At 50.9% G+C, this 288,358-nt stretch overlaps 2 long non-coding RNA genes across 2 annotated transcripts; both read left to right on the top strand.

The window, feature by feature from the left end:
- The first annotated feature begins 58,794 nt into the window (after nucleotides 1–58,794).
- Nucleotides 58,795–227,952, top strand: LOC309648969. Its single transcript, XR_014256884.1, has 2 exons — nucleotides 58,795–59,472; nucleotides 227,731–227,952. It is a non-coding gene; the product is annotated as an uncharacterized lncRNA (long non-coding RNA).
- LOC309648970 lies at nucleotides 96,104–114,613 on the top strand. Its single transcript, XR_014256885.1, has 2 exons — nucleotides 96,104–96,375; nucleotides 113,051–114,613. It is a non-coding gene; the product is annotated as an uncharacterized lncRNA (long non-coding RNA).
- Nucleotides 227,953–288,358: the final 60,406 nt, after the last annotated feature.

Here is a 288,358-nt window from a genome sequence, read left to right as displayed (position 1 = left end):
AGTTGTGACGTGATAATGTAACGTGATCTTGACATAACACGATACCGTGAGCAGTTTTCCCCACGTCATTAAAGGCCAGCTTGCTTTTCAGTGGAAAGTTGTCTCAGGCATTGAGATGCTTGGCATTTTATGCAGCTAGGTAGGGGAAGGTATTTCTGCCTGTTTTCTCGAGCCAGGGCTTGAGGAGTTTTCTGTAACATGATGGGACTCTTCCCCAGATGAGTTCTGTGGTGGTTTCCTGCCATCTCTCACCCCAACCATCCTGGTTGCCAACTCCTGCAACCTCAAGCACCCCTTTCATCATAGTAAACTTCAATGGCTCCCTAGTTCCCTGGCAGAGAGTGTGCCAGGCTGATCATTTAGAAGTTAGGGATGGAGTCATGGTCAAGGTAGAGACTGGGAGGAGGAGAGGTGAGCAGGGCTCTCCAGGGCTCCCTTGGTCACTGGCCCCTGGCCTGCTGTCCCTCAGGACTGTGTGCTCCTTGAGAACAGGGAACAGGACTCCTCTTTCTCCCACTAGGGCTGGAAGCCCCCGGGAAAGCTTTGGTGACTGTATAAATGACCGGCTGCCTCGTCAAGGCTCCTGACCTCTGCTACTCGCCTCTGTGCCAGTGATCGCACTATGTGCCCAGGGTCCTGACCACAATGCAAGCAGACCCCTGCGTCTGTTCTGGCCTGTCCTCTCCTTGCCCCTTGGTGGTCCCGCCTCTGGTTTTTAGGAGGCTGGACCTATCTTGCTTTGTTTGGTCTCACCCCTCTTTGCTCTTTAACTGGCCATGCTTTAAGTCATTGAGTTTGCCTTCCTGGCAGGACAGATGCCATTCTGACTCTGTTGTGTTGAGGCACAGGTCCTCTGATTCCTGCATCCCCAAGGGTGGCAGGTGGAGGCCGGATCTGGCCCAGAGGCACTAGAATGCTGGCCCCAGTTATAGACAGAATCTTAGCAAACCACTGAAAATGGCAGACTAGGGCAACCTAACATCCCGTGGAGACCAGATCTGGCCCAGAGACACTAGAATGCTGGCCCCAGTTATAGACAGAATCTTAGCAAACCACTAAGTTCTTAGTTCAACTCTTAACCAACAACTCTCAACTCTTTCCTTTCCTTTAACAAAGGAAAATGGCAGACTAGGGCAACCTGACATCCCCTGCGGGGGCCACTGGATCCCAGCCACGGGGCTGTCTGGACTTAGGTTCCCCAGAAGCATACTTGCTGGAAGGATGTGAGGACAAGGAGTTCATGTGGGACATCAACAGCATGGGGAACAGCAGTGGGGGCCAGGGAAGCGGGGCAGGAGAAATGAAATGGACAAGGGAGACAGGCCAGTGAAAGGAGCGTTAAGGAGAAGGGGACCACCACAGGCCCCTGGGGCACCACGCAGGGCCCCTACAAGACAGTGCTGGCCACGCCAGCCCCAGAGCTCTCCCTCGGGAGCTGGAGTACCCATCCCCCAAACCCCTCTCCCTCACCGTCGAGGGCTGCTCTGGAGGCTCCCTACAGCACCGCTGCCCTGTGCATGGACGCGCGAGACCCAGAAGAGGCCGGCGCAGACAGAGGGGCCCAGGGCTCCCAGGGGCAGCCGGGGGTGGAGAGGTAAGCGCTTAAGAAACCTGGCAGTTCCAGTGGCGGCCGATTCGGAGCCACTGGAAAGGTCGGGGGATCTGCACAGAAGACAGAATGGAGGTCCATGCGGGATGCGGCTAGGGCAAAGGGAAGTCGCAGGACAAATATATGTGGTGTGATGCTCTTTCTGTTCAAATACATAATGCACAGGTGTGCTTCCACCTGAATAGAGAGTCCACACAGGCTGTTTAGCAAGCTGGGCACAGCTACGGAGACGGGTCTCTCTGTTGTGACTCACCTCTGCATTGTTTGATCGTATGTGTTGGCCTTCTAATGTAAAAATTAGTAAAAATACACAAATGATGCTATAGGAAAAAAAAACTAATGACACGGTTCATGGCATCAAATTAGTATTAAGTTAACCAAGTAGGTTGTAAAACAGTAGGATTCCATTTTTATACCTTTTTTTTTTTTTTTATAATTTTATCTTCAGTAAACCATTTTTGTTTATTTATTTATTTTTGGCTGTGTTGGGTCTTCGTTTCTGTGCGAGGGCTTTCTCTAGTTGTGGCAAGCGGGGGCCACTCTTCATCGTGATGCGCGGGCCTCTCATCTCCGTGGCCTCTCTTGTTGCGGAGCACAGGCTCCAGATGTGCAGGCTCAGTAGTTGTGGCTCACGGGCCCAGTTGCTCCGCGGCATGTGGGATCTTCCCAGACCAGGGCTCGAACCCGTGTTCCCTGCATTGGCAGGCAGATTCTCAACCACTGCGCCACCAGGGAAGCCCTATACCATTTTTTATGTGTATCTATTTGTATGTGGGTATACGCCCATGTGTATACGTTTCTATGTTAGGTGTATATCCATCCGTCTATACGTGTATCTGTGTATCTGTCTCTTGTCAATCTGTGTCATCTTTCTATGCCTGTCTATATCTATCTATCTACGTATCTATCTATCTATCCAACTATCTATCTATCTATCTATCTATCTATCTATCTATCTATCTATCCACCTATCTATCTAGGGAAAAGAGAGAGAACAAGATCTGTATTTGGTAGGACACATACCGAAATGTGAACTGTGGTTGTTTGGATTCTTTGGGGGATTTTTTTTGCACGTTTAGACTTTTCACATTTGAACCCTTTCTGAAATTATTAGGCTCTCCAGCTCCTGCTGGGTGTGTGGGTGCCCTGGGAACAGAGGGAGTGAGGACGTCCTCTCGGTGGACCGGCGAGGGCCACACGGCCGCTTGACCCCTGCAGCTCTCGTTGACTGTGCAAGCAGCCCATCCAGCGAAGGGCTGACTCCCAGCCTGTACTCAGGTTCAGGATTCTTGAGTCACAGTCTTATGTTTCTCGTGCTCCCCTGCCCCTGCCAGAGGTGGTTGAAGGTGGAGAGGAGTGGGGTCTTCTGGGAGGGCTTGTGAAATGAGAAGAGAAGAGGAAGAGGGCAGACTGCCAGGGGCCTCCACGTGGGAGAGACACAGGGAGGAGGAGATGGAGCAGTGGGAGGATGGGGCCAGGACGGGAGGACGGGGCAGCTTCCTGCAACCGCGCCGGAGCTAAACCCTCCTGCAGGCCTGGTTCACGGAGGAGCTCACCCAGCTGATCGTCCTTTCTGTACCTCGGACACCTCCAAGGACTGTCCAACCCCAGGGCCTTTGCACGTGCCGGCCCCTCTGCCTGGAGTGCTCCCTCTCAGCTCCTCCTCATCCCTCCATCTCAGCTCGCTTGCTACCCTCTGGCTCCCCTGTCCCCACCCTACCGCATCCCCCAGCGAGTGCTCTCCATCACGTCACTGTTCGTCTTCCTCATGGCCGTAATTACCACCCATAATGCTCCGGACTCTATTTTGTTTTCTCTGTGATTATCTGTCTCCCACCAGCGAGGGCGAGGATCTGGCCTCTCCAGCCCACAGCTGGGTCCCCCGTACCAGGAGGACGGGGCCAGTGCTCAGTACAGCTTGGTTCCTGTCACAGGCCTGTCCTCCCCGTGGATAACGGGACCTGGAGGGGGAGATTGTTGGTGTCGAAACCACGCAAAGGAAAACGACTTTACAGCGGGCGAGCTGGCCCCGCGTTGCACTTCCTGTGCGAGTTCACAGTCAGCCCTGCCCCTGGAACTGCCATTACGAGTTTAGATTGTTCCAGAAACCCACTGCGGACTGTTCAGAAGGCGCCCAGCTGCTATCAGGAAGTGGCTCAGGAAGGTGTCCGCTAAACACCAAGAAACTGAGAGGCAATCAGCCAGGCTGGAATTCAGGAAAGTGCTGGCTCTGGGGCTGGAAGAAGAAAGACCAAGTTTCAGGGCGACAGCAGGCAAATCTGCCCTCCTTCCACCTGCCGGCCGGGCCAGATCCGCTCCCCCGCGCCGGCCTGCCGCCCAGGGCGCCGCAGCCCGAAGGGCAGAGGCTGGGATCCGGCTGCTTGCGGACAGGAATGTTCTGTGATTGCTACTCCTTCCTGCTCCTTGGCATTAACCCGTAATCTTTCAGTTGTGGTCTCAAAGGCCAAACATGAACCAGGATTTTCCATGATGGTTGCAATTTTGGCTTGTAATTTTATCACTCGAATCTAAATCCACTTCAGAAATGCCATAAACTAATTGTCACTGAATAAACTGAAACTTTTGAGGAGTTTATAAAAGTGATTTAATGAAAAAAAAAAAAAAAGAAAATAGAAAACAAATGTTGCCTACAGTATTGCTGGCAAAAAGGTAAAAGCTCTCTGTTTCTTTTGAAAGCATGCCCCGGTCTCGGCCCGAGCCCTGCCCACCAAGGCTTCAGAGCCCAGTGGAGGGGATGCAGTCTGTGTCGGAGCCCGTGGCGCTGATTTCACATTTGTCCTGGGGAGGCCGACTGGGGGGTGTTGGAGGCTGGGGCACGGGTCGGGTCAGCCGAAAATAAATGGCCACAGATCAGATCAAACCCGGATCCAGCAGAACGAACCTCATTTCCTTGATTAAAAATAATAATAATAGCAAAGTGAATGTCGGGGTTAAGTAAATGTGAGTTAATTACTAAGCTGTGACCATTTTCACAGTTTCTGAAGCTAAACACTTCAATGCGAGTTGTCAGTTTACGTTAGGCAATAATTTGAATGACTACCGGTTAGCGGTTTCACTCCATTCATATTAAGAAACAATATACAAAGGGTATAAAGTGATCAGCTCTGTTTATGCTGAGGAGGAGGGATGTAACGAACGTCAGCTCCCAGGAGCAGGCCGGAGGGAGAGCTCATTCCTGGCTTTTGACGGGCTTCTCCTGATCCCGTATGAATGAAAATCTTTGGAGAAACTTCCAAACGCCCACAATCTGGGAATGGTCAAGCAGAGAGCAAAGGCCATCAAAGCATTCCCAGCACGAACGGCAGGAGGAGAAGAGTTTCCCTGGGGGCGTATCTGGTGGATAAGAGCGTCTGCAAAACAGACGGTTCCTTCCGGGTCCAAGAGATCAGGATTTGGGATCTGTTGAACTCCTACAGGAAGAGTCAAGCTGGGACCCATGAGGGCTGGATTCCAGCATTTTCCTTGACTGCTGGGGCAGGGGTGGGGTGGTTGTGGAACTCTGAGCTTCCAGGTCGGCTGGGGAGAATGGGATCAGGACGGCGCCTCCCTCCCTCCTCAGCCTCAGAAAAGCCTCAAAACCTCTTGGCCTCGAACCCCAGAAATCTCGGTTCTTCTGCGAAAACGGGGCACACGGTTGTCAGAAATCAGCCTGGAGTCCCAGGAGGGGTGGCCTCACACATGTTCAGGGCAAAATAGCAACCACCACCACGACAAAAAAAACCTGCAGAAATCAAAAACGTGTTCTTAAAAATGTTAAACCTCTCGGGGTAGGATGTGAGGAGAAGCAATGCAGCTGTCCATCAACAGGGGAACAGATAAGCAAAATGTGGTCCATCCATACAGGGAATATTATTCAGTCTTAAAAAGGGAGGAAATTCTGACACCTGCTACAACACAGATGAACCTTGAGGACGTTATGCCGAGCGAAACAAGCCAGTCACAAAAGGACAAATATTGTACGAGTCCACTTATACGAGGTCCCTAGAGGAGCCAGATTCATAGAGACAGAAGGTAGGACAGCGGGTGCCAGGGGCTGGGGGGAGGGGCGGTGAGGATGGGGAGTCAGCGTTTAATGGGGACAGAGAGTCAGTTTGGGAAGATGAAAAGTTTCTGGAGATGGAGGGTGGTGATGGTTGCACAGCCATGTGAATGTGCTTAATGGCCCTGAACTGTACGCTTAAAAATGGCTAAAGTGGCAAATTTTAGGTTATATATACTTTACAACAATGAGATAAAAACACTATCAAACAGATGTGCAGTTGAGATGAGAGGATGCATCTGAACAACTTAGGTTTGGTTGGCAAATACTAGGCACTCGTATATTTAAATCACCATCCTCAACATTATGACTGGTACCCCATGACTGCTTGTGAGATGCTTTACGAGGGAGAGAAGGATAGAGAGAGGAAAGAGAATTAACTTCTGTTACTGACCTAGCAGGATGCTAGATCCAGAGTTGTCTAAAGTAGAAAGATAGTCCCTGTGATGCTGTTAATAGTATAAAATTGATGAACCGGGTCTTTAAGTTTAGAGAGTATCAGGTCTTCTTAACTCAGCCCCATCTCAGTAATCACAACTCCTTAAGTCCTTGTGGGCCATCAGCTACATTCTCTGCAGCCCAAAGTTGGGACCCACCAAACCACGTGTTGCCCATTAAAATCTGGGACATGGGGCCTCCTCACATGTCACCTCTTACGTTTCAAACGAGCTACACCATCGTCCAAAGCCTCTTGAACTGCCCTCCATGTCCCATCGTCCCCATGACGCCATGTGGAGCAAGGCAGGAGCCGTTTATGGACGAGGGGACGGAGGCAGCGGGTCCTCACCCGGCGGGGCCGTCCCCGCCAGCAACGCCCTCTCGGTTTCTGTGTCGCCTGGGCTGCAGCCTCTTAACGGCCAAGTGTTTTCAGTCAAGGGGCTACCGATTCTGGCTGATTCTGGCTGGAGTTGTACAAACACAGGGAAGGAAAGAGGGGATGACTTTGCCCTGTAGATAGATGTCCATCCCCCTAATAACAGGACCTGTGTCATGGCTGGTGGGCGAAATTCCTATGGACACCTTCTCTTAGAGACTGGTCCTTAGAAATGCATCTAAATAAGACGGACTTCTCCAGGGAACAGCTAATTTCCTTCTCTCTCTCTCTCTCTCTCTCTCTCTCTCTCTCTCTCTCTCTCTCTCTCTCCTCTCTCTCCCTCTCCCCCTCCCTCTCCAACTCTCTCCTCTCTCCCTCCTCCCCTTTCCTTTGGCCTACAAGTAGGTTTGGGGGTGGCTGCCGAGAGAGACCCAAGGCTGGGCACTGAGTCCAACTTCTATGTTTACTAAGGAGCCAAGAATCCCTCTCTTGGGGAGAAAAGAGCACAAGGTGTTTCTTTCTTTCTAGTGAAAGCCATTACTGTGGCTAGACCATCAGAAAGGTACCCACTTTACCTAATGCCCCCAGAGCCTACAAAACCCAACTTGCTTCTCCAAGGTTTAAGGAGGTTCCTGGGATGCACTCTGGATGCTGAAACCAGGGCAGTCCCAGGCACACCGGGCCCAGCTGGTCACCCTTGTTCACAGGCCAGTCTTCCGGCATCTTGATCCTTTCCTCTGGCTTGAAACAAATCCCTGCAGCCCATTGGAGCCGGGACTGTCATCGGAGCCCTAATAGGATATCTGGCGGTTAACGACGTCATCTGATCTTATCAACCTCTTCTCTGGCAAGCCTGGCTCCACCAAAATAACTTTTATCTGGAAATAAAATAATGCAATTAATGTCATGACTCTCTAATGCCCTCTCTGGTGATCTCAGCCGTAATGATTTAATGGGTGTCCTCCATCTGCTAATTACCCAGAGCATTTATTAAGTTACAGGCATTCGGCTCAAAAGCAAGGGCGTGCACGGCCTGAGGACCTTGTGAGATGAAATGGATCCACAGGCAAGGGGATTTTTCGTCTTCTCCTTCTCTGTTTGGCTCTCAGATGGCCCCGCACCCCACCCCTTCCCGGGGCAGGAAAAGTGCATGCCACTCGCGAGTGTCCTGACTGCATTTACGTCACCTAAGAATTTTCTTTTTCTGGCTCGCTCTCTGGCATCGCCCGGCCGAGAGGCTCCAGGAAAGTCGTAAACCCCGCTGAATGGCACCGTGGTAACAGCCTGTCCTCTCAGACCGCGTTTGTGCTTTTCATCTTATAATGTCACAATGAACTTGTCCGGGAAACCGAAGCCGCCAGCTGTGTGCAGGTTTGGCTTTCTGCGTTTCTGGGGGGAGCCGGGCAGCAGAGTGGGGAGGGCTGAGCGGGCTCCCTCTGTGGCCTTGGGAGAGCCACTGCTTCATCTGTGAAACCAAGCTGCTGAGAATCAGGCAGACCCCTGTGGAGTTGTCCCCACGGCTCCGTGAGCACTTCCTGACCCTTCTTTTCCACACGTAGGGCTGAGTGTGTCACTCAAGAGGCTCTCGTTGAAGATGAACTAAGCCTGGCTCTGCCACTGAATAGCTGTGTGACCTTGGGGGAGGCACTTCACCTCTCTGAGCTCCAGTTTCCACATCTGTGAAATGAGGGGATATTGGACCAGGCCAGGAGTTTCAACTTTGTCTCATCCTGGGATCTTATTCTCTATGGAAACGGTCCCAGGATGTGACATTTGTAAAATGACTTAAAGTTGAGATCTCTTTGAGGCAGACAGCTGGTAGCTTGGTCTCATCTGCTGAGTGCCCCCTGCCACCCTCCTCAGGAGGGGCCTGGCGGGGGGGGGGGTCTTCTCACCGTTTAATAAACACATCCCTAAAAGCTCCCAGGAGGGAGTTTCAAGCTCGTGATTCTGTGTTCTAATTTGCCAAAACCAGTGTCAGCTCGTCTGTCTGTCAGTCTAGCTAATAATATTTCACCTTTCTCTGTCTCTCTCCTTCTCTGTATCCTTCTCACATCCATCTGCCGACCCTCTTTTTCCCTCACTCCCTCTATCTAGCTCTCAGATTTATCTTCATTTGTTCCCAAACTTTACCCTGTCCAAGAATCCCCTGAAGTCTTTGATCCAGAGGTCTGTGATGGGGCCTGAGTTCCGTCGCGTTTCTAACAAGCTCCAGGTGGTACCGATGCTGCCGGCCCCTGGTCACACTGAGTGTTTCTGAATCTTCTTCTGCACTTGCTAACACCGAGAGTGTGTTCACGTTTGATTTCAGACGCTTTTAAAGAAAGCTAAAAGTTTTTTTAAATAAATTTATTTATTTATTTTTGGCTGTGTTGGGTTTTCGTTTCTGTGCGCGGGCTTTCTCTAGTTGTGGCGAGCGGGGGCCACTCTTCATCGCGGTGTGCGGGCTTATCATTGTCGTGGCTTCTCTTGTTGCGGAGCACGGGCTCTAGGCGCGTGGGCTTCAGTAGTTGTGCCTCACGGGCTTAGTTGCTCCGCGGCATGTGGGATCTTCCCGGACCAGGGCTCGAACCCGTGTCCCCTGCATTGGCAGGCGGATTCTTAACCACTGCGCCACCAGGGAAGCCCAAAGCTAAAAGTTTTAAAGAACAAAAATAGTACAGATGGTCACCGACTGACAGTCGTTCAACTTAGGATTTTTCCACTTTAAGACGGTGTGAGAGCGATACACGTTCAGTAGAAACTGTACTTTGAATCTGGAGCTTCTCCTGGGCTAGTGATACTTGGTCTGCTCCTCTCTCGTGGTACTGGGCCGCGGCATCCACCGCAGCTTCCCGTCGGCCCTGAGATCACGGGAAACAACCGATACACTTACTACCATTCTGTCTTTCACTTTCAGTATGGTATTCAATAAATTACATGAGACAGTCAACACTTTATTATAAAATAGGCTGTGTGTTACATGATTTTGCCCACCTGAGCATGTTTAAGGTGGGCCAGGCTAAGCTGTGATGTTCGGTAGATTAGGTGTTTTAAATGCATTTATGATTTACGATGTTTTCAACTTGGGATGCGTTTATCAGGACCTCACCCCATTGTAAGTGACGTGCACTCAGAGTAACAATCCACAATGTACTTGTGTCTAACGCTGAAGTTACTTTTCTGCAATTTGGGGCCTAAGAGCATTTGCATCATAGGATACTCGCATTTATTAAATTAATGATTTTCCCCCTTATGGTTGAAGCATAGAACTCTGATGAGTTAGTAGTCAAGTATTCACGTATCCCAGGGCCCAGCCACGTCCCATCCTGGGTAAGCACCCTGCAGAAGCCTCACATATCCAGTCCCTACAGGACGTGCACAGAGATGTCCGTCCAGGTGTTGTCTGTGGTTGTGAGAATGCAGGAGTCTGTCACTGGGACACTGGACAGTACGTGGGAGGTGCCCACCAGAGTGTGGGCCACCAATTAAGGTCCACAGATTGAGTCCACCCAACACCATGGATGGGTCTTCATACTGTGCTGAGGGGGAAAAGAGAAAGATGGTGAGAAGTTTAACACAAGACCACTTATGCAAATTGTTGCCCACAAAACCTCGCACAAGGACACACACAGACACAGGGACACATTGGAACAGTTGCCCGTGCGGGGAGAGGGGATCTAAGTGGGGACCCAGATGCAGGGCATTGGAGAAATAAAACAGGCAAGGGGAGCCCTGAGGCCAGGGAGGAAAGTGTTGCCCAGAAACTGGCGGCTGTGATGAACTCAGCCCTGTGCCCCGGAACCGAACTGAAGAATCAATAACAAATAAATACATAAAAAGTGAAAAAATTAAAATGGCCCCAGGCATCCACAGACAAGGAAGATGCCTCCTTTCTCCAGCAGCCTGTGTACCTCTGTAACTTCCTGGCTGGCTCTTCTTATCCACGAACTGCCTGGTGCCTGCCCCCCGGTGTGTCGTAGAGCAGGGCACCTCAGGCACGGCCGAAAGATCAGAGAGAGACAGGGAAAGGACTCACCGGGCTTCTCGTTCCTTTGTTCTCCTCATCCTCACGATGCTCAGTGATGGTGCGACTAGTTTTCTTTGTGGAGTTTTAGTGTTGAGACCCTTTGTGGGTGAGCTCATGCTGAAAAGGCAGGTGGGTGGTCCAGGGACCCAGCTACATCACAGTCAACCAAGGCTCTTGATTTTAAAAAACCTACCTTCCCAGTGCCCACTGCATCCCAGGCTCTCCTGGGCTTGGATTAAGGAATCTGCAGATTCTTTTTTTTAAATCTTTTTAACATAAGTTTTCCAGGTGTTTGGAATGAAACCCAAGTTAGAACAGGCAGTGTAGCCCAAACCTGGGTCTCCAGGTGCCAAGACAGGACTCCCCTGCGCCCCCTGGTGGCAAGGACGATGTGCACGTGGCCATCCTTGGTGGAGAGCCCAGGGGCAGGTGGACCCAGACAGAAGCCAGGTGCTTGGCAGGTGTCCGGTGGAGGGAGGTGAAACCACTGCCCTGTCCATGGAACATTGCATCCCGTGCGTTTCAGCCCGTCCCACGACTTATTGCCAAGGCCTTGTCTGGTCTGATCTCATTCGTGTTTTCACATGTGCCTTTCCTGAGTCCAGAGGGTGAGTTTGATGGTTGAATTCTGGCCACTGTGGCCGGACATCAGGGAGATGGTTTGCTGGAGACACTGGTGTCCTGCTTTTCTCCAGCCCATCCCCAGAGTAACCATTTTTGTTTTTTGGCTTCTGTTTGTTTGTCATAAACTCTGTGTTTTCATCCTGCTCACAATTGTAGACAACATCAGCCACCACTGAATGAATGAATGAATGAATGAGTGAATGGGTTCCCACCCAAAACCCACCACGGAAAAGTCAGGAATCATGTCCAAAGTTTGGAAGATCAGAGCAGCCAGCACCTTCTCTCCTGAGCAGATCCAAGCACTGCTGTGGGCATGTTGGAAAGGGTTCCTGTTGTATAAGTAAGAGTGCTGCCTTCCCGTGGGGCATGGTTTCTGAAGCGCATGCTTGGCCAGGTGGCTTCTGCTGGGCAGGGTGATTCGGGTCCTCCCTGTTCCTCCGGCTGGCTTGTGTAGAGTCGGGGAAGCAGGCTGCCCAGAGGGGGCTGGGTGACGGGAAGAAATGGCCTGGCTGCAGGAGGGGAGGCGAGGGAGGAGGGCAGGGGGCTCCGAGGAGAAGGGAGGGGGGCCAGCAAACGCCAGGGCTTCAGGAAGGATGAAACCCCGACTGTATGCAGGGGTTTCATTCACGGTCTCACTGTTCTCACACCCAGGGTGTGTGGGGCACACACAGGAGAGCGGCACCTCAGGCCGGAAGACAACAGCCAGCAATCACGGGGCTCCTGGATCAGGTGCCATGCCAGAGCCTGACGTCTTGGGCTCTTCGTTCACACCACGAGCTTGCGAAGTGGCACCGGCATCACCCCTGCCTCAGAGACGAGAAAAGCAGAGGCACCGCGAGGAGGGAGAATGCATCCCGGCCGCCCAGCAACGAGCTGGGAAGCTGGGATTCCCTGGAACCCAGCCTGCTGAACACTCAGGACCACAGACTCTTGTGAGAGAACGAATGAGTAAATGAACGGGTGGACTCCGGGGGCAGGTATGGCTGGAGGTGATGCTTTATCTTCCCCGTGACAGGCAGAGGACCCGGTGACGTCCCCGTGGGATCAGCACGCCACCACGAGGGCTCTGCGGGTGCGGGGTGCGTGCGGTTTATCACTTCTCTTCCTGTCTTCCCACGAGCTCTCTCCACTGAGATGTCAGGAGGCTTCCAGAATTCCTAAATGTTGCGGGATGAGTGCAGAAAGCCCTTGAGGGCCAGCGTCCTCTTGAAACCAGCAGGAAGATTACAGCAAACCTGGCAGCCGATTGGCACTCCAGGTGTGGCAGGAGCAAAGGGCCAAACTTTCCTCCCAGGTGTACAAGCCCTACAGGTGCAAATCCATCCCGCCCCTGCCAGCCAGCGCTCGCCCTGTCTCCGGGCCCACACAACCTCTAGAGCTCTGAGCACGGCTGGCCAGAGGGCGGGCATTTGTTCCAACATTCCTCTCCGAGCTCTGTGTTTGGCCCTGCTCCCCACGCTGGAACTCCCTCTAAGACTGATAGGATTTCTGTGGAGGAATCCAGAATGGCCAGCCTGACTCCCATCTGCGGCTGGGGGAGGCCTCTGTGGCCGGGCCGCTGGGCCCAGACTCTCCCTTTGTAGCCGGGGGGCTGTGAGGGTGACAAGGGGGCAGGGGGCTGGGATGAAAGACGAGGGGGCGGGGAGAGGAGGAGGGAGAGTGGTGCTGAGGAAGAGGAGGGCACGGCTGGGGGAGGGGCAGCAGAGCCACTGCTCAAAAGCACGTTTCCAGAGAACTTCCTGCAGTTCACCCTTCCTCGAAAAAACCCTGCAGAGATGGGGTGGTTGGCCCCTTTCAGTTCGGGATGAGTTTTTAAAGAACCCCCAGGTCCCAGGGGATGTTTGCTGTCCGCGAGTCCTTTGTGGATGAAGCTGTGTGTTGGAAACAGCTGTGGGTGGTGGTGGGGATCTCCCGTCTCAGGGCCACCACGTGTGCACCGCCTGCCTAGCCCCGGGGAGGGCAGGGATGTGCCCGTCTTCGGGGCAGCGTCTTGAGGCCCGGCAAGGCTCTTTCAGTGACAAGGCTGTTGAGTGGATAAAAGCCGTTTCTTGGGGAGGATGCCGCCACCCCCGGGGCGTGGTCCTGTCCCTGGCTGACCCAGAGAGCCTGTCGGAACGTTCCCCGCCCGCCCCTCTGCTCCACTGCAGTGTCTTTCTCAGGGTCCCTGCGAGAGCTGGTGGGAAAAGCACATAAAACGGCCCCCGGAGGTTTACGAGTGCGGTCAGTTCCCCGGGGCAGTGCCCCGAGATAAGAGACTATTAACATGTAGAGGGGGCTCACTGGGGCTCTTGCCCCTCGCCCTGCAGAGACAGCTCCAGGAGAGAAGGAACTCCTACATCCCTCCTCCCAGACCCTCCCGGGTCCCCGTTCCCAGAGGCTCCACGTCCACTGCCGGCTGAGTGACCGTCCCCGAGCCGGCGCCCGGGGCTGGGACTGGCCAGGCCCTGGGAATTCACAGGAGGAGATAAGGCAACCCCACTGCTCCTCTGCACCCAGGAGCCTGGCAGAGCCACCAGTGAAACTGTGTGCTCGCTGCCTCTGCCTTGGGAACTTGATAAGCACCGGGATAGAAAATACCCATGCTCACAAAACTTAAAAAACACCCTTTTAAAAAGTACGTATTGAATATCCATGTCATCGGCGTGCAGCGTGGTGAATTTTTGAGAAGTAAACACAGGCCGTTTGGAGCCAGCCCCTGAAGCCCCCAGCGCCCCCCTCCTCCCATCCCCACTCCTGATAAGGCTTATCAGGCCCGCATTGGCCAGGGAGGCAAAGCCACCCTGAGTGATGCGGATGAGCAGATTTATTACAGGCACTGGACTGGGCATGACTGTGGGAGGAGCTGGGAAGGGTCAGAGCCGAGGCCCGCGCCAGCGTTCCAGAAGCAGCGGCGCCTTGGAGCGCGGTCTGCAGGGGACGCTGGCGAGCAGGCTCGCGCGTGGGTTGCCAGATTGGAGCCCAGTTCCGCTGTGGAAGAGAGTTGCTTCTGCAACGGATGGTCCGGGGGTCGCTGGTGGTCAGCGAGGCCGGCGGGCGGGAAGGAGGGGAGGACAAGGGCAGGTGTGACCCGCCGTCCGCCACCCCCGTCGCCTCTCTCACTGCAGCAGCCTCTGGTGTCCGGGGCGGCTGGGGGCGGGGTGATGCCGCTGCCCCCTTTCCCTTCCAGGCCAAGTGCACGTCCCTCCTTCAGCCACCACAACCTGAGGCCACTCAGCCAAAAGTGGGCCCAGGCAGGTCGACACAGCCCGACACCCGCACGAGCACGGATCCGGGTCACCTGTCTGAGTAGGTGGTGCTGGTGTGGGCGTCTTCGGCTCAGCGTGACACGGGTGAGATTCACCCACGGGGCTGCACGCAGCAAGATTCGTTCAGCCTCATGTTTGCGTAGTAATCCATGTATAACTACTCCATGATTGTTTATTCATTCAACTGCTGAAAGGCATTTAAGTAGCTTCTAGTCACTGCCTGTTAGAAGTAATGCTGCCTGAGCAGTCGGTGCTTGTCTTTCGGTGGCCATACACGCACATTTTTCTTGGGAATATGCCTCAATGTGGGAGCTCTGGGTCGTAGGCTGGGCCTGCGCTCAGCTTCTGTAGATATAGCCAGTTTCCCAAAGCGGCGCGTTATTCTCAGTGTCGCTTGTCCTTATTTGGTCTGTGTCTTGAGTTCAGATTTTGACTCTGTTACGTAAAAGCCAAGTTTGTGTCTGATGTCCTTGGGTTGAGAGGAGGGACATATACAGGAGCAGGAATAATACGCATTATCTGTAAACACATTTATTCTTTGTTTACATGTTTCTGGTCTGCCTCTCTCCCACCCTGGACCGTGAACTCCATGAGGTCAGAGACCGTGTGAGTAGAATGAGGGCCCCCCAAAGATACCAGGCCCTAACACCCAGAACCTGTGAAAATGTTGCCCCCCCCATGGCAAAGGGCAAGTAGGGTCACAGATGAAACAGAGGGTGGGAGATTATCCTGGATTATTTGGTGGACAGGGTCCTTGAAAGTGGTTGGGGAGGCAGAACTGGGAACCAAAGAGGCAGCGTGATGACTCGACTCTCGACATATTCTGGCTTTGAATATGGAGGAAGGGGCCACAGGCCAAGGAATGCAGGTGCCTCTAAATTCAGGGAGAGGGCTTCCCTGGGGGCACAGTGGTTAAGAATCCGCCTGCCAACGCAGGGGACACGGGTTCGAGCCCTGGTCCGGGAAGATCCCACATGCCGCGGAGCAACTAAGCCCGTGCACCACAACTACTGAGCCTGCGAGCCACAACTACTGAGCCTGCGCTCTAGAGCCCGCAAGCCACAACTACTGAGCCTGCGCTCTAGAGCCCGTGAGCCACAACTACTGAGCCCGTGCACCACAGCTACTGAGCCTGCGTGCCTAGAGCCCACGTGCCACAACTACTGAGCCCGCCTGCCACGACTACTGAGCCTGCACGCCTACAGCCCATGCTCTGCAGCAAGAGAAGCCACCGCAATGAGAAGCCCGTGCGCCGCAACAGAGTAGCCCCCGCTCGCCGCAACTAGAGAAAGCCCATGCACAGCAACGAAGATCCAACGCAGCCAAACATAAATTTAAAATAAATAACCAAATAAAATCAGGCAGAAGCAAGGACACAGATTCTCCCCTAGAGACTCCGGAAGGCCGCAGCCGCGCCAACACCTTGGTTTTAGCCCCGTGAGACCCCTGCTGGACTTCTGACCTCCAGAACTGTAAGAGAATTCGTGTGCGCCATGTAAGCCACTAAATTCATGGTATTTGTTACAGCAGCCCCAGGAAACAGATACTGTTCCTTCCCTGCTACGTCCCCAGGCCCTGGCCCGTAGCAGACTCACGATGAATATCTATTGAGTGAATAAATACAGTAAAGGGAACTCTTTGCTGAGCGCCTGGTGTACCAGCTGCTTAATACACAGTGAGGGCTGCCAGGGTGCCCAGGTAACTTTGAATTTAGATCAACAATAGACCATCTTTTATAAAAGTACGTCCAATGCTATACTAAAAAAAAAATAAAATCATTGTTTAGCTGCAATTCAAAACGACCTGGGTGTGTTGCATTTAATCAGGCGGTCCAGTCATTTCTCACGTGGCAAGATGTGCCCAAAATTCACAGCTAGTTAGGGGCAGATCTGAGGCCTGAGGGCAGCCCCGGGTGGTTCCCAAGGCCCCCTACTCCTACCCCGGCGCCCTCGGCGTGAGGGGAACGGGAACCCGCATCCCCCCAGGAGCCCCACGCTGTCTCCCAGCAGATCCTACGTGCTCTGGGGAAGCAGGTTCAAGGGGCGTCTCTGCTGAGCAAAACCAGGGACCAGACAACCTCTGGTGAGTCTCTGGGCCGCGTCCTGTCTGGTCCAGGGGAAGGGGAGGGGACTGAAGTGGGACCCCCGGCCAGACAGCTAAGACTCTGGGAGACCTTGGCCGCGTGTCTTCCTGCCAAGCCGGCCTTGCCCTGCACGGGGATCTGAGGAAACAGGAGGTGAGGGAAATCCTTCCCTTGCAGACAGGGGCCATCCAGAAGGTAAAGCCACCGGAACACAAGCTGGACAGACTCTTGCCGTTCTATTTCGGGGAGAACAGTACAAAAATAGGGTCCACGTGGAATTCTTTCCCCCGCTGTGCACAGCTGGAGGAGGACTGGTCGGTGGCTTGTGGGGAACCTCACAAACACCTCCAGGAAACACCTTATCAAACATGCTTATCTGCTGAGCAGAGCACCCAGGACGGATGTGGAACTTGCTTTGGCAAAGGGTTCTACTGTTATTTTAATTAGTGAGGGTTCCAAAGCACCTCAGCTCCTTCAGAGGGAGTGAAAAACGCCAGAGATCAAGGGATTTGCCCAAAGGCATGGAGCACAATGGACGCCTCCCCAGCCCTCCAGCCTCCAGGCGACTGCTCGCCCTGGGATGAAGTTGGACGCCTCTCCTGGAAGATTTCCAATGCAGTAAGCATTCAGGCCTCCCCCTGCCCAGCCCTCCATCCAGGTCCCCTGACCCAGGCGCGATTATCCCAAAATGATGCCAGCTTCACATAGATTTGAAGTTTTGTGAGCTCGACTGCAAATATGATCTTCCTGGAGGTGGATAAGGTAATTTTGTACCGTTCCCCAATTAACAAGTTGGAGGGAGGGGGCCTTGCTAGGCTTCTGGGAGGAAACGGGACAACGGCAGAGTCAGATTGGGAAGTTTGAGGGGAGTCGGACAAAAGGACTGCCTGCAGAGTTGAGGACAAGCTGTAGTGCCTGGGGGTGGCACCGTGGGTGCTGTCGCTGCCTCGGGGCATGAAAGACGGGGGTGTGGAGCTTGGAGAGAGCGGCCACGTGGACACCAAGGACGGACGGCCGATGGGATGAGCCCGATTGGGTCAGACTAGTCAGAGCTAGAGCGGGGCCAGGTCTCTGGAAGAGCATGGCAGCCCGACACCTGAACAAAGTCAGGGATCTGTTACCAAAGAATACGGGGGAGGGAGGCACAGAGTATGGACATGGGGTGTATAAGGTCAAGGTCGGGTGGGTTAGGCAAGATACCTTGTCTCCCAGTGTCTGAGTTGTAACCTAGTCGACTTACAGAGACAGTCGCACACCAACCCTTGTCCGTCACATCCTTGTCTCCTAGGGAGAATTATGAGAAACTAAGATTCTACATCACAGTATAGAACTTAATTATGAATAGTAGATAAACTACACACACACTTTGCCTGGCAAACGTCGCATCTGTAAAACCAAAACATTTCAGCTAAAAGCCTTCTCACTTTAGCTCCTTCGGGGAGACTCTTCCGCATGGGCTGGGCTGGCTGGGGGGTCCGGAAGTGTTTCTCGAAGCTTTAAGCTTCCCAAGGGCAGAAGCTGTGCACACGGCGTCCACTGCTCCAGCCCGCGGCCCGGCACGCAGCCCAGCTGAGGCTCCAGAAACGTCCCTACAGCCAGGGAAGGAACACGGGCTGCTACCTTCCTTCCCTGACAAACCCCCTTGAAGCAAGGAGAGCCCCATTTACTATTTTGAGGATCTTCTGACTTGGTTTGAATTGAGGGTCATCTGCCTGGAAACTTTTTGTTGCTGATTCAGTGTCCATGAAATGCTTTGGAATGTCAGTTCTGAGGGAGGGAGCAGTTTCCATGGCGACACAGCTTTCTCTGACGTGGTCCTTGCTCCAGGCTGGGCTGAGTCACTGAAACAAGAGCGCAGTGACTCACGCGGGGTCAGAGTTCACAGGGATGGTCGACCTGTGTTTTGGTACTTATTTTGGAGTTCTTCTTCCTGACAAAAAGGACCCTCAAAGCGGGGGTTGTGGGTGGGTAGGGAGGTTGTCGGGTGACTCTCCCTAGGATGGGGTTTCCCCAGAAATAAGGGGGGCAGCAGACTGGCTTCAGAGAGACCTGGGATTAAGTCCTGCCTGGGATCCCCATGGGCTGTGTGGCCCCGGCAAAGTTAACTAGTTTAAACAGAGTCGAGTCTCTGCCCCCTTACCTGCAGGGCTGGTGGGAGCATTAGAAGAGACGGTATTTGTAGAGTGCCAGGCACAGAGTCTGCTGGGGTTGGAGACATTTCTGTTTTCTTACCCTAGGACGGAGTCGTCCTGTCCCTTGAATGTAGCTGTTATTTGTGAAAATCCCCCATCGCTTTGTCTCTGCAACACGTTGTCCAGCAAAGATACTTCACATGTTCCCTTCCATCTTCTCAACTAGCCAAAAAGAAAACAGACGCTAGAAAGGGAGCCAAATGCCCTATGATCTCTTCTTCCCCCCAAAGCATTACAGCATCTTCTTTGCAGGGTGATGTCGGGAGAGGTCTTGTGCCATAGACATCTCACAGCTGCCTGACTATGCCAGGAATCTGGTCACTGGGGAAACCTCTGGGCCATTTCCATACAGATGAGGGAATCCTCCAGGACTCCATTCTCAATGCCAAGGCCAGCAAGTCATCTTCCAAATCCAATTACCTGAGATCATCAGCAGCTTTGGACATGTCCCCGGTTGACTGTTCAAATCTGTTGCTGGAAAGCAGTCTCCTCAGCACACGGTGCAGTCGGTAGCTCTGGGGCCTCAGTAAATGGTTGAATCAGTTAACAGCCCTGAGTTTGTCAATGGCTATTAAGAGAATTACGGTAACCTAACCATCTAAAATGGCCCTATGGCCAATTCTCGGGCCATGAATCGTTAGACCAACTTGGTCAAATTCTGTTGTCAGGGACCCGGAGAGGTTGTTTGGAGAAAAGAATTGGAGTAAACGTCGTGCAGGCAGTTATGCTGGGGTACGCTGGTGAGGCCAGACAAGTGTCTGAGAAATTCAGAAGCGGGAACCTTTTGCATTTTGTTTCACTTGAGTTGTAATAGCGATTCCTCCGGGAGCGGCTGTACCTTACGATGAACATGGGGCCAAGCGTTTTTCCATCAAGCATCTTGTGAAATCCTCACAGCAGCCTCATGAACGGGTGTGAGCGTCCCCGCGGACACACACGGAAACAGAGAAGCTTTGCGCTTGTGAACCCACTCAGCGCCCACGAGCTAGGAAAGGGTGAGGGCCCACCCAAGGCCACAGCTCTGAAGTTCGACGTCTAACTCACTCCACTCACTACGTTCCTTGTTGCTGTTTCCCTCTTGCTGTGGACACACATTTGTTATCTCAGGATAACTGGCCTGGCCTCACTGATGACTGGAACCTTTTCAAATCAAGGAATGAATGTTGTACGTGCCCCGAGCGTTAGTCTGTGCAGAGACACCAAAGTGTGTAAGTCCTGGATCTCCCCGCAAGCTGTCACAGCCCTATTGGGTGGGGGACAGGTCACCCAAAGTGGAAAAGCTCACTAAAGAGTGCCGGGGCGAGTGAGGGTGTCCACGACTGGCCCCCAGGACTGGGCAGGGAATGTGCTGGGGCCAGCTGGGAGGAGGGCACGTGTGTGTGTGAGTGTGTGTGTGTTATGCAAAATCATTTATTTATTTACTTTTGAGACATTTTGTTTTGAAATAACTTTGGACCTTCAGAAAAGTTACAAAAGGAGTAAAAGAATTCTTGTCAACTTTTTACCCAGCTTCCCCAAAGGCTACCATCTTACCATACCTGCTTTGTCACGTCTAGCAGACGTGATGTCGCCTTCCCTCTAAATATTCCAGTGTATATTTCCTCAAAACAGGGACACTTTGTTACATAACCACAGTAAGGGTATCAAAATGAGGAATTCATCCTTGATACAGTAATTTCATCTACTTTAGAGAGCTTATTCAAATGTCACCAATGGTCCTATGCGTGTCCTTTATAGCCAGAGTGAGGCGGAGATAGATCTCTCTCACTTTGATTGGTTCAAAATCTAATCCAGGACCACAGGTTCCATTCAGTTGTCCTGTCTCTTTAGGCTCCTTTATTCTGGAACATTCCTCAGTGTCTTTTTTAGTCTTTCATGATTGTGATATTTTTGAAGAGGAAAGGCCCGTTATTTTGTTGAATGGCTCTCAACCTGGGTTTGTCTGATGTTTCCTTGTGATTAGATTCCGTTTATGAATTTTTGGCAAGAATGCTCCAGAAGTGACGTTGCATCCTCAGGGCATCATATCAGGGGTCCATGATGTCATTTGTCCCATCACTGGTGATGGTAGCTGAACAGTTGGGTAAGGTGGTGCCTCTCCTCTGTGAAGTTACTGTTTCCCCCTTTGTGGTTGATAAATATCTTGTCAGGAGCTACTTTGAAACTATGCAAAATTCCTTTTACTTACCATCCTTTCTCTTACTAGTTTAATACCCATTGGTAATTCTCACCTGAAATAAGTGTGATAGGAGTAGCTTCCAAATGGTGACTTATTTTCTTATCCCATCATTGCTTCTAAAGTTCTTGCAATTCTGCTGCGAGAAAGGGCTTTTCCTTCTCCCTCAATTATGTACATACAAGCCTTCAAGTTGCAAACTTTCAAAGATGACAACGTGCGTTTGCATGTCCAATCATGTGAGTTAGTTCACGTGTCTGGCGTACACCGTCACATGCGTGCATCCTCTACAAGTGGTTGTGCTTTTGTGTACTTTACTGTACAGTACTGTATAGAGTACAGCAGTACAGAATCTTTATTTCAAGCCCAGGATGTCCGGAAGCAAGCATAAAAGCAGCGGTGATGTAGCTGGTACTACTGTACTTTTCGATGTACTGTACTGTAAGATTTAAAATGTTTTCTTTATTTTTTGTTTGTTTTTTATGTATTATTTGTGTGAAAAGTATTATAAACCTATTACAGTACAGTACTATATAGCCGATTGTGTTAGTTGTGTACCTAGGCTAACTTTGTTGGATTTATGATCAAATTGGACTTATGAAAGCACTCTCGGAACAGAACTCGTTCGTGTGGGGAGGACTTACTGTATTGTATCAATATGGATTCATGAATTCTCATTCTGTTCTCTGGGTTGTAACCCGTGATTATCAGTATTTGCTCTGTTGCTCCAATCGTGCTAGACTTGGTCAGCGGGAGTCCCTTTAGGTTGACTTTGACCTGTCCCCGTTCTTCATTGAGCGCTTCCTTATGTCTGTCACAATGAGATGCTCTAGGCTATAGCTGTTCTCCCTCTGCAAATTTCACTTCCTTTTTTCCACATACTTGCATCCACCATAAGCAGCACTTAAATCCTCTGGTTTGTACTCAGGTACCATCCATATTTTCATGCGTCTGCTTCAACGTAAACTGTGAGGGGCTCTTCTCTGGAAACAGCACTTGAGGACCAGCAGTTGGCAGGACTGAAAGATAAGGTGGGCCCAGACAGATTTCTTGGACCTATACAGGTAATCCAGCACGTGGTTGTCAGTCTAAGAAGCATGCTAATTTCCCACGGTTCACTTCAGCCTCACCAATTACCTTCCTCCAATTCTGCAAGTAAAGCCCAGCTGATGGACATTTATTGTTGCAAGATAGTCGTTTAACTTGGAGAATGGAGGATTAAAGCCGTCCTAAGTCAGGATAATGCACTAGGGTAAGAACACTTAATCTCCGGGGAGTGCCTCAAACCCCAGGACGTGCTTTCAATGCTTTTTGTGCATTTGGAAGCCTTGATGAGCAAAAAGAGGTAGAAACTACACAAAGACAGAGGTTTTAATCAGTCAATGATCTAAGCCGTCTGCCACTAGCCCATAAAGTATCTGTGTGCAAATTAGAAAAAGATGCTTTTTACCCTGGTAAATATAGCGCAAGCCATGTGCAAGGCTTGTGAGTGCGGTGTGGGCTAGCCACTTGCCCCCTTGTCTACGTACCTTGTGCAGTGAACAACCTGTACAACTGTACCCAACGGCCCAGACTCCAAGAGAGTCCTGGATTTTTCTTTCTGCCACAGGGGGTTCTACTGACAGTCCACAAAGGATAAAGAAGGGCAGTTGCACGGTTAAATGTCAGCATGTGGTTGTGTACAAATGTCAGCTCCCTGAAATCTTTGCTTTCATGAATTCCTGTCACCTAGGCAGCCTCAACTCCTGCTAAGGAGAAGGTAGGTTAAGAGGCCTCTTGTCAGCACCTTCACTTTGTTTATACCTCTGAGGTGGTGGCAGGAGTGTCAAGGACAGTTCACTCTGAAACCTGCCCTCGCCAGGGAGGTTCTTCCACGAAAGGTGGCGTCTCTGGAGGTGCCGTGATTACTTAGTGTCCAGAGCATGGAGAAGCTGTGACACAGGGAATCGGGTTGTTCCAATCACGTGCCGTGAATGTCTGAAAATGTGGGGGCACATCTCGGGGGCAGAGACAGGCTGTGGGGAGAGCACGGAGTGGAGAAGGGAGAGGAAGGAGGAGCTGGGAGTCCAGACAAGGAGGAGGCCCCTCTGTCTCGTGTACGTCTCATGTTGGCATTTTTATGTCCATTTCACAGAAGAAACTGAGAGTCAGGAAGCAGTGAAGCAACTTCCTATTGTGAACAAATAATTATACCCCAACGTAATCATGTGACTAAGCTCCGTCCAGATTGGATAGGTTGTATTTGGCTCCTGAATATTACTTCACCTAACCTTTGCAGGATTCCTATGTTCTTATAGGTCAGAAAGGGAGGTGTTAGGATTAGTGTAGATACATTTATAGAAAACCCAAAATAATAGTGGTTGTAGCATACAAGGGCTTATTTTTCTCTTTTGTAAAACATGTTTAGAAATAGGGAACCCAGGGTCAATACGGTGGCTCCACAGTCATCAGGAATTCAGATTCTTTTTATCTTTTGCTCTACCAACCTTAGTACCTCCTGGTTCAAAAATGCTTGCTAGAGCACCAGCCATCATGTGTGCCTTCCAGGAAGCAAGAAGGAAAAAGGGAAGGTACTATGTGTCTTTGTATTTCTTGAGAAGCTTTCCCAGATTCCCTGCCCAATAATATTCACTTACATTTCATTAGCCAACCCTAGCTGCGAGGGAGACTGGCCAACTGCAGTCTCTTCATTGAGCACATTGTCTTCTGGGATGAACATGGGGTTCTGTTAGTAAGTGCAGTAATCAGGGTAGGCTAAGTGCTGAAATAAACAAACTCTGAGTCTCGGAGATTTTAATAAAATAAATGTTATTTTGTGCTCACATCACAGTGCAACACAGTAGAGGGGTAGGATGGGGTCCTGTGGATGTCTGGTCCACCAAGTCACTTAGAAACCCAGGCTTCTTCCGCCTTTTGGTCCCCCTCCTCCAGGTGCTGAGAGGCAACAGGTGGGGAAAGACAATGAGAACTGGGCACAGGAGGTCTTCATGGGCCAGGCCTGGAGAGGGCACACACCACCCCTGCTCACATTGGCCTGAACTCAGTCATAAGGCCACCTAACCGCCACAAGGCTGGGAAATGTAGTCTCTGCGGCACAGAAGGAAGAGGGGCCCGGGGGCGTTGGCAAACACCAGGGCCACTGGGTAGACAATGTGCAGTTGGCCGGGCTGCAGAGAGGGGTGTCTCTCGCCCATTCAGATCCGGAATCAACGCAGGGACCCAAAAAAGGAAGGGCCAGCTTCCCTGAGTAGCAGAGCCGAAAGCCCAGGGCTTTGCTGGGGTGATGCTCAAGGCTCGGTGACATCCCTTCCACCGCAGCAGGAAGAGTTCCCTCCCCGGAAGCTCGGGGACGGCTCCAGCTTCCCACCACACTTCCTCTGAAGGATACAATTAGTGGAGCTCTCCAGACAGGGGCCGAAAACCGAGGCCTCCCCACCATGACCTGAACGGGTCATTTGTGGCTCGAATGACAGACAAATGCAATAATTAGGCCTATTTAGTAAAGAGGGGGTGAAAGGTCAAACTTGGAAGCCAGCGTCTCCTGTTACTGGCCTGGTGACCAAGTCGGATGATATTTGCACAGTTAACTGCCGCTGGCCACCGCCGCTCCGCCTGCTAGACCCGCGGCCGACCGCCTCCCTGGGGCTTTCAGGTTTTTTTTAAAACCCCACGAGCTGGCACCAGGCTTGCAGGATCCAGCCTCCCACCCCTCCTTGCAGGACCGTATCCCTGACAAGGCCCCGGGGGCTGAGACGCCTATGCCAGACGTGGATTTCTGCTAATGTGACCGCAGCGGTGGCATCCGTGGCGGGGTCAGGGAAATGGACTTGGGTAACCCACCAGGCGGCGGGTCAGGGCCTCCTCCCGCCCTGCACTCTGAGTTCCCTGCTTATCTCTTCCTTCTTGTTTTTTTCCCTAAAAATCTGATTTCTTTTCATTTTAACCCGAAACAGATGACCCAGCTGCTTCTCAGCCTTTTCATTGCTCCCTGCCTGGGAGGGTGTCCTGAGGGTCCCTCGGGCCTGAGGGGTGAGCAGGGCAGGGGCTGCTGGGTGTGGGCTGGACCCCCCCCTCCCCGGAGCAGGCAGCACACGGGCTCAGAGGCCCCTCATCAGCTTTTTTTTTTTTTAATTTTATTTATTTATTTATTTATTTTGGCTGTGTTGGGTCTTCGTTTCTGTGCGAGGGCTTTCTCTAGTTGCGGCGAGTGGGGGCCACTCTTCATCGCGGTGCGCGGGCCTCTCACTGTCGCGGCCTCTCTTGTTGCGGAGCACAGGCTCCAGACGCGCAGGCTCAGTAGTTGTGGCGCACGGGCCCAGTTGCTCCGCGGCATGTGGGATCTTCCCAGACCAGGGCTCGAACCCTTTGTCCCCTGCATTGGCAGGCAGATTCTCAACCACTGCGCCACCAGGGAAGCCCCACTCATCTGCTTTTAAAGATTGTGCAAAGCCTTCACAAGACGGGATGGCTCCTTCTTGCTTTAGGGGACCCCCTCGAGAAAACTCCTAGCATTCTCGCCTCTTTCCCACCTGGTTGTTCTTGCTTAAAAGGGTGGATTCAGCTGGGGAGGGGGCAGAGGTGAGCGTTCTGGTCCTTGCAGGGAATGCTTCCTCAGCCCGGTCACTCAGAAGTGACCAGCCCAATGTTCCATCCCCTTTGGCCTTGCAGCAGCCAGGAGGCCCCAGGCCAGAGTCGGTCTCCACCCAAATTTGGCAGATTCTGCCTTGAACTTATGGAGCCTTTGGTGGTGGTTGAGGCCGGGGAGGGAGAGTTCAGTTAATTTGCTCTTAGACAAATACAACTTCCTGGTTCACAGAACAGAAGGATTTAAAACAATTATTTTTTTTAAAAAAGTTTCCATCTCTTTCCTGCCTGTCGTGTCACTTTTTGCAAGTTGACAGTGGGGTGAATGAAAGGGACAGGGCTCAGAAAGCAGCAGACCTGGGGGATGGGCTACCACGGGGAGGGAAAGCTCTCACAGCCCCTCCTGTCTTGGGGTGCGGGACCCGGAGTTGCCAGGAGAAGAGGTGAGGGACACGCGAGACGCTTGTCCAAGCTCATGCGGCCGCCTGCCCTGCACGATCCAGGCAAACCCCGCCGACACCCGTGGGGGTGAAGGAGCGGAGGATGTGCCCCGGCTGGGAGGCCTGGCGCTGCGTGCGGTGCCTCTGTTGGGAGGAGAGCCGGAAGGAGGCCTGATCTGTTTGTTTGTTTGTTAGTTTGTGGAGGAGGTCATAATGTGCCCTCAAAAGCTTGCTTGAGTCCAAGGGACAAACCAGTTCCCTCGGGAGGGACTGTTTTTGTTTTATTGTGCAAATCAGAGTTCAAGTGTTGAAGTCACCAAAATATATAGCCCTTGAAAATGAAAACACTGCAGACAAATTGGGCTGTGGGGGAAAAGACAGCCTTGTCCAAAAACACGAAATTCAATTCAAGAGGCACCTGATGGATGGACCTAGAGTCTGTCATACAGAGTGAAGTAAGTAAGAAAGGGAAAAACATATACCATATGCTAACACATATATATGGAATCTAAAAAAGAAAAAGAGAAAAATGGTTCTGAAGAACCTAGGGGTGGGATAGGAATAAAGATACAGACATAGAGAATGGACTTGAGGACAAGGGGAGGGGGAAGGGTAAGCTGGGACGAAGTGAGAGAGTGGCATGGACATATCTACACTACCGAATGTAAAATAGCTAGCTAGTGGGAAGCAGCTGCATAGCACAGGGAGCTCAGCTGGGTGCTTTGTGACCACCTAGAGGGGTGGGATAGGGGGGTGGGAGGGAGACGCAAGAGGGAGGAGATATGGGGATATATGTATACGTATAGCTGATTCACTTTGTTATAAAGCAGAAATTAACACAACATTGTAAAACAATTATACTCTAATAAAGATGTTTTAAAAAAAAAGAAAAGAAGAAAGATAACCAAAGAGGACCTACTGTATAGCACAGGGAACTCTACTTAATATTCTGTGATAACCTATAGGGGAAAAGAATCTGAAAAAGAATGAATATATGTAGACGTATAACTGAATCACTTTGCTGTACACCTGAAACTAACACAACATTGTAAATCAACTATACTCCAATAAAAAAAAAAAAAAAAAAAGAGGCACCCGAGATCCTCCTCGATTCAGTGGGGGCTTGGCCTCCCACAGAGCCCAGTGTCCACTACGCAAGATTGTTTTATAACTGGCAACCAGAGCTTCTTGTTCCTGGGAACTCACCTTTAATCCTTGTGTAAAACCACAAGCTTAAGTCACTTCTGAAGGTACCCAGGAGCCTCATGTTGGGGCTTCTTTGGAGCCGGAGGTGGGAGCCGCGCCCGTGGGGAGAGTTCTGAAGGGGCTGCCTGCCTCGGCCACAGATGCGGGCGAGTCAGGGTCCGCGTCCCCTCGTCTGGGGCGTGTCGTGGGCTCGCAGGAGGCGATCGTAGCGGCCACTTGCGGCCCTCACGGTGCACCTGTGCCATTAGCAACCCTATCTCTCCTGCTTCATTTACCCCCCCTCCCCGTGACGTCGGTGCCCCTTTACAGATGAGGAAACTGAGGCCCAGAGGAGCTAGTGGCTGAAGGCCACCAAGTAAGCTGTGGAGCCAGGCACTGAACCATCGTTCAGGAACCATAAGGCTCTTCTTTCGGTACCCGGTACACATTTGTAGGAGCCATGTGATATTGCCAACAGCCACCTGCTTTTGACCGACAAAAATGACATTTTCATGCAGTCCAGCCTAATAAGGAGCATCTAGTAACGGGAGCTGCTACCTGCTGAGCAGGGCGTGTGCTGTTCTCAGATGGACAAAGCGGGCGGGCCAGGCCAGCTGGTAGCCCCGAGTGCAGCATGAGCGTTTGGTCAGAAACCATGGGGGAATTGTAACGGAGCCCTTAGGAACACGATGACCCTGTGGAAAGAGCCTCCTTGCTGACGGAAAGAAATCAGCTGGGGCTGGGTGACCGAGCCCATTTTTAAGCTGAAGATGGAAGAGGGCCCTCCCACCTTGGACTTCGCAGGTCCTGCTTGTGTGCTTAACCTAACATTAGGAAATCTGACTTTTCAGGATGAGTTTAAAAACATGAATACTAATCAGGCCTCACGTACTGATTTCGGTTCCTTGCACGTTACCTGCGCGTTATGTCCTTATACACGCCTTTGGAATTTTGAGGGAATAATTGGCTATTTCTGTCCCCATTTTAAGGAAGAGGAAAACGAGACAGGGGAGAGATGTTTGTTGAGCATTAAGCCAAGAAGCTACCTCTGAAGTTCCTGATCTTTCATCCCAATGAATCATAACTGTTTTCTTCTCTGCTGTCCTTTCTTCCTAAGGAGCTTTGTGTTTCTGGCACAAGGTCACTGAAACCAATTAAAACGCTTAAGCTGGTACCTCACTTTTAACCTAGCACAGATTCAGTAATAATCTGATTTCAAGTCTCTACAGTGGGTAAAAAGGAAAACGCTCTTCTCTGTGAGATTTTGGTTTCGGTGCCTAATTAGGTTGGTTCCACCATTATTGCATTTTAAAAGTAAAACATGATTTTATAATGAACAGTGAAACCACAGAGGAGATGGTGTTGCAATGGCAATTGTTCAGATAAGCAAGAAAGTCGTACCAGATGCCTGTCCAAGACCAGATTCAGCAGATATTCCGATGTCTGGGGTTGTCCCAAACATTCCATATTTAAAAGACTGGCCCTTCCCTCGATTTTTTACTCTACGTGAAAGGAACATTGGAAATGGGAGGGCAGAGATGGGTCAGACTAATCAGAATCTTTTCTAGAATCCAACCTTGGCTGCACTTCTCTTCCCACTTAAAATATGCTGGGCTGGTGCTTGGAGGCTCTGTCCCCACCCTCCCTTGTGTCTCCCGGCTTTCTGGTTTCCACCCACACTGATGCAGGCAGAGGTAGTCCCCAAAGACCCGAACTCTGGTCCTCGCCAGAGGAAAGGTCCAGGCTGGCTGCTTCGTATGGCAGATGCTCTGCTCAGATCTCCGCCCTGACAGGGCAGACTTTTTTTTTTTTTTTTTTTTTTTTTAATTTATTTTTTGGCTGCATTGGTCTTTGTTGCTGTGCATGGGCTTTCTCTAGTTGCGGCGAGCGGGGGCTACTCTTCATTGCGTTGCGGTGGCTTGTTGCAGAGCACGGGCTCTAGGCACGTGGGCTTCAGTAGTTGTGGCTCGCAGGCTCTAGAGCGCAGGCTCAGTAGTTGTGGCGCACAGGCTTAGTTGCTCTGCGGCATGTGGCATCTTCCCGGACCAGGGCTCGAACCCACGTCCCCTGCATGGGCAGGTGGATTCCTAACCACTGCGCCACCAGGGAAGCCCCAGGACAGACTCTTGAGGGCGGCGTTTCCCGAGACCTCAGATGCTCCCCCTCCCCATCACCAAGTGTACCTTACAAGCCCAGTTCTCCAAAAACACAGAGAAAAACTTCGCCCAAGGGCTCTGATGACAGGGCAGGTACTCGCAGCCAGGAGTAATCCAGAGTTGGCCAAAGCCTGGGGCAGGGAGGGTGTCAGGGTAGGAGGAGGATTTAAACTTGCCCCAAACACGGGGAGTGTCACAATTTAAAAAAAATACTAGAGCAACCAAATTCCTATGTCATTCCTCACCCCTCCCCTCTCTCCCTACACTTAGATCAGAATTTCATACCCAAAGTTTAAAACTTTGAAAGAAGCCTTTAAAATAAAGAACTTTAAAAAATAAGGTACATTAAATATATAAATTTAACTCGCTACAGATCAGTTTCATGATTATCTAGTATATGCCCGATCAGAGGCAGTGACATTAACTGGCTCATATTTTGCATGTTTGGCAAACGTACTGAGCACCTACTGTGTGCCACATGCTGTACTAGGTGCTGGGGAGAGAGCAGAGAATGAAACAGTCAGGAATCCCCGCCCTCATGGAGCTTTCATGGGGGGCAGGGGAGGGAGCAGACAATAAAATAAATAAATCAGCGGGATGGCAATAGGTGTTTTGGAGAAAAGAGAAGTAAATAGAGGAAGTAACTGCAGTGGTTTTTTTTTTTTTTAAAGTTTAATTTTTATTTATTTATTTATTTATGGCTGTGTTGGGTCTTCGTTTCTGTGCGAGGGCTTTCTCTAGTTGCGGCAAGTGGGGGCCACTCTTCATCGCGGTGCGCGGGCCTCTCATTATCGCGGCCTCTCGTGTTGCGGAGCACAGGCTCCAGACGCGCAGGCTCAGTAGTTGTGGCTCACGGGCCTAGTTGCTCCGCGGCATGTGGGATCTTCCCGGACCAGGGCTCGAACCCGTGTCCCCTGCATTTGCAGGCAGACTCTCAACCACTGCACCACCAGGGAAGCCCTGCAGTGGTTTTTTAATTTATTTTTTATCGAACTACAGTTGATTTACAATGCTAGGTTAGTTTCAGGTGTACAGCACAGTGATTCAGTTTTTTTGTTTTTATAAATTAATTAATTTATTTTTGTCTGTGTTGGGTCTTCGTTGCTGCATGCGGGCTTTCTCTAGTTGCGGCGAGCGGGGGCTACTCTTCGTTGCAGTGTGCAGGCTTCTCATTGCGGTGGCTTCTCTTGTTGCGGAGCACAGGCTCTAGGTGCGTGGGCTTCAGTAGTTGTGGCTCGTGGGCTCTAGAGTGCAGGCTCAGTAGTTGTGGCACACGGGCTTAGTTGCTCTGCGGCATGTGGGATCTTCCCGGACCCGGGCTCAAACCCATGTCCCCTGCATTGGCAGGCGGATTCTTAACCACTGCGCCACCAGGGAAGTCCACAGTTTTATACATATATATATTCTTTTTCAGATTCTTGTCCCTTATAGGTTATTACAAGGTATCGAATATTGTTCCTTGTGTTATACAGTAGGTCTTTGCTGTTGGGTAATTGCAGTTTTAAACAGGGCTCTCAGAGATCATTGCCAGATTGCCTTCCGTGTGCTTCGAGGTCAGTGTTACTGTTTGTGCCCATTTTACAGGTGAGGGAACTGAGGCTCACCAGTTATTTGAATGAATACATGAAGGTTGTCAAGAGAGTGACGGGAGTCAGGTTTAAATCCAAATTTGCCCGACGCCACTGTCCAAGCTCTTTTAACTATTTTTTTTAATTACTTGGTACGTTGTTTTCTCCTAATCGTTTAACGGGCTGTCTCACATCATGGTCATGCCCCACCCCGCCCCCGGCAGCAATTATCGTCCCGTTTATTGACGAGGAGATGGAGGCCCCGGAAGTAGTTTGCCGATGGCCCCACCAGGGCTGGGCAGCTAGGCAGGACTGGCCGTTTCTGAGCGTGAGGTCAGCAGATCGTCCCACAGGCTCCGTCCTGCTGGGACCACCGGTTATATCTGATAGTGAAGGACCCTCCTCTCTGGCCAGATCTGTAAAAAGTGACAGAGTGACCTCTGACATGATTTGGTCTGCGAAGCTCCGGCCTGAGCCGGTCATAAAGCTGAGAGCGTAAGATTTCAGTGAAGATTGAGGCGTTTATCGCAGGAAACCCTCCTTAATTGATGTTAACTTAAAGCCCTCTGTCCTGCATGACCGCCGCTGCAGGCCTTCATTTGCGCCTCAGGCCTCGGGGACAGAGAAGGGGACCGGATCCCTCAAGGATCCCGAGGAGACGGGCAGCGGCCACTTGCTGTCTCTTCCACTTGTCTGCTGGTTTTTGTTTTTTAATTTCAAAAACAAAACGAACAGCGGTGTGGAAGTGGCTTGTTGGAGCCCGCTTGTGCCGGTCAGGGCTGGCCTTCCCGAGCCTCCCTGATTACAGCAGAGGCAGGCGGACTGCCTTTGTCGGGGGTGATGCGCCCTTGGCCGTGGGGGGAGCCTGAAGCTTTTCTCGGGATGGCTCACCGATGCCTAACCCAGCCTCCACCTTGAGAAATCTCCTGGGGGAAGCTTTCTTCCTCTTATATCTATATTCAAGTACACCCCCCTTTTTAATTTGGAAGAAAGGATAGATGCTTGTTTTGACAAACCCAACCAGCAGAAATGAACGCGAACAAAGAGAACCCATTTCCCTCTCATGGCTCCACATCTTGCAGAGAGAACCACTGTTGTCAGGCTGGGGAATAGCATCCAGAAGTTTCCAGTATTGGTTCAAGGCTTTTTATTTTGTACTTTCTTTACAAAAAGGGGGATGCTGTATACATAGTGGTCTCCAGCTTGCTCTTTCACTTACTGATTTACCATGGGCGACTCTCAAAGTCATCGTGGAAAATGTATTCTTTTCCAAGCAGACGACTGGATTAGTTCAGTGACCCCCATCAGTCAGTGCCATTTTTAAAATCAGTCTTTTTCTTCGAGCGACGAGAGTTGCGTCACTCCACCCATTTCACCTTTTCCTTTGGCTGCCAGGGAGCCCAAGCTGAATTCCATTTCTGGCCAAAGCCATCCATTCCCTCCTCTGTTCTCTCCTAGCATTCAGTAGGTAACACTACGCAGCACCTGCCGTTTTGCACTACTCCCTGCTCTAGGTTATAAACTTCTTGTTTATAATCCAGAGGAGACAAGTAGTTTCTCCCTCCATCCAGTGCCCAGCCTATGCACAATGGATTTTGTTTAAAGGTTGGTGACAGTACCTAGAGGGCCCAAGATCACCTGTTCCTCTATTCTTTTTCACTGGATTTTGTTCTGTTAGGGTTGTTCAATGATCCTGGTTTCTATTCTGCTGTTTATTTATTTATCGGCACGGCATGTGGGATCTTAGTTCCCCGACCGGGGATCAAACCCACATCCCCTGCAGTGGAAGCACAGAGTCTTAACCACTGGACCGCCAGGGAAGTCCCCTGCTTTGTTTTAAAGGATGTGTTAAATTATTTGGGGAAGCAGGTGAGATTAAAGAAAAAAACCCTGAAATATGTTGAAAAGTAAAGAAAGACCCATCAAAGCTATGGAAAGAACTGATCCATCAATTCCAAATTATCCCAGAAGGATAGATGTTGCTTCCCCTGCGTTTCTTCTTTCAAGTTAGAGAATTATGTCACCAGGAAACAAACAGAATGGCATTTACTAACTCGAAATTATTCTATCTTTAAGAGTTATAACAAGAAAGCAGAAAGGAAAGAAGGGGGAGTTTCTATAGGACAAAAGCAGGTTGAATAAATGCAGTAACATGAAGGAAGGAGCTATATCATAGAAATGACTCCAAAAACAGGGAAATGATCCTGATGTCAGGACAGCCTGGGCAGAGAGGGGCTGTTCATGATCATCATTTATTCAAGTGACTGTCGGCACCTCCCGCCTGCCACGCCCTGCGTTAGGCGACGAAAAGGACAGACCAGGGCCCTTCCGAGACAGGGATCTTCCAGAATGTCTACACCCAAGGGCTTGGGGCATCAAGCTTTACAGGAAGGAGTGCAGGGAAGCATGTTGCTCTATACCCAGGATGTTTGGGGGACTTCGGGGAGAGCCTGGTAGAGCATGGGAAGGAGCCTGGAGACCAGCAGGGGAAACTGCACCGAAATGCTCCCTAATTTCACCGTGGCCCCTAATGCCTCTGTGGAGGAGACCCGGGGGCAGTGTCTGCCCAGAGCCACTGCTCCCGGCCCTTTTCTCTGCAACCACCCCTTTCCAGAACCTGCTCCTGTCTATTTCACATGAGCGTCAGCAGCCCAACCGTATCGATCAAGCAGAGCCGGACCACAGAATTCCTTTCCTTCCTCCTTGACAGATCACCCAGAGCGATGCTGTACCCTGTCAATGACACCGAGGCCAATGATGCCCAGTGATGCCCAGTTACATGCAGTGATCCCCAGTAGTGTCCAGTAATGCCCACTGATTCTCAATGATGCCTGCATGTCTAGTACTTCTTAGTAATGTGGTGTCCAGTGGTGCCCAGTGATGTCTGATGTTGACTGTAATGCCCAAAGACCCCCCCAGTGATGTCCAGTGATGGGAGGGGCCCTTTCCACGGCCCCAGTGCCAGCCCACTCTGAGCACGCTTCCCCGGCCACACGGCCAGCAAGGCTTCTGGTTCTGTCCCCCCTCACCTCCCTCAGATGGATCTCCTCCCCCTCCCCACACCCCGCCCCCGGTGCTCCAGCGTTCCAACCCCACTCACGCTTGTGGACAGTTGTCATTACTCCAAGCCATCCGTGTTTAGCTCTCTTAAAGCCTTCCTGACAAATCCGTTCGGCTCTTTCCTTAATCATCCTGTTGCAGTTCTCTAAACAACCTTCAATTTGTTGACATCTCCGGGTCGTGCAGCCAAGAGCTGTACACAGAATCCAGGTGCAGTTTCCACAGCCCTAGATAAGGCAGGGTTCAGGGGCAGCGCCCCTTCCTGGGCCCAAGGGTTCCTCGGCCGGTCCACAAGGACAAAGCCAGGAGGGAGGGGGCCAGCTCCCAAGGTAATCTTCACCCGTGCAGATGGCAGTGTAGTCAACGCTGCTGAAGCCGTCACTTGCCCTCAGTGTTCAGATGGTTTTACTGAGTACTTATTATTCAGTTGGTGTATGTTCATTGTAGGACAAACGAGAATCCATATATGCAGACAGAAGAGGGGGGAAAACATCTGTAGTGCCAAGCCCCAGACACAGCCAGCGCCGGCACCGCCTTACAGCCAGCCTGGGGCCGGGATGCGTGCACAGATCCTGGGGTGACCGCCTGGGTCCAGGTTCCTGCATCTCTCTCTGCCTCGGGTTCCTCATTCTGAACGGGATGCTCATCGAGGAACCCAGTGCTGTGACTCTAAACCGGTTCCTATCGTAGATGTGATCAGACAACTGTAACGTAGCCTAACAATGGGAGCCATGTCTCCAACGCTCCCGGATCAATGAACTTCTCTCCTTGCAGGGGGCGTTCCCTATGCAGTTGTGCTTCTAAAAACTGGATTCTACTATTTATGGTGTCTCCTTCAACCTGTTTCTTAAAAATCTTACAGTGTATTGTGGACTTCTTTTTTTTTTTTTTTAATTTTATTTACTCTTGGCTGCATTGCGTCTTCGTTGCTGCATACAGGCTTTCTCTAGTTGCGGCGAGTGGGGGCTACTCTTCCCTGCGGCGCGTGGGCTTCTCATTGCGCTGGTGTCTCTTGTTGCGGAGCGTGGGCTCTAAGCGCCTAGGCTTCAGTCTTTGTTGCACGTGGGCTCAGTAGTTGTGGCTCACGGGCTCTAGAGCACAGGCTCAGTAGTTGTGGCACACGGGCTTAGTTGCTCCGCAGCATGTGGGATCTTCCCGGACCAGGGCTTGAACCCGTGTCCCCTGTATTGGCAGGCGGATTCTAAACCACTGCGCCACCAGGGAAGCCCATATTGTGGACTTCTTATGTCAACAAAGTCTCTTCTTCAAATTACATTTAATAGCGCAGAATGTTCCAGAGACTGAAAGTGGTGTGTTAGATAACACTTTCTGTATGGATGGACTTTTAGGTCCGATGCAGCTTTTTGGCCAGGATAGAAGGCTTCAGTGGCCATCTCCGCAACCTAAGCTGTGCCCACACCTTAATTAGGCCCCGAGGGCCCGTGCCTGGAAATACACGTGCGTGAATGAATGTACTGCTGAACCAGCCTCCCTTCTGGAAGGTTCCGCCCACTCGTCCACCCCAACAGTGCAAGACTGTGTGTCTCAGTGACACACTTTTTAAAGCCTGATTCCCCCAGATCATAGGCTCTCCCTCTGGGCTGCACATTGTAACACGTGGGAAATTTTTAAACGGAGAGTAATTTTGAAATCACTCCCTAGAGAGGTATAGTGGGCAGTCAGGCCTGAGGACCACCCAGAAGGGCATTCGCCTGCTCTCACACACCCTTGTCCATGTGGTCAGCAAGTGTTTATGGAGCACCTCCTGGGAGACAGAGCCTTTTCCGGGCATTGGGGGTACAAGAGGGAAGGGCGCTGCGTTCATGGCGTTTACATTCTCAGCTTAGAAACCAGACAAACAGTCGATACCCACGTGCTCTGCTGGGGAGAGAGGATGGTCTCTGCCTCTGCACACCAGCTCGGGAGTGAGCCCTGGCTCTGGGCGTCTTGCGCGTTGTGTCTGACCCCTGTGCCCGTCGGGAAGAGCTAGCCTGCAGCGAAGGGTGGGCCGCACCCTGCACGATGAGGCCTTCGGGAGTCGTGGACCACTCCCCTCCCTGCTGGTGGCCGTTAGAGGTGAGGTCAAGGACCAAGACCTGCCAAGCACAGACGCTGCCGCTGGTCGCCTGCCCACCTAAGGGTATCATCGGTGGTGGACGGGCCTCTCTGGGGAGCAGCGCAGGCCTGCGACCCCCTGCAGGGCAGCGAGGCAAGGACGGTTGTGCTGCCCAGCACCTCCGCTCTGCCCCCTCCACCCCCTGCAGTTCATTCTTTCCCAGACGGGGCCAGATGACTGCTAAACCGGGACTTACAGGCCCGGATGTTTTTTACCAACCAACCCAGCCCCGCAGCATGAATCCCGTAGCACGTGCAGTAGCGTTGCTCATTCATTACTTCATTCATTCATTCAGTCAGTCCCTTCTTCACTGCTCCATCCCTGGGCTGGCAGACCAGCACTTGCCTAAGCCCCCTCTGCTCGGAGCAGCCGCTTAACAAACGTGCGTTGGTTGTCGAGGGCATCAACGCATCCCGTCTGGGCCCAGAGCATTCGTCGGTCCTCATCCCTGTGCCAGGGACCGAGCTCGGGCTGGGGATCGAAGACGGAGAAAAGGTTTGGTGACCCGGCAGAGTGAGCTGGGGGGAGCACGCGGGCCTGGATCAGGACCGTGGCTTTGCAGAGGGACGTCGGGCCTTGCCTGCAGGACGTGAAGCTGTTTTGAGCCGTCAGCGTTAGCAAATGCTTAATCATCCTCATGTGGGGCAGAGACGCAGCTGTGTCACCGGCTTCCTAGGGCTTTAATTACACAGTTAGGCTACTTCCCCTCAGGAGTCTGGAGGAGCCGAGAAAATAAGCCGCTCAGCTAGCGTGCAGCGAGGAGTTTTCGCTCTGAGAGGACGCCACAGCCCCGCTCCGGGGAAAGTCGGCCCTTTGATCAGACCTCCTCGGGTTTGTCAAAGTGCAGGGTCGGAGCTGCGGGGAGCCTGTAAACAAGGGGCGTCCCGGCCTCCGCCCTGGAGCCACAGATTCCAGTGCCGGCCCTCGGGGGTCCCACTCCACGAGGCGCGCCTGTCAGACCCCCACTGCTCTGTGGAGAGAAGGAGCAGCTCCAGAAATGCTAGTTCTTTCCTTTGAATTTTCATGTCAGTGGAAGACAGGAGCTCAAGACAGTAGAAGCCAGAGAAGGTCCCTCGGAGCAGAGCATTGGCTGCAGGTGCAAAATGCCGTTGAAGCAGGAGAGACGTGTTGCCAGAAGAAAATCGAATGTTCATAAAGACACACAAATTTATTCCTTTTTCCCTCAATGTGTCACTGTCTTATGAGTGAGCGATTTGTGCATTTGGGGACTGAATGGGGCTGAACAGAGGCAAGCGCCAGGACCGCCCAGATGTCCCTCATTTCCAGAAGAAGCCTCAGGTATTCACGTCGGCGGCCGTGGGGCTCCAGGGCTCAAGATGTTGGCGGTCTGGGGAACACGATGAGGAGCACAGGGACCTGGGTCTGGAATTAGTGTGTTGTACCAGGACGGGGCGGGGGGAGGGGACAGACAGACGGACAGAGAGAGAGAGAGAGAGAAGCACACACACGTGCAGACAGACAGACCAAGAGAGACAAACGGGGCAGAAGCAGAAAGAGAAACAGAGATGGAGAGAGAGAATGGGGCAGAGAAAGAGACAGACAGAGAGAGAGAGACATCCCCGGAGCGGAGGCCGTGTCCTGCTAGTCTTCGCCCTTGCGTGGCTCTCGTCTCCTCTCCCTGCTGTGTCCTGTCTCCACGTGTGCACGTTCAGAGCTGCAGCCCCCGTCATTTCAAACAGACAACACGGGCGTGACCCTGAGAGACGCAGAATTTGTCTATTTTGCAGCCTTCGGCGGAAGTTTCCAGGGGCAGCTCCATCCAGCTGCGTCCACTTTTCCCATCTGTAGTGCTTTAAAAACTGAGGTGCCACCACCTGAATCCACCCTCACAGATTTGGGGGACCCAGGGCCCCGGGTCCTCACCCCAGAGCCTTGGATGTGAGAAGAGAACCCAGCGTCCCGTGGGTCTTCGCTGGGACCACCCAGCTAGATGAGGGGCATGGTTCCCCCCATCCCAAGTCAGGGGTCTCCTGGCACAGCTTCTGGGACAGAGGACGGCCCTGGGAGTTATTTGTGTATTGGGACTCTTTGGGGGTCTTTTCTGAGAGGAGAGAAAGACACACCTCTTACACTTGGTGGTTGTTTGCAGACAGGAAAAATGGAGCCAGAGGGCTCGTGGGTTTCAGCTGGCTGAATGTAAAACCAGCGTCTGTGGGAAAACCAAGGACGAAGTCACGGGCAGCGGCCCTGAGCCCCGGCCAAGCTGCCACCTTTCCCTGGAGCATCCAGGGGGTTCAGCCACGGGAATGTCGGGTTAGAACAGGGACCGCATGTCCTGAGAAGGCTTGGGAGGCTGGTGCAGCCAGAAAACTGAGGTTGAGGACAGATGTGGGACCTGCATGAAGGGGTTGGGGTGCTTAAGAGGAGGAAAAGGGGAGAGAAGGTGTCCTATGCTCAGTTTTCCCTGGACCCTCCCAGAAGCCGACAGTGAGGGGCTCCTAAGTGCATGAAGAGCTCCACAGACCCTGCGTTAAATCTGTGAAATGGTGGAGTGCGACTTGGTATGACTCGGGCCCCTTCCGGCTCTGATATTCTGGAATTTCATGTAATCGTCCCCTTACTGGGTCATACCCAGACTAGCGGCACCTATGGAATCGTGCCCTGCGTGCACCCCGCATTCGCAGTAAATGAATATCATTTCATTACAAGAACAAATCATTATTATTGCCGAGTGGAGGGCCAATGGGGCCCGAGGATTATTGAAACCATACTTGCAAGGGCTATCAGCTCCTGTACGAAGACATCGATCTCTCCTCCCGGGCAGCTAAGCCTGCAGAAATCCGCTTTTAATTACCAATCGGCATTGACTAAATGTACCATAGCTGTCTTATCACATTTAAGGAACATGTCTACTTAAGATATTTAATTTAAAGTGATATCCTTAATTTCCTCATGGTTTCCAAAGTTTATGTTAACTTTAACCTGCTAGTTTGCAAATGCATTCTCTCTTTGATTACCTCAAGTCAAGTCCCACACGTTTATCTCCAATTACTTCAGCAGTGATATCTAAGCTCAGTTTTTTCGGCACTGCCGTGTCCTCATGCACCCAAGTGTTAACAGTCCTGAGTTGGGGACTTCCCTGGTGGCTCAGTGGTTAAGAATCCACCTGCCAATGCAGGGGACACGGGTTCGAGCCCTGGCCCGGGAAGATTCCACGTGCCGCAGAGCAGCAAAGCCCATGCTCCACAGCTACTGAGCCTGCACTCTAGAGCCCGTGCTCCACAACAAGAGAAGCCACCACAATGAGAAGCCCATAGATCGCGACGAAGAGTAGCCCCCGCTCGCCGCAACTAGAGAAAGCCTGCGCGCAGCAATGAAGACCCAACGCAGCCAAAAATAAATAAATAAAATAAATAAATTTATTACAAAAAAAAAAAAAAGAAAACAGTCCTGAGTTGGCCTGGCACCCTGAGAGACAGGGCAGGCTTTCTGACACGCGGCGGTTACACTGCTGGCTGGCCCTGCTAGTGTTTGCTGTGTGCCAGGCACGGGGGAGGGGTCTGAATGCACCAACTCGTGGCATCGACCCAAAACCTAGTGGGTAGGTGCCATTGTACACCCATTTGCCGAGGAGGAGGGTGAAGCCCCGGCCACACAGCTGCCCTTCTAAGCATGGTGCCCATCTGGACAGATGTCATGCCACGGCCCCAGCACAGGGCACACGGGAGAATGCCAAACACTGCTGAAGAGCAGCCCAGGGTAGCCAGAGCAGGCATCCTGTGGTCCACTCTGCAGATGGGGACACCCACGCCCAGGGTGCATGCCTTGCCCAGGTCACTTGGCTAGTAGGTCATGTCCACTTGGAGATTGCTGATGCCCTCCCTCCGTGCCCCTCTCCCTGGGCGATCACCATCCTTTTCATGTCTCTGCCAACGGTGACCATAGTCAGGCCTGGCCTGGAGGGCAGGGGATGGACTTGGGAGCTTGCTGCCCAGGTCGGAAGGGACAGGACCAGGTCTGACCTGCAAGTTTGACAGCGGGGTCCGAGGGCTTACGCCCCACACGGTGCTGCCACCCGATACTGAGGCAACACCTCTGTCTGCTTCTGGAGCAGCCCTCCAGACAGAGGAGCAGCAAACCGCAGCACACGTTCTGTCTGTACTCGTGGGTTATCTGATTTAAATGACATCTTTCCCCAAGGGCAGTGTGAATCGTACAGATTCATCACAGTTTACCCGACTGGTCACCGTCATCACTTTGCCTGAGTATCTTCAGGTTTGCTCTGTTTCAGGGAACGAGCTGCCTCTTTTGAATTTTATAAACATTAGTTGACAGATTTTTTTTTTTTAGATGCGAAAATGTGTGAATATTTCTATGTAGAAGAGCATGACATATTAGGATTACAGCGCAGTGTCTAAGAGCATGGATTCTGGGGCTGAGCTGCTGGGTTTGGTCTGAGACAGGCTGTGAGCCATTCCTGCCTCTGTCTCTCCCTCTGCAGAGTGGAGGTGACCAGAGTTACATGTTAGGGTTGTCATGAGGATTAAATGAGTTCTACATGAGGGCTTAGCAACTCCCTAACACTTAGTAATTGTCCTGTCAGTGTGAGGTTTATTATTATTAATAATAATATTAATATTATTAATTAATATTAATATTATTATTATTATTAATTAATCAACAAGTATACTGCATTATGCCAGGTCAAATGCAATCTCAAAAATAGGAACCCTTGTGCATTGCTGGGGACTATAAAATGGAACCCTACTTGAGAAGCTTCCTTCCAGATCTTTTAAATCCCCACAGTGTGATGGCTCTCTCAGATCCGTGGGTAGGTAGTGGTTTTTCTTCCCCCTTTGCTGAACAGTTGGTTCAGTTTAGAATATGAAATTGTAACGTAAATGATTCCCAGACTTTTAGTCATGAAAGTCAAGCCATATTCATTTCGTCCATTCTTCTTGAAGCCTCTGGCCACTGATCTCTAAAGTTCTGTCTGCATCTCGGGATTTTCCACGAGAACTAACAAAACACTTCATCATAAGGAACGTACTGAATGTGCCCATGTGCCAGCGTGTGCCGACGAGTGTCTGTGCCCCATTTCCTTTCTGTGAGGCAGGTGCCCCATTTTACAGATGAAGAAACTGAGACTTTCGGGAGTTTGGTGAATTTTCCAAGGGCACACGTGGAGCCTGAATGCTGAAGTAGGGTCTTACACTATAAAGGAATGAAATTACTAACCAAAGACCAAGAATCTCAGAGATAGGCACCCTGCCGTTGCTAATCCCATCACATAGCTGGCAATACATAAAACCCCGTGGGAGAAACAAGTATGACTATTTTAGTTCTCCCCAGACCAAAACAATGCTCATTTTGTAACTCTTTTAAGTGTGCTAAATATATATTGCAGATTTACGCTACTTGTAAAATCTTCTAAAAGTTTCACTTTTTTTGGGTCACACTTTCCTTTGTGATGCCCTCAATGTCGTAAGTTTCAGAGAGAATTTTTATGGTTTCTCAACTTTAGCAAAAACAAACGTTTTCCCTCTTGAATGTCAATAGCGAGCACTCAAAAAAAAATGTTGTATGATCTTCCCAGAATTATGGATTGAAGGGATTCAGGCATAATTTTGAAGTTGGGTCACCAAGGATCCTATTAATTAACGCTGGGACCCTAGAATCCCTAAGGGGCTCAGTAAGGTCTCAGGGGCTGGGAACCCCTGAAATTGGTATAGACTCTGGCAATGCTCTCTCTGACACAGGCTCCGTGCTTTCTTTCCTCTTTTCTCAGTGTAGCTCATGACTCACAGACACTGAGAACAGGCCACCCCAGCCCACTCCCTGGCAGGGGCGCCCCTCACCACCACCCCACAGCAAGCTTATCCCAGACTTAGCTCCAGAGCCCACCTCGCATCTCACAAGGAAAGGGTCTGGCCACTCCCCTTCCTCTGGTCACTATCGGGTCAATATTTGGAATCCACCAGGAAGTAGGTACTTGGGTTAACAAAAAATGTCTAATATTTTTGAACTAATTTCAGGAAATCACAAATAACCATTCCAGAGCAGCTATTCTATTTTTTTCCACCGGTAAAGGAAGTTTGTACACTTTAAAACATTTTTTCTTCATAGAGGAATAACAAAATAAATTATGGCACATCCATAAGATGGCATATTAGGCAACCATTAAAATGATGTTTATAAACGACCTCTAACGACTTGGGAAAGTGCTTATGAGGTATTGACAAGTGAGAAAAGCACAGTATAAAATTCCTGACACTGGCTTTGTAAAGGATGCATCATTATAACACACACAAACACACATACACACACACACACACTCACTTGAAGAAAAACAGATTGAAAAGAAGTTTACCACCATGTTAATAGCAGTTACTTCTGCATGTTGGAATGTCATATCACTTTAACTTCCTTTTTAAACTCCTAAATTTTCTCGCAAGAAAGAGCGTTATGTTTATAAAAGAAACCAAAGGATTATAGCAAAACACCGTCTCTCTAAAAGAAAAGATCGTTGAATCAAGGTACAAAGAGAAAGTTAGCAGCGATCATGTTGTCAGTAGGAAGGTTTCAAAATGACCTTTAAAAACTTAAATCCAAGTCCGCAAGTTTTATTTATACTTTTGAAAACTGGCAGGTCCCGTTACATATGCTTCTTTATTTCACATTTAAGAAACTAAGTGGAGGAATCAGATTCTCGTCTCCTCGTCTGCTGTAAAACATGTGGACGGTTCAGTTTCGGAGAGTCCTGAGTGCTGTCCGGGCTAACCTTCTTGCCACTCCCCACTCTGTGTACCTTGGTATAAAGGTCCAGGGGATCAAGATTCCAATCCAGTTTGTGGTGTGGCCCACAAGGGAGAGAGGAGGATCCCCATCTAGGCTAATCGCTTCTTGTTTTGTCTAAAAAGCAAGAGAGGTTGATGCTGGCCTTGGGAGAGGGTTTCCAGAAGGTACGGAGTGCGAGATGGCAGGTCACCACAGACACGTTTTGTCTGATGTTCCAGGCCAGAGGCAAGCCCCCGGAGCCCGGCAGGAAGGGGCTGACCCTGACCCCCTCCGCCCACCCCCAGAGTAGCCCCTCGCCAGCCCCACTCCCTCACCCACCGTTTGTCCCAAGCTGGTGAGCCTGGATGCAGCCCCGGGGTCAGCGCCAAGGCGGGGCGCTACCTCGCAGAGCTCACGCAAGGGCCCTCGGCTGAGGGTGGAGTAAACAGACTCTCCTTAAAGGTCACTTCTTCAGGCTCTGGCTCCAGTGACCGGAGGAAGCTGCAATCATTTTTCAGGGCTGTAAATGCCAAAAGAAAAACGCACTGAGTCACAGCTTTCCTCCGTGCCCCTGGTCAGCGAGCGCCTCTCACAAGGCATTTCCTTGCCAAATAAAGCTTTTTTTTCCCGCCTGAACCCGGAATAGACCTCGAGTAACCTTTGCTCAAGGGTCTTGGGATGTAAGCTTTTAAATTTAGTTTGCAAGCCACGGAGGTTCCCAGCTAGCGGATTTTACACGAAAAGATTTGGGCCCAGGGTGGCATCTTTACATCAAAAGGGATCACAGTGTGCACTTTTGTTTAGCTTGTTTGTTTTTTGGGTTTTTTTTTTCAGTGTTGTTTGGTTTGGTTTGAAACAAAATGAAAGATTAAATTTTGATGGCCCAACCTTCCTCAGTTTAGAAGCAGCCCATAGCTGAACCTGTTACTTGTATGTCCTGAGGACAGATAGGGGCTCAAGCAAAGCAGAAAGGGCCGGAGAGATGAAATTTAAGGATTAATTTCGGTGAAGCTGAGCAGCGTCCTCTCCAACTAAATGTGTCTTCCCCGCTGTCCAGTTCACAGACACCCATCTCATGATGAACATGCCCCCTTCAAAAAAATGCATAATTACTCCAGGTAAAGTACACCTGCTTAATTTGTTGGACTAATTCATACTAAAGTGTGACTGACTGACGCTAGGCCTGACCCACCAAGAATGACGTTTTGAAGAATAACGTGAGGCCTAGGTAGCTGGGAAAGAGGTGTCAGGTAATCAGAAAGGCTAGGTCAGAGAGTGGACAAATGAGGTCGTTGTGTAGCGTGCCTGTGTTTTGCTTAAGGGAATTTCTGCAGGTAGAAAATCTAATCTCTAAAAACAGCTCCCAGTGGAAAAAAAAATAGGAGTGAGTGCTTTGGATTAATTTGGGGTCTACATCAATTAAGTTATCCTTTAGACTTTTTTTCCCCTCATGTGTAAGCCAGAAGCTGATGGGCCTGAGTCATGGGACATCTTTGAGGCTGGGCTGGCCTCCTGCATCTCCGTGGCCCCAGCAGCCAGCAGGGCTTTGTGTCGAAAGACACCCAAACAAAATGGGTGTGTGACGGTGGCTCTAGTTTCCCTGGGCACTTGAAGACAGTGTCTGTAGGAGAAGAAGTCTTTTAAAAAATCTATAGTTTGAGACAGCACTTTCTAAGTTAGATTTCTAACCGGGTTGAAGTTTCATTTGTGAACCTTTTTTTTTTTTTTTTTTTTTTAATTTATTTATTTTTGGCTGCGTTGGGTCTTTGTTGCTGCGCGCAGGCTTTCTCTAGTTGTGGCGAGCAGAGGCTACTCTTTGTTGCGGTGCACGGGCTTCTCATTGCAGTGGCTTCTCTTGTTGCGGAGCACGGGCTCTAGGTGCACAGGCTTCAGTAGTTGTGGCACGCGGGCTCAGTAGTTGTGGCTTGCGGGCTGTAGAGCACAGGCTCAGTAGCTGTGGCGCACGGGCTTAGTTGCTCTGCGGCATGTGGGATCTTCCCGGACCAGGGCTCGAACCCGTGTCGCCTGCATTGGCAGGCGGATTCTTAACCACTGCGCCACCAGGGAAGTCCCTGTGAGCCTTTTAAGTGGTGCGGTTTCCATGTGTTTGAGAAACAACACAACTCAGCTACTCGCTCTGCTGCTTCATAGCTGTGTGACCCTCAGCAAGTCCCTTCATCTTTGTGTCTCAGTGACCTTGACCGGAACAAAGAGGGAGGCTGTGATCCGTGCTTCCAGCACTGTTGGAGGCTTGAGACGCTGTTTGCTGAAGGGTTTAGCGCAGTTCCTGGTGTGACACGGCTGTTCCCCATGGACTGTATTTTAAGGGTTAACAGCAGAGCTGGGAATGCAGTAGACCATCTCGAGCAGTGGTGAGCTCCCCATCTATGGGAGTATTTAAACTTCAGAGCCAGGATGATCTCTTTTGAGAGAAACAGTTGAGCTGATTCAAGTATTCAGTGGCTGGGTGGAGGGATATATGTGGGGTGGGCGGTCTGTGGGAACCTGTTGGCCGTTAAAAGACCTTTGCAATATGAAGTTCTAGGACTCAATAGATGCCCCAGTTCACAGGTGCATAAATGACAGAGAAAAACATGCAAACAAGCGACCATGAGATGCTACTTTGTACCTACGGTATTGGCGGAGGGAAAGGATGGGGTGGTGCCCAGTGGGAGACAGGAATGGGAACAGGGGCCAGGAGTAGGTGGTTTGTGGAAGGAAAATTAGTAACTCCTTGTTTGTGGATGGCTTGCTATGAACACATCTATATTTTAACCGTGAAAGCCTTATATTGGTTAACCCACCGCTAGGAACTGACACAAGGAAATACTTAGGCAAATAGTGCAACGGATGTTCGTTGTAGCATTGTTTATAATACGGAGCAGCAAAACTTGGAAAAAGTCTGAGTGCCGCCACTGGAGTTTGTGGGACACTCTACAACTATGTATAGATGATGTGGATCTTTATTTACTGACATGAAAATATATCCATGCCATATCGTTGAGCTAAAAAGAAAAGCAGGTCAACTGCAGGAGATAGGAGATGACCCCATTTTTGTAAAATAGTACCCGTTGGTCTCTATGGGTATAGTTTGTATAGATAAACATTTAATGAAATTTTACCAAAATATTATCTCTGAGTGATGAAGTTTTAGGCGATCATTACTGTTTTCTCTATATTTTGGTGATTTTTGGGCAATTTTTAATAAGAAACATTTATTAGAGTTTTAAAAGAGTATCTATGTCCTAATTTTGAAAATAAAAGTGAAATAACTCGCCGAGCCCTGCAGAAACTCTCTAAACTGTCTCATCTGGCCTGATCCATCTAATAAGACGACATTCCAGGACAGGGAGCTTGCAATGACGGAAGACAGTTGACGGATGGCAGAGCCCTCCAGCCTATCTGGGCTGATGGGCTGATAAGCCCTCGCACGGCCTGGCTCGCTTCAGACCACAGGGCTGGCCGCAGAGCCCGAGGTCCCCAGCCTCGCTCAGAAGTAAACAGGAAGCAGAGGCAGGGCTGAGAGCTGGCGGAGGACCTGCCTTCCCGGCCGAGAGCAGAGAAGACCTGGGCCCCTGGCTCGGCACAGCCTGAAATTCCCAGGAAACAGGCGGCAGGCGTGGACACGGGGGCTCCTGGGGGTGTGAGTCGTGGATCGGGCTCCTGGCTTCCCTCGAGGGGAGGGACCGAGGGGGACACCAGTGGGCCATCGAACAGAGGGACAGGACAGAGAAAGACAGAGACCAGCCAAGGGAGAAACAGGATGACAGAGCCACTTTATTGGGGCCATTTCCGGAAATAAGGATAGGAATGGGGACATCAAAAGAGAGAACGCTGAACGCTGCTGAGCTCCCCCCTCAGCCTGGGGGTGCTGGTCGCGGTCACCCACTGCCACCCCGGATGACTGATGACACCTTCCGGGGTCCTTCTGGCTGGGCTCAGGCTGGACCCTGGGAAAATAGAATCCCGTTTGTTCTACTCACCACGTGGGGTTTTAAGGGTGATGGAAGGACCACATGGATGTAAAATCACTAAAAAATGTAAAATGCTGCACCGATACACGGCACCACGTTTCTATTCTGCAATTACTTTGCGTGAATTAAACCAAATCGTAGGTTACTTTGAGCTTAAAAAAAAAAAAAAAAAAAAACTCACAGAAATTATCTGTCCAAAAAATGCTCTCAGAGACTTCACGGAAAGTATCGTCTTTGTAAGGTTCACTTCGTCTTCCATTCATTCATTCATTCCTCAATTATGTACTGAGCTCTTCCTATGTTCCAGACTGTTCCATCCCAGACGACAGTGCAGTGAACAAAAGACAGAAAGCCCTGCCTCCACACTGTTCATTTTCTGCAGGAGACAACGGACATTGGTGGGAAGTTTGTAAAAGACGTGGCCCCGCAAAGCCACGGCAGCCAAGGGTTACGTGGCTGATCGATACTGAACGAGTGGCTGGGACACAGGGCAGGATGGATGCTTGTGAAAACACGAGCTAAAGCCCAGGGCTTGGAATTGACTCCACAATGTCAGGCTTCTGCAGCCTAACTTCCCAGCTTGTGTGTTCCCAAGATGAGCAGTTCTCGGAGCTGTTTTGTGACAAAAGACACAAAAATATCTACATATTACAAAAATACCTTAAAATAGGATTTATCAGAAAGCAAGTTTTGTAGGGCTTTCCTTTTTGTATTATCGTTTTTTTTTTTTTTTGCCATGCTGTTGCTTGTGCAATATTTTGTGAAGACTTTAAATTGAGAGTTTGAGAATAGCCATTCTCCCCATAATGACAATAATAAAAGCCAACTGACTCTGAGTCAGGGACGGCTCTCAGTGCTTGGCATTTATTAACTCACGTGATCTTCACAGCATTTATTACCCGCATTTTACAGATGAGGAAACCAACGAGCCACACAGAGAGGTTAAGTAACTTGCCTCAGGTCACACAGTGGGCAAGGGGCGGAACTGGGATTTGAATCCAGGTCTGTGGGCTCCATCATCTGTGTAATCCCTTTACTGCACAGCCTCCAACTGTGGGCAAGGGTGAAGACAAAACGAGAGTCACTGGTACGTGAAGCCGTGAAGCCGGCTTGGTGTCAGGCTCTGCTGCGCCATCTGCATTCTCATCTCTAATTAGCCCACACTCTGGGGGGCTAAGTCCCAGCTCCATCCCCATTTTACTAGTGAAGGGGACACCAAGCGACCCACCCAGCGGAGATCACAGACCCAGTGAGTGGAGGGCGCATGACACAGACCCGGTGTGACACAGTGGCTGTGTCTTTCCATAGAAACAAAACATAGAACATAGAAAACGTGCAAAACAAAATAGCATCACTGCGTCAAATCATGGTTTAATGTGGATTTCATGAGTCCTTGAGTCCTTGGAGAGGATAAGCCTTTGGGGAGGAAAAAAAAAAACCTGCCTTAAAAAATCCCCGAAACCCAACTTAGCATTTCTCCCGGGAAGAGCCACCGGTTTCAGAGAGCTTACACTGCAAGCCTGTGGCATGCTGGAAGTTAGCAAACACAGAGAGGCGCCGGCTTGGGAGCCTCTCTGGGGAGAGGATTAATCAGGGAGTGTTTACTGCACACCCTGGAGGCTGCGCTGAGACTGTGCCCGGCCCGAGAGACGGGGTGAAGAGGGCTGGCGTGTGGGGCCTCACCGTCCATCCTGAGGGCCGCCGGAGGCTCCTGTCGCAGAAATCCTCCTCCTCGTCCTCCTCGCTCTCTTCCCGGATGTCAGGCTCAAAATGCAGCCAGTGAAACCGGTTTCTTTGGGGCCGGACCGCTTTCCCTGTCCCCGCGCCGGGCAGCCGCCTCTGGATCGCATTAAGCTGCGTAAATAACAAGGCTGTTGTCGGATTCCCCCTGGTGAGGAGAGGGCACAGGGGGAGCCCCGGGGCGTGACCTTCGTGTTTCACAGCAGGAGTCAAAACGCCTCCCGGCCGTGGAGGGTGTGTTGTGCTTGCACTGGGCCCTGACAGGCAGATGTGTTTCCCGCGCGCGCGGCAGCCGGGGGCAACGCGGGGATTTGCTGGCTCCGTCTGTCTGTCTGGTGGGACCGCGAACCTCCCGGGTTTGGGCGGCCCCCTGGGCACGGGGCTGCGTGGCCGCTGTCTGCGGCAGTGACAGGGGCGTTCGTGGTGGGGACTCCTGCGCGGCCGGGGGAGGTGCTCAGGAAGCAGGGGTGTCACGGCCCCCCCAGATCCCAAAGATGCAGGGAGGCTGGCGCTCCCTCTTCCCCGACCCATCTTGCTTGGGGCGGCAGCCTACAGGTACATGAAATGTAGAATTACAGGGCTCTGTTTCCAGCTTCCGCTCCTAACCCAGGCCCTCACCCTGCTTCCCCCGGCACAAGGGCCAAGCTCAGAGGCTCATTTTGAAGTGGTTGCTTTCGGTGTCCTCGTTGGTTGTTTCTCCAGTTTTTAAGACACTCTGCAATCTATGTTAGTGGTGTTTAAAAGAAAAAGAAACAAAAAAAAAAAAAAAGGAAAAGGCGTGGGGAGTGAGACATAGAAGGAAGGGAGGGAGAAGGAAAATGAGATAGAGGCAGATTTACTGCTCACCTACTATGTACTGAGCACCTGCTCACAACCCTCCTGGTGACAGGGTTATAGGCCCATTTCACAGATGAGCAAACTGAGGTTCCGGGAGATTAGTAACTTGCCCAGATCACACCCACACGTAGGCTGGGATCCAGCCAGGATTCAACCTGGAAGTTCTCGTGAGTGGAGGCCCCAGAAAGAAAACAACAGTCACCTCACATTTCGTGACAGAATTCCGATGAGTTCCTTCCTTCTCCAGCCAGGTCATTCCTCTATATCGTGTCAGTATTGCTTTGTTCCCCTCTTTATATTTGCAAGGCACAGCAAGGCCTGTTTTAGCAAGAAAATGATTTCAGGGCCCCTCCTCCATGGAAAGCCTTTCTTACCCTTATAATTATTCACTAGTAACTAAATACCATCCCAAGGAACAGGGCAAAGTGGTAGAAAGAACCTTGAGGGATGAGACCCCATCTTTCCTCCCTGCCCAGGACGGCGGAGTCTCTCCAGCACCCGTTTATCTCCACCCACGGATTAAACGAGGAGCTTCTCCTGCAGTAACGGGTCTCTCTGGGGCTTTGCCTCTGTGACCTCATTCCATCCTGAAAACAACTGTAGGCCCATTTTCCAGGTGGGGAAACTGAGGGCTGGTACACCAGGCAGGTGGTTCAGGGGCCAGGGGTCTGGGCCTGGAAGGCTGACTCAGAGTCACAGATGGATTCTCACTTGATGGAGTTCCCAAAGAGTTTATGGCATCGAAGTTTGGAGCCCCAGCCCGGGCTGCTCTGACCGCTGGCTCTCCACCCCATCGGCCTATCTAGTTGCCTTTGGTCTCCTCATTCTCCGAGAACCTCATGCACATCTGCTTCTTGTCTGCTTCTCCCTGCAGATTACGAGGCCTCTGTCCTTGGTGTCCCTCATCGCGTCCTCGGAGCCTGGGCTGGTGACCCCGCATAGTAGGTGCTCAATAAAAATAGACTGGATGGTGCAAGGAGATGAAGTGGGCAGCAGTGCAAAGTTCAAAGGCTCGGCTCGCACCTGATCCTCCCAGGGAGGGCTCCCCGAGCCCCAGGAATGGAACCCCCGCCCCTTATATGGGGGGGGACTGCCGTCCGCCTCACTCTGATCTGCAGAACCGCAACCATGACGGGGGCTTCAAAGCATGTCTGCCAATAGATCAAGCCTCCTCTCAGCCATGACAGCCCCCCATTGCTCACCTCCCCAAATAAACCTGCGTAATGAAGACAGATGGCCCTGGTCAGCGCCGGCCGCACTGGGAGCGGAGCAGAGCCTGCAGATGGGGCCGGGGAGGCCTGAGGCCCCACACCCCACCCCGGAGCGGTGTCTGGGGTGTCACCAGGATGAACACTAGCCTGCACCCCCTCCATCGCCCCCGGGGGCAACGTCTCTATCTGATAAGCCCGGTGAGTCAGGAGATGGGCCCCTTCCAAGGCATCCAGGGACTCGGGAGCCCCCTGGGACATGAGCCCCTGGGCTCCCGCACACCTTGTGCCCACAGGAGTGGAGGGCGGCTGGCGGGACCCAGGGCCTCCTGTTGGTGAGGCTTTCTGGATGCGGCCTCCTGGAGCTGTCTCTGGGCAAGAGAGGTGCGGCCAGCATTCCGGCGGCATGCAGCCCTTCAGGAGGGTGCAGGCCGCCGGCCGCAGGGGAGACAGTGGTAACGAGGGTCCCAAGGGGCGAGCCATGAGCCCCGGGAGGCAGGCGTCCACACACCCTGCACACCAGCAGCTGTTATCACCCCGGCTCACAGGCAGGGAAACTGAGGCCTGGAGGGGTGCCTGTGGAATTCAGCACAGGCACGCAGGGCCCAGTGGGAGGGGACCCACGCGGCGTCTACACGCTTCGCCCAGCCTCCCGGGGCGCAGAGGAAACGCAGTGAGCGGAGACCTGCGGGCCTGCGTGCGTGGAGACAGGCGGGCAGGCGACGCCTGTGTGGTCCGAGGGGGCTTCGTGTGTGTGGTCCGCCACCAGCCCGACGCTGATCATCTGTCCAAAGGCTGCTAACTGCCTGCCCGGTGACCAGTCTGTTTACTTTAGTCCTGTCTGCACCAACTGAGCTCAGAGAGCTGTCTCTCTCCAGCTGGACCTCCTCAGGGGGAGAGGGAGCAAGGGAGGGAGGGAGGGAGGGGGAGAGGAAAGGAGAGAGAGATGGGGAGGGAGGGGCAGGGAGAGAAGGGGGAGGGAGGGAGGAAGGGAGGGAGAGAACTTGGAAGAAAGAGAAAGTGACGTGCGCACGTGAAGCTCTACACCGGTAGGCTGTTAATGGGGTTCCCAAGAAATCAAGACAACCACTGATGGGCCATTTCACCTCCATTCTTTCTCCAGCACCTTCCAACCTCCCTGTGCGAACCTCGGGGGGGGCCCCCTCCCTACCCCAGCCCCATGCGCATTTGCTCAGAGGGACCAGGGCGATGAATCAGCCCCTCCGTCGAGTGTGGCCGACGCTTGATTTGTGTTCCTCACCACTGACATCAAAAGACGTCCGGTGCAGACGTGCGGTGGTGTGTGTCTGTGATGTGAGCTCGGGTGAAGGCAAAGTGGGTCGTGTTGGAAGTTTGGGCGAGCGTGGGCAGGGTCTGCACCTGGCGGGTGTCCGTCCATCGCAGGCAGAGGTTTCAGCCCCTGGCTAGCCTCCCAAGGGTGGGATGAGGAGAGGTCCTCTGGAGGTAAACATCCCATGTAAACACATCGAGGATTGAATTGATGACGTGCTACCGCCGCTGTGCGGGATTCCATCCCTTCAGCGGCTGTGTTGTAATGATTCCACTCTCAGAATCTTGATATTCAGCTTTAGTTTACATTTCCCCCAATTTCACACTTTCAATTGATGGTTTTCTCCTCTTTACTATGTATTTCCTATAAATCATCTCAATATGATATGCAATGAAGAGGGATGGAAACGAGAGAGAGAGAGAAAGAAAGTTCTAGATGGCCTGGTTTCAATGGATGTCAGGCTAGCACTTTGTATTAAGACCTGAACAGTGTATAAGAAAACGATGCAGTGTCATGCGTAGAGAAGTTTCGTTCTGAAGAACGCTCTGTTTTTTGAACCAAAAGGAATGTTGGTGATAATTTAACTGAATCCCGCTCACTCGCGGCCCCTTCCTGTGGTTTACACAAAAGCAGAGCCCCTGCCTCAGGACAAACCAGTCTTCTGACCTACATCACTGTTTCCAAGTCAAGGAAATTATTAAATACACAACCTGGAGATAAACAGATAACTTCATTAGGTGGCTTGTTTTACAAAAGAGCATCGGGCACTTTTTTTTTTTTTCAACTGAGGTAAAATCCACATAACAGACAATTCACCACTTTAAAGCGAGCGATTCAGCAGCATTTAGTACATTCACGACGCCGTACAATCACCACCTCTATCTAGTTGCAAAATATTTTCATCACTCCAAAAGAACACCCCAGACCCAGTCAACAGTTTCTCTCCGTTCCCCCTCCCCCCAGCCCAGGGCACCCATCATCTGCTTTCCGTCTCTATGGATTTGCCTAGAAAATCAGGTATTTCTTACTCACCAAAAGTGCTAAATGAAACTGGCTTAGCTGTTTTTAAATTATTATTATTATTATGGAAAAAACTCATACTCATGCAGAAAATTTAATTGTTACAAAAACTATAAGAGACATTTAAAAGAATGCCCCCTCCCAATTTCTCACCGTGAGTCACTAAAGGCAGCATTTGGTGCCCCCAGCCCCCCCCCCAGACATCTCTCTGTATAAACACTCCCATAAACACACCCTTTTAAAAGCTGGTGGAATCACACTGGATGACTAGTTTTGCAACCTGATTTTTTTTCAACCTAACAATATATGTCACGGACATATTTTCACGTCAACACACACAGTTCTTGATCATTTTTGTCTGCCCAGGGCTCCCTCCTGAAGACCTACAGTTGCGTTAACCAGCCCCCTCGGGCTGGGTGATTAGGTGTTAGCGTCTAGTTTTCATTCAAAAGGATTGACTTTCTGGGCTGTTAATTGATTGGATTTAGGGGGCTTGCTCTCAGGCGGGAGGGATTGAGGAGGGATTTAAAGAATTCTATAGAGGAATTCAGGACTCACTGACACCACCAATGAGACCCCAAGAGTCGTGCAGACACACCACCCCCTTGGTGCATGTTTGCAGATGTGGGTAAGGAGCAGACGCAAGCAGAGATGGTCCACTGTTAGAAGGAGCTACCCAAGGACAGGTGACCCACTAGCACGTCCACCTAAGGAGGAGGCGTGTGCGGGCCGGCCACTCAGGCCCAGCGCGGTTGTGGGGGGGGGGGGCGGCAACGGCTCGGGAGGGGGCAGTTTCTGCTGCGGGGCGGCGGGCATGTGGCTGTCCTGGCGAGATAGCAGCGCTGGGGATGAGGGCGGGAACGGCAAGGCTGGCATCGCTTCTGGGATGCTGGCTGGGAGGTGCCGGCTGGCGTGTGCCTGTGTGTGTTTGTGTGTATTTGTGCGTGTGTCGGCCAGAGAGGAAAGAGAAATTCCCCTCAAAGGGCGGGATATGTCAGTTTTCCAGAATCCCCTTGAGAATCTGGTAACTCAAGTCTACATTTTGCCTTCATGATGTAAATGGTTGCACATGGAGTTTTTTTTTTTTTAAGCCAATCGTCTTGTCAGAGTTATCTCAGATATGTGCTTTCTCTCTCCACCTCTTCGAATCTTCTGAGGCCCAGGCAGTCTCTGCTTCTCCGGGGAGGCCTCCTGGGCCACCTGGGTGAACCCTGCATGTGCCCCTGTCTGCGTAGCTCACACATACAGCCTTGAGATGCCTTCCAGCCCTGTGGTTTCTCCTTTCCCTCCATAGTCCCGTCTCTCCAGCTACACTGCAAGCTCCGAGGGCAGGGATCTCTTAGGACTGGGCCCTGGTCCTTAGCACGTGTGTGAGCCCAGTACCATGTGTGATGCGCTGCGGCTGCAAACCCCTCAGAATCGCCACATGCATGCTGGCAAGGCCCCTCCCACTCGGGTTTCTGAGGACACTTTGGTTCAGAGGGGTGAATGCGATTATTCACATATTCGGGGGGGGGGCAGGCCTGAGGGTGAGGGAAGCGACACCCTCACCTCAGGCACAAAATTGAAGGGGTTGCGGAAAAAACAGTCTCCGAGAACACTCTAGTCCCGCCCAGCTGATATATCTTGTCCAAGGTCAATGGCGGTGGAACCGGGATGCAGACCAGGTTTCCGGTGGCCAGAGGGTTTCTGTTAAGCTGTCCGCCCTGAGCTGTAACTGCCAACCGGACCCCTGAATCTCTCTGTTACATAGTGTTGATCTGCCTGGGCTCCTCGGCTTCTCTGTGGAGCAAATGGAGAGGGACAAACTAGGCTGAGGTACCATAGCATCCAAGAGGCTGCACACAGAAGGTGCTTAATAATTCTGCTTGTTCAGGCTTTCCCCCTCTGGACCTCCAGCCTGTCCTGAGCCTTCACAAGATGTTTGAGGTTAGCGATGCACTTAAAACTTCCTGGCGTGGCATTTCTGTCAATGCAGGGTATTGTCACACCAGGCACAGCAATGATTGCATCTGAGACTCAGATATGAAACTCCTGGAACAGAGTTTTACAGAGGAGAGTCACATGTTTCATGCAAAATGCACACTTCGCCATACGCTTCCTCACAATGCTGATGGCAAAATGTCCTCCTCTTTTTACTCAATGTGTCATGTTTTTAAATAAAATGTTCCCCAAACCCAGACCCTCAGAATCTGGAAAAGGGAAAGTTTATAGGATACATGGGAAGGGTCATTTATAAATTGATTTCACTGTTGACCAAATAGTTTTGCCTATCTTTTTTTTTAATGAAATGATAACATTCTTAAACCAAGGCTCGCTCTCCCACCCCCCAGGTGGAGCTCTGTTTTGCTAAGATACAGGCTTGCAGGACCCAGGCAGGCTGGCGGTAGTCCTGGCCCCAAGGGGCTATTAGCCTGCCGGCTTTAATTAAACTGATTGACCAATTCAGTAAAACAACAACAACCGTGTAATTATTTGGTGGAATTGGGCATTTTTCGAGCTGAATTTATCTACCATCACGACGGATGGGGAAGGAAGCAGGCTGTGACAGGGAAGGGTGGGCCGGAGACCCGCTCCATCCCATCCCCCCCGCTGCCTGGCTTGAGCTTCTGGGAGCCTCGGCCTCCCCCTTCCAGAAGTTTCCGATCAGATGGGCGGCCTCCTCCTTCTAGAAGGTTCCGATCAGATGGGCGGGACATGCAGTGCATTTGGCTCAGGACCTGCTACCAGAGGGTATCAATGTCCCCTCTGTCCTCATCTTCCTCACCGCCACCTCCCCACCAAAAGATACTGTGCTGAGAGGCAAAGTCATCTCAGAGGTCAGGGGAGAAGCCGCCTGTCCTAAGGTTGGTTGGGGCTGGGGAGTTTCTGTTGGACTTTGATGTGTGTGGGGAGGCTAATTGAAAAATCCCTTTTGAAAAAGTGTTATTTAATATCATTCACTGATCATCTAGTATATGCAAAGGCCTCCGCTAAGCTACTCCAGGAAACCCTAAAACCAATCCGATCCAGTCCCACGGAGGTAACAGACCAGACGGGACCCCAGCTAGTCCTGAGGGAGGGAGGGGAGCCGGGCGGTGCCGGCCCGCCTCTCCATCACGGCTGTGGTCTCGCCAGCGGCTCCACTTAACAGGATGCTTAAACCTGACTTTTCATGTTTCCTAAGAAAGAATTTATAGAAATGGTTTACAAACATAGCATGCATTTATCGTAGAATATCTGGAAAATACACAACAGCACAAAAGGGGATTTAAAAACAAAAGACACAAAAATGCCACCACTGAGGGAGAACCACTTTTCACACTTTGGGGTTTTGGTGTGCAAGTTACACACACACTCCTCCCCCCACCCCACGTGGAGCAGTGCCTGGTGTGGAACCAGCCCCCAGGCAGCATTAGGTATTGTTATTACCGTTATTTATTTTCTCTCGTCCTCAGAAAAACAGGATGGAATTGTGCATGCGCTGTTTTTGCAAATTTCATTCTCTCTCCGATCGCTCGAACATTTCCCTTGCCCTTCAGTATTTTTCTACAATATAATTTTCATGGCTGGAGAGTGGAAAACTGCTTTAAACCCTCAGCCCTCCGCAGTGCCCCCTCCTTCACTGCAGAGGGTGGGAACGTCACCTTGTAGCTCAGCTTCCCCAGGAAGCAGGGTGGAGATGCGCGGCGGCATTTCGGGGCCGCGAGGGCTTGGGCTTGGGGTTCGGGGCTCCGTGGGCTTGGGGGAGGCTGACATATTTTGGCGGAGTCGGCATACATCTTTGCCATTTTGTGAACTCAGCTCTTTATCCTAAGCTCACGCGTCCTGCACGGATGCCGCCCAGGAGAGGGGAGGAAGGAGAGCGAAGCTGCTAGGGCTTGGATCCGCCCGTTTCGTGACTCTGCCTGTTTTGCCGGGGGGAACAGCAAAGACACTTCGGAGGCCACCTCCCCTTTCCACATCGGATTGTCGCATTCCCAGGCCAGGGGTGCCGAGTTCCAGGGGAGCAAGCGGCACTTCCTGCCAAGGCTGCTCCACCACTGGAGAAGGAGCAGACAGCTTCAGACCCAACGCGGTCCCCAAGTAAAGGCACGGAAATCGAATTTCAGTTCACGCGTGTGTTCTGGCTCAAAAGGGTGAATATTTTAACGCCACCACCAATAAGAACACTTTAACACTTGCTCTGAGGCAGGCAGTGTTCTAAAGGCTCTTAGGGGAACTCATCCCATTTTGCACCCCTCCTTCGAGGCAGGTACAACACCAGCTCTTTGCAGCCAGAAGGCTGCATATCTCCCAGGTTGCACGTAATTCCTTCCCATCCCCAGAAACCCATCTTGTTTCTTTGGTTGAAAAAAACCCCAATATTTGCAATACTTGCAATATTACTCTCTTGTCCCCTCTTATTACAAAAACAGTAAACGTTTGTCACCCAAGTTTCAAGCGTCACAATGAGAATGACTTAGAATGAAGGTCCTGCATCCACCCAGATAAGAACCACTGCCATTGACCAGCAGACTCCGTTCCAAGGAGATATCAAGTCAGAATTAGGATTTCTTTCCTGAAGTGGGGCATTTGTATCCCGTCTGCCAGGAACTGGCCTTTCTCACACCCACTGCTCTTGCTGGCCTGTGGTGCTCTCCGATTGTGAGTGGATTTTAATGAAACTGGAGGGCTCAGGGGGCTGCCTGGCAAGAGCTGATGACTTTTAATGGAGGAGTTTGTGCCCTGCTTTCTGGTTTTCTACGACTTTGAATCTGGCCACTCCTGGCTCTGGCATCCCCAGCTGAGCTCTGAATCCCCGGGGGGTTCTGTAAGCAGGGGGAGGGGGGGCTCTAATAACAGAGCCTGCTCCTAGGAGCTGGGGGTCCATGCCTGCGACGGAGCAAGTCCCCATAGGGCACTATTCGCACTGATCCTGTGGCCCTGTTCCCTCCCCACTGAGGCTTCCCAGAGCCAAGTGTTAGGAAATGTCGGAGATTCCAAGATGATCTTTCTGGTGAGCAAACTCAGCTTCTGTGGGTCCCCTTAATAAGCTGCTGCCTTTTCTTTTTCCAACCTGAACCGTAAACAGTGCCCTTCTTCGTCTTCCAACCTTTCCACTGACAGCACCGGACACAATAGGATTATCTGTCATTTTAACTCTTTTTCTTAGGAATTTCTCCCCTCTACTCTTAATTAAAATTTTAATATCATACGCGCAGATCGTAAATTGAATCGAGGTTCATTTTGACCACCTTCCCACTGCGTTCTTTTTATTCCAAAGGGAAATGGGCGATGGCCGTGCTCCCGGGACCCGGGTGGGTCCGTCTCAGTGGCAGAGGCGGCGGCCCTGGGGCTCCCCCGCCCCGCGGAGCAGAAAGGCGCCGGGGACTGGTCTCCGCGCGGGGGGCGCGCCGAGCTGTGCGGGGCCGGGGGCGCCGACCTTCCCCTGCACCTGCCAGCCCGACCCCGACTCCGGCCAAACAGCCGGCGCCGCCGGCGCGAGGAGGAGGCGGCGGGTGCGAAGAGAGGACGGCCTGCGCCTTGGTTCCCGGGGAGCGGCTGGGATGCGCGGTTGGGAGCGGGGCGCGGAGAGCGGAACAAGCCCGGGACCCGAAGGGACAGAGAGGTGCGGGCCAGCGCTGGAGGGGAGAGCAGGGAGTCAGGAGACGGGAGGGCGCGCTGGAGAAGGACGGTGGCCAGGGGAGTGCGGAGAAAGTCCAAAGAGAGTGTGGCGGCGCAGGGGAGCGCAGGGTGGGGAGTCTCAGGGGAGAGGGGCGGGGGAGCCGGGGGCCGGCAGAAACGCGGAGGGGAAAGCGGGGCAACAAGGGGAGCGGGAACCCCAGCTGAGCCGGGAAGGAGCAGGCGTTGGGGCAGCTGCTCCCGGGAGGCTCAGCGGGTTGCAGCCGGAGTGCGATCCCGCGTCTACTCAAGAGTACCAATTCCTGGCCCCTTTTCGACATCACCCCGGACCTCCAAGTCACAGGTGAGGAAACTGAGGCCGGAAGCCGCTGAGCAGGAAGCCCAAGGCCAGGGCCAGGCTCCTTCAAGGTTGTTGAGTTGAAAGGATGAGCCTGGAGCCGGAAGCCTTCACCACGGGACACCAGGCTCACACCCAAAACGATAGCAGCAACTTGGAGTAGACGCCCTAAATGCCCAGAACCCTGCGTTTTTTATCCTATCAGATTTTCAAGCAATCCTATGAAGTACTGTTAGTCTCCCCGTTTTACAGAGGGGGAAACTGAGGCTCCACCTGGAGGACATCCCTCTCTCGTTCTTGGAGCATCTACATCTCCTCGGGTGCTTCTTGCAGAGCCCAGGTTTCTCCTGCTGTATCTCCCATCCCCCGCCTGGGTTGGGGCAAGGCACATGGGCTGAGTTCTGGTTGGGCAACTTCCGTGAAACAGTGAAACTGGCAGCCCTGGGCGCCCAGGTCTCAGGGCCAGCCCCACCTCCCTGGGGGACCTTGCTGTACCCCAGAGTTTCTGCACCTGAGGCCTCCCAGCCTTGCCCCTTAAACTCCTGCAAAGCGGTGCAGCCAGCCCTTCAAAGGTGGGCTTCAGGGAGAGGAAACCGTCTTCTCTGTTTATAAGAGCCATCTCCTGCTCCCCTTGCTGATGGAGTTGACTAGCAGTTTTTAAGCAACACCTGGGGACTTCCCTGGTGGCGCAGTGGTTAAGAATCCACCTGCCAATGCAGGGGACACAGGTTCAAGCCATTGTCCGGGAAGATCCCACGTGCCGTGGAGCAACTAAGCCCGTGCACCACATCTACTGAGCCCCGTGCCACAACTATTGAGCCCCGTGCCACAACTACTGAGCCCACGTGCCACGACTACTGAAGCCTGTGCACCTAGAGCCCGTGCTCTGCAACAACAATGAGAAGCCACCGCAATGAGAAGCCCGAGCACCGCAAGGAAGAGTAGCCCCCGCTCGCCGCAACTAGAGAAAGCCCGCGCGCAGCAACGAAGACCCAATGCAGCCAATAAATAAATAAATTAATAAATGACGTTTAAACAACACCTGGGTGCCAAATGAGCTGATGTGTGTTAAGTAGTTCTTGGCCAAGTCAAAGCGCCTTGGGAAGAACCCAACACAAGAAGGCCTTGAGTGGATGACATCCGTATTATGCAGTTTAACAGGCCACAGAACCTGAATTCCCTGAATTCTCACTGGCCTGCCCGAGTGGGTGTGGCCCGTTAGCTTCTGTGAGATTCCCAGGTACCAGCATCAGGACCTTTCATCTCCAGCGTGACTGGGAATCTATCAGAAGGCTTTTTAGGACTTCCCTTCCCTTGGCCAGAATCGGGCTGAGGTTGGGACCGTTCAACATTACAAGGAGCTGTCCCAGGTTCCCATGAATATTCGGAAGAAACAAATGCAGTCAAAGGCATTTCCCTTGAAATGCAGAGGAAGTGCAGCAAAAGTGAGAATTCAGTACTCAGTTTTTCTTGAAGATGTGGGTAATTATCATCAGCCTGGGCTAATGGAATGTCCTCATGAGCACAACATCTTTTCATCAGGAACTTACTGAGTGATGGGGGGCATTCCTTCTGTCCTGGTTATTCCTGCTGTGTAACAAATTACCCAAAACTCAGTGGCTAAAACAGTCATATTCTTTTGCTCACAGCCTCGTGGGTGAGGAATTCAGGAAGGGCCCAGCTGGGTGGGTCTCACTGGGGATCTCTCTTTTGATTGTGGTCAAATGTTGGCTTGGACCTACAAGAGGGCACACTTTTATAGCTGCCAGTCGATACTTGCTGCCTACCGGGAGCTCAGCTGGGCTGTGGATGGGCGCCCCAGCACATGGCTCCTCCAGCAGGGGGTCTCAGTGCTGTCGGATGTCTAACCGGCAAGAGCTGCCTAGTGTGTCATGCCCCTGAGTTTCTTTGCCTGGGACCTCTCTGGATTTTGCTGCCTGCATGGGAATCATGTGCATGCACGCACGCACGCGCACACACACACACACACGCACACACAAGCACACACACACGGCACCAGCAGCCTTTGATAAATATCCCATTGTCTCTGCTAGGGTGATGGATAATTCACCTACACTGGCTCCTAGAGTTTTCCCCACACAGCAGGGTTGAGCTCAGTGGCCCATTGGTGCTAAGTGACCCAGTGACCCACCCTTTACAGGCTACCCTCTGCCCCCCTTTTCCTACCCCGCTCATCCGCTGTTATTTCCTGGGACTGTCAGCTAAACAAACTTCTTCACTTGAATGCTGTCTCTGCATTTCTTGGGAAGGAACCCAAATGAAAACAGTCCCCAAGAAGTCTGGCTGCTTCTTTTAGGCACAGAGACCTCCCCAGACCAGCCTTCCATGTAAGATGCTCCCAAGAAGTAAACGAAAGTGAAGGACCTGCAGACTCACGGTGACTTTCGCAATCAGGGCCACCCCACACGAGGCCCAGGGAACGTCCTAGAAGCAGCCTCCCTGAACATTGCCCAACACCAGGTCCCTGGATTGGGAGGGTTTGGGTCTTAGCAAAATGAGACCCCGCCCCTACTGTCACCCAGAGCTGAAAGCAGGGATTTTGTGAGAAGGAACTTTGGCTGGTGGTTGGAGAGGGTCCCAATGGGGAAGACCCTGCGTGAGAGGCAGCAGTTTGTCTCACATCCTGTGGGGTGATGGTGCGCCTGTTCAGCCTGACTGGGTACCATGATGAACTGGTCTAAATCTTCTGCAAATTCCTGAGCCAGTCTCTGAGTCTGGGCACTGTCAGAGGACGTGTGGACAATGGGCTCTCCCATCCTGATGATGGCAGGTTCATATTCTTGGTCTTGGCATCCCTGGACGTGTATGCAAGTTGCTCAGTGGCATAGAGCAAGTTGTGGGGTGAGGGCTGTGCTGGGTAGGATCCTGTGCTCGTGGTCAACTTAGGGGAAGGGAATTTACTGTATTGCCAACCTCAATAACCCGCCATAAAGATGGAAAACCAGGCTCAGGAAGAAAGAATAAAAAAACCAAGAAAGTACTAGAGTCCTTTTGTGGAACAGGAACTATTTGATGGTCTGTGTAAGTCACCAGTGCTGGGTGCTATTGTATTTTTTTTAAACATGCATGCATATAGCTCTTACTCATAATATTTATATACGAGTGTGTTTAATCTTCATAACAGTGCTGTGAGGTCAATAATTTTATCATCCCTGTATTTTAGACAAGGAAACTGAGGCACCGGAGAGTTTAAAATGACTTGCCTGTGGTTAGTGGCAACCAAAGTAAGAAGCAGCCGAGTTAAGATTTAAGCTGAAGTAGTTAGTTTTGGGGATATTATTGTTGTTTCCATTAAAATAAAAGGCCAAAAGTTGGGGGAATCTGGCTATTAGCTCCCTGAAGGTCTTGAGAAGTCTTTCTTATCCACTTTGCAAGCTTCTTTTTCTGAGGTCTCATGGTCCAGAAAGGCTGCTGGAGCTCCATTCATTGCATCCACATTCCAGGGAGAAAGAAAAGTGGTGGTAATGGGAGGAGGAAGACAAAAAGCTGCCTTCTCAACTGAGTCAACACTTTTAAGATATTTTTTTGAAAGTCCTACACAATAGCTTTTGCTTACCTCTCAACAACAATAATAAGTAGAATAAGAATATAAATATAATAATAATAAATAGAAATCCTTGTGCCAACTTTCCTCTTTCTGGGCTCAGGTAGTAAGAACCATGTGAAATTATCATAAAATCAGCCATATCCTGGTTAACACTTGAATTCCTATATTTAAAAATGCCGTAGGTAACTCGTTATGAAAACAGCCCTCATTATGCAGGTACGGAGCACAGTTACTGGAATGCTGGTGGGTTTAGTTAAATAATTAGAGTGAGCTGCTAAAGACCTTCTCGTTGTTTCTGTATTTAGATTAAATCGGCATTACTGATTCTCCGTAGCAAGGCTTGCTTTCAAGTTCTTATTGGTGTAATTAAGTGAGGTACTTTGCAAAGAAGACGCCCCCTGTTTACTTTTACACTCCAGGAGACCCAGCAATTACCTTCTCCAGCCCTGGGAGGGTGTGAGAAGACACAGCCCCTGCTCTCAGCTGGTCTGACAGGCATGCCGTTTCATGAATGCAGAACCCAGCACACCATCAAACGCAAATTTAAGCACCAGATCATTTCAAGTAGATGTCTGGGGTTTGTTTGTTTGTTTGTTTTTCCACTGAGACAACTTCACCAGTGTCCCTGAGATCTTCGGGACTTGGAGACGGGTGGGTGCTGGGACTGTTTGGCACCAATTTCAGGGCAGGCTTCATCCTAGCTGTTTGCTTTTGGCCCCTGAGCCTGGGCGAGGGACAGCTTTGCCGATGTGCACGGACGACATTTGGAAGCGACACTGCCTCTAGCTAGCTGCGTCGTCCTGGGCAAGGTGGCTTGCCCTTTCTGGACCTCAGTTTCCTCCCCTGTAAAGTGGGGATAATCATAGTTCATGAGCAAGAGGTGTTTCCCCCGCCATTGGGTTTTGATTAACCGTGAAGCTGTGCAAAAAGCAAAGGGCAGAACAGATAAGCCAGAATCACTGAGGAGCAAGCAGCTTTCCCTCCCCCCCAAATATTCCCCCCACCCGTGCATTTCTTCTTTCCCATTTTGACCCACCTCCCCTCCCCCAGGCGGCTCCTTCCTGGCGGGGTTATCAAGAGTCAATTGATAGTTTTTGACAAAAAGGTCTTGAATGGCAAAATATACCACTGAAGATACTTACGTTCTTCAATGTGTACGACGGTATTCTGTATCACTATATAGAATATTAAAAAAAAAAGAGTCTGTTGAGAGAGAGACCCCCTCTCCTGGGCATTTCTGTGTGTTCCCAGATGCGTCCAGTCAACAAAGGGGCAGGAGGGCATCACCGCGCACCCGCCTGCTGCGGGCAGAGGCTCAAATCCTGATGAAAAGCCTTTAAAGCTCGAGAGTCTGGGTGTCGTAGGAGTTTCAGAGAAGGTATTGGAGAGGCTTGTCAGTGCCTCTCCATCAGCTTCCCCCGGGGTTTTTAAATTTGATTTCCTTGGCTGCAAATTCAGTTCTTGGCTTAACCGCAAGCTCATGAAATATTAACAGTTTCCCCACTGGAAATTGCGTGTGTGTGTGTGTGTGTGTGTGTGCCTATGTGAAACCGTAACTTTCTTCTAGAAAACGCTAAGAATGCTGGGGTGGCACGGTCTGGGGGTGCTGTTGCCATGTGCCAGGACCCTTATCTTGCGGAATCGTCATGATAACCCTATCAGGTCGGGATTGTTTTGCTCCCATTACAGAGATGAGGAAACCGAGGTCAGACAGGAGCCCTGAGGCTCACCAGGGTCTCACAGGTGGTCGGGGTGGAGTCAGACCCGTCTGCAGGGGTCCTGCTGCCCCTTAGTCACAGGGTGGGTGTTCCACCCAGAAGGATAGTGCCCGGCCCTGATTCTGGAACTTTCCCCAGTGGTTCTTCCCTGTCGGGGAGAGTCTGCACCTTTCTCAGTATCAAGAGGATGGGCCCAGGCTCTCCACGGTTCCCTGGCCGCCCCCAGAGCTCACGGCCACCCATCTGTCAGCACCAGCCAGCTCGGGCCTCTTGCACTCCTTGGCAACGTGCCAGCCTGCTCCATCCCCCACCCTGTTCCTTTCTGGCACCAGGAGACTCAGGGCCGTCCCTGGCTCTTTGCTTCTGTCAGCAGCTGTGGGGGCCAGGCCGGCTCTGGGGGCCCAGCATCGCCGCTCTCCCCGGCACGGGGCAGCGTCTTCTCCCGGCACCTCTGGGCCTGGGTGTGCCGTGCTCCTGTTCTCCATCAGATCCGCAGGCTGGAAGGAACTGCCAAGGCCGAGGGGGTCATCGTCTCTAGGGTAGGAAGGGTCACTCGTGATGTTTCTAAGAGGAGTTCAGGGTTGTTTCTGTGGGTGACCCCCTTGATAGCCTCTCCTGGGTTTCATCGTTTTTGATGTCTGGTTAGACTTCCTTTCCGGCTGAGATCAGTCCCAGCCAGGGTGTGAATCCCAGTTCTGCCTCTTAATACTGTGTGACCTTGGGCAAGTGACTCAGCCTCTCTGGGCTTCATTTTCCTCATCTGTAAAATGAGACCAATCATCACACCTGCCTCATGGGATTGTTGTGGGGGCTGTGTTGGTTAGTGCACACAGGTGTAGAACTGTCCCCGGTACACAGCACCGAATATTTGCCACTGCTTCTTTCTTTGTCCTTAGTACATATTCAGCGTTCAAGAGACCCCAGTGTCTCTTTGCAAATAAATGATGCAGTAGCTTCACAACTTTTGTGGCTTCTAGGGTTCAAGTTGAGGGGACCCTAGGTAGAGTCCCCTTTAAAAAAGTATGTTCTATGGAAACCTGGCCTCTGCTACTTCATTATGCAGTGCTCTACTGTAGGGAAATGGCACCAAAGAAAATCAAATCGTATTTTTCATCCAGCAAACTTAAATACCAGTCATTAATGGAAACATGGGAATTTTCTGGCATTTAAATACTATTGCTCAAAATAAACCAGAGAATATGAATTCCAAGGAGTTCTGTTGCGTTGGGGTTCCAGGAGAGTCTTTGGAAGTTTGGTTGCCGGAGTCACCAGACTCAGCTGAGCCCTTGGGACTCAAATAGCTCCCCGGTTTTGAGTAAGATGCTTTCCCATGATCCCACAGCAGGAGAATAATCCCGCTGGCTTTGGTCCTCCAGTCACCTCCCTGAGGAATGAATATTTAAGCAAAGTTGAGATTCTCCTAGCGAGACAGAATATGGGGGAATCCCATCTGGTATAGATAGGTAGATAGATAGATAGGTAGATAGATACATGGATAGATACATGGATAGATACGTGGATGGATGGATGGATGGATGGATAGATAGATGGATAGATACATGGATAGATACATGGGTGGATGGATGGATGGATGGATAGATAGATACATGGATAGATACATGGATAGATATGTGGATGGATGGATGGATGGATGGATAGATAGATGGATAGATAGATACATGGATAGATACATGGGTGGATGGATGGATGGATGGATAGATAGATGGATGATGGATGGATACACACGTACATAGACATATGCAAACATCTGGGTAATTTGAACCTGAATTTACTGGTATCCAGGAAAAGGGTGGTTGTTGGGCTTTCTTCTCCCTTCACATGTCCAAAGAAATTCCTTATTCTGATATTCCTTACATAGTTGTTGAACCTCGTTCTTATTTTGTCTACACAGAAATAACTTTTACCTACAACACATCGCCCCTTAGCAAAGTAACTGAGTGTTGGCGCATTGCCTGCCCCAGCCCCGTAATCTCTAGCCGTCTAAGGCACTAATGTCTTTGAGTGAATGAAGCCGTCTTCCCGGCACCCTAATTCAGCAGTTGTCTGAAAGTGATTCATCTACATTGCTGAGGAAGCCCTGCACCCCACCAGATTCAGCTGGTGGCGTTTGATCAGGTTCACCCTGTGTGTAAACATCCCTCGGTCCCCGTGGAGCTGTCGAGGTGTGTGACGGAGCAGTGACAGGTCTGGGTGGGAGCCTAGGAGCTCCATCCAGTTTTTGAGTTCCAGACAGCCCCTGTCCTCGGGTTCTTCATTTGTAACATAAAGGTCCCTTGGAGGTGAGAAGTTTCGCAGCTCTAGGATCCAAGGGTGCAGGAGGAGCTGCGGAAGAGGAGGCTGGAGGGGGCAACGTGGGACCCCTCCCCCTGAAGTGAGGAACAGTGGTGGGTGCAGAGGAAGGGCAGAGAGGGAGAGGAAGAGGACGTCATCGCCAAGCCCTGCCTTCTTAGTCCAAACTAAATAGGTCTTTAATTCTTCCTAACCCAACCTAACCCAAGTCTGAGCTTCTGTTCCGGGAATCTGTCAATGCCAGGGTCTCCCAGTCACTTTGCCAGGGCAGCATCTATGAGCTACGGGGCTCGCCTCGTGGCAATGTCAGAGGGAGACACGCCTGCCCTTGACGTTGATGTCCGTGTAGGTCTCCCCTGAGATGGCCCCCCTCCCTGTCCCTTTGACCCTGCAGGCACGGTGGCTGTTTCCATGCCCAGCTTGGGACCCCTGGAATTCTGTGGAGTTGTCTATCACCCTGACTGCCTGGGTCAACTACCGTGTTTCCTCTCTGGGTCTTACTGCTTCCAAGCAAGGGACAGACTCTCATTTGCATAATTTAGGAGGGAGGTTCAACTTATATAACAGACACCCAAAGGTCAAAGGTTTATTTTTCTCTCATGTTAGGTACTGGCAACCCAACTTGAACTTAACCACTAGGTGAAGGGTGTCAGCATTGGGGAAGTCAGGTCACTGGGAGGCCAGGAAGTTGGAAGGTTCATCAGTGGGTGCTGGAGATGGGAGGAAGAGGAGAACCAGTGGGACCAGGATTAAAAATCACTCCGGCCGATTGAGGAAAGCCAATGGAATCCATCCATGATGGTGATCTCCAGTAGCGTGAGACTTCCAGGAGATGGTCCAGAGGGAACATGATGATCTGGAAATGGCAACAGTGGTTAAGGAGCCGGAACAGGCAAACGCTTCTCTTTGTGTGCAATTACTGAAAGGGGTGGGCCAGCCTTCCCCACGCGTAGTTTCAGCCTTAAAAATCCCCCAAGACCAATTGCAGATACTAACTAGCAGAAAAATAAGTGTTGGTTTCCAGATTTCTACAACGTTACCTCTATTGTTGATGGCTGGGGGCCGCGGTTACTGGAGGAGACGTCCTCTGTGTAAACAACGCCTCCGTCTCCTCGTGTCGTGGCTTGGGATTTTATAACTTCCAGTTTCTGGTCTCTTCTATGGGACTTTCCAAATTCTGCCCCTTTTCCCAGATTTAGTGCGGAAAACTGAATTAGAAGTAATATCGATTTAGAAAGGAAAGAATGTGCAGAAGGATTCTGTTATTTGAAAAATTCTGTTCCGTAATAACATTGATGAAAGACCAAGAGGAAAACGGGTGCAATAAAAGGCTGATTAATACTTATAAAACAATTAATACTTATAAAAATAATTGTTATTGTTGTGTGGGCCTTACTGACGGGCCAGGCACTGTGCTTATTAATTCATACACGTGACTCCATCCACCCACAACAGCGCTGTGACCTAGATGCTGGTATTGTGTCCACATTACAGGTGGGGACATGGAAGGTCTTCTTTGTTTTTGGTTGTCCTCCTTGATTGATTGATTGAGGTAATACTCAACTTCTATGGAGAACTCATAGCTTTTGCATAAAAAGTTGGGCAGAAAGAGATGTGTTGTCCCTGTGAGGGTCTGTTTCTGTAACTTACCACCAAATACCAGGTCACCCTGGCAGTGGCCTTCATGTCTGGCTCTTTGCATCTCTCCTGTTTCCTCCTGGCCTCCAGAGACTGGAAATCAGATGAGGAGATTGAGGTTTTACCAGGAGCTGATGGATTTTCCTTGGGCCACCCACGAAGACATAGACCAACAAGGGATTCAAATGCCTCCTTCCTGAGCATCTTTTCTGGAGGGGACTGAATGATGGAAGAGGAACGTGGAAGGGCGGGTGAGGAAACCTTGGGTCAGATGACTGCCAAGGTCTCCAGAGGAAGTGGTCAGAGCCCAGGCTTTGAGTCAACCTCCAGCTGAGAACAGGCGCGGAGGGTGTGCCCCAGAAGAACAACACCAAACCACGCCTGGTGACCCAGGGAGGCTGAAGGTGCAGGGGACGTTAGCGTGCCTTCAGCCGCAAGTCCCACCTGGGGACTTGGGTTCAAATTTTCCCTTCTGATCCCTGCCAAGATGGACAGCACCATCCTCCAGGTCCTCCGTCCTATAACTAAAAGCCCTGAATGTAACACCAGACGAACACACGAAGACTGGGAAAGGGGGATATTTGAAGCCAAAATCGTAGCACCACCTGAGGTGGTGCCCCATGTACACAGGGGAAATAACTAAGACAATTATATTTTAAAAGTAGGGAGGATGCAAGGACCTGAATGGAAGTAAGTTTTCTAAACTCCATGCAAAGTGATAAAACCTTGATATCAGTGCACCATGATCAGTTACGTCAATAGGTTGTCATTTTTAGGGCAGGACCCAAGGCAACTGTAACAGCCATATACCCAAAAGCATTCTAAGCAAGTCAGACAGGAATCAGAGAAATGTGCAAGTAACCTACCAGACTTAGGCAAAAAAAGAGAAACAGAGGACTGAAAAATGGACGTTAACAAACAAAATAACAAAATGGCAGACTGAAGTGGTAATGGACCCATAATTACTTTAAATATAAATGGTCTAAATACAGTTAAAACAGAGATGGGCAGAGTGGATGGAAAAAAAAAAAAACAAACCACTGAACTATATGCTGTCTATAAGAAACTCACTCCAAATATATCGACATGGGTAGCTTGGAAGTAAAAAGACGGAAAAAGACATATCATGCAAATGTTAATTGGAGGAGAAGGAGCAGCTATAGTAATATCAGGTAAAGTAGACTTTAGAACAAGGAGAACTACCAGGGAGAAGGAGGGGGTCTCACCTAATGATGAAAGGATCCATCTACCAAATCTTACCTCCGCCATTTGCCATCTCTGCCGACAAGCAATGTAACCTCTGTGAACCTTAGTCTCTCCGTCTCTAAAACGGAGACAATAAACACTTCACAAAATACTACGAAGGTTAAGTGCTTGGTACAGATTAGCACGCGGTAAAGACCCCATAGGTAGTGGCTCATCGTCATCTTAAATAACGCGTGATCTCGTCATCACTATTTACGTGATGTGTGTCAGCCAGGAAAGCAGGAACCACAGCAGTTGCTCTGTCTGTGTGTGAGTGTATGAGATAAAATATAAGTAACATAAAATTTACCATTTTAACCATTTTTATGCATACAGCTCAGTGGCCTTAAGTATATCCACGTTGTCACGCAGCCATCACCGCGGTCCACCTCCAGAACTTTGTATTCCCAAATTGAGCTTGGGAGCCATTCAACACACCAGTTACTGTAACAGAGAGAATTTGATACAAGGATTTTTTTTTAAACCAGGCTTTGGAAGAATGAATAGGCCAGAAGGCCACGTGAGAGTCGGCCAAAGTGGGAACTGCAGATGGATGCAGTCACCACCGCTAGGGCCGGTGGAACCAGCTGCCCTGCGTGGAGGACATTTCTGCTGTGATGCCGGCGGGTCAGGAGGCAGACAGGGAGGACCGCCTCTCTCCCTCCGTCCCGGGCCTGGCAGCAGGCTCCCTCCGGCACAAACCCGGAGCAGCTCTCAGAGGCGTGGCGGGGAGAGCCCCAGCCCCACTGTGCAGAGAACAGAGGGCGGTGTCTGAGTGTCCTGGGGCGGCAAAGTGCGGGCTCAACACCACAGAAATGTACTCTCACCTTCCAGAGGCCAGAATTTCAAAATCAAGGTGTCAGCAGGGCCACCATCCTCCCTGTGGAGGCTCTAGGGGAGGGTCCTTCCTGCCTCTTCCAGCTCCTGGTGGCCCCAGGCCTCCTTGGCTCGTGGACACATCCCTCCAACCTCTGCCTCCGTCTTCACGTGGCCTTCCTTCTGTGCGTGTCTGAGTCCAGATTTCCCTCTTCTTATAAGGGTGGATTAGGGCCCACCCTAGTTCACACACACCTCACCTTCCAACCACAGCAGGTGGGTTTGCAGCTGAGACACAGTAGCCTAGTAACCAGCACGGCCATCCTTCTGAGAATCAGGGAACATAGGCCCACTTCTGCCCACACAGGTCACTGGGACCTTTCAGAGTCTCCGTTTCCCCATCTATAAAATGAGGGTGATTAGCAAATAGGTGAAAATCAACCACGTGCAAGGCTAGGCGTGGGATAAGAGACAAGATGACCCGATTCCTGCCGTGGAGGGGCTCAGGGTGAGTGATGGCAGCTGAACACCAGTAGGAAGGGGCCCGCTGCTGGCCTGCGGTGTACGGGCGAGCTGGGAGTCCTGGGCTAACGTCCCAGTTCGTTTGACCTTGGGGTGATGAGAGCTGCCCAGCTGGAGTGTGAACGGGGCCATGGATTTACAGGACCGAGATGCCTTTCCCAAAGCTTTTTGATGGGATTGAGGGATCCCAGACAGAGCACAGAGCTTACATACGTGATGCAAAGTGGTCTTCAAAGGGCCGGGGCTGCAGCTTCCATATTCATCTGACCCCGAGTAATGTAAACTGCCTTCTCCACTAGACCTATGGTTTATTTGTACAGTTTGGACCATTTCTGTAAACGTTTGACCCGTTTGGAAATCCAATCCAAGGGAAAGCAAATGAGGGCTTTCATTCTGTGCAGAGGCATTCCCGGTCGATGGCGGTGACATTTACCTGTTGCAATTTATTAAAGGCGTCGATAAGCACGGTAAAGAAAGGACCCGTTTTGTTTGGTTCTGTCCTGTTTTTAAACATCTCAACACTAGGGAGAAAGGAAAATGCGTGGATTGGTGAAGAGTGAGGAGGTGTGGGGCTAGACGTTCGTGATGGGGACCCAGTAAACTATGGACGGATGAAAAGCCCCAGGGACGGGCGGTGAGGGGGGTTCAGAGTAGGAGTGCCCAGGCGGGCGGGCGCGCTGAAGGGGCACGGAGCTCTGCCATGTGTCAAAACACAAGATATCCCTTCCGAGCCACTGAACATGCTGGAAATGTGCTTGTTAAGGAAAAGATCCTTGGCTTTCACATAAAAATGACTAATTACTGCCAACTTCTCTCTTTAAAAAATGTATATCAATATTCATAAAGTTGGACTTGCTACCACTAACATATCAGCAGGAGAGAGCACACGAGCAGCTGTAAGTTATAGCATGAGTGTTATAAGTTCTCATGTGCGTAACAGATTCCTGGTTTTTAAATTATTATGTTGTTGTTACAATTTTCTGGGATTGGAGACACATTGCAAACGGCAGAAAACTATAAATGGAGACAAATGAACACACCAATAGTTCCTTGCTTAAGAATTCAGGGGTGATTTTCCAAATCTTTAACCTGGGCACTGGCCAATCACACGGCGGCTGATCAGTCTGGAGGCCCCGTCCTTGAAGCCATTTCTGTGCCCGCCAGGCGGGTCAGATGTACGGCACTGCAAAGGCCGCTGAGCAGGAACTCTGGCAGCTCAGAGCAGGGTACCTGGCCCGCGGTAGGGACCACACATCAGTCTTCACAGGGACCCGAGAACCTTGTTAAAGTTCAGACTTCGGGGACCTCCCTCAGAATTCCAATCCACTGAGGCTGGGACAGGGCCCCGGAATCTGAATCCTCACCAAGGCCCCCAGGGGCTGCCCCGGACTTGTGGGGACAGAGGACCCGCCTGGGCTGCGGTCTGCACTGTGCCTGGCGCACGTGTCTGGAAACAGCACAGGCCTGTGATGTGATTCCAGACTTCTGAGAAGTGAATCATGTCTGTGTCTCAGCCACGGTCCCGAGAGGAAGCAGACGGACCCCTCGAACTAGAAGAATTCCACGAGGGTCTGTTTAATAAGGGATTTTTATACGAGTGGGGTTAGGGTGTTAAGAACGGACAGATGGTCTGGAGGGGCCACGGAAATGTCCTGAATCTTCCTAAATTCTTCCCAAGTCCACACTGCATCTGTGTCCTGCTGTCCGTCTCCACCACACTGTCTGCCTCAAACCTTCATTGTGTCTTGCCTGGTTTATTGTCACAGCTTCCAAACTGGCACCCCTCCCCCAGCCTCGCTCTCTTCCACCCCACCTTCCAGAGATTTCTAGCATCCACAGCTGATCATGCCACCCACCTATTAGGCTCCTTCCGGGGCCCCACGGCCTGCAGGACAGGGTCCTGTCTCCAGGCCCAGCCCCCAGGGCTTTCTGCAGCCTCCCCGCCCACTTGTGCGGCTACCACTCTGGGGAACCAGCAATTCCCCAGAGGCTCCGGATTTCCTCTGCCCACCTGCTTCCTCTGTCTGGAATCCTTCCCCCTGGTCTCGGAGGGTCCCGCTACTTCCTTCAAGAATCTGCTACCATGCCACCTCCTCCAGGAAGCCTCCCCTGAGCTGCATCAGGCCTCCTTCTTCTTTACCCGATGCCTGGGTCCGGAGCCCAGGTAGCTGCTTGCAGGCAGCAATGCCAGGCTCGGCTCTGCTCACTAAGAAGTTTCTGGTTTCAGTAACTGCATTGTCCTTCCGGCCACTTCCCCCTCTATCCCCTAGCCCTGGGTTTGGATTGGGTCTCCATTTGGAGCACAGTGGAGCCTCTATTCCACTGGAGCCGAGTCCAGCCCGATCCAGGGCACTCACATTTCAGCGGGGTCTGCGGTCACATCCAAGCTGTTTAATTTCACCTCAATCAGCAGCACTCGGGGTGCCGAGCTCAGCCCTGTGGGTTTGGTGACCATCAGCGCCAATTACATGAAATGCCAGTCGCCGGGGCAATTCCACCTTCGCACAGGCCGACAGAAGAGGAAAAATTGCTCCTAAAAGTAATTGAAACCAAACCGAGACCACAGGGCTCCTTCTGTGGGAACTGACCCCGGCCCCCTCCCAGCCCCGCTTCCTGCCATGAGTGTCAAAGCCGATCCCACCCACCGTACGTTTTGATTTTTGCTCGCTTCTCCTTTGCTGGGATCCAGGTTCGATTTCTTTGAGCAGTTGAACCAACAGCCCGCGTGGATATGAGTGTTTCATGGGCAAACTGGATCATTTCTGCGCTGGATGAAGTGTCTGGGGATTTTCGCCTTCACGGAGGCACTTGTAAACTCCAGGATTATAAAAAATCATATATAAAGAAAGAGAGAGGAGTGTGGTGTGGCAGAGCCAGTGGGATATTGAGTTACTTCTGAGACCAGTTGATTTCTAGAACCTGTCCAACCTTCTTGTGCGTCCGTTGTGATGAAATTGACTGTGAATCAATTGGCCAGAAGTTTCTCTGGCATAGCTCTGCGCTTGGCCCGTTCTCTGGTGTATCTTTGATTTTCTGTTGAGCAAAGGCTTGGTTAAAAAGAAACCAAAATTAGTAGTTAAGAGCATTCATTCTTGAAATATCCATGATGATCGATAACTTTATCTTTTATTTTTTTCAAAGGTGTCTTTTTAAAAGTTTACTTATTTTAATTTATTTTTAAACAGCTTTATTGAGGTATAAATTCAGATGCCATACAATCCACCCTTGTAAAGTGTACAATTCAGTGAGCTTTGGTACGTTCCATAATTTTTTTTTAATTATGAACTAATACATACAATATAAAATTTGCGATCTTCACCATTTCTAATGAAATACCTTCACGATGCCATGCAAGCATCTGCACTATTTCCAGACTTTTACCTCACCCCCAAAGATGTCATCTTTAAAGGAGTCTGTGTTAGCCGTCCCACAGGTAGTGAGAATATCAAGATGAAAAGTGAAAAAATATTGTCAGGTTCCCCGAAGGTATTAATCAGCTCCAAAGTGCAAACACCTGGCATGCGGGCTACCAGAAAGTTCTAGAAGGTGCTGGTTCTGGGGCCTGAGCTCCGAGGAGAAAGGGGATTCGATTTAGTGTCTCCAGCATCAAGACCCGTGCTGGGCACACGTCAACATGTAGGCAATGCTAGTGAGATGTCTCAAAATTGGGGTGTTTGTGAGGGAGCCCCCGTGCTTAGGTGTGGGATTGTCGGCCCAGGAGGCAGGAGTCTCTGTGGTGCCACGAGGGGAGGTGACAGCGTCCGGGATCTGCCGTGTCCTGGGACAACTCAGGGCGCCGTGCCGGGTGCCACCCACCCCTTTTTTCCAGCCCACAGCGCTTGCATCTGTCATAACACTAGATATTTTTCTAGGACTTCTTTTTTAAACTTTGAAAGAACTTTACAATGAGAAAAGGCTTGTACCATATCCATAAAAATGCAAAACTGTATTGCTTGGGGGAGGGGCTTCTAGTTTTGTGTTTAAAAAAACATTAGATATGTGTAGAATTTTCTGGATTTCTGGAAGAAATTAACCATGATGTGAGATACTACATGGGTGGTTTGTGAGCCTCTAGGTCTGTGGAAAGGTGTTGTGCCGTAATACGGCACAGCCTCGCTGCCCCGGTGTGAACCCCCTCGGCCTGGCCCCCACCCGTCAGCGGGGTGACCCCACGAACTTCAGGTCAACTCCCTGAGCCACAAGCCCCGCCCCCCTGCCTCCCCCCTGGTCCACCTCGGCCTGCCCTGCTGACCCATCTCCTGCTTCTCCCTTAGCTCCAGCCACTCAGGCTCCTGTGTGCTCCCCAGGCACCTCTGCTGGCACCAACCAGCCCCTCTTTCTGGAATGGTCTCCCCCAAGTTTCCACGCAACCAGCTCCTTCTCGGCTTGCAGGGCCCCTCGTCCGAGAGGCCTCTTCTGCCTACTCCACCCACCCACGCCGCCTTCTTTCCTTTCCATCCCAGCTCTTTCCATGACCTGACAGTCCCTTGCTTTCACATATTTGTACATTTCCTGTCCCCCACCCCCAATCAGACTATAAACTTGTCCTGTTGGCCGCCGTAGCCCCAGTGTTCGGGACGCTCCTTGGCATATGGTAGGTGCTCAGCTAATACTTGTGGACGGTTCTGAAGTTGCCCAGAGAGCAAGCTATGGCTGGAGTCATCAGGAGCCCCGCCCTCCTGGCTATGCTGGCCGCCTCCCCCTCTGTCCCTCGGACCCCCGCTCCTCCCCCTCCGTGCAGGATATAACGCTCCGTCCACACCGAGGGGCTCACGCCTAAAGTGACCCCGTGGACTGATGCTCGGGGCATTTGTACTTGAGCAAATAAACGCCTTAATGACCGCCTGCATGGGCTTCCAGTCTTCCAGGAGCCGGCCAGGGGAGTGATTTATTTTGCGGCTGGGCTGCACGCCTCTCGGCAGGTTCCTCTGAACCCTCTCCAGCAGCCACCTTCGCTCAGGACGGGGGCCATCCAGAAGTCTGTGACTCTTGCAGTGACAAGATAACTGTCACCGAGCTCCCGACTCCGGCCCCTCCTGTGCTGTCCCAGCCGGGCTGCCTGGAGCCTCGGGATGACGGAGAGACCCAGCTTCCAGCCTGGCTGTGCCAGGTGATGGGAGACCCATATCTTGCAGGGCTGGTGCCAGCGGCTTGACAGAAAGCCGCCTGCCAGGCAGTGGAATCAGAGCGTCTATAAAAAGGAGTCAGAGGTTGATTAGCACCGCCCGTTGGTTACTTGACACTGGGGGTCCAGGGTTCACACCTGGCAGGGCGGACCCCTGTGGGGTCATGACACTATCATGGTCTCATCGAGAAAAATGAGAGTCACAAACACCATGGCAACACCAGGCCTTCACCCGCTGTCCCTGCTTGCAGGGCAGAGGCGTCAGGAGCAGCCTGGGTCCCCTGGCGCCGTCCGTCTTGCCAGGCGCCCTGAGAGATTAGACAGATGCTGGCATGTGCCTCCCCAGGAACCCGGAGCTTCTGTAGGACCAGGGAAGATGGGAAAACCCCGCTTACGAAGGCGTATTGTTCAAAAAGGGGTGGGCTGGGATTTGAATAACAAGACATGGGTGAGGGGCTTTGGTTTACGAATGGAGAAGCAGGGGCCTCATCAAGTAATAACAACAGTACCAACAATTGAGGTTTGTATATTTCACCCCCTCTCTGTAACTGACGCAGTTTCTCCCGTTCAGACACACGCAGGCACCCCGCAGTCAGCACGCCAAGATGCCTCCTACTTGGCCCAAATCCTTTCTAGACGTGCGCACGCTCTGTGCCAGGCTCGGTGCCAGCGGGGGGACCAGCGGGCCCAGCCCCTCACCTTGGGGAACTGGCTTCTACAGGGGAGACCGGCACGGATCAGATAATCCCACAGATGTAAGATCACACCCTGTGACAAGTGTCAGGACAGAAGGGTCCAGCCTGGGACATAGTATCTTAAACCGCATTTTGCCTGCGGGGGCTTCTGAGGCCCAGATAAGTGAGTTTGGGCCACGGGACAGCTGAAAAGAAGCGCGGGGGGTTGGGGAGGGGGTGGCCTCTGAACCCAGCGTTTCCTGCTGGGCCCCTCCCGGCCCCACCCCAGAAATGGACCCTCCTAGGACTCAACGAAGGGTGTTTGAAAGGCCAGTCGGAACTGAGCCCCAAACCGCCTCCTGGATCAAAGAATCCCATGGGCTTCAGGAGCTGATCTCCCTGCCCTGGGGCGTGGGTGAAATGACTGGGTTCGTTGCACAGTGACAAGCCCCATGGCGGAGTGTGGCGGGTCCTGACCACGTGGGCCTGGACACTTGTCTGTACAGTGAAACGCCGCCCGGGAAACCACTGGGCAGGTGAAGCCTCGTGTGTAACCCCGCCTGCCTGCTGCCTGGAGGGGCCGCGTGCTGGGCCGGGATGGAGGCAGGTCCGTAGAGGAGGCAGTTCCCAAAGACCCAGGGGCGAGGAGGCCGCTCCTGGGATGGCACCGCCCAGGGCCCTGCTGGTCTTCTGCCAGCCCGTCTGTCTCCTGCATGCGTCTGTGCAAACAGCTGCTGAACTCACACCTGGCTGAGGCTCACCGATGCCGGGCTTCCTACTGCTTCGGGGCTGCTGGCGAGGGTGGCCAGAGACGGCCCCGGATCAAATGGGAGATGCCTGGGGTGGTTTGCTGTCTGTGCAAGATGGGGAAAAGGTGTGTGTGCGTGCAAGCGTCTGTTCACAGGCCTGTGGGAGAGTCTGGGGGCCAGGGCACCTCGGGGAAGGTTGTGAGGGTCGATTAGTTCAATGCGCTCCCGTGCCCACGGAATGGCCCCTCCGGACATGCCAGGGAATTTCTGGAATACCGAGAGTGATGTCAGGACCCTTCCAGAAGGAAGCTGCTTCCTGTCAGAGGGAGGAAAACAGCTTCCCAAGCAAGCTCCCATCGGAAGGGAGCCAATGGCCGAGACTGTGGGTCACCCGAACTCCAAGGAAGCCAGGCCTGTCCTGGGAGTGACCTGGGGAGAGGACAGAATTGCCTTTCCTTTTCAGTTTTAGAGATCCTGCAAAACACTCCCACTAAATGTCATACAGAGTGCCTTTCCTCTTTCCCCCTTTTTTCTCATCTCATGCTCCAACGTCCCCAGAGAGTAGGCAGAAAGATGATTATCTCCATTTTTAGATGCAGAATTGAAAGCTGGATGAGGTCAAGTGACTTGTCCAGTGTCACAGGGAGTGGAAATGAGCCGGTTGGAAAAAGACCCTCAGGATTCGCCATTCCACGTGGGGACTGCCCCCAGTCGGCAATGGGATGCAAGCTGTGTTTTCTATGAAAGTATTAAGTTCACATCAGCGCGTCATGCAGCTCCAAAAAGCTAAATTCCTCTCCCTCTGCCTTTTAACATCCTCAATATTGACATCCTTTTAACGTCACTAGTTGCCATTTTTGCTAGTTGCTTGATTGCATTTATTCCTTCTATTGTTTCTTCCAAATATTTACATACCTGTTTGAGGTGGCAGTTTGGAAAAGTGCTTTGGGATGGGCGTACTATCTACACCTATCAGCTTCACTCCATCTGGATGACTTGCAAGGAATCGGGCGGCTCAGCTATTGGGATGATTTGTCCACACGTCCCCCGAACTGCGCCAGACACGGGGTCCTTCCTTTGCCTTCAGATGTTTGAGGTCCCGAAGACACGGCTGTATGGGAGAGCCCGTTGGCTGTTTATTTATTGCCATCCTTTGCGTTTACTGGGGTCTCCATAAAACCTGCTTGTTGAGTCAGAACGTTTATGGTCCGGGTTGTGTTCTGGGGATTTCAGATTCTGCATGTTTGGTTTGTCATTCTGAGAAAAGGCACAAGTTTTGTTTTGTTTTGTTCTGTTTTAAACAAAGGAATTTCAGGATTTGTGGGCAAGCTGGAGAGAACGCTGCATCCTGCAAAAAAAGGAAGAAAACATTTTCTGGGGGTATTTTTAAGGAAATAGAAGCTACAAAGATTTGGGACAATTCATCTGGTGTTTCTCAACCTTCAGTTCTAAAGTTCTTAAATCCCTCTCTGTCTCTCTCCTATACACACACACACATACACACACCCTGATGAAATAGCTAAATGAAACAAAAAGGAAAGCTTCGGGAGAATAAAAAAAGGTACCTCCGTAAAGTTTCCAAAGACTTCATAGTTCTCATAGTGAAACACAATTAAAACTTGTTTGCCAAGGTAAGAAACTCATGTTTGTGTTTTTATAGAATATCATCTATCTTTCTTTTATAAAGACATGTCTTGTTTCTTCTGTGGAGAATGTACCTTTTAAAGCTAACTGAAATATTTTTGTCTCCATGCTCAATTTCTCCTAAAAGATTCAGAAAGAAATCAAGGGCACTTTTTCCCATAAATAACAGGCAGCCGCTGATTTCTCTCGAGCGCTCGTTTGGAGTGTGTTTGTCAGAAGAGGGCGAGCATTTTCACGCTGCACGAGAAGGGCTTTCCTCTCTCTCTGCTTCTCTGCTGCAGATTCTGAAGTAACTGCCGGTGCAGAGAAGCCCATCCTTCCTCATTCAAGTCTCTTTTCATTCCCTCCGCCTGGTTTTTGCTTTCACTGATAACTATTAAAGGGAAAGTTCAATTCACAAAAACGGTCATTCTAAAAGCAAACTTTTGATCAGCAAAGTCATTCTGAAAACTTAACTTTCATGTAAATGCCACTCAAGAAACAGTTCATCTATTTGTATATTTATGCACATTAAATGTCCAAAGTGGGTACCAGTTTCTTGCAGCAGATCATACCCGCCGAAATATATGTTTTTAGCTTTATGGCAGATGACAACATAGCACAAACCAAAATGAGTGAAGAGAGTTCACCAGTAGCTCAAGCATAATAACTAATTTTTATTTTATTTTTTTTTTGTGATAACTAATTTTAAAGGATTGGTGAATACCTCCTCATGCGGGGTCTTATGAATAAACATCCCCTACTTTGGCAGTGGGGGAATCGGTTCATTAAGTAACAGTGTTAACGGGGAACAGTAAACAACAAGCAGCTCGCCTTTGTCGCATCATTCAAGATGGGTGACAAACGTGGGAGAGCACTTTCACTCCCCCACGGAACAGCAGTCATTTCAAGCGACCCCCAGAGTGGACTGAAGCAGGTTGCCTGGCCAAAAGGACGGCTGCCGCAATAACTGGGGGCGGATTCACTGTCCCAGCCACACGCCGGAGCCCAGCAGACTGTTTCCCCAGAGACCAGGGAGGGACGGGCCGGCTCTCCAGGTCCCCATCCCGCTGAACGGCCGGCTGGTTGCAACTCTGCAGATAACTGCCCCCGCACCACGTTGTCTGAAGCCAGCACATTCGATGAAGAGGGAGAGATTCCGGGGACCATTCTGATGTGTCCACTTGAGGGCTTTCAAAAAAAAAATCCACATCAGGCAGAAAATGTGTCTTGTGGCTGACAATTTTGATGTCTTTGATTTGGATTTCTGGTGTCATAGATGCAATCTGAAATATTTCTGCATTGTGCCAGGAAACGCTGACAGTTATGTGAATGCCCTGCTCCGTTAGTTCACAAGCCAACCTTCCCGCAGGCTGCTGAGAAGTGGGACTTCGCTGAAGCGGTGAGCGGAGACGCTCAGCCTGCCCCTGCCCCAGCCCGGCACAGGCAAAGCCGAGCTGGATGGGGCTGTGCCCCCCACACACCGCCACCTGCCACACACAGGCGGGAGGGGACAGCCCAGGTTACACCCGGGTCCTGGCACCGTTATTAACGGCACACTTTCACTCTCAAAGGTGTCCCGACTGGGGTCATCAGTTAAATAGTTACTCTACATATAAATACATGTGTGAATATACATTCCCTTACGCAGTATGTGTGGGTGGCTATATCCATGAGTGTGTTCATAATCTTAGGCAAATGAAACAAACCCTGGGACCCCTTCACACACACACACACACACACACTCTCTCTCTCTCTCTCTCTCTCTCTCTGAAGTTAGAGCCAATTGAATTCCATCCACAGTATGCCTGTGTTCTTACCAGGAGTTGCACAGCCCGAGTTCTGTTGTCAATGGGAACTTCCTGCACATCGATTGGGGTGTGTGTGTGCGCGTGTGTGTGTGGCAGAAGAGCCTTGGGAAGAGGGAGGTGGCACGGTGGAGCGACACAGACAAACTAGGGGAGCAGAGGAGACAGAGAGGGGGACAAAGTAGCAACAACAGAGAAATCCACACCCTGTAGAATTTGAAAACACCAAGAGCGCTTCATTTGCAGCAAAGGGGCGGCGGGAATTATCTCTGCATAGCCTTTTGGGCAAGGCTTCTGACAACTGCAGCCTAGGTTCGGCCTGCATGTCCCAAAGGCAGGGCGCAGAGGGCAAGCAGGAGGCGGCCTGAGTAATAAGAGCCATGCATTCTTGGAGTTCAGACCCACACAGGGCAGCCGAGAGGGAGGGAAATAACTTACTAAGTCCTAAAGTATGGAATGAGGGTCTGGTTTGGGGGCGGGTGGAAGAGAACCTCTGGTTCGGTCCAGAGACATTTTTTCCCTGCCATCTGGTGGGGGGTGGGAGGTGGGGGGATGGAGACAGCCTCAGCGTCTGGGGGCCGCCGGCCGGGAACGCAGGGGCTGGGGAACGCAGGGTGGAGCCCTCGGCTGGCTGGCGGTGTCTGAGTCACTGCAACCAGGTACCATCCTCAGCCAGCTGTGGGTGGCCTGGGGGGAGGGGTCTGCACACCAGGATTCCCAGGCCACCCAGGGAGAGACTTGTGCCTAAAGCAAAGCCATCTTTGTGTTCTTAATGGACGTGAGGCTGTAGGGATCACGTGTAAGGTCGGGATCTGATCAGATTCCCAGCGTAGGGCAGGTACCGGCCACCAAGGCCACCACCAAGCTCCCACTCCCCCGCGGGGGCACCAGCTGGAAGGCAGCTGTGGGCAGCGGTGGGACTCAGCCAGCGGTGCTGTCAGCCCTGGGAACTCAGTCCTTACAGATGGAAGTGCGCGGTGTAAAGGGCTTTGAGCTGTCAGCAGCCCCTTCCGGGGCTCATCAAAACCAAATTGTCCCGGCAGGCAGGCTTGGTAATGACCCCTCCCACCCAAAATTCTGTTGCTCAAAATTGGCTCACAGTTGTCCCCCAAGACTCCCACACGCAGCCTCCGAGAGAGAGGAGGGAGGCTCAGTTCCTGGGATACTCCTCAGCCGTGACCCGTCCCCCCTGGACACCCCCTTGAGGACCGAGGCCCACAGGCCACCCGTCATCTTGGTGCTGGGGCTGGCGGCGTCAGCCTGAATCCAGCCTCTGGCTTTGAGAGTGTGTCATAGGGTCGGGAAATGAGAGTGACTCACAAAAGCGCGTTAAACAAGGGAGAAAAGGAAAGAGCCGGCAAGTTTCTATTTACATTTTAAGATATGGGTTAGACCCTCACCCACCAGCGGGAGCAGCTGCTCTCGGGAGTGGGAGCGTCCCCGGTGGAAATCGGCTCAGCGTCCCCAGCGCCGGACCTCATGCCTGCCGGGTGACCCAGCACCCCCAGCTCTAGGGGCACACACCACGGGGAGACGAACCCCATTCCTGCAGCCCCGAATTGGAAACCACCCACGGCCCCTGAGCAGGGGCAAGGGCACCCGAGCGCTGGTGGACGTGTGCAGCAGGGCATCACGCAGCCCTGGAGACGGACCAGCGCCAGGCAGCAGACTGGTCTCACCTTGTGGCGACAGTGTGCGCCGCGTGCATCCACATAGGGCTCCACGCGGGTGGAAATGCCCCAGGACGCCAGGGGCCAGGGCAGCAGCTGCCTGTGGAGAAGTGGCGGTCCAGCCGGGGAAGGGCCTCTGGGATGCTGGTACCCGTTTTCCTTCTTGATGAGGGTGGGGATCACACAGGTGTGTTCACTGCCCCTAATACCTTGAGCTCTGCACGTGTGCCTGACACTTTTCTGTGTGTGTTTCACAAAGAATAAAAAAGTCTATAAAAATTATCTGAAAACATATTCACCCACAAATGGTATTAGGAAAAGCAGTGGGCTCTCTGTGGAGGACCGAGGCCGGCCTGCATCACACTTGCTGGGTAGCCATGGCAACCGGCCTGCCTCTCTGCTTCTTTCTCTGAAAAATAAGGGGTACAAAAAGTGTTCACCTTTGAGAGAGCATGAAGCCCTCGGAATCCCCATGGATGCTCACCCAGCAAAATGCAAGACGTTTTGCATGCAAATTCTGGGGGCTTCCGACCCTCCTGAAGCCCACACTTCAGGCTAAGGAGCTCTGCACGAGGCAGCTGTGGGGTGCCAAGGTGACGAAGCAGGTTCTGGAGCCCGAAGGACCCGGGGCTGAATCGGGGCCCCACAGCTTTCTGGCTGTGGGGTCTTGGATGAGTGACTTGATGTTCAGGTCTCAGTTTCCTCATCTATAAAATGGGGATAATAAAGCTCACAGAGAGAATGGGAGGATTTGTAGAGATAAGGCTCCCCCGCGCTTAGCCCCGAGCCAGTCCCGCAGTAAGAATGCCATAAATGTCAGCGGCTGTTACGAGGTGGCCTGGAAGCCTCCTATCGGCTCTGACATTCCAGGATCTATTATCTACTAAGAATTCCACCCTGATCTCAGGACTGGGTAACACGAGTCCGCGTGTGTCCTCCCTGTCAAGGTCAGATTTCCGCTGCAGAGACGTGGTTTTGGCTCTCTCCATCTCTGGAAACCGAAGTCAGCTCACAAATGAGATGTCACATGTGTCCAGCAACAGCGTCACGGGCCTCCTGCGTGCAGAGAAGTTTCCAGAAGGACATCCGCTCCAGCCCAGAAACTGCTGGACAGCCCCGCGTGGTCTCGGGGCTGCCTAACTCTGGTTTTATAGCAATCAACCTTGGGCCAGAAGACGGTGTGGGGCCTCCCTGGGAGCCTGCTTGCTGCAGTTGGGAAATGCATGCCGCATGCCTGGGATTCCCATGGGGCCGGGAAGGATGCTCTACCCCGGGCGGCCCTGGCTTTTCCTCCACCTGGCTTATCTCCTTTCATGCCAATAAAAAAGAAATATTTGCAGCAATAATAAAATAGGCCCAAGGATTAACTATGTTCCTCCCTTCAATGTTAGGAAAACGTTTGCCTGGCAGAAAAGCAACCCAGGGATTAAGGAGCTCCTGGCTGGAGACGTGGGGCTGAGAGGAGAGAGAAGGATGCTTCTGGGAGAGGCTGGACATCCAGCAGGCCAGCCTTTGGTGGGCCAGTGGCTCTGCTAGTCAGACCCAGGCCTGAGTCCATCCTCAAGAGCTACCGCCTGTGTCCGCAGCCCCACCGTTTGGGGGTGGGCTGGATCACGTCTATTCCAATCATCCCACTGTTGAAGGGGACCACCAAAACTTCTGCAGGTTTTATCATAAGTATCATCTACACTGGACGTTGGTGGCATCAAGAACAATAGCCAGTCTTAGGTGAGGGCTCTCTATGAGTTGCACAGAACCCTCACACACCTTCTAAGTGAGGGTCCGTTTGTGCCCATTTTACAGAAGAGAAAACTGAGGCTTAAGGAAACTGTGTCTTTCCCACAGTCCCCTTGTGAATCCTGGAGCTGGGATTGAACTCAGCAGTACCTACAGCCCTCCCCGCTCTTACACGACATTACCCGTGATACAGATGTGGGACCATTTTCTTCATCCCCACTTGACAAAAGGGGCTCATAAACTGATTACGACATTCATTCAAACAAAATGTGGATCCCAGTCTAACCACAAGCAAACACCAGGCAAATCCCAACAGAGGGACCTTCTACAAAATACCCGACCAATATTCCTCAAAATTGTCAAGGTCACCAAAAACATGGAGAGTTCAAGAAACTGTCCCAGCCAAGAGGAGTCTAAGGAGATGTGATGATTACCATGTGGGACCCTGGATGGGCTCCTGGAGCAGAAAGAGGACATCACATGAAAACGAAGAAAGTCTGAATAAAGTATGGACTTTAGTTAATAATAATGTAGTAATAACCTATCAATAGTGGTTCATTAATTGTAGTAAATATGGTAAACTAACATAAGATGTTAACGATAGGGTAAACTGGGTGTGGGGTATATAGGAACTCTGTACTCTTTGTAATTTTTCTGTAAATCTAAAACTGTTCTAAAAAGTAGTCTATTAAAAGGAATTAGATGGCTGGCTGGAAGGGTGGATGCATGGATGGATGGATGGATGGATGGATGGATAGATGGATGGATGGATGGATGGGAAGAGGGATAGATAGATGGATGGAAGGAGGGAAGAGAGGAAGGAAGGTGACAAAGCAAGAATCACAGAATGTTGACAATTACAGACTCTCAGTGAGGAATGTGTGGGTATGCACTATGGATAACTTTTCTGTATGTTTGTGATTTTTTATAGTACGGTGTTGAGAGAATGAAAAAGATCAGAGGCTAAGGCATATATGTCAGCTTCCCCTTTTGGTTTCTTTATTCCTTTGCCCTCTGCACTACTCTGCTAATGGTGGGGGTAGGGTGTCCCTGGAGTTGAGCAGCGTGGTCCCCTTTTACTTCCAAAGCGGATCCAAATTCCGACAGGGCAGGCATCAAACGCTACGGATGCCAGGGTAAACTGGGGACTAAACAATGGCGACTAGGGGCCCTAGTTCATCGCCCTTCTGTCCACACCACCCACAGAGCCAGGGTACTCAGATGGGATCCTGGGATATTGGCGAGCATGAGCTGTGAGCTAGGCCCCTCCTCCTCCTCCACGCAAGCAGAATCTCACACCCAGGACTAAAGAACCTGTTGGCACTTTGCAAAAGCAGAACAAAGAGGACAGTGCATCTGGTGACAGGCGGACGGCACCAGCACCGAAGGAAGAATCTAGAACCGGACATGTTGCTGCTACTGGGCGGCCCCGCCTCCGCCTGATTGAGGATGGGATGCACAAACAACCCAAATGCTTCCAATCTGGTCCTTGAGGAGAAAGGATATTTGTGGTCACGGAGAAATTTGCCACCCAGCGCTGGTGCTTTGGTGTCATGTTTCTGCGGTCCCAAGTTATTTATCCAAAATTGGTCTCTGCTAGGAAACAAAAAGAAAAAAATTCCATATTATAAAATGAGATTTGAAGTGATCTTCCATCCCAGGGTTGATATTTGGGGACATGAAAAGAAAAGACAACAATCGAAAGAAAAAAAGAAACTACTAGATTGAAGGAGTCCTTTTCCCTCGCCCTTTAAAGGCGTTTCTGTTTCTTGACGTTAGGCACTGGGCTTCCTTTCATGAGCGAGATTGGTCTTCCTGCCGTAGCTCAGAAGGTCTGCATTCTGCTCTACCACGGATGCTGGGGCACCTTCTCAAAGGGCTCAGGGCTAGGGTGCCCCAGTGGTGGACCCCAATTCAGATCATCGTAAACGTACCACGGACGCCCTATAAGATGACAGAGCTCCCAAGACTCGTCTTCCCTACCCTCCTGCCTCCTCTTTGAGGAAAGATGTTCTCTCAGCCAGCCTTCTGGGCCATCCCTGGATAACCTTGCCGACCCCGCCGTGGCAGGCTGCTCACTGAAAGTGCAGCGCATGGGGATCTGGCCGAGCTCCCCTGCCCGCACGTGCCCCAGGCTGTCCATCTGCAGAATGGGCGGCTGGCCCGCCATCTCAGACTTGGGGAGCTGCAGCCCTTTGGGAGTTGATCAGCCCCAGTCCCAAAGCACCGGCTCCCACCCCCTCCCAACACGGCTCCTCTGGCGGTGTCACACTGGGGTCCAGTCCCAGCCCTGCTGTGTGATTGGTTAGGTTGCTTGAATTTTGCTAAGCCTCAACAGCTTCGTGAACAAAATGGCAACGTGAGAATACCCGGCCCTGGGATCTCATGGGGAGTGGTGAGCCAACCCTTGCAAAGTGCTTACGTGGTGCTGGACCAGAACGAATGCCCAGCTGCCCCGTGATTGTTGGGCAGACGCAGTTCTGGAGGGTCTCACCTCCCTCCCCGGAGCCTGCCTGCAGCTATTAGATGAAAGAGCTGAGAATCTGGGCTCCTCAGCTTTTTCGAGGATTGGTGATGGAGCGTGGCTGGAGGCTGAGCCCACTTGGAAATGCCTTGGTTAGCCCACGCCTTCGCCATCCTTGCCACATTTTGGGGGTCAGGTGGGGACACTGCTTGTCCTAATTAGGCCCTTCCCAGGCTCACCCCATTCCAACCTGTCATCTGACGTGACATACACAAAGTGATGTTGATAATCATCCCTTTCAATAAACTCACTTTGCCTTTCAATGTGCTCACAAGGCCACAGGCCAGAGGATAGGTCAATACGCCACCTCACCTTTCCCCAGGATGTCAAGTGAGCTGTGTGTCTTTGTTAGCCAGTATTACAGTGTGGTCAGCTTTTCTTATTGTTTCCTTTGATGATGGGCTTTCCGGGAAAAGGAGGGAGATTTTGAGCTCACTAGGGAAGGAGTGGAGCTGGCCACAGTGGGTGCTCCAGCTCCCCAGAGCCCTGGGTTGTAGGTTGATAATCAGCTGGCAAGGACGAAGCAATTCAGTGTGGATGTGGGATCCTCTCGGGAAGGGTCCATGAGCGTAGAAAGAGTGTGGTCCCCAGTCCCTGACCAGCCCCACACACCCTTAGAAAGAGCTCTGCTTGCCTGGGAAGAGGTCTCTCCACCCACCACCCCCACTGCTGACCCTCTGCTTTGGGGAGCCTGGGACCTGCAGGCAGAGCCAAAGGCCTGAGATATCAGAGGCCAGAGGCAACTATCGGTTGGGATTCCTAAAACTAATCAACCCTGATGCCATCTGTTGCTTCACCCATCCATTCACTCATTCATTCAAACAGTTATTCATTCATTCAACAGTCATCCATGGTATTTCCTCTGGGTCAGGCTTTGTTCTGAAATAATTGGTGCTAAAATACTTCTGTACCCTCAAAGCCTAGACCAAGCAGTGCTTAGCACCTGGTAGGAATACACTTTGGAGGAACAGATCGATGGGTGGATGGCTGGATGGATTGATGAATAGATGGGTGAGTGGCTGGGTGGATGGATGGACAGGAGGGTGGATGGATGGATGGACGGATGGATGGATGGACAAGTCAATGGATGGATGGATGGATGGGTGCCTGGCTGGCTGGATGGCTGGATGGATGAATAGATGGGTGAGTGGGTGGGTGGATGGATGGACAGGAGGATGGGTGGGTGGATGGATGGTTGGATGGACAAGTCAATGGATGGATGGATGGGTGGATGGATGGATGGATGGATGGATGGATGGATGGATGGATGGATGGATGGATGGGTGGCTGGATGGACAAGTCAATGGATGGATGGATGGGTGGGTGCCTGGATGGCTGGATGGATGAATAGATGAGTGAGTGGGTGGGTGGATGGATGGATGGATGGATGGATGGATGGATGGATGGATGGATGGATGGATGGATGGATGAACAGATGGGTGAGTGGGTGGGTGGATGGATGGATAGGAGTATGGATGGATGGATGGATGGATGGATGAATAGATGGGTGAGTGGCTGGGTGGATGGATGGGTAGGTGGGCTGGATGACCTTCACCCTCCAGGAAGGTAATCTCTGCTGTCTTCACATAAAATCCAAACAATTCCTGTCTTTCTCACATTTTCTTTCTGGAAAGAAGTAGACAGACCACCCAGAGGCACAGACCCAGCCTCTCCTTCCTACAACCTCTTATTTTCAACATTGACTGGGCATCTACCCTGTGTGTTCAGCATGGTTCTAGGTCCCCAGGGTCAGGGTCAGTCCCTCAGCTGCCTCGTGAGGCCAGTGTCTGCTCTGGCCAGGCTCTGAGGTGCCATGCCAATAAGAACAGGGGAGGGGGAGACAGAAGGCAATGTGCAATTGTGCAATAGGCTCTCACCACTTGGGATTCGGAGGGAGGAGGGATGTGGGGCTGGAGGACCCAGGGGAGGCTTTAAGGGGGACAGAGCCAGGCAGGCAGTGGGTGGTGGGTTGGGGAATCCTGGGCTATGAAGGAAGAGGGTGAGAGGGACCACCTTCAGCAAGGTCCGCAGCTGAGCCAGCCTCAGACTCAACCAGCCCCTGGGATCAGGTCCACTTCCTTCTCCCCTTCCCCTCCCCCCAACTAGCAACACCCACCACTTGCAGCCTCACAACAGCTGCAATAGCTAAATAGACTTGACCCCGACCATGTGTAGGGCACGGAGCTGGGAGTTCTGCCTACATTATCGTGCTTGATTCTCCTGAGGGAGAACCGCAGGGAGGATTGTGGGTGATGCCCTCATTTTGTGGGTGAATGACTAAAGTCAGGACAGTCGAACAGTTGGTCCATCCTCACTCGGTTGGACCCAGACGGTGGCCTACAGAATCAGTGCTCTCGACCAGGGAATGGGGGCGCTGCTGTGTCCAGTGGGTGGAGGCCCGGGGCGCTGCCCACACCCTACAACGCACAGCACGGCCACACCTCGAAGAGTGACCCCGCCCCAGGTGTGCACAGTGCCTGCGCAGAGAGACCCTGCCCTAGCGGGTCTCAAGCTCCCAGAAATTAGCTAAACCCCAAAGTTTGTCAGAGATGGAATTCTCTGTCAGGATCTCTAAAAGAAAACCAAGATCTCTTCTCTTTTTTTCCCAGTTGCAGCCTCAGAAAACACTCTCCAGTCTCACACACATGACTCCTTGCAAAGCTGGAGTGGACGCTTGGGAGTGATTGTGATCCAGACAGGAAAACAACTTAATTCCCCAGAAAGGACCCCTATTTTATGACTATTTAGTATCTGCACACGATTGCAAATCCCTTCTTACTGCTGCTCAGTGCTGGGGCAGCGATTTCCTTTTTTTTCTTTTTTTTTTCCTTTTTCCCCTCCCTGCTGCCCTCAGATTGAAGCTGGGTGAACTCTGGCGTGGGTTGTAAGAACGTCTTTATAAAGGGTTGCACGAGATTTCTTACTATATCGGAGTTCCTGAGGATGATGTATCACGTTACTAATTCCCTTAATTGCATGTCTGGGCTAAAAACAGACTTTCTTAGTTTTCCTAAGAAGTTACATTCTTAATGACATTAAAACACTGTGGTAAATGAATCAAAATGTTAACTGATGTACTTAAATCATGAATCAGTATATAGAGTGTTTACCTAAACTTGTTTACCCTTCTTGGTCACTCATTTAGTAGGTTTTGCCAAAACTGAGAGAGGAATAGTGGTGTCAGATTCAGTATCTGGAAATGACTCAAGAATTTTTGTTTTCTTTCGATTTTGAGCCCCGGACTGAGTGGATGCTGCAATCATGTAGTAATCAAAGAATTAGAGCAAAAGGCTGCAGGCTGATTCATTTCCCCGGATTTTTGCAGAGGATGCAGAGAGCAGTGAAGCTGTAGGGAGAGATGACATTTTCCTCCAAGGATGAAAAACTTGACCTTGCATTGTTTGGTTCTTTCCAATTCAATTTGTTAAAAGCTAAAGGCAAAGATAGGGAGATGTGTGATTTATAACAAGAGACAAGAGTTAAGGAGTACCTACTAGATGCCAGATGGTCTTCTAAACACGCTGTATGTTTTAGCTCACAGAACCCTCCCCTTAAACCCAGGGAGTAGGAATCAGCATCCTTCCCAGATGAGGAAGCTGAGGCCCAGAAAAGCGGAGTAACTTCTCCAAGATGACACAGCCAGCAGAGGGAAAGGGATTTGAATCCCAGCAGGCTGATGCCAACACCTCTGAATTATTACGCTTCCTGCCTGAGACTCTAGCTATGAAAGTTCCCAAAGGGAACAAGCTCTCCGGGCATAGAAATCATCCATAGCTGAGACCCATCTGTACAAATCTCTATCGCTTGTAAACCCCTCTCCACTAGATACATTATCACGTTGACTCCATGATGTTTTTCCTCTCTGTGGGTTCAAAATGCTACTTTGGTTTGTCTGTCTCAGTTTCTGTCTTTCTCTCTCTCGCCACCCCTCTCTCTCAGCCACACTTTATTAGTAGATAATTTATTTTTCAAGTAGATAATGCATTATCAAAACCATCAGACACTTCAGATCTGTGCATCTGACTCTATGTGAATTTTATCTACAAAAAGAAAACCCATAAACAAATACTCAACTCCAGCTAATGATACATATGACAAAAATTTTAGGAGGAAGTGCACTGATACCTGCTGTTTACTTTGAAATGCATCAAAAAAATAATAATAAGAGGGAATGATGGACAGACATGTGGATGGATGGATGCATGGATGCATGGGTGGATGGGTGGGTGGATGGGTGCATGGGTGGGTGGATGGATGGGTGGGTGGATGGTTGGATGGGTGGATGGATGGATGGATGGATGGATGGATGGATGGATGGATGGATGGATGGGTGGGTGGATGGATGGGTGGGTGGATGGATGGGTGGGTGGATGGATGGATGGGTGGGTGGATGGATGGGTGGGTGGATGGATGGGTGGGTGGATGGTTGGATGGGTGGATGGATGGATGGGTGGATGGATGGGTGGGTGGATGGATGGGTGGGTGGATGGTTGGGTGGATAGTTGGGTGGATGGATGGATGGATGGGTGGGTGGATGGTTGGATGGGTGGGTGGATGGATGGATGGGTGGGTGGATGGATGGGTGGGTGGATGGTTGGATGGGTGGATGGATGGATGGATGGGTGGGTGGATGGATGGATGGATGGGTGGTGGATGGTTGGATGGGTGGATGGATGGATGGATGTGTGGATGGATGGATGGATGGGTGGATGGATAGATGGATGGGTGGATGGATGGATGGGTGGATGGATGGGTGGGTGGATGGATGGGTGGGTGGATGGATGGGTGGGTGGATGGTTGGGTGGATAGTTGGGTGGATGGATGGATGGATGGGTGGGTGGATGGTTGGATGGGTGGATGGATGGATGGATGGGTGGATGGATGGATGGGTGGATGGATGGATGGATGGGTGGGTGGATGGATGGATGGATGGGTGGGTGGATGGATGGATGGGTGGCTGGATGGATGGATGGATGGATAGATGGATGCATGGGTGGATGGATGGATGGATGGGTGGCTGGATGGATGCCTGGATGGATGCATGGGTGGATGGATGGATGGATGGGTGGGTGGCTGGATGGATGGGTGGCTGGATGGATGGAAGACAAAGCAAGCAGAGCAACATGTAAATTACAGAGCTGAGATCGTAGGTACATGGATGTTCACTCTTCAGTTCTTCAACCTTTCTGAATGTTTGTAAATTTTCATTTAAAATATTGAAAAAAAAAAACAGAGAATGCAGATACTTGATAGAAATTCAAACGTCACAAGTTAAAATTGAGTCCTCTTCCATCTCATCCTGACCTTTAATTTAGCCTCCCAATTTCCCTGACAACAGAAATCCCTGTCACCTGTGTTTCTGGCGTGTCCTCCCAGGGATTATTTATGCCTGTATCTGCACATAGTGCTTTCTTTTCAGTGGTGATGATGATGATGATGGTGATGGTGGTGATGTAATAATAATAATAAGTAATGATTATACAGCTCCTTCTATGTGCCAAGCGCTGTCCTAAATGTTTAACATATATTGATTCATGAAATCTCTTCAACAGCCCTACGGCATAGGTGCTATTATTATCCCCATTTTATAGATGAGGAAGGTGAGGCCCAGGGGTTTAAATAACTTGCTCAACGTCACTAACTCATCAGGGGAGTAGATGGTGTATATTCTCGTCCACGGCTCAAAGTTTCTCAGCCATGTGTCACTGTGATGTGTCACAGAGTTCCATCTGAGGGCTTCAGATCTGCCTCTTTAAAGTCTGCGTCGCTTTCCATGGCATGGATATACCATCATGTATTCCACCCATCCCTATGAACCAGCATCTAGTTTGTCTCCAAACTTTTGCCACTGCAAAGAGTGCTGCAATAAATAAATAAACCCGTGCGTACTATAACTGTGGGACAAATTCCCAAAGTGGAATTGCAGAGTCCAAGAGAAAATGCATTTTTAATTTTGATAGTAATTGTCATACGTCTTTCTGAAAGGGTTGTACTGAATCCTGCTCCGGAGGCGACCCACGGCACAGCGCTGCTGCTGTGTGAATGGCACTCCTTAGGGCTGTGCTGGGTACAGCACGCGTGGTCACATGTAGCAGCCCCGGAATACTGGTAAACCAGCGTAACTATGGTTGGAATTCATATTGCTTTCAATAGAGATGGAATAGAGCATTATTTTATAGACTTAAATTCACTTCTACTGCCTTTCCTTTGAATAGACCTTTTTTTCCTTCCGAATTGTGGACTTAAGAGGTTGACACAAGGTTTATTCCTCCCTCCCAGTGTTCTCATTGGAGGTAGATTGGAAAATAACCTTTGCTAAAAAAAAAAAAAAAAAAAGAAAATAACCTTTGCTGAAAAAAAGCATTTATTACTGCCCTGAGGGAAGGAAAAAAGAAAACCATAGAAGGCGGGAGGGAGAGCCTGATGGAGAAAGAAGAAGCAAGTTGAGTGGTGGAAGCCGGCCCATTCTCGGGCCAGATCACCCACTTGAATCTCATTACGGTCAAACCCTGTTGCAACATTTTCCAAAAGACTGAGAAAGGAAAAATGCTGGAAGTGGGGGAGGGACATACATTGGGAGCGTGTGCCTGAGCACGTGCGTGTGTGTGTACACGTACTCCATGTGTAACCTAGACTCAGACTTCCAAAGTCCAAGGGAAGAAAAGAATAAGGAAGAAAGGAAGAAAATAAAACGCAAACATTATGTCCAGAAGGCAACCTACGGGGAGACATTGCAAGGGGGTCTTGTAATAATTGTGAGCGTCTTTGCAGAGGGGTCCTTAGCATCTAGAACATGCGGGTCCAGTGCACATGTGTGTTCTCAGAGAAGAAATGTGGTTCTCCTGTGCCCTCTGAGTAATTTACTGGTATTTATAAGAAGAGCACAGCTTAGCTGTCTTTTTCTGATCTAACTCGTGTGGAACGTAGCTCGGAAGGGCAGAACCATATGATTTCTTGCGAAATCGGTCCCTCGTCCTCCCTGGCTTGGAAGCCTTGCGGTTCCTGGGGACACTCGGGCAGCTCCTGAACCCACCTCATCAGGGAGGGATGGTCCCCAGTTCTGGGAGAGGAAAGGCCAGCCTCATTTTCTTGTTTTTTGGTTTTGTTTTTTAATTGTGATGAAATTGCAAACTTACATCCTGAGACGAAAATTAAATGGAGGGAAGTCTGCCATCGTGGGCGGTCTTCCTCGGGCGTTGGGAGGGAGGGGTCAGACGGTGTGGGGAGACCACGTTTAGCAACACTTCCAATAGGGTAATGACAGCAGGAATGATGACTGTCCCACTCGGGAAGGGGAAATCTCAAAGGCCTATACGGGACAAAAATAAACAAGCGTGCAAGGCCGGCCGAGGGGGCCTGGGTCCGTTCTGAACTTGAAAAACATCAAAGGGAAGCCAGTTATCAGGCCATCCAGGCTCCAGGCTCCGCTGCGTCCTGCCCAGAGCTTTTATCAGCCTTGACCGAGCACAGAGGACGCTGGCTAGCACGGCTGCAGGAGCACACGCTTGACTGCCGAGTCGGGAGAGAAGGATGAGTTCAGGCTGCGGCAGATGAAACTGAACAGGGATACCTGGAGCCTCCCGCACTTAGGCCCCCCCAGCGCTGGACACGCAAGGGGGCTCTTAGCAGAAAGTCCACCGGAGCCGGGGGCAATCCACACCCGCCTGGGCACACGGTGAATGTCTCTGGTCCCCAGCGCCCCTGTGCATAGAAAGGGGGTGTCATGAGGACAAAATGCAGCCAACATTCGGCCAGTAAATACATTTTGAGTTTCTGCCATGTGCCCGGCACAGTTCTGGGCACTGGGGAATAGAGTGGTGATGAAATCAGACTTTTACAGACTCTTGAAAACATCCAATTAATAAAAACTTCTGAAGAAATCGGATTAAAACCATCCTGGTTTGGAGATGTTCTGTACCATGACAGTGGTGATGGATACACAAAGCTACATTTGTGATAAACGTGCACAGAAACACACACACACACGCACGCACGCACACACGACCACAGTAAACTGGAGAAACCTGAGTCAAATGGGTGGATCGCGTCAACACGAACACCCTGGTTATAACATTGTACTATAATTTTGCAAAATGTTACCGCTGGGAGAAACTGGACAAAGACTGTATTGGGTCTTTCGGGACTATGTTTCTATTTCACAGGGATCTCAGTATGGATTTTAATTGAAACAAAACAAAGCCCTGGCCTCCTGGAGCTCGTGTTCTGGTGGGAACTTCCACGCTGGACGCTGAGACATGAGAGGGCATATGCGGAGCCCCAGCCTCCCGTTAGGCATGAGTAATGGGTGATCAGTAACAGCCATGATTAGGGACGTAGGCTCTGTCAGGGGCCTGCCCAGCTGGAAATCAACGGCCACTCAAACTGGGTTTTAAATGGAAGAGGTTTTAATAGAGGCAGCGTTCGCAGGTGTGGACAAGCCCTGTGGAACTGCACAAGGGCAGGCAGCAGTGGGAGACGCAGGGGGAGGGGACGGAGGGGCGCCAGGGAGCAAGGCAGGGTGTCGGCACGGAGAGGACCCCCGCGGGAGCTGCGGCCTTAGGGAGGAGGATGCAGTGAGCCAGGTGGCCCAGCAGGAGGGGGCAGAGAACACCTAGCTTCCCTCCCCGCGCTCTCTTCTCCCCTGAGCCCCTACTGGAGGCGGCGGGCGGGGGTGGGATGGTGGAGTCCACGCAGGTCAGCCGCCGGGCCAGGGAGAGGGCAGAGAAGGCGGGTGTGAGTCTCGCGGGCAAGCAGAGGACAGAAGAAAAATCATCCACCAGGGCGAACTCAGTTAGGACACAGCCGACTGGCATGAACGTCCGCCTTCTTTACCCCTCGCCCCATCACCTCCTGGGGCACCTCTGAACTCTGAAGGCGAGCACGCTGCATGGAGGGAAGGCAAGGCTTTGGGAAGCTCCCAGCCAGGGCTGGGGTCTCCAGCTGCGAGGTGGAGGAGGGCTGCCTGCGGCCGAGGCCCCATGACATCGGGGGCAGGGGACAGAAGGACCCACGGCAAGGCTGCGGAGCATCAGCGGGAGGGACCAGGGACCCTCTCCCCACTTCCCAAGCGTCATAAGTCCCAGGGCAGCCTGGGGAATGACCCGGCACACCCAGGTGGTGGACGTTGGGTAGATTGAGTCAGTTCTGAGCAGAGCTTCTCCAAGTCAGGACAGCCCAGGGACTGGCTCTGTCCTGGGAGCTGCTGCCGTTCGTGGACCACACTGAGAATCTGGCTTGGAGAACCAAGCAATGGCCGCCTCACCCTCCCTGATGCCGGGGCTAAAGTTGTCCCTGTTTGGGGCACTGGGGCTACACCTGTAGTCACTACAACACACACACACACACACATACATACATACATACATACATACATATCTTCACCCTCCTCACAGCTGAGTGGGACAGCCCGTGGACAAGTTTCCAGAAAGTAAAATAGAAAGTTGGATGGTGCATGAGTTTCTTAGGGTTGCCATAGATGATTATCACAAACCAGGTGGATCAAAACAACAGAAATTTATTCCCTGCCAGTCTGGAGGCTGGAAGTCTGAAACCAAGGTGTTAGCAGAGCCGCCTGCCTCCGGGAGCTCAAAGGAAGGGTCCTTCCTGCCTCTTCCAGCTCCTGGTGGCTTCAGGCATCCCGTGGCGTGTGGCCGCCGTCCTCCAGGTTCTGTCTCCATCTTCACGTGGCCTCTCCTCCTCTCTCTCTCTCTCCTGTCTCTTATAAGGACCTCTGTTGTTGGATTGAAGGCCTGCCCAGGCCCAATTCAGGAGGAGCTCAGCTGGAGACCCTTAACCTAATAACATCTACAAAGAGAGAGGAAGCAAGATGGCAGAATAGAAGAACATGGAGTTCAGCTCCTGCTGCAAATACATCAAAAATACATCTACTTGTGGAACAGTTCCCACAGAACACCTTACTGGACGCTGGCAAAAGACATCAGACACCCAGAAGTGCAAGAAAGATCTCCTCGTAACCAGGTAGGACAAAACAAAACTAAACAAAAAAGGATTCAGGTGAGATCTGCACCCCTGGGAGGAAGCTGTGAAAGGGGAAATGTTCCTGCACCCTGGGAAGCCCCCTTCACGGAGGGGGACACCAGCCGGGACAGAGGGGGAGCTTCCGAGGCTCAGAGGAGAGCGCAGCAGCAGGGGGGGTGGCCAGAACGGAGAGACACTGGCACAGGGGTTCCGAGCCGCCTCGCTGCACCCCAGCCCGAGACGTGTGCCTGCTGGTACATGCACGGGCTGGGAGCTAAAACTCAGGCTTCAGAGGACAGAGCCGGGGAGAGGACTGGGGTTGCCTGCCTGGTGACAGCCTGAAAGGGGCCGGACTGTGGTGCTGAAACCACACAGCTCAGATGGTATTCGAACCCACAATCTTCTTTATTTATTTATTTTATTTATTTATTATTTTTGGCTGTGTTGGGTCTTCATTGCTGCACGTGAGCTTTCTCTAGTTGCAGCGAGCGGGGGCTACTCTTCGTTGCGGTGCGCGGGCTTCTCATTGCGGTGGCTTCTCTTGTTGTGGAGCACAGGCTCTAGGCACACGGGCTTCAGTAGTTGTGGCTCACGGGCTCTAGAGCGCAGGCTCAGTAGTTGTGGTGCACGGGCTTAGTTGCTCCGCGGCATGTGGGATCTTCCCGGACCAGGGCTCGAACCCATGTCCCCTGCAGTGGCAGGCGGATTCTTAACCACTGCACCACCAGGGAAGCCCAAACCTACTCTCTTTTAATTGAGATCACACACCTGGTCTCAGGACTTAATGAAGCTCAGGTTCTTTTCGTCTCAGCACAGAAGGAGTTCAGGAGAGGCAAAGTGATAGGTAAGAAGCAGATTTATTGAGAGAGACACACACTCCACGGACAGAGTGCGGGCCGTCTCAGAAGGTGAGAGTGGCCCTGAAATATGGGGTGGTTAGTTTTTATGGGCTGGGTAATTTCATGGGCTAATATGTGGGAAGGTTATTCCAACTATTTTGGAGAAGGGGCGGGAGTTTCCAGGAATTGGGGCGTCGCCCACTTTTTGGCCCTTTGTGGTAGGCCTCGGAACTGTCCCGGCGCCGGTGGGTGTGTATTTAGCTGATGTATTGCAATGAGGGTATAACGAGGCTCAAGGTCCACTGGAAGCTGAATCTTCCACCATCACGGGCCTAGTAGGTTCTAACCAGTTTTTGTCGTGTCCTCCACGTCTCTGTCGTTCTTTTAAAGGTTGTGCCCTGCCCCCTTCCCTCCTGTCTCAGTACCGGTGACAACTGGGGGTGTTCACAGAAGCAGCCCGGGCACCATAGAAGCAAAGCGCCTCGCTAAGGGGCTCGTGAAGGGGGGGCGGGGCCGCCATAGCAGCCACTTTCCCGGGGTCGCCTCTACGAGCTCTGGGAGCAGGACAGCAGATGCTCCCGCAGCTGGGACGGGTCCGGCCTTGGCAGCTGAGGGCTCTGAGGGCACCCATGTGGAGGCGGGGCTGGGGTCTGGGCCGCTTCCCAAAGCGGGTCCCGGTGGGTGACCCCTGTGGTCCTGGTACCCGACTTCAGTGGATAAGACCTCTGCTGGCAGCTTTGTGAACATGGCACCTGAGGGCCACCAGGGCCCATTGCCTGTGTCCTGGCGGTGGAGGCTCCAGTGAAGGAATTCTCAGTGGCTCTTCTCCCAGCGGGAGTGCTCCAGTCCCACCTACCTCACGCCGCAGCTCAGAAATGGGTCTGGGGGCTTCTACTCCAACAGCTAGGGAGCAGACCCTGCCCTGGACGGGGCTGTGACAACCACAGAGCAAGAGGAGTCCCCGCGCACTGTCCCTTGCAGGCTCTGGTCACCACAACACCGGTCGCATCTCCTATCAAGGGGACACGGCCAGCACACACTGAGGAAAGAGCCGACAGGCATCCGGACTGAAAACAGCCCTCGCACCAAAAATATTAAACCCATGCAGACTACACAGGGACGCTCCCACATATGAATAGCCCTCCAAGAACACAGTAGATAATTGTTTCTCCTAAACTCATAGAGCAAGAGAAATATAAGTAAAATGAAGAAGCAGAGGGACCACTCCCAATGAAAAGATCAAGAGAATTCCCCTGAAAGAACAAACAATGAAGCAGATGTCTTCAGTCTAATAGACACCGAGTTCGAAAAGGAGGTAATGAAAATACTGAAGGAATTAAGAAGGGCTGTGGATAGAAATGCAGATAACTGTAAAAAGGAACCAGAAACTATAAAGAGGAACCAAGAAAAACTGGAGAACTAATTCACTGAGATGAAAGCTGAGCTAAAGGCTATGAATAGCAGAATGAATAACACGGAAGAACGAATAAGTGACCTGGAAGATAGAATAATGGAAATCACCCAATCAGGACAGCAGACAGAAAGCCAAATTAAAAAAATGAAAGCAATATAAGAGACCTATGGGATAATATAAAGTGTGCCAATCTACGCATAATAGATACCCCAAGAGGAGAAGAAAGAGGAAAGGGGATTGAAAATGTATTTGAAGAAATTATGGCTGCAAACTTCCCAAACCTAAAGAAGGAAACATCCAGATACGGCAAGCACAGAGGGTCCCAAACAAGTTGACCCCAAAGAGACCTACACCAGGACATATTATAATAAAAATGGCCAAAGTTAAAGAGAGGATTCTAAAGGCAACAAGAGAAAAACAAAGAGTTAACGACAAGGGACCCCCCCGCCCATAGAACTATCAGCTGATTTCGCTACAGAAACATTACAGGCCAGAAGGGAATGGCAAATATATTCAAAGTCCTGAAAGGGAAAAATCTGCAACCTAGGATATTCTACCCAGCAAGATTATCATTTAGAATAGAAGGAGAGAGAAAGAATTTCTCAGACAAGCAAAAACTAAAAGAATGTAGGCGTTCCCTGTGGCACAGTGGTTAAGAATCCACCTGCCAATGCAGGGGACATGTGTTTGAGCCCTGGTCCGGGAAGATCCCACATGTCACGGAGCAACTAAGCCCGTGCTACTGAGCCTCCGCTCTAGAGCCCATGAGCCACAACTACTGAGCCTGCGTGCCACAACTACTGAAGCCCGCGCGCCTAGAGCCCATGCTCTGCAACAAGAGAAGCCAGCGCAATGAGAAGCCCGTACACCACGAGGAAGAGTAGCCCCCGCTCGCCACAACTAGAGAAAGCCCGTGCGCAGCAACGAAGACCCAATGCAGCCAAAAAAAAAAAAAAAAAAAACACCTAAAAGAATACAGCAATAGTAAACCTATCCTAAAGGAAATATTGAAAGGTCTTCTCTAAATAGAAAAGAAACAAGAAGTTATAGGAAAGAGAAAAATCAATTGGAAAGTAAATCACTTAAATAAGCCATACACAGAATGAGAAAACAAAATCAAACAATTTTTGTGAAAGCAATGGTAACCACCATGAGCGGCAAAAGGATGAAGATGAAGGTGTAAAAGAGGACATCAAAATCGTAAAATGTGGGGGAGGAGAGTAAGAAAATGTAGTTGTTGTTGTTGTTTTTCCAGAATGTGTTTGAGGCTATATGACTACCAATCTAAAGCGAGTAGATAAGGCATGGGGTTAACATACATCTACAAAGACTCTTTCTCCAAATAAGTTCACGTCCACAGGGTCTAAGGATTAGGATGCGGACATATCTTTGGGGGGGTCACCTTTCAACCCCCACAGATAGTTACAGGTAGTGAGGAGCCTGAGAGGACAGAAGAGGAGGGGGACGTCCAGGGGACAGAGCCAAGGAGAAGGGTCAGGGAGGGCCTGGAAGGCACCGGGCTGGCACACAGCCATCAGTCCTCCCCAGATCGCCGGGGCGATGATTATAATTAGGCCTCAGATGAAGCACCTGGGGCTCTGCCGGGTCCAGCCCTGCCCTGGCCTCTCGTTTCCGGGCTGCAGTGTTGCCGCCTGCCGGGTTTCACGCTGCGGCTGGTTTTGATTCTTGGCCTTGTGTTTATTCATTTGGATTGATTACCTCGTGTTATGTAACCCGAGTGGCTACAAGCAGCGATCTGTATTTTACAACATCCAGAAAGCCCACGACGGCCCTGGGTACCCGAGTTGGCAGCCTGGCCTATAGGAGGAAAGACGTAATTGTCCAACAGTTACAAATTTCAAGATGGTGACAGGCGGGCATTAAACCCACCCAGGCCCTTCTGACAGGCTCCTGAGGGACAGCAGGATGGGGACCCCGCTTCGAGTGGTGATGGGTTTGGGCCGAGCTTTCAACCCAGGCTGCTCAGGAGAATCACCAGGGGTGTTACAGAAACAACAAACAAACAAACCGGCACGCGGGTCCCATGCAGACCAACGAAATCAGAATGTCCGGGTGGCCGAGACATCGGCACGTTTGAAATCCCCCCGCCCCTGGTCTTTTCCTTAAAATGGGAGGCATTCTCTCCCCCAGAGGCCCCCTGCTCCTTGGCAAGCAGTGAACCGAGTCACAAGGCAAGGGGATGGCCACCACCCTCTGCGTGTGCTTGAGGTCAGCCCACACGCCTCCGAGCCATCTGTAAAGTGGGGACAACAGGGCAGGTGGGCGGTTTGAGGGAGTCGTCCAGTTCGTGGCAGGCCTGTCTGTGTTAGCTGTCCTACCATTTCACTTAACTAGGCACCCCTGTGCCGGCACAGGTGGACCCCAAGTGCTTGTGAATGAATAGGCCTGGGCACAAGAATGAATGAACAAAGGCACATGGCATCCCCGAGGCCCTTTCCTGGCTCCCCACTTGGGCTTCCTGCTAACAGCAAGGGTCAGCTTGAGCTTTCGCCTAAATTAAACAGCCCCTCTCACACCGTACCCCCAGCCCCTCGCAAATACACACACTCCTGCAGCCCCAGCACACACACGTGTTTATTTTCTTTGCTGTTCACACTTCTCCTTTTATGGTTCCTGCAATCCCGATCCTTAGACTGGTCTGATTTCCTTCAGAGACCGAAACACAGCACTGAAACACACACCTGGTCTTCCCGCCGTAGGTCGGTGGTGGCGTGGAGGGGCCATCCATCCCTGGGTGCCCATGGGGTACTTCCTGGGTGCCCACCATGCTGGGACCCCCAAGGAGGCACAGAGAAGTCAAAGATACGGATGGAGCCCAGCCTGCAAGGAATCAGCAATGTGATGTAGGGGAAGGAGCCGTGGTCTCTAGTGAAGAAGAAGGGGCATATGTTCCGGAGGTAGACCATCTGGGCACCATCGTCTCCTAGGAGCCTGAGCCCAGGCAGGCACATAGCCCGTGATGTGCTCAGGTGCCTCACCTGTAAACTGGGCTTGGGGAGCCTGCCTTTCTCTGTAGGGCTGTCGGAGAGTGAAATGAACTCCTAATGCATCGGTTATATCACTATTCTCCTGTCACCTCCCCTCAGAGGGCCGAGGGCTCCTGGGCAGGTGACTTTCCCTCTCTGAGCTTCAGTGTTTTCATCTGTAAAATAAAGGTGGATGCGAGGTTGTGTCCTGAACAGTGCCAGGCATTTAGTAGATGCTCAGTAAATATGTTCTCCCTTCCGTGAAGTTGCTTATGGTCTGGGGGGACGGGTGCCCAGGGAAGACCTCGCAAGTCAGGCTGGGTCAGGAGAGGGACAGAGGGGTGTTTCAGATGCCAAGTGTTGTGGCGTGTCAGAAAAATCAGAGCCCCTTCTTACCCCAACTATGGTCAGTGATTCTTCAACCTCCTTTCCATCTATGCATCCCACAACTGAGGTTAATTATTATGATTCCAATATGTTACTTATACTTTGGAAAAGTTCTGATTCCTCAACTAACACAAATGTAGTGGGAAAATTAGAAACCACAGATACACACAGAAGAGAAAACCGCAAACCACCCATATCCCAGCAGCCAGAGACAACCAGTTAACATTTTGCTGAGTATCCATCCAGATCTTCTTTTTCAAAATGCAGAAATGGGATCACCTTTTTTTTTTTTCCCCAAGCCACATTTTAATTAAACACCCTCCAGTCTGGCTTCTCACATCCCCGGCCACTGACCCCCGCCTCATCCAGGTCACCAGTTACCTTGATGTGACCCATTCCTGTGGTCACTTCACTGATTCCTCAGGCCTCTATTGTAGGACATTTCAGCTGTTTCAAATCCGTCTGCCCTTCCAAATTACACTACAGTGAACATCCTTATTGCTAAAACTGGTCACGCATCTCATTTTATACACAGACAGATTTTTACATTAACCCACTCCCCAAAGGTATAAAGTCCTAAAGAGATGGCAGGAGCAAAAGTTAAGTCTAACCTCCCCCGCGTCGGGAAGTCATAGCTTGGGGCCGCCTAAGGAGCAACAGAGCCTCACCCAGCACTTGGACAGAACCTTGAGCCCCATCAGAACTCATGGGTGGGGGGAGGCAGAGCCCAGCAGGAAGCCCACCCCCAGAGACGGGACTCTCCTTGGCCTGAAAATTGAATGAACTCGACCTGCAGGAACCAGTAAAGTGGCCCCAGCCACACGTGGGGACTGAGCACTTGAAACGTGGCTGGTCGGAGCTGAGACGTGCTATGAGGTACCCGCTGCATTTTGAATAATTCATAGGAGAAAGAATTAAATATCTTGATAATTTTATGTTAATTGCAGGATAATATATTTTGGATATAGTGGGTTAAAATACTTTTAAAATCAATTCCACCTGTTTTCCTTTTACATCTTTTTGAACGTGGTTACTAGAAAATTTTAAATTACAGATGTGGCTTGAATTCTATGTCTATTGGACATTGGCCTAAACGTGTCCCTTTTTCACATATGCAAAATAATGTATGCTTCTCAAGGAGCGTTTTTTTTTTGTTTTTTGCTTTTTTTGTTTTGCCTTCCTCGCTTCGTTTGATCTCACAACCCTGTAAGGTGAAAAATTCCTCCTCTTCGTTTTATAGATTAAAAACGTACCCCTTGGCAAGATGGGAGACTTGCCCAAAATCACAGAACGTGGGCAAGAGTGTGGTCCAGAACCAGCCCTCTGGCCACAGGGCATGTCCTGTCCTCCCCAGGAGTCCACCTGCTTGGTCTCCAAACCTGGACCTGCCAAGGCCGTGCAGTGCCCCAGCCTTGGAGTCCCTGAGGGAGGGGGTCTGGAATTCCAGGGGCCGTCCGGCTCGGATTCCCGTAGCGTACGGGAGCTTCGGGACAACTGGGGAAAAGGGAGCAGCCCTCCCCTCGCCTTCCTGCCCCTGCCCTGTGGCCCTGCCCTCCCCTTCGCTGCCCCAGGAGAACAGGGCTGCGTGGAGGGGAGGGAAGCTGCCACACTGTCCTGCTGAGTCCTGTTCCCATTAGGGTGACTGTTGACAGGACCGTGACACAGCTGATGATGGATGCTCGTTTTGTCCCATAAGTCCTCAGACCTCAGTGCCAGAGGTGGCCCTGAAAGGCCTTTTCTCAGTAAATTACTGCATTTATTTAGCCCTTGAAGGGTTGTATACAGAGCCCGCCAGGCTACGGAGGTGGCCACGCCCACTCCCTCCTGGACGGCCGTCAATTCAGGACAGAGGCCGCCCCTGGACACACCACCTTCTCCACCAGAGGTGACCTCAGAACCAGGCTGCTTCAAATCCCCGTCTTTGGGCATTTCTTTAAGTTTTAGAAGCACCTTTCCCATCTTAATTAGATATGGTCCTAACAGTACATTTTACATCATTTGTAGCTACATAGAATAGTGAAGGGCACCAGCTTCGGGGGTCCCCAAAGTCAGGATGCCTCTTACACACCCTCCGCCCCACTTTTTGGGTGTGATTTAACAGCCACGCTTTACAGAGTGCCACCGTAAGCCGGCCCTGGGCTTGCAACAGTCCTTCAACTAGGGTTTAGTTGCCTCATTCTCTAAATGAGGAAACTGAGTCAGGAGAGGTGGCATGAGGCCAGGAGACGGGGGAGGGGACCGCCGCGTGCCAAGGGTCTTACACAGAAAGCTGCCCACGGAACAACACAGGAGGCACTGCCGTCTCCCACCGTCCACACTGGGTTATTATGCAGATGAAGAAGGCAGGACGGTGCCTCTGGAAAGATGCTATTAAAACAAGCCTGAGCCAGAGAAATTGGAACCCTCCTGCACTGCTGGTGGGGATGTAAAATGGCACAGCTGCTGCGGAAAACCGTCTGGCAGCTCCTCAGAAAGTTAAACATAGAGTCACTGTCTGACCTGGCAATTCCACTCCTGGGTGTGTACCCGAAAGACCGAAAACAGGCACTGCAGCAGAATCTTGTGCACAGACGTTCACAGCGGCAGTGTTCACAACAGGCAAAAGCTGCAAACAACCCCCGTGTCCACCCACGGATGAATGGATAGATGAACATGGTCCGTCCATCTGATGGAATATTACTCAACCATAAAAAGGAAATAAGTGCTGATACAGGCTACGAAATGGATGAACCTGGAAACGGTTATGCTGAGTGAAAGAAGCCAGACACATTAGAATTACATGTCGTATGACTCCATTTCAGTGAACCATCCAGAAGAGGCAAATCTACAGAGACAGAGAGCAGATGAGTGGTCGCCAGAGGCCAGAGGGAGTGGGGTGAAGAATGATGACCAGTAGGTCTAGGATTTCCTTTTGGGGTGATAAAGATGTTCTGGAATTAGATAGAGGCAGTGATTACACAACATTGCAAATATACCAGATGCCGCTGCTTTGTACCCTTTAAATGGTTCGTTTTATGGTATGTTAATTTCACCTCAATATTAAAAAAAAAAAAAAGTCAAAACTAAGCCTGGACGAGGAGAGAACCAGACAGCCAAGGCCGTGGGTTAAGTAACTGAGTCTGGAATTGCAGATTTTCTCTATGATGTGGAGCAGGAGTGCTCAGCACCGCCTGCCAGACACTTGTGTTGTTTTCATGTTTTGTAGGACAGGCAGGGCCGTGTCATGCGGGCCAGGGCCAAGGAATACTGAGTAATGGGCGGGGTGGTCAGGCTGGGGGGCTGGTGGTCGGGCGGGCGGAGGGGCTGGAGGCAGGCCACCACCAGCTCCCCACACGTCCACCCCCTGCAGGGCGTGTGGGCACTGCAGGCTCCAGAAGCCCTCCCCTGGGACCATTTGCTCTTGAAAGGGGGCAGGCTCCTTATCTCAAGCTCCTTTCAACCACGGGTGAGAGTTTGCAAGCCCTTTCCCACCTACGTCTGCCTGCCCTTCCCCAGCTCCGGCTCCCGCCTGATCCATCTCGATCAGGCCTCCCAGCAGATCTCCCCAGGAGGCCAAGATTGATAACGGCCCAGAGGGTGGGGGGCGGTCCCAGCCCCCAGGCCTGAGCTCCCCAAAGGGAACAGGGCAGCTTTGCAGAAAGAGCTCCAGATCCTCCGCTTCTGTAACACCGCTGGTTGCTCTCCCTCCGGAGACTGGGTTCAGGATGATGGTGTTAAAACGTGAAGTCAGGTATTTCGGAACCAAACTGGTGACTCGAAACTCTTGCTCCTTAAATTGGCAACAACAAAAAAAGAAAGTTAGAGGTCTCAGTACTCAGTATTGTCAACAGGAAGTGAGACAGGTGTTTGCACACACCCACACCGCTGGGAGACGCAGACGAACATACAGCCTTTCTACAGGGCGGTGTGTTCGTTCACATCAGGAGCTTAGACACGTCCACACCCTTTGATCTGTGACTCCTCTGTTGGGAACTTATTGAAGGAAATAAAGAGGCAGGTTCACGTGGATGTACACCTAAGGATCTGTATCCACACCGTTATTTATAAAGATGAATATTCGGGGACACGCTATGTACCCATCAGTGCGGCCTGGGTTCAATAAACATACAGTGAGCTACAAGGCAGACATTAACACCATGTCTTCACTGCGTGTCTGTCCTGGCTTTTCTGTTCACTGGCAGAATCGTCTTCTCCTCCGGACTCTGCCTTCTTCGCAACAGGATTTGATTTTCCGATTTTAAAATATGTAAGTTCCCAAAGAATATTTAAAGAGAGAAAAATATTCAATGGTAAAATAGTGATGAGAAAAACAGGATCTAAAATTATATAATAACTCAAACCGTATTATATGGAGAGAAGGACAGAGACAGAGACATAAAATATAGCAAAATACATAAAGCAGTGAATCCCAGCATGGCAGGATGATAGTTAATTGATAAATGACTCCTTAAACATTTCCATTTTTCATGAAGTTTTTTTTTTTTTTTCCCACGCGTCTTGTGGGATCTTAGCTCCCCAACCAGGGATCGACCCCGCGCCCCCTGCGTTGGAAGCGCAGAGCCCTAACCACTGAACCTCCGGGGAAGTCCCATAAAGTTTCTATAATGGATGTTTTGTTTTATAATAAACATGATATGATAGTTTTCAAAAGAAATAAATGTATGTTTGTTTTTAAATCCCTGCCCATCGTGAACTAAAACGGCTGTAAAGGAGCACACAGGAGGGGCATGTGAGTGTGTAGAATTATAGCACATCACGTTCTCTACACTGGAAGATCCCACATGCGGATGCACCATCCCAGGAGGCAGGTGTGGGTTGTGGAAACTCTGGTTTTGTGGCTCAGGAGACTGGGTTCTAGACATGGTGCTCAGTGGCCCTGATGGTTGCCAAATCTTCCCCGGGAGTGGAGCCTCGCAAGTGAGGTGGACGTAAAACACCCACTGTTTAAGGAATCCTTTCAAGGTTCCGGGGCGGAGGGCCCACTTGGTTTGCATCAGGCCCCGGAACAATGGAGGGTGCGAAGCTGTTTATTATTTCAAGTCAGCAGAATTAGCAGAGACTTCACGCTGGATCCTTAAGACCCACAACCGCCCTCCAGAAACCCAGCCTCCTTCAAGTGACACAAGTCATTGTCAAATCTCTTATTAGCAATGCTCTTAACTGTTGAGAGATCACAGGCCATTAAGGGGCAGACAGACCCCAGAGACCCTGGAGGGCAGCATGGCAGCTTCCAGAACGGCCAGCATTGCAGGGCTGGGGATGCAGGGGGCGTTTCCCTGGGCATCTGGGGAGGACCCACAGCTCGGCCAGTCGTGCTGAGACCTCACTGGACACCGCGTGCTGGACGCTTGATGGGCATTACATTGCTTGATCCTCACCACACCCTGCAGTGGGGAGCACTCAGCCCATTTTGCAGATTTTTTAAAAAATTTATTTTATCGAAGTATAGCTGATTTACACTTTTGTGTGAATTTCTGCTGTACAGCAAAGTGATTCAGCTATATATATATATATACACATACATATGTCTATATACATAGACATATATATATATTCTTTTTCATATTCTTTTCCCTCATGGTTTATCACAGGATATTGAATATAGTTCCCTGTGCTATACAGTAGGACCTTGTGGTTTATCCATTCTATATGCCATAGTTTGCATCTGCTAATCCCAAGTTCCCAATCCTTCCCTCCTCCACTCCCCTCCCCCTTGGCAACCACAAGTCCCATTTTACAGGTTTTTTAAAGGGAGTTCAGAAAGGTTACAGAGCTCTGAAAAAACCATCATCCATTCATCCATCTATTTAAAAATATTTGCTGAAGTCATACGCATCGGGCATTGTTCTAGGCACTGGGGTACAATGGTGAATCCAATAGACAAAAATCATCAACCTCAAGGAACTTAACATTTTCTGGGGGAGTGTAAACAAGATATATAATGTCAGGTAGTGTTGAGTAAAAAGCAGAAAGGGGGTGAGGGTCAGAGGCAGAGAGCAGAGGGGACGGGCTCAGCCGACATGGTCCGGGCTCCTTCTGACCCCTCACATCCCTTTTTGCCATTTTGTGTGAATATCGTGGGTGGGCTGTATCAGCGTCATTTTCTGGTGGTGACATTGCTCTGTAGCTGTGCCAGATGTCACCATGAGGGGAAGCCGGGTGAAAGGTACAGGGATTCCAACACACAATTCCTTACAGCTGCATGTGAATCTGCAGTGACCTCAAAACAAAAAAACTTTTTTAAATAAAAATTTATCTTTGACCAAAGCCCATAATAATAATAATAATAATAATTCCCATCTCTCGAATATCTGGAGAGACTAGAGAAGCTGATGGTTAATGGCCCTTCAGGCTGACAGCCTGGGTTCAAAACTCAGCTCCAAGTGTGACCTCAGTTAAATTTCATAACCATTCCGTGCCTCAGTATTTGCATCTAAAAAGTGGGCTCACAGTGTTACCTAACCTCCTCTGGTTGGTGTGAGGATGAGATGTTTATGAGCAAGAGCCCCACCTGTGCTGTTTGCTGTTTGTCGTGATGACTCTGGAAGGTTCTGGAAGGCTCCTGGCTGGTCTTTCACGAGCGTGGAGCATTGCCTTGTGTAATCCTCCCGGAGCTGGGATTGGCAGATTGGTGGGACTCAAAGGGTGTGTGTGTGTGGCTGGGGGTGGTCCCAAATGACCTCCTCTGGACCCACCGAGAGGTGGGGCCCGGCCCCTGGACGCCAAGGCTGCTGGGAGCTCAGCTCTGCAGAAAGTACAGCCCCTGTGGAAAGGCGCTGAGACGCCTTATCCCCCCACATCCCCCAGGTCTCTGTGGAGGGAGGGGATGGCGTGTCCTGCTGCCGTCCTGCAGAGAAACCAGAGCTGAGAGCCCTCCTCATCCCAGAGTCAGAACGTCAGAGGGTCCCTGCGCCGGCTGGGAGTCCTGCTTCGTTTCGAAGCCTGCCCTACTTTCCTTTCGTCTCAGCCCCAAGGTTTGTCCCAGCAAAGATCCGCTTGTATTTCCAGAAAAGGTTCTTCTCTTCCTCGAGAACAGACCCCAGCTCCTCTCAAACCAGAAGCTTGGGGCCCAGGCCCTGGAAAGGATGGAGGAGAGGGTCAGCGCTCCTGTCTTTGGTGGTGGGAGGGGGCGGGGGCAGCACACCCGTGGGACAACTCCCGCTTTATGGGAGAGAAAACTGGGGCCTCCAAAAGGAAAAGCAACTCACAGACTCACAGAGAGCAGCAGGGCAGGCTGGGGCTGCATCTCAGAAATTCTCCTAAATAACAGAGTTTCATCTTGCAACCCAGTAACACCATCCTTGCTTCCCAGTCCTGCCCACCTGTGGGGCCAGACCGCCTGGGTTCACATCCGAGCTCTGTGCCTCACTTACCCCATCTGTAAAATGGGCACAAGAGTAACACCTGCACCGTAGTGTCATTGCCACGGTGAACTGAATTAAGCCATGTGAGGTTCCCTAAACAGTGCCTGGCTTTCTAGATACTCTGTCTATGTTAACTCTGATTAGCAAGGTTGTGATTTACAAGGCAGTGAGGGGACCAGTGGAACCTCAGAATTACTTAGAACAAATAACTGGAATGTATGTTTCAAGTCATCAAGATTTGAGCTTTCTTCAGAGGATTTAAAAATGTCGTCTTAGTTTTGTCTCAATACGTTTACCAAGAAAGAGAACACGAGGGATCCTTGTGGAAGTCAGGGTCTCGGCTCAGAAGCTGTTCGGGGCCATCCAGTTTGTTCTCTCGGTTTCGCCCGAAGGGGTGAGGGGTGGGCTCACAGGTTAATGAGGGAGGGGCTCCTTCACTCTCCTTCAGACGGACCACCGCAGGGGACAAAGCAGATTCAGCATCTTGGAAACATTTCCCACACTGTGTGTGTCTCTGCTTCACCAAGACCCGACCCCAAATGCCCCTAACCAGGGTCTCTGGTCGATGGAGACTACGCTTCCTTGTAGATGCTGTGGCCCCTGGACCACGGCAAGCCCACCACCCCAATGGGGCGTCTTCAGAGTGCGTGGATTAAAGACAAACAAACCTCTGAAGTCTCCAGTCTGCTGAGTGGAAGCTCATACAAGAAGTCTGAATCTATAAGTTGAGGCTCAAGGCCGGGGTCTCAGTCCCTGACTGCACACCCAACTACCTGGGAACAGGTAAAACATACTGAAGCCGGATTCCAAGCCCAGCCTCACGTCCTCCGAGTCTCTGGGGTGGGGCCGGGCATCTGTACTGTCAGAGCTCTAGGAGATCATAAGGGACAGTCAGAGCTGGGAACCACTGCGCAGGGGATGGGAGGTTTGGGGTAGGACCAGCCGGAGACAGGGTCTCTTGGGCAGACGAGAACCAAATGGTGAAGGGAAGAAAGATGCAAGACCCCTGCCGCCTGCCCCATCCTCCCCCTCCCCCAGCCTGTCTCATCTCCGCCTCCCGCCCACCCGGCTTTTCTTCTCTCTCAGCTCCCGCCCTGCTGGACCCCTAAGCGTCCCACCAGCTCGTCAGTCTCCGCAGGTCTCTAACCCACAGCTTTCTCCTCCACCTCTGGCACCAGCCATCTGTCACCCCTCCCCCGCCTTTCTCTGTTCTCTTCCCTGTGTCCCAGGCAGGACCGCACGTCCCGTCCTGCGATACCGCCTCCTTCCTGGCCTTCAGTCCGGGCTTTGATGCTCAAGAGGTGTAAGGTTGCCGCAGCTACGGAGGGAGGAGAACCAGGCAGTTGCTCTTACTGATTAGCTGAAGCGGCACGTGAGGCTTTGCTAAGGCAGCCTTGCTCCCACGTTTGCCGGGGACCCCCCCGCAGGGCATGTGAGAACACAGGCGGCCGCTGCCCGCCCCACCGGGCTTGCAGGCCGCGCTGAGAACCTCCCTCTCGAGGCGTGTTCAGCTGCACTTTCCCTCCTGTCCCGACAAGGACCTGGGACGTTCAGTGCAGTCCCGCTGGGCTGCCGTCCCCCGGGCAGGGGGCACGGTGGTTTGGAGGATCTGCTAAGAACGGGGGACGATGACACCCCTCCAGGAGTAAAGGAGGTGACTGGGGGACGCCCCTGGGATCTCCAGGGGCCGTGGCTCTGTCCCCGCCGCCCTGGCAGTGCTTCCCCGGTCACATGCAGGACTCAAACATTTGCGGCCCGCTCCGTTGTCCGGTGCTGCTTCACAGGAAGGACCAGGCTGGGTATTGAAGTGGGTACGAGCTGAAAAGCAAACTGCTCATCTGTCTGTGTTGGGAAAGGGGAGAAACTTCCCCAGCAAGGGCCCTGGGGCAAATGAGGTTTCTTGGAGGGAATCTGCAGGAACTTGCGTTGCTTGGAGAGGTTACGTGGCTGAATTTCAGGAGGTAAATCGGAGTGGAGCTGTTGGTCATGGGTTCCCTGTCAGGTCTGGGTGCTGAGTCGGTTGACAGCAAAAACAATAAAGTGAATAAAAATACCAGCTTGTATTTTTTAAGCACCTTTCAGTCACCCCTGGTGTGGCTGGATGCTCTGAGACCAGCTTTAAGTGTGAGGGAAGAAAGGCATTTAGTGATTCTCAGACCCGAGCTCAGCCGTGGCCTGGGAGGCTCTGAACCTGCCCTCTTAGGTCTGCTCGGAGCTGCTTCTCAGACACCCCGTTCCCTTATGAACTTCAGGAGGGACAGGGTAGTCCTTGAGAGGTGCCAAGAATCTCAGCGTTGGGATTCACCCCAGCGCCTTACCAGCTCCTTCCCTTTTCACAGAAGGAGAAAACGTGGCCCAGAAATAAAGACGTGCTTGTGGTCACGCAGAGCATGGGGACACATGCCCTGTCGCCACCTCCCTAACCCCCGGGGAGACCACCGACCCCAGCTCCGAGATGGTGGAGACACAACAAGTACCTAAGACGCCATCGAACGTGCGGAAGGGGTGGCATCTTATATTCCGAATGATTTTTTTTCTTCTGAATGTAGACATCTGGTGTCCTATAAATAAAATCGAAAATGTAAATATTGTAAAACTCATTAGAGAGTGGTTTTCGGTTCGGGGAGAGCACGGGTCAGCTGCTACCCCACTGCACCTTGGTGGTGGGAAAACATCACCCAACACGCGGGCGTCCTCGGCCCCGTAAGCTGTCCCCCGTGTCCCCGCGGTGGCCAAGCTGAGCTTTGTCTGACGAATAAACGTTAAAACATGGGTCAGGCGTCTCCTATTTATTATCTTGCGTTAACAGTCTTTAAGAGCTACCTAAAAGCCTTTCTGCTTTCATTTTGTACATGGAAAAATCGTGGAGGGAGAACATCACGCTTTCTGTCGTAAGAACACAGATTCCCATGCACACCGATCAAGCCCAAGATGTGCACCCATCCAGGGTCCTCGTATCAGGTTTACTCCGCTCTTCAAAAGACATTTTCTGTTCGAGACACGTTAAACAAGCTTTATTTAATAATGCTCGATTTGACTTATCCAATTTAAACATTTGCTCTGATCAGCGACCATTTGATCTGGGCTTCGTTTCGGGCTGCAGAATAATTTCTCTGGGTTATTTTTCTTTGGTGCAAGGTTGGTCCTGAGGGCAGAATAACTCCTCTCGAATTCTCTGTGTTTCTCTAATTCGTGCTGCGGGTAGAAAGGAAGAGAGCCATAAAAAGCCTGTACTGCAGGCTGCTTTTATAATGTTTACATTGTTCGTCCTCACGTCTGTCTGGCTGAAGACAGGCGATATCATTTAAAAGACTCCTCCTAGCCCGATAATTATAAGGAGAGATTTTTTTTTTTTTTTTTAAGTTAGAGCATCAGAACGTAAAGAAACTCTCAAGTTGGTGATCTTTTGGGGGATGTAGTCTGCCATCTGCCATCTGCTTCCCCCCAGTCAGGGATTTTTATAACAATCGCATACACCAAATGGTCATCCATTAAAAGTCAGGGATTTTAAGACACTGCAGAGGAGAGAGAGCTTAATATCTTAATTCACTCTGTTTTAGAAGAGGAAATGTCGCTTTGATTTCGACTGACTTGGGGCACATTTCATATAGACCTTTTGGTTATCGTTATTATTCTTGTTCTGATTTTACTATCATGATATTAAAACACAAACCTTCTTTTTAGGTTTTATCTTTGCATGCCGCCCTCGAAAATATCCACCTTGAAGCCGGTAGCCCCGTAAAGCGATTCATAAGGACATAAACCTCTGACAGCTTCACTCCCCAAGAGCAGCGCAGGGTAAGTCGGCCAGTGGGGAGGGTGGGAGCGCCTCTGGCCGTTATCTGAGCGACCTCCTTGCAGGCATGTGCTCCCAGACCGGCAGGGAGGGGGGTCTTTCTCGGTGAAAGGAGCGTTTACAAGGGGCAGGCCAGCGCCTGGTTTAGGCGGGGTGGGAGGGTGCGCCCCGCCCAACCCACGTCCAGGCCTGAAGTGTTTACCCCTGGGGTGATTTACATCACCCAGGTGTTCATTTGGGAAACATCTCGGCTCCGAGCTGACACGGTGATTGCCATGGACTTGCAGACTTCGGCATTTTTCTGTTCATAACGGTCTGGGGGCCAAAGAGACGTTTTAAAAAAGAAATTACCGGCCCAGAGTGGTTCATGTCCTGTGGTTTTCACGCAGGAGGGCCGAGGGCCCTCTGAGCCCGGCGCCTCTGGTCCTGCCCGGAAGAAGGAAATTCCCGGTCTCCCCGTCCTCAGTCAGACTCGTGTCTTCTGTCGGCTGCACCAGGCTTCCCCACTGCGGTTTTAGCTCCTCGGGGCTTCCCAAACCAAAGGTGCTTTCCTCAGTCGGGATGCAGGTCTCGGGTACCACAGACACGTTCTGGAGAACGACCCTGTGGTTGGCGTGGATTTGTTCCACGCGGATCGGCCCCTGCCGGGTGCTTACGTTTTGAAGGCTCCGCTTTGTAGCAGCCTCTTTCACATTAGACGCACTTTCTTTCTGCTCACATTTTGATGCAGGTGGTGGTGTCACTGTTTTGACCCTGGGTTTGCGCTGGGGGTTCCTAACACCTCTGCCGGGGTGGCCTTGTGTCATCCGAATGCCGAATTAAAACATGCCCCGAGAAATCAAGATTTTTTTGTTTGTTTGTTTGTCAAAAACACAAATTTAAAATGTTGTTTTATCATACCCGTCCCACCCCTATTTTAAAAGAGTTTGGCCTTTTACTACATATCCGTTTTTACACTTGTATCCATCATTTCTCCAGCCACTTCTGATAACTCTGATGAAAAAGAAAATAAATGTATTTTTGCCACATAGAAATATATATTTGTGTAGGAGATAGGTGAGGATGATTGTAGGGAAACTGAGAATCCTTCTTTGTCTCTGTTTTCAGTTTTACGAATACCTCTTTTACTGATTCAGAGAATGCTGGGCTGGTTCTAAGAGCTCGTTTCAATTTAGCTGTTTCTCTCTCCTTGATGCAATGTCTCCAAAACCCATCGTTTTGCCTCCTTACACAATCTGCAGACATAAAGCATTTGGTCAAAGGCTGGCGGCCATCAGAACTGGGTCTAGCAAGTGATAGAATTCCTTCTGCTTTGACCTCTACGTTTAAAATAGTCTTCTCAGCCAGTGATTTGAATACTAACAAATTCACCTAAAAAGCTTTCAAATCTTCCCTGCCTGTACGCCTTTCTCCCATATTATAGATATGTAAACCTCCCCAACATAGAAAAAGATCACTGATTTGCCATGCTAAACAGGGAGATATTTTCATCAGCAGCGACTGTTTAAAATTACCAGCCCTGGGGTGAGGGGAAAAAATTCCAGCAATAAAACAAAAACCTTTGTTTCCAAATATCAGGTTGAAGTCCTCTCAAATGACCATGGACCCCCTTGGAAAGGGGTTGTTCTCTGTGACCACTCACAGCCTAATATCGAGAACTGTGGAAAATATCACACTGATCCAAAGGAAAAGATCCAATGTGTAGAAGAACTAATTTTGCCGTTGCTCTAGACTTCTTAACGGTGTGCGTTTGTGAATCTTTGTTCTGAATCTAAGATGCCTCAACATACGCCCGTTTGCAGATACAGACACATGAAAATACGTGTGTCCATGGTCCATTTTAGTAAACTGGCTGAGAGTGTTGAATTCTCAAACACCCTACATGGCACCAAAGCTGCTAAGAGCACAGTTTCACTAAACTACCCGACTCATTTATTCTAAACTCCGCTGGAACTGCTCCCCCAAAAGCAGGTGACTATAGAAAGATTTTTTTTTTTTTAATTCTAAATAACAAGAGGGATAAAAGTGAACGTCATCCTATGAGGTCTGAACGTTAAAATGTAAGAGAGAGTTAGCCAGGGTCTGGTAAATGGCTAAACAGATTAGTAGCCTTACTTTTTAACATATAAACATCTGAAACCCGTTTCCTGTTTAAGAAGAAGGGAAAAAAAAAAAAGTCTAGGTGGATGACCTCGGGCACTTTTTTTTGATTAACAAATGTGAATTGTACATCACGGTGGAAAAAAAAAAATGGCCCACGCTTGGTGGTCTTTCTACAGTCTGTATACGGGAGAGAGAGAAAAAAATACAAAAATAAACGTTACCTTCTCACTTTCCGGGTGGGCGATGCCATTTCTGCAGCGGCGTCCAGGGCTCTGGCAAATGTTAAGGCTGTCACCGCGGACAGAATCCCCATGGTCTGTGTGCCTCCGTAGAGTCCGAGGAAAAACATTCCCTGCATACTTGCCGGTGGGTCCTATCTCCAGGCCTTGGGCTCAACCCGGCAGGCTCGTGTCACCCGGATGAGCTGCTGGGACATAGCTAATCTAACCCCACGCCTTCCCGGGCCAGCCCTGCAGCAGGGTGCAAACTGGACCAATTTACTGCCTCAACCCAGAGGACAAAGAGAGTTGACTCTCAACCTTAAGGAAGAAGCACCAGCTGTAGTTTGTTCGACCGAAAAGAGCTTAGGGGTTCTGACACATTCTGACAAGATGCATTTTATAGGGTTTGTGCTAAAATTGATATTGTAAGTTGGGATTCCAATTTTATGTCTCGAATGATAACAATAGCAGCTGGGACCTTTAAGAAATGTGTGTATTCCTTCCATTGAGTTACATAATAAAAACTATTTATGTCAAACACCTTATAAGGGAAAGATTTGCCCGAATGTCAATATAACATATAATACTTTTTTATATTCAGATAGAAAAAAAAACCCCATTATCAGTGTTACCTATTAGTTTGGGTTTGGAGTCTTAGATGTGTGGAGGCTTTAAAATTCTAAAGTCAGCATCTTCTTGCTTTAATTTACAAATTCATTGAAGCGCTTCTTTTTGGTATTATTTCTGTATATACTAAAAAATCCCAAACGCTGATACATCGTTTTTTTCCAAGTCCTTCTGATGAGAAGACACAAAAGAAGGGCACCATTTTATGCTGTTTGATTTGATTTTGATCATTTCCAAGCATGCGATAAAAAGAGTCACCTGTCCTTAATCATCGGTGCTGCTTTTGTTCTCCGGAAGCAGTTGTGGCTTTGGGTACAGACTGGCCACCAGAGCATTCCTAATTCTGATGAGCAAACGGGGCAGGGGCTCAGAAGGCCACTCTTTCCCAGGAAAGAGACAGTGACATTGCAGCTCAAGGCAACATCCGCAGCCAGATTTCAGAGGGGCTTACACTCACCTCCAGCCTTCCCGGGGACATCACACCGATTTTACTGCCAAATGGGCAAGGCTTCTTGCTGAGGCCAGTCACTTCGAAATGACCGTGCGGCCCTGCCAGGCGGCTTATTAGGAAACCCCAGCTTCCTTCTTATCTCATCTGCTCAGACGAAGAGCAGAACCTGATTGAGATGAGGAGAAAACCCCAATTAGCAAAGCCAGGAGATGTTCATCTGTCCCGCACCCCCATGCCTGGGTCAGGTCCGCGCGGTTTCCTTTGACTTACGGGGCGGGTGCGACAGCGGGTTGATGAGAAAAGCCCATTGCAGTGGGAACCGTCATCCAGATGCCATGAGCTCCCGCCCTGGCCCCCCAAGGCGGGACGGCACCCCTGTCCGTCGGGTGATGAAGAGCCCACGGGGGCAACTGCCAAAACCCCTGCCCCTCATGCCCTGTTGGAAGCAGCAGACGCTAACTTAAACTCGGCCAAATGCCAGCTGAATTTCTTTTGTTATTAAGTCACAACTTGAATGTAAAGCCCCCAAGCAAACACAATTTTAAAAAATAACTTCCTATTAAGCCTCTCCCTTCTCTTCTTTGTCAGAGAGTTTCTTCAGCCTAAATGGAAGCCATTTCCCTTTTCTTTTCAAAGGAGAGGTCCACCAAGCGTCACCTGGTGTCCTCTGCCAGCTTCACCCCCAAGTACCAGCACTTATAAAGGCCATAAGTGCTCTCTGGGTCGATGGCCATATTCCATAGGCTGATTTTATGTCGGTTACACGACTATCATCAGAGAGAACTGTGCTCCAGGCAAGGACTGAGAAGGGCATCTGAGACAGTGTGAATATTTGAAATAAAAAATGTGCAGGTCCAGAGGATTCTGCAGACACTTGCTATTTGGAACAGCAGCTCTACCTACATCATCTCCCCTCTTCTCAGGGACCCTGATGGTGACTGTCATCACCCACACGTCACACAAGAACATGGAGAGACAGAAAGACGAGCTCTATTTCACAGAGAGAAGGTGGGTGACAGGTGAGGCTTGGCAACGCACAGTGGTGAACGCGCTGGTACTGCCGGCCTTCGAGGGGGCCTGTTAGATGCTAAGGGTCTTTCCCCACAGACTGTCAGCCGTGGCGAAAAGCTAATCTGACCTCCCGCAGTGACCCCAAGAGGCAGGCATTCTCACTGCCTGCATCTCATAGAAGGGGAAACTGAGGCAGGGAGGTCAGTCCACCTCTGAAGACCAGACTGCTGGAAGGTGACAAAGTGATGGGGTCAGGAGTCACCGCCAGGCCGTCTGCCAGCAAAGCCAGGTTGTAGCCTCTGTGCTGTGACATCAGGGTCCAGGATCATCAGTGAAAGCCCAGGCCAAACCCTAGCCCGTCACCTGGGCGAGTGACTCTACCACCCTGAGCCTCAGTTGGCTTGCCTGTAAAGTAGGACGGGAATGGTCCCCAACTCGGGGAGTTGTTTGGGATCGCATGAAACGGGACAGGAAAAGTGCACGTCACATCGGAGGTGCTGCACAGTTACTGGATGCTGACGGTGGGGGGGCGGGGGGAGGGGGGGTCTCAGCCCAAAGCCCGTTCCCCTCCCGCTGAGCGGGCCGCAGGCTGCAAGGCTTGCCTTGGGGATCCATCTGGGAACCTGGGTCATGTTCTCAAACACCAGCAGAGCAAAGTGGTCGGGACGCATGCAGCGTGGACCCCACCGCAGCCGGGCCTCAGCCGGGTGGCCCAGGGTCTGCCCCACGGAAGTGCTGGCCGGCAGTGGATGCCCCGGCCTGCAGGGAGGGACCGTGCAGAGACCTCGGGCCTCAGGCTTCAGTGTGGGAGTCACATGACGTGTCATCACATGACAGCACAGGGGACCCCCCCCCCCACAGGTCCCCTGCCCACTCCCAGCCTTTTGCCGCCCTGGCTGCCCGCTGGTTTCTGTTGCATCTGTTTGGAGAGTAACACCCTGGGGGCCGCCTCCTTCTCCACTCTGTTCCAACGTGTCGAGGGCCGCACAAAGAGCCCCAAACAGCCTTACTTCCCGAAGCTGGCTCTGCTGGAGGCCTGGACGCTTCCCGACCACCGGCCCGGCAGCATGGCTATCGGGGGCTTGGGCTTCCACTAGAGCCAGTCCAAATCCTGCTTCTGCCTCTGACAAGCTGTTTTTGTTTGGGCAAGTAGCTTGTCCTCTCTGGATCCCACTTCCCCCTTTCATACAAGGGTAGCAGAGATGGAGAAAGTGCTGGTTTGCAAGAAATATCAATTATCGTACTGCTGTTTAACTCCGACCATAAAAGGAAAACACCTGAATGTATTGAGAGCGGTAACTCATTTTTAAAAAATGGGATGCCACCTCCTCAGCAGAAGGGCTAGACAAAGAGTAAAGCAAAAGACACAGCGAGTGGCACAGCGGTAAGTGGGGGGAATTCTGCCATCAGGAAACCTGGGTTCGGTTTGTTTTCTGCCACTTACCTGGGCACATTGCTTAACAATTCTGGACTCCTTTCCCCATCTGTAAATGATGATCTATAAGTTTTCCTCCTACCTTCTTCCTTTAATTACCAACTAAAATCTCCCGCCACAGACAAATCACCTTAACATAAACACACTGTTCTCCAAAGCACTAGGATATTCTTAAAGCACCCACATACATATAATGAAAATGATGGCAACATTTTGCAAATACAAAAAACTTGAAATAATAGAGTGGTGGGATTGTGGGTGATGATTTTTTTTTTCTCTTCTGTAATATACCTTTGATTAATGTCTTGTATCTTAAGTTTTTCTATGGATTTCTTTTTATACACATGTAGCTGTGACTAACCCCGCCCCCTGTCCCTGCCAGCCGGTCCTGTGGAGATGCCCCTGGGCCTTCGCCTCTGAAGTGAAAGGACCCACATGAACTCAGACCTTTACTGGAAAGTGGACTTCGTGGGAAAAGACTTTTTTTTTTTTTTTTTTAATTATCATGAGTTCTTTGGAAGACAATAGCTGTAGTATTAAGGGATTTATTTACAGAAGCTATGGGGAAAACACTTCTGCTGATTAAGGACATATGTAAAAAAGAGAGAGAGAGAGAGACAGGGAGAAAGGAAAAGCACACATTGTCACATCAGTCCAGGAACTGTATCATCTCTTAAACCCACACCCGTGAGTGGTGGAGGGATGTGGCTGGAGCCAAACCACAGATGCCAGGGCTGCAGGGCACCCAGGACCCGTCTCACTCAGGGCCCTCCTGTGGAACATGCACACAGGCCCTGTGGGTCTGGCTGAAGTGCAGGTCCAGAGGAGCAGGTGTGAGTGGGGCTGAGCTTGGCCCTCATTCACCAGCAGCCGGGGGTGCCCAAGTCGCTGGTCCATGAACCACTCAGAGTGGCCGGGTTTAGAGTAGAACGACCATGGATTTCACCTGCTTGGTAGGGGTTGGCTGCCCGAGCTCCTCGGTTCGGAGCAAGCGTTCTCGACTTGCACCACACTTTTCTTTTCTTTTTTAAACATCTTTATTGGAGTATAATTGCTTTACAATGGTGTGTTAGTTTCTGCTTTATAACAAAGTGAATCAGCTATACATAAACATATATCCCCATATCTCTTCCCTCTTGTGTCTCCCTCCCTCCCCACACTTTATTTTATTTATTTCTTTTTCTTTTGGCCGCGCAGCATGTGGGATCTTAGTTCCCCTACCAGGGGTCGAAACTGCATCCCCTGCAGTGGAAGCACGGACTCTTTTTTTTCTTTTTTTTTAAACATCTTTATTGGAGTATAATTGCTTTACAATGGTGTGTTAGTTTCTGCTTTATAACAAAGTGAATCAGCTGTACATATACATATAACCCCATATCTCCTCCCTCTTGCGTCTCCCTCCCACCCTCCCTATCCCACCCCTCTAGGTGGTCACAAAGCACCGAGCTGATCTCCCTGTGGGAAGCACAGAGTCTTAACCACTGGAATGCCAGGGAAGTCCCTGGACCGCACTTTAGAATCAGTGTGATTTTGAAAAACCCCAGCACCTAGGCTGCACCCTAGACTAATTAAATCAGAATCCTTGGGCGGTGGGGGGGGGGGGGGGGGGCGGTGCCCAGGCACTGGGATGTTTTCAAAGCTCCTCAGCACTCTGAGGACGAATGGTCTAGGTGCTGCCTCTCTCAGGGCTGGGAGGAGGGAGCGGAAGATGGATTAGTGATGTCTGCCAGGAGGGAGGCGTGGTGGCCTTCACTGAACAGGCATTTGCCAAGGGTGAGGGACTTACCCGAGATGTTGCTGCGGCAGAATTAGGTTTAGGAGCCAGACCTTCAGACCCTCACCTTCAGAGTCCAGCTTTTACTCAAGGATGACACACAGACAGAGGTCCCTGTCTGAAGTACAGTCCTCAGGCCTCATGGTTCAAGTTCCTGGTGCACTGCTTGGCCACAATCGGTCGGGTAGGGTCTGACGTTGACCTTCTGGGTCAGCCGTTGTGGGGGCCCGAGGTGTGGTGAACCAGGTGCAGTGAGAGGTTGAGCGATGCCTTGAATGTCACCCCAAAGACAGGCTGGGGAATGGGGCGCATTCAGGTGAGCCCACTCTTGGGGATCCTGGAAGTTCGCAAGGAAGGGTTCAGACCCTGGTGGGTTGCCCAAAGAGTAGCATTAACAGATCCCAGTGAATCAGGGCATCAAGATCAAGAACGTGACTGAGGAATTCAGTATTTTTCCATATGCATTGAGGGTAGAACTCACAATAGAGACCTTCTCTGGGGAGAGTTTAGGCTGAGAAGGGGCAGGGCTTCGGGGGGGGGGAACCCCTGGATGCTGTGAATATTGTATGTCTCTGTTGAGGTGTACACACATGTAAAACCGTCAAGCTATAAATTTAAGATTTGTGTACTCTCTATACTTTCCTGGATGTAAGTTAAACATCAAGAAAAAGAAATTAAAAGCAAGAAAGGTAAACCTATACAATAAGTAACATGGTTGAAAAAACGTAGAAACATAGAAATAGAGCTACAGATTAATAAGAAAATGACAAGCCAATAGAGGGGGAAACATGTCAAAAAAATTAGAAAAAATCAGAGGCACAATTAACAGAAAATGAACCAATAAAGCAGATCACATTAAATATGCTTATTGTAAAATATAATCATAACCCTTCGTTAGCCCTTTGATGAATTTCCCTACATTCTTTTCATGATCTAGTGCTGCTTTTATGTTGAATTCCGTACAGGCATGGGGACGGCCCCGTAATCTTTTCAGGGTTTGTCTCAATCTGCTCTGGGCTGGATTAAACGTTGAAATTGATCAGGTGATAGTTAAGGACTTGGAGGGAATATTTCTTGTAAATAGTTAAGGACTTGGAGGGAATATTTCTCGTAAGGATTTGAGATCTCAGAGGTCTTCAGCATGGAGTAACCAGGATGCATTAAGCCAAAGCCTGAACAAGGCTTACAAAGATGTAACGAAAAATAAAATCAATACTAAACTGTAAAGTGGAAATGGCATTGCAGCTTTTCTTCCTCCCTTTGATGTATCAAATATCAAATCCATCTTTGTAAATGAAAAAAACTATTTATTTTTTGGACAAGGGGACCAGGGAGGGGCCTGTTCTTCCAGGGGAGCCGATGCACACTTTGCATCGGGAAGTGGCGTGCAGGTGACGACAGGGAAGCTGAGAAGGGACCCTGGTTTCGGAGGAGAAGGGAAGGAGTTTGGACACTATTTATCGTTACGGGCCAGACACTCCAGTGCACATGTCTGTGATCAGAAAGAGACAGAGTGGGCTTCCCTGGTGGCGCAGTGGTTGAGAATCTGCCTGCCAAGGCAGGGGACACGGGTTCGAGCCCTGGTCCGGGAAGATCCCACATGCCGCGGAGCAACTAGGCCCGTGAGCCACAGCTACTGAGCCTGAGCGTCTGGAGCCTGTGCTCCGCGACAAGAGAGGCCGCGATAGTGAGAGGCCCGCGCACCGCGATGAAGAGTGGCCCCCGCTTGCCGCAGCTAGAGAAAGCCCTCGCACAGAGACGAAGACCCAACACAGCCATAAATAAATAAATAAATTTATTAAAAAAAAGAAAGAGACAGAGTAAAGGGGACATGTCAGGTGCGGGAAGGAGTCTTGGGAACACTCCCTAGAGAAGCAGGTACAGCGACAGGGGCCTGGCAGCCTGGAGAACGGAGGGCAGAGGACTCAGGGTTCCTCAGAGAAGGGTGGCAAGGGTGGTCCCCCTGTTACCACGGGCACCCGGAAAAGCCTCGCCTGACTCTGCCTGTTCTCACTGAAATGTTTCTCCCGGGGAACACATCTTACTTTCATTCGCAGTGAGTGGTGATTCACAAAATGCCCTCCCCAAGAGGGACGGAAAGATGGTGACAGAAATTCATATATAGGTGTGAATAACTACGCTCAGGCCCCCTTCTCCAGACCAGGGGTGATGAAGAGCTTCGGGAAAGCCACAGGGGGCTGGCTGGGGAGGGGACAGAAGGGGGGCCCGCCAAAGCAGGAAGAATGGGCCCAGACCAAAGTCTCCACCGACTCTGAAGGGGCAGAGCCCTTACAGCGAGCACAGGGGAGACTCTAGGTCAGTGTTTGTTCTCATCATTAGCGCAGAAGACGCGGTGAATTCATGCATCCTTAGAGTTTCTGAGTCCCTTCTAGCTGGGTTCTCAGTCAGTGTCGGAAGACTCTGTGTGGCTCCCAAGTCCATTGCAGCCAAAATGGAGAAACACACTATGAACACAGGCCCTGGGAGAGGTCGAACTGTGAGCCCAGACCCAAGGGGAAAAACCTGAAAGGGGGAGGTAGCCCCTCCTCCAGACCGTATCTACCCCTGGGGCATCCAGGACAGGAGTAAATGAAATGAGCAATGTGACGGGGACCAGAATTTGCTGGAACAAACGGTGGGAGCAGCTGCCCCCCCCAGCAGCCCAGGACTCCTCTCTGACCTGCTCCTTTCCCCACCCCCCCCTTGCGGGGACATGGCTGAGGATGTCTGTTCCAGTTAAGCATTCCAGAACGGAGGAAATAACCACAGGACAGGTTTGGGGACCCACTGGAGCCACGTTGGGACAGGAGCGAGCTAAAACTCCATGTGATCCCCTGACCTCCAAAAGCCCCTCCTGGGACTAGGGGACCCCAGTGCCACAGCGAGCCTCCTGGAATCAGTGTCCGTGTCCAGGGATCCCCGAGTGTCTGATTGTGCCCCTTTCCCCAGTGCAGTCACCCTGGGGGAGGGCTGCTCTTCCCCACCCCCCCTTGCCTGGTCTGGGCCACTGTCGCAGGGCAGCCAGCGTGGGCTTTCACTCCCCAGGTCATCCTCTTGCTTAAAATCCTTCGTAGAGCGGAGGTATCATTTATTGTTCCAACCTGGGCATTTTGGGGAGTAAAGGGGGGTGTTAGTAATTACATGCAACCACAGCCCAGAATCATCCATGTAGGGCTCCAGCTGTGGGGTCTCGGCCCGGCACTGGCTACAGCCTCCCTTGGCTCCTGGCCGCCTTCCTCCAGCCTCTGTCTCCATCTTCACGTGGCCTCTCCTCCTCTCTCTCTCTCCTGTCTCTTATAAGGACCTCTGTTGTTGGATTGAAGGCCGTCCCAGGCCCAATTCAGGATGAGCTCAGCTGGAGACCCTTAACCTAACAACATCTACAAAGAGAGAGGAAGCAAGATGGCGGAATAGAAGAAGATGGAGTTCAGCTCCTGCCGCAGATACATCAAAAATGCGTCTGCTTGTGGAACAGTTCCCACAGAATGCCTTCCTGGACGCTGGCAAAAGACACCAGACACCCAGAAGTGCAAGAAAGATCTCCTCGTAACAGGGCAGGACAAAAGAAGAAAGGAATCAGGTGAGACCTGCACCCTTGGGAAGAAGCTGGAAAAGAGGAAAGTTTCCCACACCCTGGGAAGCCCCACCGCTGGGAGGGACACCAGCCGGGACAGAGGGGGAGCTTCCGAGGCTCAGAGGAGAGCGCAGCAGCAGGTGGGGGCGGCCAGGACGGAGAGACACTGGCACAGGGGTTCCGAGCCGCCTCGCTGCACCCCAGCCCGAGACGTGCGCCGGCTGGTACACGCGGGGGCTGGGGGCTGAAACCCAGGCTTCAGAGGACAGAGCCGGGGAGAGGACTGGGGTTGCCTGCCTGGAGACAGCCTGAAAGGGGCCAGACTGTGATGCTGAAACCACACGACTCAGATGGTATTCGAACCCGCGGGCTGGAACTCGAACCCACTGTCTTTTAATTGAGATCACACACCTGGTCTCAGGGCTTAATGAAGCTCAGGTTCTTTACGTCTCAGCGCAGAAGGAGTTCAGCGAGAGGCAAAGTGATAGGTAAGAAGCAGATTTATTGAGAGAGACACACACTCCACGGACAGAGTGCGGGCCGTCTCAGGAGGTGAGAGTGGCCCTGAAATACGGGGTGGTTAGTTTTTATGGGCTGGATAATTTCATGGGCTAATACGTGGGAAGGTTATTCCAACTATTTTGGAGAAGGGGAGGGAGTTTCCAGGAATTGGGGCGTTGCCCACTTTTTGGCCCTTTGTGGTGGGCCTCGGAACTGTCCTGGCGCCGGGGGTGTGTATTTAGCTGATGTATTGCAATGAGGGTATAATGAGGCTCAAGGTCCACTGGAAACTGAATCTTCCACCATCATGGGCCTAGTAGGTTCTAACCAGTTTTGGTCGTGTCCTCCACGTCTCTGTCGTTCTTTTAAAGGTTGTGCCCTGCCCCCTTCCCTCCTGTCTCAGTACCGGTGACAACTGGGGGTGTTCACAGAAGCAGCCCGGGCACCATAGACGCAAAGCGCCTCGCTAAGGGGCTCGCGAAGGGGGGGCGGGGCCGCCATAGCAGCCTCTTTCCCGGGGTCGCCTCTACGAGCTCTGGGAGCGGGACAGCAGATGCTCCCGCAGCTGGGACGGGTCCGGCCTTGGCAGCTGAGGTCTCTGAGGGCACCCATGTGGAGGCGGGGCCGGGGTCTGGGCTGCTTCCCAAAGCGGGTCCCGGTGGGTGACCCCTGTGGTCCTGGTACCCGACTTCAGTGGATAAGATGTGCGCTGGCAGCTTTGTGAACACAGCACCTGAGGGCCACCAGGGCCCACTGCCTGTGTCCTGGCGGTGGAGGCTCCAGTGAAGGAATTCTCAGTGGCTCTTCTCCCAGCGGGAGTGCTCCAGTCCCACCTACCTCACGCCGCAGCTCAGAAATGGGTCTGGGGGCTTCTACTCCAACAGCTAGGGAGCAGACCCTGCCCTGGACGGGGCTGTGACAACCACAGAGCAAGAGGAGTCCCCGCGCACTGTCCCTTGCAGGCTCTGGTCACCACAACACCGGTCGCATCTCCTATCAAGGGGACACGGCCAGCACACACTGAGGAAAGAGCCGACAGGCATCCGGACTGAAAACAGCCCTCGCACCAAAAATATTAAACCCATGCTGACTACACAGGGACGCTCCCACATATGAATAGCCCTCCAAGAACACAGTAGATAATTGTTTCTCCTAAACTCATAGAGCAAGAGAAATATAAGTAAAATGAAGAAGCAGAGGGACCACTCCCAATGAAAAGATCAAGAGAATTCCCCTGAAAGAACAAACAATGAAGCAGATGTCTTCAGTCTAATAGACACCGAGTTCGAAAAGGAGATAAAATACTGAAGGAATTAAGAAGGGCTGTCGACAGAAATGCAGATAACTGTAAAAAGGAACCAAAAACTATAAAGAGGAACCAAGAAAAGTTAGAGAACTAATTCACTGAGATGAAAGCTGAGCTAAAGGCTACGAATAGCAGAATGAATAACACAGAAGAACGAATAAGTGACCTGGAAGATAGAATAATGGAAATCACCCAATCAGGACAGCAGACAGAAAGCCAAATTAAAAAAATGAAAGCAATATAAGAGACCTATGGGATAATATAAAGTGTGCCAATCTATGCATAATAGAGATCCCAGGAGGAGACGAAAGAGAAAAGGGGACTGAAAATGTATTTGAAGAAATTATGGCTGCAAACTTCCCAAACCTAAAGAAGGAAACATCCAGATACAGGAAGCACAGAGGGTCCCAAACAAGTTGACCCCAAAGAGACCTACACCAGGACATATTATAATAAAAATGGCCAAAGTTAAGGAGTGGATTGTAAAGGCGACAAGAGAAAAACAAAGAGTTCATGACAAGGGACCCCCCCATAAGGCTATCAGCTGATTTCTCTACAGAAACATCACAAGCCAGAAGGGAGCGGCAAGATATATTCAAAGTCCTGAAAGGGAAAAATCAGCAACCTAGGACACTGTACCCAGCAAGATTATCATTTAGAACAGAAGGAGAGAGAAAGAATTCCTCAGACAAGCAAAAACTAAAAGAATACAGCAATACCTAACCTATCCTAGAGGAAATATTGAAAGGCCTTCTCTAAATAGAAAAGAAGCAAGAATCTACAGAAAAGAGAAAATCATGATTGGAAAGTAAGTCACTTAAATAAGCCAGTACACAAAAATCAAAAAACAAATGCAGTTGGATGAAGCTTTCAGCCACCGACATTGTCTGATTTTGATGGCTAGCCATCCAGTGGGGAAAAACGAAATGACTAAGACGACGTGCACTCCTGGCCCCTTTTCCCAGCCCCGAGCAGGACCGGGACTTGTCCAGTTCACAGTTCTGTGACCTGCTCCTATAGGGGCATGTGTGGGAGGGAAATACACGGGGCAGGGGTCCTGTGGGCAAAACGCATTAGTGCGAATCGGCACAAAGCGTCCGGGGGGTAGACGGTGCTTCCAGAGCGAGTCTGCCCAGTGCTTTTGCAAGAATTCTCCGGACGGTGCCCCACTCTGGACTGACCCAGCCCCGCACCAGGGTGAGCAGCTTGGTGACTGCGGTGGGCGGGAGTGCCAGGTCCGCTGGGCAGTGAGCAGACCACACAACTGCTCGCGGCAGCCTGGGAACATGGGAACAGAGAGCGCCAGGCCCGACGGGGCACTTGCTCTGAGTGAGGGCTCTGCACAGTGTCTCCCCTTTCCCCCTTTCTGCCCCCAGCCCCCAGTTTAGGCTAGGCTGGTGCTCTGCACAACGGCTGCAGTAGCAAAGCCCTGTCTTCACAGCGGGAGTGGCGGCTCCCCGTTGCCTTATGTCATAGCAGTGCTATTTCCTTTTATTATAAATAAGAATTTCACTCAAAGGGGTGCAGCCTAATACCCCTGGCTGCTTTGTACTTTAATCAGAGCTTTCCTGCCGAAAATGTTTATCTACCAGCAAAGAGGTGCTAATTTTATCTTGCAAGAGTGGGTATCTGCTTACGTCCCTTCTACCTTCGAGAAAGATAACCCAAAGGGCATTATGTCATCTAAATACAGCATCCTTGGAGATCAAAGCGTAATGTACACATCTGCCAAGGTTGATGGAGCGGCCATTGGTGAGCCCTTCCGCCCGGCTGTATGTGCTCCATTGATAGACGCACTTTGCCATTTCTGTGAAAGAAACTCCCAAGCGCTCTGTTTGTGCCAGTTGATTTTGGTGATATTGGGAGGTTTTGAAATGAGACTCCAAAATAGATATGCCCTTCTCACCCCCTCTGTGTAAGCCCTCGCCACAGGAAATGGCACAAGTTCAAATTTTCGTAATGGAAGCAACGGGGGACTAGATAAGAAGTATGTCCCTTACAGGGACATTTTCGTGTTTAAAATAGAGTCAGAATGATCCATAGCCCAAATCCACCTGAGTGTGTTTGTCTTTCGACTTGAGTCCTATTTGTAATTCCATTTCGGTGTTTTTCACTTTCTTGGATCCCAGTCTGTTATAAGAGTACACATCCCAACACACACACACTCACACGAAATAAATGTTCACAAAACTAGATGTAATCTTACAGCATGCACTGCTGTGTTTTGTCTATTCCCATCTAGCTAGACACCTCGTCCTTGGCTTCTCAAAGTGTGGTCCCCGGACCAGCAGCCTCAGCATCGTCCGAGTTAGAAATACAGACTGTAGGGCCCCACCCCAGCTCTGCACAATGACCACGTTTGAGAAGCATTGGTCCAGTCTATTTCATTTTTTGAAGCTTTAAAATGTTTTCAATAACTTGGTTGCAACTCACTAAATGAAGTCACCACTCATCTGTGCTTCATGATGCAGAGGGTTTAACAAACCTACTTTGGGACTCTGGAACCAGGGTGCTGAGGGCTTCAGGCAGCTCGGTTGTGAGCAGAAATTGATGTTTGCCTACAACTCTGCCCTTCGGAGACGCTTTCCGCAGACACCCTCCGGGCCTCCAGACTAGGAAGGGATCATCTCAAACCCTTAACCCCCCCCTTAGTCCCCACCCTCCGTGCTGCGTCCTCCTCTACCTTCTCCTCCTGGGAGATGCCCCTACCATCCTTCCACCGCCCCCACCCCCACAGAGGTCCCCAGTGTGCTCAGAAAGATGGTTTCCCACTCAGGGTGGTTTTGCAAGCTTTGTCACACTTGGAATTTAAGCATCCACACTCTGTGGGATTTGCAAAGAGTCCTAAAAATTAGGGGGAGCAGCGTGGGAGGGGGTGGCCTGACATAGGTGAGGAGCCTGGCCATTTGGTTCACTTACCTTGTGACCTCCTCTCCCTGGTGACCTCACTGCTAAGGGCCCTCTCCGTGCCCTCGGAATTAAGGAGGAGAGGGATGTATCAGATATCATGGAAAGAGGCTGACTCTTCCCTCCTAGAATTAGAGTTGAGAATAAAACTGAAATGCCTAGAACATCTTCGGACACCATCACAACAAGGGCGATGATCTCCCTCAGCTCAGGATGGAGTAATAGGATAAAATGAAATTATAAAGGTACATAGTGTTGGAAAGTGCAGAGAATATTGAACTTGCCAGGCTGGAACAGCAGGACAGCTGCCTTCCCATACAGAGTGGATCTATATGCTGTAAAAAAAAAAAGTACCACCTCACACACTTTTCCCTTTTTAAAAAATTTCAGAAATAATCTCTATCATGGAAAATAGACAAAAGCCCAAAGAAACAGCAAAAATCACCTGTGTTCTCTTTATGGAGAGAAAACTACTTCCCATTTTGCTGGATATCCTCAAGACATTTTCTGTGATTTACAAAGACATAAATTTGTGTACACAGAAGAGCTGCCGCCTTGTGTAGTTCGTAAACATAGATGGCGTAATACGGAACACATTCAGGAACCCCCTTTTCAACCAAAGGTGTCTTAGAAATCTTTTTTTGTAATTGAAGTACAGTTGATTTACAATATTATATTAATATCAGGTGCACAGCATAGTGATTCAGTATTTTTACAGGTCATACTCCATTAAAAGTTATTACAAGATAATGGCCATAATTCCCCATGCTGTACAATATATCTTTGTTGCTTACCTGTTTTATACACAGTAGTTTGTACCTCTTAATCCCATGCCCCTAATTTTCCCCTCCCCCACTTTCCTCTTCCCAGTGCTAACCACTAGTTTGTTCTCTCTGTCTGTGAGTCTGGTTCTGTTTTGCATATACGTTCACTTGTATTATTTTTTTAGATTCCACATGGAGATCTTTCCACGTCCGCTATACTTCAGTCTTACCTGTTTAAGCCAGTGCTCAGTTTTCCATATGGAGATGCCACGGTTTGCTTTACCATGTCCATATCAGTAGTCATTTCAGTTACTTCCTGTGTCTTCTTATAATAAAAATATTTGCACTGAACATCCTCAGACCTGCCCCTCTGTGCACATGTGGGTATTTCTTTGCCAAAACAGATTTCTAAAAGTGCTGTGTAAAGTGCCGTGTCTGGGGTGTCAGGTGTGTGGGTTTCCAGTTTGAACAGATTCCTGTCAATTGCTTCCGTAAACAAGGTAGCAGTTTGCGGACCAGCGATGGCTAAACTTACTCCCCTTCCTCTTCCCAATGCTGGCCACGGCCAGTCTTTGCATTTTGACTAATGTATGGACGAATAGCAATATCCTTAAAGTAACTGGAGTTTTCCTGTTGGCTGATGCATTTGGACACTTTTCACACGTGGCGTTTGTGTTCTACTTTCAGGTGCCGCCTTCCTTATCCTTTGAACGTTTCTGCTTGTACGTCCTGTAGGTGAGTATTTATCTTTTTTAACCTGATCTTTAAGAGTGCGTTAAATATTTCTGATATTAGTCATTTCTGTGCTTTATATTTTGCAAGTATTTCTTCCCAGTTGGTCACTTGTATTTTCACTTTGTTTATGGTGTAGATTGTTATACAGATTCTTGACATGGTTTGCTTTTGCATTTATATATATATATATATTTTTTTTTAAGAATTTATTTATTTATTTGCTTGTTTATTTATTTATTTATTTTTGGCTGCGTTGGGTCTTCGTTGCTGCGCACGGGCTTTCTCTAGTTGTGGCAAGCAGGGGCTACTCTTCGTTGCGGTGCATGGGCTTCTCATTACGGTGGCTTCTCTTGCTGCGGAGTACGGGCTCTAGGCATGCGGGCTTCAGTAGTTGTGGCTCGAGGGCTCAGTAGTTGTGGCTTGTGGGCTCTAGAGTGCAGGCTCAATAGTTGTGGTGCACAGGCTTAGTTGCTCTGCAGCATGTGGGATCTTCCCGGACCAGGGCTCAAACCCGTGTCCCCTGCATTGGCAGGTAGATTCTTAACCACTGAGCCACCAGGGAAGCCCTTGCATTTATATTTTTAAGAAAATGTTCTCTATTTTCAAAATCGTCTAAATTTATTCCTAATAGTTTTATGGTGTAAGTTTTTTGCTTTTGCACTTTTGCCAATTGTCTCGACGCTGTTTATTGAGTGGTTGGTCCTTTTCATGATGTATTGAAATATCTTCATCATTGTGTGAGAAATGCCCATATGTACGTCTGTCTGGTGCTGGACACCCTGTTCTATGCCATTCGTCTATTTGTTTTATTTCCAGATATTTAGGATTTTTAAAAATATACTTTCATGTTAATAATTGCTAGTTTGGCTTCAGTGTGGTCAAAGAATATATTTTGTACTTTTTTAACCTTCTTAAATTTACTGAAACTTGCTTTATGACCTAGAAGAGTAGAAGGGAAGGTTTCTCTGTAAAGGGCCAGACTGCAAACATTTTAGAGTTTGCAAGCCAAGTAATGTCTCTGTTGCATATTCTTTATTGTTTTGTTTAGTTTTATTTTTGGCAGCCCTTCAAAAATATAAAAACCACGCTTAGGTCATGGGCTGTACAAACACAGGCCATGAGCCACAGTGGTCTAGAAGATGGTTGGTCTAACTTGGTTGATACTCCACGTGCACAGGAGAAGATGCGGGCTCTGCTGTTGTTGGGTCACGTGTCCCATTGACGTCCTTTAGGTCAAGCTGGTTTATAGAGTTCAAGTCTTCTATACCTGTCGTGATTGGTTTTGTTTGCTTGCTTTATCAAAGAGGAGTATTGGAAGCCCCGCTGTGTTTATGGATTGGACTGTCTCCTGTTCACACGATCAGTTTTTGTTTCCTGCATTTTGAAGCTTGCATACTCCGTCACTTGGCCTCGTGAATAATGGCCAAGTGAATAATGGTTACATCGAACTGGTTTGTTGAATGAGTTATTAAAATGTAATTGATGTCTTTGTTATTGGCAGTTCTACCAATAACTTTCTCAGATTCTAAGCTGTGAAATATCACTCTTTAGTTTGCAATTCTTCCAGAAACCAATAGTGAGGACATTTTGAGTGCCCTCAGTTTTCTCACGTGTAAAATGCAAATGTTAAGGTTCTTAGTTTGTTGGGAAGGTTAAATGGGGTGATCCATGTGGGGCTTAGTAAGAGTAGGTGCTCGGTGCATTTTAGCTGTTAGGATCAGAGTTAGCATTACTATTAGCATTCTTTCCTAAGGTGCTAGAGGCAAATACAAGACAGCCTTTGCTAGGCATGTGGCTGCGGTTGACCAGGAAGGATGGGGAGCAAACTGGGAGCAGTAACTGGCCAGACTCCAACCACGTGGCATGCGTTGTGTTCCGACTCCCACCAACCTTCCAAATTGTATCCCTCCCATTCCCTCTGACAACCACAGAAGGTAAAGCCCACTTGCCCAACATCCACTCCTATTTTTGCCAAAATGTTAAATCCTAGAGTTTGTCATGAATGCGAATAATTATGAGAACCATAGTAAAAAGAGAGTGTCAGGGTAGGAGGGACATGGATGGTGGAGTCAACAGACTTGAGCACAGATTCTGACTTCAGTGCTTACTGGGTGTATCGGTTAGCTCTTGACACAAGAGTGCTGCATAACAAACAACCACAGAACCTCAGCATCATAAGAACGGTAAGTGTGTATTGCTTGTGTATCTGGAATGAGCTGGGGGTCAGCCACGCGGCTCTGCTGATCTTGGCTGGGTTCGCATACGTGTCTGGGATCGGCAGCTGATCTAGGCTGACTGCACCTGGGACAGAGAGGACGCCCACTCAGCTGTGCTTGTTTCTCATCTCTAGCAGGCCGGCTCAGGCATGTCCTCATGGCCATGGCAAAGACGCAAGAGAGCATGTCCCAGTGTTGGAGCCCTTATTAAAGGCCCTTCCCTTGTGGTGGCCAAAGCAAGTCATGTGGCTGAGGCCAAAGTCCAGGGGTAGAGCATGTCACCCTGCCCACAGAGGGAGAGCTCCTCACGGTTACAGGGCAAAAGCAAAAATATAGGAAGGGGTGAAGAATTGGCACCACTGACGCCATCTACCACCCCAGGTGTGTGATTTCTCAGACCTGGTTTGTTCATCTGTGATTGGGAAACCGTGCTCTTTCTCACAGTACTGGTGAGAGTTTTAGATTAGAGAGTGTGTCTAAAGCAGATGGTGTAGTACCTGCCACAAAGGAGATGCTCAACTGGTGGCAGCCCTTCCTTTATTGATGATAATGACTGATGGGTAATGATGATTGTGGACTCACATTCCACACCCAAGGGCCTAACTTTCCGTATTCTTCATTCCTAAAGAGAACAGGTAAGTCTCTGTGTTCTGTATTTCTTGCAGTGTGATGCTTCGCCTTTCATTTTTTTTAAATAATAATAATTATTATATTATTTAACTTATTTATTTATTTTTGGCTGCAATGTGTCTTCGTTGCTGCGTGCGGGCTTTCCCTAGTTGAGCGGGGACCACTCTTCATTGTGGTACGTGGGCTTCTCATTGTGCTGGCTTCTCTCGTTGTGGAGCACGGGCTCTAGGTGCATGGGTTCAGTAGTTGTGGCTCGTGGGCTCTAGAGCACAGGCTCAGTAGTTGTGGCGCACAGGCTTAGTTGCTTCACGGCATGTGGGATCTTCCCCGACCAGGGCTCAAAACTGTGTCCCCTGCATTGGCATTGCCTTTCATTTTTCATAGTGCTTTTTAAAGAGCAAATGTTTTTAAGTTTGAATTTTATCCATTTTTTATTAGTGTATTTTCTTTCATGTCTAAGAAATCTTGGCCTGCCCCAAGTTTGTGAAGATATATTATGTTTTCTTTTAGAAGGTTTTATAGTTTTAGCTCCTGCATTTAGATCTTTGGTAGATTTAAAATTAATTTTTGTATATGGCGTGAGGTAGGGGTTGGAGTTTGTGTTTTCCCAGCATGACTATCTAGTTGCTCTTTGCCATATTGAGGAGGTTCCTTTCTACTTCTTTTTTTTCTTTTTTTTCTTTTTAATTTATTTTTGGCTGTGTTGGGTCTTCGTTTCTGTGTGAGGGCTTTCTCTAGTTGCGGCAAGCGGGGGCCACTCTTCATCGCGGTGCGCCGGCCTCTCACTATCGTGGCTTCTCTTGTTGCGGAGCACAGGCTCCAGACGCGCAGGCTCAGTAGTTGTGGCTCACGGGCCTAGTTGCTCCGCGGCATGTGGGATTTTCCCAGACCAGGGCTTGAACCCGTGTCCTCTGCATTGGCAGGCAGATTCTCAACCACTGCGCCACCAGGGAAGCCCCCTTTCTACTTCTTATTGGCTGAGTGTTGAATTCTGTCAAATGCTTCTTCGGTACCACATCACGCACTGAAACACTAACAAACATGAACTGCAGAAATCGATGATAGCCACCAGGACTATGAATTGGGAATGGAAAGAGGACTCATTCCTTTTGGTGGGTTTATTACCTCGATAGCTAGAGGCATGTGACAGACAGCCACATGCTAATCCCTCTTCCTCTTCTCCCCAGATAAGCACCTTTCCAGCCTCTTACAGTCAGCAGTGAGCACATGACCCAGTTTGGGCCAATGAGCTACAAGAGAAAGTACACCGTAAGGCTCCTGGAAAAGAGGTTTTCCTCCCCAGTAAAAGGAGAGAGGTCACTTGTCTGTCTCCCTGCTTTTGAAGAAAGTCATCTGAGGGTGTGATGTTTAAGGAAACCCCTGCCACCTTGTGACTATGCTGGGAAGGCCATGGGAACTGCAGACATGCTGGGCATCACTGGGAAGCTCATTGCATCATGGGGAGCCATAGACTTATCTCCATAGACTTCCTATTTTTGGAGATAATTTATTTCCTTATGATGTGTGCCATATTAGTAGGTATTTTATTATTTATAAACCATATGGGCTACTCCCTCAACCCCTAAACCCCAGTCCAGTCCAGAATAAGCCTTTTCTAGAGCCAATCCACTAAGTATCTTCATCATCCAGTTCCCTCCAAACATGGAAATTGGAGGAGATGTTGATTCCATAAGGTGCAGAGTCCTGGGATGGGACCTACAAGCAGAGAGGAGAGAGCGCCAGGCCTGGAAGCTCCAAGTCTGTGTTCTTACACTGATGGCCTCCCCAGCACCTCTAGGCTTCCTTCATCCTCTCAGTGTTCCACGCTCCATCCCTTGTTAGAGCCTTCCTTCCGCCTGAAATACTCCCCTCAGTCTCAACTCTTTTGCTTGTCTGGCTGGTCCTACTCATCCTTCAGGCCTCAGTTTAAAGATTACCTCCTCAGGGGGTCCTTCCAGGTCCTCCCAGACTCTCTCTTAGCACACTAAATTTTTCTTCATAGCAAGGATCCCAATTGAAATTAATTATGTGATTTGCTGTAATCTGTTTCCTCCACTGGACTGTAAACTCCCTGAGGATGAGGATCAGATCTTCCTGTGGGGCCCCATGCTTAGCACCTGGTACCATGCCTGGCACATCAGAAGCATTCAGCACATATCTCTGATTGATTGATGGGTGGATGGACGGATGTGTGGGTGGATGGGTGGATGGATGGGTGGGTGGATGGATGGGTGGATGGGTGGATGGATGGGTGGGTGGATGGATGGGTGGATGGATGGATGGATGGATTGGTGGATGGATGGATGGGTGGGTGGATGGATGGATGGATGGATTGAATGGCACCCCCACCAACTTGCTGCACAGCCATAAGCAAGTCACTTTCCCTTTCTAAGCTGTAGTTTTCTTATCTGTCATATAAGGAGTCTGAACTAAATGGAATCTAAGAGTCCCTCCTCTGCCAACTCTTCGTCAAATTGAATCCAGATGCTCAGATGTGGCTTTCCTTTTAAAATTGGCCCTCCCCTCATCTATCCATTTACTTTACCACTGCTGGTGACCCTGACGTTGTCCCAGAAGCTCATTGCATGTAAGCATCCCATGGAGGACAGCTGGAGCTGGTGACTTTGACCACCCCAAGATGCTGGTGCAGTGGTTTCCAGACACAGGAAGGCTGCAGTGTCTGGTAGTTTCTCCCAGATGCCAGGTGCCTAGTTCCCTCGTCCTGTGATGGGAAGGCAGACATTTTGGTGGGTTGGCAGTAAGTGTCAGTGGAGATGTACCTATGTTTGCCTTCATTCCAGCACATCTGGTCATCCTCACACACGTGGTGAATAAGAAGAACCCTCTTTTCAGATTGAAGATCTGAACGAGTGCAGTTTCCTGCAATGCCCATAATGGGCTTTTACATCTGCCTAGTGGGTGCTGCAAGGACTCCGTCCCGGTCACCTTGCGGCACACGGAAAGCTGCCCTAGAAACCCACAGCTTCCACAGTTGTGTCTTAAACCTCTGTATCATAACCCACCCTGGAAGCAAAGGCTAAGGCAAGTCCCATCACTTGCACTTTTTCTTCTCATCCACTTCCCCTCCTCTGGCAGGAATCGTGATAAGAGGTGACTGTTTATTGAGCCCCGCTGTGCCAGGAGCAGTGCTGGGGCCATTTCATCCTTTCCTTCTAATCCTCACAATAGTTCTTGGTTGTGCATTCTCACCGCCGTTTGATAGATGGGGAAAGTGAGGGTCAGAGGTGTGCCCGGACCTGCCCAGGGCCACGCGGATCTAAGTGGTGGGCCTGATATTTGAACCCAGCTCCGAACCTCTGAGGCTGCGCGTGTGCTCCCTCCAGACCGCTTGCCCAGTGGAAACCTGTGGCAGGGGCTGGATAGGGAATCAGAATGTGGAATCAGAGCGAAGCACCTGGGTCCCTCCCCTCACCTGTCCCGACCCCCTGCGGGTGAGGCAGAGGCGAGCAATGGGAATGGCAGTGGAGCTCCCTCTGGGCTCTGGTTGATCCAATAACCTGCCATCGGAAGCCAATTCTCTAAGATGGTCACATATTTCTCTGAAACAAAGATGATGGTGTTTTTAATAAGTGAAAAGAGGATGCTTTGTTAGAAAGGGATTGAGAAGGAGGGAATGTGTAAATGGGAAGCTTAGAGCTGCTGCAACACCTTAGGCTGGAGATAATTTCCAAGGCGACACCTCAGAGCATTGATGGAGCTTAGCTACCTGCTACCTCTGTCCGTCTTGACCGGTGAGAAAAGTCACCTCCCAGGTTTACCTTCTGTTAGTCTTGAATGAGTTACTTGCAGCGGACAGCATTCCAAACTGATACACAGTCCAAGCCACAAACCACCTTTCACACACCCAACCCCTTCAGAGACTGTCCGGGGGCAAGATTCAAGTCCTTCGCCTCCATTACACGTATGTCTGAACTCCCGTTTGTCTCAGGCAAGCTACCCGGTGCACTCTGCCTCTCCCCTGCAAAATCCCACAGCAAATTCCAGCTCATCCACTGTCAGGGGATCTTCAGCCACTGTCTGTTCTCTAGCCACATTCCCAAATTACAAAGAAAAAGAAAATCAGAGAGACAGTTACCCTCCCCACATTTCCAGCTCAACAAATACAATCAAATGATGGGAGGCGAAAATCAAACAGCCTAGCATTCCATCTGCATTGGGAATGTGCAGCCCAGATTCTCCTGGGTAACACATGCTTCTCATGACCACATCATTACCCAACCCCGCCATTAGGGAAGGCAAACCCGTACTTACAATCAAAATGAACGTAATATGTAACCAGGAGGCAGCCCGGTTCCAGGAACAGCGGTGGAGCCCGCCCATCCCCCTGCCCGCCCTGCCAGCTCCTTCCATCCCCAGCCCTGGCTCTGCGCTCAGCAGACGTCCCTTCTGACATCAGGGACCTAACACCTCTGTCCCTTCTGCGTCCTTCTCCTGCCCTAAGAGAAGCCCTCTCTTTCTCTGGGCATTTTCCTCTTCTCGGCCTTTGCCTTTCTGATCAGATCCTCTCTGCCTTCAGTGGGACTGCAATGGAGAGTCAAGATCTCAGGGCCAAAGGTTTTATATTTTACAATGAAAATGCACAGTGTTGGGCCTGGGGCAAAGGAAAGAGGAAACAAGCATCTTCTCTTTGGCTGCAAGGAGTGTAAATCAGCCCCCAGCCTAGAGGGCAAGGTGGCCGTGTGTGTAACCAGCCCCTCATGATGTGTGTGTCCATTGGCCCAGCAAGTGCACCTCCAGTGATGTCATCTAAGGAAAACTCAGAGATTGCATGCAAGTGTATGTATACGGACCCAAGAAATGAAGCATTTTTTTTATACCAATGCACTAGATGTTCAACAATACGGAATTGTTAAATCATTAAATGATAAAGACAAGAAAGAGATGCAACCATTAAGAAGCATCTTTGTGAAAAACAGTTAAAACCAAGAAAAATGCGTAACAGTTCATATACGTGAATGAAACGTGCCGGGTGAAGCAAGTAATAGAATGAGATACGTAGCTGGATACGACTTAACAGCAGCTAAGCATCCGCGGGCGAAGCACACGGTACACCTTTTGCAAGAATGCACTGGGTAATGAGCTCTTCTGTGCTGCTCGCTATGTGCAGGGTGCCATTCTAAGTATCCTCATATCCAAGCAACACATTTTAAGTGCGTGCATTCATCGGGTACATAGATATTAAAATATTATTATTATAATTATTATTATTATAATTATTATAATAATAATTATTATTATTATATTATTTATTTTAATAAAATTACACTTTAAAATACCATTATTATGTAAACTGAGGCTCCAAGTCACACAGCTAATCAATATCAGATCTGGGATTCGAGACCAGGAAGTCGGGCTCTTTAGCTCCATGCTACAAACAGTAATGTTCACAGTGAATATATTAAAGTGATTGTCCCGAAATGGGGGTGGGGGGATGGAAGACAAGTGGGAATAAGCAAGCAAACGAACAATATGGGACTTTGCACGGTGTGATAACGCCACCCCCTCCACTGGAGGCCCAAGGAAGGGCGGGAAGGAGGAAGCTGTGCATGGATGCAGCTGTGGGTATAGGTGTAGGTATCGATAGAGACACAGGTTTGGAAGTGTCTGTATATGTTAACTCTGGCGTGCCCCTGCCTCCTAGGAGGACATGTTGTACCTTGGGATCCCACCCCCTAACCCACCCAACCTCCTTACCCTGGTCGCAGCCGACTAGATCAGGGCTAGGCACAACCCACAGGAAAAATAATGCACAAGCTGGCCAGCAATCTCTAACCTCAGAAATGCTCAAACAGGTTATTCGATTCACTCAGAGTCCAGAGAATTTGAACTTAAAAACATGGAAGGAATCTTCCAGTGATGGCAGAGCTGGAACAGAGAGGGGTGAAGTGGAGGGTGCTGAGGGGACTGCCATGGAAAGAACAAGGGGCGTGGGGCTGCGCAGAAGAAAACCTCAGAGATGTAAATGAAAGGGAGAGAGAGGAAAAGAGAGCGGAAACTAACCCCACTGAGACCTCCCAGGTCTAGGGATTCTGGATCTAAGCCCATTAAATCCTAACAACAGCGCTCTAAACAAACAAACCAAAAATGGCAAATACCAAATGTTATCTATTTTATTAATTGTGCAGTGCACATTTTTTTTTTTTATTTTTGGCTGCACCACGCGGCATACAGAATCTTAGTTCCTTAACCAGGGATTGAACCCGTGCCCCCTGCAGTGGAATCAGCGGAGTCTTAACCACTGGACCGCCAGGGAAGTCCCATGCACCATTATCTTGTGAACCATAGAAACCCATTGCAAAATAATTTGTAAGGTGCCTTCAATTATACAATGCACCCTGATTTTAGAGATGTTAAGAAGTGGGGAAATGAGCATCTTAGAATAGATTTTGAAGTGGGCGACCACTCTCCCCTTACTCTCTCTATGGCAAACATTACTAATCAATCATGACACTGTTCCCCGCCAGGTCTAGCACATCACACCAGGAACCACCAACTGGTCTAAGTAGTAAATTGAAACGAGACCAATTTATGAGCCCTGGTCTGGGCCTAGGGTTTCTTGAATGAGATCATGAGGGAGCCATTCCCACAGTGCAGTGGGGACCCTGGGACAAATCTCTACTTCCTGTCCTAGAAAAATAAGTCAGTGATTTAGAGAGGCCACCTAGAAAATAATTTGTTGGATATGTCCATTTTATTTTATTTTATTTTATTATTTTATTTTATATTTTTTTTGATGTGGACCATTTTTAAAGTCTTTATTGAATTTGTTACAATATTGCTTCTGTTTTATGTTTTGGTTTTCTGGCTGTGAGGCATGTGGGATCTTAGCTCCCCAACCAGGGATCAAACCCGCACCCCCTGCAGTGGAAGGCGAAGTCTTAACCACTGGACCGCCAGGGAAGTCCCGATGGATATGCCCATGTTAAATCGCCCTCCACTTAATCTGTCTCTTAACTTCCCAGGGAGATCTCTCAAATGAGCTTTCATGCGTGTCTGTCCAACATCTTGGGACTGATTCTCAAATACCATACAAAACACAGATAATTTTAGCAAGAGCTAATACTCTTCTAGCTGTTAGCAACAGAAAATTAAGAACACACACACACACACACACACTCAGCCACCCGTCAGGCAGACTCAGTCTTCTCTGAGGTTTTCCATTACAGCTCATTTTGTCCTCTGCTGGCAAACGAATACTGGCAGTTGCCTGAGGGTTCAGAAAAGCCTTTGGCAGAAAGACTTAAGAGGCAGGAGTGCTCGCCAGACATTCTGTCTGGCCCCTCATGTCACAGCCCCCTTACATTTAGACAGATCCACGTGATGGTGCTGGTGGTGGGTGGAAGGGGCCCATCACTTCCGGCATGAGGCTCAGGCCCATGACCCTCCGGATGTCCCTTCCCCCACCTCAGTGACCACGGAGACTTCCTAATGCGGTGGCAGAGCCAAAACGTGTGGAGACTCCCCGCTCGAAGAACAGGACCCGCCCCAGACTCCATGTGGGTGAGAAATAAAGTCTTGGTTGAGCAGAGCCACTGAGATTCAGGGGCTACTTGTCACACAGCACAGCTGGCGTATCTTGACTAATACATGGAGGAGATTCCTTTCTCTTGCTGAGCTTCTTAGTAATGTGGGGAAAAAGCATTGGTTTTCCTCCTGGAAAATGGCCTGGCCTCTCACTGCACAGAGTCGTTTCTAGGAGGGAGTGTTCAAGTGTGAAGGCAGAGGCTTCCGATGTCTGAAAACCCGGCCTCAGAAATTACACGGTGGCACTTGCACCACATTCTGTGGGTCAGAAGAAGTCACAAAACCCGTTTCCCTGTAGGACATGCAAGCATTTTTAACTCTACAAGTCTCTACCTGGTCTTCACCCCCTCTGTGCCTCCGCCCTGCTGCCCTTCACAGCCCCTCCCTGGCGTCACCTGGACTGGTCACTTCCCACTGTGACAAGACATGTGATTGTCCCAAAGCCCTCTCTGTTCTGCCTTCAGTCTTTTATACCCCTCACCCCACCACCACTATTGACATGCCTCTTAAAGCTGTTAATTATGTAGACTTTGTACCCTGATAGGCCAGTTTGGCTACAGGTTTCAGATGCTTATTTCTCTTCTTTTTCTCTCTTTTAATCTTGAAAAAAAAAAAAGAGCTTGACCTTGAAAACTCAAAACACTTCACCAGTACGACAATTTGTCTCCACCAACTGGTTAACATTGGGAGGGGTTCCCAGGGGAATGCGAAATTGAGTGTGTAAAGTGGTTAAACTAAACCGTGAGCCTGGGAGCCAGCCCTCGGGGGCCTCTTCTCAGCTCCATGCATCTGTGTGGTCCTGGGGGGGCCCTCGTCTGTGCCCCACCCCCCCACGCCTCTGTTTCCCAGCAGAAGTATAAATAGCAATGTCCTCTCCCGCTTGAGGGTTTTCTCTCCCTGAAACTCAAATGTTGGACTAAAAATATTCGTTCAAATGTGAAAATGAAACCACAGAAAGTCACATCCGCTAGGATAACTGGATTCTCTCTTCCTCTGTGCGTGCGCTGTAGATTCCCAGGATGAGTGACTAACAGCTGGATGACCAGGGTTCTAATCTAGCCTGGAGATGAGCTAGCATGGGGCTCTGCACAAGTCACGTGACCCCCTGGGCCCCCGTTTTGCGCGAGCAGAAAGAAGAACGCTGGCCCAGATGAGTGGCTCTCAACCCTGGTGGCACGTTGGAGTCCTCGGGGAAGATTTTACTTTTTTTGAAATTGGACTACAGTTGATTTACAGCGTTGTGTTAGTTTCAGGTGTACAGCAAAGTGATTCAGTTATACATATACGTATATCCACTCTTCTTTAGATTCTTTTCCCATATAGGCCATTACAGAGTACTGAGTAGAGTTCCCTGTGCTATACAGTAGGTCCTTATTAGTTATCTATTTTATATGTAGTAGTGTGTATATGTCAATCCCAATCTCCCAATTTATCCCTCCCCCGCCTTACCCCCCTCGTAACCATAAGTTTGTTTTCTGCATCCGTGAGTCTATTTCTGTTTTGTAGGTAAGTTCATTTGTACCGTTTTTTAAGATTCCACATATAAGCGGTATCATATGATATTTGTCTTTCTCTGTCTGACTTATTTCACTTAGCACGATCATCTCTCGGTCCATCCATGTTGCTGCAGATGGCATTATTTCGTTCTTTTTTATGGCTGAGTAATATTCTTTTTTAATGCTGATGCCCACATCTCACCACAGACCCATTACGTCCAAATTTCTGGATGTAGGGCCTGGGCCAAGGAATTTTTTAAAATTTCTTAAGTGATTCCCGGTGTGCAGCCAGGATTAAGAGCCTCTGAATTGGGTTCATGGTTTCAAAACTCGGATTTTTAATCCGAGATTCATTTCTTTAAACAAAACTTACACTAGACACCTTGTGTGTGGAGCAGGGAGACGCGTGTTGTTCAGTTGGAGTAGGAGAGAGGCCCGAAGTTCTGCCCACTCGGCCTCTCCTTCCTTCACCTTTCCACCCTGGAACTAACCCCTGGGACCCCCGGAACCCCGGGAAGCCCTTCCAGGCCCTGGAGCCCAAGAGGGTTGCTAAACACTGTTTAAAAACTGCTGGAGAGTATGCAACCTCCAAGACTGTTTAAAGAACTGAACTTCTGAAATCACATGAGACTAGTCAACATCTGGAGCGCTATCTGGGTCATAAATATCCTCACAAACCTACGTGCTGGATGAAACCTAGTTTCCGCCCTGTTTCGTGTCTGGCTGTGGAACCGTGGACCACACTGGCCGGCAGTGAGGAAATTCCACCACCTGCTGAGTCCTCTAGCACCAGCCACGGGGCTGCCCAGAGCCCGAGGGGAGAGGGTCCACGGTCTGCGTGGCGGTGGGCAAGGAATGGCTTCATCAGAAAAGCCCCTGGAACCACGCGCCCGGTGCTGAGGAGGGAAGAGTATTCCTGTTACACAGGAAGTGCAGGGAACCCATCCTCCAGACTCAATGGTGAGCACTTGTGTCGAAATCCGACCCAGACCAGGAAGTGCCAGTTCCAGCCCTGAAGTATTTAAAACAAACTTCCCTTTGCTGTGCAAGATCGGAAAGTACCAAGGTGCCAGTACAGCCCAAAGGAACAGCGCCACAGTGCCCCCCACGGGTGTCAGGCGGCACCTGGAGGAATGAAGACTTGAAGCCCTTCCCCAGGTGACAAGAAAAGTCAGACCAGCCTGAGGCTAGGGAGGCGTTTGTTCCATCTGCAGCACTTCAGGGCAATGAGAACACTCGGTAACCAAGGTTACAGACACTTTAATGCAATATGTTTTTTTAAAAATCAAGATTAATGTGGAGTTCCCTGGTGGCGTAATGGTTAGGATTCCAGGCTTTCACTGCTGTGGCCCGGGTTCAATCCCTGCTCAGAGAACTGAGATCCCGCAAGCCATGCAGCGCTGTCAAAAAAACAAAAAAAATCAAAATTAATGCAAACAATTCCATGATAAAATATGAAAAATTTTAAAGAAAGATCAGTATTCCTGATTTTTCTTATTGCCATAGAGCTTGGCTTGGTCCTGACACTCCTTTGGAAGGAAGCAAAGAAAGCCTCATTTAGCCCGTTACTCATGACGATTCTACTGAGGGTAAACCGAAATGACATCATCATCTTCACCATGATCCAACAGTTAGGATGCCTGAGGGCTCACCATGGTCTAGACATTTCACCCCGATCATCTGCATTTCATTTTCACAACCATCCTGACAAGAAGGAATTTATTACCATTTTACAGATGAAGAAACAAGAGGCCTCAGGCGGATAGTGATTTATCCAAGTGTGAGAGGAAGAAATGTGGAGCCCACAGAAAACCATCTGCAGAACCCAGGCACGGAGGAAACCTCTAGGAAAAGAGTCATCCTGGCCAAGGTTTTCCCCAGGTCCTCAGCCAGGAGTAACATTAATACCACCAAGGCCCACCGCGTACCCTTGACAACGGTTGTTTTTAATTGTGCTTATTGTAACTTCATAGGAAACAGGACACAGCATCTACACTCAGTGATGCGCTGGGGCAAATCACTCGGCTTTGCAAGTCAGTTTGCTCTGCTGTAAAGCTGGAGATGGACCTCACTGATCTCCAAGCATCTCAGGATGTTAAGGAGTCGATTTCCCAGCCGTCCACATCCTCTTTGGCTGCTCCTGGCCTTGTTGGGCACGTCCCCTCCCTCTGAATGTGAGGTTGCAGCTGGGGATTGCCTGGACCTTCCCCCGGGAAGGGGCGTGATGGCCCCAGGACTGTCAGTTTCACCTTTAGTCTCTCGTTACTTTTAGGCAATCTTTATGAAGCTCCGTGGTGGAGAAGAGCTCCCTGCCTTGACCTTCACAGCCTTAACTCTGGTGTGCGTACCCCACTGGGCAGCCCCCTCGCTGAATGTTGATTCAAGAGGCCAAGTTTCTGACTCAGGCTCCTGCCAGATACGTTTGTTTTAAGCTCAGCTGCAGAGCAGCTCTGCGCACCCCCTCCTGTTGACCCCTCCAGCGAGACCCAATGGCACAGGAGGTGCAGGAGGGACAGGGAGAGAGATAAAGGGGCGTGCTCAGCCCAGAGGCGCTTGTCATCAAGAAGAGAAAGGGGCAGAGACACGGAGAGAGGAAGAGTCCTCCGTGGCGGCGGCGAGAGGGGTTTCTCCTCCCTCAGATCCTTCCCAAACCCACTTCATTTTATTGTTTGAAGAATTTCCAGGAATCTGGCTAACAGGCCTGACACCTTATAGCTTGGATATGTACAAAAACAAATGGTCTTAAAATGAACAGAAACAGTGAATATTACTTAGCTCAGAGCCTAAGTCTCGGGTAGCTAAGCTCTGTGCTTGCTGAGAATGTTTTATTTGCAAGTATCGGGAACAGTCTGGAGAGTTGAGGGTGGCTGTGGTAGGACAGTGTGGGTGACAGTGCCCATTCTTACCTGTATCTGTGTTGTCCCCTCCTCCTGGGCACACAGCAGGACTGCACTTTCCAGAAGCCCTCGCAGTTAGAAGCCACCAATGGCTTATGGGCAGGAGGGATGTGCCCCCCGCTCCCACAATGATCAACAACTCCTCTGCGCTACCTTTCGCTGCAGGGACCCAGGGGGGCCAGAGCCACAGGAGCATGTGCTGTTCCTTCCACCTGGAATCAATCTTTCCTCCCAGTCTGCCCAGCAAATTCTTCGGCATCCTCAGGGCTCAGTTCAACTGTCACCTCCTCCTTGAAGCCCTCCCTGATCCCCCAGAGGAGAAGCCACTCCCACAGGTCTTCACACACCTGGACTCCTGCACCTGTGGCCACCTTAGCAAATTACCACATGCTAGGCAGCTACAAACAAGTGAAGTGTATTCCCTCCTGGTTCAGGAGACCAGAAGTCCGGAAACAAGGTGTCACCAGGGCCGGGATCTCCCTGGAGGCTCGAGGGAGAATTTCTTCCATGCCCTTCTCTCAGCTCCCCATGTTGCTGGCCATCCTTGGTGTCCCTTGACTCCTAGATGCGTCCGTCCAGTCTCTGCCTCCAGAGCTCCATGGCCTTCTCCCTCTGCATCTGTTGGTCTTTTTCTGTCTCTTCTAAAGACGCCCTGGTGGAACTTACAGCCCACCCTAATCCAGTACGATCTCGTCTGCTTTCTTAACCTTAAACACATTGGCAAAGACGCTATTTCCAAGTAAATCACACCTTCACTTATTTGTTCCTGTTCTGGAGGGACATGGATTTGGGTGGGGGAACACTAGTGGACACACCGCACACCCCTTTTATTGCAGTTGTCACTAGTGATTACTGTGTGCGTGTCTCAGGTGACAGCCAGCTCCCTGAGAGGCAGGCTGTGCCATCTTCGCTCTGTGTCCTCAGCCTCCTGCCTGGAGCTCCAGGTAAACGTCTGTTAACTAAGTGATGGATGAGGGATCAGAACATGCTTCCCTCTGTAGGCACACCATCCCTTAAGCCTTCTAATGTGACCTCTTCCGTCTCAAACACCCTGCCAAGTTCTCCCATCCTAAGGAGGCTGGGAGGAGAAAATTAAGTTGTTTAATGGCTGTTTGGTTGGGTTTGTTGGGTTTCCAGAAACTCTCAAAGCCAGCAGCCAGAATGATTTAGTAAGTCTCAGGAACTCCAGGGCCCTGCCGCTGAGGAGCTTGATGGGAAAGATCGGATCTGTGCTCTTCTGTGTGGGCGGAGAGGGCCTGCTGTGAACGTTTTCCAGGAAGCAGATGGAGGGCAGAGCTGGGTAATTTTTTATGAGCGTTTGTTCCGGATGTTGGTTGGCGATTTGCTTTCTGGAGCATCTGGAACCAGGCGGCAAGACCCCTGAATTCCAACCTGCTTTGCAACCTGCTTTGTAATTACCAAGAAATTACGTGGCCTGCAAGTTGGGTAATCCCTGCAAAACCCAAATGGCCCCGGGAACGATGAATACCCAACTCGTCAGCTCTCGGAGCCCCCTGCGTCCCAAGGACCTCAGCTCGCCCACACCCCGAGGTCTGCAGGTTCTTTCTGGGAGCCTGCAGGGATGACAACCGGCCCTCTCTGTTCTACTCTGGTCCCCTCTCTGGTCCAATTTGCTGCCCAGGTCTGTCTCCTGAGTTCCCAAAGTCGAGAGGTGGTGAGTTAGCTCTGCTGTCCACTGTGCCGAGATAGGAGCCCCTTTCTCTAGCGCCCTGTGTCAGCCAGGGACCCAGGTTCCATCCGTCTCGTTGGGTCACCAGTGTTTGGTCCCTGTCCCGTGGTTGCTGGGGAAAAAGGGGAAGTGGCAGGAAGGCATTTCCTTGGAAGAAAAGATGCAGAAGCTTCACAGCTGTTTCCACTCCTGTCCTAAAGGTGTGAACTTGGTCCCAGGCCCCCATCTAGCTTCAAGGGAGGCTGTAGATGGGTGTCCACAGGCCTAGTCAACACTCAGGGGGTTTTATTAATGCAGGCAGACCTTGGTTTATTGCACTTTGCTTTATCGTGCTTCAAAGACATTTTTACAAATTGAAGGTTTGTGGCAACCCTGCGTCGAGCAGGTCCGTCGACGCCATTTTTCCAATAGCATTTGTTCACTTCATGTCTCTGTATCACGTTCTGGTAATTCTTGTGATATTTCAGACTTCTTCATTGTTGTTATATTTGTTATGGTGATCTGTGATCAGTGATCTGAGATGTGACTATTGTAATTGTTTTGGGGTGCCACAAACCACACCCACGCAAGACAGCAAACAATCGATAAATCATGTGTGTTCCGACTGCTGCACAGACAAGCTGTTCCCCCCTCTCTCCCTCTCCTCGGGCCTCCCTATTCCCTGAGACACAACAGTATTGAAATTAGGCCAGTTAATAACCCTGCGATAGCCTCTAAGTGTTCAAGTGAAATGAAGAGTCTCTCACTTTAAATCAAAAGTTAGAAACGATGAAGCTTAGTGAGGAAGGCATGTGGAAAGCAGAGCCAGAGGCCTGTTGTGCCAGTTATCTGAGTTGTGAATGCAAAGGAAAAGTTCTTGAAGGAAATTAAAAGCACTACTCCAGTAAACACACTGATGAGAAGAGGAAACAGCTTTACTGCTGATATGGAGAAAGTCTGAGTGGTCTGGATAGAAGATCAAACCAGCCACATTCCCTGAAGCTACAGCCTAATCCGGAGCAAGGCCCCAACTCTCTCCAGTTCTACGAAGGCTGAGAGAGCGGAGGGAGCTGCAGAGGCAAGTTTGAAACAAAGGTCGGTTCATGAGGCTGAAGGACAGAAGCCGCCTCCGTAGCACGAAAGCGCCAGGTGAAGCTGCAGGTGCCGAGGGGGAAGCTGCAGCAAGTCCTCCAGAAGCTGCGGCTCAGGGCATCCATGAAGGTGGCTACACTGAACGAGAGATGGTCACGGCAGAGGAAACAGCCTGCTACCGGAAGAAGATGCCTTCTAGGACTTTCCTGGCTGGAGAGGGGAAGTCAATGCCCGGCTTCAAAGCTTCCAAGGACAGGCTGACTCTCTTGTTAGGGGCTAATGCCTAATGTTAGGGTGACTTTAAGCGGAAGCCGGTGCTCATCTGCCATTTCGAAAATCCTGGGGCCCTTAAGAATGATGCGAAATCTACTCTGCCTGTGCTGCATAAACGGAGCAACGAAGCCTGATGACAGCACACCTGTCAACAACACGGTTCACTGAATGTTTCTAATCCCACTGTTGAGACCCGAGGCTCAGAAAAAAAGATTCTTTTCACAATACTGCAGCTCACTGACAATGCACCTGGTCACCCAAGAGCTCTGATGCGGATGGACAATGAGATTAATATCGTTTTCATGCTGCTAACACAACTTCCATTCTGTAGCCCATGGATCAAGGAGTCATTTTGACCTTTAAGTCTTAATACTTAAGAAACGCATTTCTTAAGGCTCTAACTGCCACAGTGATTCCTCTGATGGATCTGGGCAAAGTAAATTGAAAACCTTGCGGAAAGGATTCACCATTCTAGATGCCATTAAGAACATTCGTGATTCTTGGGAAGAGGTCAAAATACCAACATTGACAGGAGTTGGGAAGAAGTCGATTCCAGCCCTCATGGACACCTTTCAGGGGTTCAGGATTCAGTGGGGGAAGGAACTGCAGATGTGGTGGAAACAGCAAGAGAACTAGAATTAGAAGTGGAGCCTGAAGATGTAGCTGAATTGATGCAATCTCATGATAAAACCTGAACGGATGAGTTCTTATGGATGGACACAGAAGTGGTTTCTTGAGATGGAATCGACTCCTGGGGAAGATGCTGTGAAGGTTATCGAAATGACAGCAAAGGATTTAGAATATTACATAAGCTTAGTGCATAAAGCAGTGGCAGGCTTTGAGAGGACTGACTCCAATTTTGAAAGAAGTTCTATAGTGCGTCAAATGCTATCAAACGGTACTGCAGGCTACAGAGGAGTCAGTGAGAGGGAGTGTCAATTGATGTGGCAAAATTCACTGTTGTCTTATTTTAAGAAATTGCCACCGGCACCCCAGGCTTCACACCCTGATCAGTCAGCAGCCATCGACATCCAGGCAAGACCCTCCACAGCAAAAAGGTTATGACTCGCTGAAGACTCGGATGATAGTTAGCAGTTTTTAGAAATAAAGTATTTTTTGATTGAGGTATGTACATTTTTTAGACATAATGTTCTTGCACACTTAATAGATAGTGTAACAGTATAGTGTAAAGATAATTTTATGTGCACTGGGAAACCAAAAAATTCGTGTGACTCTCTTCACTGCGATATTCGTTTTATTGCCGTCGTCTGGAATCAAACCCACAGTGTCTCGGAGGCACACCTATCAAGGAGAGGAAGGAGGCTTCAGAAGGGCAGTTAGTGTTGTCTGCAGCAACCGCTACAACAGACCCACCTGCCCAGCAGTGGGTTTTTGTGGAGACTGGACACAGGGCAGCTGTGTGACATGGCACAATGGGAAATGCACACTGCAATCTTGAGCTCGCGTCTCTCTGGTTCTGGAAGGGGAAGAGGCCATCTGTATCCAATTCCCTCTTGGGAGTCACCCAAGAAATGCCCCAAATTAGGTCAGAACAGGAGATCTCATGCACTATTAGAGGGTTATAGTTTGCAACAAAGTATACAATTTGGAAAGAACTATCAAAATTTTAAATGTACAAATTATTTGATCTAGCAATTAAATTTCTAAGAATTTATTCTACAGCTATATTCACAGTAAGAGGCAAAGCCCTACGTAAAAACATATTCATTGCAGCATCATTTGTAATAGCCAAACGCTAGGAATAACCCACGTGTCCAACAATAGGGGACTGGTTTAATAAATTACGGTATATCCATAAGGGGGAATAGTATACAGCCATCAAAAAGAATAAATCATATTTATGTGTACTGATGTCAATCTTCAAGATTATATATATAATATTGTAATAGTATTGTAAATATAATTAAGGGGCCAGATAGAGGAGAGGGCAAATAGCCTATTTCCGTGGTCGGCTGGGCATGGGGGCAGAAGCCAGCATGCAGGAGGCCTGTGTGCCTATGCGTGGCCGTCACACAAGGAACTGGCAATGCTGGTGGGCTCCAGGTAGAGACACAGAGTCTGGAAAAGGAGGAAGAATTTCTTCCACTGTCTGCTCCTCTTTGTACACATTGATTTCTGTGGCCATGTGAATAAATCACTTCTTTTCATTTAAAAGGACAGACAAATAAATGATTAGGTAAGTAACTGGGGTTTAAAGATTTACAGAGGTGAAACCTTCTGTTTCAACCGTTCTCCTCCCTGCTGGGGTTGACTTAACCCATCACCTGCTGGTCCCACTAGAGCTCGTCCGTGGCCTGGCCAGCGGCCCCATCGCCAGGACAGATGCTCGGCTCTGGAAAGCATCGTGGCGATTCTCCTGTTTACAGAACCTGAATTCAGCTGCCCAGCGGAAAGTTCCCAGATCCCTGGGGAAGTTTCTTTCCCAGCGGCGATTTTACTGCTACGCGGTTGTAACTGCAGGGTTTACTGCGTCTCCACAGTCAAATTAGATCTGTTCTGTCCAGAAAACAGATATTTCAAAGACTTTTCAGGACACAGAATACTCTCTACATCATGATTCCACGTGTGTTAAAAACAACAACATCGGCAACAAAAACAAACCGGAAAACATAAACCAACAGAGATAAAACGTGAAAAATGGTATATTTGGCATCATATGTGCTAAGGTGCCCCTGCAGCTTATTTTTAAGCGGTAGGTTGCTGTTTTCTATTTTCTTCTTTTTTATTGTTTTTAATTTTTCCAACGTGAACAGATACCAATAAAAGGTGGTATGAAAAACAAGGACATTTATTTTTTAACAGCTTTATTGAGATATAATTCACAGACCAAAAATTCATGCGTTTAAAATGTACAACTCCACGGTTTCTAGTATATTCAGTGATTTGTGCAACCATCACCGCAGTTGATATTAGAACATTTTCATCACCTCAGAAAGAAACCCCACACCCTCGGTAATCAGTACCAATATCCCTGTAACCCTAGGCAATCGCTAATCTAATTTGTGTCTAAGCATTTGCCTGTTCTGGACATTTCATATGATGGAATCATATACTATGTATTCTTTTGTGACCGGCTTCACTTAGCAGAATGTCTTCAAGTTGCATCTGTGCTGCGGCACGAATCAGAACTTCATTCCTTTTTTATTACCGTACAATATTCTATTACATTAGACATAACACTAATTTTTTTTAATCCCCAAATTTTAACTGTTATGGTGAAAATAGCCATTCACCATGATGTATCTGCCCAGCGCCTCTCAGCTTCCATAAAGATCACACAACTATGTGTGTTTTTGCAGATTCTCTACTTGTAGGGGGCCACAGCCTGTCGGGACCACCCCCCCGCCACCCCAGTTCTCCACTCGCTGTGAGGTTTGTGACATGGCAGCTCACATCTCCCTTTGGCTGTGGCTTCTGGTCCAAGCAAGTCGAGGGACCGGATGGGAAAGGAATTCAACCTGGGGAGAAAATATCTTTAATAAAAATTAAACATTTGGGGGTCTCTCTCTCCATCAAACCCGCCCCTACGTTATAGCTGTCAGTCTTTGGGAGGGAAGGTGGGAAGGAAACGGGACGAGGGACACAGAACGTGGGGTCATAGACACAGTCGTGGCCAACAAGGCAGGGCAGTCAGGCAAGAGCGCATAATTAATATGTGATGAATGAATGAACGAATGAATGAATGAATGACTTTGTCTTGCTAACTAGAAACAGCCAGAAGGCAGAGACTAGACCCTGGTCCCTTCTGTGACCCCAATCCAATGCCCTGCACGTAGTAGGTGTTCAAGTGACTATAGTCTGTGACTTGGCCATATATCACAATCATTTCTCTTAGAGAGTTTTGAACTTTTCCCCTCTTCGCTGGATTTTTTTTTTTTTCTAAAACCCCTTACTTTGTAAAGGATAATGTGGTAATGATACAAGCCAACACTGGACTATCTGTTTAATCTTCTTTCCCCTAAATATTAGCTCAGTGGGAAAAGGAGCCTAAACTCTCTGTATATTTTTCTCTGTATATACTTTTGGCCAGAAGGCTGGAAAAACTAGGACTAAAGCAAGATGCTTAGAGATTCTGAGAAAAGATGGGGAGAAACCGCCTGCCAGAGGAAGGAAGAGGGGGTGTCAGGAGGGCCAGAACAGATGTGACACGTCTCTTCTAGAAAGGCTCCGTCCGAGGATTAGCCTGTTTTACGTGTGAACAATTCTCAGTGACAAGCCACTTGCACCTCCGTGACCCCGAGGGGAGGACAGTTTCCATCTGGGCGGTTGCTTGGACTGACACTGGCCAGGCTGGGGGTGCCCTTCACAGAGCCCGAAAAATGCAAGCTGGGGCCTGTGTTCTGGATTCTGCTCCAGCGGACGCACAGGGCTAGGTTGTGCTGCTGGTTGCATAACTCGTCCATTTATTAAAGGTCACTGAGTTATACACTCACACTGCGTGGGTTTTATGGTATGTAAGTTATACGTCAATAAAGATGCTGAAAACATAAAACATGCTCATTGGAAAAGCCTACATATATGTGAGTATGGATATATATACATACATGCATAGGTGTATGTTATATATCTACACATACACATGTACAAATCTATGTATACGGATACACATACAAATGTGTATATTACATGTACATATCTATATAGGCACGCATATGTATATGCATACATATGTACACATAGATATATATGCATATGCATTTATTTTTATTTATTATTATTTTTTAAATTTACTTTTGGCTGCGTTGGGTCTTTGTTGCTGTGCACGGGTTTTTTCTAGTTGTGGCGAGCGGGGGCTACTCTTCGTTGCGGTGTGCGGGCTTCTCGTTGCAGTGGCTTCTCTTATGCAGAGCATGGGCTCTAGGTGTACAGGCTTCAGTAGTTGTGGCACATGGGCTCAGTAGTTGCGGCACATGGGCTCAGTAGTTGCAGCTCACGGGCTCTAGAGCACAGGCTCAGTAGTTGTGGTGCACGGGCTTAGTTGCTCCGCGGCATGTGGGATCTTCCCGGACCAGGGCTCGAACCCGTGTCCCCTGCATTGGTAGGCAGATTCTTAACCACTGAGCCACCAGGGAAGTCCCGCATATGCGTTTAAAGAAGAAAGGCCATCTCTAATGGGAAAAGCCCCAGAATGAGAGGTAGGAGCCCCCACGTAGACGTGGCTCTGCTACTGGTTTGCGGAGTGGCCCTGATGAGCAGTTACTTTCTCCCTCTGGACCACGTCGGTCAGTCTCTCCCTTTTCTCTCTAAAATCATTGCTCAGCAGCCGGAGTGACCCTTTGAAAATATCAGTCCTCCCATCCAAACCCTCCAACGGTTTCCCACGCCTCAGAGTAGAAGCCACAGTTCTCACGATGATCTTTGCAAATCCCGCCAAGGCCCTAGAGGGCGCTGCACGGTGGAACTTTTCCTGCAATGATGGAATGTTCTAGATCTGCAACAGAGCAGCCACTGGCCACATGTGGCTACTGAGCACTTGAAACGCAGCTAGTGTGGCTCAGGGGTCGATTTTTAGCTCGCTTTTACTTTAATTAACATAAATGAAAATGTAAGGAGTCACGTGAGCCCAGAGGCTCCAGAGCTGACCAGCACACTCCCCACCACCGGCCCTCCCCACTCACTCCTCTGACCTCCCCGCCGGTCCTTTCCCCTTGTCCTCCCTGCTCTGCCAGCGCTCCAGGCCCAGCCCTGCCCCAGGGCCTTTGCATCAGCTGTCCTCTGTGCAGTGTCCTCGTGGGTTATGCTTCCCACTCATTCTCTGTCTCCTCCTTCTGGAACGCTCCGTGGAAACAGGGACCTCTGCCTGATTGGTGCATCCGTGCTTCCCAAGCTGGTAGAATAGTGCTTGGCACCTAGCAGGCGCTCAACCAATATTTGTTGACTAAAAACTTGAATGACGACCCCCCGCTCTGGTTTTCCTTGTGGAGCAGGACGGTCTGATCACTCGCTGTGCCACGTCCAGCCTCCCCTGGCTCTTCTTGGCGCCCAGGGTCCGGATTCCCTCACTCTGTCTCGTCCAAGCAGCTGAAAGGCTTTGCACTGAAATAGCAGCCACCGTTCCCGGGCAGCCTGGCTTTGCGAGACTCACGCGGAAGCTTTCACTGTGGACCGGCAGTAATAGGCTGGCGGGGTGTAGGGGTGGTGTGCTCAGCCTGGAGACGGCAAGCCCGCTTGGGTAGGTGGGCCCCTACAGCCCCCTCGCCCCCAGCCTGCCCCCTCTCCCGCACTTCCTGGACGCTGCTGCCCTTCCGCGTTGAGTGAGGAGCTGGGATGGGGGACACATGTTGCTGAGGACCTTCCAGCCCACTCTGCGCCCGCACCCGCCTTCCACGCGTCTCATGAGTGGGAAGCTGTGGGTCTGGATTCCCACAGAGACACACAGCAAAGGCCGTCCCGACGATGGCCGGTGGTGTGTGTCTTCTGGTCTATAGGTCGGTCTGTCTTCTCCCGTGAAAAAAATTCTCCCTTTGAAACTCTCCGTGAACCCGAATGCTCCCAAGATATAGATGCGCCCTGGATTCTGTCCCCTCTAGAAATTCTGTTTTGCTTTTCCTTTGCTCTGGAGCGCTTTGCCCACATAACAATACCCAGATCTCCCGAAATCTGGGGAAGGCTGTTTGTTTCCTGGCTGATAGATTCCCTGATCCCAAGCTCACTGCAGCTCCGACGACAGTTTATAAACGCAAGGCCACTCTGCTCACTAGAGCAGCGCTTTAGTCTTGGGGCCAAACTAAATCTTTAAATGGTAGAGAGCATTTAGATTTCTCTTCTGCCCAGCTGACAGTGGGTTTACAGTTTATAATCTGGCCTTTGTAAAAGCATTTGTCAGCCTGGATATTTCATTCTAAGCTCGACCACCCATGCAGAGGGACAGGCAGGAAGGGGCCCTTCATTTGTACCAACAGTCAACTTGGAAGTTGGCTGCAGAATCACAGAATCCAGTCGCAAAGGGGGACTTTTTTGGCATTATCTACTTCGCATCTCGGCGGCTAAAGCGGCCCTTGTTTATACGAAGCGATTCCTGAATGCTAAATTTGGAAATTCTACGTATTTCTCTAATCCTCCAGGCCCCAGGCAGGACGGGGCCTCCTCTGAGATGCTTCTCCGCTTCCCCAGCGTCCCTGGGTCTCCAGCCGAACCTCCCAGCATGACAGGGAAGGCCTTGGGCGCGGAGGACCGGGCAGCCGGGGGCCACGCCAGCACCAACCTAAGCACTTCTCCCATCAGCCAAGGAGGCGCTCTGAGACTGGCCGGCGGTTTTATTTTTAAGTGTCTGTGTACACATGTATATAATACGGCTCCCTCCGGGCCGGCCCAGCCTGATCTTTGGCAGAATCTCAGGGCTCCGGTCCACGGGAGTGGACCAGGGACCAGGGGGAGGTCTGTGCAAAGAGAGCCTGAACTGATAAGGAATCTCAGTAGCCCAAGCTGGCATGATAGCAGGGAAGGAATGTAATATAATAAGGAACACTCACGTTTTATCTCTGTTGCTTGAAGACATTTTCAAGGGAGGAAATAACACCATTTCGGGCAGCAGATAAAGGAGATGGCGTCCGCGATGGTTCATTTACAGAGCACACTTTTCTCCCCCCATCCTCCGCACCCATCCCCCATCCCCCATCCCCCATCCTCTACCTGAGGGGAAGCGTTGGAATTTTGCTTTGAGCCTTCTTGCTGCCTCTGCAACATCTTATCACATACCAGCCACCTCCCAGAGGCTCCAGCCTCTCTTTAAGCTGCCACCCCTCCTTACTGCTGCCAGACCTTCTCCCACATCATAGCTCACACCTCCTGCGGTCTGAACTCTACACCTTAGCACCTTCAGAGAATCAAGGACAAGCTAGCTGACGGGGGCACAGATGCACAAAACCAAGGCAGAGCTCCAAGGAGCTTGCTGAGCTTCACATGACGCCTTGCCCTGGAGCTGGGGCTACTTTTCTGCCACCCAAAGCTGGGCACATCCCAGGTCCCGGGACCTGCCCAGGGACAGAAGGAAGAAATCACTCCTGTGTTTGGAGCGTGGGCTTTATGCCAGCAACTTACTTATGTCAGGTCACTTTATCCCGTCTCAGGGTGGGTGTCTCCCAGGCAGAGCCTGAGACAAGGATTCTCACTCAAGTGGATGAGCTGAGGGCAACCTCAGGAATACCAGCAGGGGAGGGAGGGAGGGAGGGAGGGAGACAAGGAAGGGAAGGCACCAGTGCAGTGCGCCTTGTCAAGCCAGTAACTCCGTGTCAGGCCACCGGAGCACAGCCCTTCTGGCGAGCTCCCTGGAAGAGTGTGGACACGCACGCCAGAGTTATCCCCCCCAGGGGACAGCAAGCTGGGGTGTCACCCACTAACTCACTCCCATCCATCGTTGGACAAGAGCTACTCCCACGTGGCATTATTCCCTAAGGCTGCTGGCCTCCAGTGAGCGTGGGCACAGCCCGTCCTTATAGCCAGGCAGAGCCCTCAGGCAAAGCAGCACAGGGGCAGGCAGTTAAAAGCCAGACTGGCATTTGCCAGAACAGCCAGAGTGAGGGATACGAATGGGCACAGAGAGCCTCAGCTCACTCACCCGGAGAGGAACGGAGATGTGGAGCCGGGCTTGTTCAGCATACAGCCCTCTCCCCAAACCAGCCTTGGTTTCTGTTCATGCCTTATCAGTTCACATGACTGTCCATGAAAGCTTCCTGGTTTCTCACCGGGAACATATATTTTATTTGGATAGAGTTTTCATAGGCTGCGTTGCAAATACTCCAAAGGTTAATGTTACCCTTTAAGTGGCCATAACCAAATCCTGTTGGGACTACTAAGCTATGACCAGTTTCAACAGAAGTTTATGGCAAAACATATTTTCTCCTCTAATAAATAAAATTACGACTCTAATAGATAGGAGAGCTGTGGAGACTAGTTTTTACTGAATGACTATGTAGATACTGGTTTGGGCCGAGCACTTACTCAGGTACACGTGTGTGGGATAGCTCCTGGTCTCCTAGAACACTGACGACCTAATGCAACTGCTTCTCTAAGAACAGACAACCCAAACTAGAATAGAGGTAAAATCTCCTAGTGTCACTAGTAACAATATTACAAACCTGGGGGCAAAGGTACTTGTAGAGGGGTGGATATAAAAGTGGTGCAGACTCATTTATCCAGTGGAATAGTATGGCGTTACACTACTATTTGTTTTTACAGATATTTACAGATTATTTTCCACTTTAAGAGGCATAACATTCCTCTTAATCTGAGGATCAGTTTAGCTCACCGATCTTGCTGAATGTCACGTAGAGCTGGCATCTAATCTGGAGATAGCTATATAGTGGTTTCTCAAATTTTTCATGTAACGGCAATTATTCCTGTGAAGTCTTATGTAGCACTTCAAGATGTGAAACAGAGAAACATGAAGCTGTTTTGCTAGAAATCGGGTGAAGGGTTCTAGCTGAAACCTCTGTTTCCCACCCGACCACCCATGGTGCTTGCTTGCTCATATACCTCCACGCGCCCCAAGGACTGAAAAAAACAGCATGAAAACACTAATTAAGGCCAGTCGTACAACTGGAGTATGAGAAAAGTAAAGATAAGCAATGTTAAGTCATTTGGGTAATATAACAGAGCAAGTCTGAAGGCAGACCCAAATCAGAATTCAGCTCTCTTAACTCTGGGCTGCCCTCTAGAGCCATAGATAAACCAGGATACTCAGTAGAGATTCCAGAAGGGTCCTGCCTTAGCAGTCAGGCTAAAGGGACCCTAGAGTAAAGGCTAACAAAGATTAAAAACAAGCCTCAAAAGGATCAAGCTGGTTTTCAAGTAACTTAACCTCCTGCCAAAACAAATTTCAACCCTCTTTAGAGGAAGACAACCAAATCCAACAACTCAATAAATAACAAGTATTTGTAATGTTTGGCATCCAATCAAAAATGACTGGACACATGACAAGCAGTAAAATGTGACCTATAACCAGGATAAAAATCAGTCCAAATAAACAGAGCCAAAAGTGACAGTAATGTTAGAATTAGCATGGAAGAACTTGGAACAGCTTTTATAGATATGCTCAAGGATTTAAAGAAAAACATAAACATAATGGAAAGAGAATTGGAAGATATGAAAAAGAACCGAATGGGATGTTATGAGCTGAAAATACTGCATCTAAAATGAAATTTTCACTGGGTGGACTTTACAGAAGATTAATCATTGCAGGAGAAGAGATCAGTGAACTTGTAGGCATACCAATGTAAGCCATAGAAACCAAAACACGGTCGCATGGGGCAACATCAAACAGTCTAACATGCATGTAATTGGAGTCCCAGAAGGAGGAGGTAAAGAAAGAGAAAGCAGTGGAAAACTAATGAGGAGATAATGGCCAAAAGTTTTCCAAATCGGATGAAAACTATAACCTATTGATCCAAGATCATTGAAACTCAAGCAGGATAAACACAAAGAAAACTACACCGAGGCTCATCGTGATGAAACTGCTGGCGAACAGTGATAAAGAGTAAAATTTAAAGGCCAGAGGAAAAAAAAACACATTGAATTCGAGGAACAAACATAAGAATCCTCGTGGGACTTCCCCAGCGGTCCAGTGGTAAAGAATCCGCCTTCCAATGCAGGGGACGTGGGTTCGATCCCTAGTTGGGGAACTAAGATTCCCACATTCCGTGAGGCAACTAAGCCCACGTGCACCACAACTACTGAGCTTGTGGACCTCAACGATAGAGCCCGGGTGCCGGAAACTATGCAGCCCACGCACCCCGGAGCCTGCGCGCCACAACTAGAGAGAGAAAACCCACACACCACAACTAGAGAGAAGCCCACGCTGCAACGAAGAGCCCACATACCACAGTGAAAAAGATCCCGCATGCCTCAACAAAGATTCCGCATGCCGCCACTAAGATCCGACGCGGCCGAGAAAGAAAAAAAAAGAATCCTCGTAAGTGTCTCATCCGGAAAGGCGGCCGTCGTGACTGAGGAAGCCGATGAATAAGGAGCCAGCTGAGTTAGGAAACTTCCATTGAGCTTCCGGCTGGAAGGGCATTCATTCCACCCTGGGATGATCTATGCCGGCCCAGTGTGTGCCCGACATGCCACCTCTCTACTCACCAGATTCAGCCCCCGTGGTAGACAGGGTCGTAGCTCAACAAATATTCACTCCTTCCCCAACACAAACCTCCATGGAAAGAATGTATTTCTCCACTGCTTGACTTTAAGCTCCGCGCTGGGGCTTGCTTGGGCTGAGATATTAGCAGATATCACACTAGCAGAGTCTCGGCGTGAGTTTGCACAGTTGGGTTTCCCCCCTTGCACTCCCATCTTGGACCATGAGAAGAATGTACCCTGGGCCGGCTCTGAGCCTAGCACAGCAGAGCCTGCCCTAGCTCAGACAGACCTCAGCCAGTCTGAGCCAAACCTCTTGCATGCCATTGTATGGCCTCCTTTTCTTTATAACTCATTCTGAAATACGTCTGAGTACTCACTGTGTTGTCCAGGTATGTAACCTCAAGCAAACCACTTCCCCACTCTAAGTCTCAGTTTTCCTCTTCTGTAAAATTTTTCCACTCAGAGTACATTCGGCAAAGTTCTCTTTTACATGAAGAAACTTTGTTCAATTAAAATAGACTAATACAAATAAGAAAATCAAATAAAGGCATATGTAATTAAGAGTGAAATGGGTACAAAGATGTGAAATATTATCCCATGGGGGGATACTTCATTTGCACAGGCAAAAAAATCACAAGGAAGGGTACAGTGTCCATGGGTCTTGTAAAATAATGAAATGAGCCCCAGGACCCTTCAAGACCACCTCCCAGGGATCTGTGTTGGGGATTCTCTCAGACATTTACATCTACAACTTCCACTCCACTTAACGGTGTTTGCAGAGAGGCGCTCTTGGTGGGAAGATCTTTCTACGACCCTGTGTCTCCATCACCTCTTTCTGGGTCAGGGCTCCCCTGACATGTTCACCATTCTCCACACTCAGGACGATCTGCTAGTCTATGAATTTGTATCTTCTTTGTTGTCATTAGTTTGTTTTTCACATTTTGACTGCCAGCTTTTCCCTGTCCTTTACTCTCGGAGTTCTCCTGATTCTCATTTCTCTGCCCAATATTTGATCCACTGCCCCCATATCACAGCTCTCTCAGTGTGGGTCCCCCTGAAGGCAGACCCTGAGACTTGAGGGCCCCTAGTTTCTCTGCGAGGTGACCCCTGGCAGCACAAGCGAGCAAGCAGGGAAGTGAGTCAGGGCAGGGCGACGTCAGTGGGAGGGCTACCATTGGACGCAACAGGGGTTCAGTGCCTCGGGGTCTCCTCTGGTGAACCACATAGAATGCACTTCAAAGTTGTCCCACTGACGGATGGGGGCTCTGGGTATTTAACCACCAAATCCCACCCTTCCTTGATTGAGGATTGCCCCGGAGGCATTAAATCTCGGCATCCCCAGGCTGCCCTGCACGTGACCTGATAAAGCTCCCACAGTGCTGGAGAAAGCTGTCAGGTAGAGGAGAGGGGAGACGCAGAGGCTCGGGGTGCCCGGGAACCGGCCAGCACAGCTGGAGGTGGACTTCACGGTGAGCTGCGGACGGTGCCTCAGCAACACCTGCCGCCAGGTGATAATCCCCACCAGGTATGGACACTGCTGGAGACTGAGCCACGCTCTTTATGGACATCATGTTACTGGCCTTCTCGCTGACTCTATACGACAGGTTTTACTGTTGCTCCCATTTCACAGATGAAGAAGATAAGGCTTAGAGACGTTGTGTATCTTGCCCAGAGTCCCCGAGCTCGTGACTGACACAGCCAGGATTTGGACCCCGACCTGGTGGGCACGGGGCTACTCCTCCTTCCACGTGGCCATGACTCCAGAGCCTCCGGGAGCCCTCTGACCTCCTGCACACCTCAGTCCCCCGGTCCGCCCTCGGCCCTCTTGGCTCATGAGCGGATGGACGCCCACCACCCTCATCTCGGAGCCCTGGAGAATTCCACAAGGCTGCCCCCACCGGGCCCTGCGGTGAAGGACAGATCCCGGACTGCCATGGCTCACCACGGCCTTGCAGATGCACGCGGTTAGAGGGCAGACGAGGGCAGCATCGGAAAACACAGCTCTGCAAAGGATGCCACAAGGGCTTTGTTGAGAATACCAGCCTCATGTGACCAGTGCCTGGGCAGCGGGGAATCAACCACCATGGCTCCTGGGACAAAGCTCACTCTTCCTCTGACCGCGTTTAGGAAGAGGCTTGCAGGAGGAACAAAGAGCTAGCGGGCTGGGCGACCAGCGTAATGCTGGCCCGGCTGGTTAGGGTAATTCCAGGACAGGCAGTGATTAAACTGCTTATGGTTTTGGCTTTGAACCCACAGAGCTCAAGGCAAAAGAGGAATGATCTAAGAGCCAGGCCCATGCAGAACCTTCAAAAAGGGCTCCAGATGCTGTGGCGAAGGCTGCCCATCCCCCGGGCCTTCTGTCCTCGCTGCCCCGGGAGCAGCCTCGTGGCTGAGTGACGCCGTGGGTGACAGGAGGACGCAGGAGGCTGCAGGACCCGGTTCACAGCCGTGTCCCGTCATTAAGTAATTGATCTCCCGGGGCTTCCACGACAGAGAACCCCGAACTGCCTGGCTTGAAAGCACAGAAAGCTGTTCTGTCACGGTTCTGGAGTCCACAAGTCCAAAGTCAAGGTGTGGGCAGAGCCACGCCCCCCCGAAGGCTCTCGGGGACGACCCTTCCTGCGTCTTCCCCGCTTCCAGTGTTGCAGCCATGCTTGGTGTCCTTGGCTTGAGCTGCATCACTCTAACCTCTGCCTCCGTCCTCACGTGCCATCTTGCCTCTGTGTCCAAATTTCCCTCCTCTTATAAGGACACCGGTCATTGGATTAGGGCCACCTAGCCCAGTATGACCTCATCTTAACTGCATCTGCTAACACTCTATTTCCAAATAAAATCATATTTCAAAGGTACCGGCGTTAGGACTTGAACATGTCTTTTGGGGACATGGCTCAGCCCACAAGAGCCACTTAGCATAGGTCTCCTACCTTCCCTAGCAAAGGCTACTCAGAGTGCGTTCAGAGGACCAATGCTGGTCTGCTCAGAAACTTTCACAGCAATCTGACATGACTGTGACATCCAGTGTTCCCAAACTATCTTTGGTGAAGCACTAGATGTTTTTTATTTCCAATTTTTCATGGCTGGAACCATAGCCCTACTGGGCCGGCACTTGCTGTTCAAGGAGATGTGTCTGCTGAATGGGTTGGCATGGAGCTCTGTGTGTCACTCACTCACACACACACACACACACACACACACACACACACACACACACACACACACACACAGTGTCTCCCCCATGAGACTGACCCTGGTGATCTTTACACCAAGCCCCCTCCCTTGGATAGGCAGGCCTTTGCCTCCTCAACTGGCAATAACTCTTCAGAGCTTTGCATCCTGGGCACCATCCATCCTGTGGAAAATAATTCAGTCTCGTCAGGGATCTTCACAGTCAAGAAACTTCGGTTTCAGAAACAGCTTAGAAAAATCTACAAATAGGGCTCTGTGACTAGGTCTTACGATAGATTTTCTGGCCCAAATTTGACATCAAGAAGCACCCCACTGGTAAATAGAAGTGAAACGGCTCTCCAAGGAGAATGCGGCTTCCCGAGACATCATCCCATTGCTAATTATGCAACAACTCAGGCCTGCAAAAAAAAGTGCAGATAATAATTTAACACATGTTCACGTGACGGTCGGGGAAGAACCCCAACCCCGTGGAAGGTGGTGAGGGCACCAGGCCCCCGGTGAAGATGACCCAACGGGCGGAAGGCTGGCCGGCCACTGCCCCAGGTGCGGGAATAGGTGAGATTCAAGGGGCCAGCGCGAGACGGTGCATCGCTCACAGCACAGCAAACAGGAGTGTCAGCGTGGCCACGGGGCTCCCCTGAGCCCAAGTCCCTCGGGTGATGTGAGGAGCCCAGATGGTGGCCACGCGTGCAGTGTGTTGTACCCCAACTGAGGTTCCCAGAACCGAGGGCTCGGCACCCTTTACAACGAGCAGGAAACAGGTGCGGTCACCTTGACCTTCCTAACTGTGTACATGACCAGCCACAGAAACGGCTCGGCGTTGGAGGACGGCTGGGCCTGCCTTTTGGTCTAACACTCCACGGGGACGTGCAGTGAGACTGGGGGCCCGTGGTGGACAGGTTCTGCCAACAGAGCCCACCCTCAGCTTAAGAAATAAAATTGACAGACACAACTGCAGCTCCCCGGGTGGGCTTCTCTCTTGAATTGTCCTGAATAGGCTCACGCATGGCTTCCTACGTCTACTACACAGACTTGTTTCTAGTAATAATGTATAGCTGAGTTTGACCTGTTTCTCCACTTCATATAAATAGCATCGTCCTGGCGTCTCCGTCTTGTCTTACTCTCTTCAATGTCACCTTAAGGAAATTCACCCACGTTGATGTGTGTAGCTAAAATTCATTCACGTTTCACTGCTGTGCAATAGTCTATTACGTGAGCAGACGACAGTTTATTTTTTTTCTGTTGCGGGGCACTGAGGTTGTGACCATTTGTTTCCTAGGACCAACTGTCCTGCTATCACCGTCCTTGAAGACCAGCTTCCTTGCACACATTTAGGGAATGTTCTCCAGGAAGTGGTCCTCAAAGTGAGGTCCTCAAACCAGCACCACCACCTGGGAACTTATCGGAAATGCAGATTCCTGGGTCCCACCCCAGACCCGCGGAATCACTGCAGGTGTGGATGGCAGTGAGTGAAGGGTGGGTGAGTAGATGACCCACCAAAGATCCACCTCAGCCCCAAAAGATCTCCAAAGCTAGCAGGGGGAAAAGACATCAACAGAAGGTCACAAAGACGAACAACCCAATTAAAAATGGGCAAATGATCTGAGTAGACGTTTCTCCAGAGAAGATATATGAATGCAAAAAAGCACGTGAAAAGATGCTCAACATCGTTAGTCATTAGGGAAATGCAAATCAGAACCACGATGAAGTAACACTTGACACCCACTAGAATGGCTCGAATCAAAAAGATAATGTGTTGGAGAAGATGGGGGGATCTTGGAGCCCTCATACACTTCTGGTGGGAATGCAAAATGGTGCATTTGGAAAACAGTCTGGCACGTCCTCAAAAAGTTAAACATTGAGTTACCATATGCCCTGGCAATTCCACTCTTAAGTATGTATGCCCAAGAGAAACAAAAACATAACTTCACAAAAAAAATTGTCTACAGATGTTCATAGCAGCATTATTTAGAACAGCCAAAAGTGGAAACAACCCAAATGTCCATCAGCTGATGAAATGGATAAGACAAACGTGAGATATCCACACAATGGAATATTACTCAGTCATTAAAAAGGAATGAAGTTCTGATTCATGATGCAATGTAGATGAACCTTGGAATCATTATGTTGAGTGAAAGAATCCCAACACAAAAGACCACATATTGTATGATTCCATTTACATGAAATATCCAGAATAGTAAATCCATAGAGACAGAAAGTAGATCAGTGGTTACCCAGGAGTGGGAGGAGGGAGCAATGGGGCGTGACTGCTAAAGAGTATGGAGTTTCTTTTTGAGGTGATGAAAATATCCTAAAACTAATAGGAGTGATGGTTGCAGAACTCTGTGAATATACTAAAAACCCTTGAATTATACACTTTAAATAAATGAATTATATGGTATGTGAATTATACCTTAATAAAGATGTTCACACACAGCGATCACATCAGAAATGTCTGTGAACCGCTCTCTATTTTGGGGGCAGACCGGAGAACAGGAGAATTTTGAGACAAGTACAGGACACAGTCCCTGAGTTGGACACACTTGGATCCTAATCCTCTCCACCATGTAGGAGTCACATCATCCCAGATGAGTGCCTTTGCTTCTCTACTCTTCACTTTGCCTCCTTTGCAAAATAGGTGCTAACAGAACCTAGCTCCAGTGGCTGCTGTGAGAGTCAAATGTGATCATGCGTAGGCACTGGCCACAGGGCCTCGGCACGTGCTGCGGCTGCCTCAGTGTCACCATGCAACTTCTGCTGTTGCCAGCCACAGGCCGAGGACCACTCAGGACCCAGAGAGAGCCGTACCCCAGGGGGTTATAGCCTGGAAAATCCCGAGTTGGAACGGAGTGGGTGGCAAACCCTGGCCATAAGGCATTTGGGATCAGTTGAAAGAAGCCCCAGACCCTATTAACATGTTTGTTCCTGACGCAGAGATTGACCTCACACCCCAAATCAGAGAGGGTGAGAGAGATCCTTCTAAGCTTAGGGAGAACCATGGAGAAAAAAGACAAAAGACGGGCCATTTCCCTCCAACTTCAAAAAGCCACATCTGAGCAGGGCCTGGTGCTACCAGGGTCTCCTATTCAACCCCTACCTCTGCTTGGAGAAAAAAAAAAAAATCCCTGGACGGGATCCATCTTTAACTCACTTGCTGTGTCTGAGGCCCAGACACACACTGTTTAGACAGCCTGTTTCGGTGGGTGGTCAGGCCGGGAGACCCGCATGCAGAGTTTACAGAAGGTCCTGGCACAAATGAACTGTTGACGACCAATTGGAAGGGCTCAGTGAAATCACAACATGTAAAATATGAAAAGGGGGTGGGGGGCAGGGAGAAAAAAAGGAAAGAAAGGCCCATTTGGAAGGGATTCAAAGAGCCACAATAAGGCAAGGCACAGAAGTCTGGCCATCAGACACATGTGCCCTCTGCAAGAACCGGCCCCCCTTCCCTCCCCGCCAACACACACCACCTTTTAAAAAAAAAATTCATAGATTTAAATAGTTTTTCTGCATCAGATACAAGAAACAGACCGACATTTTCTCATCCCCTGTTATGTGGCAGGCTAATATTTGGCCATTTACGCTCCATTGGAGACCATTTCTGGGAGAACGCAGCCCTTTCCAGGTTGGTGGCCGCCCACCCGGCCGCCCGTACCCACCTTGACTGCCGGCGCTGGGCCGAGGTCTGAGCGAGGGGGCCGCCCCTCCGGCTGGTTTGGGGCACAAAGAGCCGGAGGGGGGCTCGTCTTCCGGCCCGTCAAATGGGTACACACCCAGCGGCCCTGACTTTGGCGGAAGATGTGGGAAGGTCCTCTTTGTGGACGTGAGTGCCAAGCAGCAGTCAGGATGGAGGGTCGGTCCGAGTGTAAATTCTAGAATTTGCCCACAGTAGCTTCAGGCTCCTCTTGTCTTAAGAGCTAGAGCGTTGCAGGGGATCTGGAGACCCCAGCGCTCCCTCCCCTGTGCCCTTCCTCCCCCGAAGTCTCACTAACGCCATTGCCTGGAGTTCTGTGGGTGTTTGCTTTTTGCCCTTTGCTCTTAGTTTCACACGGGTCCAAAAACAACCTGTAGCTTTGTTTTGCACTTTTGAAAAGCTTTTAAAAGCATCATTATTGACATTTCCTTCTGAAACTTTTCAATGTTGCACTACATCCGTTTTCAAAGTCTGTGGATGTGGATACAAAGTATCCCTCGGATGAAGTGTTCTGTCTTCCCTGCTGGGAACAGGGCACAGGCAGCCGGTTCTGCTGTTACAAAGGTGGTTGCAGTTTTGACTGTCAGTGCCGCTGGGACTGTTCTCCCACCCACACCCATGCATATAGACAGGCGTCTGCAAGAATTTCTCCAGAAAATGGGATCCGTGCATCCGGGGGCTACTTATCTCCGATTTTACCCGTGATTGCCAAACGCCGTCCAGCGCGTGTGCTCTGAGCTGCGTTCTGACCACAGCAGACGCTCTTTCCGCTGCTCTGCTCTGATGAAGTCTGGGGTTGACACCCCTCTGAGTTTTGTCAACGCAACCAGACTGAAAAGTTATCTCGTTGTTGTTTACGTTATCATTTTCCCAGCTGCTGGTGAGAATACGCACCTTTACAGTGATACATGAATGTTTTGTTTCATCTTCTGTGAATCACCTGTTCCCATCCTTACTTACTTTTCTCTTAGGTTGTCTTTTACTATTTATAGATTTGTTTTAAAATAGTTTACAAATTGGATAATTACAACACTGACAAACCCTGGTGCCCACCATGCATGAAGTGCTGTTCTAAGCAGACTAGAGATGTCATCTTTTATAACCCGTAGCGATTTATAGATGAGGAAGCGGGGCGGGCGGGGGGCGGGAAGACTGGTGACAGAGAGACTTACATGCAAGCTGGGAGGTAACGAGGCCGGAGTGGCCCGTGCAGTGGGAAATACCTGCTTCCAGTCTGTGGCTTTCCCCCTATTTCATTCGTGGTGTATTTGTCGAGGACAAGAGAATCCGTGTTTTAATTTTAATATAAGCAGATTTACCAAACTCCTTTAAGGTCTGTGATATTTGTGTGTTGTTTATGAAAGGTGTCCTGTCTCCAAGGCCACAGAGATATTCTCCAATAATTTCTGCTTCACGTTTGAACACTTGCCTTCCACGTTTAATTGTCTTCGTAGACGGCTAATCTTATTTATTTTATATTTATTTATTTATATTCAATTTTAAATTTCTATTTATTTTAATTTTATTTTATATTTATTACTATTCTACTTTTAATTTTATTTATTTCATATTTTCTTTGTTTTATTTTTATTTGATATTATTTTATTTATTTTATATTTTATTTTATTTAGTTTTTTTTTAATTTTATCTAATTTTTAAATTTTATTTTATTTCATTTCATTTCATTTTCCTATTTCTTAGATAAACATCTACCCTGACTTTGGGGACCCATTAGTCAACTATGGCTTGATAAGCCAGCTGCCTGATAGACTAAGGCTCCACCTAAGGGCTCGGAGGTGGTGTGGGAACAGGCCATACAGTCATTAGAGGGTGTTCTGGTCATAAAAACATTGAAAACCCTTGATCTGCAACCAAAGTTTATTGCCTTTGGGACTATCTGGAGGAGAGAAGGTTACAATCACGCAAAATTCTTTTAGGCGTCCTTTGGCCCTATTTACAGGCTAATCCTGCACCCACTTGGTGACTGCCGGGCTCTGCAGGACTCCCAGGCTGCAGGCCCACGAGGTCTCCAGCTTAGGACTCGGGCTCCGCGGGCAGGCAGCCCGTGTCGAGAGCTGCTGCGTTACTCCCACTTACCCCTCATCCCCACCTCTGCCGAGACCCTGGGGCTCGGGGCGTGACGAGCCTCTGCCCAGGTCCCCCAGCTGGAATTCAGAGGTGAAGTGGATTCCAAAGCAAGTGCTCCCCCTCTGCCCCAGAACTTCTCAGAGTGAGATGCCCACTCCCGGCGACATGCCAAATGATTCAAGTGGCGCAGAGAGAGCACCTGATCGTTTCCGTAGTTACGTGTTTATCTTAGCGTGAATTGAGGAAAGTATAACCCGCACGTGAGCTCCTCACGCTGCATAGTTGAAGCTCGCGGGCCGGATGTGGTCGGTTCCATGCACGTGCCTGGAGCCGCCCCCCTGGGTCAAAGCCCAGCGCTGTCCTGGCCGGCTGTGTGGCCTCGGGCTATGTGCCCTCTCCTTGCTTCCGGGTCCCTGTGTAAAACGGGACCAGTCCTGGCTCTACCTCAGCTGGTTGCTGCGAAGTTTAAATGCCAATATACAAAGAATGTTGGGAACAGCGCCTGGGTACCAAGGAGGCATGCAGTGAGTGTGAAGTATCAGTTAAGATGTTTAAAGTGACTCTACTTAAAGAAAGATATTACTGTTTAAAACACTTTAAATATGACTATTTTAAATATTTTCTATTTAAAGAAAAATGGTACCAACATTTTGTGGATGCGGAAACAGCATCCCCTGCATCCTCCATCACACTCAGTGTTTTCAGGGCGGGATTATCTGCCTGGCTGTGCTTGAATCGCGGGGGGAACTTTCAAGATGCCCAGCGCCTGGGCCCCACCTCAGACCACTTGAAGCAGAATCCCCGGGGTGCAGCCTGGGTGCCAGGAAGCTGCAGATGCCTCCTCGACTGCAACACACAGCAAGTTTGAGAACCGCTCTTTCTGAGCATCTGCCCTCCCCCGGGTCAGGAGGAACTGGGGGCCCAGGTAGTCAGGCACAGTGGGTCTCCTAGTGCAGGTGCGGAGGAAGGACTCTGCGTGTGGCGGGAAGAATGTGGACATCTTGTCGGGAGGTGAATATCACTGCAGAATAAGACAGCGGGCTGTCCAGAGCAGCGGGGGCAGAGGGCTGGCACCTCGGGCAGCGGTTGGGGGGCTCTGGGAGCCCAGAGGCCATAGGGAACACTGCACCAGCCTGAGGGATGACCATGAGGCATATTTTTAAATTAAGGTAAAGTTCATATAACCTAAAATTAACCATTTTAAAGTGAATGAGTCAGTGGCCTTTAGTGCATTCATAATGCTGTGTGACCATCCCCTCTGTCTCATTCCAGAGCCTTTTCATCACTCCAAAAGGAAACCTGTACCCATTAGCAACCCATCCCCATTCCTGCCTCCCCCCAGCCCCTGGCAACCACGAATCTAGTCTACATGGGTTTATCTACTCTGGATATTTCATATAAATGAAATTGTATGATACCTAGCCTTGTGCATCTGGCTTCGTTCACTCAGCACAATGTTTTCAAGGTTCCCACGTAGTAGCGTGTGTCAGAGCTTCATTCCTTTTCAGGGCTGAGTCATATCCCACTACGTGGATGGACCACACTTTATTTATCCATTCATCAGTTGATAGACATTTTGGTGGGTTCCACCTTTCGGCTGTTGTGAATGGTGCTTCTGTGAACATTTGTGTACAGGCTTTGTGTGGACCTGTGTTTGCATTTCTCTTGGGCAGATACTAGGAGTGGAATTGCCAGGTCATGTGGTCACTCTACATTTAACCATTTGAGCCCTACACACCTGTCCCCAGCTGTCTGGAAGGACGGTGGGTGGACAGTCATGTCCTTGCTTCCTTCTGCTGGGGGTTTCTGGGCAGGAAAGTGGGACCTAGAGGGGGCAGCATCAGAAACTTTTCTCCCAGGAGCATCTTTGGGGAGGAGGGCTGAGCCTCGAGCCTCCAACCCCCTGTGACTAAGAGAACTGGGGAAGCTTCCCCTCCCGCTAGCCGTGCCCCCCCCCACCATGGGTTCATTCAGTGGACCTTGGTGAGGCTGCTCCTTTGTACAGATGCAGCACCAGGTACAGTGTGGGACACACACCCTGAGAAGAAGATCCTACCAGTGTATGCAGGGTGTGCGGAACATGAGGGAGTGGGCAGGCACAGCTAGGGTGGCCCCAGGAAGTCTGGAGTACTGGTGGTTGGAGGAGCATCCAGGAAGACTTCCTGGAGGAAGGGGCTTTCCTCTGCCCTCTCCCCTCCCCACTCCCAGCACTAGCCTGGCATCTAGTCTTCCAAACCCACCTCCCACTCATTTAATTACACACACACGCCAAGGCCTTCCTGTCTCTTTTGCACGGATGGGGTTGGATCACATAAGAGTCTCAGCATCTTGCTTCTCTCACTCAAGAGTGCGTGGAAACCCCTCCAGCCAGATACACACCTCACTCGCTCTTTTACAGCAATAATCACAGCTGATGTTTATTTCTGAGAATATACGACGTACCAGGCACTTTTCTAGATGTTTCCTTGCACCATCTCATTTAACCCGCAAGCCGCCCTATGCGGCGGAGAGTATTAGTATTCCCACTTAAGGCCAGAGAGCTTGTGACTTGCCTACAGTCACAGGGCTCGCGAGGGGCGGGGCAGGGAGGGACGCAGCCAGCCTGGGGAGCCCCTCACCTCACCCTTGGCCCTCACTCTGACTTCCTGCTGAGCCCCCATCCACAGAACCAGGGGAGCCATTGACGCGGTGGGAAGAGGCGAGCTCCCGGGGGCCCAGAGCAGACAGGAGAGGGTGGTGAGCAGAGCTGGAGGGAGACAGGAGATGCGGCGCTGGGGATGGAGTTGGAGAGCCACGGGGCTGGAAGACCACCTGGAAACCTGGCACCGGTTATGCTCGGGCAGGGCCTGCAACATGGGGTGGTCGTGAGAATGGAGAGGAGGGGAAGGGGGTGGGCAGCACGTGGACATCCGAGGCGCAGAAGACCAAGGATCAACAGCCTGACGTACCCAGATGGCTCCCAGCGCCTCCTCCCTCCTCCCATCCAATCCCTCTGTGGGGTGGTGGCTCTGGGCTCCCGGGAGAATCCACCGCCATCGACGGGAAGCTCCTCCTCCCAGGCCCTCCGGCCAGCCCTGGGGATGGTCACCAGCCGTCCTGTCTACCCTGACCTTGTACATGAGGAATGAGAGACCAGGAATCCATGGTGGGCACGAGCCTGGCGGACGGCGATGGCGAGAGGCCCGGTAGGGGTGCTGGAGGGGCCTGCCCTGGGGCTCCAGCACAAGCCTGCCCTCTCCAGCGGCCCTGACTGTCACCCTGGGGGACCTGGAGAGAGAAGAGGAGAGAATGCACGAGAGAAGGCACAGCCAGAGCCTGGGAGGGTGGCCACGGAGCATGGCCCGCGAGCAAGGATGCGGACGGGGTCAAGGCACCCGGCGTGGGCACCCTCGGCTGCCTGCTGGGCTCAGGCAAGACCTCTCAGACCCCAATCTCGTCACCTGTCGTGGGGAGGCTCTCTAATGACACTGCCAGCTCAGGAGGACGCCGCATGGAACAGTGCTCAAGTCACCTCCCCCTTGGGCCCTACGGGCGCCGGTTCCGGGGTCCAAGGTCACATCCCGGCTGCACAACTTCCTTCCCCCATGAGTCTCATTCTCCTCATTTGCAAAACGAGGATAAGAAGGCACCCAGCTCCTTCGGTCGGGGTGAGGCTTTTGTGGGTCAGGCACGCACATGTTCAATTAATGCTGGCTTTTCCCATCGCCATTTGGTCACCAAAAGGAACTCTTCGTATCAGCCTGGCCAGCCCTAACCAAATCAAAGTGGAGGAGGAGGAGGAGGAGATGGAGAGGAAGAGGGAGGAGGGGGGTGGTGAGTGGCAGGGAACAGGGGGAGGAGAAGGCGGAGGGGGGGGAAGAAGCTGGTTTGAGCGCAGAGAAGGCCGCCCTAGAATCTCCAGGCTTCATCTCAAATACCGGCTTTAATTACACATAGGGGCCGGCAAAGAAAAATATGAACTCCAAGGGGTTCATGACCTCAGAATATGTCTTTAAATATACAGAGGAAATTCCCAATTTGATTCTGCTGGATGGGCAATGTTTTTATGCTCTCCCCTCACTAAAATCTGGTGCATGACCTTCAGCCAAAAATCAATGCTACCTTGACACTTAGCTTTGAACGTTAAAACGGGTTCCTGGCTGATGTCTGTGGCTGTGGATGAGATGCTCGCCCCTATGACTGGTCCTGCGGCCCGAAACCCAGGCCCCCGCCTACCCCCGTCACACCGGCTGCACCTTCTGTTCAGAAGAACTGAAGAGGCGCCTTAGGAAGGAGAGAGGTGGAGCTAAGCATAGCGGCAATCTCCAACTTTAAAATGAGGGTGTCGTGTATTTTTCTTATCAAGAGACACGTGCCAGGTTACGGGTCTAACTCCTTACTCAGTGGAACCTGGGCCACTAGGCCTGGTGGTTGGTTTCCTTGGCAACAAACCTGTCCGTGACCGCACTGCAGCCAAGTGACTTAATCAGGTCCCCGCATTGTTTGTGCCGCTTTAATCAACCAAACTTTTTTTTTTTTTTAATTTCAACCATTTTTATGGAATTCTTTTTTCCAAAACGACTTGCACATTTCTCAGACAGTTTAGTCATATTTTGAATTTCTTCAGATGCCGCAGGGCTGCTGCTGTGAGTCTGGACCACTGGGCTGGCCTTCATTCATTTCACCCATTATGCGCCAGAGCTGCTGCGGGCACTGGGGATTCGCCGGGAGACAAAACAGACGAGCTCCCTGCCCACCCCCGGGAGGGCCAGCAAGAAGCCCAAGTCACATGGTGCTGGTGTTAGGAGGTGCTGAGTGCTGTGGAGACCAGACAGGAGGCGCAGGTGCTGAAAGATGGGCCACATTCCTCAGAGATGCAGGGTATTTGCCTCTGTGCTAAACTGTCCCCGCCCGCTACTCCTTGCATGATCATATTGATTATTTTCTATAATATTTTTCTTTCTCCTACTGTGGTCATCCTTGAATGGGAATTTCTGAGCAACCAGAAGAAATGGCAGGAAGTCCAGTCCATTAAAGCCCTTACGCTCCCCCCAGGCCCTCAGCGGTTACAGGCTGTGGACCTACTTTGCTTATCTGGTTGTCACGTCAGTGCCCATTAGAGCTGAAAGGTAAAAGGACTGCCCGAGGTGGGAAAGCAGCCAGCGTTAAAAGGCAGCAGCTGGGCTCTTAACCCATCGTGATGGCTCAGAAGCTTTTAAATTTACTTTCAGATACGTGCCTAAATTCTGAAGAAAAGTTCCTGGCTATGAAGGCTGTTTCTGCTGTGTTCTGACTTAGATGGGTTTTCCTGGATTAACCGGAAACCTTAAAAACTAAATGAACGGTGGTGAGAGAGGAATGCTTTCATGGCAAAAACAACATGGTCCCTGGGAATGTGTTCCGCCCCCAATGAACCGCTGGCTGTCCAGGCCTCGGTCCCACGGGGACAGGGCAGCACTGTGACAACGGGTCCTGAGGCCACACTGTGTGCTGGGCACCGGAGCTGGCCATCCTGCTACAACAAGGGGGAACTTCACCCATGCCTGGAGCAGGGTAGCCTGGGTGGGGAGGCCAATGGGGCTGCAGATCTCAGTGTGGACGAGCTACTTCACCTGGCTTTCAACCTCAGTGTTTCCGTCTCTAAAGTGGGGAGAAAAGTGCTTCGTCGGAACGCTGAGAGAAGCAAATGGGTTAACCCATGTGAAATACTTAAAACAGTGCCGGAGGGCTTCCCTGGTGGCGCAGTGGTTCAGAATCCGCCTGCCAATGCAGGGGACACAGGTTCGAACACTGGTCCAGGAAGATCCCACATGCCGCGGAGCAACTAAGCCCGTGCGCCACAACTACTGAGCCCACGTGCTGCAACTGCTGGAGCCCACACGCCTAGAGCCTGTGCTCCGCAACAAGAGAAGCCACTGCAATGAGAAGCCCACGCACCACAACGAAGAGTAGACCCTGCTCACCACAACTAGAGAAAGCCCATGAGCAGCAACAAAGACCCAACGCAGCCAAAAATAAATAAATAAAATTTTTTTTTAATTGTAAAAAAAAAACACAAAACAAAACAGTGCCGTGATGTAGTAAGTGCCCGATAATTGTTACTTTCATTGCTACTGTTAATATGTAGCTTGGGAGATTTGTGAATTAGGCACTGATGTCAGTTCTGGGGACCTACAGCTGATGACCCCGCACAGTGCCGGGCATATCAAGAAATATCCACAATGAATGAATCTCCAACGGGTGTCACTCTGCCACCCCTCAGAATCACCCAGTGACCTTGAAAACTCCCGATGCCCCAGACAAATAGATACCAGTTCACCGAATCTCAGGGGTGGGATCCGGGCAGCAGGAGACGGCACAGCTCCCAGATTATCTCGACGTGCGGCCCAGCCAGGACCCGCGTTGATCTAAAGCGCAGGTTCTCGGAGCGGGTCCTCAGACCAGCAGCGGCAGCGTCACCTGGGCGCTTGCTAGAAATGCAGGTTCTCGGGCCCCCCAGCCCTCCTGAAGCAGAAATGCTGGGGAGTCTTTCACAACATGGGTTACTGATGAGAAGCCTGTGATTCCTTACACCTGGAAGCACCTGAGTCACGGGAATGGCAGAGGGAGCTTCCCGCAGGGCTGTGGGCCTTGCCGGCCCCCGCGGCGGCCGGATCACCGAGGGACAGCGGGCTGTTTGTCCCTCCCCCGCCCAGCTATCTCTTGTTCCTCAGCCCCCAGCTCCCACACACCCTCCCGGCCGACACAACCGCCACTCCCGACCCTGCCGCCTCCTTCACGGCTCACCAGGAAGCAGCCTATCATGGCCATTTTTCTCCTGTCTCAGCTCTGCTGTGTGGGTGATAAAGGCGGCCCTTCCTTGTGGAGGCTCCACGGCTAATTAGATCCAGATGCGGCCTCATTAGGCCGTCGGCAGCAGGGCCTGGGCTGGCGTTGGGGGCGCTTGAGCCCCCGACTGCCCGGGGGCAGATCTGCACGGGGACAGCGGCCCAGGCGTGGGTGTGCCCCAAGGCCTCCCGGTCCCCCAGGCTGGATGATGGCTGTCGTGTGTGTGTGTGTGTGTGTGTGTGTGTGTGTGTGTGTGTGTGTGTGTGTGTGTGTGTAGCCCCAAGGCGAGGAGACAGGAGCACCGTGTGTGTGTGTGTGTGTGTGTGTGTGTGTGTGTGTGTGTGTGTGTGTGTGTAGCCCCAAGGCGAGGAGACAGGAGCACCTGCTGAGGAGGGCACAGGTGTGCCAGGGCCGTTTCAGGGCCGCTGGGGACACCTCCACGGGGAGGGCCCTCTCCCATCAGCCCTTCCTCCGAGCCCGTCAACCCCGCTGTCCCTGCAGCCTCCTCGGGGGGACTGTCCCACAGTTCTCCCAGCCCAGCTGGGTCCCCTGGAAGCCGCTAGGCAGCAAGGCTCCTCCACTGGACGTTATGGCCAGGCTCAGACCTGCGGGGCGTGTTCATATACACACTGCCAGACCCCACCCCAGCATTTCTGATTCAGGAGGTCTGGGCTGGAACCCAAGAGTCTACATTTCTAGCAAGTTCCCCGGTGACGCAGATGCTGAGACTCTCTGACCTGCATTAACACGGGGTCTCCAACTTGGCTGCACACAGAAGTCACCTGGGAAGGCTCCGGTGTTTCATGACTTTCCGCTCTCTATCCTGGAAAGTGAGAAAGGGTGGCCTTTCTTACTTAGGAGTGGCCTCACCAGTCATTTCTTCCCCTAAGAGGGGAGACAGACAGGCAACACTGAGGACAGAGGGAAACCAGTCGGGAGGCCCCTGAGATGCCCCCGGGACTTGCTGGGTGGGCCTTATCAATCCCAGTTTGCAGATGAGGAGACAGGCTCAGAAAGCTCCGGGACTCACTTGGGGTCGCTCCTGGTCAGGCACCGCCTGATGCCACATTGATGCTGTTTCCATGAGGTCCTGTGGCCTCTCTAGGGGCTCTGTGGCCTCGGCTTTGTCCCCACCTTGGTCTTGGGAGAGTGCCTTCCAAGGGAGAGTGCCTGGAGAAGCAAAGCAGTGCTGAGGCTGTAACTGGACAGCCCACATGTGGGCAGGGTCGCTTCCTGTTCTCCAAGTCCAGGGTGAGTGGTCCCACCTGGCCCAGTGGCCGTCGTCCTAACTGTGATCGGAGACCCACGTTCCTTCTGGCTCCTGGCTCTTCGACCACTGGTCTCCGAGGTGGACACGTGCATCTGAGCCAGGCTGGCAGGAGGGCACAGAGCGCGGAGGATGCAGGGAGGTTTGGGACCAGGCCGGGGAGTGGTGTCCGTCGCTTCTGCTCAGTCCCATGGATACGGCCTGGCCCACGCAAGGGCCGCTGGGAACGTGGTCCAGCTGGGAGCCCAAGAAGAAGAGGAAACCAGGTGCGAACTGAGAGCAGGTCTCCACCACATCTGAAGACTGAACTTCAAATAACACCAGGTGGATTCCACGCCTAGATATGTTTACCCCAAAGAAATGAAAATCTTTCCACAAAAGACTTGGTCACAGAATGATCATAACAGCCTTAATTGTAAATCCCCAAACTGGAGACAGCCCAGTGTCCCTCTGCAGGTGGGAGGGTGACCGCCTGGTGGCTCTCCATGGCGTGGGCACCGCTCAGCAATCACAGTGGACCAAGTGCCAACACACGCACACGTGAGCAAATCCCCGGAACACCGCCAAGTGCAAGAAACCAGAAAGGAAGGGGTGCGTTCATGATCCCGCGTGTGAAATTCCACAGCAGGCAAAGCCACTTTCGAGTGACAGAGAGCAGATCATGGCTGCCTGAGGCCAGGATGGGGAGGGGGTGGATGGCAGAGGGCTGGGGGCCCTTTCTAGGAAGGCAACGCTCTACGTCGTCACGGGGTGGTTACAGGGGCGTGCAAAACTCATCAGACTGCACGCTTGTTCAGGTTGACCCTCGAACAGCACAGCGGTTGGGGCGATGGCCCTACACACAGTTGAAAATCCAAGTATAACTTATAGTTATAATTCAAAATTCATCAGACTATGTCAAAATTCATCAGACAGCATGCTTGTTCAGGTTGACCCTTGAACAGCACAGGGGTTGGGGCAATGGCCCTACACACAGTTGAAAATCCAAGTATAACTTATAGCTATCCCTCCCTATCCATGGTCCCTCTGTATCCAAGGCACCGCATCTGCAGATTCAACCCGCCCGGATGGTACAGGACTGTAGTGTTCACTACTGAAACAGTCCACCTACGGTGGACCCGTGCAGCTTAACATACGCATGTGCAGGCAGCTACCCGGCTTCACGGATGCCATGTCCGTGTTCTCTGCCCCGCACCCTGGGAAGCTCCCTGGGAAACATTTCATCCCTCGTGGCCAATGCCGCACCTCACGTATTGCAGCCTTTGAGTAAGTACCAGCAGTACCCAGATTTTACTGATCAGAAAATGGGGTCCCCAAGAGGCTAAAATTTCCTGGAGGTCAGCAAACCAGTAAATGGCAGGGATGGGATTTGAATCCAGGCAGTCTGGCATCAATGACCCTGATCTTCACAGTCACATGATTCTGCGCCCGGTTAGCCTTCCATCCAGCCGTCTGTCCATCAGGAGACCTCCCAGCCATCCTCCCAGCCCCCCATCCATCCACCCACCCACCCAACCGTCCAGCCATCTGTCTGCTCAACCGTCCTTCCATCCAAACATCCTTCCACCCAGCTGTCCACCCACTGAGCCATTCAACCAGCTCAACCAACCACCCATCATCCATCAAAACAAACCACACTTATTGGGCGCCAGCTGTGTGCCAGGCCCTGGAGACGTGACAGTGAACAAACCACAGACACTCCTTACACTCCAGGAAGCTGTCGTCCCCAAGAGGAGACTGACGTGACAGTGGACCTTGGCGGGTGAGCGGGCGTGAGCCAGAGTGTACACAGGGACACAGCTGTTGGCCAGGGGAACTGGCCCCACCTGGAGTGAACTGTCCTTGCACATGGAAGCCAGAGCTTGGCCTGGAGGGCCTGAGAATTTGCTGAAAGTCCTGCCCTGCTGGGGCTGACCCAGGAGCGAAATTGTGAAATCATGCAGCTTGTCCACAAACCTCTCTCTCTGTTTGGAAAGTTCCAGCACCCACACCAGGGGCTGTCACGCCATCCTCTCAACGTCAGAGCCTCCCACTGAGACTTCCTGACTTCCAGAAGGCTCTGCCTCTCATAGCTTACTTGTTCCCTGCTCCAGACCTCAAGTCCTTGCCTGTGCTGATGACAGTGGGTGTTGGTGACTTATTCAGATAACCCCCATCCCTGTTAATATGCTAATGACGGTCACCCCGTTAGACTAGCAGAAGGTTACCACCCAGGAAAAAGGCCCTGTTCCTCAGAAGGTCTTGAAGGGGGTGTGTCACGTGGTGGTGTTTCAGGCACCAGACTGGACAGTCTGCTTCAGGGAGTGGCCTCTCAGTTTCCTTCCGGGAGCTATCCCTTCCCCACTCTCACTCCACGAGACTCAGGTGGTAGATGATACCGCTCGGCTCCCGTTTCAGGGGTGAACACAGGACCCAGACAACCCAAGTCACAGTGATTGGTTGGGAGATATCACATGATGAGCCAGTAAGCATCAACCCCAGGATGTTGCCAGGACAACAGAATGGAGCACGCTCTTCATGTTTACATCACTAGACTGGTGGAGTGTAGTCGGGGCTGCCAGAGGCCAGGACATGGGGAAAAACTCTGTAAATGAAAACAACCTAGAGCAGAGTAGAACCCCGGGAAGGGAGAGAGGCAGACTACCACATTATTCAAGCACCTGGATCCAACTGTGCCTGAACTCCTAGGACTGAGTCCTTGTATTATTTGAGTCATAAAGACTGTTCTTTTTAATTTAAATGCGAAGTGAGTCTCTGTCACTTAAAACTGAGAGAATCTTGACTAGGAGGAGCCACATAGGCCCACACAGGGTCAACCCCATAGAAACACAACACGCAGATTAAAGTCCTGACATCACTCCCTCTGAGAACGTTCCCCAGCTCCATCCTCTTCTCTTCCACATAGATACAAACCCCCTCCAGGAGGGTCTGGCAATGCTGCTTCTGGTAGTTGTGTGACCCAGAGCAAGGCACTTCCCCTCTCCCAAGCTCCGTGTCCTCATCTATAAAGGGTGGGTAAAAGTAGCAGCCACGGCGCACCGCAGTGTCGCTGGAGAATCAGTGGGCTGTTGCAGGGAGGCTGTGGCAGAGCTCACCTGCAACCTGAACACGCACATGGGGTGGCGGGGTGGGGGGCGCTGGCACGGGCAGCGACCTCGTCCCTGGGCCCTGACCCACTCTGGTCACTGCAGTGACTCTGCTGTTCTCTGTTTAGGCTTTGCAACCCCAGGGCATCTCATTTCCTCAATGAAGCCATGCGCTTGTCAGCTTGTCATTATAATTTCAAATGAGTGAAATTAGGCAACGTGTACACCTAGGTCAGCTTCCTCTCCCAATGTCAAGGAGAGAAGTGGAGCAGGGGCTGGGAGAGTGAGAGAGAGTATAGAAGGACACAACCAAAGTGCTAAAGGTGAATTATTTCTGGGTGATGGGATTTCAGACGATTTTAATTTAATTCCTTATGCCTTTTTGTTTAGCATTTTCCCAATTTTCTATCATGAAGGTGTATCCCTTTTCTAATCAGACCAAAAATGAATTTTATTTTAAAGGAAAAAAGGAATTAAAACCAGAAATAACCTGGACTTCAAAGTTGGCGGGAGGGAAGAAGTCGGCCACTGACATAATAGAACCAAGGAGGAGGGGATTTTCCTCCTGAGGAACACTATAAATTGTTGGCGTTCTCGTTGTCCTTTGGAATTTCATTCTGCTGTACTTTATCTAAAATGGCAGTGAACATGAGGTCTTCTTGCTAAACCTGTAAAGAAAGTGGGCTGCTAAACCCCAGTGCGGCCTGGGCGACAGAAATGGACAAGCCGCCTCTACCCCGCCGCGCACCCCAACAAAGATGATCAGAGTTTTCTGATGATAAACTCTTCTGGTATGGAAGGAAGAGTTTTACCTAAATCTAGGCTGCAGACGCTGAGCCGGGAGCTCCAAAGCTCTCCACACCCACTCCCGTGCAGACGTGACTAATTGACCGCCACACTCCTCCCGCTGAGCCCAGGCAGACCTTTGTGGTGCTTCTCAGGAAGCCACCCCGGTGGATCGAGTTGGCATAGGGTGTGAGACCTGTGTCCCTCCCCAGGCCTCAGGGAGAGTGTCAGACTTGGAGTAAGTGCTCAGCCGGGGTGAGGCTGGGAGCCCCAGAGCCGAGAGCAAGCAGACCTGTTTTGTGGCTCAGGGCAGAGCCTGCTGCAGAATCGCCTGGAGAGCTTGTGCACAGATGCATACAGTTACTGACTCAACAGGTCTGGGGTGGGGCCTAAGAACCTGCATTTCCTGCAGGTTCCCAGGGGATGTGGACGCTGTTGGTCCAGGACCCCATTTTAAGAATCACTGGATTAGAGCAAGAAGAGACGAGAATTAGTTGCTTAGTGAAGGAGATTGACTAGGGGCCGGTGGTTCTCAACATTAACTGCATTCAAATCAGCTGGGAAGCGACAAAACAATCCAACCTGATTCCTCACCCCACCCTCGAGACTTTGACTTGGTTGATTTTAGGTGGGACCAATGTGGATCTCTTCTTTTTTTTTTTTTTTTTAAATTTATTTATTTATATATTTTTGGCTGTGTGGGGTCTTTGTTTCTGTGCGAGGGCTTTCTCTAGTTGCAGCAAGCGGGGGCCGCTCTTCATCGCAGTGCGCGGGCCTCTCACTATCGCGGCCTCTCTTGTTGCGGAGCACAAGCTCCAGACGCACAGGCTCAGTAGTTGTGGCTCACGGGCCTAGTTGCTCCGCGGCATGTGGGATCTTCCCAGACCAGGGCTTGAACCCATGTCCTCTGCATTGGCAGGCAGATTCTCAACCACTGCGCCACCAGGGAAGCCCTGGATCTCTTTTTAAAACCTCCTCAAGTGATTCAAAAATGCAGCTAGATTTGGAAAACACCACTGTAGACCTTTCTAAAGTATTAGATTTCTATTTCCTTTACCTCTTGCTCCTTATAAGGTCTTTTCCTTTTTACCTGTTTCTCTTTTTGGGGTGGGGGGGCGGGTATAAATAAGCGTTCATGGCTATAACATCAGCTCCTAAGATGGAGTTTGGTGGTGGACACTTAACAATTACTTGTTGAATGACTCATTCTCTGATGAGTGACACAGAGGTCCTAATATGGCTCTAATAGGAACTACTGCATCTAATGGGAACTACTGAGGTGACAGCCCTATAAAGTCCGAAGAAGGGATACACAGTCTTGTAAATCCAGAACATGCCGTCTGGTCCAAGAACAAGGTGGTTAAATCGGCCATATTGAAAAGCTTATTATAATGAATGTAATGGAAGGAAGGAAGGAAAGGATGAAGAAAAGAAAGAAGGAAGGGGAAAAGATGGCAGGGAGGAAGGGAGAGGGCAGGAAGGAGGGAGGCATGGTTCCGGAGCTCCCGAGCTGTGTTCTAAAGTTGCTGTCCTGCAGCTACCAGCTGGCCCCTCAGCTGAAGCGCGCTCCCCCTGCCCCACCCCAGTCACTCCAAATCCCATGGCTCTGACCCCAGTCCCATGATAACCACACCCTGCATCTCCCCTGTGTGACCCTCCCCGCTCACTCAGTCTCAGCTTTCAACCGCACAGATGAGGAAAACGAAGCTCCTGCAGGTGACACTGGACAAAGCTAGGGTTGGAACCTATTATGGTTTGATTCCAAAGCCTAGTTCTTTCCATGAAACCAAGCCAAAGGGAGCCCAGCCTCCCCATGGAGCTCCAAAGGGAGCAGAGGTGGGGACCTGCCGCTGCTGCGGGCACAGGCAGGCCAGAGGGCACAGGACAGAGGGCATGGGCTCCACGACCACCGGGCTTCTCTGTGGGGCTGAGGGGGCTGCATGCGGGACCCTGGGCCGGGAGAGATGTCGCCTGTGTCACTCCCCCGTTATCCTCGCCCTGCGGGCTACCTGCATTCCAGGATGGCTGGAATGCCATCCAAGGGGACAGAGGACAGGCCGAGATCCTTCTGGTGGGAGTGTGCCCCGAGGAGGAAGCAAGAGGAGGGACTGGCAGGTCCCAGAGCCCAGCCCGAGGCCACACGCCATCGCGGGGCTATTTTTAAACCAGTACCAATCTCTGCGTTAGGGCCAGGGCATGGCAGGTCCCTCCTCCCAGGGGCACTGCTGCAGGCAGGGGAGAGGGAGACCGCTCCAGCCCAATCACAGTTTTGGGGATTGAGCCGTCTTTCTCTAAATAAGTAAATTAGCTCTAATACCCTTATTTGCTATCAACCTTATAAACCTAATGCAAACCAGATGGGCCTCACTTCCCGAGCCCCCCATGCCGTGTGGCCCAGCCTCCTCGGGTCTGCCCATGGCTAACTGGCTTCCTTGGCCCCCGTGCCCCTCCCTCCTCGTTCCCACGTTAACAGCGCCTTGGAAAGGAAAAGGCTTTTGGGTTACTGCCCGCGCAAGAGGCTTCCTGGGGTGGGGTCCTCCCAGACCCTCCTGGGAAGCAGCCTCAGGAGCCACACAGAGATAACTCATTTTCAGGGCCAGCCCAGTGGCACCTTCCGTTGCCCTATCTCATGCTTTATTATTTTGTAGTAAAAAAGCATTGACGATTTTTCTTCCTTATTGCCAAAGTAATGTTTTCATTTCTGACACTGAAGAAAAATTTGAAAGCGACATAAAAAGAAGAAAAATGCAAAATCGCCTATAATCTCTCTGTAGGGATAGTTAACATTCTGGGAACCAGCCATCCAGACTTTCATCTAGAGCAGAGGTCGGCAAAGTTTTTCTGTAAGAGGCCAGATAGTGAATATTCGGGCCTTTGTGGCTCATACCATCTCTGCTGCAACTGCTGAACTCTGCTTGTAGAGTGCGAAAACAGCCAAAGGCACTCTGCCAAGGAACGGCTGGGCTGTGTACCAATAAAACTTTATTTACCAAAAAAAATCCCACAGACAAACAAACAAACAGGCTTTGGGCCACATTGAGCCCAGGAGCCATAACTTACTGACCCCTGCTCTAGGTCAGTGCCGTACGACAGAGACAAAGTCTGAGCCACACTGTAACTAATGTTTCCCACGATCCCGTTAGAAAGAGTAAAAAGCAGGTGAAATTAGTATTCATAATAGATTTTACTTAACCCAATATAGACAAAATACTATTTCAGCATGAAACACAATTTTAAAAACTTATCAATGAGATGTTTTACATTGTTTGGTACCAAGTCTTCAAAATCCAGACCTAGGTTTATGCTTCCAGCACATTTCAATTCAGAATAGTCACGTTTCAGATGTTCAGTAGCCACGTGTGACCAGTGGCCACTGTGATGGGGGCTGTGAGTCTGCACCCCACTTCACCTCCCACTTTGTTTTTTTTTTTTTAATATTTATTTATTTATTTATTTATGGCTGTGTTGGGTCTTCGTTTCTGTGCGAGGGCTTTCTCTAGTTGCGGCAAGCGGGGGCCACTCTTCATCGCGGTGCGCGGGCCTCTCACTGTCGCGGCCTCTCCCGTTGCAGAGCACAGGCTCCAGACGCGCAGGCTCAGTAGTTGTGGCTCACGGGCCCAGTCGCTCCGCGGCATGTGGGATCCTCCCAGACCAGGGCTCGAACCCGTGTCCCCTGCATTGGCAGGCAGATTCTCAACCACTGCGCCACCAGGGAAGCCCCCCCCACTTTGTTTTACAAGGCGGCATCCTCCACTCATTACATACCTGGTCACAATCAGCTACTTAACCTGTCTCAGTTCTAGTTCCCTTATCTGCCAAGTGAAGATCGTAAATGCACATCTCATAATGTTGGTGTAAGGACTGAAAGAGAAAATGCTTAAAAGGCTAGCCTCGGGTCTGGCGAACGACAGATGTTCGGTAAGTGTAAACTCTTAGGTTAGCTGCTGGCGTGAAAGCAGAGGCAGAGAAAAGCTGGTTCTCGTCGACATTCTCATCATCGCCATCACCAAGACTGCAAGGGCCTTTAGCAATCAGCCATCCAGCCCCACTCGCAATGTAGGGAGGGGCCAGCCTGACGTTAAATGACTTATCCGAAGTCGCTCAGCCAGAAAAACCTGGAAGCCATTAGTAATCATGGGTACATAAAGCACTTAAAAATGTAATTTTTTGTTCATCAAAAATTCAATGAACTTGAAAACCAATGAGTATTATTTACTACATTAATAGGTTAAATAAGAGAAAGCATATGATAATTTTAGTAGATGCTGAAAAAGCATTTGACAAAATTCAATATCCATTCATGACCAAAAAGAAAACTAGGAGTACAAGGGTACTTTCTTAACCTAATAAAGGGACAGAAAACCTACAGAAAACCCACAGTTAACGTCGGACTTAACAGTGAGAGGCTAAGGTTGGGGACAGGGCAAGGGTGACTTCCCCCACCAGTCCTATTCCCATCATACTGGAGTCCTGGCCAGTGCAGTAAGGTCAGAAAAAGAAATAGCGTGCAGACTAGAAAGGAAGAAATAAAACTGTCTTTATTTGCAGTTGACATGATTATCTATTCAGAAAATCCCAAAAAATCTTTAAAAATATATATATTTTAGAATAAGTAAATGAGCTTTAGCAAGGTCACAGGACACAAGGTCAAGATATATAAAGAACTCTTAAAACTCAACAATTTGACACGTACCTCACACTTTACCCAAAAAGTAACTCAAAATGGATCACTAACCTAAATGTAAGATGTAAAGCCATAAAGTTCCCGGGGAAAAAAAACACATAATAAAATCTACATCACCTTGTGTTTGGCAATGAGTGTTTAGATATGGCACCAAAAGCACAATCTATAAAAGAACAAAATGAACACACTGTCCTGTATCAAAGTTAAAAGCATTTACTTTGTGAAAGACAATCTTAAGAGAACGAAAAGACAAGCAACAGACTTGGAGAAAATATTTGAAATCATATATCTGATAAAAAGGGCTGGTATCCAGAATGTATAAAGAGCTCTTAAAACACAACAATAAGAAAACAAACAAACCAAACAAAAATGGGCAAAAGATCTAAACAGACACAACTTCACCAAAGAAGATATATGGATGGCAAATAAACATGAAAAAAATGTTCAGCGTCATGTGTCATTAAGGAAATGCAAATTAAAACCTAAAGAGATATCAGGACATGCCTCTCAGAATGGCTAAAATCCAAAAACCTGACGCGAATTCCCATTCCCTGCTGGTACTGCAAAATGACACAGTCACCTTTGAAGACGGTTTGGCAGTTTCTTATACAGTTAAACATACACTCATTTTACAACCTAGCAACTCTACTCCTAGGATTCATGTCATTGCCATGAGGGTGTGTCAATTAAATGCCCGGGCCACGAGGTGGGGGTCCCACTGGCAGGTGGTTGGGCGCAGAGAGCCGGAGTTTGAGTTTCCGGAGCCCCCAGCCCACCCGCGTGGACGCCGCACACCTCACCCCTGCAGCTCAGTCCTGGTTCTCTTCGTAGAGTCCTGTTCTGTTATCTGTACAGTTTCTCCCAAATTTATGACTTGTAACTAACTCAGCCTATTTCTCCTGACTCATCTTGTAACTTTCCACCCCAGACACCCCTCTGACGATTGTTATCAGTGCCACACACGGGTTTCAAAGTTTTCTTGACCGCTGGGCTTCTCAGAACCTTGCTGCTCTGGACAGCACGTGACCGGCCGGCAGGGAGATGAGGATAAAGCATGCAATTTGTTCAGACTTATCTGACCACAAACCGGTTTTTTCCCACCGAGCCTTTCATGGGATTTGAAGGTGGTAGTTGAGGGTGCGGGATCCTCACCGAGCCCCCCAGCAGTCCTCCAGATGGGACTTGTTATCAGTCCCATTTTGCAGATAAGAAAGTCGAGACCTGGAGAAGTTAAGAGACTTTGTTTGTTCAAGGCCACAAGTGCGTAAACGGGCCGGATTCTGACCCACGTGGCCAGGCTCCACAGCCCACCCGGGGCCTAGCCCACCTGCCCTCTGGGGTCCCGTCCCAGCCTGCAGGGAGCTTTCGGCCACCCAGGCCCTCTCCCACCTTCAGCTGCCCAGTCACCCCATCGCCGATGCTCTCAGACCCACCGCTGTACGGGGCTCATAGGTGCACCCTCCCGTCCAAGATGCCAGCACCCCGGAGCCTGGAGCTTGGCCTTCTGCCCGGCGGGAGCTAGAACTACCAAGACTTGTCTGGGAGTCCTGAGGGCCCAGATGCTCCAGGAAGCTGACCTGGTGTCAAACTTGGTGGAGGCCTTTTTGGGAAAATGAGTCAGAGCCGTGTCCTCCAGAAGGGCCAGAGGTCCCAAGCCTGGCAGCATTCCTGGGGCTCCAGTCTCCCTGGGTCTGGAGAAAGGCCAAGGGCCGTGGGCAGGCTTGGTGCGGGAGGCCGCCTTCCAGGCTGCAGCCGGGTTTGCGCTTATCGCGTCTGTGGGCACCCTGGCCCTCTGTGTTTGCTCCAAGACCTCGGGAAAGCACAAGAGCTGTCCTGTGCTCCTGGCAGCCTCTTGTGTCCTGGTAAGTTGGGCCACCCAAGGCCATGGCCTTATCTGGGACCCGGCACTCCTCCTGGCCCTCGAGCTCCCGGGGAGCCCCTTTGCCCAAACCCGCAAGAACCCTCAACAGTTCCCCTCTCAGAGGCCTCACTTCCCTCCGGGTAAAAAAGACCCCCATCAAATTTATTCTGGAAGCACACCATCCTGTAGGGGAGCCGAGAGAGGGAGTGGGAACTGAGTTCATGACGGAGATGGAATTCTCCAGACAGAGAAAAGGTGGAAGTGAGTAAGTAGTTATCAGTTTCCTTAACTGTAGAACGGGGCTAAGGTGGTTCTTATCTGGGAGGGTAAATCGTGAAGACAGACGAGGCCATAAATACACAGCTCTTAGAGGAAAACAGGGCACAGAGTTACCCTGCGCTTGATCATCATAGTAACTGCGACTGCTTTAATAATGACCATTGTAACGATAGCAACACGGTAACCACAACACGCCCACATCACGCATGTGCCACACACGGTGCTGGAGCCTCTCCCGCTTCATCCCGCCCCTGCTCTGTGAGGAGGAACGTTGCTGGCCGCCCACCCACCCACGCTCCCCCCGCCCCGGCCTTCTGCCTCTCAGACTCTTGCACAATTTTGCCGTGTGGGGGGAGGAGGAGTTCAGGAGAAATCCAGACCTCCCCACGCGGACATCTGTCCACATCCCATGGGAGGAAAGGAGGACGTCTGGTGAACTGACTCAGCTTCCCCGGACTCGGCTCCTGCCCTCGGTGCCGCCCGGCCTCGGGCAGCGGCTCAGATGGCCCCAGACTCAGTTGCCTCCATCGACATGGGGGCTGTTGTGAGGATTAAGAGTTTGCATAAAGAGCACTGAGCCCATGAAGTGGGCTGATAACCTCTAAAAAGCTATGTCCAACCCCCGGAATCTGTGGATGGGACCTTTTTTGGAAAAAGGTCTTTGAGGGGGTGATTAAGTTAAGGATCGCGAGGTGAGATCATCCTGGAATATCTGCGTGGAGCCTGGATCCAATGACCGGTGTCTTAATAAGAGGAGAGGGAGTTTTGTGACAGGCACACGGGGGAGGCCACGTGAGGACGGAGGAAGACACTAGAGCCGTGTGGCCACAAGCCAAGGGACACCCGGAGCCCCCAAGAGCTGGAAGACACAGGAAGGACCCTTCCCTAGAGCCTCTGAGGGAGCCGACCCCTTGATTTCCCACCTCTTCCTTCCAGACCTGGGAGAACACATTTGTGGTGTCATAAGCACCCCCGGCCTGGGCCCCCCAGTTCTGTTACAGCAGCTCAGGCCGCTCCCGGCACGTGGCTCACACTCAGTAAGGGGCAGCTGTTCTTCCATCAGCAGGTGTATCTCCGGTACCCGCGTGCCCCCACCCCCAGCCTGGCACCCGGGACGCAGCGGCCATCACTGTCGGCATCACCGTTAGTTAACACCGTACCGTGGATTCTTCTTAGCCATCTCAGTGAACACCCTCACGGCCGAGTCCAAAACACAGCAGTCTTACCCGCACGCCAGCACAGTGGGACCCAAAGCCCAAACCTCCCCGTTCCCTCCATCCAGTTGCCTCAGTCCTCAGGGCTCTGCACACTTTGCAGGCTCCTCCAGCCTGGAATTTGAGATGGGCCTTCAGCTCCCAGCGCAAGGGCCCAGGAAGCCCGAGACCCGGTTACACACGGCCGCATAGTCAGAGGATGCGTCAGACCGTGGGTAAGCAGGGGTCCCCCAGGTCCACAGAGAATTCTGGAGTTTCCCACACCCAGTTAGGGTTCAAGCTGCCCCTTTGGACTGGAGAGCTCAGGAAACCAGAGACCTCCGAGATCCCAAGACCTTGAGATCCTTGTCAGCAAGGAGGAAACCACAGAGGCGCTTGGGCTCCTGTCACCCATCTCACTAAAGGCCTGCAGCGCTCACACCCCCAGAAGCCAATTAGAGCCAGGCTGCTGGGGCCAGTGACACTGCCTCCCGGGCCTCAGTTTCCTCGCCTGTAAAATGGGCTTATTAGGAACGCTTCACCTGCAAAGCACCTGCACATTGGATATTATTATATCATCTGCGTTAAATTGTGGAGGTAGACACCAAAGTCTGTTCAAGTCAAGGACACCCTGATTCTAAGAGAAGCATCCACTGGCTTTTTCCTCCCAGAGAAAAACCAAATCAGTCCTCCTGGATGTGAGTCCTGAGATCCCGGGGAAGTGACTTGAGCGGGGGCTGGCCCAGGAGTGACTGAGTCCTCCCGCGGCCGCCCTCCACCAAGCCCGGCGGTGACTTAATCCATCCCACATGGAGCCCTGGTAGGCGCTGACCTTTGCCCATTAACCCCGAGCCCCGGCTGCCCTGGCGGAGAACTACCGTCTGTCCCCGATAACCTCCCCAACATAATTCAACCGGCCTCGCACAGGCTGCAGAGATGGGCCGATAACGCCGCCCCTTCTGGGGTCAAGGTAGCAGGGCACGGCTGCCAGCCCTCTCTGCCTGTTAAAAAAAAAAAAAAAAAAAAAAAAGCCCATGTCGCAGGGCCCCTCGGAACAGACCCTGCCCCACTTCTAAACGCCTTCTCTCTGGAAACCTGGAGGAAACAACAGAAGGCGTGCGGGACTGGGAGGAGACGCCATCCTTGCAGCCAGCGGCCAAGAAGTTTCTCGCACACTCCTGAGCCCTGTCATTTGGCCAGGGAGGCACACCATGGTGCTGGCCTTGCTTGGTTTTTTCAAATATAAGTTGTAAAAATGGGCCCAGGGTAGTAAGGGAGAGGCCCAGAGACTGAGGCCATAGCTGTCTTCCCCAGGGAGCGGTGCAGGGACCTGAAGCTCTCGGCATGAAGACGGGCGCTCGCCACATCGCAGGGGCTCTAGGAAGTCACCTGGGAGGTGGCCTCCTAGGTGGGGAGCAGAGCCCACCCTGGGGGGTCTGGAGCCACCAGGCCTGGGTCCAAGCCCAGCTCCCCACCCCCACCTGAGCAACCTTGGGGAAGTCACATGGCTTCTCTCGGCCTCAGTTTTCTCATCTGTAAAATGGGGATAATGGGTGGGGGTTGGGGATTGACACTCCTAGAAGCTTCTAGCGCAGAAGCTAATGGGGTAATGGTTCAATCAATAGCATCTCCCGCTCCTCCCGGCCTAACGTTGAGTCACCCCGAAGGCAGGAGAGCCAGGACATGACACCGCAAGTCCAGCCAACCCCCTCAGGCCTGGATCCCTGCAGGCGACACTGCAGGAACAAGGTCTTCCCCCAGCCCTGCCTGACTCCCCCATCTGGGCCCCGCTTCTCACCTGTGAATGCGGGGTCACGCCACATGTCCTCGGAGTCTCCTCCACCGTGAGCCCCGTCCCCATATGTCCTTTCTGGGGACACCCAGATCCAGGGAGAAAAGAGCACGTCCACCAGGCGTGATTCAAAGCCCCAAAGCGGCGGTGGATGTGGAGGGGGGCGCCGTCTCAGGGTGAGGGCCGTGCCTGCCCCTGGGAGTCCCGGTGCCCTCACCGCTACCCCAGGCTGGCCACCGGGACTGGTGCCAACACAGCGAGGCTTCACCCGAGACAGTGCACGCTGCCCTTTCCCGCGGGTGGAGGCCGCTCACCCCATGGCCGGGCCCTCAAGAAGCAGAGTCATGTCTTGGATACCTGGACATGGGAAGCAGGTAAAATAGACCTGAAAATGTGGGCGTGGCTGTGGAACTGGCTAGTGGGTAGAGGCTGGGAGAGCTTTGAGGAGCTTGATGGGAAAAGCAAGATGGCCTTGAACTGACTGTTGACGGAAATGTGGACATTGGGGGCGGCCGACGAGGACTCAGGGGGGAAGGGGGGGGGTACAGGGGAGGCAGCCTGTCTCGTCTGAGAGAAGACCTGCACCCACGAGCAGGTTGTGTGTGCCTTTGGAGCCCAAGCCTGCCCTGCGTCTCGTTCCTCTGGGCCTGAAAAAGCACGAGATGAAGGAAGGAAGGAGGAATGAGGTTGCAGGAGTCCAAACGCCGTGAAAAACCACACCCAGGGCGGTCTTGGCTGCGGAACCGCAGCGACAGGAGCTTCCAGAGGACGCCGTGTTGGGCTCGTTCTGGTTCCAGAATAGAGGGAAGGGGGCCACTTTCTGTGAACCCACTTTGCCAGTCTGGACTGAGCAGTTTAGAGACTTGCTACTCAGAACGGGGTCCAGCAGCTGCAGCATCACCGGGAAGCTTGCTAGAAATGCAGAGTCTCGGGCCCCGCCCCAGACCCTCTGAATCAGAGACTCTGAGAGGGGGCCTGCGACCTGTGTTCTGACAGCCCTCCTCGGGGCGCGGATGCCATAAACCGCTGAGAAGCTGTGCTATAGCGATCGGAACCCCGGGGAAGTTGAGGGGGCCTCGTCCCAGACCTGCTATTGTCGTTGTAACATGTGGGGTTTTCTGTTTCTGTGTACGTCTTGAACTTGTTTAGCAACAGCAAAATATATTTATACTTAAGCGTACGTATATATGAATACATATATAAAATATAAACATATATAGGAATATATATATTTACAAATCCAGTAGTCATAAGATTTCTTGATAGAAAGATTCTTTTTTATAGGAATTTAACTCGTGAGTGGTCTTTTCAAAAATGCTGAGCAGCAATGTTATTGTTCAGCAGCTCCATGTTCATTTAGCTTTGGTTTTTAGGATGCTTTTTTGAGGTATAAAGTACGTGCAGAAAAGTTCGTTAACCACAAGTGCATGGATGGGTGAATCCTTGTAAAGTGAGCCCATCGTGTACCCAGCCCCCAGACCAGGAGACAGAAGGTGACCCGTCGACCCCCAAACCCCCCCTCGTGGCCCCTCCCAGTCGCTGCTGCCCACTGGGACCCGTGATCCTGACTTTAACAGCCTCATTTTGGCCTCCCACCATTTCTCATCCAAACAAGAAAAGTGTAAGGAAGTACGTCAACGTTCTGATTTCTCCCATGTAACTTTTTAGACACTGCTACAACAACATCTATTTAAATTTATTGCAAAAGACAATGTCAGCCCCCGCTTCGCTGGGCACCCCTTCTGTCATTGTAACCTGGGATCCCTGCTCTGGACAGCCCCTCCCTCCCTTCCTCTGGCCTGTGCTCTGTGTGCCCAGAGCCTCTTCCGTTTGTTCAGGGACCGACATCCTGATGCAGGAGGACACGGGTCGGAGTTCAAATCCCATCTCCACCATTCGGCACGTCACAACTTCTCTGACCCTCAGTCTCCTCGCCTGCAAAAGAGGCATCATAACAGGACCTCCCTCCCAGGTGGCTGTGAAGGTTAACTACATGCGCTGGTGTGGAAGAGCGGGCAGCCCAGCCCCCGCGGAGGGGACACAGGCGCCGGCAGCTGGCCCTGGGAGCAGGGGCATAGTTGCCTGCTTGAACCCCAGCTCCCTCAGCTGCACCGTGGGCCTAATGACAAGTACCCACATGGGGTACAGGGAAGAACGATGTCTGTAAAGCGTCTGGCACGTAGGGAGTGAGTGTTGCTGCCACAATTTGCTATTTATTTATTTTATTTTTGTTATCGTCATCTACCTGGCTGAGGAGGGCCACCTCCTTGAGGCAGGTGGAGGTCACCCACAGGGCAGCTGGGGAGGTCTGGCCCCCGGCCACCCCCCTCCTTCCGGGAGATAAAGTCCATCACGGACCATCTGGGCTGGGACGTGTCAGTCGTAACCTCTAGGAGAGCAGATGTGTCATCAGCCAGAGGCCAGCTCCCTGGGCTGCAGATAACCCAGAGACCCCTCATGGATGGCTCTCACCCACGGAGGGGCCGGGAGGCACCCCCCCGCCTCAGGTATCCCCATGCAGATCCCGTCAGCCCTGCCCTCCCCCATTCCCGCCTCCCCGCCTTCAGCTGGCCACCGCCCAGCACCAGGAGATGCTCAAAGACACTTGTTTAATGAGTGAGCCAGAGGGATGCTGGGTCCGCTCGGCCACTTGGCCCATTATAAATCACCACCTTCCCAGTAACCCCATCTTTCCTCTGGCTAGGACACCAGCCCCACGAATTCCACCTGCCTTTTGAGATCAGCTGAGTGTGTGGCCCAGCTACCCAAAGTCTAGCTATGTGTTCTCAGAAACTCTCCAACCAGGAAGCAAAGGTGTATCTGTTGCCCACCTCAAGTTATTTAAGAGGCAAAAAAAACTGTCTGGCACAACAGAAGTCTTACAATAATGGCGATGGTGATGATTATCATCTTGCCCATTGTCTCAGGGGGCCAATCTGCCAACAATTGGTTTAAAAATGATATTGATTAGTTGTGTTTAATTCCGTCCATTGGAAACCTTGCAGCAGGGACGTCTGTGTGGCCTGGCCTGCCACACCGCAGACGAGCACCGTTGCTGTTTTGGATGACAAAGCCTCTCCAAAAGCCAGAGGTGACCAGGCGGGTACAGGACGGAGGGCCAGAGAGAGGAGCTGAGGGCAGTCACTGCCGGTATGACTAATGGACCGGCTCACAGGCTCCAGGCCAGATAAACGCATCCCCTGTCCAGGCCATTTTTCCTCCGCTATCTCTTGTTGAGGCCACGCCAACACCCCGCCAGCCCGCCGAGTGATGGATGGGCTCGGGAAGGCCCCAGCACACCCCTCATGCCGACCCTTGCAGGGGCTTTGCAGAGCCCGCCTGCTAATCTTCAAGACTGGTTCTCTCTGGGGTGAAAAGTGCGCACCCCAGACCGGAGCTTCTCACACTCCACAGACACCTATGCGCACGCACACACGTGTGCACACACACGCATGCACGCACCACTGCGTCCGGTCAGCCAAATTTTAAAGCTTGGAACTCAGCAAGCTCAGCTCCCAGGAACCTGCCTGAGGTCACAACACCAGACACTTAGCTTCTTACGGACCCTTTGTGGGTCTTTAGGTCATGCTCAAGTTCCCAAGGGGTCACGGTGCCAACAGAACGATTTTGGACGAGGAGGCAAGCTGACCACCACCTCCCGGGAAAGGCCCACACCAGCCCACCTTGGTCTGTCCAAATGCCAGATGACTCAGACCCCACTATTTCCTGGGGAAAGCTGGCCAACGGTCCGTGTGCCCCCAAATCCTCAAAGGCGGTCAGAAACAGGAGAGCGATTACAAAGCCTCACGCCAAACACTCCACCTTCAAGCCGTAAACTTCCTGTCGAGCAAAATAGAATGAGCTGCATGGGCTCCAGTTACAAAATGAATGTGGAAGCGTCACGCGGCCACACTGGATAAACAGCGGGCTCCCCATCTGTCCTGACCTCTCCCCGTCTCATCCATGCCCGTCTCAAATCCCACCCCTCGCCCCGGCCGTCTCCGGGGAAATGACAAACACCGGATGGAACCGATGGGACCCCGGAGGCCGGATGCCCACCACCCAGGACTGTTTATGCCTGAGGCCGTCCTGGAAGAAAAATGTGAGAACGCCTTTTCAGAACATGGTGGCCAAGCGAGGTCCGTCCGGGTGCCAGGGAAGCCACACAATAGGGGCAAATGCGTAGCGGAAGGATAGGGCTGGGCACGGCCGCCGCGGGGACGGAGTGGGGCAGACGGGGCCCTTCCCTCCTCTTTCTGTCCAGATGCTGCAAAAGGCTCCCAGGTTCTGTTCCCCAACCTGGTACCCAGGGTTTGACCTCCCTCGACCCAGCAAGTCATGGGAGCCAAATCCAGCTTCCCGCTGACTGGCTGTAAAAACACCGAGGTTTGGGCAATGGACATTCAAGATGGACACACAGTTTCCTTGCTAGAGTTATTGGTACCAGTCCTTTCTAGAAGCAGGCTTTTTATTTTATTTCAGCTCAAACGCTATTGTTCATTCAGAGGTAGGCGAGTTTCTCCGAAAAGAGAGGTTATTTCTGAACTCTGCGGCCATGTCAGCAGCTCAGATTAATGCTCCTTGCAGAAGCCTCAACCTTTTAGCAAGGAGGAATCACGAGGCATGTGGTTTCCTAAGAATCTGCAAGAGAACCAGGCTCCTTGGCAGCCGCCATTACTAGTCTCATATCTTAATAAGAACCAAATTTCTGGGGATATCAACCCAGAAAAAAAAGCCAATCAATCAATGAAAGGCCCACCACGTACAAAGTGCTGCACGTTAAGACTCATCAATGCCCGAGGGAAAAGTTGGTTGTTTCCGTGAACCAGGAAAACTCATATTGGATTTCCAGAAGACTAGCTTTGGGGGCTCTTCAGATATTGTATTTCAAGTAAGGGCTCTGCCTTTTTAGTAGCTACGTGACTGCGGCCACATGATTTTGCCCCTCTGCCTGGATCTTCTCGTCTGGAAAATGGACAGAGTAATCGTGCCTTCCCCTCTTCAAGCGTCGGTTATGAAAACTGAATGAGAAGATGTACATAAAACTCATAGCCTTGCTCTCGGCCTCATAAATCTGCACTGGGGAGGGGGGCTCTGGGGGCGAGCTGTGTCTAACAGACCCCAACTAACAAGTCCATTTCTCTCCTTCATAGAAGTCCAAGCTCTGCTCCACAAAGCCCACAGGGGGCAAGGGTCCCTCCATCCTGCTGTTCCCACACCTCGTGTGTCCTCACCCGCTGGGTCCACAGTGGCTCATCCACAGTACAGCCCGAGGGGAGGGATACAGGGACCCCAGGCAGATCCAGAATCACATCGTCACGACCCACTGGCCAGCGCCCATTCACATGACCACACCCAGCTGCAAGGGAGGCTGGGAAGTGAAGTCTTTATTTTGGGCCGTCATTTCCCTTGCTCAAAATTGGGGGGTGTTATTATATAGAGGAAGGGAAGATGGATATTGGGGGCCTACAGGCAGTCTAGTTACTCTATGAGATAAGTATTGTTATCTCCATTTTACAGATGAAAAGGCCAAGGCTCAGAGAGGTGAAGTACATTTCTCCGAAGCACACAGCTTCTTACAACTTCCAGCCTTACCCACTGGGCTACACCACCGCCTCAGCAATGGCCAGAAGGGGGCATGTTTTCCCCACACGAACTCATGGAATCTCACTGAACAAACAGTGTGGTCGTCTGGGGGCAGAGTGGGCTGCAGGCCGACATCCGCATGTCACCCGGGCCTTCCAGGAAGAGACCACAACCCCCCAGGCCAGGCAGGGCGTCTTCAGGAATGCAGCTGCTCCAAGGTGGGAGCCGCCCAAGGAGGCCCTTTCCACACTGGCCATTTTTTTCCAGCGTCTCAAGGGATTAAGATAGCAGAGAGGGAGCCTCTCCCGGAGAGCTGAGTCTCCTCCACCCCCCTCGGGCCCTCAAGCTCTCCTCCCCCGGCCTCGCTCGGCAGTGTCCAGTGGGCCTCGCTCGGCAGCGTCCAGCGGGCCTCGCTCGGCAGCGTCCAGCGGGCCTCGCTCGGCAGTGCCCAGCGGGACGGCGAGGCCCGGCAGGGGCAGACGCTCGAGCCCTGCCCTTCTCCAACGCGCTGACCTGGGCCGGGGGTGGGTCACACGCTGCGCACGGTGCCCGACACTCCCCACGGTGCCCGACACTCCCCACGCATCATCAGCCCACAAGGAACTGGCAACAGCTCCACGAAGCAGGCACTGCCACCACCCCATCCCCAGCGAGAAAACAAGGCCCAGGTGACTGAGGGGGCCCCGGAGGGGCTTGCAATCCGGGTCGCCGGGCACCTTTACACCAGCCTCGTCCCACTGCCTTCTTCCTCGAGGTAAAGTTCAGTGGAACTGCGGCTCAAGGCGACCTCCCAGTAAAGGCTTTTACACAGGAATTCTGCAGCCACCTCGCGGACAGGTCTCAGAATCCAAGAGATTTAGGTTCAAATGAACACTGTTGCCACGCTGGGTGTTAGGCCTGGACCGCCTGTGTGCAAACCTGGGCTCTGCCCTTCCTGGCTGCACTTCGTCTGCTAAGACACGTCACCCTGTGGACCTCAATCTCCTCGTCTGTGACATGAGGAGGAGACCGACTACTGCTTAGGGCTGCAGGGAGAAAGCTGTCTCTTCAGTAGTGGCAGCGGTGGGCATTGGTATCTTTGTCTTTCTCTTTACATTTGAAATGAGATCAAAACTTAAAATAAGTAAGTGCATGAAAAAAGAGATGGAGGTCAATCTACAGATTAAAGGCTACCGAGACGAGATCGTAGCCCATCAGAGCGGAAACACGGCGTCACCCTTCTGTCTACCTGGTGATCGCAGAACCCTACAAGTGCGTGGCTGGCGGAAAAGAAATACAGCTAAAGTTTTAAAACTTCTTGAAACGTAAAGCACGGTCCTAGCCCTCAGAGAAGCTGGTCTGGGACGCACATAGCCCCAACCCAGCGAGACGGGCAGGAGGGCGACGCTGAGACCAGCCCGCGAGCCCGGATGGCCCTCGTGTGAGGCCACAGAGGAGGCCTGGTTCCCACACTGGTGCCTCCTCAAAACAAAACAGTGCCTGTTGCAGGCGCCTCAGTTCCCCCGTGAGGAGACTGAACCTCAGGGGTGCCAGGGGTACGGGTCGCCCCCTCGTCAGTGGCGGCTGGGATCACATCCCCAGTGCGCTCGGTCCAGAGCCCCCTGTTCCCAGGAGGACCGAGATGCCAGACGGAGTGCCTGAGGTGCCCGACGACACGTACAGAGACTCACATGGGGGAAGGGGGACTTGCGTCCATCCCAGCGGCCAGGGAGCAACTCCACCTGTCCCGGGCTCAGTGTAGGAAGCCAGCCGTCCATCAGGAGGCTTGAGGGCCGAGGGGGTGCAGGCGGAGCTGCCATGCGTGAGCCCACACACCTGCACCTGCACCTGCACCTGCGCTCTCGCTCTTTCCATACCTCTCCCTTAGCTACGGTTTCCTAAGTCGTAATATCCTTGATAACAAGAGAAGAGCAACAAAAGTCATTGTGAATTTTTTAAAAAACACAAGGAATGTTTGCCCAGAATTTCTCCCCAGAAGAGCTGGCTCACAGTGGGGCGCCTGGACGCAGCTTCCTTCCAACCAGGTCCCGCCCCTGGCCACACGCCCCCACCCTGCTTCCCTGGACACCTGTGGCCCATCGGGTGACACGTCATTATATACTTGAACAACAGTGGTGTCCGTCAGCAGCCTGAGGCCACCGCTGCCTGGCTGTGATGACGCGGTCCTGACAAGGCCCCTTTTACACAGAAATTCCTCACTCTTGGTGATCAGGGTTGCACTGACCCTCAGGTGGGAGTTTGCCTTTTTCATTTTGGGACATTGAAATTATTATTAAACATCGCCCGGGGCAGGGAGTGAGGGGAGAACCCACGATGCAGTGAGTGTCTGGGCTGTGGGGGCGCCTGCAGTCCCACGAGTTCCTTCTCTTCCTGGGCCCCAACTAACCTTGCGATGCCCCACAGCACTGAGAATGAGGCATCAGGCCAACCCAGAGAATTCCAAACCAGCTCCTGGCAGGTCTGGGGAACCATTTGTGCGTTTGCCCCCGACACAGAACCGGAGTCATCCCCTGAGCAGAATAAATGGAGAGCCACTTCCTGGAACTCTGTGCCTCAGGGGACAGAGGCTGAACCTGAAACCCGGCAGGGACCAGCCATGCTGTGTGACCTTGGGCAAGTGACTTAAAGTCTCTGTGCCTTTGGTTCCTCCTCTGAAAAGAAAATGGCTATAATGATACTTGCTACTAATATAAATAACACCTAATCTTGTAAATGTAATAAAATAATAGGGCAAGGGTAATAACTGGGAGCCGTGGTGGTTGTGGTGGGGACTGGATGAATTTCTATATTTAGAGAACTCAGAACTTTGCTGGGCACAGAGCTAGGGTCTCAAGGTGATTATTATTATTAGCGTCATTGTCATTATGAGGCAGAGTGTTGTGTAGGAGAAAGACTGTAGAGGCTTTGGAGACTGAGAAATCCGTGGGCTCAGCCACTTACTGTGTGTCTTTAGGAGAATCACTTAACCTCTCTGAGCTTAATTCCCCATCCATAAAATGGATTGTTGTTGGAGCAAATAAGATAATGCAGCGTTTTCAACGTACAGCATAGGTCCTTGGGTGGTAACAGGAGATGATTTTAGGTGATCAATGGGCAGATTTTTATTTTAATGGTAAATGTATTTCTTTTGATGTTTACCAAGGAAAAGAATGCACAATTGTATCCAACCCGTCATTTTTCAGGAATTATTACTGGGACCGAGATTCCTTTTGCATATACTTGAATGTCTTCTGTAGTGAATCTATTTATAGAAAAATGTTAGTAAAAAGTACAGGGGAAGGACTTCCCTGGTGGCTCAGTGGTTAAGAATCCGCCTGCCAAAGCAGGGGACACAGGTTCGAGCCCTGGTCCGGGAGGATCCCACATGCTGCGGAGCAACTAATCCCATGCGCCACAACTACTGAGCCTGCGCTCTGGAGCCCACAAGCCACAACTACTGAAGCCCGCGCGCCTAGAGCCCATGCTCCGCAACAAGAGAAGCCACCGCAATGAGAAGCCTGTGCACCACAACGAAGAGTAGCCCGCACTCGCCACAAGTAGAGGAAGCCCACGCACAGCAACGGAGACCCAACGCAGCCCAAAATAAATAAATAAATATGTACAGCTTTAAAAAAAATAAACTCAATTTTTATTTTTTATTTTTAATTTATTTATTTATTTTGGGCTGCGTTGAGCCTTCGTTGCTGCACACTGGCTTTCTCTAGTTGCGGTGAGCGGGGGCTACTCTTCGTTGTGGTGCGTGGGCTTCTCATTGCGGTGGCTTCTCATGGCGGAGCACGGGCTCTAGGCATGTGGGCTTCAGTAGTTGTGGCACACGGGCTCGGTAGTGTGGCACACGGGCTCAGTAGTTGTGGCTCGTGGGCTCTAGAGCGCAGCCTTCAGTAGTTGTGGCGCACGGGCTTGGTTGCTCCGTGGCATGTGGGATCTTCCCGGACCAGGGCTCGAACCCGTGTCCCCTGCATTGGCAGGTGGATTCTTAACCACTGTGCTATCAGGGAAGCACAAAAAAATAAACTCAATTTATTTTATAAAAAAAAAAAAAGTACAGGGGAACCAACACATGGCAGGAATGGGGGAGGCGGTACTTGGATGAAGTTAGGTTTGTGCCCTGCGTAGCCCTGGGGGCACTGGCATCGCCGCAGCTGTGTCCGCGTCTCTCTGCTTCTCACCTGTGCCAGGGAATTGTGCCACACTGCAGAGGGAAGCCTGGGAGTGGCGGAAACCTTCCCACAGTGAGCGATGGGCTCTGGGGATGAATGCATCGCTTCCCATCTAGCCCCTCGGGGCACAGCTCTGAGGCACCTGTATGGTCCCTCGGAGGGTCCCCGGTGGGGCTGAGTCCCAGTTGCCTGCGCACGTACTAATGAACTTCTTCAGCGTTCCTGGGCTCATGGCCCCTTCTCTGTCTTCAAAGTCAGCAGGGTAACATCTTCAAGTCTCTCTTCCATCTTTCAAGGATCCTCATGATTACACTGGGCTTACTCAGATAATCTAAGCCTCTCTATTCTCTTCTCTTGTTTTTTCCTTTTTTTTTAAATTTTTATTGAAGTATAGTTGATTTACAGTGTTGTGTTAATTTCTGCTGCACAGCAAAGTGACTCAGTTATACATATATATTCTTTTCCATATTCTTTTCCATTCTGGTTTTTCACAGGATATTGAATATAGTTGCCTGTGCTCTACAGTAGGACCTTGTTGTTTACCCATCCTGTATGCAAAGACATATCTGCTCACCCCAACCTCCCACAGTCCCCTCCCCCTTGGCAACCACAAGTCTGTTCTCTATGTCCTTTATTCTGTTTCTGCTTCATAGATAGGTTCATTTATGTCTTTCTTTAGATTCCACATGTAAGTGATATCATATGGTAGTTGTCTTTCTCTTTCTGACTGACTTCGCTTAGTATGATAATCTCTAGGTCCATCCATGTTGCTGTGAATGGCATTATTTCATTCTTTTTTATGGCTGAGTAATATTCCATGCTATATTATGTGTATATATATATATATATATATATATATATATATATATATATATATATATATACCACACCTTCTTTATCCATTCATCTGTTGATGGATATTTCAGTTGTTTCCATGCTTTGGCTATTGTAAATAGTGCTGCTATGAACATAGGTGTACATGTATATTTTCAAATTATAGTTTTGTCTGGGTATATTCCCAGGAGTGGGATTGCTAGATCATATGGCAACTCTATTTTTAGTTTTTTGAGAAACCTCAATACTGTTCTCCATAGTGGCTGCACCAATTTACGTTCCCACCGACAGCATAGGAGGGTTCCCTTTTCTCCACACCCTCTCCAGCGTCTGTGGTTTGCAGACTTTTTAATGATGGCCATTCTGACTGGTGTGAGGTAGTACCTCTTTGTAGTTTTGATTTCTCTAATAATTAGCAATGATGAGCATCTTTTCACGTGCCTGTTGGCCATCTGTATGTCTTCTTTGGCATCTCCCTATTTTAAAATGTTTAACTCAACTATACCTGCAAAGTCCCTTTTGCTGTGTAACGTCACATATTCACGGGTTCCAGGGATTAGGATGTGGACGTCTTTGGGGGCCGTTATCCTGTCGACCACAGGCTTCCTGGATCACACTCCCCGAAAAGCTACCCGTACCCAAATCCTTATCTCAGGCTCTGCTTCTGGGGGACCCAACCCCCGCCCCAAGATAAAGCACGCCACCACTCGGCCTCAAGGGTCCCTCGTCCTGCGCTCTTGGGAGTCCGTGTGAGACTTCTGTGTATGGAATTGGACTTCACGCTGCTGTGACTCCCACTCAGGTGCAAACACACCCACCAGCAGCCATTGTTCCCGGCTGCTCTTGAGTTTCAGCTGCAGGAATATCAAGTTTTATCTCAAAGTTACCCTGACGGCCTTTTCACCTAAAAGAAAGACCCCGAATAAGACAATATTGGCTGCTTTCCGCAAACTTCTCAGAGCCCCTCTGTCTCCAGTAGCTGGGATCCCCAAGCTACTGGCAGTCAGGCACATATTTGGGACAGAACAGACACCCTGCTTGGCTGAGGTGGGGAGGCGGCAGGAAATGGGGTCCTTGTTGTGAGAGGGGAGGATTTTTCCCCAAGCTCCTGGACTTGGGAGTGGAGTCTGGTTGCCCTGGCTTTGAACCCAGCTCTTCCACTTCCTAGCTAAGTGAAACTTCATTCCCCCAAGCCTCCACTTACCCATCTGTGAAATGGGATAACAACATTCACCCACCTCCAAGGGGTGATGGTCAAAATATCTAGCAGCTCGCACAGAACAGGCATCAAGCATTCTGAGCAGGGCCAGGCATAAACAACCAACACGGCGGATCCAGCACTGCGAGCTGAGCGCCAGCCTTGCCCGCCCCCAGGGCCGTCGTGAGGGTGTGATGAGAACGCAGGAAAAGCAGTGTGTCCTCCAGCAGCGGGGCCGTGATGAGCTGCCCTTATCCTACCAAGGCCGTCAGGTCATATCACTGTGCTGAGGATGAGTACCTCAGCTGGATGCAAACTGAGCCTTTCGAAAAGCAAGTCCAAAGAATTGCACGGAAGACAGGCCTTGCTGACTCCATGCCTGGACGAGGCAGCAGAGGCCGCTACGCTCGAGGAAAAGGCAGGATCGGGACTGGTCCCAGCTCCACCACGTCTGGACTTTATCTTGAAAATCAGGACATGTCTCACTTTTTGCCCCAAATTGCTCAACGAGAGCATCAGATCTTGGCATCGATCGTCTGGACAGACGGCCATGTGGAGCTGAGTCTCTGAAGCCAGGGTCCTGGAGGGGGCAGGCGGGCACTGGTACAGGGCAGCTGCCCCCCCTGCTCTGGGGAGGGAGGGAGAGGGCAGGAGAGGGTGGCTGGCCAGGCTCCGAAGCTCGGGAAGACTCAGGGACAGTGTGACCTGGAGCCCAGAGAGGCCAACATCTGCAGATTCCGTCTGAGCCGAAGCCAGAGCCCAGCCGTCCTGTTACCTATTAGGGGACACGAACCCTGCAGAGGCCCAGCCTGGCTTTGGAAACCAAATGTGGGTGATTCCTACGCCCTGAGTCACGCCTGGGAAAGAGCGTTGGTGGGCCACGTTGCACGGGGTGGATTCCTGTTTCCCATTTTGTTCCTCCACATTTGCATCCTGTACTGGGCCTGCAGGAAGGTGGGGTGGGTTCTGGAAGGAGGGCAGGCCCTCACTTCGGGGATCCTGGAGGAGAAACAGAACAGAGGAAAACGATGGATGGGACACAGCGCCACCTCTGCTGGCCTCACGGAAGCAGTCTACCAGAGAGGACCTTCCCTGCGGGCAGCCTGGGAGGAGGGGCGGGAGTTCAGAGCCAACCCTGCAGCTCTGTCCCTCAGCAACTCAGAGAACTCAACCACCGGCTCACACACAACCACCAAACAAAAAAGTGGCACCATTTATGCACAGAACACTTTACATATGTTATCACATATATGATCTCATTCAATCTTCACAGTAACCCTACAATAGAAACCGAGGCCCAGAGGGGTTAAGTAACTTGCCCAAGGACACACAGCCAGTGAGTAGTGGAGCCTGGACTCGCCATCTGGTCCATGAGATGCTAAAACCCCTTCAACACGCAGAGGGGGTAGAGCTGTAGATGCACAGTGTGTCTTCTAGACATGCCTCCAGTGAAGCCCCATGGATGGCATTAACCAGAGGGAACAAAGAATGTGGTCATTCAAAGGAGGAGTTGTTTGCTCAGAAGCAAGGACCTTTTTGAGCAGATGAGATCCTGATACCGGGAGATCCTGGCACCAGGGCCAAGCCCTCTGACTGCTGAGCCCCCAGCTGAAAGCCTGTGCTTTGGTTCCCGGTCTGAGTGAACGCCGGCCGGGACCATCCCTTTCAGTGCTCGAAAATTCCAACTGCCAGGGCCAGCATCTCCACGCCTGGAAGCTGCATGAAGCGTGCCCTCAAAATGCTTGTCCATCCAGAACCTGTGAATGGGACCTTATTTGGAAATTGGATCTTTCCTGAGGTGATTAATTAAAATGAGGTTATAGTGGACTAGCGCGGGCGCTAAATGCATCAACTGCTGTCCGAGAGGAAGGCCACACGAGGAGGGAGGCAGAGATTGGAGTGATGCAGCCACTGCCAAGTATCACCAAGGGTGGCCGGAACCACCCAAAGCTAGGCGCAAGGCCAGGAAGGACTCTTCCCTAGAGCCATCAGAGCGTGGCCCTGCGACACACTGATTTCAGACTTCTGGCCTCCAAAAGTACGAGAGAGTAAATTTCCGTTGTTTTAAGACACACAATTTGTGACAGCAGCCCTAGACATCTGGAAACAGCCGTTCTACCTGAGCACAGGTAAACTGGAGGTGCTGGGTATTAACACCCCTCAGAGCAGCCCGCAGCCAGTGACAGACGAGAGCCGATGACTAGACACTTGGCCCCTCACCCCTTGGTTGGGACGGTCCACTTCCTAAAGCCTTGGTGGGAAGAAGCAAGCATCTTCACTACTCGCTCCTATTGATGAGAACCAGTCACGTGACCACCTGGATGCAAAGAAGTCTGGGAAATGTAGTCCCTGGCCAGGCAGCCACAACTAAAGAGAGTTCTATAGAAAGGGGAGCAGTTTTTGGAGGACAACTAGCCATGAATGCATAATAAATATTTGTTCGACTCATTAATGTATTAACTAACGAATGAGCAAACAAACCACTTGGAAAGGCTATTTCATAAATGGTGGTTGGATGCTGAGCTTACTCGGGGACCCTCAAATTGAACAGATCGGGATACGGATCTGGAAGAGAGTCTGCCATGTGCCCCCCTCAGCCCCCTGCCTACTTCCCTCCCTACACATCCACCAGGTACATCACCCACCTAGGGGCCTTAGAGGGGTCTTAGAGGCCAGCTCGCCAGCCTCTGCCTTTCCCACGTAGAGAAACAGGCCCAGGGTGGCATGGGGACAGGCCAGGGTCACACGGCAAGTTTGTCAGTGAGGAGCCGGGCCCCTGGCCGCTTGACCCCAGGCCAGTGCCTGAGCCACTCAGTAGCTGCTGGACCCTCATTGTTCAGCTAATTACTGCAAGTCCAGGCCTGTGCAGCATCTGCGTGGGGACGCTGTGTAAACATTTCCTCTTTGGCAGAGCAGGAAATGAAGGGATGATGAGGTCAAGTGACTTTGCTGGGCTCCTGCTGCCCTGCCTATCATCCAGGCCCCACCCGAGCTGCCTGCGGCCCTTCCCAAGGCTCCTGAGTCAGGTCAGAGGGACGGCCACGAGGCCTGGGCCCTCCATCGCCTTCTGCGCCTGGGCCAGGGAGGCCTGGGGTTTAACCCTGCTCTGCACTTCCTGGCTGGGTGCTCTTGAGAAAGTTGCTCAACCTCTCTGAGCTTCCATCTCCTCCTCTGCCAAGTCCCTTCGTCCCTCGTGGAGTGGTGAGGATCAAAGGACACCATGTGGGCAAAGCATTTGGCACAGACCCTGACAGACAGTGCTCACCACTGTTTTCCTAATTTTTAAGCTCTTTTGAAAAGATTAGTCACTGAACTGTACACTTTAAAATAGATAATTGTGTGTTATGTGAATTCCACCCCAATTAAAAGAGGATTATGTATTAGATGTTTTTCCCCACTGTCGCCCCATCACATACACACTCATACACATATGCACATCCACAACTCCCACATCCACATACTCTCACACACTAATACAGTCACACACCCAAACACACACATATATACTCTCGTTTGTTATCACACTGAAAACTCACAACAGCCCTGCAAAGGTACACCCTGATCCCAGCCTGCAGATGGGTAAACTGAGGCTCAGAGAAACAAGCCACTGGAGGTCATCCAACCAGTTAGTGGCAGGGCCAAGAATCAGCCTCAGTTCCACTCCAAAGCTGGAGGTAAACACCGACTGCAGATCCATCCAGGTCCACCCCTGAGTCCCACACAGTCCGCCAGCATTTATGAAGTACCTCCAAGGCCTGCTCTATCCCAGGCACTGGGCTAGGAGCCCTCCCCTCCCCATGGACTTTTGTGCTCAAAGAAACTTCAAGATGAGTTGATCCAATCTGGCACCCCATTTAAAGAAAAGTAAACAGACCAGAGAGGTTAAGTGACTTGCCCAAGGTCACACAGCTAATTAGTACCAGACCAGACACACAGCCGAGGCTTCCTGTTCCCCCGCCCCCTCCCTGGCCAGGGCGGCCCCTGGACTTGCCGCAGACATCTCCTGGGGAATTCTGCTCCAAAGACAGAGCTCTGTGACTGTGACGCCAGCAGGCAGGCCGGCAGTGATGGGCTGTGGCAGATCCGATGGACTTTTAAAAGTCTTTAGATAACAAGCTCCATTCCCGAGCTAATCAAAATCTAAGACCCATGCCACAGGTCTCTCTGTGTCCTGAACAAAGAAAAGTGACTTTGAAACTTAGGAGGAAACAATTTCCCAAGTGCCTGTGTATTAGATCAAGTTATCTTCCCCCCTCGTGTGGACTGTGGGAGTTTTGAAAAAAATATTTCCCATTAAACTTCAAAAATAAGTTCAAAGAGGAAAAAAAGAAATGAGCCCTTCTGAGCATGGCAAGATTTCCAAGCTGTCAGGAACTGGTTGCCCTCTGCTGGACAAAAGGGGCACGGCCACTTTATAATCAGAACCCTTTCACTCCCCCAGTTATCCTGGATCCAACATGATAGTAGCTGTGCTTTTCACAAGTGGGTTTGCATTTTCTCCGTAACTGACGGCTACTCAGAAATCAGAAACGCGTTCAACGCGTGATCCGTGTTGTTCACTCACTCACTCACTCATCCATCCATTCGCCCTGCCTCACATCTTTATGGAGTGGCTACTGTCTGTTGAGCAATGTCCCGGGATGTTCTACATAGCCAACACATTCCAGAGGAGACCACAGACAATAAGCAACTTAAAAATTAACAGACAAAGCAAATTAACCAAAAAAAAGCCAGGTGGCTGTAAATGCTGTGAGAATAAATCACAGAGGCAGGGAAGGGGCAGTGGGGGTGAGGTGGGCAGGGAGGCCACACGGAGCACAGACGGAATGCAGGGGGGGATGGAGTCGCGTGGGCATGGGGGGGGACAGTGCTCCTGGCAGAGGGAACAGCCAGGGCAAAGGCGGGGCCGATGGGGTGCGTTTGCCTGGTCGGAGGAGAGAAAGGGGGCCAGCTGGCTGGGGCTCGGGGATGAGGGAGAAGCAGGACACGCCGCGGATGGGGCCGTCCCCGCCGCCCTGCAGGAAATTGGAGCTGTGTCCGGCAAACACGCGAGAGAACCAGACCATGGACAGAGGGAGCGGGGGCTCTTTGCACTGAGGGACCCCCGAGGGCTGGACCTCAGAGGAGTGAGGGGTGAAAGCAGTCCGGCGGGGAGTCCCAGAGCCTCCCGGGAAAGAGAGGAAACACACGGCCTGAGACGCAGCCTCTCCCTCTGTCAGAGGGGGAAGTCGTGGCAGCGCTCACGGTTCGGGAGAACTAACTAGACTCTAAACCTTAGTAAGGGATCGGGGGCCAGTTTCGCTGTCGACGGCTTCCCACTGGTCACCCGCGTGGAGGTGGTCCGTGTGGGAAGCTAGAGCATCCAGAGGCTGCCGAGCCCTGGAGGGAGGGTGGGCTTCGCTGGAGGACACGGTGCAGCAGTCCTGCCCACCCCCCATTGACCCCACCGCCCCCCCAGGCTGCAGGCTGGGCCCGCCGTGCCCAGCCCAGGCCTCCGTGTCCCACACCCGGTTTCCTCTCGGGAAGGGGCCTTGCCTCCCTCCAGCTCAGGCCATGATGACGACTGGAGGACAGCTGACCCCTGGCCCCAGGGTCAGGCGCCCATGTGCACCCAAGGCCAGGCAGCACCCGAGGGGCCCAGGCTGGAGCGCCACAGGCAGGCACTTGGTCCCTGTGAGGGGTGAGGGTAGGGCAGGGTTCCATCCCATCCCTGGGCACCCCTGGAGCTGCCTTCCCTTACCGCGAAGGAAAGAGTGGCCCCGGCTGGAGGCATGTGCACTGCCAGGGAGCTGAGAGAAATGCAGAGTCTCAGGCCCACCCACCCCCCGAATATGCCCACCTCACCGGGTCCTGATGCACCGGGCAGGTGAGACCAGCCTGAACCCAGCCAGCTGCTCCCAGCTTCTGGCATCTTCCGAAGTGAGGGCTCACTTTCTCTCTCCACCAAGGCCACTCCACCCAGGACACGAGAGCCAGCTCTAGGCTAGTGCCGGTGCCCACCCCGGGACAGCTCCAGGCCAGCCCTCTGCCCACCGTGCCGAGGCCACAAAACTCAAGTGCCAGCGTCCTCCTCCTGCCCTCCCACCACCAACCTGCACCCTGGCCTTCCGGGCAGCTCCCCAAATGTCCCCTACCTGCCCTCCCGCCAGGCGGCAGCGGGGCCACAACTAGCTCACACCCATCAGCACTTTCCAGCAGGCCCCGAGAGGAAAGCACTCCTCAAACGCTGACATCTGAGTGTCTGGAAGGGAGAGGTGCCTCCACTGCCCCGGGGTCCAGGGCAGCTCCTGGGACAGCCGGGCACGAGGGGACCCACCAGGCGGCAGCAGGGTTGTGGGAACGAGGCCGGAGCCCCCGAGGTGCAGCCCGGGACCGCAGGGCAGGAGGCGGGCAGCCCAGCCAGCTGGGCCGGGCCTGTGGTCAGCCAGGGGCTCAGGTGGAGACGGCTCCCACTGGCTGAGCCCTCAGCACGTGCAGACACTTGCCATGGGGGTTTTCTGCCCTCCAGAGAGTATTTAAAAGTTCATTATGGAATTTTTCAAATTGAGAAAATCCGTAATAAAAGCAAATGGTTCCCATATATCCACGACTTAGACTCAACAATTATGATCTTTCTGCCGAATTTTCTGCTCAGCAGAAAGGCGGATAGATGTGGTTGAACCATTTTAAAGTATCTCACAGACAGCAGGACACTTTCACCCTAAATATTGCAGCAGGCATCTCCAAAACCAGAAAGGCATCCTTCTACGTGCTCACAATGCTATCAGCTCACCTAGCAAAATTAGCAATACTTTCCTGGTATCGTCTGATACCCGGTCCACATCCAGGTTTCTCCCGGTTGTCCCCAGCATGTCCCTCACGGCTAGCCTTTTAACCAGGACGCAGGCAAGGACTGCACGCGGCGCTTGGCAGTCACGACGTCTTGTCGCTCTGGAGCGGTGTCCCCGCTCCTCCCGGTTTCTCTGCGGCCGCCCGCCCCGCTGCCGTGGGCTGTTGAGGAGGCCAGGCTGTGGCTGCAGAGCGGCCCGTCTTCATCTTCAGGATGGTGGGCCCAGCGCTCACAGCCGGGCCTGTACTTCCTGGCAACAAGGGGCCCTGTGACGCCCTCAGTGCGGCACCCACAGCACAGGCCGGCCGACCAGCACCAGCCTGGACAGAGCTGCAGCCCTGCAGGGACAAAGGACCCCGAGGGGTACTGGCCGGAGCTGCCCAGACCCCTCCAACCGCAGCTCCCGATTGTGGGGGGCCCAGGGGTGGGCTGCACAGGTGGCCCCCCGGGGGTCTCGGCTGGGCAGAGCTGGAGGGAGATAGAGGCCTGGGCGCTGACGGGGCCGGAGGAAGGTGGGCCAACAACACGCTGGCCCCGGGCCTGTCCGTTCACTCGCTCCGCCTGGGCATTTGCGGGCTCCCCGAAGGGCACGCTCCACACCTTCTCCATCAGTGCTGACTTCAGCTCGCCTGCATCACCTCCTCCAGACCCCACCCTGTCCCCCCATCGTGAACTCCCCAGGGAGGGGCTTCTTGCCCCCTCCGCCCCACCCCCACGGCTTCTGCGGAGCCGAGCCCAGCGCCGGCACTTGGAAGATGCTCAGAAGTGTTGAGACTGGGACGTGAGTGAACAAGAAAAGGAACGGCAGCAGTGACGGCTCACCCGCTCACCACGCTGGGCCAGACTCTGATCTGAGCACATCGCCGTCCCGCTTTACAAGAGAGGAAGCTGAGCCCTGAGAGGGGAGTGACTGCCCCAGGTCCCTCAGCCAGTAGGCGACGTAAGGTGGTTCACCTGCGCTCCGGGAGGAGGAGGAAGGTGGGCAGAATCTGTGTGGTGCCGGGGGCTGCGGAGACTCGCCCCTCCCCCCGACCCAGGGGAGCTGACACCCAAAGGGAAACGTGAAAGGGGGCAGGTGACAGCCCAGGGCAGACAGGTGAGCAGTCGGCTGGGGAGGGACTTGAACAGACAACAGAGTGCAGGCGTCTGCGGGGAGAGTCTCAGCTCCGGGATGCCTTGTGCAGACCCATTAAGTTTTTTTGTTTTTTTGTTTTTATTTTTTTGTTTTTTTTAATTTATTTATTTATTTATTTTTGGGTGTGTTGGGTCTTCGTTTCTGTGCGAGGGCTTTCTCCAGTTCCGGCGAGCGGGGGCCACTCTTCATCGCGGAGCGGGGGCCACTCTTCATCGCGGTGCGCGGGCCTCTCACTATCGCGGCCTCTCTTGTTGCGGAGCACAGGCTGCAGACGCGCAGGCTCAGTAGTCGTGGCTCACGGGCCTAGTTGCTCCGCGGCATGTGGGATCCTCCCAGACCAGGGCTCGAACCCGTGTCCCCTGCATTGGCAGGCAGATTCTTAACCACTGCGCCACCAGGGAAGCGCCTAAGTTTTGTTTGCTTGTTGTTTTTTAAACTCCCGCAAGGTAAGGAATTCCTGGCTTCGGGAGATGGCAGAGATTGGTGGGAGAGCTGAGATTCAATTCATATGCACTCAGGAAGGTCCACAGCAAGGGAAGTGGAAACAGATGAGCCTGAGAGGTAGGCAGGGGCCAGATCACACCCTCAGGAACTCGGTAGAGAACTTGGGTGGGGCGGGCACAGGAGGGTGTTGTGCCTGTAGGTCTCCCTGCGGGGTCAAGGCCCACTGTGAGGGCTGGAGGCCTCAGGGTCTCCAGCAACAGGGGCCCAACCCTTGTCTGCAAGCCTGCGGGAACCTGGGTCCCTACCTGGAGTCACCATGGCATGCACTTGGGTGGGGTCTAACCCCCTAGAACGTGAGCCCCATGAAAAAACAGGCTGCCCCAGGGGTCACCGCTGGACCCCCAGCAAGTGGCCCAGTGCCTACGCACAGCAGGAGCTCAAAAATATGTGATGACTTGGCCAGAAGCTCGACATGGGGCAAAGGGAACTTGGCAACCACCCAGATGACAAAGAACCGGGCCCCGTGTGAGACTTTGCACTAGGAACGTGGAGGCCACCCTGCCGTTCAGGGGCGCTGGCCCCTCCCCCTGCTGTGTCTCCTAGCACCCGCCTCTCTCCCCCTCCCCACCTCTCCTCTCCCCTCCCCTACCCTCCCCTCCCCTCCCCTCCGTCTTCCTCACCCCCTTCCCTCTCTCTGTCTTCACTCCTCTCACCCTCTTGGACAGGCTGAGGCCGCACATGTCCGGGACACCTGTTCCGTGGCACATGGCCGAGGCCAGAGCCGTCTGCACACGCACAAGGAGGGTCAAGCTGAGGGCAGGCGCATAGGCAATGTTAATGAGAGCGGGAAGGGAGTCACAGAGGTGCAGCAGGAAGAAAGGAGGGAGACCTTGGAAATCACATGCATCTCAGTGGATGGGGAACAGAGGATCAAGGGAGAAACTTGCCCAGATTCACCAGCAAATTGAAGCAAAGTGCGCCCTGAATCCCAGCGGCTCCGTGTAGGTCACACTAGTCCCAGCCCCAATATTCCAGCAGTAGCGGTCAACCTACAAACAGGCAGCAGATACCGCTGGTGCCCCAGCCGGCTGATGCCCCACGACTTTTACGGTTTTGGTGTGTTCTTCCCCCAGCTTCTCTGTGTTTCTGCTTCTCCAGGCTTTCACCTGCGACTCTCTTCCAAAAACTGTCCAAGGGCTTCTGGAACCACCTGACGCAGTCCGCAGGGCAGACCTTAGCCACCGGCTTACCGTATGGGACTAGGAAACCAGCTCTGCAGTGTGACTCACTCTCCAGAGCCCCCCACGGGATCAGGCTGAGGCTGGGTCTTTGCCTTGAAATCGCTGGTGGCCTGGCATCTTTTCTTCTTGTTTGCTTCACCCCTTCCTGGTTTCTCCCGGAGTCTATCTCTAGGGAACCCAATATATGACAGTCAGTTTATTACCTTCCCAATTAGCCTGTTTAGAAATCTGATAAATCAATGCAGCTGCTCATCAGGGAGAAATAATTCATATTTATGTAAATTTGCATACAGTTCTGGATCCCCCAGAAGTCTACCCGCACCTGCCTTCGAGACCCTGAGCCGCAGGTTATGATCTGCTGCCGTAGTGTGTCTGTCCAGTGGAGGGTGAGGGGCAAGACAGGGGCCTGCATTTGGATACCAGTCACCCAACGGCAGTTTGAGTGATCTGGGGCAATTTTTCCCCCTCTCTCAGCTCAGTTTCCTCGCTGCAAAGTGGGTATAACAATACCACAATCGCAGATTCTCATGGCAACTGGTTATACTAATCTATATAAAGCACTTAGCACAGTGCCTGGCACCTGGCAAGCATAGTATAAGTGCTGACACTATTATCGTTGTTATTTTACTGTAAGCTTCTGAAATCCTTACTGACTTGCTTGTTATTGGAATAATTAAATATGCCAAACCACTTAGAGGCCATTTGGAAGGTCTGATTCACTTAAAGGATCCAGATATTCAACATCATATGTAGTAGCTACTTTCTACATACAATCTCAATTAAATCTGTAGATAGGTCCCGCGAGGGGTGACGTTACCAGCCAAGGACACCCAGGTGCAGAGCCGGGGCTGAGGTCACCTGCCCCAGGTCACACAGCTAGCAGGGGTGACGTGGGCTGCCTTGGGACCTGCCATGACATGGGAGACTCCCAGGTGCCACATACAGTGTTTGCCGCTTTTCTGGAAAGACTTCTTGAGGACCGGAAATCTGGATCTGTTGTCTTAACTGCCACGTCTTCTGCTGTTCATCAACCTTGGAAAGCAGCTGCTAAAATATCGTTTCCGCCTCGTGGGTTCCCATGCAAATCACTCCCAGAGCTGGGGAAAGTGCAGTGCTGTCAATAGTTCACAGCCTTCGCCCTTTCCTCTCCTTTCCAATTCAGGAACTGAGTCTAGTTCCTTTCTCCACAATGCGGGCAAGAGAGGAAGCAGTTTCTGCCCACCGCAGCCTGCGCAGGCAGAAACTTGGGTGGGCTGCTGGTTTCCTGCCTGCCCTTTGCCCCCTGACACCCCCTGCCCATCCTCCACTAACGAATGGGTGGCCTCCAGACACAAGTTCCTGCTGCTTCTGCCAGGCAGCCCACCTGGATTTCACCCACTCACCAGACAAGAACAGGCAAGGGTGGCCAGGGTTGGCAGAGGGATCTCCTTTGAAACAAAATGATGAGCTTCACTCGCCAATGACACAACCATCTGTCCCTCCCCTCAAGGCAGCCACCAACCACACTGGGGTCCCCAGAGCTCACAGGTAGCACATTTTTACATGGCCTTTCTATTGCACCACTAATGTCTGCTCAGTGGAGAAACACCTAGCAGAACAGAGGAAATAAATCACCCACAATGATATCAATAAAATAAGAACGATAACCAGTAACTGTGAAGGACTTACTGGACCAGGCACTGTGTGATAGACTCTCTCTTTGTGTCCATCCACTGGCTAGATTCTAGTCTAACTCCTTGCCTGGTCCAATGCTTGAGTCAAGAAGCTGTCATCCGGAACTTCCCTGGAGGTCCAGTGGTTAAGACTCCGCACTTCCAATGCAGGGGCACGGGTTCGATCCCTGGTCGGGGAACTAAGATCCCATGTGCCAGTGCAGCACGGCCAAAAAAAAAAAAAAAAAAGCTGTCATCCGGCTTGTATGCCTCCAGGAGTGGGGAGCTCATTCCTTTCCAGGGCTGGAAAGTTCTTCCATGTGATGAGATGAAACTGGCCTCCTGCCCCTTTCTCCATGGGACCTTTGGAGCCAACCCCACAAAGCAAGCCTGGTTACGGCCCGTGAGACACCTGAACATAGCTGGCCTTCCGCCTTCAGTTCCTTCGCCCTTTCTCTGGCTTCGTCCCCATTGGACCACCTCCCCCTGGACACAGAAGCCAACACTGACTGAAGGCGTCCTTTATGCCAGGAGCTGGGCCGTCCTCTGAGTCTGCACAACAGCATGGCCACGTGGGCACTGTTCTCATCCCTGTGTCACAGGTGAACACACCTGAGTGTCACAGAGGTAAGCTATGCACCCCCCAAGGTGCACGGCCGGAGCCCAAAGACCCTCTCAACCCTTGGCCCTCAGGCCAGAAGTACTTTCCATAAACCCGGAAGTGCGTTTCTGCAAAGCTGAGGAGTGCGTCTGTGAACCCAGAAGTACTTTTCAAAGCCTGGGTGTTTCCATGGACCCCGAAGACTTGGGGATCTTCCAGAGCACCTATTAAAGGGCTGTGAGCCTGAAAAGACGGAGGGAGTGTCTTAGGAACTGATGCGGAATGTTCTCCGTGATGTCCGTGTGTGTGTGTGTGTGTGTGTGTGTGTGTGTGTGTGTGTGTGTGTGTGTGTGTGTGTGTGTCTGCGCCTGTGCGTGTCTGCCTGCAGACCGTTACAACGCATCTCCCGGGAGGGCACAGGGGGACCAGGAGGCAAGGAGGGAGGGGAGAGCTCCTTTTCACCCTCTGTCCTTTTTCACTGTTTGAAATTAGTTTTACCCTATGTAATTATTGCCTCTTTGAAATGTTTTTTAAAATGGAAAGATATGAACTCCTGGAGGGGAGGGACCATGGAATAGTCCTCTATCCCCGCCACCGGAGAGGGAGGCGGGGCGTAATATCTGTTTGAAAGGAGAGGGGTGGAGGGGACGTGGGGAGGGGAAGGAGAATAGCCTTTTGGAAAATTGTAGCCAAATTTGATCACATAGCAGGCATCACGTGTTGTGTAGGGAGAGCACTGGAACGAGCTAGAAAAGGGCCAGAGACCTGTTTTTGTAGCTTCTTTCCTGGTGTGGCCAGCCCTGCAGCGATACAGTGGACACATGACTTACCAAAATCATTACCTTTCTTGCTGACCATGGCAACCGTTTCTCAGACACCAGCAGGAAAAGATGAGGAAACTTTCTAATTTGGGGTGTACTCTGGCCCTTGGCCACCAGCTCCACCCCCAGCCCCAGGCGAGGTCCCTGGGCAGTGCCCCAGCTAAAGCTGCTTCGGGAATGACCTGGGCCAGAAGTGTTTGCTCGGGAGTGTGGCTCCGGGCCTGGCCTGCCTCCCAGCCCTTCCAGGCAAAGGGCCTCCCACCAGCAGGCCTCCCTGAGCACCAGATGGAGAAAAACGCTCCTGGCAGCTCAAACATTTCTCCCCGCAGGTGCCAGGTCCCTCCCCCGCACACCTCCACTCACACGCCCCCTTGAAGAGCAGATTCTGCAGGTTTTCGTCAGTTCTTGTCTCTGATAGAACTAAGGTGGGAAGCCAACAGGAAAAAGGCTGGCTGGCTCCTGGAATTCGTCCTCAAGGGCCTCTCACACACTGATGAAGGAAATCCAGTTGCCTACAATGATGGGGTCCTGGGATGCAGCGGTAATACTCATCAACAGCCTTAACAATGTCCCTATCTTCGACCCAGCCGCCTCCACTGCTCGAAATTCAACCAGGGAAGCCATTTGACGAGCAAAGAGACGTAACTCTGGGGATGTTTAGCCCAGCATGGTTTTGAGAGCAAACAATGGGAAACAGCCTAAATGTCCCACAGGCAGGGCCGGGTGATATAAGTGAGGATATAGTCATAGGAGGCAATTCTGCCACTCCCATTAAAAGTGCAGGTATAGGAATGCTTTTGTGGATGTGGCAATACGTTTTCAAGACGCTGTTAAATGGAAAAAGGAAGTTACAAAATAGTAAATGTAACATGACTCTGATTTTGTAAAACACTATGTATACATGACCTATGTACAAAGAAAATGTCTGCAATGTCATTGGGGCTATGGGCCAAAATAGTTACACGATTATTTCCAAATGGTAGGATTACAGGTGATGTGTTCTGTTTTTGTTTTTTAATTTCAGTTAATCTGTGCATTCTAATTTTTTGTGAAATGATAACTATTCTTGAACTTTTTAAGGGTAGAAATTGTGTACAATGAAAAGCACTCATTTTAAGTGTATGTTTCAACAAATTTCGAAAAATTCATGCCATCCATGTAAATACCACCCCAAACAAGATATAGAACATCCTATCATCACCCAAAAAAATTTCCCTTGAGCCCCTCTTCAGGCAATCCTTGCCCCCTCCCCCAATCCTGGCTCCAAACAACCATTGATCTGCTTTCTGTTGCTAAATTAGATTTGTCTTTTCTAGAGTTTCATATAAGGGGAATCATACTGTAGGTTCTCTTCTGTGTATGCCTTCTTTCACTCAGCGTAATGTTTTTGAGATTCACCCGCATGTATCATTCGGGGTTTTTTCCCTTTTAAAGCTGAGCAGTATTCCACGGTATGGATTTGCCATACTTTATTTATCCATTTACCTCTTCATGGGCATGTAGATTGTTTCCAGTTTGGGGTTACAATTACAAAGTGATTGTGAGCATTGTTGTTCAAGTATTTCTGTGGTCCTGTGTTTCCATTTCTCTTGGGGAAATGCATAGGAGTGGAATTACTGGGTCACATGGTAAATGTAAGCTTGGTTCGATAAGAGATTATGAAACTGTTTTCCACAGCTACTATATAATTGCACACGCCCATCAGCAACAGAAGTTCTAGTTGTTCCAATCTTTGCCAACAGTTGGTATTATTAGCTATCTTAATGGGTGTGTATCTCATTGTGGTTTTAATTTGTATTTCCCTGATAACTAGTGAGGTTGAACATCTTTATTGTGTTTATCGACCAATCATATATCGTTTTGTGTGCCAGTACTTTCACACACCTCTAATAATTCTTCCATTTTTTCATGGTGTTTTTGGCTTATTATTCAGTGTAACAGGTTTTTGGTTTAGGTTTGTGTTTTTTTTTAATATTACTGAATACAAGTCCTTCATTAAATATATACATTGTGAATATTTTCTCCCAGTCAGTGACTGGTATAGGCTTTTTTGTTTTCTGAAGAACATAAGTTTAAAATTTTGATTAAGTTCACTTATCAGTGTTTTTCTTTTATGGTTTATGCTTTTTGTGCCTTATCTAAGAAATCTTTGACTGTCCCAAGGTTATAAAGATATTCTCCTGTGTTTTCTTCTTGAAGTTTTATAGTTTGGGCTTTTATACATAGGTCGATGATCCATTTCAACTTAATTTTATAAATGGTATGAGGCAATGTTCAAGGTACATTTTTGTCCATAGTCTGCATTGTACAGAATGGTAGCCACTGGCCACAGGTAGCTCTTGTGCCCTGAAGATGTGGCTAGTCTGGATTGAGATGTGTTGTAAGCATAAAACATATACCAGATTTCAAAGACTTGGGACCAAAAAAAAATGTAAAGTGTCAATGTTGAAATGACACTGTTTTGGATATATTGGGTTAAGTTATATATATGTATATATATATATATTTAGTAGATCTTTATTGGAGTATAATTGCTTCACAATACTGTGTTACTTTCTGTTGCACAACAAAGCGAATCGGCCATATGCATACACATGTCCCCATATCCCCTCCCTCTTGAGCCTCCCTCCCACCCTCCCTATCCCGCCCCTCTAGGTCATCACAAAGCACTGAGCCAATCTCCCTGTGCTATGCAGCTGCTTCCCACCAGCCAACTATTTTACATGCGGTAGTGTATATATGTCAATGCTACTCTCACTTCGCCCCAGCTTTGCCCTCCCACACCATGTCCTCAAGTCCATTCTCTATGTCTGCCTCTTTATTCCTGCCCTGCAACTAGGTCCATCAGTACCTTTTTTTTTTTTTTAGATTCTATATATATGCGTTAGCATACGGTATTTGTTTTTCTCTTTCTGACTTACTTCACTCTGTATGACAGACTCTAGGTCCATCCACTTCACTACAAATAACTCAATTTCGTTTCTTTTTATGGCTGAGTAATATTCCATTGTACATATGTGCCACATCTTCTTTATCCATTCATCTGTTGATGGACATTTAGGTTGGTTCCATGTCCTGGCTATTGTAAATAGTGCTGCAATGAACATTGTGGTACATGTCTCTTTTTGAATTATGGTTTTCTCAGGGTATATGCCCAATAGTGGGATTGCTGGGTCATATGGTAGTTCTATTTTTAGTTTTTTAAGGAACCTCCATACTGTTTTCCATAGTGGTTGTATCAATTTACATTCCCACCAACAGTGCAGGAGGGTTCCCTTTCACCACACCCTTTCCAGCATTTATTGTTTCTAGATTTTTTGATAAAGTCCATACTGACCAGCATGAGGTGATACCTCACTGTAGTTTTGATTTGCATTTCTCTAATAATTAGTGATGTTGAGCATCTTTTCATGTGCCTCTTGGCCATCTGTATGTCTTCCTTGGTGAAATGTCTATTTAGGTCTTCTGCCCATTTTTTAACTGGATTGGTTTTTTTTGATATTGAACTCCATGAGCTGTTTGTATAATTTGGAGATTAATCCTTTGTCTCTTGTTTCATTTGCAAATATTTTCTCCTGTTCTGAGGGTTGTCTTTTTGTCTTGTTTATGGTTTCCTTTGCTGTGCAAAAGCTTTTAATTAAGTCCCATTTGTTTATTTTTGTTTTTATTTCCATTACTCTAGGAGGTGGGTCAAAAAAGATCTTGCTGTGGTTTATGTCAAAGAGTGTTTTTCATATGTTTTCCTCTAAGAGTTTTATAGTGTCTGGTCTTATATTTAAGCCTTTAGTCCATATTTATTTTTGTGTATGGTGTTAGGGAGTGTTCCAATTTCATTCTTGTACATGTAGCTGTCCAGTTTTCCCAGCACCACTTATTGAAGAGGCTATCTTTTCTCCATTGTATGTTCTTGCCTCCTTTGTCATAAATTAGGTGCCCATATGTGTGTGGGTTTATCTCTGGGCATTCTATCCTTTACCATTGATCTATATTTCTGTTTGTGAGCCAGTACCATACAGTCTTGATTACTGTAGCTTTGTGGTATAGTTTGAAGTCAGGGAGCCTGATTCCTCCAACTCTGTTTTTCTTTCTCAAGATTGCTTTGGCTATTCAAGGTCTTTTGTGTTTCCATACGAATTGTAAAATTTTTTGTTCTAATTCTGTGAAGAATGCCATTGGTAGTTTGATAGGGATTGCATTGAATCTGTAGATTGCTTTGGGTAGTATAGACATTTTCACAATATTGATTCTTCCAATCCAAGAAGATGGCATATTTCTCCATCTGTTTATGTCATCTTTGATTTCTTTCATCAGTGTTTTATAGTTTTCTGAGTACAAGTCTTTCGCCTCCTCAGGCAGGTTTATTCCTAGGTATTTTATTCTTTTTGTTGCAATGATAAATGGGAGTGTTTCCTTAATTTCTCTTTCTGATTTTTCATTGTTGGTGTATAGAAATGCCAGAGATTTGTGTGCATTAATTTTGTATCTTGCAACCTTACCAAATTCATTGATTCATTGATTCTAGTAGTTTTCTGGTGGCATCTTTAGGATTTTCTATGTATAGTATCATGTCATTGGCAAACAGTGACAGTTTTACTTCTTCTTTTCCAATTTATATTCCTTTTATTTCTTTTTCTTCTATGATTGCCGTGGCTAAGACGTCCAAAACTATGTTGAATAATAGTGGTGAGAGTAGACATCCTTGTCTTGTTCCTGGTCTTAGACGAAATGCTTTCAGTTTTTCACCATTGAGAATGATGTTTGCTGTGGGTTTGTCATATATGGGCTTTATTGTGTTGAGGTTGGTTCCCTCTATGCCCACTTTCTGGAGAGTTTTTGTCATAAACGGGTGTTGAATTTTGTCAAAAGCTTTTTCTGCATCTATTGAGATGATCATATTATTTTTAGTCTTCACTTTGTTAACATGGTGTATCACATTGATTGATTTGCGTATATTGAAGAATCCTTGCATCCCTGGGATAACTCCCACTTGATCATGGTGTATGATCCTTTTAATGTGTTGTTGGATTCTGTTTGCTAGTATTTTGTTGAGGATTTTTGCATCTCAATATTCATCAGTGATATTGGTTGGTAATTATCTTTTTTTGTAGTATATCTGTCTGGTTTTGGTATCAGGGTGTTGGTGGCCTCGTAGAATGAGTTTGGGAGTGTTCCTTCCTCTGCAATTTTTTGGAAGAGTTTGAGAAGGATGGGTGTTAGTTCTTCTCTAAATGTTTGATAGAATTCACCTGTGAAGCCATCTGGTCCTGGACTTTTGTTTGCTGGAAGATTTTTAATCACAGTTTCACTTTCATTACTTGTGATTGGTCTGTTCATATTTTTCATTTCTTCCTGTTCAGTCTTGGAAGGTTTTACCTGAATTCCAAGAATTGTCCATTTCTTCCAGGTTGTCCATTTTATTGGCATACAGTTGCTTGTAGTAGTCTCTTAGGATGCTTTGTATTTCTGCGGTGTCTGTTGTAACTTCTCCTTTTTCATTTCTAATTTTATGGATTTGAGTCCTCTCCCTCTTTTTCTTGATGTGTCTGGCTAAAGGCTTATCAATTTTGTTTATCTTCTCAAAGAACCAACTTTTAGTTTTATTGATCTTTGCTATTGTTTTCTTTGTTTCTATTTCATTTATTTCTGCTCTGATCTTTATGATTTCTTTCCTTCTACTAACTTTGGGTTTTGTTTGTTCTTCTTTCTCTAGTTCCTTTAGGTGTAAGGTTAGATTGTTTATTTGAGATTTTTCTTGTTTCTTGAGGTAGGGTTGTATTGCTATAAAATTCCCTCTTAGAACTGCTTTTGCTGCATCCCATAGGTTTTGGATCATCGTGTTTTCATCGTCAATTTTCTCTAGGTATTTTTTGATTTCCTCTTTGATTTCTTCAGTGATCTCTTGGTTATTTAGTAACATATTGTGTAGCCTCCATGTGTTTGTGTTTTTTACGTTTTTTTTCCCATAATTGATTTATAATCTCGTAGCGTTGTGGTTGGAAAAGATGCTTGATATGATTTCAGTTTTCTTAAATTTACCGAGGCTTGATTTGTGACCCAGGATGTGATCTATCCTGGAGAATGTTCCATGAACACTTGAGAAGAAAGTGTAATCTGCTGTTTTCAGGTGGAATGTCCTATAAATATCAATTAAATCTATCTGGTCTATTGTGTCATTTAAAGCTTCTGTTTCCTTATTTCTTTTCATTTTGGATGATCTGTCCACTGGTGTAAGTGAGGTGTTAAAGTCCCCCACTATTATTGTGTTACTGTTGATTTCCTCTTTTATAGCTGTTAGCAGTTGCCTTATGTCTTGAGGTGCTCCTATGTTGGGTGCATATATATTTATAATTGTTATATCTTCTTCTTGGATTGACCCCTTGATCATTATGTAGTGTCCTTCCTTGTCTCTTGTAACATTCTTTATTTTAAAGTCTATTTTATCTGATATGAGTATTGCTACTCCAGCTTTCTTTTGATTTCCATTTGCATGGAAAATCTTTTTCCATCCCCTCACTTTCAGTCTGTATTTGTCCCTAGGTCTGAAATGGGTCTCTTGTAGACAGCATATATATGGGTCTTGTTTTTGTATCCATTCAGCCAGTCTGTGTCTTTTGGTTGGGGCATTTAATCCATTTACGTTCAAGGTTATTATTGATATCTATGTTCCTATTACCATTTTCTTAATTGTTTTGGGTTTGTTTTGTGGGTCTTTTTCTTCTCTTGTGTTTCCCACTTAGAGAAGTTTCTTTAGCATTTGTTGTAGAGCTGGTTTGGTGGTGCTGAATTCTCTTAGCTTTTGCTTGTCTGAAAAGCTTTTGACTTCTCCATCAAATCTGAATGAGATCCTTGCTGGGTAGAGTAATCTTGGTTGTAGGTTTTTCTCTTTCATCACTTTAAGTATATCCTGCCACTCCCTTCTGGCCTGCAGAGTTTCCACTGAAAAATCAGCTGATAACCTTATGGGGATTCCTTTGTACATTATTTTTTGTTTTTCCCTTGCTGCTTTTAATATTTTTTCTTTGAACTTAATTTTTGTTAGTTTGATTAATACGTGTCTTGGTGTGTTTTTCCTAGGGTTTATCCTGTATGGGACTCCCTGTGCTTCCTGGACTTGGGTGACTCTTTCCTTTCCCATATTAAGGACGTTTTCAACTATAATCTCTTCCAATATTTTCTCAGACCCTTTCTTTTTCTCTTCTTCTTCTGGGACCCCTATAATTCGAATGTTGGTGCATTTAGTGTTGTCCCAGATGTCTCCGAGATTGTCTTCAATTATTTTCATTCTTTTTTCTTTATTCTGCTCCTTGGCAGTTATTTCCACCATTTTGTCTTCCAGCTCACTTATTCGTTCTTTTGTCTCAGTTATTCTGTCATTGATTCCTTCTAGTGTATTTTTCATTTCAGTTATTGTGTTGTTCATCTCTGTTTGTTTGTTCTTTAGTTCTTCTAGATCTTTGTTAAACATTTCTTGTATTTTCTCAATCCATGCCTCCATTCAATTTCCGAGATTCTGGATCATCTTTACTATCATTACTCTGAATTCTTTTTCAGGTAGATTGCCTATTTCCTCTTTATTTATTTGGTCTTGTAGGTTTTTACCTTGCTCCTTCATCAGTGACATATTTTTTTACCATCTCCTTTTTTTTTTTTTTTTATGAGTGGGATTGTGTTCCTGTCTTACTGGTTGTTTGGCCTGAGGCTTCCAACACTGGGGTTTGTAGGCTGTTGGGTAGGGCTGGGTCTTGGTGCTGAGATGAGGACCTCCATGGGACCTCACTCTGATGAGTATTCCCTGGGGTCTGAGGTTCTCTGTTAGTCCAGTGGTTCTGACACAGAGCTCCCACTGCAGGAGCTTTGGCCCGACCCCGGGCTCATGAACCAAGATCCCGCAAGCTGCATGGGGCAGCAAAAAAAAAAACAAAAGAAGAATAACAAAGTAAAAAATAAAATTAGACTAGGAAACTAACAGATATGTTAGGAAGAATATAAAAATAAAAATATAGATGAATCAACAACCAGAAGGTACATCAGTACCACAGTAGTAAAGAAGAGTAGGAGGGAAAAGAAAAAAAAAGGGGGGAGGGGTGGAAGGCCTTGGCTGTGGAGGACGGGGCCTAAGCAAGGACGAGGTTTGGGCGGTGAGTGGGGCCTATGCTCAGGACCCACAGGACTGGAAAAGGCCCTGCGGGCTGTGGGAGGTGGGGCTTAGGCTCAAGGAACAGACGGGGTCCAGGCGTGCCCCCCACCCCTGGTCTCAGAGGGTGGAGCACCTCACCTGGGAGCCCAGCAGGCTTCCTGGGCTCGAGTGGGCGGGGCAAATGCCCTCCTCTCCCTCCTGCTCCTCTGGTCTGGGAGGGCCCCTCCCGCCTGCCTCTCCTGATCTCCCTGGCCTCAGGGGTGCCGATCCTGTCTGGCCTCCACTTCTCCTCCCCCCTCAGTCCCCCCACGTCCTACTGGTTCACTTTGGGGTTCCTCCCGTCTCCTTGGGCGTCAGAGTCCCCCCCAGCGGTGGCAGGAGCCCTGTTTGTGGGGAAATGCTAACTCCGAGTCTTCCCACACTGCCGTCTTGACTCCGCCTCTAAAATATATTCTTAACATTAATTTCCCTTGTTTCCTTTTACTTTTTTAACGTGACCACCAGGAACTTAAAATTACCTATTTAGCTTGCATTATATTTCTAATGGGCAGTACTGGTCCATATGGATATCCATTCCAGCACAGTTTGTTGAAAAAAACCATCCTTTCCTTGATTTTCATTGGCACCGTTGTCGAGAATCAACTGACCACATGGATGCGGATCAGTGAGTGGGCTGTATTCTGTTCCATTGATCTGTAAGCGTCCTTGTGCCAATACCACACTGTCCCAAGTACTGTAGCTTTCATATATATATATATAAATTTATTTATTTATTTATTATTTTTGGCTGCATTGGGTCTTCGTTGCAGTGTGCAGGCTTCTTATTGCGGTGGCTTCTCTTGTTGCAGAGCACGGGCTCTCGGCGTGCGGGCTTCAGTAGTTGTGGCACACGGGCTCTAGACATTCAGGCTCAGTAGTTGTGGCGCATGGGCTTAGTTGCTCTGCGGCATGTGGAATCTTCCCAACCAGGGCTCAAACCTGTGTCCCCTGCGTTGGCAGGCGGATTCTTAACCACTGCACCACCAGGGAAGTCCCACTGTAGCTTTATAGTAAGGTTTGAAATCAGGTCATCTACTCTCTCCGATTTTATCCTTGTTTTCCAAAATTGTTTTTCTTATCTTAAGCTCTTTCCATTTCTGTGTAAGTTTTAGAGTTGGCTTGTCAATTTCTTTCTTTATGTCTTTCTTTCTTTCTTTTTTTAGCCTGTTGGGATTTTATTAAGATTGCAATAAATCTATAGCTCCATTTGGGGAAAATTGTCTTCTAAATACAGTGACTCTTTTGATCCACAAACATGGCATATCACTCCATTTATGTAGGTCTTCCTTAATTTCTCTTGGCAATACTTTATGGTGTAATTTATTCTTAAATATGTTATGGTTTTGATATTATTTTAAATGGTACTTTAAATTTTTTATCTTCCAATTATCAATTGCTACTATGTAGAAACACAACTAAATTTATTTTGGTAAATCGACCTAGTATATTGCTAGCTTACTGCATTCACTTAATACTTCAAGTAGTTTTTTGTAGACTCCTTATGATTTTGTGTGTATACAGTGATGCCATCTATGAAGACAGTCATTTTCCTTCCTTGTTTCCAATCAACCTTTCTTCTGTTGCCTTCTCATATTAACCAGAACCCCCAGGACAAAGTGCAATATACGTGGTCAGAGTGGGTATCTTTTCCTTACTCCTGGCCTCAGGGGGAATGTGTTCAGTCTTTACTATTAAGTATGATGTCAACTGTAGGTTTTTCATGTCGTCATGAACCTTTATCAGGCTGAGGAAGAGTTCCTCTATCCCTAGTTTGCTGAGAGCTTTTATTATGAATTGGTTCTGAATTTTTGAAGTGTTTTTTTTCTGGATATATCAGGCTAGCCATATGGTTTTTCTCCCTTATTCTGTTAATGTGGTTATTTTCATATGTTTAACCAACCTTGCATTCCTGGAATAAACTACTTGATCATAGTATCATAGATCAGAGATGTGCTGGGCCCATTGCAGACACTGGACACTCTTCTGTGGGCTGATTAAGGCTGGATTCTGGCCCTGGTCCTTTCACCTTAGAGCCCAGGAGCTTGGGCCTCAGTGAAGGGCAGGACCCTGCGAGCCAGGGCAGAGCTGGCGTTGCTCTCTGCGCATCTCTCCACAGAGGCCTTCTGCACTCTAGGCTGGCAACACTCCCAGTGCTATCAGAGCCACACTGTGGGGAGAAGGACTGAGCACCTACGCTTCTGAGAACCTCAGTGGGGCAGCCCCGTCCAGACATCGCTGGGATCAAAATGGTTCGGCTGTCCCCATTGCTTTACCCTCAGTTTCCGCCATTAGTTCAAAGCGGGCTTCATGGGACACTCACACCCTCTATACAAGTGGGTGGTCCAATGCCGATTTGCCAAAACCCTCACGCAGTAGGGTATCTGGTCAATTATGCTTCGAGGTAATTCAGAGGCAGAGAGGCACCTTGATGCTTCAAGCCACTTCCAAGGCCAACCTCCCGGCATCCTACGCAGCCCTGCAGAGAAAGGCGCCTTTGTAGGGCCGAGACCATGAGGTCCCACCAGCCCAGCCTGACCACAGGAGCTCCAGCCCTGTGCCTGTCATCAGGTTCACTTAATCCCCAGAAAACATCACAATCTGAAGCATCGTCAGCAGGACCGAGGACATAAAGCGTGATTTATTGCCGTGGAAGCGCGTCCTTGTGTATTTCCAAACCGCCTTAGGGAGCAATTCCTCACAATGTCAGCAGCTGGCTCAGGAGAGGTGGGAAGGGGAGAGCGTGAGGAAGGGAGACGTGAGACAGCGCATGTGCGCCCTTGTCTGGGCACCCTCCCCAGGACTGCTGCTGACCACCTCGGCTCAGGAAGACATCTGGCCTCAAAGTCCTTGGGAGGGGGCTCCGAGGACCCTGGTGTGACCGGGCCCATGGGCTCAGGGGAGCAGCCCCGGCTCTTCTGTACTTCCTGCCCTCCTGGCCCAGCTGCCCCGGTTTTATTAGAACCAGTTGCAGATGAGTCTCCTAGAAACAAAGGGGCTGATCTCATCGGCCTCCCCCTGCGCAGAGGAAATGCGAGCACAAGCGCCTTGGCCGTGGCCTCAGAGCCTTTCCAGCACCACCTCCTGGGTCCTCACAGCCACCCAGGAAGTCACTGGGGGGTCGCCATTGTCCCTGTACAGTAGGGAAAACCGAGGCAAAGAGAGGCTGGGTGCCCGGCCCAAGGTCCCAGAGCTGGATCTGAACTGGTGCCCTTCAGGCCCTCCGTGGCGTTGCCATTGGCATCAGCAAGCCCAGCCTGCCCCCGAGATCTGGAAGCTTGGTTTCCTGTCCCACGTTCTGCCCAGAGGGAAGGAGAACCCCACAGATACTACAGACCCGTCACCCGTGCTCCTCTGGCCCTGGGAGTCCTCTACGAGGGGCCAGTGACAAGTAAGAGCCTTCACCTCATGCCGATTCCTCACCTTTCCAGGTGGGGCAGATCCCCCTCGGGAACAGTCACCGAACATCAGCATTCGCTCAGGACTCACTCCCTGCCGGGCGCTGTGCTGCCAGCTTCCCGGGCTTTATCTCATCTGGTCCTAAGAGCTCGTATCAGCAGATGGGGGACAGGGACCTGAAAGGTCGGGGGACCTGAGCTGCAGTAGGCACAGCCAGGACTGAGGCTGGTCGTCCTGGCTGGCATGGAGGCCCTGGCCCCCCACGAGGAGTGTGGACGCCTCCCCCGGAATGGCACATGGTACCAAGAAATGGTCAGTGATGTCTTGGTAAGGCCTCAGCGTAGCCAGATTCTCCCATGGTGCTGAAGGCTCCAGAGCAAGCGTCCCAAGAAAAACTGGCGAGAGCCACACGGCCTTTTCCAACCCAGACCCCGCGTCACCCAGCGTCACTTCCTCTGTGCTCTTTTCTCCGAGGCGGCCAATAGCCAGCCCAGGTTCAAGGGAAGGAGACAGATGCACCTCCACGTGGGAGGAGGGTCAAAGAATGTGTGGACATGTTTTAAATCCACTACAGATGAACACTACTAACATCTCCATTCTACAGATGAGATAACTGAGGCACAGAGAAGTCGAGTGAGCGGCCCAGGGTCACACAGCTGGTTAGTGGAGAAGTTAGGAGTTGAACCCAAGAGAGTCTGTGCTCTTGACCACCTCACTGTGCTACAGTGTTAGGGGGTTCATGTTTTCCTGACATTCCTGCCTGGATCGCAGGCCAAAATCCTAGTTCTAATTAGTGCCATACGTTGAATCCTCTATTTCTGGTGCACCAATATTTTCCAAGCTCCCCTGTGCCCCAGGCCCCGCGTTAACCTGTAGTGACACTAGTGAGGACACGGTCCCTGCCGTCGGGGAGCTCCTGGCCAGGCAGGGAGATGGACTCACCCCCATCTAACTGCTGCCCACGCAGCTGGCTTCAGAGGCTGGAGAGGCGTGAGACGCTGATGCCTGGGGATCTGATGGCGCTTCACTGAGGAGACGTGGCATCGATGGGCTTAGAGCAGGCTTCTTGAGCCTCAGCCTGGTGGAGACGTTTGGGGCTGTCCTGTGCATTATGGGATGTTGAGTGGCATCCCTAGCTTTGACCAGTAACACACACTGTCAATTTATGACAACCAGAAATAGCTCCAGATATTGCCAGATGTCCCCTGGGAACAAAATGTCTCCTAGTGGAGTACCGCTGGCTGTGGGGAAGGAGCAGGATTTTTTCTAGGTGGAGAATAAAGAAAGGCCATTCTGGGACTTCCCTGGTGGCTCAGTGGTTAAGAATCCGTCTGCCAGTGCAGGGGACATGGGTTCGAGCCCTGGTCCGGGAAGATCCCACATGCCGCGGAGCAACTAAGCCCGTGCGCCACAACTACTGAGCCTGCGCTCTAGAACCCACGAGCCAGAACTGCTGAGCCCGCGTGCCACAACTACTGAAGCCCACATGCCTAGAGCTCGTGCTCCGGAACAAGAGAAGCCACCGCAATGAGAAGCCCGCACACCGCAATGAAGGGTAGCCCCCGCTCACCGCAACTAGAGAAAGCCCACGTGCAGCAACGAAGACCCAACGCAGCCAAAAATGAATTAATTAATTAATTAATTTTTTTTAATTAAAAAAAAAAAAGAAAGGGCATTCCAGATGGAAGAAACGAAATAAACTAAATACAGGGAGGTTCAAGGTGAGGCTGAAAGGTAGGGTGCATCACAAGATATGAAACCAGAAAAGCGAGAGTAAGCTAGACTGGGAGAGCCTTGGATATCTTGTTAGGAAATTTGGACTCTATCTTGTAGGCAGTGGGGAGCCATGGAAGGTTATTAAGCAAAGGAGTGGCATGATGAACATTGCTATTTAAAAAGATCACTCCGTTAGTGGTGGGGAGGCTACTGTAATGGTCCAAGGCAGAGAAGACATGCACATACACAAATAGGAATGCCACCAGATAGCAATGTCACCAAATAGCAATGTCACCAGGCAAGACCTGTGAACGTGGAGGAGGAAGGTGTTGAAGGCAGAGATGGTTGAGGGAAGTTGCAGGCCAGTGGATGCTCTGCCTTGAAGTGGTGGCCAGCAGGGAAGGGGTGTCCCTTGCTACTGAAGAGGCACGTAAGCAGTGGGGCCGGGCTCCAGGTCAGCCTGGCTGCAGTGGAGGGCCTCTCCTCCCAGAAGCCAAGCTACAGGGCCTGGGCTTGGTCTGGAGCCGCCTGCTGGGGACGGACATTCTCACCCAGGGGTTCGGAGGATGGTGTGTAAGACAGACCGTGTATGCAAGTGCACATCCACTGCCATGGTGTCACTGGGGTAGGACCCCAGGATGAAGCCCCCCAGCCCCTATGTCCTTACAACTGTCTGGCCCAAAGGACCTTGCAGTTGCCCAGAGAACAGGCCAAGGGCTGCCGTGCCCAAGTGTCACCCCATCAGCCAGAACAAACCCAGCAATTTTCTCAGAGCAGGTGTAAATCCCAAAGGGAGAAACCTAATTTAACGTGGCCAAAAATGAGAATTTGGGTGAATCCTGGTATTGCAAAAGCAGGGTCTGGGGGTGTCTTTGTGCAGACCCCTCCACCGTCCCATCGTGTGTGTCTTCGTGTCTCATCTTATCGGCCTCACAATGTCTGGGAGGTCCCGTGGCACACGCCAGAGAACGGGGCTGGGGCCGCTTCACTGCTGCCTGCCCTACATACCTAGCTCTGCGCCTGGCACGGAATTGATGCTCAGAGAATATGCATGAGTCCCAGTGCCGCTTTGCCCATTAGACAAGTCCTGGAACCACCCCATAAACACGCCTTAAAAAGACCAGCGTCTTATGCAAAGCTATGTGAACAGTCAGCACCTTTTTATCCAAAGAGAGAAGCCTGGGCCTTTTTTAATCTGACCCTCGGAGATCCAGCCAGGCCTGAAGGTTTGGAGAAACATGCCCCAACAGAAGGTAGATGTATGAAGGACCTACAAATGAACTGGGCAGGGCGCTTCCAGCTGAGGACACCCCGGGTGCCGGCCCACGACTGACCGTCTCACGGACAAACACCCGCTGATCGCATTTTTGCTGCCATTTTCTCCCCGAGCCTAATCGCTCCGATGGGTAATGTTTAACGACATCTAGGAAGTGGTGGGGGACACTTACAGAGCTGTTCCTGCAGCCAGCCTCTTGGCTAAGCCCACGGGTCTCATTTCAGCCCCACAGCCACCCCCTGAGGTCATTGCCTCATTTCACAGACAGGCGATGGAGGGCATGAGATTCAGGCCCCGGCAAGGACTGGAGCCCACGTCCCGGATGCTGTGTTCTGCTGCCTCGGGAGCTCATGGCTGGGGGTGGGGGGGCATGCTCCCCAGCACGGGGCCTGGCGCATGGGGAGGGGGGCGGAATTCACCACATCACTCCCCCACAACTGGGCTCCAGCCCCCTCTGCCTGCGCACTTGGGTGTAGTGGAGCGTTGGATGCCCTCATTATCCCCATTTTACAGATGGGGGCACCAAGGCACAGAGAGGTTACACGTCGCGTCCAAGGTCACCCAGCTGATAAGCAGCAAAGCTGGGAGCGGCTGCCCTGAACTAGGAAAACACACAGACTTTCACATCGTTTGTATTCGGTAAATCTGTGCTGCGTGAACAAGAAGTACATGAACAGAGTGTAATGACCACACTCACTGCCCATCTGTGATGACCACCACCACCATCATTATTCCCAGGGCTCAGGGGTTATGGAGCAAGGGGGCCGTCCTTCTCAAGGCCGACGGCCAGCAGGGCAGGGATTGCAGCCGGCTCCTCGCACACTCAGGCCCATGCTCCCTACTCCACGCAGAGCTCTTCGCACGCCCGTGTGGTCCCCCTGATCGTGGTCTCCCTGCTGCACCCACGGGGCGGCCCTCCCTGCCTCTCCCCACCGGGCACCTGAGGCCTGCACCTGCCCCGGGTCCCAGATCTCTTCCCACGCAGAGCCTGGGCCGAATGTCCGCCCCCATCCCCTGCCTGGAATAGCCTGAAGATCAAGGAGATGCAGAGGCTGAAGTGTGAGCTCTCGGGGTGACGGGCCCTCACTGCACACACGCTGCTGGGCGGGGCTCCTGCCTCCACCCCCTCGTCAGGGCAGTGGGGACAAGGTCAGGCCCACCTCACAGGACCATCGTGTCCTTTCCCGAGTCCCACGGTACCCACTTCCCCTCGAGGTCTGACCAGCTCACTTGCATGGGGTCACAAATCCCCCAGTGGCCAGGCCAAGGCAGAACAAGCACTTTTCCATCAGGGCCAGCGCAGGCCATCCTGGGGCCTGCAGCTCAGTCGGCTGCGGGGATGGGGGACAACAGTGCTGCCTGCCTGCCCAGGGTGGGCTGGGGTCGTTGCTGTGAGCCCGGTGGTCACTGCTGTGAGCCCGGTGGTCATTGCTGTGGGCCCGGCAGTCATTGCTGTGGGCCCAGCTGTCACTGCTGTGAGCCCGGTGGTCACTGCTGTGGGCCCGGTGGTCACTGCTGTGAGCCCGGTGGTCATTGCTGTGGGCCTGGCAGTCATTGCTGTGGGCCCAGCTGTCACTGCTGTGAGCCCGGTGGTCATTGCTGTGGGCCCGGTGGTCACTGCTGTGAGCCCGGTGGTCATTGCTGTGGGCCCGGTGGTCATTGCTGTGGGCCCGGCTGTCACTGCTGTGAGCCCGGTGGTCACTGCTGTGAGCCCGGTGGTCACTGCTGTGAGCCCGGTGGTCACTTCTGTGGGCCCGGTGGTCACTGCTGTGAGCCCAGTGGTCATTGCTATGGGCCCGGTGGTCATTGCTGTGAGCCCAGTGGTCATTGCTGTGGGCCCAGCTGTCACTGCTGTGAGCCCGGTGGTCATTGCTGTGAGCCCGGTGGTCACTGCTGTGGGCCCGGTGGTCACTTCTGTGGGCCCGGTGGTCATTGCTGTGAGCCCGGTGGTCATTGCTGTGGGCCCGGTGGTCATTGCTGTGAGCCTGGTGGTCATTGTGTGGGCCTGGTGGTCATTGCTGTGGGCCCGGTGGTCATTGCTGTGAGCCTGGTGGTCATTGTGTGGGCCTGGTGGTCATTGCTGTGGGCACAGTGGTCAAGGTTTTGGAGATTCATCTACACCGTGGCCTACGTTGATCCTGAAATCTTTCCTGCTGCCGAGTAGTATTCCATTGTCTGAACATCTCACAGTTGACGTACCCATCTACTACCAATGGACCTTTGGGTTATTCCCAGTGTAGGGCTGTGATCCACGAAGCCACCGTGGACACCTTTGTCGGAGTCTTTTGATGACCGACGTCCTCATTCTCTTGGGACTGGGTCTGGGGGGGAACTAGTGACCTGTTTCCCTATGTCCCTATCTCACTTTGGCCCCCGTGGGCAGGGCGTGAGTCCCGGCTGCTCTGCCCCTTCTCTAGCCCTTGATATTCTGGGGGTGGGAGCTGTGCCTCCTCATGACTTTGTCACATTTCTCCGTGAGCAGTGATGCCCGGGGGTGTTTCATTTGCTCCCTGGCCATTCCGTATCTTCCTCGTGGAGATGCCGGTTCTAGGCTTTTGCCTGGATTTTACCCAGCTCTTTGTCTTTTTCTTATTTATTTGTGGGATTGTGGGAGTTCTTTGTATATTCTGTAAGTGAGTCCTTTATGAGATACACATATTTGGAATATTTTCTCCCAGCCTGTGGCTTGTCTTTTCGGTTTCTTAATGGTGTCTTTTGATGAACAGAAGTTTTTTATTTTGATGAGGTCCATCGTACCAACTTTGTCTCTTAGGGTTGCATTGTCTGGGTCGTGTTTAAGAGACCTTTGCCTGTCCCAAGGTCGTCAGCGCCCCACAAGTGTGCATATCCTTCAGTCTCAGCCCTGAGAACTTCACACGGTTGGGGAGGCCTCTCTTGTCACTGCACCCCATCCCCGGCACAGCGCCTGGCACACCGTGGGGCTCCCCAGATATGTGGCTGAAGGAGTTATTAGGTTCCCCCATAAAGCCCGAACTGCCCCCCACTGGCTCCCTCATTGCCCCTCAGATAAGGGAAGACGCAGCCCTTTGATGGAGCTTCAGGTTCGGAAGGCAGAGGGGCCCCCAGCTCCCCCGTGATAACTGCCCCGACAGTGTCCCCAGGGAGCCTGCCTGGCCAAAGGCCAGGACTCAAGTCACCTCACAGCCTGGCCTGGACCCCAGGCCCTCCGCCCGAGCTCAGATCTTCCCCGAAGGGAAGATCAAAGACCCAGCTCCACTTCAGAGGCAGGAATTTGGACTGCGGAGATAATTGGGTCCTGGGGTGAGCGAGCGCAGAGATAACTGTGGGGAGGGAGATAGCTGGGTCACTTGAAACCCTGACTCCTTGCGCCTGAGGTAGACTCGCCAGACCCTTGCATCCCGGGATCCTGGCTGGATTAGAAGCCCCGGTTTAGAGGACGCAGTGGGAAAAAACTCACCCAGGTGTCCAAGAACCTAAAAGCCCATCGCAAGAGATCCAGAAAACCCCTGCGTTGCAGGTGGGAGCTCACGTTGGTCCCCCGACTTTGGAAAACTGTCTTACAGCATCTGCTGCAGCCGAGCCCGAACGTGGTTGCCCATGTCGTGTCGTGTGTGCCCCGCAGGCTTGCGCCCACGGGTTCACCACAGTCTAATAGCCCCAAGCTGGGACCCACCCAAATGCCCATCTGCAGTGGGATCGGTAAACAAATTGCGTGAAGACAGACATGCTGTCACTACACGCAGCAACACGATGCATCTCACACAGGCCTGAGAGGAGGAATCCGGGGAAGAGCAAGTATGCTGTGAACCTGTTTGTATGATGAATTTCAAGGACAGATAAACTAATCTGCGCTGTTAGAAGTCGAGAGAGGCCAGGGGGTACACGGGGTGGGGGGGCTCCAGGGGGCTTCGGGGGCTGGTCTCATTCTGAGTTTTGACCCGGCTGCTGGTGACTGGACTTTGTTCAGTTTGTGAAACTTCCCTGAGATGTCCCTTATCTCCTGTGCATTTTCCCACATGTATGTTACACTGCAGTTGGCAGGGGGGCTGGGGGAGGCTCTTTTTTTTTTTAATTGAAGTATATTCGGTTTACAATGTTGTGTTAGTTTCAGGTACACGGCAAAGTGATTCAGTTACACATATATATATTCTTTTTCATATCCTTTTCCATTGTTGTTTATTACAGGAGATTGAATATAGTTCCCTGTGCTATATACGCTACATCCTTGTTTTTATCTATTTTTATATATAGTAGTGTGTATATGTTAATCCCAAACTCCTAATTTATCCCTCCCTCCCCCCTTTCGCCTTTGGTAACCATAAGTTTTTGTTGTTGTTGTTGTTGTTTTTAAATTTATTTATTTATTTATTTATGGCTGTGTTGGGTCTTCGTTTCTGTGTGAGGGCTTTCTCTAGTTGCAGTGAGCGGGGACCACTCTTCATTGCAGTGTGCGGGCCTCTCACTATCGCAGCCTCTCTTGTTGCGGAGCACAGGCTCCAGACGTGCAGGCTCAGTAATTGTGGCTCACAGGCTCAGTAATTGTGGCTCACGGGCCCAGTTGCTCCGTGGCATGTGGGATCTTCCCAGACCAGGGCTTGAACCTGTGTCCCCTGCATTGGCAGGCAGATTCTCAACCACTGTGCCACCAGGGAAGCCCATAAGTTTGTTTTCTACATCTGTGAGTCTATTTCTGTTTTGTAAATAAGTTCATTTGTATCATTTTAGATTCCACATATAAGTAACATCATATGGTATTTTCTTTCTCTTTCTGACTTACTTCACTTAGTATGATAATCTCTAGTTGCATCCATGTTGCTGCAAGTGGCATTATTTCATTCTTGTTTATGGCTGAGTAATATTCCATTTGTATATATGTACCACATCTTCTTTATCCATTCATCTGTCGATGGACACTTAGGTTGCTTCCATGACTTGGCTATTGTAAATAGTGCTGCAGTGAACATAGGGGTGCATGTATCTTTTTGAATTATAGTTTTGTCCAGATATACGCCCAGGAGTGGGATTGCTGGATCATAGTTCTATTTTTATTTTTTTAAGGAACCTCCGTAAGTGTTTTCCACAGTGGCTGTTCCAATTTACATTCGGAAGGAGTGCTCTTTTTAAAAGGGGAGGGTCATCTTGGCATCAGAAAAACCTGGGCTCACACCTGGAGTGCCCCCTTGGCAAGTAACTTTGCCCCCTGCCCCTCGATTCCTCCCCTGTGACATGGTCGGGTAGCAGCCCCGCTCCTTGGCTTGTGGTCAGGATGCTGAGGAGAGAGACTGTCCCATGAGTGCCAGGCTGACCCACGGAAACTTCATCTGAACCTGAGGAAGCCAGTACCTGCCGAAAGGAATAAAAATGAATGAAATGTTACATTGTTTGACAGGGTCCCCGAGTTTTACTCAAGGACTGAGAAATAAGGATTGAAACAAGGAGTAACAGAACAAAGTCTTGCAGTGTGAGGAACAGATTTCCCTTTCAACCCGGAGACAGGCTATTTATTTGAACAAGAACTTGCACAGGTCTCTTTTTATCCCCTTTGGAGCATATTTCATGTCGCCAAGAATTTCACGGCTATTAAAAGCTGCAAAGAAAAAATCCTTTTAAAACTGCCTGTTTGTAGCACGGGGTGGTTTCCAAAGCCCTGAGGACGGCAAGGCTTCAGAAGCACCTTTAAAGTTGACGTTTCTCAGAATCCACCGAGGCTATGCGTGCTCCCCGACCCAGGACCCAGCAAGGCCATTTCTGGGTGTCTCCCTCCCACCAAAAAGGGACGTGTGCTCACCAAAAGACATGTACTAGAATGTTTGCGGCTGCCCTACCCAAACATCCGTCGATGGTAAAGTGGAGAAGTGACTGGGGACGTATTCTCACCGTGGAATAGTATACGGCAATGAACATAAAAAATCAACAGCCACATAACCACAAACAAAGCCAGACACAGATTTTGATTTGGTCACGAAGCCCAAAAGCAAACAAACTGCTCCGCGGTGATGGAGGTCAGCATCCTGGGACGGGGTGGCTGTGGGAATGGGGCAAAGAGGGGCTTTGGGGTTGGGTCATGTTCTGTGTCTCCACCTGGGAGCTGGTATCACAGGTGTGCACACAGCGATCGTCGCTCAGGGCTGTTCTTACAATACCAAGGCGTGGGTGTTCCACTCCAATAAAAAATTAGTGCAAGTTTAAGACACGTTTTTAGAATACGGCCTAGCTAAACCTGGGATGAGGAGTTGGAAAATCACCCTGGGTATCTTCCCGAAGGACCCTTTGGGCGGGAGAGCAGGTGCCTCCGGGCTCACACCCAACCAACCACACCCAGGGAAATGTGTGACCACGACTCCTACTCCCCACCCGGCCCCAGCCCGGGCCCTCGGAACACCGGCTCAGAGAAAGAGTGCATCTGACAGACCTCTGTGTCCAGCCTGCCTCTGGCCTGAGACAGGAGGCTGGGTCTAGAGCCAGAAGCAACTGCCCCAGATGGTCTCCTGCAAGACCGGAGGACAGGAGGGAGGCAGCGGCCGTTTTGTAGTGCACGCCCCTCCTCCTGGTTGCTCGTCCAATGCTAGTCTAGGTGCTGCTGGGGAGAGATTTTGCAGATGGGATGTAAGTCCCTAGGAGTTTGTTTTAAATTAGTCTAAACAGAGTTCATCTTGGGTGGGCCTGGCTTAATCAGGAGGAGGGTCTTTATAAAGGGATGTCCATTTTCCGTGAAGGAGAGACCAAACGGTCACAGGGTCGTCAATGTCCTCCCTTATCTCTGAATCCTCCCTCCCGCAAGTCTGCCCCCAGGACAGCTTCACCCGAGCCCACAGGTCCCAGCCTGCTCCTCACCTTCCCTTCCGATGCCTGCCCTGCGGACACTGGACATGCTTAGCCCCCACTAGAGTGTAAGCCATTGCCTTGTGTTCAGTCTGTCCATGCATCCCTCTGGGCATCTGTACCTATCCATCTGTATCCCTATATCCATCCATCTAGATAACTAGATCTAACCATGTATCCATCTGTATATCCGTGCCTATACCTATATCTACATCTTTATCTCTCCCCCTGCTTCTGCTTCTCTGGTTGAGCCCTGCTGCAGACGCCTCTGTTCCCCCATCTGATGGATGCTTGCTGGAGTGTAGGGGTTAACTACTCACGGTCCCCCCCTACCACTTATTAGGTAATGGTTCTAGGCAGGTTACTTCACCTCTGTGTCTCAGTCTTCCCATCTGTAAAATGGGGATAAGAAGAAAGTATCCTCCTCCCAGAGTTCTTGCGAGAATTAAACAAGGTAGTATATTTAAAGTACATAGACAAATGCCAGCACATAATAAGTACTTGATAAGTATTAGCTATTATTTCCTGCAGAATGGAAATGGAAAGACAATCCATTACGCCCTCCATGTCACAGTGGGGGCCGGGCTAGATCTGTGTTCCCTAAATTTAGGTCATCACTATTTTTATCGTATCTGCATGCCACTTGTATTTTTTGTTTACTTAATATATTTATGTTAATCAACTTTTTTTGTAACCTACGATTTTTATTCAGAAGGGAAACTGTGTATCGCCAAGATAAAAGGAAAATCAGTTTCACTTTCCATAAATGGAAGGTATGATTTTCCATAAAAATCAACACAGCTCCGCCACCCCTTTTCACAATCCCAAAACCCAAGACTCTGAAAAGCACACTATTATTTGGGAGTTTTGTTTGCTTCTGTTTCGTTTTGAAAATTTGATACCAAACCTGACCTGATCTGACTTGAGGCTATTCAGTCTATTTATTCCACTTAGCGTGAAAGTCATGTTTCACTGGAGAAACAGAAATAGAAAAGAAATAGAATCCACTAAAGGTATTAAATGAATCACCGTATAAGCACCATATTGTCTTTTTTAAAAAGCCAAGAGAAATACGGCTTTCAAAATACGTCTGGCTAAAAATTTTGACTAAGAGAAGACCCTGCAGAAACGTTGGTTGTATAAATGAAGTTATGAGTAAATAGATGATTCTGTGTACACTCCACACACAAAGTGGATGGGGGAAGGCCTCACGCTCTGATCAAGCTCCAGATTCCCATGTCAACCGGCCTGGACATCCAAGCCGGCAGCTGATGCTGGCAGCCGCCTGGAGCTCGGCTGGGCTGTGGATGGGAACACCCAGTGTGGTCCCTCCAATATGGCGGCCTTGGGGAAGTTGGACGGCTTACGTGGTGGCCGGCGGGCACCCTGATGGCACCAGGGAGAAGCTGCCTGCTCTTCTGACCTAGCCTAGACAGCCTCATTCCTGCCAACTCTCATGGTCAAGTGGTCAGAGAGCCTGCCCATACTCCAGAGGGGGAGATAGAGCCCACCCGACAGTAAGTGGAGGATCAAAGAAGGCGGGCCATATTTTACAGGCTTTAATGCTGTTTGGATTTATACAAGCATGTACTTCTTTTCTGATTAAAAAAGAAGACGTTTGCGCATCTATTTTCTCTGCAGTATGGGCTGTAGAGTCCAAAGATCCCAGTTCTGTGATCTACTGAGGATGCGAGGCCGGTGAGTCACGGGGCCTCACAGGGTGACCTTCCCAACCTCAACTGATGTGGCCTCTTTCCTGTAACTTCGACAGTTCTCTCGTGTCTCCCTCAGTGACAGTTATGCCTCCATTGGAGGCTGGAATGCTGGCAGGAGGGAGAGACCCCCGTGGAGCCCCCTACCATGCTACGCTGGCGTGGTGACCCTTCGGGAATCTCCCTCGGGCCCCGCCCAGTCCTCTTCCTTCCCCACCCCCAGTTCCCTCCAGACCCCTGCACACTGGGAAGTCCAGAAGCCTCCACATCCTCCATCCTTCCTTCTGGTGCCAAACAAGGGCCCAGAGGGAGAGAAGAGCCTCAAGCCCGAGGAATGATGGTCATCCCGGCGTTCAGAGGCCAGTGGTCCTTCTGAGACTCCATAAGGACAGTACTCGGCAAAACATCTTCGGAGTTCTAGGTGGTTTCCAGGGCTCGGAACTTATAACCTTATTTTCTGTTTTCCCATGTAGAGAAAATGTCTTGGCTGCTGGCCAGCCTCTGACCAGCAGCTTCTAATTATCCACGTGTGGAGGAGAAGGGCAGGGTGGAGACCGAGAAGGGTGTGCTGGATCATGGGGAACAGGGGCAGGAAGCCCAGAAACTTCCCTCCTCCCCAGGCCACCAGGAAGCTCGGCAGGGGAGGTCGAACCAGTATAGGGAGGCCTGCACATTTTCACTGAGGCCTCACCCACCGGTTCCTGTGACCTGGAAATACAGCTCTTTAGGGCAAAGGACTGTAGTAGTCAATGCACCAGCCGCTGTAATAAATGGGCCCTGAAATTTCAGTGGCATCTCACAAGCAAAGTTCATTTTTCAGTCTGGACATAATCCAGGGGCAAGTTAGCACAGGGGCAAGAGTACCGCTCCGCACACTCATTAGGGACCCAGGCCTCTTCCACCTGTGGTTATGGGTCCCCAGGTGTTTCCAGTTTCTTCTCTGGGGTCCTCACTGTCCCACCAGCAAACAGGGGAGGAGGAGAAGGTGGGGAAGGAATATTGCTCTCAACCCTCCCTCCTTACCTGGGAACTTATTCCTCATCCTACAGACCTTCCTCCCAGATTCTTAGATGGCCTCAGGAAACAATGGGTTCTAAGTCTATTAACGTCTAGATTACAGGCAATTGCTCTTAAATTTAAAAGTGCTGCATACATATCTTGTACTCATGTTGAGAAATCTTGACATTCAACTTCATGCAAATCAGGAAAGGCTCTCTTGTGCAGTCAACAACCTGCACAACTGTGCCCATCAACTCTGTTGTAAATTCCATCAGCTGCCCAGCATCAAGGTGGGAATGGTGTGAGCTAGCCCTCAGCCCAACCATAGAATCACAGTGGGAAGGAATCAAGGTCACCGAATCTGGTGGTTTTGAAAGCCCCACCCCCTCAGTTTCCCTCCAGTAACCCAAATCCACTGGTCCAGCCCAACCTCCTCAATTTGGTACTGGGAACTTGAGGTTCAGATGGAGCTGGGGCTTTCCCAAGGTCACAGAGCCCTGTTATTGGTCAACATTAGAACGGCAGATAAGTTCAGACTTCCAGTTTAGCCATCTAGACCAGCACTGCCCCACTGCAAAATATAACATAAACCACATGTGTAATTTTAAACCTTCTAGTTGCCATATTTTTAAAAGTAAAAAAAAAAGGGGGGGATGGATATTAGTTTTAATAATATATTTTCTTTAACCCAGTATACCCAAAACATCAACATGTAGTGAATATTAAAAATTGACATATTTTACATTCTTTATTTCACACTAAGTCTTCAAAATCCTGTGTATATTTTACACTTACACTCTACAAAATCTGGTGCAATTTCACACTTCCACATCTTCATTTGGGTGGTAAATTTTCACTGAAAATACTTGCTCTGTATTTACAGTTCATAAAACTTATAGTTGAAAAGGTAGACTCACACGCCAAGTGGGTGCAAACACACTTAAGAGTTTTCTTAATCACTGGAGTATCTCTTTTCAAGTTAAAATTAATGAAAATTAAATACAATTGAGAACGTAGCTCCTGGGTCGCAAGGGCAGCATCTCCAGCACTGAAAGACCACACGAGGCTCGTGGAGACCGTATCCAAAAAAGTAGCTCTGGAACTTGTGCCAAATCTTCAGTGACCCTGGGACCCTTCATTACAGGGAAAATCTGTGAGAATTACTGCTTCCCCAAGCGTTTGAGAAAGAAACCATCGTACTGGGAAAATAACGGAGGCTCTGAGACGGCTCATTACTCTTATTTCCCTGCGGTCACGCCTCTGGTTTCCCAGGGCACTTGTCTGATAAATGGCAGTGTTGCACCCACAGCGGAGGGCGGCCTGAATCTCCAGCAGGAAAGGCCCATCAGAGCCTGGGGGCACGTGGACGAGCGCCGGACCTGGGTCCCTGTACATGGGGAGGGTTGTGGGTGAGGCACATGGCTTTGGAGCAGAGCCGACGTCCTGAGACCTCGAAGGCCCGTGGGCCACGTGGCCAGGGAGAGTCTGGATGCAGTGATGGGCACTCAGAGGTCGGGTTTTCTAGGGCTACCAAGTGAGTTTCCTGGGGCTGCTGCCCAAGTACTGCGGTGTGGGACAGAAGACTGAGATCAGGGTGTCCGCAGGGCTGGCTCCCTTCCAGAGGCTCTGCGGGAGGATCCTTCCTGCCTCTTCCAGCTTCTGGGGCCGCCGGGCATCCTTGGCTGGTAGATGCATCACTCTGACCTCTCTGTCATCACATGGCCATCTTCCCTGTGTACGCGTGTCTATATCCAAATGTCCCTCTTCTTATAAGGACAATGGTCAGCCTGCATTTAGGGCCACCCTAATCCTCCTGAGCTCATCTCTTGATCACAGCTGCAGAGACCTCGTTTCCCAAAAAGGTCACGTTCACAAGCACTGGGGGTTAGGCCTTGAACGTATCTTTTGGGGGCACCCGAGCCATAACAGTGCTTCACAATCAACTATGCGTTGACCCTCAATCCCCCCTAAGAGGTTGGTGTCCCCGGGATGCCCATTTCACAGGCGGGAAATGGAGCCCTGGGGCTGTGGGAACCTTGCCCTGCTTGTGGCTGGCATCCTAGGACTCGAAGATGGTCCTTCCCCAGGGCCATGCTCTTAGGCACTTCCTGGGCCTTGGGCCCTTCTGGCTCAGAAACGACGATACTTGTTTTGCAAAACAACTTGTAAAACCCAGGTCAGTTTGCTCAGGCTCCAGCCTCCCCCGTCAAATGACCCAGGAGGACAATTCTGGTTGATTTCGAACGCTCGCCTAGGGATTCATCCAAGATTCTGGAAAGATTCTCTGCTCCTTCCAACTCAACAAACCGGACCACGATATGGGAAACTCCAGACTCCACACGTGAGCATGAAGTTTTCCTCTAACGAGCTGGCGAGGACGGCCAGGGATGGCTCGGCTTACTCCTGCCGAGGGGATGTCCCCACCTCCCGGGACCCCTTCTCCAGTCTCAGCTCGTGGCACCTTCCCGTCCCCCACACAGCTCAGCCCTCAGCCAAGTGACACAGAGGACAAGGCAGGTGCTGAGATTACCCCAGGAGGGAGAACCGCGCTCGGCAAGTCCTCCATCCACGCCAGGACGGGTGTGTCGGAAACCACACGGGCACAGCACCCACGAGGGGAGACAGAGAAACAGGAGGGTTTGGAAACGTCCACAGGGTCCCTCCTCAAACCTGGCCACACGTGCTCGGGGGAGAGTGTCCGTGCCAACGGGGGCCATCAGGAGCGACCCTGCTGCCGGGTCCTGCCCTCCTGGCAGAGGAGCCGGGGCAGAGGGCAAGCTGCCCCAGAGAGGTTGGGGACCCCCACCCCGGACGATTCCCTGGGGAGCTGAAGCCTCTTCCCGGGTGACAGTGGGAGGGAGGCTCCTCCAAACGCCCCCAGAGCCTGAGTTCGGGGAAGTTGAGGCTTTGATCACAGGCCTGCGTCTGCCGGCTGGAGCCCGACCATTTTGCTGCCTCTCATTAGGGAGCCCTGTGCAGCCAGAACATCAGACAAGCCTGGCATTCTCTGTTTGACCTAATAAAGCCTTGCTAAATTGCACCGCTCTCATTCCTGGAGAAATGAGACCTGCTCCAATTACTCCCATAAGAAAAGGCCTCTTAGAAAACGCCGGAGCAGCGCAGGCAAAGGAAGTCTCTTCCTGCCGGCCTGGGAGCGGGGCTCGGAAATCCCAGGCGCCTTCTGCAAACAGACCCAGAGAGGAGGCTGTGGGGAGCTGAGGGTGCCCTGGGAGAAGGGGGGACCTCAGGAGCCTCTCAAGGCAGCGCTTTCCTCCCGCAGGATAGGGGGCCCTTGTCTCGCAAATTGGCAGGTGAAATTGAGCATTAAGGAAAAATTGGCCTGGCCAGGTCAGCGTGGAGACAGAAAGTGCTTGGCTTTGGTAGGAAGTAGAGTGAAGAAAGAGAGAGAGAGAGAGAGAGAGAGAGCCTTTCACAAGGTGTGGGTTTCCGTGAATTAGCGATGGACTGTAGCCCTGCAGGACTTGGTCTGAGATTGTCCAGTCTGGGTTTGGAAAACAGGGTGGGATTGATTTAGCTGCTGCTCGAAACCTTCCCTTCCCCCTCCCCTCCCCTCCCCTGCACCTTCCAGCAGGGGGCTTTAGAAAGTGCAGGGTTGGGCTCTGCAGGAGGCTGACCCCTGGTTTTCAGGAGGCTTGCGGGGGAGCACTTTGGGGAAGGGAAAAGAAAGGAAGGACGCAGGCCTGGGCACCCGGAGAAGCTGGGCTGGGATGCCATTTCAGGACCGGCCTCCACTGTCCCCACGGAGAGCACCTCGGATTCAGTGACCCTCAGAGCTGTTCCCTGTTGGACCGAGAGGTCTGGGCCTTTAACCCCCATGTTGATCAGCCATTGGATGTGAGCTGCCCCACGCTGTGGGGAATGTTATAAAATTATGCAAAGCAACTGTACACATTGGTCTAAGAATTAGCTTAGGTATGCAATTATGCATCAAATTTAATTAAATAGCATATTTTTAAATGGGCTTATTTTCATAATTTGGGGGTTTGTGTTTTTAAGACAAAGGCGTATTTGACTCTGAACTTTCAGTTCGTTGTAAGCAGATTCACTTTTTCAGTGCGTAGCTTACTTGCCACTACTCCGCACCCATGTTATGCATTGCTAATCATTCACAGAGCACATCAGTCTCCCGCTAATTCACAAGCACCCTTCCTGAGCCTTTCCCTGGCTACGTCTCCTTTTAAATTCTCCTCCAGAACTACTTTTCTGGCCGTGACCAAACTGGGTCAGCTGTCCCTTCCCCATGCTTGCCCTGTCATATGCATATCGCACTGCACTGCGTGTGTCTGTTTTCTTGTCTGTCTCTCTAACATCCTATTGAGCACCGCCCACCCCCCGGGCCTGGCACAAAGACTGGCACGTGATAGGGGCTCATGGTGAGCATTGCCGAAGTGTCCCTGAGATCCCTTCCACCCTGCCTCTTTGTGATTTAGACATAGGTGTTGAGGAGGGGCTGATCCTACGCCAAGGTTTAGATGTGAATCCTGTCACAGAGATCAGCCCAGGTAAGTCAGACCTAAACCATCAGAGTATGTTATTCCTCTGGCCAAAGGAGTTGGTCCAGGAATGGGCACACCATCCATCTGGGGCCAACGAGACGTGACAGGGAGCTTGCTAGAGGCTTCTGGGAAAGAAGAGGCCTGTCCTTATTCCTCTACTTTTTTTTTTTTAAATTTATTTATTTATTATTTATGGGTGTGTTGGGTCTTCGTTTCTGTGCGAGGGCTTTCTCTAGTTGCAGCAAGTGGGGGCCACTCTTCATTGCGGTGCGCGGGCCTCTCATTATCACGGCCTCTCTTGTTGCGGAGCACAGGCTCCAGACGCGCAGGCTCAGTAATTGTGGCTCTCGGGCCTAGTTGCTCCACGGCATATGGGATCTTCCCAGACCGGGGCTCGAACCCGTGTCCCCTGCATTGGCAGGCAGATTCTCAACCACTGCGCCACCAGGGAAGCCCGGCCTCTCCTTAAAACAAGCTCTTTCTCCTTGTAAATGGATGGTGTTTAAGTGTGATGCCTGGAACTCCTGCTGCCCTTTTGTGACCTAGAGGGAAGTCACCCTGAGAATGAGCTAACACTGCAGAAAAAAAGAAATAGGGTCCTTGGTGATACCATCCAGTGCTTAACCAAATCAACACCAATGCCCTCCCCATCTCCAGAATATTCCTTACATGAACTGACAAGTAAAATCCTTTATTGTGTCAGCCAATACAAGTGGGCTTAGCCCCCACTTCCCACCTCTCTGACTTGGCCACTTGTTAGAGTCACTTTGTCTCATGGTCTGGGGATCCACAGGTTCCAACACCAGCTCCAGTGCTTCCTCACTATGGACCTTGGGCAAGTCACATCGCCAAGTTGAGCCTCCATTTCTTCAGACCAAAAATGTGGTTTAATAGGAAAAATTCCTCTGGATCGGGTGTCAGGCATTACTTCTCCTTTGGTGCTGCCTCCCTGTGCCCTCACTCCACCTAGCCACAGCTGATAACCACGAGGAGAATGGACGTCCCTCCAGCATGCAAGCAAAGGGTTGCGCCAAGGCTCAGGGCCCCACGTTGCTGGCTCTTTCTGGAACAGATGAGTACATTTTTTCAGGAAATACCAATATAGCACTTACTCAGTGCTGGGCTCTGTTCTACACGCTTTCAGATATTAACTTGTATATCATCAACAACTCTACGAAGTGAGTACTGCGGCTATACGCATTTACAGGCGAGAAAACCAAGGCCCAGAGAGGTTAAGTGACTTGCCTGAGGTCACAGAGCCAGTGGGCGGTGGAGCCTGAGTTTGAACTCCAGAGGCCTATGGCTGCAGAGCCGGAACATTTAGCCACCCTCTCGTGTCAGAATAATCATGTGTGTTTGCTGCGTCTAGGCACCAAACACGAACTAGCTCATTTGATTTTCCCAGCAGCCCCCTGGCATATGTGTCATTACTATCCCATTTTACAGATGGCAAACGTATCTCTGAGAAACAGAGAAAAGAGTGCCTCCACGGGTGAGTGAATGAACGAACGAATGAGTGAGTGAAGGCTGGGGAGCCGGACCTGCTGAGCGACCTTGGCTTGAGCCCCACGTTGCCGGCCAAGAGTGGACTCAGGAAGTCCCAGTTACCCCGGCGTGTGCTCTTGGGACCCAGAGCTTCATCCTGTCTGGGATCCCTGAGAGCGGCCCTGGGCACTGAGTTCCCAGTGGCTTCAAAGGGAGCCGGAGCCGGCCAAGCTCCCAGGGGGCGAGGACAGCAGGACAGCTGGCCTAGCCCCACTGCCAGACGTCAGAAGCGTGAGGCGGCTTTGGTCTCGGGCCCTGGCTGATGGAACCAGGGCAGCGCAGAGCCAGGCGCTTCTGGGAACCGCATGCTGGCATTTCCTTGTTTTGTCAACTCCACCGAAGGGCCCCGGAAACCACATGCAGAACAAAGTCTCCGGGGCGCTGTCTGGAAGGCGAGAGGATTAGAGAGGGAGAGGGGAAAGTGCCTCTGGGCCAGCCTCCCAGGGCCTGGGAACTTCTCCCGGCCTCCCCTGAGATGTCAGCTCCACCCACACGTCCCAGGGACCTCACACTACACTGAACACCACCACTGGGCAGCAGGAGCCACCCGGGTACTGAGCGTGGGCTTGTCGGCCAGGTGTGCTGGCCAGGTGTATCTCAGCCATCCTCAGACCCCCCCAGGGTACGGACCAACCCTGTCCCCATTTTACGAATGAGATAAACAAGGCTGGGAACAGTGAGTGGCTGGCAGGGGAGGAGGCTGGGTTTGGGAAAGCCCATTTCATCCCCAGGGCCGGGCCCGGGCTGTTTGTTTGCGCTTCTGTTTGCTTGTTTTCGTGGGCGACGTGGTTCAAAAATGAGAACGTGGAGAAGGTACTCAGGAAGGGTCCCCGCATCCCTTATCGATGAGGAAACTGAGGCCGAGGGCTCCGCTCTCAACCCCGCTACGCCACGCGCCACGAGGGCTGCAAGGAGGATGGACGCTGTGTGACGGCAAAGCCCTCGGCAAAGCGGGTCCCGGAATCGCGGTGATTGTGAAGGGAGGCCTCACGCAGGACCGCCCGGGGTTGGCGTGCGCGAGGGCAGGGGTGACCAGAGTGAGTGAGGGGGCACCCAAGCCCCAGCAGCCCCACGTGGAGGCGGGGGTCCCCCAGGGCCAGCGGGGCGAGCCCTCCACTTGGGATGCGGCCTCAGGCCCTGGGTATCCTGCCCGTCCAGCAACCTGCTCGAGGGCCCTGGGAGTGGGGACAGATCTCAGGATGAGAAACGGGGCTCCTCCAGGGAAGGGAACCAGATACACACGCAGGTGTACGCGGTCCCCGGACGGCCCTGCGTACACGCTCACGTGCGTGCTCTGCGTACCTGCAACCCAGCTTCCCACTGGCTGTTCCAGGCAGGGCCGGATGAGGGTCTTGGGAGGGTCACGTCCCAGACAAGGAGCCCCTCCCCTCCCCCTCCGGGTGCAGCTGGAGGCTGGCGTCACTGTCTCTGTGCCCATGTCTCTGTCCTCTGCCTCACTGGTTCCCTCCATCTCTGGTGTGTCTCTGGCACCGTCTGCGGGTTGGTTTCTTTGCATCTCTGTGGGTGTCGCGCTCTCCTCTCCTGTTTCTCATCGCCTCTGGCTCCCACGCCTTCTTTCTGAGTCCGCCCCCCACCCTTTGCTCTCTCTCTGCATTTCTCTTTCTGTGTCTCTGTCTCTCTATCTCCCCCACACCGCACATCGCTCTCCTCACCCCACCACAGGGGTCTCCCCTGTGGGCGTTTCAGGGGCAGTCCTCTAATGAGGCCCATGACTGATCCACTATTAGACCTGGCCCCGCGTGGCCCTAGGAGCCCTGCTCAGGCCGCATCCCTGGAACCAGGGGCGGCCAGGAGGCAGGAGTGGACCCCGGATGGGAGGCTTCTGGGGCTTTGCAGGGGGGCAGAACGCCTTTGCAGGACGCAGCTGGGCCCTCCTCTAGTCGTCCTCCGCATGGGGTGGGGCCGTGCTCCTGTCTGGAGGGATTTGCGTCTTATCACTCCCCCACCAGCCGCCCCCACGCCAGGGGCTCCTGGGGAGGCATTCTTGCGCTCCCCTGGAATGTGCCGAGGGACCCACTAGGCTCTTCTGGAGATAAACTACGCCTGCCCCAGGGTCTGCTCCTTTTTTCTCCATGCGTGGCCCTGGTCCATTTCCAAATCCTGAACCTCCTGCCGGGAAGGGCTGAGCGGCCAAAGAAATCCAGGTCTCTGCTGTGTGCTGGGTGGGACATCCGACCAGTCCTGTCTGTCCGGAAGTGGGGTCAGCAAAGACCTTGCCCAGCCTCGGGCACCACTGCAAGAGGTGCGAGAAGGACCAGGCTGGGGGCCGGGGGCCGAGGTGAGGAGACGGAGAGACAATGAGAGATGGTCAGAGAGACCGACAGAGAGAGAGAACTCTGCAAGAGACCAGTGGAGAAACAGAAAAGACAGAGATGGACGGAGGGAGGTGGGGGCGGTCCAGGGCAGCCCAGAAGAGCCTAGAAGACGGAACACAGCTGCACGGCGTGGCACGGTAAGATGGTGGGGATGGAGGCCACTCCCACTGCGCTTGGCCGCCTTGGGAACACACGGGCGCTACAAGCCAGTTGTGTGCCTGCAGCCCGCCTTCAAATCCCTAATCAGCCACTTACTGGCTGTGTGACCTGCAAAAGGTGATTCAACCTCTCTGAGCCTTTGTTTCCTTATCAAGAAAATAGGGATAAGTGTCTGCATCGTGAGACTGTCACAAGAACTCTACGAGTTCATACACACAAAGCAGTGAAGAGCCCGGCTGGAGTACCACCTGCCAGGCTGCACTGAGGACTGCGGTGTTCCTGCCCGAGACCCACGGCCCAAGTCAGATCAAGAAGAAGCATCAGGCAAACCAAACTGAGGGACATTCTACACAATAAGTGGCCCGCTCTCTGCAAGTGTGTCAAGGGTCCGAGCGACACAGAAAGAAGGAGCGACAATCTGCTCTGAGCCCCAGCCGCTCAATGCACTGGGGGAGACCAGACGGGAGCCTTTGCTATAAAAAATTATTGGGACGATTGGTGAGACCTGAATGGGGCCTGAGGACCAGATGGCAGTGCTGGGTCAGTGTCAGCCTCTGAGTGTGGTTCTGCAGGGGATGTCCTGTGTGCAGGTCACACACACTGACCTACACAGGGGGACTGCACGTCAGGTGGGAGACAGCTTACAAAGCCCGCTTCTCCACACTGGCAGCTCTTCTGTAAGTTTAAGATTACTTCTATTTTGTTTAATATATGAAGAAATTAAAAATAATAAATTTGGATCTGAAGCAAGCAACAATAACAACAAAACCTCAAGACAGACTAGCAGCTGTTACACAGTGGTCAGGACCTGTTGACACCACCCTTAGACTTTCCTCTTGACGATCAAAAGGCCTAGAAGCAGCCTTTCCCCCCAAGTTTGAGTCTGTATTTTAGGGACCAGCCCCAGGACCCCCGCCCCTGCATTTGGGAAGCGTTGGCGTCCTAGGAAGACCCCGGGCTGTAGGTCAGATCTACGTGCCCAAAACCCTGCTCTGCTGTATAGCTGGGCAGCCTTAGACAACTGGCTCACCCTCTCTGAGCTTCAGTTTTCTCATCTGAGGAGTGATGGCTGACACGTCCCCTCAAGTGACTGTAATTAAATGAGACAAGTATTCAAAATGCAGTGGAAAGGGAGAATCTTTTCAAGGACTCCTTTCACTTCAGTTCTCGAAGACCAGGGTCCCTGTCCCTCTTTTGCTTTGTCTCAGACAGGACCCTGCAGGCTAGCAGGCTCCCAGGCCAAATACAGGCCACCTCCTGGCTGGATATGTTCCCTCTGGAGCCACTGAGCTGATTCAAGGCCTGGGGGAAGTGGAGCCATAAACCACCCAACCTGCCCCTCCTGTCACTGGAGATCAAACCATTATCGGAATCAAAGCTGCCCCACTGATGGATGAGCCCTCTGGATCCGGGGCCCAGGCCACCAGCCCCTCCTGTTCTTGGAGTTCAGAGCACTCCAGCCACCTTGCCAGGAGCCCCTGCACAGTTTAATTGGGGCCAGAACACCTTCTGGCCCTTGTTGCCTCCTCGGGAAAGATGCTTATCTCTCTCTGCAGGGAGGGAGGGCACAGAGGTGTCAGCAGGCGGGCAGGATGAAGAGACCTGCTGATAGGGAAGGCCTGGCTGGCGGCCGGGCCCCTCTCCTCCCACAGCCTCTCAGCTGTAGTACAGATGCCTGGAGCCCCAGATGGCTTTCCAAACCCAGGGAGCCCTGAGATTAAAATGTGGCAGCAACCGACAGATCTACCAACTGAGAGCATTTTATTTCAGGAGGCTCTGCAGGGGACAGACAAGGGGCGGTGTCACCCTGACACCCTCTGGACTCTTGGCCTCCCAGGAGAAAGGAAGACACAATACCCAGGGGTCAGAGGATTCCAGAAGGGCCTGGCCAGCCTGAGAGCTGGCTAAAGCCCCAGCCTTGGGAGATCCCTGAAGGAGTTCACAGAGCTGAATAATTATTATTAATTATTATTAGGAAGTGGTTGTGATATAACATCAAATGAAAATTCAAGTGACAGTACATGGGGTGGTGAGTGGCGTCTGTAAGGAAATACCCCAAAATGCCAGTAGTGAATTGGAATGTGCAATGGAAGATTTCTCATTTTATTCATGCAATTTCCAAAGCCTTCTTGATAAACCTGTATTCCCTTTTAACTGAAGAAGCTAAACCTAATAAGTCCTGTAAGAGATGCCCATGCATCCAGGCCTGGGGCAGGGTGGCAGATCCTCTAACTCTGCTTCTCGGAGAAACCCCGAGTTGCACCGGGTCACGCTGCTGCCCTCACCGGGTCCTCTGGCTATTGAGAGCCGGTATAACCGCCTGCCGCTGTGTGGAGGTACTTAGATGATTGTAACTCTCCTGCCTCCGTTTATGAGCCACTTCCCTACACCGCCTGTGGTGACTGGTCCCCAAAACATGCTGTCCCTGTGCGCCAAGGCTAAGCTCCGCCTGGCAATGCCGCCAGCCCTGCCACTCTGCATGCCAGCTGCCTGCTCCGGGTCTGCGTGGCTCCGCGTGCAAAATATGCTTTCAGCTCCGCTACCCTGTGGCTTAGCAGTGAGTGAATGAAAGAATGGAGATTAAAACATCAAACTCTCCGGAGGAACATCGTTGGGTAGGATGGGAGGAGGGCAAGCTTGGGCACGTAGGGAAGACTGATTTTCTTTTCTGCTGGGACTGGAAAGCCAGAAATTAGAGGCAGAACAGGGACGTGGAGGGACTCTGGAGGCAGGGGGGCCTGGGTTCAGATCTGGCCTCTGTCCCCCACTAATTGTGCGGCTACCCCCCCCCCAACCAGGTGCCTAGTTCAGGGGGCCTTCGGTTTTTCCTGTGAAAAACTGGTTAACAATTTATCCCATGTGGGTTGTTTGTAAGGGTCCAACAAGATGCTAAATGAACAGCACCAGGACACAGTAAATGTTCACTAAACGTGGTTGTGAAGATAAGGGAAGGAACCTCAGTGCTGCCCACGGCCCTGCCCCAGACCAGTGGCTCTCAACACCGGTTCCCATTACAATCACCTGGGGAGGTTTTAACAACACGGGTGCCAGAGGCCCTTGGAGAAACGTCTGATTCCAGGCTGGGCGGGGAAAGCCAAGATGAGCCCAGAACCAGTCCTTAGGAGAGGGTGTTCGGGGCTGAGGGCCTGGAGCAGAAGTGTTTATGGGTCGCCCTGTGTGCCTTGCTGCCTGAACCCTCCGTATAGCCCTACCGGCTAGGTGCTGTTCCAGTATCCATCTTATGAGGTTCTGAGAGTGAAACAACTTACCCAGAGTCCACACAAGAATTTTGCAGAACCAGGCTTTGAATACAAAAATATCTAACTCAAAAGCCCAGTTTTTCTCCTAACCCGTGGAGAGTCCATCCTCGTTTTCACCAGGGGTCTTTGCAGGAATCTTCAGCTGGAGCAACGTTATCCCTAAAATACCTTAGACTAAATCTGCGCCTCACAGGTCCAAATTATCCACGGTGTGTGTGTATTGTGTGTGTGTGTGTGTGTGTGTGTGTGTGTGTGTTTTAGGAGTCTGGTCCTTCTGGCTGTGTGACATTGGGGTGGTTGCATCCCCTCTCTGGCCAGTCTAGAAGCACCTCTGGACCCAGTCACCCTGGCGCCCGTGTTGCACTTGGCAGAACAAAAGCTGAGCCCGGGAGTGTGGATTGCAAGAGCTCTGGCCCGGGGTCTCCGGGGGGTAGGGGGTCACCATTTCAGCAGAGGGCCAGGGTCCCTCAGGCTGTGCGAACCCGGTGTTCAGTAGTGACACCATGTGGCCACCCCTGGGGCAGCAGCTGCAACGGGCGGGGCGTCAAGCTTGTTCCCACCCTCTCTCCACCTGCCCTGTGCAGGCAGCCTGACCTCCGCCTTGCACCGAGAACGTTCCAAAGCTCTTGGACAGCGGGGAAGTAGGGTCTTTAAGAGGTGATACCAGACTTGGAGCAAATAAGGACAAGTTGAGCGTAAGTGGTTACATTTTAAAAAATGTAATGTGGTCATATTTGACCTCCGCACTGGGGAAATCTGGGCAGATGAGTTATATTTCATCATAGCCCCCACGACTGCTTTTTTGGGAAACACAGCTCTGGGATCATAATAGCTAATATCTGTCAATGAGAAGAGGATGGCATTGGATCTGCAAACACGTGATTAACGCGAACATTCCAGGGGTGGGCAGGGAGGTGGGTCGGCCTGTGGGGCCACTTGCCCAGTGTGGACTCTGCCCGCTTCCTCTTATTTGTCTGTGTGCCTGAGCTCCCCAGAGGGTCTTTCCTTGCCTGACCCTGTCGTGTTCTCACATTGTTCTGTTTTTCTGACAACAGCTGGTTGCCAAGGCAACCACTGTGGAGCCCAAAATCAGACCCGTGTCTTCCCTGCAGGGAAATTCAGCCCTTACTCATCTCTCCATCCACAGAAAGCTCTGCCAAACCCCAAGCAAGGAGTCCCCTCCCTCCCGCTGGGACCTTTCCCTGGGGGCTGAGCCCCTCTGAAAGAAGGAAGCAGGGCTGGGATGAGAGCACCAGGGGCAGCAGAGCCAGAATGGCCCTCAAACCATGTCGTTGACCCTTCCTTGTTTCAGTGTAAACGTTTTACCCAAGTGTAACATACAGTATAAAAAGCAGGAAAAGCACCCTTTGCATCCCCTTGTGGCCACGCCCCCCCATGCCCAGGAAGGTAACCACTCTCCCGACTTCTGATAGCAGGTGCACTTGACATAATAGAATCACACGGTGTGCGCTTTCTGGGGCCTGGACCGTGTTTGGAACGCTACGCTGGTGGAAGCCACAGGTGCCATAGCCCGTGGCAGGCTCGCTCACTCTCACTGCCGTGGCCTAGCCCACTGTATGCACAGCCTAGAGCTTACTCCGTCATGTGTCATCGATGGGCACTGGGGCACTTCCCAGCTTTGTCTGAAATGAGCGACATTGCTGTGACCTTGCCTGTCTGTGTCTGCGGGGGAACCTCTGTTTACATATCTCTTGCGTGTCTATCCAGGATTGGAGATGCTGGGTCATGGGGGATGGATCTAGTAGCCATTGACAAAAGTTTTCCAAAACGCTTGTTGCAAATGTCACTCCCACCACATGGTAGGAGATTTGGCTGTTCCACCTCCTCGTCAGCACTTGGTATTGTCTGCCTTTTTCTTTTAGCCACTTTCCCCTCCCTTTCATGTTGTGGTTGGAGATACTGAGGCCAAAGAGATGGCCACTCCCAGGATCCCAGAAGCAGAGGCGCTGGCACCAGCCTGGAGCCAGCTCTCCTGTCATTTCATCCTCTCTATTGTGCAAAAGGCACCAATTCAGTTTCCATGTCAAGTCTCGTCCAATTAAAGCATCAAGAAATCAAGGCAGGCATCCCGCTGAGCAATAACAATAAATACACTCATAGCTAACGTTTGGCAGACACTGACTGAGAGCCAGGACCACGTGAGAGCTTTGCCTGCATCGCCTCACTCGGTCCTCTCGCAGCCTCAGGAGGGAGGCCCTTCTCTCTGTCCCCGTCCTAGAGGTGGGAAACCGGAGGCCCAGAGAGGTGGAGCAGCTCTCCCAGGATCGCACAGCTGGCGAGTGGGAGGCTCTCCGGAGCCCACGTTGTTGGCCCATCCAGTGGGCCAGTGGGAGCTGAGAGGCTCTCCCCGGTCTCTCCCAGGTTTCTTTCTCTTTCTGGACTCGGTCTTAACAGGCAGTGTTTGTCTTTTCAGAATTTGCTAATCTGAAAATTATATTTTTCAAGGATTAGGTAGCTAAGTAAACCGTTCCAAAGACGCATGATTTTCAGGTCTCTTGATTGACACTTGAAAGCGTTCTACAGTGAATCTGCACGTGTTCACCACGTGTGCATGTGTGTGTGTGTGTGTGTGTGTATGTACTCTAGTCTAGCTTCATCCCAGGTGTCTTTACACCACGTCAAAGCGTACAGGTCAGGAATCATCTCCTGCCTAAAGGAGTTTGAGGCCACAAAGCCTGTCTCGTTCCTTCATTGATCCCACATGTCGTGATTCAGCCCCATAAGCCTGGCCCCGGCACATGATGTGAACTTCTGACACGGCCAGCCCCTGTTCTTGCACAAGGCAAATCCAGTGCAGTGAGAAAAGTGCTATGATGGGGACATTCTGGGCACTAAAGGGGTGTGGCCCCCATCCAGTTTTGGGAAGACAGAAGGCTTAGAGGAGGAAGCTGAGACCTACAGGATGAGTAGGATGAGCCAGGCCAGCGGGGAAGTGGGCTCCCCGCAGAGGGAGGGCAGGTGCATCAAGGAGACTAATCAGGCAGCAGTCTCCAGGAGCGTCCAGGGGGCGTTGTTTTTAACATGCTAATTTGATATGCTAATTCAACATGCTGATCTAATATGCTAATTCATGTGCTAATTTAATATGCTAATTCAACATGCTGGTTTAATATACTAATTTAGTGTGCTAGTTCAACATGCTGATTTAATATGCTAATTCAACATGCTAACTTAACATGCCAGTCTACACTCTGTGAGTCTCCAAGAGCATTTCCCAAGCTCTTCAACCAAGGAATACAGTTACCCAATGATAAAACCTTAAAATTTATGAGCCACCTTTTCCCTGTGCTGCCTCCTTTGATCTCTTAAACCCTTGTGGCCTGTGCACCAGCAGCATTGGCCTCCCCTGGGAGCCGGTTAGAAATGCAGAGTCTCAGGCTCCAGACCAGACCTACTCCATCAGAACTTGCATTTTATCAAGATCCTGAGTGACTCGTATACATGTGAGAGTCCAGAAACACTGCTGCCCTAAGAGTCCAGGAAGAACTTTTGTTGTACGCATTTTACGGTGGGGAGATGGAGGCCCAGAAGGACAGAGTCCGCAGTTAGTAAGTAACTGTCCACTCCGAATCTTGTTCCTCCCTCTCCAGTCCAAACTGCTGCTCTTGTGGATGAGAACACAGAGGCCCAGAGAGGGAGCATGCCTCGCCCAAAGCCACACAGCAAGACTATCATCCTGGTCTTCAGATGCCACATGCACCCGTGTGCTTTCCCTTCCCCTAAAATGCTGGGGAGCTGTGGTTCTCAATGTGTGGTGCGTGGACCAGCAGCGTCAACGTCACCCTGGATGCTAGTTAGAATGCATATTTCCAGGCCCTTCCCAGAGCTGCTGAATCCAAATCCCTGAGGACGAGGGCTTGAAATCTGCATTTTAGCAAGCTCTTCAGTTGTTTCTTAGGCTCGCTTGGGAAATTGCTGAGGACGCTGAGGGAACATTGTGCAATTCTCAGGCTATCCACCAGAGGGAGCCCGCACCCCAAGGATGCAGCCTTGTGGTGCCCTGAGGCCCCAGATAGCAGGTTCCCGTGGTTTTCTCCCGGTGGGTCCAGCGTGGTTGCTGTTTAGGAAAGATCCTCAGGTCACACCAGTCAGAGGTGTTCGGGAAAGCGAGCACTTCTGTCAACACGGGAGACAGGAAGGCTGAGTTCTGATCTCATGCTGTCCACCTGGATGGACCCTCACATCCAGGCCTGTTGCAGGCGGATTCTCTGTGCGGCCTCAGCAGCACCCTTCACCTCTGAACATCAGCTGCCTCCTCTGCAGATCAGGCTGTCATACCTAAACGTCCTGAGTCCCCAACCCCAGCCTCAATATTTTACAAGGCACACGTTAATGTCTGTAAAACGTTAGGAAACAGAAGGCATGTTGTCCCACAGATGTTCACAGGTTGTTTTTGGAAGGCTCTGCTATGATGGCATGTGCTTTCCCGTGTATCTCCATGAATCAAATGCTCTCCAGCCCGGGTGAGCCAGGGAATGGGACAGGAGGTTGTTGTGCCTGTGTGTGAGGGCTGGAACTGTGGCAGCCACCTTGGGCCCCTGAGGGGAGATGGATGGCTGCACTTCCGAGACCATGGTTGATTGTGACCTGCAGCACAGATGCAGAACATTTTCATCATCACAGTGAGTTCTATTGGACAGCACTTTGAATAATACATATACATATTTTTAATGGGGATAATAAACACTGGGGCTTGAAGTTCAGAAGTTTTTCATCTCTGTTTGTTCTCACAAGAACCCTGTCAAGTTTGGATCAATATATTATTATCCTCGTTTTTAATGAGGAAACTGGGGCTCAAAGAGAGACTTGCCCAAGGATGCATGGTCAGAGGCAGCAAAGCCAGGGCTCAAACCCTGATCTCCTGGCTTTTCATTTTATGCTCATTTGCTGCCTCTCCTCCAGGTTGAACCCATCACAGTGACAGTTTCCTCATCAGCTCGATGAGGCATGTTTTTAAACCCGTGCTCCTCAGAAGGAGGCTCAGAGTTTTGCAATCGCTGTCCTTCCCGTGGATGAAGTAGAAAGTGTTAGAATTCAGGGAATAACTCTGCTTGTTTCTGAGGACAACACCCACTGAGTCCATGGCTCTGGAGCTATTTCTGAAGATGCCAGGACCAACGCTCCCTCAAAAGAGCAATTATCTTATTGCAAAACTGTAATCAGATTTCCCCTGAAATAACAGCTTTGCTCTCCCTGAGCAGAATTGAAGGGCAATCAGGACTACGGTCAGAGGCCCTGTGTTGCTACCTACTGATCTAATTATAATCAGGGCCAGGGATGGGAATCCAAAAGATTACCTCGCCCCACCCTCTAAATATCATAGCTCCTAAGAATTTGATTACTTTTCCTACTGCATCAATACTTCCCCACTGTACACAGCTGATTTGGAAAGGCAGAAAGCAAGGAATACTGACCAGGGCTCTGTGATGGTGATGACGATAGTGATGGTGATAAAGATGGTGCTGATGTTGGTGATGGTGGTGATGATGGTGGTTTAGGTTAATGATATAAACACACACTTGCTGGTACTTGCAACACACCAGCCCCTGAGCCACGTGCTTTGGCCATCTCATTACTTTTCTCACCCTCCCCCAGGCTCTGAGGAGCATGAACTCCTAAACTCTGTTTGCTTCCGTGAGCTGGGACTCACAGTATTCCCCACGGGGGTGTGTAGTGGAGAAGGCACGGGGTTCAAATCCTAGTCTGCTGTTTCCTAGGCATGTGACTTTGAGAAGTGACTTCCTGTCTCAGTTTCCTCATCAGTAAGATGGGGGTGACACAGTCCGTATCTTAGGGGGTAACTGTAACAATTACATGAGGTGATAGATGCAAACAGCTGAGACAGGTGCACCTGACAGGTACCCTCATAGTCTCTGTTTCCCTGGCCCTGCCTCACACACAATCTTGGGCGATCATACTTGTCATTGGGGTTGTAAGGACACGTACTATGGAAACTGGAGCTCTACAGCAGTGGCTCCCAAACTTTAATGACATAAGAATCACCCATGGAGCTTTGAAAGCGTTGAATGCCTGGTCCATGCCCCAGGAGAGTTAAATCAGATCCTCTAGGGATGGCTCAGTGGCTTATAAAGCTCCCAGGTGGTTCCAACATGTAGCCCGTGTTCTGGACCAGGCTGCCCAATAGAAATGTAATGTGAGCCCATGTCATTTAAAAGTTTTCTTAGCCACATTGACAGGAGTAGAAAGAGACAAGAGGAGTGAATTTTAATAAAACATTTTATTTAGCCCAAATAAAACCAAAATGTTATCACTTTAACACGTAAACCCGGGACTTCCCTGGCAGTCCAGTGGTTAAGACTCCACGCTTCCACTGCAGGGGGCATGGGTTCAATCCCTGGTTGGGGAACTAAGATCCTGCATATCGTGTTGTGCGGCCACAAAATTAAAAAAAAAATTTTTAATAAACATGTAAATCCAATACTGAAAAACTACCAGTGAGATATTTTACACATGTTTTCTGTCCCAAGTCTTTGAACTCTGCTGAGTATTTCACACTCAGGGTACGTCTCAGTTCAGATTCACAAGTTTCAAGCGGCTTGTGGCTTCCATTTTGCACACCCACCTGGCAAGAAGAGCTCTCCCCACTTTACAGATGAGGAAACTGAGAGTCAGAGGGGTGAAGGGACCAGCCCAGGCCCCACAGCTGTTTCATGACAAAGGTGACTCAAACCCAGGTGTCCTGGCCGCAGCCGGGTGCCCCCTCTCTGCCCACACCCTGGTCCAGGTGGGTCCTGGCTCCCATGTCATGCCCCAAACCATGGGAGGGGAGCAGCAGAGAGCAGGCCCTGGTGCCAGCACCCCAGAAGCTGAACCCCCAAGCTGGGCCTCTGGGATCCACACACCTTGTTGGGTCTGATCCCTTTGGGGGAATGATTTCTCCATTGTCCACACTCACCTCCCAGCTGCACTCCCAGGGCGGTGGCTGGGATTCAGGCCTCTTTGCAGCTTACCCAGCACAGCGCCCAGGGCCCGACAAGGGCACAGGTGAGACCCCAGAAACTAGGGCGTGTCTTCAGGAACCTCTGAAGGTAGCTGATCCGGAGGCAGAAATTTCCAGGGGTCCCAGCATCATAACCCCTGGGCGGCGGCCATCTGTTCCCACGGCTTGGACAGCCCCTCCTGATGGCCTTCCTCACCAGAACCCCCTTCTGGTCCTTGGAGACGCTAAGAGGTGCACCCAGCCACCCTGCCTACTGCTTTGCTTTTGCTCCCGTTGGGGGTATGGCTTGTGCGTTTGCCAGGGTCTGTCTCCCCCGCCTGAGTGGAGGTTCTGGAAGGGAGGCTCTGTGTTTGTTTCAGCTCCTACCGCATCCCCGCCCTGAGGGCCTGGTGCACCCCGGCTCCGTAGACACTTGTTAAAGGAACCCATTCATCAGCTCCCAGTTCCAAGGCACCTGAAAAGGTTCGTGCAGCTTCTAAAGACTCCACACTTAGAACAGGGAACAGCGGGGGCCTGGAAGAATCCAATCCCACAGCTGCAAGGGGAGACGCCACCACGTCTCTTCTCCCGCCAGATTAGCTGGCTTGTTTCGATTTTCTCAGTAGAGGTGGTGCCATGGGCCACCTGCGCCAGCTCAGAGCACCGGGGGGACCTTTAGCGATGATGACGTTTGGTCAGGGACTTTGTACGGGAATTAAGCACTCAGGAAAAGGGACCTAGCTTCCCACCAGGGCGGATCCGGGGTGGAGGGAAGCGTGATGTAACAACGAGCATCTCAGCATATGATAGACGCGTAGCCCGTGGGTGGGTGGGTTTCCCTTTCCATCACCTCTGCAGCTCCCCCATGTCGGCTGGGAGCCAGGGTCCCACAGGCACTTTTCCAAGGAAGCCCTTTGAAGTCCTGACATCCCATTTAAAATCTCAGAAGCATGTTCAGAAATAGATGCTGGCTAGACATAGAGAGCAGACTTGTGGTCGCCAAGGGGGGGCGGGGAGAGGGAGAGGGACGGACTAGGAGTTTGGGGTCATTGGATGCAAACTAGTGTATATAGGATGGATACACAACAAGGTCCTACTGTAGAGCACGGGGGACTATATTGAATTTCCTGTGATAAACCATAATGGAAAAGAATATGAAAAAAGAATGTATATGTGTGTATGGCTGAGTCACTTTGCTGCACAGCAGAGATGGGCACACCATTGTAAATCAACTATACTTCAATTTAAAAAACTAAAATTAAAAAGAAATAGATGCTGGAGGGTGTGTGTATCAGGAGAGCGCTTGCCTCCCCCGCCCCGTGGCCCCGAGCACGAGGGGAGTGGCCCCAGGTGCTCTCCGGGAAAAGGACGTTTCACAACGACTCACCTGATAGAGCCCACACCCCAAACCAGAGCACATTTAAACCAACTTCTTATATAACTCAGTTCATTCTTCCTCATCCTTGTGGTTGGAGTTTTCTAGAACCCACCAGCAACTTTCTGGTTCATCTTCTGGTTTTGATGTGTTGCTCTCCACCTTTGAAGGGGGAAATGGTCGGGAGACCTCAGGTTTTGTTCTGTTTCGTTTTTTTAATCTTTAGTAATGACGGTGGTGGCCGCGCTCCATCAAAGTGCTCCCTGCAGAGGGAGCTGGGCCCATCTGTTCCATGAAGGGAGCACAGACTCTGAGAAAGGGGAAGTAGGAACAGCAACTCGAGGATGCGAATCTAGACTTCCGTGGAGCTCAGGGAAACCAGAAGAATTTCGCTGTATTTGTTGTGGTTATTTTTGTTGTTCATTGTGTTCAACGTGGTCCTAAACTCTGAGCTCTGTGCTTTTGTAGATTTCTACAAACCTTTTCTCAAGGCTGCCTACCGTATGATTCCAACTGTTTAACATTCTAGAAAAGGCAAAAAACTATGAAGACAGTAAAAAGATCAGCGGTTGCCAGGGGTCAGGCCCAGCCGGATAACCCAGCATCATGTTGCTGGCTTAAGGTCCACAACCCTAATCATGTCTGCAAAAATCCCTTTTGCTGCATGATGTAATACATTTACAGATTCTAGGGGAAATGGTATGAACGTTGTGGGGTAAGGGTTCGTTCTGCCTACCACAGCATCTGTTCATGTAAATACTTGTACACAAATGTTCCCAGCAGCTCTGTCATCTCCAAAAGCTGGAACCAGCGCCCACATGGGAGTGGATAAAGAAATAGTGGTATATCTATACAATGTCATGCTGCTCAGCAAGCAGTAGAATGAATTCTTGATACCTGCCATGACATAGACGAACCTTAAAATAATTATGCCGTGTAAGAGAAGCCAGCCTCCCCCTAAGAGCCACACAAACTATGTAATTCCATTTGTATAAACTTCTAGAAAATGCAAGCTCATCTCTAGTGACAGGAAGTAGTTGCCACGGGCCAGGGGTGGGATGCATCGGGAAGAACATGTGGGAGGGACTGCAAAAGGGCCGGAGTAAACCTTGGGGTGATGGGTCTGTACATTATCTTGGTTTGATGAGTGTAAACATAGGTCAACGCTTATCAAATTGTACACTTTAAATATATATGACTCATTGTAGATCCGTTATACCTCAATACAGCTGGAATTAAAAGGCAATCCTCTGAAATGGGATACACATTCCATAGAAAGAGAGAAAACATAAATATGCCAAATGTGAAATTGCTGAAACCAGGTGGTAGCTATACAGGTGATCATCGCACTGCCCTTTCAACTTCTCCAAATACTTGAAAGTTTTCATAATAAAAAAGTGTGCGGGGGGGAGAGGGGGTAACTTCCCTGGCGGCCCAGCAGTTAAGACTTTGCGCTTCCACTACAAGGGGCGAGGGTTCGATACCTGGTCGGGAAACTAAGATCCTGCATGCCTCACGGTGCGGCCAAATAAATAAATAAGTAAAGTGGAAGGGGGGCGGAAATCCAAGCTTTGGAGTCAAACCTCCAGGGGGTCAAGTCTGATTCAAGTCATATCCTAGCTGTGTGAGCTTGGGCAAGTGATGATTTCTTGAGCCTCGTTTTTTTCATCTGTGAAATGGGCCTAATCGCCACGCTGAGCTCATTGGGCTGTGAGCATGAAATTACATTAACGCACAGAGCAGGCTTAGCAGGGACCTGGGTTTGTAGTGAAGCCTCCATGAAGGTAGCCGTCACTATTGAGTCTTAATCTGAGCTCCCTTATCTGACAGAGGTGGAAACTGAATTAGAAAACTTGGGAGCCTTGTCTGAGATCACACGGTCACATGGTCCAAATCTGGCCATGGAGAACTACCTCTTTGGATGCCCACTGGCTACAACACTTCTTAGAATTCTGAAGTAAATAGTTTATGCAAATATGGCCAAGCCACCCCACCTGAGATGAGGTCCTCCCTCTGGCCAAGAAAGGAAGCCAGGCCCAGCACCCAGATGTATTTTTAACGGAGTGGAGATGTGCACTTTGCATATCTTGTCTTGTTGGCAGTTTGAGGTTCAAGGTCCCAACCAAAATTAGATGTTTTTATTTGTTTGTTTAGACAGGTAAGATCTCACAGTCTCAAACTCCACTATCAGAACACTGTCTCTAAAGTGGAGATAGATACATTCCTAAAGCCGCTCAGTTGGTTATTCAGTTTGTGCTGAAGCCTTTATCCTCCAGGGTTCGCATGAGGGTTGGCCAGGAGTGTACTGCATATCCTCCTTGTACAGGTGCTCGAGACATGTGAGCCGACAGAGGCCCAGTTGAGTCTATAAGTGAGACGGTTTTCTAGAAGCAAGGAAATATCTTGGGCAGTCCTACCCCTCTCAGCTTTGGGGGATATTGCTACTTGATTTGCTAAGTGGTTTTTGTTAAAGGGAGCGGGGGGGCTGTAAAGGAAGCCTGAACGTAATGGTAGAGGAGAGGAAGTTGAAGGGCGATCACTATGAAGAGGAAAACATACTCTGGGGAATCATGTTCCTCTTTTACTTGTCTCTTTACACACCAACCTACCCACTTACCTAGAACACACACAGCAACTTTCAAGTATTTTGGTGACCGTTATATGAGAGGGACTTGAGTTCAACTATTTATTGCAAAGAACTCCTTTTGGTGAGGCAACCACAATAGCTTGTAGGTACATCCCTCCAACCAGTGCAAGTCCAAATGTGGTACAGGTGCCAATCCAAAAACCGTGTCTGGTGCAAAAGGGGTAAAGAAATTGAGAGGAAAAGTTTGGAAACTTTTATTCAATTTGACAGCGCACTTTTCAGTCTCTTACTAATAAAGCTGGGGCTTAGATTTTGTATATTTTTACTTTATTTTCTAGTAATTCACTTTTACTGTATTTATAAAAATATCCACATGCAATGGATTAGATTTTTTTTTCATTTCCAAGATAATTTGCCTAGTTTTTCTCAAGGATCAGCTCCAAATATATTCATTAGAGGTCAACCATCATTTTTTAAGCTTTATAACCTGATGTCAAATATACAGGGTATTAGATATGAGCTCCTGAATACATTACACTCCATGCCCAAGGTAGCACACGGAAAGGTGACACAACTTGCCCAAAGACACAGTCCAAGTGTGTGGCAAAGAGAGTTGGTAAGGCCAGCTATTCAAGTTTTTCTCAGACTGAAAAGGATGTCTGCTTCACTTTGGTTTTCCTAATAAAACACTTTAAACCATTTATTTACACACACACAAACACAACTGTAAACTTAGGAATCCTTAGGAAATACACGTAATACAAATAATGGCATGAAAGGAAATACAAATAATGGCATGAAAGGAGATTAGCCAACCTTAGAGAGCAAAACGCAATTCTACCGCTTGGAATATCTTTCCTCAATAACAAATGATGCTGTACACAAAAAAGCAAGCCTCTGAAGATATCCAGGACCCTCTGTATGCTCAGGAAATACAGTGGTTTATAACTGAGCAAGTACACTACCCTCCCTTCACTGGGAGGATTGCTCAAGTCAATAAATAAAAAAGCAAACACACATTGGTGTGTGTATAAATTCTCAGTATTAAATCACACATTTCTCGGGGATTTGGAGTACTGATTAAGAAAATAAATGTAATATTTTTTCAGAAATTAAAAACCTCAATCCTTGGATTTAGTGACTTGATCGCCTTCTCGGTCCAATGCACATAGGTCTCAGTCAGATCTTGGTCTCATCTGGGAATAATTTACAAGTAAGTGTTGGCTCAGAAAGACAAAAAAAGAATGTTTTTAATCCACCAGTAATGGTTTAAAAATGTATTCTCTGATGCCCTTCTCATCGAGAGTGGACTCCCGCTCTACTTCCGCTGAATACGGCTCCCTTCTCAGGGAGAGAAGGCAGCGCATTTCGGTGTGACTTCTGAGGCTAGGTCCATAAAAGGTACCTTGTTCTCTCACCTCCTGGGACACAGACCTCTGGAACCTTGAGCCACCGTGTAAGTCTGGCTATCTTATAACCACCGTGTCACTGTCACACGCTTCCACTCTTCCCTTGCTGATTAGATGCAGAAAGAGATGGGACATGCCAGGTAGAGTTTATGATTTCCCTATTCCTCTACTGGTAAGATTCCGGACGAGGAGAAAAAAGCAAGATGGATTTCATGAGCTCGTTTGGGGGTTACTTGCTATGGGAGCAGGAAACAGTGAAATACGCAATGAAATACGCAATGAAATACGCATTTTGTAACAACATGGTGGTACTCAGTCCAGACTCCCTGTCAGTGTGTCTCCAGGGGGAGGCGGGGAGGCGGGGATGGTTCCGGGAACTCAACCAAAAAGGAGAACACACCAGTGAGCTCGGGCAGCATGTACTGGTGAATTGGGGTGGTGGGAGCTGTGGAGTATTCAGAGACCCTTCTGACCACCTTTGAACACAGTTGCCTCTCCTGACTTCTAGTAAATAAACACTGCACTTTTCTTAAAAAAAAAAATATATATATATATATATATATACATACACACACAGGTTATATACAGTACAAGTATTTCTCTACATAAGTCACCTTCATTTAGAAAGTGCCTCTCGTTAAAAAACAATAAAGACTCACCTTCCAGGTAAATGATTACCATGCATGTGTAGTGCAGAAAAAATATTTATAAATATGAATTTTCATCTGAACAAGGCAAGATACATTTTCGTCACTCATATAAAAACAATAGCATGGGGGCTTCCCTGGTGGCGCGGTGGTTAAGAATCCGCCTGCCAATGCAGGGGACGCGGGTTCGAGCCCCGGTCCGGGAAGAGGCCACATGCCGTGGAACAGCTAAGCCTGTGCGCCACAACTACTGAGCCTGCGCTCTAGAGCCCGCGAGCCACACCTTCTGAGCCCGCATGCTACAACTACTGAAGCCTGTGCACTCTAGAGCCCGTGCTCCGCAACAAGAGAAGCCACCGCAGTGAGAAGCCCGCACACTGCAACGAAGAGTAGCCCCCGCTTGCCGCAACTAGAGAAAGCCCGCGCGCAGCAACGAAGACCCAACGCAGCCAAAAATAAATAAATAAATAAATTTAAATTTTTTAAAAAAACAATAGCATGAAGATCACCGTGTTTTAGTCTTCTTCAGTAAAAAGTAAAACATTTCACCTCAAGCGTGAACAAATAAAACGTCAGCATGCTCGTTGGCGTTCTGAGCAATAAACAGTTCACAACATTTCAAACGTAAGAAATTCAGTGTTCATCTAGATAAAGGGCTATCCCCTGAATTGTTGCAAAATGGCCAGCAATATTTTCCGTTTCAACTTTAGGACACATTATTACAAGACATTTTTCATAACTGGCCCTTCCCGGCAGCTAGTTTGAGAAGCACTGTCTCAGGCCTCAGCTCTGTGATAAGGTGGCAGAATTCACTTTGAGGCCTTCTACACAGTGGCTCGCCCACGGACAGTGCATAAGGATCACCTGGGGGCTTATTACAAATGCAGATCTCTAGGGCCAATCGCAGGAGACCTGAGGCTGGGCCCAGGACTTTGACTTTTGAAGCTCCCACCCCGGGACTTCCCTGGTGATGCAGTGGTTAAGAATCCGCCTGCCAGTGCAGGGGACACGGGTTCAAGCCCTGGTCCGGAAAGATCCCACATGCCGTGGAGCAACTAAGCCCGTGCGCCACAACTACTGAGCCCATGTACCACAACTACTGACGCCTGCGTGCCTAGAACCCGTGCTCCACAACAAGAGAAACCACCGCAATGAGAAGCCCACGCACCACAACAAAGAGAAGCCCCCACTCGCCGCAACTAGAGAAAACCTGCACGCAGCAACGAAGACCCAATGCAGCCAAAAATAAATTAATTAATTAATTTTTTTAAAAAAAGAAGAAGCTCCCACCCCGTGATGCAGACTCAGCCAGCCCACACCTGAGCTTGGGAATCTCTACTTTGCAATCATTGCCTCCATCATTTTCCGGCTGAATTCTCCACACACATGTTCCTATCTTCAACATCAGGTGCATAGTATTCAGGCTGGTCCTTAAGGACTTGGGGTGGAACATGCAGGGAGAGGGACAGGCCTGGAGGAAAAGCACAGATGCAGGAAAGTGTAAGGAAGTTTGGGCCGGGCTGGAGAAAGAAGCCCACTCTGGTGAAAAATATGCTGGCAAATGTGCGGCACACTGCACCATCCCTCACCCACAGCAGACATTGCTAATTGATTGCAGCACTCCTGCAGCAAGCCCAGAGGCAGCCTTATAATCTCTGCGATCATCGCACAGCTCCACAGTAGAACGTTCCAGACCCACAACCACCAACCAAGCACAGTTGGCCCATGAAATACTATCTCAGGGCTGGAGAGTGGGGTAGGGGAGGAGGAGGAAAGGGGAAAGATGCTTTTAGGGCAAGGTTGCAGCAGATGCTGAAACGTTGCTAAGGAAGAGAGCGTTATCCTGGTGGCTATGAGGGCTACGAGGGTTTTGAGCAGAGGACCCGATGTGTTCAAAGCTGTGCTTCTGAGGTCACAAGGAGCTATGTGGGCTGTTTTGGAGTTTGCAGAAGACAGAGCCAGGGAAGTGATAGGGTCTGGACATGGACTCTGGACATGGAAGAAAGGGTGGAAGGCAAGAGATAGCAATCAGTGGGGAGCGAGGGAGAAGTTGGCAATGACTCTGAGGTTTGGAGCCTCGGTAACTGGGGGATGAGTTGGTGCCATGAAGAATAGAGAAAACCAGAGTAGCCATGGGGAGGGCTGGGGGTGCTGACTTCACCCTGGGGATTTTTCATACTTGCCACCAGAAGAACACGCAGGTGGAAGTTTCCAGCAGGCAGCAGAAACTGTCAGCGAAAGGAGAGGTCAAGCTAGGAGGTGTCATGTGCCATGGTGTCACAGCCATGGCGAGTTACTCCAGGTGTCATATGGAGACGGTGACCGCCCCACCCCAGAGTGCAGGCCCTGGCCTCAGTGGGAAGCACACAGTAGGTGGTCTCACGTGACAGCTGTCATCATTACTCACTAAGTGGTGGGCCCTGGGCCCCGTGTGGACCGCGGAAAATGAACAGCCCAGAAACCGCCTTCCAGAAGCTCACAGCCTCGGAGAGGAACTTGCTATTAATTGCAAGAGAGAGAAAAAGCAGAGAACAGCCTCCTAGGGGATCGTTCTTATAGGACTGAGGGCCTTCAGACATGACTGTCCTGACAGAGCAAATAATCTGTCTTCTGGCTCAAGCCACACGCTATGTTTATGGCTTTCACCCCACACTCTAGTTCTCCAACTTCTTTTCTTTTTTTTTAATATTTATTTATTTATTTCAGCTGCGCCAGGTCTTCGTTGCGGCACGCGGGATCTTTACTTGCGGCACGTGAGCTTCTTAGTTGCGGCACGCGGGATCTTTAGTTGCGGCACGTGGGCTTCTTAGTTGCGGCATGCGGGATCTAGTTCCCCGGCCAGGCATCGAACCCTGGCCCCCTGCATTGGGAGCATAGAGTCTTACCCACTGAACCACCAGGGAAGTCCTCTATTTCTGCAACTTCTAAAGACAGGTGTTTACGTGACTGAATGGGGCAGGGGCAGGTATGCGCCTCCTGCACGGGAAATTGAGAACAGGTGCTCGGTTTCCGTTTCCTGGGGAGATGGGATGATGTGGGAGCCACTGGGTCCGTTCTTCAGTCCAAACCCCGGCCCCTCCTCCTTTGGCCTCTGCAGAATGGACAGTGCTGGTGCCCGCGTTCCACCAGGACTCAGAGATCACCTGCGGCAGCTGACCGCCCCCCCGGAGAAGCACTCGGCATCTCCCGGGCTCAATGCCTGCAGAACAGAGCTCAAACTCCCATCACAGCTGGGTCCTGAGGGCGAGGACCAGCCTGGTCCCACCCGCCCGTCCCCAACCGCGGACTTTCCACTCCGGGCCCGCGGGCTGCCGAGCGTTCCCTGGGGTGCCTGTGGCTGGGCTGCAGGCTTCAGTTTGTCTCTTTTTCGTCTTCGTACTCCAGATACTTATCTACCACATAGTAGGTCCCCTTAAGTGTTTGTTGAGTGAATAAGTAGACCAGAGGTCCACAGTTTCACTTGCCAAATCCCAGAGGAATAAAACCCAAAACCCAAATGTGTGTGTGTTTTCAATGAGCCACAAGTAGAAGCAGAATGGTAAAAACTTAAGCCCCCATGGCAAACCGGAACGGACCCTCCAGGCTTCTTGAACCGAATAACCCAGAACAAAAGTGGCACATCAGACTGTTCTCCAGCCTGGGTCGATGTTTCAGTTTGACTCTCTGCTCGATGAGAGCGGTTGCTCCATTTCCATCCAAGATCAGAGGTACTTGATGCTCTATCTAGTGCACCCTTCCGACCCGGTCGAGGAGAGGGGATCGCTGTGTTCAGGGACCCCAGGGAGATGAGTGAGCGCAGGGGATGCCCGAGGCCAGAGGGCTGATCCTGCCACACATGAGAAGTGAGAGCCCTCTTTGCAGCTGTCACTTGGTCCTGCCGTCCTCACGCACACCTGGCCAGGGCTCCGTTGCCTCGCCTGCCGGGGTCAACAGAGCATTACACTTCCCTGCTTGGGGGTAAGGTCCACAAGTGCTCGGTGACTGTTGCATGCAAACCAAGAGCATCTGAAAGCACCTGCTAAACGAGACCGCTGGTATTTATGGCCTTTGACGGCAATGACGAGGGACATCTTGTGACCAGGGATGGTGTTTTCATTCCATGACACCCATTTCAAAAGGTTAGGAATGTGCCTGGAACGTGCCCTGGACAGTTCGTTAGGGGTCGGTCGTACGTGAATTCACGGTGCTGGATGCTGCAGCCCTGCCGCCTGCCTCCTGTGGCATCGTGGGCACGTGACGTGGCCTCTCCAAGCGCAGTCCTAGACCTGGCTTTGCCACGTATTACCCACAGGACCCTGGACAAGTGTGTCTGTCCAAGTTCGCTGTCTCCCCATGCGATACAGAGACAGCGGCTGCGGGGATCACACGGGTGGTTCGCGGGGCCTGGCTCCCAGGGAGCCGCCAGGCGGCAGGAGCGTGACCGCGGCTGTTTCACGGGGAGCCGCCTTGAGGCCGTGCGGAGCGGTCCTCGGCGTCGTTCTTCCTCACTGTGGGGGAAGCGCGCCCTGGTGCCCCTCTCAGACCAAACCCTTATTTTCCTCCTCTGTAAAATGGGGACCATAATAGCACCCATCACATGGGATTTGGGGAAATTGAAGGAGATAAGCAGCTAATGTTTTAGCACGATGCCTGGTGCCGGACCAGGTCTTTTACCTTTCTGTGCTACCCATCCTAGAACTCACAGCGAACAGCTGCTCCCATACGTGTGTGCTCAGGCCTTAAGGGGGGGCCCCCATCCCTCCTTTCCCCCCCCCATCCTGAAATTACGTACGTTGATCCACCACCTGCAGAAGGGCCTGGAAGCCAACATCTCATGCAAGAACAAGTTACGTGATTAAATGGTTAAATCCCCGCCCCCTACAAACAACCATCAAAGGCCAAGAGCCCTTCACAAAATGGTACATAGCCCAGCCTTGAATGAAAAGGTGAAGGTCAAGGGACTTCCCTGGTGGTCCAGCGGTTAGGACTCCACACTTCCACTGCAGGGGGTGAGAGTTTGATCCCTGGTTGGGGAACTAGGATCCAACATGCCCTGCGGCCTGACTAGTAAAGAAAAGAAAAGAAAAAAGGTGAAGGTCAAGAAAACTCGGGCTAGTCGAAGCTGCTCTGCTGAGCACAAACCTTACTTCTGTGTGGCACACCGTGCAGACCACCATAAACATAGGGGGGCTGGCAGGTGTTCTTGAGCAGGGACGGCACCACGCCTGCCGTGATCTACAAGGGCTGCGGTGACAGAGACAAAGCTGCTTTTCTGGGAGGTTTCCCACACACGGGCCCCGGGGTTATGCAAGCCACAGGCCTTTTGGATACTTTCCTCGTTCAAGGAATGTCTGGACACCCAGCTTGCACGCTCTCTGCTCGCTCACTCTCTCTCCTCCCAATTCCATCTGTCCTTCAAGGTGAATTCCAAACCTACAGGGAAGACCTGTCCGCCTTTCCTTAGGCGAGTTTGTCATGCTCCCTTTTTTTGCCATGGCTGCCAGGAAGCTCGGAGCTGAGCTTTGTCTTCAGTGTCTTGCTCTCCTCCTCTCACTGACCTTCCTCTCCATGCTGCTTCCGGCACCCACGGGTCCCTCCCTTCTCTCTCTCCAGAATCCCTAGCTCAGGCGTCCTCAGACCTCAGAGCACAATTTCTTCTTCTCACGTGCAGACTCAGATACTTGCGTAATGCCTGCTCCTCGGCCGCCCTGGGGCCCCCAGTCCACGGGGCAATTCATTCCTCTCCTTCCGCCCTTCCTGCTTTGCTCACTTCCATATCCAGCAGGGGTTCCGTGATTTAGAACGACAATCACAGTGCTCTGAACCCCTAGCTTCCCAAGGGCGCTGGAGAGGATTCTTGTCATGCAGGACCATCTGTGTGCTCTTGTTGATCCAGTAGTTTTTCCAGTTTGACCACTGTTTGTGGGGCGGGGGGGAAGGGGGAAGCACAGGAGTCACCCCCCTTCCTCTGGAAAAATATGATCAAAAATAACACTTTCTCTTTTAAGAATGGTGGGCAGCTTCTGAGCAGTGCAGTGTGAGGCAGCGAGAATAAAGGCCACAGAGAAGCGTTCCAGAGAGGGTTCATTTATTCCTTCTCACGCTTACACTCGCGTATGCCACCCGGAGAACAAAGAATTCTGCTGGTGTGAATAAATGTGATTGGTTACTTTGCTTACAGAGGTTTTCAAAATCTTTTACGTCCTTTGGCTGTTCTAAGAGCTTTGGAAGCATGTTGGATGATTATACAAGTCACAAATTAATTACGGTGAAATGAACTCTTTTTAATTTTTTTTATAAATTTATTTATTTATTTTCTTTACTTTTGGCTGCACTGGGTCTTCGTTGCTGCGCGCGGGCTTTCTCTAGTTGCGGCGAGCGGGAGCTACTCTTCGTTGCGGTGCGCGGGCTTCTCATTGCGGTGGCTTCTCTTGTGGAGCCCGGGCTCTAAGCATGTGGGCTTCAGTAGTTGTAACATGTGGGCTCAGTAGTTGTGGCTCGCGGGCTCTAGAGCGCAGGCTCAGTAGTTGTGGCGCACGGGCTTAGTTGCTCCATGGCATGTGGGATCTTCCCGGACCAGGGCTTCAACCCGTGTCCCCTGCATTGACAGGCAGATTCTCAACCACTGTGCCACTAGAGAAGTCCATGAACTCTTTTTAGATGGCGTCATTTGTTGTAAGGGATCCAGTGGTGCGCTCCAAGCCTTCCTGCAGTGTAGTCAGTCCTCAAAGCCTTGGCAGCCTGCACGTGAGCTCACAGTGTGAGGGGAGGCTAAATAGGAAGTAATTAGCATGCTTTTATGTTTGTTTTACTTTTCCTAATAACCAAACACAATAGGACATTTTCTGCTCTTGGGACGTGATCGGTCCCCTGAAATAAGAGAGTAAGACAAAGTAAAGATGGGACACAGTGACGTACACTTTGGGGTCCTTAGGCATCATGTGATGGACTCCCCCCTTCCCCTAGAAATGGGGAAACCGAGGTCCAGAGGACCCAGTGAATGACAGAGCCCAGAGCACACCCAGTAGTTCTTAATCCCAGTCTGAGGGTATAAACTGAAATCCAGGGAACTCTGAGCTACCGTGTCCGACAGACCCAGCTTCCCCCGCTTTGCAGGCGGACAGAGGACCTCTCTCTCCAGCCCCCCAGTGTCACTCCCAGCTGTCGGATCAGACCCGCAAGCCATCCGTGTCGTTTCTCCCTGCAGCATCTCGCTCACAGTGTAAAATTAGCTCACTCATGAGTTTCAGGAACAAATACCTGCAGCCCCTTCGGTGGCAAGAGAAAGAAACCAGTGGGGACTTTCCTCCTTTCCTGCTGCCAGGGCTGGGCCCCCCGCAGTGCAGGGGTGCAGCGGGGAGCTTGGGGAGGGGCTGGGGGACTCTGCAGTCGGCGGGGGCCCTGCTTTTTCCCCTGGGATGCCCAGGAGGCAGAGGAGAGGTCTGGGCCTCTTCCCATCTCGTTCCCTCCCCATCCTGGGCAACCCCTCACCACACTCAACGCCAAGACTGCTGTTCCTGGGTTTTCTTGTAAACGCCCGTTCTCACTTTAGAGGCCTACGCTGCTGAGCTTTTATGGAAGGACGACCCAGGTACAGAAAAGCACACAAACCATAAGCTCCATGGATTTGCACACACTGGGCACCCGTGTAACACCGCGTGAAGAAATGGTACACTATTAGCACCGCTAGTGCCCCCCAAGGGTAACCCTACCGTAGCCTCCAATAACATAGACCCATCTTGCCTGGTTTTGAACTCTGTAAAATGGAATCATGGTGTGGACTGCTTTGTTTCTGTCTTATTTTACTGAATATGCTGTTTGGGCAGTCACCCACGTTGTTATTAATTAATACACGTAGTATAGATCATCCATTCTCATCGCTGTTTTCTCTTTTCTGTAAATACACCTCAATTTGTAAGGTCACACGACATGACATCCTCATTTTTGTAGGTTAAAAAAAAAAAAAGCAGTGAAACCATTGATAATTTCCATTGATTTCTCCTTAGTATTTATGCACGCGTTTATTTCTGGTTAATGCATGGTTTTGTAACATACTCTCATTCCGGTTTTTTGCTTGTTTGTTTGTCTGTTGCTGTAAATTCACCTGTGCTGCTGCGTCTCCACCCAGTCTGCCTGCACACCTGCCCTCCGCGCGGGCTGCCCCTCACTGACGGCCATCAGGAGACTTCTACGTCCCCTGCATGTGCCTTGAACAGCCCCACCCATGTCACCTGACAGGCCCAGGTGGAAATTTCTTGGGAACCTGGGAGTGGAATCGTAGGGTCTTTTGTGTGTTCTTGGGAGGCCACATCTGTAAAACTCATCCACCCCACGGATGCCCTGTGGCACGTCCTGCAGCCCCAAAGGCAGGCAGTGTGTGGGCCAGAGGTGAGCAAACGTCCTCTAGTTTCTGGGCAGGGGAATGGGAGGGAAAGGGGTGCACCAGCCAGCAGGGGGTGCTGCTTCCCTGGGGATCCTGGAGGCCCTGGGGTCCCAGGAATCTGGAGAGGCCATTGCATAGCTGCCATTCCAGCGTCCCCTGTGCCTTCCCAGTGACCCCGGGTGCCATCTGGAGTTGGCCTGAGCTCCCGGGTCATCTGTTGGCAGGGTTGGGGGGCGGGGATTACGAGAGCGCGCTGGGCAAAAAGGGCTCCCCGCATCTCACACACCAGGTGTCCGCCGCTGCCGTCACTTGGTCGTCAGGAGAAGAAGGCAGAGGACAGTGAGAGACCCTCAGGACCCATCCCAGCACCGCAGGGGTCAGGACCCAAGCTCCCAACCAGCAGCCTCCAGACATTTTGCTGAGGCCTGTCCCTCTCTGTGGCCCTGCCCTGTTTGTCGTCTGGACTTTGAATTGCAAGGGAAGATCGAAAGTGAAAAGAAAAGAGAAAGTTGAGCGAATATCGCCAGCAGAGGCCGGTGGCTAAGTGCCCCCAGGCCCGGGGGACAGCTGTCCCCTTATCCAACGTGATAAGCGTTGATAACGTTTGAACCTTGGGATTCATCTCAAGCCTGGGTGTCCGCCCTAGAGACCAGAGGGCCTTCTTGTCTCTGCTCCTTCTCCCAGAAGGGATCCCGTGCACGCATTCATCTGTTCACGTTCTCAATCGGCATCTTCCAGGCACCTACTGTGTGCTGCACAGGGCTGAGCGGCCACACTGCCAGAGCCTCACACAGCGGGGCGGGGGCCAGGGGGGCCGGGGGGAGGCAGCGGGCCGGCGCCCCACTCACCAGGTATGTCCATCTCAGACTCGTCGAGGCCTCCATACCCACAGCCACAGCTTTTCAAGAAGACTTCCACCCCAGGAGGTTAAACTTCTGGCTGTTTCTGCAACCCTGTTTTGGCATTTCTTCACTGGTAAAATATAACCCAACAGTGTCCGCCAAACCGGAAGTGGCCCTGCCTCTGCCCACTTGTCCCTGGACGAGACCAGACGCCGGCCCTTGAGGGAAGGGCTGCTTGATTTTCCTCGGGCTGCTTTCATAAACCATCCCACGCTGTGTTCCTAAAGCAACTGCTTTTTATTACGTGAATGCTCGGGCTGGATCTAAAATCACAGTAACCACCACCGTGTGCAAAGGCCTTCTGTCCTGAGCACGACACATTTATCGACTTAGAAGGATCCCCATCCCACAGATGAGGGAGGCGAGTCACAGAGAAGCCAGGAAACTCTTTCAAGGCCACCTTGAAAATCCATGCGGAAAGAGGGATAGCCCAGGCCGTCTGGACCTAAAGCACCTTGAACCTCGTGCTCTGCCCTGCGGACATGCATGTCCCAGAGGCCAGGCCAGGGCTGCACCAATCCACTTCATGGGTGACTGGGCGTCTGGTGTGCTGAAGAAGGTTCTAGAAAATGAGGATTTCCTTCAGCAGGCTGCAAGATGCTCTGGGGAGGGCAACACCCTGAGGTTTCATGGACCAGGACAGCATTCACCAGAAATGCGGAGGTTTTATGACAGGGCCTCCTATCTGGTATAAACATTGGCTTGACTTTCCTTTTCACTTTCTTTTTGTTTTGAGGGGTTTTAAAAAAGTTCTCCACCTTGCTTTTTTTTTTTTTTTCTTTTACCTCTAACTTTGTGTTTTCCTTGCTTTCTAGGCTTTCTGCATTGAGCCCATGTAACATTTGGAAGTAAAAAAAAAGTTACTTTATGCTAGTAGAGAAATAAATGCCTACTGGCTCTAACCCACAGGTCAAGGGTAAAAGAAACTCCGGGAGTGATTCAAGCAAACGATCGATATCATTTAGTTGTGTCATTTTCTCAGTGTATTTCCTAGGCAGACATGGCCCCAAAGAAACTTCTCTGAAAACTTTCCTCCATCTCAGTGTGAAAACGTGATCCAGGCTGGCAGTGCTAGGGGGCGGTAGGGGTGGTGGTATTACATGCGAGGAAACGAGAACCAGAGTGGTTAAGCGCTGTTCCCGAGGCCACACAGCTGACTCCTAAAAACAGACCCTAAAGCAAACCTCCCTTCATTCAAAGGGATAAAGTTCTGTCTCAGCTCCGTCAATCCTGCAGCTGCTAAGACCAGATGGCCTCATAAAGATCACTTCCTCTGTCCAGGTCTCAGTTTCCCTGTGTGCAAAATGAGAGGGTTGATCAAAAGAGTAACAGTAATCATGTGTATTAAAGGCTAGTTATCTGCCTGGTAGAAAATAGATAGTAATACCTGTACTATTCTCATGAGAGCCCCGTGCAGACAGGTAAATGGAAGCAGAAAGTGGTTGTCTATACCGGAGATGATGTCTCAGCTATGAGCAAGGCCAGAGTTTGAACCCAGGGCCTCCAACACCAGAGCCAGGGACCCAGTCTCCACGCTGTCTTCTTCTGGCAGGTTTTAGCAGCCCTGCTGGTTCCCTTTCCTGCTCCAGGCTTCCCCTCAACAGAAAGAAGCAGGTCCCAGGACGTGTCCAATGTGAACTGACATTCACACAGCAACCTCTTACCCTCACCAGGGCAGGGTGTCGTGGTGTTTGTGCCGAGACTCTGCACTTGATTTTCTACAAGTGAAGTATTCGGGGCAAACTGGCTTCCTTGACATTCAAAAGGGCAGAAAAAGAGGACAAAGCGGGCTGAGAACCTACGCCAGGAGCCTGATCCTTCCTCGGATCTGAACACGTGAGCCTCGATTTCCCCCTCTGCAAAATGGGATGACGGGGCTGCTGAAAGCTATCGATTCCTGAATAAGGCACAGCTCCGAACACCTCCGCCCCTCCTTTGAGGTGCCAATCACAGCTACACACAGGGAGCACTTACTAGGTGCTGGCTCGGCACCAAATCTGATGAGGCAGAGGCTGTTACTTTGCCGCCACGTCCCTAACAAGGACACCAAGGCACCGAGAGGAGTGGTAGGTCCCGCGGCTAGAAAACTGGGGGACTGGCATGTGAGCCCCACACTGCAGGCCTCCCTGGGCCGGGCACCACTGTTCCCACCTGGCTCCCCAGGAGCTGGGGCCACTCGTGTCACTGTCCCCATCATGCCAGACGCCGCCAGATGGCCCAGAAGGGGCGGCCGCGAGGGCTCAGGGGAGCAAGGACTCCATCCTTCTTCCCGGGCGCGGAGGGACAGGGACCCTGCGGGCAGCGGGGCCAGGCTCCCACGTGGCCAGCGCGGGTGCAGCCCCCCTGCTCACGGGAGGAGGCGCAGCGGGGCCCGGGCAGCTGCACAGCCAGACCCCAGGCAGGAAAGCCACTCGCCCTGCTGCCCTTCCGGCGGGGCAGGAGGCCCTGACCAGCACGGAGCCGGGCTGCAAGGGCAGGCGTCCCCTGTAAATCCCAGAGCTGGAGGCCTCAGCGAGGCGCCCTGGAGCATAGCAGAAGGGACCAGACCCTGGAGATGGGCAGACGACTGTTTCAACCCCACTAGAGCGATTCCGAGCTGGGGGCCTCAGGGCCCAACCACTTGCCCACGTGGCTCCCATCCCTCAGGACCTTCAGTGCAGCCACAGCCCTCTCAGGCCTCCCTGCAAGGTCGCCAGATGGCTTAGAAGCCTCAAGAAGGCCAAGGGGCAAGAGGAAGGGCCCCCCCCGCCCCCCGCTGAGGCCACACCTGCCCAGGTGCCTCGGGCTGGTACTCTCGCACAAGGCCGTGGAATGGCGTATTCGGGCCTCGGTCCTGGATCCAGGCTTCCTTCCTCCTTGCCCCAATGCTGTGTGGCCTCAGGAAAATGACTTCACCTCTCTGGACTTCAGTTCTGCTCCATTCAGTGGGACTAAAAGTAGTTCTTATCTCACAGGCTCATGGGTTCCGTGGATTGGTGCGATGATGTGCTTAAGAACAGGGCCCAGCGCATAGTAAGAGCTCAATAAATTCCTTATTCCACCACTACTGTGTGTCCCCTCGCAGACCTCAGCAGCCCAGGACCCAAGCTGGGGCCCAGCCGAGGGCTCTTCTGACTGTCCTTGGAGAAGAGACCACCCAGGGGCTGCCTGGGACTCCGGGCCTCAAGGAGTGCCGTGGAGCCACGGGCTGGCCTACGTGCTGGCATGCGAGGGCACACAGGCACACCGGCAGCGGCCTCGCCTCGCCTCGCCTTCCGTGGGAGCATGGCGGGGCAGGCAGTGGGTACGCGGCCGGGGCAGAGCCCTACTATTGCTCAATGCCAGGACCACGCTGGGTCTCAACCGTCAGGGACCTGGCTGTCGGAGCCCGAGGGGCCTCGCAATCAGACCTCTGTGGGCCACAGGCTTTTAATATTTTTAGAGAAGTTGGGTTTCTACCAAGTTCCTCTGCCTCAGATTCTTCCTAGAGCTGGCGTGTTCCCGGCCCACCACTGCAGGAGCTCTGCAGAATCTCAGAGGCCACCGCGGCTGCCAGGTCACCCTGCGACCTCCACAAGGGGTCGCGCGGCCAGGCCACCCAGCGCCCCGTGTCCCTCAAGGTCAGGCCAGGGCCTCTGGAGGCACTGCATTTTCTCCCTGCCCTCCACCGCCCCCCAGCTTCTGGTTTTCCTTTCTTTTGTCCCCTCTGCATTTTTTTTTTTTTTTTTAATGTGAAAGATCCGGTCTGAGCAGCTGTGAGCCAAGAGGGACATTCATTTCACCCTTTGCGAGGGAAGGTGCCTCCCTCTGGGCAGGAAGAGGCAGCGGGGGTTGGACCTCCCCCCCCAAGCCGACATCCAAAGCCCTCTGGGGCCGTTTTCCTCTGTTCTGTTCTGTTTGCTCAGACATGGGCAAAAGTCACTTTTCCCACATCCCACTAGGCCATAGTTCAAAAGTCAGCTCCCCGCCTGGCTGAGTACAGGGCCGTCCTCAGTGCAGCATGTGGCTGGAACACGGTCTCACACAACCTTCTTGGGGGCCAGGGGGTACAGGGGGCTGGGGGTCGGCCCCGCGGTGCAGACACCAGGTGGCTGGCGTCGCGGTGAGTCTCCCTGTTCCGAGAGGGGCACCGGGTTACGAAGCAGGATATTCGGGTTGTAAAGTCATTCTTTTATCCATTCAGCTTCTGTTGCTGCCATAACGTGTGACCACAACTTCAGCAGCTTGAAACAGCACCGACGTATTATCTCAGAATTCCGGGAGTCAGAAGTCTGGCACGGGTCTCGCCGGGCTAAAATCAAGGTGTGGGCAGGGCTATGCTCCTTCCGGGGCCTCCAGGGGGGAGTCTGTTTCCTTGTCCTTTACGGTTTCTAGAGGCGCCTGCGATCGTCGGCTCGTGGCCTCTTCCTTCATCTTCAAATCCAGCAGCCCAGCGGCTGCCGGTCTGTGACTCTGCTTCTGTCCTCACATCTTCCTGCGACTCTGGCCCTCCTGTCTCCCTCTCCCTTGTATACGACCTTTGTGGTTATCCTGAGCCACGTGGACCATCCAGAATAATCTCCTCACCTCAAGATCCTTAATCACATCTGCAAAGTCCCTTTTGCCATGGCAGGTCATATATTCTGGGGATTACAGTGGGGACATCTTTGGGGGGTTGTTATTCTGCCAATCACACTAACTCTGGGCAGCTTACTGGACGTGATTATGATGATGGTGGTGATGATGGTGGTGATGATGGTGGTGGTGATGATGGTGATGATGATGATGTTGATGGTGGTGATGATGGTGGTGATTATGGTGATGATGATGGGGGTGGTGATGGTGATGATGATGGTGATAATGGTGGGATTATGGTGATGATGGTGGTGATGATGATGGTGGTGATGGTGGTGATGATGGTGATGATGATGGTGATGATGGTGGTGGTGATGATGGTGATGGTGGTGATGATGGTGATGATGATGGTGATGATGGTGGTGGTGATGATGGTGATGATGGTGATGATGATGATGTTGATGGTGGTGATGATGGTGGTGATTATGGTGATGATGATGGGGGTGATGATGGTGGTGGTGATGATGGTGATGGTGGTGATGATGGTGATGATGATGATGGTGATGGGGGTGATGATGGTGGTCATTATGATGATGTTGATGGGGGTGGTGATGGTGATGATGATGGTGGTGATGATGGTGATGATGATGGTGGTGATGATGGTGATAATGGTGATGATGATGGTGGTGGTGATGGTGATGATGATGGTGGTGATGATGGTGATGATGGTGATGATGATGATGATGATGGTGGTGATGGTGATGATGATGGGGGTGGTGACGGTGATGATGATGGTGATGATGGTGGGATTATGGTGATGATGATGGTGGTGATGGTGATGATGACGGCGATGGTGGTGATGATGGTGATGATGATGGTGGTGATGATGCTGGTACCTACCCATATGGGGTTGTTGGGAAGGTTAAATCAATTCACATTTACAGCTCATACAGAGATTAAGAATTTGCAGCTCAGTCTCCATCTTTCCAAGGGGGAGAGGTCTGGGAGCAGAGCTGAGCAGGGTCTGGGCTGGGGAGGAAGGATTGAAGGTTGGCCCACACAGAAGAGGGCTGGGGGTTCAAATCTCTAGGACAAGCTGAAGACAGCCGAGAGATAAGCTCTAAATTCAGGGGGTACACTCAAGCATGGCCCTCGGAGTCCTTGCTAAGTAACAAATCATGACTGTGTCTATTTTTACCTCATCTTCATCATTCCCAGTGGTGAAAGAGCTGTGACAATTGAGGAAGTGGTGGGTGGACCTTTTTTTTCCTTCTTAATCAAAGTGCAAAACTTTCCTTTAAGATTCCAGCTTTTCAGAGCATGCGCTAGGGCCAGAGGCGCAAGCGGAGGTGTCAGCCGCTCCAAGAGCGAATCCTCTGTCAGTCCTCCTAACATGAGGCTGGAAGGCCACGGCCGGGTCCCCGCGGGTCCAGCATGGGGGTGGCCCTGGGAGCCGTGTGTTGTGACATCTCCAGGGTGGGTTGGGCAGGCGCTTAGGCTCAGCGTTGGTTTGTAGACTGCCCTTGAAAACTCTCGCACAGGGTCCTTTCATAATGTGGCTCAGAACAGTCCCACAAACCGTTACGAAGTATTTTAGGCGACACATTTCTATAACTGTAAAGCTTTTTAAAACAATTTTTTTTCAGTTTTGCCCTTTTGCAAAATAACTGTTTTTATACTGATTCAGAAGCTCTTTTTTCTCAGAATTATTCTTGGCCAGAATTGCTCTAGCATATGGCACTAAAGGGAAGCTGAGACCAAGGGCACCATCCCTCCACGTCTAACCCAGGGTCCTGATGTGGAGATTTAGCCCAAAGTAGCAAAAGACACCTCCTCTGCCACAGGATCTTCATGCCAAGTATTCGATGGAGGGAAACTCATGCACGCTTTTCTCTGTAAGAGAAAAAGGCGTCCCCATGTGAAAGCAACCAAGAAAACAAGCCCTCATTCTGATGTCTCATCGGCAGGAATCCCAGACACAGGGCTGGGCCAGCAGGTCACTTTCAGGTACACACCTCTGTGAAAAAAACATAAACATTCTCCACACGCAAAATATGGACATCACAAGGTGCAGACAGTGCATTCAGCGTAATCCTATTATAAAAATCACACACACACGCGCGCGCACACACACACACACACACACACACACACACACACATACATAAGCACACGCCTGAGAAGGATACCTAGCAAGCACAAGCGTCACTTACCTCTTGTTGGAAATTTGAGGATGACGGATGTTTCCATTTTTTACTTTTCTACTTTTCTCCATCGTGTACATTTTTTGGCAAGATGCATATATTCCTTGCATGTGCCTCTTACATTTGTCTGTATTTTCCCTTAAAAAACAGTAATGGGAAGATACCATCGTTCACCAAGTACACTCAAGACGTTAAATTCGATGTTGCTTGTCATACAGAAATGAGAAGTGGCAATAAAAGTAGTCATCACCGTTTTATTTAACTGAGCATTTACTATGCACCCAGCACTTTTATAACCACTTTGCATACAGGGTCTCCTTTGATCCTGAAGCAGCTCTTTGAAGTGTAGGGGCTAGTATTCTTCCCACTTTGCAGGGAAGGAATGAATGTTGACTCGAAGTTAAGCCATTCAGCCAAACTCACGAGTGTGGACCTCAGCCAGCAGGGCCGGGTTTGAACTCAGGAGCCTCTGGTCTGAAGAGGATGGCTCAGCACCGTGGAGCAGGGAAAGAAGGCAGAGGGGCACGGATGGATGCGGGGAGCTGAGATGCAGGAGAGGAAAGGCGTGAGGCAGGGGGGCCATGCTAACACGCTGAGGGGTCTTGCAGATGGATGGAGGGAAGGAAGGAAACCAAGAGGAGAAGGAGCTTTCAAGCCCTGGTTTGGATGAAGGGGGGTGGTGGTGAGTTGGAATGTTTATCCGGAGGCAACTTCTGCAGCTATGGTTTTGAGATTCTCCATTTTTTTATGATATACTCCAATTTTTCTTAAAACCACCGTTGTTCATCTGTTTACACTTGCCCGGTCAATACACGGATGTCAAACAGACAAGGCTCAAGAAAGAGTTCCTTTAAGCCTCCAGTACTTCGTGATAAGGCCACACAGGAAAGCCAGACCCGGGGAAATGCGACACTGGACACAGCATCACCCGGAAATTAAATCTTAAGCCACTAAGCGTTGACAAGAGTTTTTTCAAGTACAGTTTGCATAACATGAAACTCATGGAGGCAACGTTGCCAGAGCCGTTTAGAGACAATGAATCGGGAGGAGGCGTACTTACAGGAGAAGGTTCTTAACACACATTTGGTTTGAGGGGATTTCATTCCATGCCGTTGGTTTTCTTTGTGATTTTTTCTCTTTCCACCTGCAGTTTAGCAGCCTGGCTGTTTTTAAGGAACATAACTGCATGGCCAGCAAGAGATGACACCACCGAGTTTTCAAGGCCAATAGATTGGGTGTTCAAGGCAGGGCTGCCACATCCAGTGGTGCGGTTTGTGCACTGCACAAAACAGCTGGATTTCAAGTGGCACTAAAAACACAAGCTGTGTGCTGCCCTGTCTCAAGCAAGGGGCTCCTTTTTCTTTGTACAAAAGGCATGGCAGTCAGCTTGCCAAGCCCTAGGCCTGCAGGTCTGCACTGGCCCAGAGGGGCGCCTTTCCCAGTCCATAGGAGAGTGCCATATAGGACGGCTGGCCTCGGCTCTGGACTGGGGAAGCTCAGGAAGGGAGGGAAGCCGGGAGCAAGGCTGGCCCGGAAGAGCCCCTCTCTGTCGAGGTCAAAAGGATGAAGAGGAGCCCCAGGTGTGGGCTGATCGGGGAAAAGAAACGAGGCAGTTTTATGAGTTCAGTTCGCAGTGACTATAGAACTTTCATGAACCCTTTGCCTTGAGGTTGGCCTTGAGCCCTTGGTTAAACATTAACCAGCACACATGGCAAAGGCAGTCCGACCTTCCCTTCAAAGCCACACCGCTGTCTTACTCTTGTCTAGGACATTGGGGCTAGGGTAGGAACCATCCTGCACAGTCCAGGCTGGTGGTCTCCCCCTGGCAGGGTTTTAACTAAACAGCCCTCGTGCCTGCTTACCTGAAATCCTTTCATCAGGAACTGCTTAGTCCTAAAATATGGGAAAGGAGCCCCCTGTAGTTACTCTAAAGGTGATGCTTTGTAGATTTAAATCCCGTGGAGGTGTAAAAGGTGATACCAGACCCCTGAGGACAAGGTGTGACAACAAGGCGGTCCCAGCAGGAGAAGAGGACAATGTGGAAGGGGAGGGGGGCAGGGAGAGCAGAGAGAGAGAAAGAGAGGAAACCACATGGACCCGCCTCCCCGTGGGCGCCCCAGCCCTGGGATCTCAGCTCCGAACATCTCCTTGATTTATTGCATCCATGTGCACCGAGCCAGGGCTGGAACCAGGGAAACAAAGGCAGTCTCCCTGTTCTCAAGGGCCTTCATCTCTAACATCAGGACGTTGTGTCAGGCGCTCCACCAAGCATTGTAGCTGCATTATCTCATTAATCCTCACATTAATCCCCAGAGGCAGGTGCCGTTTTTTACCCCCATTTCATGGAAGAAGAAACAGAAACTCAGAGGGGGGAAGCGACTTAGCTGAGCTCACACAGCCAGGACCATCTGGCTCCAACGCCAGTATTCTTCCTGACTTCCTGACTTGGTTAGGGTGTGGGAAGTTTCTACTGAAGCAGCCATAATGATGGTAACTATAGCAACTGTAGTAGCTGCAGTAGTCATGGTGATAGTGATAGCAGTTGTAGTAATCGTAGTATAATCCTCTTAGAGCCAGTAATCATAGCAGGGAGGTAGGGGCTGTGCTAAGTGTTTTCACATATTAATTCATTTAATCCTCATGACACGTGATAGGCACCAGCCTTGTCCCCATCGTACAGATAAAGAAACTGAGGCACACACACACTAAGTATCCCACCCAAGGCCACCCAAGCATCAGAAGTCGACTGTGAACCCAGGATGTAACGGGTGTTAACGGTGCCCACGCCTGTGGGGGTGACACAAGACCTGCTTTCTCGAGACCTGTGGGTGGCAGTGCTGGCAGCCATGAGGGGGATGGTACCGTCCGTGTGGCCGCCTGCCGCTGGCCAGGCGCCATCCAAGGCCCAGAGCGCCAGCCCTTGGAAGCCCGTGTCTGTTTAGCGGTGGGGAGGTCAGATAACAGTGAGGAACCTCGCAGAGAGGTCAAGGCTCAGGGAAGGATATGCACAGGCTGAGGGGTGTGGAGGCAGCCGAGAGACGGATGTCTCGGGTGGGCGAGGGTCAGGGCAGGTCTCTTCAGGAGGAGACATCTGGGTGGAGATCTGTAGCCACCTAGGGGTCCAGGGAAAGAGCATTCCAGGCCTGCAGAAGCCCCTCCCTTGCCATAGCCCTGGAGAGGAAACTTTTTCCGTTAAAACTTTTTGAAAAATATTGCAAAAATACACCAAAGATAAAAACCTCGTTCATAATCTCACCACTTTTGCAAGTATCTAAAGCCACAAAAATTCCCCCTTCTGTCCTGCGCCCCAGTCACATTGGGGGGATTAATTGGTAGGGGAAACACGCCGATCCAAGTGTACAAAACCATTTGCGTCGACATGAAAGGCCCCAGATTTCTCTGTTTTCATCACCCTCTTGAAGGCATGTGACTGTCCTTTCCTCAGCAGCTCCCAGCTGGCCCAGGTCTGGCAGCACAACAAACTGTTGTGGTTACAGCAAGAAAGTTAGAATTGTACGTAAACTAAGGTTAACAGGCTCTGAGCAAGCATGGAGGTCTCTCATCTTGACCACAGGGCAAGGATGGGAACGCCTGGTCTTTGGGTCACATATGTGGACCTGAGGCTTTTTGTCCTCGTTTTGGTTTTCCCGGCTACTTTCCAGGTGGCTGGAATTTTTTGACAGTTGAGTTCCGGATTCACAGCGTTGGGATAGTGATCAGTGAGCCCAGTAAGAGAAAAAACGCAGCTGCTTGAGCCAGAAAGAGCCAGAGCAACTCAGCGCCAACCTGTCAACCACATGGGGCAAAAGACCCCAAATGACACTCAGAAAGACTCAGGATGCCAGGAGCCCCTCCAGCAAGGGCGCCACAGCCTAAATTCACAGCAAAGAGCCCTTGGCAACATCTTTCAGAACACGTGAAAATGGGGTGACACTACCATGAGGAAATCATCAGTTCTCAGGGCTATTTTCAGCACGCCAGGGGACCAGATTCCAACCACAGAGGTACATGAAAAACCAAAATTAATGAAACGATCTAGCCAGAGAAAGCTGCCTTTGGGCAGCAGAAAGTTTCATATTTTAGGTAATTTCTTCAAAGAGCAAAACTGGTTATGGGCCTTCCCCTCTCCCAGATGTGTGAAGTGTGAGCCCTTTTCTCATATTGTCCTGTTTAGTCTCCATTCCCCACCCCCGTTCCCCCCTCCCACTCCGTGTCTCTCTCTCTCTCTCTCTCTCTTTCTCTCCCCCCACCCCTCAAATAACCATTACAATACACTTTAAACCAACCACTTTCTGGAATCTTTTCCCTTTTGTAAAACTCCATTAAACCTCGCTCATTCATTCTGAAAACAATGTCTTGATACTTTATTCTGATTTGATTTACATCTTTTTAGAAACATCAACTCCCAATAGACTGCTGTTGAATATGTAATTGGAACTCAGACATAATTTTTATAGAACTGTGCTCTTCCTGACTCTTACTCTCACTTCTGAGAGCTGACGTCAGCCGTGGTAGCGTAGCAAACGCTGCTCTGGGGCAGAGTGAGTGAGGGGTGGGATTAGGGCTGTGGTGACTCTCATGTCCTCATCAGGACCCCGGAACCTCCTGCCTGCCACCTCAGTGTTTTCTTTCCCTACTGAAGTATTTGCTTTCGATCTTTCATGCATCGTGGGACCAGTCAACCTCAGGAATTGTCTTTTTTTTTTAAGGCCCACTCAAAACTTCCCACATAATTCCCCAGCAAGTGTTAATGAAACTCTTCTGCACCCTTGCTGTTCAAAGTGTGGTCTGCAACCCGCACCCTGGGCCCCCCTGGGGGCTGGGGAGAAACACGCAGTCTCGGGCTTCACCCACCATCGTTTCACGCCGCTGTTCACTCATCCATTTCCACAACATGGTTTTTTTGAACCCTTGCAACTCTCAGAGCACCTGCCTGCTTCCTGGGGAGGATAGAAAGTGTAAGATCCGGTGCCTGCTCCAGGGGCCCACCGCCCAAGAGAGGGCCGAGCATTCAGCCTTGAAACCAGTACTGGCCGCCCTGCCAGCCCCGGCTGCGCGCCCCACGTCGGAAGCAAAGGGACCGCATCCTCAGAATTCTGGACCCCTGTGACCCAGAAGCACAACTGTCTCTGGTTTTGGTACAAGAGAAAGCAGACACCCCGTGTGATGTGACATCACCTCTTCCAGGAAGCCTTTGTGTGTCCAGCCCCCCAAGCTGAGATCCGGCCCCCCAGTCCGAGATCCAGCCCCCCACTCCGTCACAGTGCTGTCATCTGAGGTGACTGTTTGAAATACGCAGGCCCAGGCCCCTCCCCTCATCAGTAGAGTCAGGATTTCTGGGGTGGGGTCCCAGCAGCTCCCAGGGGGTCTGCTCTGCAGCCAGGGCCCAGGGCCCCTGCACACCCAGTACTCCCACTGTCCCCAGTTTGAACCTGCTCTGTTCCCCTGCAGAGAAGCCTCATCCCACCCACCCCCGCCAGGTCAGATGCCCCCACTGGTGTCCCGCCACGCCCAGCTCTTGGCCCTGAGCGTGATATTCTATTTCTCGGCCTGCCCCACTAGACTGCAAGCTCCTGGAGGTCAGGAGCTGTGTCTTGTCTGCAGTATGTCCCAAGTGCCCGGCACACAATCAGGTCTCATTAAATGTGCGTGTCATTGAATAACCAGCCAGGTGGGATCGTGAACACCTGGCACTGACCCACGCTTCTTCACAGCCTCACGCAGGCCCGAGTACGCCCAGCCTGGGCCTCGACCTCTTTGCTCCCATCTGCCCACAGCTGGTGCCATTGGACCCCTCCACAGGGCCGGCTCTGTCGGCCACACCCAGCCCTCTGGGGTCCCAGCACTAGTGCCTGAGCTGCTCATCAGGTTGACCTTGGGCACCTGGGTTTCCTTCCACCTTGTTCCTGAGCCTTTTCTCCCCCCCTCATGCTGCAATTAATGGTGACCTGAGTTTCCTTCTTGCTTTTTACCTTTAATCCCCTTTGCCGGGGCCCTCATTTTTCTTCTTCACTATTCCAAACGTACAGCTGTTCTCTGATGTCCGAGAATCTTACCTAATACCCTAATATCCCATTCTTAAATATCCCATAGTTAAGTTCAACAAATGTGTGTCGATGGATGAGAAGACAGATGGTTTTGTTTGTTTGTTTTAATACTTTTTTTTGGCCACACCACATGGCGTGCGGGATCTTAGTTCCCCGACCAGGGATCGAACCCCTGCCCCCTGCAGTGGAAGCGTGGAGTCTTAACCACTGGACCGCCAGGGAAGCCCCCAGAAGACAGATGATCGAACGGGGGTTGGGTGGATGGATAGATGGATGGTTAAAAGAATGGAGGAGAATGGAGGATGGATAGACAGACAAGTGAATGGGCAGATGGATAGATGAATGGTTGGACAGATGGAGTGGTGGATGGATGGATAGAGAGACAGAGAGATACAGTAAGTCAGTTGAACTACCTCAATCCTGAATGTCCAGCACCTGCAGCACAGGTCACGGGATCAACTCAGAGAGACATCTAGAAAGTTTACCAACATGCCTAGACCAGAGTCTACAGAGCAGTAGTCCTAATCCTTGGCCCCCGCCCTCATGGCACTCAAAGTCTGGAGTACTTGGGCCCCAGTCTTCAGTGGGAGCTGGATGGACAGGCCACAGCCAAACTGACCAAATCCCTGGTCATATCCAGGGCTTCCCTTACAGGTCAAGATCACTGCTAGGATGGCTTCCTTACCTGTAAAATGAGATGACATTCACGGTACCTACCTGCGGTACTTTCCTGGGGACTGCTATAACAAATTACCTCAAACTTGGTGCCTTACACTAACAGAACTGTATTCTCTCATAGTTCTGGAAGCCAGAAGTCTGAAATCAGTTTCTAGGCCAAAGTTAAGGTGTCAGGAGGGCCGTGCTTCCTCTGGCGGCTCCAGGGCAAATGCATTTCCTTGCCCCTGCCGGTGTCTAGTGGCTGCTGTCTCTTCCTGGCTCGTGGCCCCATCCCTCAATCTTTGCCTCCATGACCACGTGGCTTGTACCCCTCTCTGTGTAAAACCTCCCTCTCCCTCCCTCTTCGAAGGATACTTGTGATTGCATGTGGGCCCACCCAGATCATCCAGCATAATCTCCCATCTCAAGATGCTTAGCTTGACCACGTCTGCAAAGTCCTGTTTGGGCCACATAAGGGAACATTCATAGGTTCCTAGGATTAGGACATGGCTATCTTTGGAGGCCATCATTCAGTCTCCCACACTACCCCATAGGAGCGGATTAAGTTGCGCCAAATACACAACCACTACTCTCTAAATATTAGCTGTCTCAATAATAACGATCATCCAGCACTGCACTGGAGGTGCCTGGGAGCATCTGAGAAGAAAAGAGAAATTGTTCTTCTCTCTGAGTCTAGAAAACAGAATCATCACTGTCCCACATGTTTGTTTGGAAAACACAAACAGCTGCCGTTTGTCTGGCTGAGGCTCCCACCACCACTTTTTTGTGGCCACAGACCCTGTGGTCACTTCCCTAAAAGGCTCAGTCAAACACAGTTTACTGAGAAACCTAATTTGGAGGAACTGTTGCTTCAGCGTTGGAGGACAGGCAAATCAGGCGCCTACCAGCCATTGCGGTATCATTCAAAGTCAAGAGAACTGACCCAGCAAACGCTCAGGAGGAGGAACGGAACCCACTTCCAAGCGAGCTGCTGGAAGCCAGGGAGACACCATCTCGTGCCGAGACCCGGAAGCCTTCCCAGGACGAGGCCCTTGAGCTGCAGATTAAAATGCCATCTGCTTTCTGCCCTATGCCTGACCTGAAAAAAAAAAAAAAAAATCACTTTGAAAGATGGAAGTGGGGGTAGAGAAAAGGATAAGGAAGACTTTTGGGAAAATTGCATGTGTTTTTCCAGGTATTTTTGGTCACTTTGGAGCAACCTTATTAACCCCTCACAGGCTGGAAGAAATTCACTTCTTTTCAGATTCAAATGAATCCCAATGATAAATGCATCACTGGGAAATTTTAACAGGGGCTAGATATTAAAGGTGATATTAAGTTTCTTTTTTTAAATTTTTATTGAAATATAGTTGATTTACAATGTTGTGTTAGTTTCAGGTATACAGCAAAGTGATTCAGTTATACATATATATAAAATATTCTTTTTAAGATTCTTTTCCATTATAGGTTATAACAAGCTATTGAGTATAATTCCCTGTAATGTACAGTAGGTCCTTGTTGATTATCTATTTTATATATAGTAGTGTGTATATTTTAATCCCAAACTCCTAATTTATCCCTCCCCACCCTTTCCCCTTTGGTAACCATAAGTTTATTTTCTATGTCTGTGAGTCTTTTTCTATTTTGTAAATAAGTTGATTTGTATCATTGTTTTAGACTCCACATATAAGTGATATCATATGATATTTGTCTTTGTCTGCCTGACTTACTTGACTTAGTATGATAACCTCTAGATCCATCCACGTTCCCGCAAATGGCATTATTTCATTCTTGTTTATGGCTGAGTAATATTCCATTGTGTATATATACCACATCTTCTTTATCCATTCATCTGTCGCTGGACACTTAGGTTGCTTCCATGTCTTGCCTATTGTCAATAGTGCTGCTACGAACATTTGGGTGCATGTATCTTTTTGAATTAGAGTTTCCTCCAGATATATGCCCAGGAGTGGGATTGCTGGATCCTATGGCAACTCTATTTTCAGTTTTTTAAGGAACTGCCATACTGTTCTCCCCAGTGGCTGCACCAGTTTACATTCCCACAGAC

This window comes from Balaenoptera physalus, assembly GCF_965194825.1.
Source record: "Balaenoptera physalus genome assembly, chromosome: 19".
Taxonomy (NCBI): domain Eukaryota; kingdom Metazoa; phylum Chordata; class Mammalia; order Artiodactyla; family Balaenopteridae; genus Balaenoptera; species Balaenoptera physalus.
Note: the sequence above shows the minus strand (reverse complement) of the source record. Positions and strands in the feature narration are given on the sequence as shown.